The sequence below is a fragment of the Rhamphochromis sp. 'chilingali' genome (genome assembly GCF_963969265.1).
Source record: "Rhamphochromis sp. 'chilingali' genome assembly, chromosome: 10".
Classification (NCBI taxonomy): domain Eukaryota; kingdom Metazoa; phylum Chordata; class Actinopteri; order Cichliformes; family Cichlidae; genus Rhamphochromis; species Rhamphochromis sp. 'chilingali'.
Window position 1 is genome coordinate 27,582,560 of NC_137937.1, and position 288,358 is coordinate 27,870,917.

The 288,358-nt window shown below is 39.6% G+C and overlaps 13 protein-coding genes, 2 long non-coding RNA genes and 1 pseudogene across 26 annotated transcripts in view; 8 read left to right on the forward strand and 8 right to left on the reverse strand.

The window, feature by feature from the left end:
* Positions 1 to 2,662: 2,662 nt before the first annotated feature.
* LOC308404898 (corticotropin-releasing factor-binding protein-like) lies at positions 2,663 to 9,641 on the forward strand (the record flags this gene model as incomplete). Its single annotated transcript, XM_080895178.1, has 7 exons — positions 2,663 to 2,755; positions 2,911 to 2,998; positions 3,784 to 3,941; positions 5,234 to 5,444; positions 6,621 to 6,775; positions 9,075 to 9,195; positions 9,487 to 9,641. The coding sequence occupies exons 1-7, from the start codon at positions 2,675 to 2,677 to the stop codon at positions 9,639 to 9,641; spliced, it is 969 nt and encodes a 322-aa protein (XP_080751304.1). The 5' UTR covers positions 2,663 to 2,674.
* Positions 9,642 to 21,023: 11,382 nt separating this feature from the next.
* Positions 21,024 to 22,434, reverse strand: LOC308404356 (CD59 glycoprotein-like; the record flags this gene model as incomplete). Its single annotated transcript, XM_080894383.1, has 3 exons — positions 21,024 to 21,193; positions 21,288 to 21,424; positions 22,403 to 22,434. The coding sequence occupies 3 exons, from the start codon at positions 22,432 to 22,434 to the stop codon at positions 21,024 to 21,026; spliced, it is 339 nt and encodes a 112-aa protein (XP_080750509.1).
* A 1,114-nt stretch (positions 22,435 to 23,548) lies between these two features.
* LOC308403671 (creatine kinase U-type, mitochondrial-like) lies at positions 23,549 to 28,402 on the reverse strand (annotated as a pseudogene). Its single transcript, XR_013974680.1, has 8 exons — positions 28,263 to 28,402; positions 27,760 to 27,958; positions 27,249 to 27,670; positions 27,051 to 27,136; positions 25,396 to 25,519; positions 25,010 to 25,144; positions 24,765 to 24,890; positions 23,549 to 23,686 (listed from the first exon to the last, which is right to left on the reverse strand). The product of XR_013974680.1 is annotated as a creatine kinase U-type, mitochondrial-like (transcript).
* A 10,172-nt stretch (positions 28,403 to 38,574) lies between these two features.
* LOC308404117 (ras-specific guanine nucleotide-releasing factor 2) lies at positions 38,575 to 83,806 on the reverse strand. 2 transcript variants are annotated; one of them, XM_080893990.1, is made up of 29 exons: positions 82,196 to 83,806; positions 66,156 to 66,262; positions 64,674 to 64,821; positions 61,338 to 61,427; positions 61,099 to 61,235; positions 59,723 to 59,839; positions 59,472 to 59,551; positions 57,367 to 57,560; positions 57,139 to 57,248; positions 56,938 to 57,056; positions 55,314 to 55,474; positions 55,120 to 55,186; positions 54,509 to 54,645; positions 53,986 to 54,068; positions 53,413 to 53,661; positions 51,751 to 51,849; positions 49,382 to 49,866; positions 47,554 to 47,676; positions 46,747 to 46,836; positions 46,204 to 46,310; positions 44,578 to 44,690; positions 44,340 to 44,400; positions 43,166 to 43,269; positions 42,803 to 42,887; positions 42,493 to 42,690; positions 42,051 to 42,130; positions 41,515 to 41,632; positions 41,354 to 41,422; positions 38,575 to 40,755 (listed from the first exon to the last, which is right to left on the reverse strand). In XM_080893990.1, exons 1-29 carry the CDS (start codon positions 82,469 to 82,471, stop codon positions 40,663 to 40,665), a joined length of 3,900 nt encoding a protein of 1,299 aa, XP_080750116.1. In that variant the 5' UTR covers positions 82,472 to 83,806; the 3' UTR covers positions 38,575 to 40,662. The 2 variants fall into 2 exon arrangements, with proteins under 2 accessions (XP_080750116.1, XP_080750117.1); XM_080893991.1 differs by lacking the exon at positions 51,751 to 51,849.
* A 4,128-nt stretch (positions 83,807 to 87,934) lies between these two features.
* msh3 (mutS homolog 3 (E. coli)) lies at positions 87,935 to 141,841 on the reverse strand. Of its 2 annotated transcripts, none has more exons than XM_080895159.1 (24): positions 141,546 to 141,841; positions 141,346 to 141,460; positions 140,596 to 140,879; positions 140,296 to 140,505; positions 140,002 to 140,118; positions 139,781 to 139,898; positions 139,543 to 139,682; positions 138,956 to 139,122; positions 130,461 to 130,570; positions 130,179 to 130,293; positions 129,534 to 129,618; positions 127,284 to 127,393; positions 124,029 to 124,161; positions 122,014 to 122,201; positions 121,443 to 121,611; positions 121,159 to 121,223; positions 118,314 to 118,430; positions 117,996 to 118,103; positions 114,638 to 114,752; positions 114,036 to 114,193; positions 105,109 to 105,295; positions 90,395 to 90,527; positions 90,079 to 90,247; positions 87,935 to 88,466 (listed from the first exon to the last, which is right to left on the reverse strand). In XM_080895159.1, exons 1-24 carry the CDS (start codon positions 141,690 to 141,692, stop codon positions 88,385 to 88,387), a joined length of 3,342 nt encoding a protein of 1,113 aa, XP_080751285.1. In that variant the 5' UTR covers positions 141,693 to 141,841; the 3' UTR covers positions 87,935 to 88,384. The 2 variants fall into 2 exon arrangements, with proteins under 2 accessions (XP_080751285.1, XP_080751284.1); XM_080895158.1 differs by having other exon boundaries at positions 87,936 to 88,466; positions 141,346 to 141,463.
* Positions 141,842 to 151,330: 9,489 nt separating this feature from the next.
* On the forward strand, positions 151,331 to 163,995 carry LOC308404189 (uncharacterized protein). The gene is made up of 4 exons (XM_080894092.1): positions 151,331 to 151,432; positions 151,857 to 151,895; positions 162,043 to 162,111; positions 163,438 to 163,995. The coding sequence occupies exons 3-4, from the start codon at positions 162,089 to 162,091 to the stop codon at positions 163,838 to 163,840; spliced, it is 426 nt and encodes a 141-aa protein (XP_080750218.1). The 5' UTR covers positions 151,331 to 151,432; positions 151,857 to 151,895; positions 162,043 to 162,088; the 3' UTR covers positions 163,841 to 163,995.
* LOC308404170 (uncharacterized protein) lies at positions 154,239 to 155,947 on the reverse strand. The gene is made up of 3 exons (XM_080894071.1): positions 155,794 to 155,947; positions 155,397 to 155,504; positions 154,239 to 155,275 (listed from the first exon to the last, which is right to left on the reverse strand). The coding sequence occupies exons 1-3, from the start codon at positions 155,840 to 155,842 to the stop codon at positions 155,121 to 155,123; spliced, it is 312 nt and encodes a 103-aa protein (XP_080750197.1). The 5' UTR covers positions 155,843 to 155,947; the 3' UTR covers positions 154,239 to 155,120.
* Positions 163,996 to 168,926: 4,931 nt separating the features above from the next.
* LOC308404046 (uncharacterized protein) lies at positions 168,927 to 171,523 on the forward strand. Its single transcript, XM_080893886.1, has 3 exons — positions 168,927 to 169,048; positions 169,791 to 169,898; positions 169,992 to 171,523. The coding sequence occupies exons 1-3, from the start codon at positions 169,003 to 169,005 to the stop codon at positions 170,138 to 170,140; spliced, it is 303 nt and encodes a 100-aa protein (XP_080750012.1). The 5' UTR covers positions 168,927 to 169,002; the 3' UTR covers positions 170,141 to 171,523.
* Positions 171,524 to 171,868: 345 nt separating this feature from the next.
* LOC308404044 (uncharacterized protein) lies at positions 171,869 to 179,058 on the forward strand. The gene is made up of 3 exons (XM_080893881.1): positions 171,869 to 172,079; positions 178,590 to 178,697; positions 178,791 to 179,058. The coding sequence occupies exons 1-3, from the start codon at positions 171,893 to 171,895 to the stop codon at positions 178,937 to 178,939; spliced, it is 444 nt and encodes a 147-aa protein (XP_080750007.1). The 5' UTR covers positions 171,869 to 171,892; the 3' UTR covers positions 178,940 to 179,058.
* Positions 179,059 to 179,151: 93 nt separating this feature from the next.
* LOC308403717 (myogenesis-regulating glycosidase-like) lies at positions 179,152 to 196,296 on the reverse strand. Its single transcript, XM_080893393.1, has 7 exons — positions 196,169 to 196,296; positions 194,154 to 194,207; positions 193,742 to 194,020; positions 192,179 to 192,710; positions 189,455 to 190,259; positions 189,253 to 189,362; positions 179,152 to 182,838 (listed from the first exon to the last, which is right to left on the reverse strand). Exons 1-7 carry the CDS (start codon positions 196,279 to 196,281, stop codon positions 182,491 to 182,493), a joined length of 2,241 nt encoding a protein of 746 aa, XP_080749519.1. The 5' UTR covers positions 196,282 to 196,296; the 3' UTR covers positions 179,152 to 182,490.
* Positions 196,297 to 200,613: 4,317 nt separating this feature from the next.
* Positions 200,614 to 204,964, forward strand: izumo1 (izumo sperm-oocyte fusion 1; the record flags this gene model as incomplete). The annotated part of the gene is made up of 9 exons (XM_080894384.1): positions 200,614 to 200,815; positions 200,971 to 201,045; positions 201,202 to 201,285; positions 201,407 to 201,427; positions 202,659 to 202,748; positions 202,998 to 203,125; positions 203,337 to 203,487; positions 204,284 to 204,452; positions 204,883 to 204,964. 9 exons carry the CDS (start codon positions 200,614 to 200,616, stop codon positions 204,962 to 204,964), a joined length of 1,002 nt encoding a protein of 333 aa, XP_080750510.1.
* Positions 204,965 to 208,845: 3,881 nt separating this feature from the next.
* dusp2 (dual specificity phosphatase 2) lies at positions 208,846 to 212,111 on the forward strand. Its single transcript, XM_080894749.1, has 4 exons — positions 208,846 to 209,836; positions 210,144 to 210,262; positions 210,407 to 210,626; positions 211,185 to 212,111. Exons 1-4 carry the CDS (start codon positions 209,449 to 209,451, stop codon positions 211,400 to 211,402), a joined length of 945 nt encoding a protein of 314 aa, XP_080750875.1. The 5' UTR covers positions 208,846 to 209,448; the 3' UTR covers positions 211,403 to 212,111.
* A 5,481-nt stretch (positions 212,112 to 217,592) lies between these two features.
* adra2b (adrenoceptor alpha 2B) lies at positions 217,593 to 223,234 on the forward strand. The gene is made up of 2 exons (XM_080895271.1): positions 217,593 to 218,460; positions 218,634 to 223,234. Exon 2 carries the CDS (start codon positions 218,657 to 218,659, stop codon positions 220,232 to 220,234), a length of 1,578 nt encoding a protein of 525 aa, XP_080751397.1. The 5' UTR covers positions 217,593 to 218,460; positions 218,634 to 218,656; the 3' UTR covers positions 220,235 to 223,234.
* Positions 223,235 to 234,451: 11,217 nt separating this feature from the next.
* Positions 234,452 to 236,825, reverse strand: LOC308404905. Its single transcript, XR_013973236.1, has 3 exons — positions 236,678 to 236,825; positions 235,255 to 235,368; positions 234,452 to 234,588 (listed from the first exon to the last, which is right to left on the reverse strand). It is a non-coding gene; the product is annotated as an uncharacterized lncRNA (long non-coding RNA).
* A 788-nt stretch (positions 236,826 to 237,613) lies between these two features.
* On the reverse strand, positions 237,614 to 239,588 carry LOC308404649. Its single transcript, XR_013973166.1, has 3 exons — positions 238,952 to 239,588; positions 238,763 to 238,875; positions 237,614 to 238,677 (listed from the first exon to the last, which is right to left on the reverse strand). It is a non-coding gene; the product is annotated as an uncharacterized lncRNA (long non-coding RNA).
* A 10,084-nt stretch (positions 239,589 to 249,672) lies between these two features.
* Positions 249,673 to 288,358, forward strand: part of gpat2 (glycerol-3-phosphate acyltransferase 2, mitochondrial) — a 190,590-nt gene continuing 151,904 nt past the window's right edge. For 5 of the 9 annotated variants that reach the window (XM_080893742.1, XM_080893739.1, XM_080893746.1 and 2 more), the window contains exons 1-2: positions 249,673 to 249,807; positions 258,167 to 258,232. The gene's annotated coding sequence lies outside the window, so the exon portion shown is untranslated. The remainder of the gene's footprint in view (positions 249,808 to 258,166; positions 258,233 to 288,358) is intronic. The other 4 variants (XM_080893743.1, XM_080893744.1, XM_080893741.1 and 1 more) reach the window with 1 other exon arrangement.

Below are 288,358 nucleotides of genomic sequence, written 5' to 3' on the forward strand. Positions count from 1 at the left end.
TGTGGCAAAATTTGGTGGTATTCTACTCAGTCTAATAGAGGTCTACTTGCAGTATCTGAAACAGTGGAACACAAAGCACCTTTTATCAAACTTCTATCAAACTGCTATGTGAAATATAAAAAATCATCCTCTCTCTAATTATCCTCTCTAATCTGATGAGTGTTTGACTAACTGACCTCAGTCAGTAAGTCAGACTTCAGACTTCTTGCAGAGAAACACCTCATTTCCTCACTATTCCTTTATTAGAGACGGGGAGCTAAAACACGTCCTTAAAAAGATAGTTGTCACAGTTGCCACAGATGTCTCTTAAGTCTTAACTCATTCACTGCCAGCCATTGGCAGTGAATGAGTTAAACCCATTGACTCATTCACTGCAATTGACGGCTATAGACGTCAATGGCAGTGAATGAGTTAACAGTAACCAGCAAGTGAGTCAAAAGTTGTCGCACATATTAGTCCCATCAGGCCACAAGTTGCTGATCAGAAAGCAGAAGCAGGAACAGAAAAGATTCTTTATATAGAATCAAAGATGTATTAATTCAAATAATTAATCATTATGGAAAAGATGCTTGGTATAAACTGAGTGTTTATCAATCAAGTAAATTTCTTTCGACCAAATTCCATCAACATTTTACATTGAACGTATGCAACACAATGGCATCGAAAATTTACATGCAATCAAATTACTGTACTTAAATGCAGCATTTTGGAAATGGGGATAAAACACAAAATAAGCAGTAACTCCAGCCTATCCCACTTGTCAGAGTACACTTCAGCTCATAATTCAAATAAAAAACTCGATTTAGGATCAGTGAACACTTTAACATGCTTTTCACTGAACTGTGAGAGGTTGTTGAGGTGCACAGAGAGAACATACATGCTCAGAAAAACTCTAAACCAAGCTAGAAGATTCATGGCAATGTCACCGTGAGGTAGCAGCACTAACCACTGCAGTTCTGTGCTCCCCGATGCCCAAATGTCAGGCAAATGTAATAGACTGAAACCAAATTGAAAGTGGTTCTTTAGCTGAAGGTTGACTCATGAGTGGCACTGCATAAACTCTGACTCATTCAGTATCTCAAAGGACATCTGAGAATTCATGACTTTTGCAATCTGAGCATTCATGTCCGAAAAGTGTATATATAAAAGAGCGCATGAGGTTCATTTTCTCTCCGCCAAAGTCTCAATATATCCATTTGTGTGACAAACTGCAGGAAAAAGTGGAGAGTGCAGATGCTTCCACCCTGGACCACTGCACCATACAATTAAGCAGTTAACATCCAGTCATCTATAAAAATTCAGAGCAGGCCCATTCAGTTCTGCTTTTGTATCAAGATGGCAAGAGGAAAATATCGAAGGGACTTTATAAGAGGGCTTATTGTTGGGGCACAGATGGCAGGTGCTTCAGTCAAATAGCCTATTCCATTAACAGGTGTTTTCATAGGAATGGTGAAGTGACATCAGCATTTAGATCTATGGAAATTTTACAGAAACAGAATATTTGGTCTGACATTGCCTATTTGATGATTGTGATGCTCCTGCATTAGTGTGATATGCAAGTAAAAATAAAGCGGGAGTTCTTCCTCCTGACTGTGTCAGTAAGAAGAGTCCATCAAAAAATAGAGTCGTATTGTATTAAGATTCATTTCGATCCTTATTACAGAGATGAATGCACACTGAAGAGTTCAGTGGTGCAAAACCCAGAGGCACTGGTCTAGAGACACATGTGGGAGAAGTGGTATCAGATGAGTCATCGTTCATCACAGTTGGGCAAATGTGACGCACAGAAAGAGACTGGTACAGGCATGAATGCTTGACCTCCACTGTAAGGGGGATCCATAACCTCTGTAATAGCTCAGGAGTATTTTGCTATCATTGTTTGAGTGCATTTTTCTCCTTAGAGTTAAGGATCACTGCAAATCAAAATAAAGTTGTTCGGAGTGATCCTAGTAATCCTACCTACCCAGTTATGCAGTTATAGTGAATCATTTCTATCCTTATGGGAGTGGTCCCATCCAGGGTGACAACACAAGAGATGTCACAGCAGGACTTATTTGTAATGTAAATAACGTGAATTATTCCGTTTTGCTGGAGCAGTTAACAGATTCCAACCTTACTGAACACAATGAGAGTTTCTGGACAAATGTGTTTCCAGCACCACCATGGCCATCAAAACAGCAAATGAGGGAATATCCTTTGGGGGGGGGGGGGGGGGAATACGGTTCATCCCTCTTATCAGTGTTCCTGAGACTTGAAAAATCAATACCAACAGTATTTGGCAGTTCAAATATGTCCCACGAGCTATTATTTTTCAATGAAGAGTCACCAAATTGACCACAAAGCACTATGTTAGCCTGTCTACTCAATGTTAAGCTGTGTAGCGATTTTAATAAACACTGACATGTTTCAAGTATTGCATTTCCTCCAATGAATTCATACGCAGTAATTATTAGTTTCTAAACATCTGAATTCCCTAAAAACAGCCTTGAATGACCGCTTTTATTCACTCATTATCAAAGTCATTTTTAAGTCCGCACGGCTAAATGTTTGTCACTAACCCTCTGATGTCGGCCTGCCTGCCTGTCTGGGCTGCTATAAAAGCTGCGATCTCACAGGCAGCTCCGTTATTCTCCCCTCAGCTTCAGGACACACTCCTCGAGAGACGCACTTCAGCATGTCGGTGGCTCTGCGCACACAGCTGTTTCTCTTTCTTATCTGCGTTTCATTAAGGATGGGGCTCGCTCGCTACATCGAGGTAAGGTCGCGTTTGTAGTCGAGCAAAGTGGAATTTTTGATCAAGTGAGGCAGTCTGAACTCATGTCTGTCAAGTTTTTATGAGCAGCCCAGAGATGAAATCTTAGGTTTTCTGTTCGTTTGTATTTACTTGTTTGTTTTCCTTCTTCTTTTCAGGACAACGAAGCCTCAGATGGATTATATTCTTTGCTGAGTTTGGCCCAGAAAAGAGAATCAGAGGATTTTATTTTCCGCCGACCTCTCAGTAAGAACTGCTTAAAAATAGCTTTAAATCACCGAATTATACCAATTGCTGGATTTAAAACAGTAATTGGGTGAATGTTTATTTATGCACCAGTGCCCATTCAGTCACTTAATTAGAACATAGGCTACTAAACACGTTAGATAATTCATGCATTAATCCAAGCAAACATTTTTAAATGAAAACTGATGCTGTCCTCTGAGTAACACTTTGACCTCATGAGAAATTATTAAGGCTAAACTCAAATCCAGTATGTTTTCTGAACCCAATATATGTGTAATGTATTTTGTATCTGGCTGTGTGTGTGTGTTCATATGTGTGTTTGCCTCACCTGTATTCTGGGGGTGTATATATTTCATAGTCACTTATGGGGACCAATCCAGTTTGGTTTTTAATCTTTAATTCTACTTTGGTTACTTGGTGTGGTCAGGGTAGGTTTGGGACTGGGCGAAGGTTAGTTAACGTAAGTTAAAGTATAAGAGTTAGGCGAAAAGTTGTTATAGTTGGGCTTAGGGACCAACTGTGGCTCAGGAGTTAGCATGGGCTGTCAAGCACTTGGAAGGGCAGTGGTTTGATCCCCAACTCTTCCATTCTACCTGTTGAAGTATCCTGGGGTATGATGCTGAACCCTGAGCTGACCAAAAAAATGAGTTTGGGTGAATAAGACTTGTAATAAAAAGTGCTTTGGGTGCTCAGCTGGGGAAGAAAAGCTCTAAGTACTAGTCTCTAGAATATTTAAATGTATTTTTGGTCTGAAATGGAAAACTGACTGTGTGTGTGGTTTGTAGGATGCTTGGACATGCTGGCCACTGATGGCCTCTTCACCTTTGTGGCATCAAAGCCACAGCTGGCATGTGCAGCTTTCATCATAGCTGAGCCCAGTGAAGTCATCAGTCTGGAGCTGTCTGACGTCAGCATCGACTGCAGCGCTGGAGACTTCATAAAGGTTGGCACACACACTAAAAATAGCCCCCACACATATCCAACCCCTCTTTTAAGTGAAAGGCAGGGACTCCAAGGCTTTTTTCGGTTTAAACTCTGAATTCTATTTCATCTTCTTCCTGTGCATTTGAAATTAGGCCAAACAGGGTTAAGGCGGCGTTTAAGGGCCAAACACCACACTGGATGCTTTCTGCATTGGTCACATTACTCAGAGCAAGAGTGGGAAGAGAAGGCTTTAGTTCTGAAGCCAAGCCTGCCAGTGCAGATTTCAGTTCATGGCATAGGGAAAGGGGGACATTAGAATTTCATAAAGCCTAGGTTTACATGCATGTGATCTAGAAACCAAGAGCAGATTTGTGTAAATATTAGTAGGATTAATGTGCTCAATAAAACAAAACAGCACACCTCATTTTAAGACATGAGATTTACAGAATATTTTTAGAATGAAATTCATGTTGGATTATGCTTGTAATTAAATATTATTCACAGCACAGTAGTGTAGAATGTGCTGTATGGCATGTCGGATTACCCAATAAAACATGATGATTCATGTCTTAAGTTGAATAGAAAACACAAAGATTTGTTTTCACCAACCCACTGGATCAGAATCATTTTTATTTGACCAAGTCTGTGCACACAAACCAGGAATGTGACTCCAGTTCACTTACTGCTGTCAGCATGCAAGAAAGAAACATATAGGGCAGGGGTGTCAAACTCAAATACACAGTGGGCAAAAATTCAAAACTGGAACAAAGTTGCGGGCTAACGTTAGTATTTATTGAAATATATTTATTCCTCCAGATATAAGAATGAATCTTTTCTTATGTGCTCAAACACGTTTTGCTGAAAAACTGAATATGGAACAAGCAAAGCTTAATACTAAACAATATATATATTAGCTGTATAATACCAGTAGGCCAGCTCTGATAGTAATTTGGTATGGCTTCGTAGGCCAAATGTAATTAGGCTGCGGGCCAAATTTGGCCCGCGGGCCAGAGTTTGACACCTATGATATAGGGGGAAAAATCTTGGCAATTAGATTGCTTGTTTCTTTCTGTAAAAGCGAATTGGCTTCTTACATAAAGCTGATGAGTTATCTCTTAGTCATATAGTTAACAGCTTAATTTGGACATGCTAGCTGTCCTTGGCTTCTTCCACATTTTAAAAATTTATGCCTTGTATTTTCAGACACTGCTTCATGTTTTGTATGTGAAGGTGTGGAATAAGTGTGCTGAAATTAAGTAAGTAAAGGCATTAATTTTTGTATTTACTACATATCATATGTTCCTCTTCAAGATATTTGATGGCTGGGTTTTGAAGGGAGAGAAGTTCCCCAGCAATCAGGACCATCCTTTACCCCTCTACGAGCGCTACACAGACTACTGTTCCTCCACAGCACCAGGAGCCACCAGCCGCTCTTCTCAGAATGTTGCCATGATCTTCTTTCGCATTCACAGCCCTGCTAGTGGCTTCACCCTCGCTGTCAAGAAACTATACAACCCTTTCCGTGAGTCTTGTTATGCATCACTAAGATCAGTTTGTGGCCAAAACATCTAAAACCAAACATAAAACACTTTGAAGTCTTCGCGTAAAAGATTTGTGTTATTTTTTTGTTTTGTTTTTTTTATATGTCTTGTGAAATGAGGGGTACATTTGTGTGCACGCATGAGTGTACTTCCTGGACATTTGTGCTTGGTCGAGCTTTAATCAAGGCCAAGAGCGAGCGTAACGAATTGAGTGAGAAGGATGCACCTGTTTTCCAGCTGTTTGACAAACACAGCGTTAACATTGTGTCAAGAAACATAACTGTCACCGTCTGGCTGTAAGACAAAGACAAGGAAATAAAGGCTGCAGACAAAAAAAAACAAAACAGCAGTTTCAATTAATTATTTATAGGTTAACAGTGGTTTATCCCCTTGTTCACCATTAAGTGCAACCGTCTGCAGTTTAGGCCTTATATATGATCTAATCAAAGTGACAATAAAGCTACCTCACATATTCCATGCAACATAACAGTGTTACTCATTTAATACATAATAAAAGTCAGAGTGTTTCTAGAACATTCCTTAAATCTAAAAGTTTGGCTGGCAAACAGAATGGAGCTAACAGCTATATAAAAGTATGGATAAACGACTGAAATTGTTAACTAGCTCCACAGTCTACAGTTTAGACTGACTTAAACTGAATGATATGTATAAATGTTTGATGGAGGAAAAGCAAAAGTAACAATGAATGAATGATCAAAATGGTAAGGTAACCGTTACTGATGGGTAATATTTACCAATGGTAAGCTAGATGGTGACTGTGATAGTGGCTCTTACCAAAAATTGGATGTAAAAGATACACATACAACATTTAATTGTTTAATTAACAATTCAAACGTCTCTCTTCACATTTGATTAGCTCGGTTTCTTTACAACAAAAATGTGAAGGGAACAATATGAACAAAGTGGCAGCATTTTCAGACTCCCTTTTCCGTAATGCTTTTATGAATTCACTTTTCTTTCTTTCTTTCAGTTCTGTGATCAGAACTAGAATTGGATTTCCTTTCCAGCTGCCACCCGCTGATTCTGTCCTCTTTGTGACGTGAAGTGTCAGTAATGAGTTTCTCAGGTTATGGAGAACTAGAAATGTGAAATCTCTTCTCCTGTCTGTGCATGTGTCGATTTGTTCGTGTGGAAAGCCTGTAACATCATGTCTCAGAGTCCAGAGGGAAGCTTCACCATGGTGATGCCACATCAGCGCAAGAACTGCAGCTTCTCCATCATCTACCCCGTGGAGATCCGACTGACAGAACTCAGCCTGGGGCAGGCCAAAAGCAATGAGCTAAGTCCACAGGTAGATCACACACATGCATACACGCATGCATGTGCCCACAGTCACACACACACAATCTTCTTTTCTCTGTGAAATAAATATCTTACTGAGGCCAAATTCTGACACTTTAAATAGACCTTTAGCTTCAGCTGGACATTTTAAACGCATTCAGAGTGTGATATATATATATTTTTTTATTAAAGCTATTAATAATATTTGCATGTTTGTCTATGTCATCACACAAATTTTATTAGTACTTGGCAATTTTGATTTTAATTTTATTTTAATTTAATAAAGTATTGTTTAACTACAGAGATTTATTAATTTCATTTTCCTAACTGTAATGGGGAAATCACTTTAACTGATCGATCAGAGCTCAGTAGGCGTAATTAGCACCGGGATGTCATCTTCCTACATCTAGAGGGAAGCTGATGAACACAGGAAATGGAAAAACAAACAGTTATGAGACTGAAACTAAAGTGAAGCCTGGAGCTTGAATGAAGCCTTTCAGTGTAGAATTTCATGTTCTCATTGTGCCAGAGAGGACTTTCTTCAGGTATTCAGGCTCAAAAGTATGTTATGGTAGGTTAGGTTAATCCAGTGGTCCTCCAACTGTGTGGCGGGTTCAGAACAGAGCCACTGCAGTTGGAGCATGGAAGACTAAGGGAAAAGGATGTAAACTAAAGTTGGGCATGCCAGAAAAAGTTTGAGAACAACTGGGTTAATTGGTGATTTTATATCATGAATGATGTGATTGGTCCACCGTCTCACTTTGTTAGTCCTATTACAGATGGATGACCATTCTATTCATACCAGAATCTATTAGGATAGTTTCCAATTTTCTGTTGCATTCACCACATGCTGATATTATACCACAATCAACTGAAAATATTGTCATTGAAAGTAATCCAGGATTTTGGAGAGTCATCCAAAAACAGTGTTATGTTTGGCAAATTGGCTGCTGAGCCTCACTGCCACTGTAAATTACTCTGTGTTCATAAGTCCCACTCCAATAGGTGGAAAAAAAGAAAACAGAAAATAAATCCTCAATGGCAAATGGTCTAATGAGACTAAATGAAAACATCACTGTGGTTAATAGATGGAAGAGTTTTAGCAAACCACTTTAGCTAAACTAAATATTATTCATTGTGTGTAGATTATAATGTTAAACCCTCATACTAAATGTTTGAAGATGATCCTCAGTTTTTAATGTTAAATAAGGAATAGTAATGACAAATGGAGTCAAAAATAATAACCATAAGTCTAATAAACATTTTTAATAACAGTTTATGAATTTTAGAAAAAAGCTAGCAGGTGAACACAGCAGAGCACTTACCAGTCATATCGAAGTCTTACCCCTGAAATACACCATGTCCTTGACTTTTCATCTGTTACACAGTTTTGTTCGGTAAAGTGCTTCAAATCACACAGTGTTGCAAGGGCAGAGGGTGTAGTTTCCACGGGATCTTTTATTTTGAAAACTGACCAGATTTTCTGTGACATTCCTGTGCCTGATGTCCTGCCCTCCTCATCTACTCTGTGCAGCTTGACAGAGCCTCTGTTAAATAAACAAACAAATATATAAATACATTACATATAAATACAACAATGCAGAGAAGCTTCTCTGGTGTCTGGTAGAACCAGAACGCTAAGCAGAGGCTCCCAGATTACTACAATTTCTGCTATAATGACAATTCCACTATTAGAAAAGTGAGGTTAACTAACGTTAACAAGAGCTGAAGTGTGTAATGGAAAATGTGTTAATGGAAAAAAAAAAACATAACTAAGTAGTACTTATTAATTACTTAATTAATAGTAAGTAATGAGTAGTCATAAAAGCTATTACATGAAATGCAACTCTCTATGAATAAGGGAAGGAGAAAAGTGGTACAAAGCATGCTCATAAAGGTGTAATATAATAAATAATAAATTAATAAAGTAAAATATTCATTTTTAAATATCTGAAAAACAACATCCTGTTAACTGCCTCTGTTTAAATTCTGAGGAAAACTGTATGTATTCCAAATTCAAATATTACAAAAATCGTTTGTGTAAACATTTTTCAGTCAAATGAAGTCATTTCATTTGAATCCTTTGCAGTATTACTTTTTCATTGTGTTACAAGCACCTGCTCAATAGAGAACCATGAAACACTGGAATCACATCTCCACTTGGTTGGCCTTTTCCAGGTTAACATATAGTACTTTTATTGGTCCAAAGAGCTCCACAGGAAGTTTTAATGGCAGTTTTCTATGTAACAAAGTAAAGTCTTTATCTGGACTTCACCATCAAAATATTTTGTTGATCATTTATTTTACAGAGACTGGCGTGGTCTGGCTGCTCAGGGTCAGGTGACTATGTGGAGCTGCTGGGAGGGAATGGGGTGGATACCTCTAAGATGTTCCCTGTGGCCGACCTCTGTTTCTCCCTCAGCGGACTCGGTGAGTCTGTGTCCATCACTGTGTCCAAGAAACACTTTTACTAGTAATTATGATGTGCTGTAAAAGAGTCCTACAAAATAAAAACATCCCACATAGTGAAATATCCAATGCAATTCACATTTTATGTTTACATATATTTGCTGTTTTTACTTGTAAAAATACTGCAATACAGATACAAAGTAAATGTTTTTGCTGCCAATGTAACCAGAGTAAGTAGGGCTGGCTACAGAACAAAAATTCTTGGATGGTAGAGTGTAAAGTATGTGTTTTCCTCTCCTTGTGGCCCTTCAGCCCAGATGAAGATTGGTTGTGATAACTCAGTGGTGAGGCTCGTGTCCAGTGGGAACTATATCAACCGTGTTTCCTTCCAGTACCAACTACTGGAACACAATGAGCTTCCCAAGGCCCGAGAGAACAGTTTGGAAAACTTCTGCACTGTGGAATAAGATGTCACAACACATACGCATATGTACACTTGTGAGCACACACAGTCATTCATCTCTCTGTTAAAAAATACCACTTTAATGAAAGTGTCACATTTAACTAATTGTATTAGTAAGTATTTTGTATTGTATTTGCCAAATATTTTATTAAGCTATTATGTTAGCTTTGATCATAGCCTATTTATTTAAAAAGAATATTCTCCTTAAAGTTATGGGTGATAGTGGATTTTTTTCCTTTTTAATTATTTGTCATTAAAATTTGTTGTTTGTGGTTTTTAGTTAGTTTGACATCCCTGCTGCCTCTTTTCTTTATATTGCCTCGACGATTTAAGAAATAAATATGAACTGCATGATGAAGCACATTTTCACTGTTTTTGTGAGCAGCTCTCCTTTTCCAGGTCTACTTCGATTTCATTATATAACTGCATATTCCCTCAGGGCTTGCTTTACTGGCATGTTTTGTGGCATCCATCCATTTGACTGATTAATGCTACTTTCTTTAGAGCTGAAGAGAGAAATGCTTTAATCTGGCCAGGCTCTTAATACATAGAGTGATTATGAGCTACTGCATTTTTATGAGTTTCTGTGAGACTGAATTTAAGTGACGTGAACTTGAATTGCATTTCATTAAATTTAATTCAATTAAATTCAAGTTAATTTATTGTAGCACTGAATCGTGACAGCAGTTGAGAAGTTCCAGTGCACTTTATACTGCGAGGTAAAGACCCTGCAGTATTAGTGAGAAAACACCAACAAGTAAGCACGATCTTGGTGACAGTGGAGAGGAAAAACTCCTTTTAAGCAAGAAGAAACTTCCAGCAAAACCAGACCAGGTTCACAGAAGGGCAGCCATCTCCTGCAACCACACTATCTGGTGTAGCGGCAAGCCTGGGTCTTTCTGGGTGGAGTTTGCAAACACCCTCTCTTCCTGCGTGGGTTTTTTCCTCCCACAGTTGAAAGACATATAAGTTGGCCATAGGTGTGAATATGAGTATGAATGGTTGCCTGCTTCTCTGTGTTAGCCCTGTGATGGACGGGTGGCCCGTTGAGGATATACCCCAAATCTCACACTATGACAGCTGGGAGAGGCTCTACCCCACATCTGGCCCTGAACTGAACGGATGATAGATAAACATAGATGGATGGCACTGATCCTTGCAAGTGAAAAATGTATTTCTTTAGCATACACTAATGTACATTATGTCCAAATGTAAAATGTTCATATTGCTGCACACAGATACACCACCTTATATCAAAACAAAAAAAAAACATGAAGTCTAGATGGAATCTTTGCATTTTAATCAGAGATGTCCTTGATATACCTTTAAATGACAGCAATTTGAACATGTATGAGCATTTCAGCATTAAGATTATGTTCCTGGCAATCAGTATTAAGCAATGACGCATGCACTTCTTCTATTTTTTTATAATCCAATTTGCTCCAGATGCAAACTCTAAAACAGCTTTCATAGTGGTTCGTCGATGCTCATAATTAAAAGGGATTAATACAGACAGCATAGAATTATAACACCACATTTTTCTAAAAGTATGACCACTCTCCGTCACTGACTGTTTAACCCTAATCTCTTACATACTATACCTACAACTGTGGATCATAACTCTGAATGAATGTGCAGCTCTTAATGGGATTATCCCACAAGCCTCAGCATTCTTATTCCTCTCGACATCCTTCTGAGTGGCTCTCTTTTGATCTTCTCCTTACGTGGAATTAATCTCAAACCTGCTCAGCTGTGATGATTCAATTAACCAGCGGATGTCTTTTTTCGCTCGATCTGTTGCAATTTTCAGCCTTCATTAGAGAATGAAATGCACTTTGGGTGCCATTGAAAGGAAAATAGTCAGATGTTTTGTTTTCTTTCTAGCTTTATGCACATCAGCATCAAATACTCCGTAATGTAATTTTAGTGGCCTATCATCGTGGACTAGAAATGAGTTTGTCAGGCTAATATGCGTCACAAGTCCTTGTGGATGACGTGTGACCCTTTACAGAATGAGGCATGCTTATATTATTATTAACATTGATGTAAGAAAATGAGAGAGTAATGTTTATTTAAGATATTATTTACACGGGACTGGTTAATGAATACACATCAACAAGAAAAATCGGTCACTCCTATTCAGTATCCTCCTCCTTTCCTTCCCTGTCTCGATCTGTTCCCAAAGAGATGCTCTCAACAGTATGTGATTTGTAGCATAACATTGAATTTTTTTCCTATTATAAAGACCCTTTAAAAATATACACACAGACCTTGAAGTGGAACGCTGGGGACTTTATTTGTGTAGCTTGTATCTGTGGGAATAGACTTTTAATGAACTGCTATTTAATCCTGTAAGAGAATATATATAAACATTCCTGTATTTTACATGTGTTTTCAGTGGCAGCAGCAGCAGCTTTGAAAACTAGAAATTCAGTCTTTTTGTACTTAGATAATATTTTACAGTTCTGGCCGCTGACTTGTGAGCTATGATAATAAAACACCAGGCAGGTTGGTGAGCAGTGAACAGTGTCCTCTATCTGTGGTCATTGTGGTCATTCAGCAAAATTATGTTTTGTGTTCATCACTTATTGTTTTGCTAATAATTTACTGCACGTTAACGGAGAGCTCTCATATCACTAATTATTTGAACGATTAAAAAGAAGCTTCATATATTAATTTATGTCTATACAATTTGAAAACATACAAGAGATCACATTTAATTGTCCCTTTGATGTAATCCAGCTGAGAAAAATTTAACATGATTTCAAAGCTGTTTTTAATCAAACGTTTTGTCTAGTGATGGCCAAATGAAGCTTTCCGAAGCACTGAAGCTTGTATTGAAAAACGGTTCATTACTCGAAGCTTTTCAACACAGTCCTCTCCGGTGACATCTGGTGGTGAAAATTTTGAAGAGCAGCTTGAATCTGCAAAATAAAACGGACTGCTCAATTATCACTGCTCACTCAAGAGTGGAGTTCTCTCTGATATTGGGCCACCGTTCCGTTGCTTTGAACATGTAATTGGTTTTGTTTTCTCGATTGGGGGGCTGAAAAAAATGTAATGCGTATCTGCGTAATACATTTTGATCAATAAACTTTCCCTATTTAAACATGCACTATGGTGTGGCCTTTCTTTGCTCATAACTCCTTGATGTTGGTAAATACAATAAGTGAGCAATATATATAATATACATATGATAATGCACAGCACATTATGGAGTATGCCCCTGCTGTGAAGTCCTGCCTCCATCTACTTGTCGTTTAATCACTGGACAGCTGGACAGGTTCATACAAAATATTAGATTAGGCCAATTCCTATACATATTTTTGACCTAGGGGTGGGATTGATTGTGAACTGGAAAGGGAAAATGCTTAGGGGGCTGAGTACGGCTGCATCGTCACTGATTTGTAGAATCCTTTTGATTCGATACAGGATCCGATTCAATTTGATTGGAATCTGGAAAGTTTTGCCTCAGTCAGAAATATTACAATTCTGATCATTTAACAGTATATATCCATAATTTCGTATCTATTAAAAGAAAGCTGACACATGTGAGACTTAATTAGAGATGTAAACAGAGAGTTATGAAACCTGCAGCTGCAGAAGCCAGCGAAAAAAAAAAAGAGGCAAACACAGCGCGGACCCGACGACGCACCAAAATCTGACTCTGACGCGTCGGGTCCGCGCTCTGTGTTCACGTTTGTATGCAGAATCCGTAAACCTGCTCCTAGTTACTGTTTTAGCTGCATGGTGTTTGACGACATGTTGTGAGGTTTAACCTGAGATGCTGGCGTTTCAGGCATAATAACGTTAATTTACAAATCGACACGGGATTTTAATGAATCAATATCACTTTATTCAATTTAGCATGGATTGTAATCAGAAAAGCGATAATCAAAACCCACCCCTAATCAAGAACTTGCAAAGTAAAAACATGATCTATGTAAGGTAGCCCTTTTGTTATTTACAGTTAAAAAGAGGATTAGTGTTACTGTGTGCTGGCTGAGTCTGTTTCTTTTCTTAGAAATAGTTTCTCCTGCCCTGGAGAAAATCCACTTGCATGGAACAGAAGAGGCTGTGGAGTGCAGGAACCACACTGCAAGCTGGTAGATATGCAGGTATTCCTGGGTCCTGCAGACTATCACCTAAAAACAATAAACAAAATGATTTTCTAAACTGTAGCAATGTAATGTACGTATAGGGGGGGGGGGGGGGGGGGGGGGGGGGGGGTTAGAAATGACTGAAAGATTGATAGGCTCTGTTTTGAGTTTTGTTCAAAAAAGAATGACTTCATATAGGGAAAAATATATATCACATATGCAGGACACCTTAAACTAGTTTTTTAATTAAGCAGCAAGGCAGAACAAAGTCGGGGCTGTATCAAGACACGAGGACTAAACCCCAATTCAACCAGACCCAGAACTGATCCGGAATTAAAACAGGACTACAACAGTTCAAAATCAGGACTACTTAGGATTTAACCAAGACAGAACCACAATCAGAACTAGATGATAGTAGCACTAAAAATCATCATAGACCTGCACTACACTTATTTTTTTAATTCTACCAAAGTCCACTATTTAGATTGAGAAAAGTTTATATAATTATTTAGCCTTGTTGTGCAAACAAGCCTGCATAACTTAATAAATGTAGAATTTGAAAAATAGCAAACCTAAAAAGAAACACTAGGTACGAGATACATGAGGACCTATGATACGGTGATACTTTTGGTAAACAACCATTTGACTAACATGTGTGTCTCACCTGCTCTTGTTCATCTCTGTTCTGTCCTCATTCTCCATCTCCCTCTCTGTTCCTCTCTCTCCCTCTCTGTTCCTCTCTCTCCCTCTCTGTTCCTCTCTCTCCCTCTTTGTGCTGACAATCATCAAATATACAGTTGAAACCAGATATTTACAAACTCTTCAGATCAAAACACAAACACTTTTTTAATTGTAACATCAAATCAGACTAAATGTTTATTTTTTTAGATTGATAAATATAAAAACATATTTGTTAACTTTAAGAGTAAAGAGAGAAACTATCTGTATTTCTTAATTGCAAATGGCACCAAATTGTATTCATAATTGAGCCACACTTATGGAGCTCCACAGTTGTCTTCCTGGTGTTTTGGTTGACATCTCTTGATTTTTCCCATGTCAAAGAAACAGGCTCTGTGTTTTGCTTTATATGCATCCACAGGTGTGCCACCAATTTACTCACATGGATTCTACTAACCTATCAGAAGCTTCTTCAGCTCAGAACAGAAACGTCTGGAGTTTCTTATTAATTAACAAACTTAGTGTACATGTACTCCTAAATTTGATCAAAGTGATAAAAATAGAAGCTCTGTCTCTCTTTATTCTGACATTTAACTAATTCAAAAGATATTTTCAATATTTATCTAAAAGTTTACTCTAAATTGATGTTGTACAGTAAAAATGTTTTGTGTTTTCTCCCTAAAGTGTATGTAAATATCTGGTTACAAATGTGAATATACTGCTGTGTACTGAAATCCCTCTCGTTTTGCATAGAAATATACTGAACAACATACAAAGCATAATATATAAAATAACATTTACCTGAGTTTTTTCTTTGAAAGAACCCTCGAATGTCCATTCTTATGTTTCAGTACATAACTGAAACCGATTTAGTCGGGGAGGGTAAGAACTGAAAATATGAAATAAACACACGTAAGCTAAGACTCTAAAAAAATAGCATTTGTTCGGCTTTTCATTTCGCCATTTGTTGATTCACTTGAAGAGCAAGTAACGTAATATTGGTCAAGTGATCAGTTTGATATCAATCTTTCGTGATGCACCGTCATATTTACATTATTTGTACGGTACGAATGATTTGCTTTGGTACCTGGTCAAACTTAAGCTCTCCTTAGTATGGCTGGCTCCGTTTCTCCAACAGCGCACTCACAGGCAGCAGCTGCCCCGCCCCCTCGCTCAGTCGCTTAGTGCCTGAGCTCGGATCATACCAATATCAGGGGGGATTCACGCACAGTCGTAAATTCCCACAGTGTGCACTATGTGCTTCGAATATTGTGTGTACTTTTTCTTTTATACAGTTGTCAGCCAGGCATCTAACTATGAAAAATTACACTCCAAAAGATCCCGGGCTTCTGACAAAACTACCCGGGCTTAAGCCCAGTAAGCCACCCCCACGCTCCGCCCCTGTCTGTCACCATCAACACACTCCACGAATCCCGTGGATGATTCACTTCCTTATATCCGTTTGAATCAGGTACCGAAGCAGTTACGTGCGTAATGAAGCTTCGGACGTCACTGGTCACGTGACTTTTGCCAAACGAAGCAAGCCTTGACACAGTGCTTCTGAACCAGTGTGTTGTTTTTTTCGACACACGCTCCGGAGCGTCAGCTTCAAGCGGGCCATCACTAGTTTTGTCTCATGGTTGAACTTCATTCGACCATGGCCTGCAATGACTTTGCCAAATTCTTCACTGAAAAAATCCAAAAAATTAGACAAGCAATTGGTACATCAACAGCAGATCCAGGATATGTACTGTGTCCACCAAAAAACTGTTTAAACACCATGAAACAGTTTCAACCTATTAACAGCAAAGACCTGGAGGACATCTTAGGTCAACTGAACTCCTCCTCCTGCTGTTTAGATGTCCTGCCAACAAGTTTTTTCAAAAAGGTCTCAAAGAGTTTAGAGTCAGACCTGTTACAGATCGTCAACTTTTCTTTATTATCAGGTGTGTTTCCAGAATCACTAAAAACTGCTGTAATCAAACCTATACTGAAAAAGGACAATCTTGACAAGACACAAATGAACAACTACAGGCCGATCTCAAATCTCCCGTTTTTAAGTAAGATCATTGAAAAAGCAGTTTCTCAACAGCTCAGTTACTTCTTAAAACAGAATAATTGCTACGATGCCTTCCAGTCAGGTTTTAGACAGAACCACAGCACTGAAACCGCTCTGACCAAAGTGTTTAATGACATATGTCTGAATACAGACAGTGGAAAAATGTCAGTCCTAGTTTTACTGGATCTCAGTGCAGCATTTGATACAGTTGACCACAACATATTACTCAAACGACTGGAGAACTGGACAGGTCTTTCAGGAACTGTACTAAACTGGTTCAAAACATACGTAGAAAACAGGAAATACTTTGTATCAATAGGTAACTTCACATCTGAGCAGACAAGTATCACATGTGGAGTTCCCCAAGGTTCCATCTTGGGACCCCCTCTGTTTAACATCTACATGCTCCCACTGGCACAGATTATAAACAACAACAAAATAAACTATCACAGCTATGCAGATGACACACAAATATATATCACAATGTCACCAGGAGACCGAGGCCCTGTACAGGCTCTTGGTAAATGCATTGAGGAAATCAATGACTGGTTGTGCCACAATTTTCTCCAGCTAAACAAAAACAAAACTGAGGTAATAGTCTTTGGCGCCAAAGAAAAACGATTACAGGTCACCAGAGAACTTCAATCTATACATCTAAAAACCACAAACCAGGCGAGAAATTTGGGTGTAGTGATGGATGCAGACCTAAACTTAGAAAAACACATTAAGACAATAACAAAGTCAGCTTACTATCACCTCAAGAATATATCAAGGATAAAAGATCTGATGTCTCAACAGGACCTGGAAAAACTAGTCCATGCATTCATCTTTAGTAGGCTTGATTACTGTAACAGCATCTTTACAGGTCTACCTAAAAAATCAGTCAGACAACTACAGCTCATTCAGAACTCTGCTGCTCGAGTCCTCACTAAGACCAAAAAAGTGGACCACATCAGTCCAGCTCTGAGGTCCTTACACTGGCTGCCTGTCCGTCAGAGGATAGACTTTAAAGTTCTGATGCTGGCCTATAAAGCTCTGAATGGTTTAGGACCAAAATACATCAATGACCTCCTGACCCAGTATGAACCATCCAGATCCCTCAGGTCATCTGGATCCGGTCTTTTATCAGTTCCCAGAGTCAGAACCAGACACGGAGAAGCTGCATTCAGCTTTTATGCTCCTTATATCTGGAACAAACTCCCAGAAAGCCTCAGATCAGCTGAAACACTCAGTTTATTTAAATCCAGGTTGAAGACTCACCTGTTCTCAGCTGCATTTGAATAAAGCACCAAATCCACACTTTAAGCTTAAATTTCAAAACTTACATTTAACTACTGATTTTATCTACTGTTCTGATTTTATCTGTTTTGATTTTATATACTGTTGTTTGTTTGTTTGTTTGTTTGTTTGTTAATTAGTTAGTTAGTTTATTTGCTTGTTTTATTCAATTTTAAATCATGCTTTTTATTTGTTCTTGTTTCTAATGTCTCTGTAAAGCACTTTGAATCACCTTGTTGTTGAATTGGGCTATACAAATAAACTTGCCTTGCCTTGCCTTGCCTTGCCTTGAAGTTATGAGACTGATGGAAGGACTGTGAATTAACTTCATTTCACTCCAAGACAAATAAAGGTGATATATTAAACTGATATTGTAACTGTTATCACTGAATACACACACTTACTCACACATGTCTAGTGCAAATCAGTCTACTTCAGATGTTAACAAGAGCAGCTGATCTGCAGAGCAATCATATCCAATACATGCACTAATTTTTTCACCCACTGCAGTGATTTAGTCAACTGTATCAGTTGACTCTCAAAGTTCCATCTGGTATTATTCCTAAAAGACATAATTATGCTGTTTCTACTGCTATAGCTTTCCATTCATTTGAGAATTTAAGCAGTTATGAGGACTTACAGTGGTGAATATTTTTTTTATATTGTAATATAATATTTTTTTTGTATTAATCAGCTAACTGATAACATGGTTAGTAAAAGTTAGGGTAAACAAGGAGGTCATACCTTTTCATTATATTTCATTGTATTGTGTGGATACAGCTCATGGAAGATATTTTTACGTGTGCTACATCAAACAGTAGCCATTAAAACAAAACTGCAGTTCATGGAGTGGACGATTAAAATAAGTCAGTCCCATTATCTCCCATGTTAAAATGTAAAACTTAACTGCTAAGTGAAACTACAACTTTAGCAAAGAAATAGATGGTTTGAACCACTCATACTACACATTGGTTTTGGACATTCTGAAACTTCAGCAAACTTATTTTGTATGCTGCCATGTTGGTTTTTTGGAGCCAGAAGTTATTTTACATTGATGAAAAGGTGGCCTGCTAATTTATCAGTTAACACTATCGAGCTTAGTTAAGCTATACAGGTACAATATACAGAAAAATTATGGCTGAGTATAGGACAAATAAATTTTTAGCATTTTAATCACCAAAACTGAAGAACAAATTTTTGGCATGGTTTAACCCCATAGAAAGCCATGATATTAATCTATTCAAATGCTCCAAAAGGCATGAACAGCACACACATATACACACACACACACACACACGGACATGCACATGCAGACACACTTACACCCAGTGAAGATGTCCACTTTAATTACTTTAAGTAGTGGTTGAGTCCTGCCAGACTTTGACTAGCTCCAGCTGCCCAGTAATGCGCCTATCTCAGGTATCCAGGTGGATGAGTTATTATAAAATTCCCCCTACAGGACTGTTATGAGCATATAGAGCCTAAAACTGTGTTTTTTACCAGGTTTCAAATATGCTTTCTAATGGTGTGAATTTGACATTTTAAAATTGGAGGATTGATGGGGACTGATTGCTGTTTGGACTCAAGTTCCACCTAAAGGAAGGAATTGCAATTTTTGACAGGTTTGCATTGGCTTGTATGTTTGTCCATGAACTTGTCCGTTTGAGTACTGTTAAGGTATGTGCAATGTTAAAAGTAGGGGTGTTGCTGCTTTGATCTACAGGTGTGTGGACACAGGCAGCGGTAGCCTCATCTAATTGGAGTCACTAATTTGGACTCAAATTATCTGACAAATATAATGTCTTACAGTACAGAGCTTTTTAGAAGTCTGTAGTCCAGTTTTGGTGAGTCTAATTGTAGTACTTAATTAGTATCTTACTTCCCAATTAGTTATTGTGCATTACATCCACATGGTTTATAGACACAGCTTGCTTAGTGTTTTAGAGCTGATATCTTACTGTTCAGTCCTCTTGTCTAAATATGATTATTACTTGTCCCAGAAACCAGTGGATACTGGTTTTGTAGACAACCCTTGGTTTAGTTATCTTTGAACTGTTTTCTGATCTAAAGAAATTTATAAACTTAAATATTAGTATTTTTCTACTTGTGAATATTTTTCCAAATTTTAACCAAAATCAAAGAATGATTTTCTTGAATCATGAAGATTAGATTTTCCACATAACTATAAGAGGAAGAGTAACATTCAGCATCTTAGGTGCATGCAAGGCCAAATTCCAGTTTCTTTCCTTTTCACTCTGTATTGGCTCAAGACTGATTGAAAAAAGCACTCTGAACTTTTCTTCATCAATACAGTCATTATGTAATAAATCACTTTGAATAGAGTTTTGTAAGTAATACCCTGCTTGGTGTAAACTTTCTCTTTCAGAACTGCAGAACTGCTCATTTACTGGCTCCACTTTGAGAAATTAGATTATAATGCACAGCTATAAATATCTAAGTCTGTAAATACTGGAGATCACTAGCTTGCACATTTTGAAGGTAACATTATGTAATTTTATAAGTGCTACAGTGGATTATTATCACATTACATCAGGAGAAATGCAGCACAAAAATAATGCTGAGAGTCAATGCAATGAACAGCTCTTTAAATTAATAGTAGAACATATTTATATAAGAAAATGCCAAATACAAGAAGCCAAATGACTGTCATCATAGTTTGCATGTAAAAGCTGATTCACACACTCAATAGATCTGATCATAGTTATATAGTTTCTATGACTCCAATAACTCTGATAAGCTCAGGAATCTCAAGAGAGATGCCATTTGATTTCTCCTACACTGCCCTCTGCTGCATGGTTTCTATTACTACACAGGTAATGAGGCAATGCTATGTACCAGATGGAGAATATGTTGTCTGAATAAACTAGCTGCAATTTTCTTGATGAATGCTTTGTTATTTGGTTTTTCAATCCATCACTTTAGATTTAGATACATTACATTTTTATACAATAAAAAGTCTGAAGAAGATAAAGTTGTTGTTGTTTTAATATAAATAAAAGAAAACAAACATCTGAAATATACAGTATCTGAATCAAACATTAGAGAAACTGCAGAGGTTGTCATCAGAATAATTGCAGATAAACAGAATCAAAATCAAAAATCCTCTCAGTAGATCATTTTTAGATTTCAATGGCTTCCTTTTAGCTACAAATACATTTGATTACCAGTGTGTTCTCCTTCATTTTTGAAAAATTTACAAAACTAAAGGAGATTTAAATTTATGAAGGCATGAAAATAAAAATGATGACCTTCAGATGAAGAGTGTAATAATAGCCAATGGCGCTAAAAGCAGAGGCACAAAGACGCCAGTTTGCTTTGCTCCATTACACAGGTCTTCACTACAACATCTGATACCCAAAGAATCAGCTATGTTGCACATATCTCTTCTCAAGCACTCTTTGGTGATCGTATTTTCAGCAACTGTAACAGAGAAAGACAACAAACATGACCTGGCCAAGTATGCTGTTAGAAAATGCAAACATTAGGGCCCCTCATGGTGTTAACTGAAGCCTACCTAGGGTGGTGGAGCAGTAGTCATAACCCAGAGGACATATTCGAGTACAGCTGCCAGGATTTGCACCCAAGCAGGTGTAACACATTAATCCATATACTGAAGGCAAACAAAAACAGTTTACAAAGACCGAGAAAAAACTGAATAAATAAATAAATGGATGCTGGTCGTAAATGCTCTTACCTGGTGCCAGTATCATACAGAAGGAAGCAACAGACACAAACAGCCTCACTGTGGGTCTTTGATCAAATGTGCAAGCGCAGAGAACTGGAAACCTGTCAGACCTTTGGTGTCAAATGAAACTTCTCCACTGTTTTCCGCATTATATGACTTCAAAATGCATTATTTCATTACTTTGGCTTTGTACCAGCAACTTTTTATGTCTGGGTACTTGACTTGTCTTTCTTTAATGTTGGTCTTTATTGTAAATGTTGCTCTCCACAATTCCACTAATTCATCATCAACCCATTTTCCAGGAATTCCAGTGCTGATAAGAATTTAATTATCCTGAGTGAAACCATACATTTGTCTGGTGTTTGTGCAGTACATACCAAAACACTTAAGTGAAGTGATTGAAGCTGCCACACCCAAACACTTTAATTTCTAATGAATTAGAGTTGAAACAGAAAATTTAAAAAGTCTGCAATGACGTTAATAGCACTGTAGGTTAGACACAACACAAGTGCACCCATGATACCTGCCAGCTTTAGCATCCATCAAATAAATTCTAGCTTAATTCAAACTGTAACAACGGCACCAACAGTTCTCTTCTTGCACAACAGTCACACACACACACACACACACACACACACACACACACACACACACACACACACACACACACACACACACACACACACACACACACACACACACACACACACACAGGGTCTGAGCTTGTTGGTCTATAATAGCATTAATAGATCTGCGTCATTAATCTGCTCCCAGAAAAGGAAGAGTCTCTCAGAGCATCACAATTTAAAGAGACAACTCACCCAAAAAATTCAATCAATTACTTTGGCAGTATGCCTTTAATTATAACATATAATCGCTCCTTCATCACGCCAAAAGATTCCACAAAAGTTGAAACTGTCAATATAAGGCATAAATCAGCTCACCTCTGTTTGGCCTGTCTGCTCTGTCCAGCCATCACTAATAAGCTTGGCCTTTTTCTCCTGGATTAAAGGCCTTGTGTAGGAGGCATTTGAGAGGTTGAGGTTAGAATGTCGCGCTAACTTCAGCATGTCATTCCTTTTTATTCTCATTCATTCTGTTTGTTTTATTCCAGATATATTTTTATTTCTTGTTTATAGACAGAAACAAGTCTAGTCATCAGAGCGATGTGGACTCAGCGCTGTAAGAATAATAAAGTCTTCTTTGTGAGTTAAAGTTCAGGACAAGTAGGGTTCAGCACTTAACTATAGAGCTGTAAAGGTCATGACATTATTGCCCAATATAGCTCGTTCTTATTGAGTCAGCCAGCCACGACAGACAATGCTCCTCTTCCCCTTGTGTCTGGAAAAGAGAAGGAACTAGCAGAACGCTGGGCGGTCAAGTGTGAGCATTAACAATATTTTATAGTGCTATGAGTTATACTTTAATCATTGTAACTCTCTTGTTTCTCTCTCTCTCTTTTTTTTTTTTGTATTTGTGGCATTTTAGCTTTATAGTTAAGAAATTAGGAGCATGTCTTATTACATTATAGATACATATATATGATATTAATAAGATGTGATTAACAAACACCAATAATCTTCAGATATAACAATAAAAGTATTGAATTAATGTATAAAAAGTGCTATTTTATTGCTGTTTTCAGAGCAGGTTTGCTTGTTTTAGTTACGTTTTTATTGTTTGTAAATGTTTGCTTTTAATATAGTTTTTATTAGCATCAGTTTTGGTGTTAGACTTTTTAATTTCTGTTATATGGGTGCATATTACAAAGGCAAGCTCTCAGAAAGTCAGTACAGGCAAAAGAAGTAAATTAAGGTGTCTGAAACTGAATGGAGTCAAACTATAAACAATGCTGAGTAAATAATTTTCCTTTGTTCACAAGTTACCTTTTTTGCAGTTACCGTCTAAAAGGCTGTTAATACCACCAAAGTTGTAAAAGCACCAACCAGTAACACAAAACTTAATTCATCATTGGAGTTTATTAGTTTTAGAAGTCATGTACATGTAATGAATTTATTTTGCATGTAAGTTAGTACAGTGTTATACATGCAATAAACATTAGTTAAATGATCAGTGATCGGAGGATGCCCACCGCCCAGTCGAGGTGATTCTTACTTCCTGAACTGAGGAACCGGGGACGGGATCTTGATGTCCTGCCCCCTCTCCAGCCTCTTCTCACATTCAATAAGGTAGTTAACACCATCAATCACTAACTGCACCAGCTCAACCTGTGAATGCAACGTAGTCAGTGTCAACAATATTTTATTATGAGCATGTACAAAGTTATTATAAAGGTTTCCTTTAACTGTAACTCAGCGGTTCATCGCTACATGTATCTGATCCTGAAACTCTATTGGATATAACTGAATGTTACAAGTACTGATATCAAAGAGTAGCTCTTTTCACAAGTTGAAAGACATGAAATAAATGAAATTGTTTTTTGTTATTTGGTTGGATAAAAAAAACATAAAGCATTTATTTTTTAAATCAGTCCTTTTTAACTGATTCCATATAACATATGGCGAGAGTCTGGAGTTACAAACACAATCATAGTATTTATTTGTTGACCTTTAAACTAGTTCTAACTTATTAAGTGAAATACCAGAAAAACAACACCACCAATGTATGTACTTGTGAGGTTATAATTTGTGTACACTGCACAAAAGAAATAAGAAATAAAAGCATTGCAATATTAAGCTGAGCTGGATCAAACAAAGTCTGTGATGGCGTTAATATCAAACAAACAAAATAAAATGGATCTTAGCTTTTTCTTGAACTTTTTCTTGAAGTTCAGCTAAGATACTGTGTGTTTTGTTGATTGCCATTCTTTGCTATTAACCCCTCCAACACCAGTACACACCTGGTTAGCATTAACTGTATTGCAAAGGCTCATGTGACGCTCTGGCAAATTTAACTTAAACCTTTACACTTGTGCCTCCTGAGATTACCCTCTTCAGGCAGGGGCTTCCCCTGAGGCCATTCACAAACTTTGCCCCGTTTGGCCCAAATGGAAGTAACCACAGCACCCCACTATATCCCTGAACTTAAACACTAAGGTCCTTTCACAGCATTTGCCAAAGCCTGCAAAGACATTCTGCTCAGGAAAAAGCAGCCATTTAACCTTCACTGGCACACCCCTGCCTGGATTACAGATTAAAGAACAGCATGGGGTACAGTTATTCAAAGCTTACACCTGCTGTGCTACAAATGTCTGCTCTCCTCCATCTGACTCTGTTTCTCTCTGCCTGCTGTTCACTTTTGAGCTTTACTTTCTTTAGCTGTTGTCTTCATTCCCTGAGGATTTACCTCTGACTTGCCCAGACGGTCAAGGTTAGAGATGTCAAAGGTATCTCCGGTAGCGGCTGTGTCAACACCTCCCGTGCCTCTCTTCTGTAGTCTCAGATTATCCAGGATCTTTTTGAAGCGAGCATCCTAGATCATAAACACCAAACAAATTCAAGTTACTGTCAGATACACGAAGAATACGTGACATCATGTGCATGTGTTTGGAGTTAACGTGAGATGAACTGTCATTATGATTCATGAATTACCTTACTGAGGAGGGGCAGACGAATATGCACACCAGCCCGGAGTCCCGTGCCAAGATTTGAGGGGCAGGTGAGGATATAGCCCAGACGCTCATTCCACATGAACTCCCATCCTCTCTCCTGAATTAGATGCTCAACCTAGAAGTTAAAATAAATACTCAGATCTTAGATCAGATCTCTGAACTAAAATCTTAGTTTGAAGATCTGAATTAATCTAAGTCTTTGTTTCTTGATTTTTGGTCACTCTGCTAAAGATTAGTTTATAGACTCACAGTCTTGTAGGCAGAAATGACAAAAAGACTGTGATAAATTGAATTAATAGATAAACATTTCACTTGAAAAATTCACACTGGACCAACGATAATTCAAAGATAAAGAGATGTGTATACCTGCTTCAGCCCTCTGCAGAATCTTTCAAACACTCTTTTCATGTTTCCTCCCTTCTCCATGGATATGACCCTTGTGTGATCCTCTTCATTGATCCAGATCAAGAAGTTCTTCTCATTGTTGTGCCTGCGTGTCAAGAAAAAAGAATTAAACTCCAGTTCAAAACTATATTTATATTTTCTTGTGAAGACACCAGGGCATATAAGTGAATCAGTTTCAGTCACATTCAACATAAGAACAATTAAAAAAGCATATGTGAGGGAGAAAAATAACATTCTTAAAAAAGGACGAGGAGAGATGCAAGTAAAGATGCTTTGAGGTTTTTTTTAAAAAATGTGATCTGAAAAGCATAATATGGTATTAAGTCTCGACTTTAAGTGACTGATTTTGATTTTATTGGAGCTACTAGTACAGGTCTAAGAATACTAACAAACATGTATTATAAACTTTATGTTTATGAATGAAAAAAAATCCTGGAAAAAGAGTAGCAGAAATAAGGTGGCAAGATGGAAAATATACACATTAAAAAAATCAGCCAATACTAGGACTTATGCTACCAGAAAGCTGACATTTCATTCACTGGAGCCAAACTACAGTTAATTGAATACTTAAAATAGATGACACAGACTGACTAATTTGAATCATTTGTTCACAACAGACTTAATAAATAAATAAAAATTCAGTGTCTGTGCTGGGTTTTTTAAGTAAATTTCTTATTTCCTTAAAACTAAAGTGGTGCCTTTTACTATCTATATCATTTTTATTCTTTGATTTATCAAAAAGTTACACTGTCTCGCTTACAACTATTTTTCTCTTTTAGCTAATTCTTTCTCTTAGATATATCTTCTTTAGTTTTCTCTTATTTTCTTTGATGGATTACTTGCTTCTCATTGATTTTCTGCAATAAATGTTAAGTGTTTTATGTATGTTGTAACTAAAAAATAATTTACTAAAGGACATATAACAGGATAACATCACATATCATGTGTCCAGTGTTTGATCATAGTGTACTGATGGAGCCTCTCTCTCACTGGTTCACGCCCAAAATGTATAAATAGTTATATAATCACTGACATTTTATATTGTACTATCTCTGGAAAATTACATAATATTACTTAAAATCCTTTGCTTTCCTCAGGATATTATCCCTTAAAAGTAAGCTATATGCTTTTGTCAGAATTTGGCGATTTTCTTAAAGTGACAGCTAATACCTAATGGTGCCTGATGTTAGACAGTATCACCAAATCAATCTGTTATAATTAACAAAGTGGTACGTCAGCAAATAACATGTTGAAATCAGTGATGAAAAGAATTTAGAATTGCAATGCATGTGTGGTTGGTTGAGATTTTAGCTCAGCTCCAGGGGGATGTGGGGCAGAGTGTTGTGGGAATAGTTTAGTTTGAGTAACTGGGACACCTGTTGTGCATTCTCTAATCAACTTGTCCTCTTGAAGAGCACACAGACACCGAGAAGCTGCAGGAAGCAAACTGAGTTATCATTAATGCAGAGTGCACCCTGGAAGCTGGACGTGTCAAACAAGTGGATACTATTCTTCAGTAAATCTCTAACTCGAATATCTCCAAAATCTAGATTTCTAGGTCACTGAGCTACAAAACCACTATATTCCTTCTAGTCTGACTGTACTCCTAGTCTTACCAGATCCCACGAGCATCAGGCCAATCTCTGGCCATCCCAGCTGCCGTGAGCAGAGGTGACACAGGCTTATCAAACAGGAAGTGCTCCTGATTGGCCAGTATGGGGACACAGGAACCACGGGGACATTAGATAGCAAAAGAAATCAAGACAAAAAGAAAAATAAACCTTGCTTCTAAAAATGTGTAAATCTTCACTAACATCAATAAGCTGTTGCTGCTCTCTTTCAGTCATATCTCCCAAGCTGTAGTATCGACCAGAAAGGTCTCCCTTCAGGCCAGCCAGAGCGGTCACAACCACACGCTCCACTTCACGGCGCTCGGAGCGCGTGCATGCAGGGGGGAGGCTCAGTCCACGGATGCTGCGACCGGTACGAACACGAGATGACAACACGTAGCGCTCATCAAAAAATCCTGAGGTGATCTGAGGACGACAAAGCTTTAGGTTATGTTAGGCATGTAAGAGTTAATACACGGACTCATGGATGCTCAAGATGATGTGATGCAGAGAACAGAAGAAAGTATAACCTTGGAAGCGTCCAGGTCAGTCGGGTGCTTCATTGTACGAGGGTCATAGCCATTGTGTCTATCCTTAATAACAGGGTCAAAAAGCTCAGCAAACACCTGATTAAAATAAAAATGAATCAAACATATAATTTCCCATTTTATTCGGATGGAAGCCACATCAACATGGTGCAAATCTGAACGCATACCTCATAGGTCTCCTCATCCCCAGCCACCATTCCCACAGTCTTAATAAAGGGGTGTCCAGGGTTGTCCACTCCAGTCTGGATGCACTGGTCCAGGGTCCAGTTGTTGGGTGTTGTCTTATCACTCAGACGTGCATAGATCCCTGGGGTCAAGGCCGAGGCCATGCAGTTGTTGTGTTTCCTCAGGTCAGGGAAATCAGCACTGTAAAAAGTTAACAAAAATCAATGTTTATACAAATAAATTATTTTCATAGCCAGGCTTGTAACCATCTAAATATTGTTTGAAATAAATTACTTGTCGTGGTGCTTTGGTTGTATTGGGGAAAAACAGTCTTTTTGCTATCTGCTTTTCTGCTGTAATTCAAAGAAAGTTTTGCCAAGCGATCCTGCAATGTAGGCCTGGATTCATGCAATAACTTGATTGACCAGTTAGCTAGACAACTCTCAGTTTGATCTCCCTTCACTTTATGGCACCAATACACACATATACACTCATTTTCAAGTACCTGGGTGGATAGAGCCTTCTCCTCTCAGCAGCTTCCATGTTGTCACTGAGTAGGTATCCGGATGTCAGCGTGCCAGCTCCCATGGCCAACATCACTGCCGTGTTACGGCCAGAAATCACACGGGTGAAAGAGCTTGACATGCTTGTGAGGTCTCAGTTGTTATCTGGTAAAAGTGCAGATGACAAAGGTTACTCTTCGAGAACTTCTCAATTGTAATTTATTGGCCCTGGATAGTAAAATTCCAATTTTCAGTCTGGCGGATTAAGAAACGTGAAGTTGTGTTTGTGTAGGAATGTACTGCAGTTGAGTATTAAAATCCATAATGAATGTAATGTAATGGTTACAATCTCACTGGACTGTTTCAGGCCATGTCTTTCATGCACTACCGTACAGCATGCTGAGTTTCTCGTTTAACGAATAGTGATGTGTCAGTCGCGAACGAAACTGCTCTTAGAGCCGCCTCTTTGAAGTGAACGACGTGAGCCGGCTCCCGTGGATTTTTTTTCTTTATCTCACCCTCTCTCTCGCACTTTTTTTCCGCTTCACTCTGCACGCAAGCCTTATGCTTTGCGCTGGGAAGAGGGGGGAGGGGCAGTAGTTACACTCGCAGCAGCACAGGAACAGAGCGGGAGGGAGAGAGAGAGAAAGAGAGCCAGGGACAACAACGTCACATTAAAAAGGTATAGTGATCATAGTGATCATCCACAACTATTTTCAGTTGCGGATGATAAAAGATTCAGAAAGTTTATTCATGCATGCCCATATGTGCATCTTTTTGTTTCCATATATTTTCATATTCATATTTAATTGTGTTGTGGTTTGCAGTGTTTTGTGTTGTTTCACTTTAAATTTGTTTAAAAGGAAAACGCTGAAAATTTAAATAGTTAAAAGTTGAAATGTAAACAGGTGGTTTTTGTATTATATGAATTATTTATTACATTTTATGTGGAGTGAATAAATAAAAGTATATTTACGGTGGCCCCTAGAGACAAAGCACGTACAAACTCCAAAGCACGTACAAACTCTGAAGCACGTAAAAAACACAACAGAAGTGCTCCAGGATGCTAGGGGGCAGTGTCGAGCTTTTGTTACCTTGTGGCTACACAAGCCAGGAAGTACCAACGACTGGATTTGATGTGCGGTAGTAACAGGTAAATGAACAATTTTTTTTATTTGAATATATATGAGTGACTGTGTATAAATACACAAACAATACACATATGCTTTCAATTGTGTAATTTAAGTGATCTAGGTAGCTCTGTTTTGGAAGTTCAGTTAACGCTAGAAATGTGTTTTGGAGTTTGTACGTGCTTTGTCTCTAGGGGCCACCGTATATATTTATATATAAACATATATAAATAAAACCACAGGGTTTTCTTTTACATTAGTAATTCCTTTTGTGCATAATTTCAAATTGTTGTTCATAATAAATTAATTAAAGCAACAAAACAACCTGAAGACCCGGTTGGGAGCCGAAAGAGACAGATCTTTTTAGCGAGTCGAGCTGAAAGAGACGGTTCTCTAAAAAGAGCCGGAAATCCCATCACTATTAACGAAAGCTGAACTTTACAGGCATCCTTCCTGAAGGTCACAGGTGGCATTCAGGGAAAGCGGATAATTGGGAATCAGATGGTTAAACCAGACAGCACCGAGAGGAGAGCAGAAAAAGTAGTTACCTCCACAGCTGAGCAGAATATTTGCTTTAATAATTTGTACAAGTCTGTGCTGCAGACTGAAGCTCGTCGTATTTTTCTGCATGCTGTCACAAAGTTCAGCAATCCCTTAAAGTTTACATATTAAATTAAGACGTCTTAACACATATTCGCTCTTCGTGAGTACATACTCAGACAAAACCACTAATAGCCTTAAGCTGTGAACTGCTTAAGTAACAGATACGCCTGCAGTCTGTGTGATGGGATTACTGGTGAAGCATACAGCAGCCTTCTGATTGGTCACCCAAAGAGAGTCACTGGCTCAGGTGATCAGGTGATTTGTGATTGGGTGCCTTGACCATATTAATAATTGCCTAATGATGTTTTTCGTAGTTGCTTGCAAGACTCCTCAGTCTGTTAATCAGAGCTTGCAAAGAAGCACAGTTTATTTTATTTTTATGTATTTTTAAGATACTTTAAATTAAAAATATGATGGGTTAAAAATTATTTATAGCATTATATATACAACACATATTAACACGATATTAGAGAACTAGATGTGATATTACTGTATTGTTGCAGATTACCTATATTACAAAAGTGAATTTCTTTTCTTGTCTGAAATTAGGAGTCACAAATCATATCATTTTCTCTCTCTCACGCACACAGACTGATAGTAAGTTAGTGAAGTTAAGCTAAACTGCCAGCTTAGAGTTCAGCTCATCCGTGGAAAACACATGATTCTTTCTCAAACAGGCCAAGCTTGCACAGGACAAACAGAAGAAAACATATAGAAAGAAACCAGACATTCTTCAAGAAACCCAAGAAAGACCAAGAAGTGGAGTAAAGGTCTTTAAGGCCACGTTAAAGTCAAGGAGAAAAGTTGGATTAAAGGGATTTCTCTCAGGGAGTGCATAGTAAGTAGAGTGGGAGGCACCTGCACCTTTTGACCCTTGATAAAGACATACTGCTAAGTCTACAAATGGTTATCTGACTTATTTGCAGATTTTTTTTAAAATAAAGAAATATAAAGTAAATGTAGGTGCAGGAGACATTGCTGGCTGTTTGACAAAGAATAACATTTAAGCAGAATAGTAGCAGATGGCTGGGAATAGAGGGCAGCTTAAGTGGTCTTAATGCAAGTGGCTGTGTGTAGACTATACTGTGTGGTGTAAATAATAATTTAAGGTAAAAGGATTGGAATTTTTTTTATATCAAACAAAGATAATCAAAGTATTTCTATTATAGAATAATAAAAATACATCAAAAATGTATCAAACTGAACTGAAAAAAAATCATGTGATCCATAAAATAGTCTGTTAATGAATGTGAGAGCTACTGCACTTTTCCAAGTGAGGTGCATGAGCAAACAGGAAACATAAATGAGGAAAGGAGCTGAAAAAAATTCAGAATGTGAATTCTGGAGGCAGAATCAATTACTTACCTTTTGATAGCTGAAGAGTGGAGGTAGCAGAAGATCCTGCAGCTCAGTCCAACGAAGCTCAACCTGCAGAGTGAGAGCAGACAGAAGAACAGGGATGGGATCAGAGGAAGACGGGGCCACTGGCTCAGGATTAGCCTCTCACTAGGCAACAGACTGAAAATCCTCTTTCTGCTGTCAGTCATCATGTCTGTCTGCCTGCCTCTTTACACCAGCCATGGGTGCTTTCACGTATACATAAAAACTCACCTAGTCTTCCATACAAAGCTGAAATTTGCACCATCCCTCACGCACATGAATAACAAAAGCAGGCTAATCAATCAGCTGTAGTCTGCTTCTGCTGAAATATAGCTGTCAGGTTGCTCTATACATTTAATATACAATCAAAATAATTTGCTTTGGAGTTTTTGTTAATCATATTTACTATTGTTGTTATAAATGTGTTCATTCTGGCACTGAAAGGCATGTTTGCCACGTGTAAGACAAAGTACAAAAGGAATATTTAGCCTATAGGACTGATTGAAAACTGGGGCACGGACATTTCACCTGTGTGGTTGGATATCTGCACGTCCTCAAAATGCTCTAGCATTTCCTGGTGATGCTCACTGGCGTTTTGCATTACTTAGTTTAAAGTCCAGCTTTGTTGTTGTTATTTTACGTGTGGCAAAAGCAAACATTTGCCATTGTACAATAAAAGTACTTGGATGGCTTAGTCAAATATACGGTCAAAGACCCATTTCTGTTAAACCTTTTAGACTACATATTCATCATTACATAGCGATTGTCTCTCCAAATTCAGTTCCCTTCTCTTTCGGCGTTACAAATTGTCACAGTGTTGTCATAAACTTCAACTGTCATCCATCTGTCCCTCAAAAACAGGAGTTGTGTTGGCTGATCTGCTGTAAAATGCCCGCTGAGAGACAACTGCTTACAACCTAAAGCTGCTGCCCTCCCTCAGTCTGTTTATCCACACTAAAAACTGACAGTAGATCCCTTGCCACATCCCCTCAACAACAGTATGAATGATGACTTTATCACTAGCTCAACTTGTCTGAGATACACAACATGCCATTTTTCTTGTTCACTCTGTTTTTTTCAGGCCTGAATCGCTCTGTTTCTACTCCTTTTCAGCACTGCTAGATTTTTTTCCTCTAACAATTGAAAAATATTTCCTTTTGATATTTAAATTTCACTTTGATATGTTAACTTGCTGGGTAAACCAAAAACAATCACTGATTGATTAAAGCATTTCCTCTCTATGTCTGTTATTTCTTCAAATGTAGATATTAGGTGCTCACTGCCCTTTTACTACTCTACCTGAGCACTTGCATACCTCATTCACCCATTGACTTTTTTTCTGTGTTTAACCCTTTCACACACAGTGGTCACTACAGTGGACAGCTATTCAAAGACTGTTTTCTTGTATTTGTGTCAGTGTTGATGGTATACTTGCACATAAACCACAACATTGGACACTGATGTGTCACTCCCTACACTGCCACCCACTGGTTGTTTAATGTTACTATAGATGTATGAGACCATGGTCCTCCATAATAAACAAATATAATGACTGCTTTCTTCCATTTGCGCAACATCTCTAAAATTAGAAATATCCTGTCTCTTAGTTCATGCATTTATTACTTCCAGGCTGGACTACTGTAATTCATTATTATCGGGATGTCCTAAAAACTCACTGAAAAGTCTTCAGCTAATCCAAAATGCTGCAGCAAGAGTCCTGACAGGGACTAGAAAGAGAGAGCAGATTTCTCCTGTTTTGGCTTCCCTTCATTGGCTTCCTGTTAAATCCAGAATTGAATTCAAAATCCTGCTCCTCACATACAAGGTCTTAAATAATCAGGCCCCATCTTATCTTAATGACCTGATAGTATCATATCACCCTATTAGAGCACTTTGCTCTCGCCCTGCAGGCCTACTTGTTGTTCCTAGAGTATTTAAAAGTAGAATGGGAGGGAGAGCCTTCAGTTTTCAGGCCCCTCTTCTGTGGAACCAGCTTCCAGTTTGGATTCGGGAGGCAGACACTATCTCTACTTTTAAGATTAGGCTTAAAACTTTCCTTTTTGCTAAAGCATATAGTTAGGGCTGGACCAGGTGACCCTGAATCCTCCCTTAGTTATGCTGCAATAGACGTAGGCTGCCGGGGATTCCCATGATGCATTGAGTTTTTCCTTTCCAGTCACCTTTCTCACTCACTATGTGTTAATAGACCTCTCTGCATTGAATCATATCTGTTATTAATCTCTGCCTCTCTTCCACAGCATGTCTTTATCCTGTTTTCCTTCTCTCACCCCAACCGGTCGCAGCAGATGGCTGCCCCTTCCTGAGCCTGGTTCTGCTGGAGGTTTCTTCCTGTTAAAAAGGAGTTTTTCCTTCCCACTCTCGCCAAAGTGCCTGCTCATAGGGGGTCATATGATTGTTGGGTTTTTCTCTGTATCTATTATTGTGCGATCTACTGTACAATATAAAGCGCCTTGAGGCGACTTTTGTTGTGATTTGGCGCTATACAAATAAAATTGAATTGAATTGAATTGTCCTCCTGCTCACTAGCGATGGGATTTCCGGCTCTTTTTAGAGAACCGGCTCTTTCGACTCGACTCACTAAAAAGAGCCGGCTCTTTTGGCTCCCAACCGGCTCTTCAGGTTGTTTTGTTGCTTTAATTAATTTATTATGAACAACAATTTGAAATTATGCACAAAAGGAATTACTAATGTAAAAAAAACAAACCTGTGGTTTTATTTAAATATGTTTATATATAAATATCTCCAAAGCACGTACAAACTCCAAAACACATTCCTAGAGTTAACCGAACTTCCAAAACAGCTACCTCACTTAAATTACACAATTGAAAGTATATGTGTATTGTTTGTGTATTTATACACAGTCACTCATATATATTCAAATAAAAAAAAATTTAAAAAAGTACATTTACCTGTTATTACCACACACCAAATCCAGTCGTTGGTACTTCCTGGCTTGTGTAGCCACTAGGTAACAAAAGCTCAACACTGCCCCTATAGCATCCTGGAGCACTGCTGTTGTGTTTTTTTACATGTTTTGGAGTTTGGACGTGTTTCGGGGTTTGTACGTGTTTCGGGGTTTGTATGTGTACGTGCTTTGTCTCTAGGGCCCACCGTAAATATACTTTTATTTATTCACTCCACATAAAATAAAATAAATAAATCATATAATACAAAAAAAAAACTATTTACATTTTAAACTTTTAACTATTTAAATTTTCAGCGTTTTCCTTTTAAACAAATTTAAAGTGAAACAACACAAAACACTGCAAACCACAACACAATTAAATCTAAATTAAAATATGAAAACAAAAAGAAGATGCACATTCTTTGTCATATAGGTCTACGTGAATAAACTTTCTGAATCCTTTATCATCTGCAACTGAAAATAGTTGTGGATGATCACTATACCTTTCTAATGTGACGTTGTTGTCCCTGGCTCTCTTTCTCCCTCTCTCCCTCCCGCTCTGTTCCTGAGCTACTGGAACAGAGCACAGGCTGCTTTGGCTGCTGCCCCCTGGCCCCGCGACCCGGCCCCGGATAAGCGGAAGAAAATGGATGGGTGGATGTATGGATAGATGTATGACGTGTTTCATTGTAATTATTGTTTTTTTTAACCCTGTCATGCATGAATTATGACAACCGCAATCAGGATTCTTTTCTTAAGTATTTTTATTAATATTTTCATGCCTGAAGGTGAATAAAAATACTTAAGAAAAGTATCCTGGTTGTTGTCATAATTCATGTATGAAAGGGTTAACAGCTTCCTATCTAACATTCACACACAAGTATGGATGAGCAACTTGGGGATTGTGTGTTCTCCAAGGATATTTGGCATGCAGACTGGAGCGGTCAGGAATCAGACCAAAACCTTCCAATTAGTAGATGTCCTGCTCTATCTCCTGAGCTGCAGCCACCGCTTTAATGCTCTCTAGTTTGATACTTGTTAATTTCAGAATATCTAAGACAATTATTAACCACTACATAATACGTGTCCATGAAGCATACAATCACTACATAGAATTAAATATGTCACCCACAATTAAACTGAATATAATGGACTGGTATTTATATAGCATTTATTCTATTCTTGCAGACCACTCAAAGCACTTTGGACTAACATACATATTTAACGATTCATTCATTTATTGCATTGTTCTGTTCACTATTCTTCTTCACCTCCACAGCCAGTGTAGAATTGCAGATCACCATAAGATCCGTATTTTAGGCTAAATCGACAAAAATAGATATTAAAAAGAGTTAGTCATTTACCAGTTTATAAGATTTATAAGTGTACTAAAAGGGGCAGATAATACATCTTTTACCTTTGATGGTCTTGTTGAGCCCATGCTTGAGTGTCCAGAGCAGGGGTGCCCAATCCCGGTCCTCGAGAGCTACCGTCCTGCAGCTTTTAGATGCATCCTTGTTCCCACACACCCGAATCAAATGAATGGCTTGTTATCAGGCCTTTGCCAAACATGATGGCATGCTGAAGAGGTAATCAAACCATTTGATTCAGCTGTGTTGGATTAGGGATGCATCTAAAAGCTGCAGGATAGTAGCTCTCGAGGACTGGGATTGGGCAGCCCTGGTCCAGAGCTTTGGCTGATGGATGTGTGTACTGGTGGATGAAGACGCAAAATCAGTTGTGACCACATGGTGGCAGGACAACCACAGTCATGGGTCATCATTCAGAGTCAGAACCTGTCATTTATGAGGCAGATATAGTGATTACAGTTGTTTCACTGACATATAGAACTTGTAGCGCTTTGTTTTTAGGTGGCACTAAGAAGTATACTTTTTTCCTAAAATATAATGTTGTGTTACAGTGGATGAGAGTGTTTCATTTGTGCACCACTCTGAACATCAGTGCAAAGCAGTCAGTAGTACTTTGTAATTTTGTGAAAAAGTGAAAGAAAAAAAGCAGTTGGGAAAAAAACCGTTATGCTCTTAAAATAGCATCCTCCATGCAGTGCACTGAGTATGTTTGCCTCGGAGCTGCCTGGTTACTCTTTCACAAAGGACTACGCACATGTAAGCAGGTTTTATAGGCCAACGTAGAATACTGTATGCATGAACTGTACTTGTTGTTTTCAGCACTAGTCCCAAGATAGAGCACTCTTCATCAGAAGCAGCAATGCAGCCTGAAGCATATCCGAATAGAAATTCATAGCATGCTTTGCACATTCTTGTATCCCTAACAATCAAAATAAAAAGTGGCTTGGAGCAAATTAATTATACAGAGGGGCATCTTCATAAAATTCAAGGTCATACTCTCTGCAAATATCCCAAGATCTGCATGAAATATCTCCAGACAACAAGGATAGAGATTTAGACTTTCAAATATCATGTTGATTGTTATTGCAATGCTTCAAATGTGAATCTGCAACATTTTAAATTACTTAATTATTCATTATTTGAAGAGCACTATCACATTCGATATGCACAACCCCAATTTCAAAAGAGTTGGGATGCTGTGTAAAATGTAAATAAAAACATAATGCAATGATTTGCAAATCTCATAAACTCATATTTGATTCATAATGGAAAAAAACATGTCAGATATTTAAATTGAGAAAATATATAATTTTAAGAAGAAAATTAGATCATTTTGAATTTGATGGCCACAACACAGCTGGGGGGAAAAAGTCAGTCATGTTTACTTTTATGTAGCATCCCCTATTCTCATAAACATCTGGGAACTGAGTTGCTGGGGGTGAGGAATGTTGTTCCCTTCTTGTTGGATTCCAGCTGCTCAACAGTCCTGGGTATGCTTTGCCATATTTTTGATTCATTATGTACCAAGTGTTTTTATTTGGTGAAGGGTCTGACTGCAGTTGGGCCAGTTTAGCACTTAGACTCTTCCACTACGAAGCCATGCTGTTATGATAGGTGCAGTATGTGGTTTAGCATTGTTTTTGCTGAAATATGAGTCTGAAGGACACAGTAAATTCTTTTCAAAACATAATTTAAAATTTCAATCCATCTGACCACAAACCAGTTTTCCATATTGCCTCAGTTAATTTCCAATGACCTTTGGCCCAGAAATGATGGTACCATTTCTGGATCTTGTTCACACACAGCCTCCTCTTTGCATGATGAAGCTTTAACCTTTATTTGTGGATGGCACAAGGGAACTGTGTTCACAGACATTAACTTCTGGAAGTGCAGTGCAGTGATTGCCATGACAGACTCATGCCTGTTTGTAATGCTGTGTATCACAGGGATCCAATATTGATTTTAGCCTTGTTTCTTGTGCACAGAGATTTTTGAAGATTCCCAGAATAGTTCTTTCATTGAAGAACATTATTCTATAGCCAGACTCAACATTATAGAATAATATTCAAAGGGTGACTGGACTCTGGTGTAGGTATAGAATGAGGACCTCTGTCAGTCAGGAGGTGCTCATAGTAAAGCCACTACAAGTTGCTCCTTTCACTACTCACTGCACAGTGAAAGGAGCAACTTGAGGTGGTTCAGCTACCAGGAAGAGGCCCCAGGACAGAAGAAAGGGAGCTGGAGAGATTATGTCTGTCAGCTAAATTGGGAATGCTTCAGTGTCCACCTGGATCAGCTGGAGGAGGTGGCTAGTGTAAGGGAGGACTGGTGATCTGAACCTGGATCAACAGCAGAAAAATTCTGTACATAATATATTACATGTACAGTTTTTTAGATGCAGTATTTTGTAGGTTGGAGAACTTCTGCCCATCTTGACTTCTGAGAAGCTCTGCCTAAGATGCTCTTTCGATGTTAATGACCTGTTGCCAGTTAACCTAGTTAGCAGCAATGTCCTTTCAGCTGTTTCTTTTTAGAATCACTTACTTTTCCAGACTTTTGCTGCCCCACCCAAACTTTTTTGAGACATGATGCTACCATCAAATTCAAAATGAGCTAATATTTTTCATGAAATTTTTGTTTACATTTTTTTCTGTGCATAACAATGAGTTTGAAATTTGCAAGCTACTGCATTCTACGTTTACTTACATTTTACTCAGTGTCTCCAACTTTTTTTTGGAATTAAAATCTATTTCTGGTGTCTGGTTTTACAAAGTTTGGTCACATTATTTTAGTGATATTTTTTGATGCATTATTGAAAGGAGCTGAAGTGGATTCAGCATTAGTGGTAATATTACTGAAATTCTTACTAAGGACTCCAAAGAAATATGCAAACGTATAAGGCATGTTGAATTTATTTCCCCTGCACCCACACATGAAAATGCAAACAAATAAACACAAAGATAATATTACAATACAAACATAGCATACTGTATTCCCACACTTTTAATGTGAAACAGACACTCAGAATTACAGATGCAGTGAAAAAGGGCAAGTTTTCCCAAGAGCAAAGTCTGAAACATTTCCTCTAATTGATTTTGAATAAGGTTATTGTTCTGTGAGAAAAGTTGCAACACTGCTACTGCATAACAACAGCTAGTTTTGCAGAAGACACAGCCAAGAGGCTTAACTTTGTGAGGTACACTAAGAGACAAACGTGCCTGATTCGATGGACAAAGTATTGTTTTTATACCTTTCTTTTTTTTCCTGACAGCTACAGAGACGATATTATTATAGAGAAGCAGAGGAAGAAGGTAAAGGAAGCGTCCAGTCAGACATGCACAACATGCAGCTGTTGTGTGCATGCAGGACAATTATACTTATCATATCATTAATACAGAAAACAATGTCTGATTATTGAAGTGCTACATTTTTTAACCTTCAAAAGGCATTTTTTTAGAATAAAGTTGAACAGATTTTTTTTTCCTATACAAGAGCCTCCGATGCAAAATTAAAATTCAACATGAAAACCAGAGACAAAGAAAAAAACCCAACAACAACAATAAAATCAGTATTCACAGCATAACAATTCCAATTATTTCTTCTTCAATCGTACAATATGTGTAAAGTCACTATATACAAAAAATAATATAAATACAGCATCTGAAATAAATAGCATGGTAAATAACGATCACCCTTTCAATCAAGCAAAGCTACATCTCAGGGAGTGCACTGTGTACTGTCCCAGTTTAGACTGTAGTTGCCCCAGTTACACATAGAGGAGTGATGACACCCACTAGCCCAGCTGACAGTCAATAAATGCCAAAAAACAAATTGCACACACATGCTGCAAAGCTTTGTGTTAGCAGAGGTTATAACAATATTTAAACAGTAGAGGGAGATATATGCTCATTGGATGCTGCAATGGCTTTACTACATTACACTGACATGCTACTGTTTAGTCTAAATGACACGTCTGATCTTAAAAAAAAAGGAAATGAATGAGTAAAATTACAGTCTTAATTTTAAATAAAATTTTAATATTTTAAATTTGAATTTATATAAAACTTTGTGCTTGCAAATTTTCAATTTGGGAATGTGGGAGATTGACCTGCACTAGTGGAAGGCACGGAATAAATGTTTTAATTTTAATCATTCATATGTTCTTTAAAAAAAAGTCAACCAAATTAAGCAACCACAAATAAATATAGAATTAATTGCTTAACAAGGGAAAAATCTAAATTCATTAAAATATATCCCATTTTGTGTTTCGTTTTCGTCTTTCTGCATTATATGTGAAGGTTTAAAGGCTTTTGACGCATTCAGCCCACTGAGGATGCATAATGGCTTAAGAAGTCACCCTGGCAAAAGCGGTGCATGCTAAGCAGAGGATCAGGGGTCAGAATGAAGGCAATTTAGACAGTTACATCCCAAGCTGAATTCATGCAAGTTTTATGCAGTGACCTTCATGACAGAAAGCATTTTAGGGGTCTTGCTCCACAGGACATGGCACGGAAAATGCACAGGCAAAAGAACACAGACAATAGTACAGAGACGTAAGCTCAAACACCTCTCTGTCACACTATCTGTATATGCTACATCTCTGTTACATCCATTAACTTCTCTCTCTCACCCTGTCCTGCACTCTCAGGCTGCCTCAGGAAGTGTGATGCCATGTGCACCAGACTATGACATGCAATTTCCTCAAAACCTTCATACAATGCAACCTCTCTTTCCCCTCGAAGACGAGCTGTCTTACAACCTTACAGGTGCATTTCTCATTCTTATATTCCCCTTTCTCTTGTAAAGCTCTCAAACATGTTCAACTGACCGCATGCATCGATATCTGTCTCCTTAGACCAAATCTCATTCTATTTCCAAGTTGCTCTGAAAATTCTTCTTCCAACTTTCTCTTGATTGATGAGATCACGTGGGCGTTTTGCCCTTTTGGGGGTCCAGGTTCAGCAGGCTCCCACAGGCCACAAACAGCTCTAACTCAGGCGGGAAGCCTGGGCTCTATCTTCAGGGAGAGATCGTAAAGTGTATCCTCATCCATGATCAGAGTCTTATCCAGAAGGTATTGGGTCACCTGGTTATAATCGAATATGGATGACAGGCATGATGATTAAAATATCTTTACGGCTACAGCTTCAATTATTTATTTTCAATTAAAGATTGATGTGATTTTGACTATAAGATGATCTCACAGGAAATACACCAATAGGATTTTGCAAATAAGCTATTCATTAAAGTAATCTGTTTTCTGGTTGGTCCAACTAATACCTGTTTGAAAGATGAGTACATTAGAGCAAAAACAGGAGACTGGGCAATTTGGGATGGTTTCTATTGTTCCATGCATTCTTTAAAAAAAAAGACTACCCATATATCAAAGGGATTTTCAGTAATCCTCTCAGAACAAGAGCCACGACAAGCACATCCAAGAATAATCTGTGCAGTCAAACCAAGCAAAACGAATTCCTTAAAACCACTCTCAAACCTCACTTCTTCAGACTAGTTTTCTTTTATTATTTTAGAAGCTTTTTGACAGTTTAAATGTTATCCTGCCCTTTGATTATATTGTTTAAGTAATAATAATTGCATGTCGTCTAAATGAAATAATGCCTTGTGATGTTTTTGATCTTTAGATAAAGAAAGGTAGTACAGATAAAAATTAAAAATAAAAGTACCTTGGGCTGATGCTCTATTCTGTACGGCGTCTGCTGGAACTGTCGGATCTCTCTGATGATGTGAGATATCTGAATAAAATATGGAATTTATCTTAATACTGACTTAACAGCGTGCACCTCAAGATGATCTGCTTCCAGTGCATTTATTTACACACGCTTACCATCCTCATTTTGGAGAAGTTAACAAGACCCTCCTCTGTAAAATTTGGTGTTCCCTCTTCTATAAAGGCCAAGTCTGTTAGATACATTCCCAAATATGGCACACAAGGAGGGTTGCAACTGGAATGAGAGAGTTAAAGAATAGCATACAAATCAACTTGCTTCCAAGTCCATAAAAACTCATTTTTTGATACGTCCGTCCGTCTATTCTCTCCTGCTTATCCCTGTCAGGGTTGTCGGAGTGTATCCCAGCTATCATACAGCAAGAGGCAGGGTACAGGTCGCCAGTGTGATGCAGGGCTAAGACCGAGAGACAGGCAACCATTCCCTCCCACATTCACACCTATGGGAAATTTGAAATCACCATATAATCTAACCCACTAAAGAATAAAGCCGAAGCCACTGAAAGGCCTCGGCCAGATGACGGATTCAAACCCAGGGCCTTCTTGCTGTGAGCCAACAGTGCTAACCACTGCACCATTGTGCTGCGCTTTTTCTTACATATGATGGTATTTTAAAAACAAATGCAAAGTCTCACTTTTTCAGCGTCTCCCTCAGATTTTTAAATCGTCCTTCTGAGGACACAATCTTCTGCAGTTTGTCCATCAGGGCTTTAGTCTGGAAAAGATCACAAACAGGCATTTATAATGATCTAAAATGGCAAGATTTGAAACTTTCTCCAGCCATGAATAGCATTGCAGGCAGCCTGTCTGCTGAATGTTATCAGGATTAAGTAAAGAGCAGACAATAAACCTTACCGCTATTAACATTAAGTGCGATTAAACACTCGTCTCTTCTCTGAAACCCTCTAATGGTACAGTATCAGTGCCAATGAAAGAATTCCCATTTGTAAACATTTTGGACAAAAGATGTTTTTTTTCTAGTGCTTCACGATGAGATTAAGTGTTTATACACTTTAGATCTTTAAACAAGTATTTCAGGTTTTGCATACAGAGAGGGTTGTTCAGGATTTACCCCACCTGTTTGCTGACTTTAGCCCAGGTCTTCTTCAAACGGTAGATAGCACTTCGATTGAGTGCGGATGTGATTTCCAATACTCCGTTGTAGTTGTTCAAACAGCGACATATGTCTGCCACAGCAACCCACTTCTCAATGGAGTTGGCCCTTGAGCCCACATCAGTATGGGTCATAATCTGCGATGCCACCAGGTTACTCATCTTCAAAAGAAAAAGAATAGAGTAGTATGGTATTAATGAAGAGCTATAGGTACTGAATCTTTACAGAAGAGTCTGGAAAAAAATGGTGCTTAAACACATTGGAAGAAGTTACATCATTGAAGTGCTGACTCGTTTTCATGATGTAAGGTGTCCTTTCTGTCTTATCGACCTTCATCCATCCCTGGCCCAGGAACTCTCTTCGAGAGGGAAGACAGAGATATACCCAAATGAGATCACACACACTCAAGTATAGCAGAGTATAAGTTTCATTTTCTAATGCCTCTGAAATCAGATGGTAAGCAAGTGCAAATCTATTCTCTGATGTTTGGAGTTCTAAAGTTGAAATAAAATACCATTAGTTTTCATTTATGTCCTTCTAAAAGCATGCCCAGTGCCCATAAAGGGGATTTATGTCTCTTTGACCTGATGCAGATCACATATGAGAGGACTGACTGGGTTTCATGAGAGGACTGACTCATAAGGGATGCTCCTGAAGACGATGTGATCCAGCAGAGTGATCTGTTCAGCCAGCTCCATCGCTGAGAGAGATTCAAAACACTCTGCCTTCGGGCAGTCCGCCTACACACACACACACATTCAGAGACAAAGACATAAAAACAAATGACCCCAAACAGAAGTGAGATAGTGAGATATAAATATCTAATAAAGAGACAGGCTGTGATAAATATGGTTTATGACATTTGACAGTCCCTGGGTAGCATCACTGTCAGCACAGAGTCTATTTACCCCTTCTGCCCAGAGCTTAGAACAATGTGAATGACAGACGCTTTTCACAATTTACAAACCCAATACGTCTATTTGTTTGTGATTTCCAGAGATAACCGATCCAATCTAGGAAATTGTCAGTGCTTGTGATTTTTTTTGTCATCATGTGCAACAGGTGGTGATAACTGTGAAAGTATTTCGCAGAAATTTGTAATACTTTGTAACTACATGAACAAAGCCATAAAATTAGGTATTGCAAAACAAGACATTTAAGCTATGTAGAAAATTACTTTTTCTCTTTTTATACTGGAGATAGAGTAGATAGATTAAAGCTTGCTAAATAAGCTCCTCCCTTATTGGGTTGCCAGAGCAGGTAGCTCCACATCCAGCATCCACATCAAATATGTGGATGCTGGATGTCCTTTCTGACACAACCCCAAAATGACTGGTGTCTCCTCCTGGTCTTGAATAAGGACCTTTTGCATCTTAGGCAAATTTATAACTCGCTATATTATAGAGTCACTACTAAAGCTAACTGAATAAAATACCTTGAGATTTCAAAATAAATCTTTTTTTTTATCTTATAGTGGGCATTCGTCAAGATGCCCACTGTAGATCCACTGCCTAAAACAATCTGATTTAGCTTTCTTCACCCTCCCCTTAAATCACCTTTCTTCTGAATGCAATGAGAAAGTTTGAACAGCATGTGGGTAGTGCTGTGCCTACAGCCAGAGCTGTTTGCCTGGGATAAACATATCGATGAGATCTCCGCTCCTCACTTTGATATAGATCCAAGAACAGATACTGAGGGTTTAGGGCAGCTGAATTTTGAACTTTGGCTCAAAGGAATTGTTAATATCAGTACCCAGGATGAAAAAGTTTGTATATATGACAGAAAATAGGGAAAAGCTTCATTTTCTCACCATCTGTAAGATGTCTTCTATTCTCAGTTGGGCATCTTCCTGATCATCTTGAGAAAGCGCACTATCAGACAGAATAGAGGAGAACAGTAAAAGTATTAGAACAAGAGAGTATTAAAAATTAAAAACAACACTATTTGATGACATATTTTTGTCATTCAAAGGTGCCAAAGTGCTTCGTGTACATGCTGCTTGTTTGTACGAGAGCATGTTTTTGTATGTATTTGAGTTTCAGCTGTACTTTAGTATGTTCGCAGTAGCTTTCCTCTCCTGAGGCAGAAGGTCTGGATCTCTAAGCACCTCCTCCAGGAGACAGATCACTGACATCTTAAGGTCCCCATTCATCTCAAAGTCCTAAGCACAAACAAATACATGTTTACATTATACAGACTTTGGTAGTAATGGTAACAGTAACACAAGCCTGATTTTGATTCAAACTAAAATCTTAACCAGAGAAGTGAAGATAAAGTGAAGTGAAGTAAACAAACAAACAACACAACTGGATTAAATGGAAAGTCTAAGTGGGAAAAATGTCCTCTATCATGGTATATTTCATTTTAGTTGGTGATATAATACAGAGTACTTTTCTGTTATTAGTAATATACAAAGCAGTTTGTCACATCCTCCGTCAGAATAGCTCTGATCATTGGGACCTCTGTCCTGTGGCACCAAGATGCTTTTGTTCTCGTTCTTGTGGTTTTAGGCTCTTTGTATTGGTCTCGTTTCAGTGAATCCTTCAGATGCTTGACCAGACTGGGATGAGAAGAATTTATAGGCTGGGTCTTTAGGCTCTTTACTGTGTTTCTTGTGGAGGATTTAGGTCAGTTTGCCAGTTAACCATTTATAGCCAATTATATTTCATTCTTCTAAATACTGCTGCTTTTTTGATACCTGGTTTTTAGCACTAGATACATTTGCTTTTTTTACTCAGATTTTTAATTTAGATTTTTTTAACCAACCTATTTTGCAGAAGTATTCCCAGAGGCACAAGTACCCATAGTTAAGAACTTGCATAATAAGACAATTACATTTCATGAAGTCTGTTGTTCAGCTGATGTGTAAGGTACTTTAAAATACCAAAGAAACAGCTACCACTGCACAGCTGATTAAATAGATGATTATTAATCTCAGTAGATATATTGTTAACAAACTGAGGAATATTATTCACATATTATAATTTCACATACTACCTGAACTACAGGTGATTCTACTCTTGTAATTAATATTGCCTCAAGTCTCCACACAATAAAAGCATCACCTGATCAATCATCAGTCACGGCGGCATGATACTTCTTCCAAATCCCCGTTCCTCTTTCATTTCTTACAGTCTTTTCACTTTCCTCTCCTCCAATTTTCTGCTTTACTCCTACCTCAATTTAACTCCTGTTTAAAGGTCAGTTTTAACAAGCTCTTTCTGTTCTCTGGCCTCTAAAAAATAAGTGGGTGTCTGTATGTGTGTATGTCATTGTGCGGGCCTGTGTGTTAATAAGTTGACTAAAGCTGGACTGTCATCACAGCATTTTGTTTTATCGAAGAAAAATACATAAAACATATTGATGCAGTTAGAGTGTAAAGATCTCTGCAGGGAGGCAGGCAATTACCTTGATGTTCAATTCATTAGAGGCTGGCTGTTTAGCACAAGAGTAGGCAGGCTGAGCCAGCTGACCAGTTAAAACAATATTTGGTGTGTGTTTGTGCACAGTTTGCTGTTTACGCGATCAACTGGGAGCAGTGGAGCAGAGCGAGAACGCATCAATCACCTGTTTTAATGAGACCGCAGACTTGATCACCCCAGCAAAACACTGGACCCACACACACACACACCCACACACACAACATGCACAGAGAGTGGTGGGTACAGACAGACCTGTGAATGTTTGGAGACCCAGTGGCGCAGAACATTGAGAACTCTATTAGTTGCAGCTCGGCGAATGATGAACTCTTTATCACAGGTTCTTTCAGAGTTAGTAAACACTGGATGGAAAATCAAAAACAAACAAAAAGCAGGCATTTCAAAGTTTTGAATATTAAAGCATCACATGAGCTATTTTTTAAAGGTTCATGATTATGGAAACTGAGTTATGGATTATCCACTGACCCTGTCCCCCAAGAGATGTTACTGCTTTAACAATATTAAACCTATATATAACTAAAAAAAAGAAACAAAATTAACCGTATAACGTTTTTATTTTATGCCCACCACGGGGTTATTATACTTCTGGTTTTTATTTTTGAGTTATTATTCACTTTTACATTGTTTTTTCTTTATATTTCCTTTTTGATTTTTCTGGTAGCTTTTGCAATCAGAATTATGATCTGGATGAATTGTTTAATCATTTTTACTCTGTGTGTGTGTGTGTGTGTGTGTGTGTGTGTGTGTGTGTGTGTGTGTGTGTGTGTGTGTGTGTACCTGGCGGTGCACCGTGTCCTGCTGCTGCTGTGGCAATAGCGAAGGCTGAAGCTGGAGAGACTGAGCAGCGTGAGTTCTCCCCTGGCTGGACTGCAGGTGCACAAGCACATAATTATCATCAAAGGCAACAACAGCGTGAACATAAACGCTAACTTTCCTTTCAATCTAACATAATGAAATATGATTCCAATGTCTATTGACTGAAATGATTTTTCTTTTATGTCTTATTGCTTTACCAGAATATAATCACTGTTTCCTTTATAAAGTAAAATTATTCTTTTCATAATTTTTTTTTTAAATTTTCCTGGAAAAACCTTGTTTGTATAGGGCAAAAAAAGTATTCATGTAAAACATTCAAAAAATACTCTGTAAATAGAAGATTATTTGTTATTAGGGAGTATACCAAATTTGATGGCTCTGAAATGGCCATGGACATTTGTGAGGCCTACATACTGTCACATGTTCTTAACATCAGCTATCAACACTTGAATTTATTATATGGTTTGTGACTTTTGAATGGATAAAATAAACAAAAATAAAGACGAAATAAAGATGCAATAAAAATATCAAATGTTCTGCTTGCAGCATAGACTTTCTTCAGTGTTATTCTGCCTGTCAATGAACTTGATCCACTGCAAGAAAAACCATGCTGACAAAGCTAAACACAAATACTTTAACAAACACATGTATATTGCTGTGTGATGTATGGGTTTTGTATTTTAGTATGATGTTAGTCTATAGGGTCAAGGATATCTGCCTAACTCTGTGGCTCTGTAAAGTAGCCTGCACACATAGGCGGCCTCTTACCAGGCTGTCTGTAGCGAAGGTGTCGAGGTGTGGAAGGAGAGCGGCACGGCGACATATCTCCTGCTTCACTGGTCTGTGGAGACTCTGGGATGATTTTCTCTAGTGACGCTGACTCCAGTACAGCTAGAAAGAAGGAAAAGCAAAGTTGAAGATTGCTGGTGGTGACCATGATGCTAATGGATTTTTTACTGGACAAGAGGCCCATTATAACTAAATTAACAGAAATTACTCAGTATAGAGGTCATGCCTGGCATTACTGTTAGTTTGGTGAAACTGTTATAGTACTATGTGTTATGTGTGTGCATATATATATATATATATATATATATATATATATACACACACACACACACACACACACACACACACAGATAGATAGATAGATAGATAGATAGATAGATAGATAGATAGATAGATAGATAGATAGATAGATAGATAGATAGATAGATAGATAGATAGATAGATAGATAGATAGATAGATAGATAGATAGATAGATAGATAGATAGATAGATAGATAGATAGATAGATAGATAGATAGATAGATAGATAGATAGATAGATAGATTTAAAACAGTAAGATTTTTCACATAATCACTTTTAACTTGTGCTCAGAATGTCACACTGGTAATTTACCAGCATGCATATGCACACACATTAAGGAGACAAGCCAAGAGAAAGATCAACAGACATATACGTGGATGCACATTAGCTGCAGGTACACATAAGCACAGAATGTACTGACTGATTAAGAGCCCAAGAAGCTGAGACAGTATAGAGAAGAGGTGAAGTGGCTCTGTGGTACCAATGCTAATGGGTCTTTGTCTCCTTGTAAGCGGTTAGAAGCACATGAACCTCTCATGCACACACACACACACACACACACACACACACACACACACACACACACACACACACACACACACACACACTCCATACACATGTGCAAATATTGATGAGTGTCAAATTGAAACCGTGTTGCCTGAGATGCCCTGACGCTATACCTCTCCAGCCTGAGAGAGCTGTTTAACACTACCATTAGAAGATCTGACCGTGTGTGGTGGGAAGGCGGCTTAGCTGACTTTGGCACACAAATGCCAGGAGATAATGATGTCCCACCAGGCACTTGTTCTGCTCTTACAGGGAAACACTTCACTCTGTCATTTGATTAGTAACCTTCAGTGCTTCATAAACCCTTTAGTACACCAACAACTCTTTAAATGTATAAGTTTAGTGGCAATACATACACCGATAATATACCTAAACAACAAACATAGTCCAGCACATAGTCTCTAACAGCATGTGGCCTGATGCTATTTGATATAAAGAAGCAGAAAAGGTTACCGGACATGCTTTTTGACCTGCAGGCAAAATTTAAAAAATCTACTGTTAATTTTAACCTGTGAAAGGTTTTTCTGACCCCCGGTGGTTTAATATCTTTCCTTGCTGAACTTCAGGTAATGCGAGTGCACTGCAACATCACTTATCACTCATTACTACTGTTACAAATGCAGCAAAGCACACTTCAGACCCCATATGCTTAACCTCATGTCAATATTAGTAGCAGCAGAAAGCTTTCAGCCTAATTTAAGTATTTTTGCGGTCTGACCTAATAACCTAAAGCTAACAAACAGGAGAAACATTCATATATTTATGTGCCTATTTGATTATTTACATAATCTGTATTATTTTTCAAGTACTAAAAGTTGACAATGATTATTTCCCTGTTTTTCTTATAATACAGTAATGAAAACCATAGAATAACAGATACATTTCAACAATATTCAGTCCTAATGTTCTGAAAAGTGTAATAGGGGAAACTATGAAATACCTCTGCGTATACTCCGTCGCAGTTTTCCACAGAAGGGGTCAATTCTGGGGACATCCTCTCCCTCTGCAGTTGAGCAGGGACTCTGGTCAGGCGAGGAGGGAATAGGAGGAACTTGGTCTTGTGTTGGCTTAGAATTGTTCGGTGGAGGAGAGGTGGAAGAGGGAGGGGGGGGAGGAGAGGAAGTAGTTGGGGTTGGGGTCTGAGGTGTTGGTGTCTGGGCAGATGTGGGGCTACTGCCAGCAGACTGGGAAGTGTTGTTGTTGACACTGTAATTGGACAGAGGACTGGTCAGATCAAGGCCCCCGACTCTGGCCGTGATAGGGGAGTGGAGGGACAGCTTTCGAGTTCGGACGGGGGAGGTGGTCCGGGATGGGATGGACAGAGGAGGTGGAGAGGAGAACTTGCGGCAGAGACGAGGAGATTTGTCATTCACATGGTCCACGCCTCTGTTATTTTGATTGGTGGCAAAAAACAGCTCCAAAGACCTAAAAAGGAACATAAGTATTAGCAAAATAATGGAATTGTTAAAAACAAACAAAAAGAAAATCAATGAAGAAGTAATTTAAAAAAAAGACAAAAGAAAAAGGAATCTGGAGATGCATCAGCTCAAAACAAAATTGCTGGTCTTTGTAAAACTTTCATTACCAAAGGGTTTTGTTAGTTTTGTTGTTTTGTTTTCCTGTATTGGAGATAAGTGTTGATTTAGAGGCAGAATCCAATATCCCTGTGTGTTTTCATAAGTCAAAAAGGAGAAAAGTGTGGCTCGGGAAAGAATCTGAAATTTTACAGTGCACTGGGTAAGCCTGAGGTACAGAGTACTAAATGTAGGACATTCAGCTACTGCGGTTATCCAGAGTGAATTAGAACGAGTGGGCACATACAGTACAGTAAGAAATTATTAAAACAGTGACACAATTTTCACTGTGATACAGTCATCTCTTCTACGCTGAGAAATAACTAGAAATAAAACAACATCTTTGAGGTTACCCTGGTGACTGTCAGCTTTAATAGTCAGATATTTATACACATATTAAATTAACAGTGTGGGAATCGCATACCTTTGCATGCATGACTTCCTACTTTCAAATAACGGCGGAGGCTAGACGAGTTAAGCTAACTCAGTGCTGCTCTAATTAAGCTGAACCCAGAGAGACTCGTCATCAAACTGTGGAGTCCTCCTTAGCACTATGAAACTTTATGGTATTTATCTAGTAGCTGCTTTCTTTTTATGAGCTGGAACTGCTTGGGTTTAGTCTCATTTGTGCCATCATTGATGGTTTAAATGAAGAAGGTATATTAAAATCAGTGACCACAGTTGGAGATTAGCTGTTGAACAAAATTTAAAAGCTTTCATTTATAGAGCCAGCTTAAAGTGTCGTGGCAGTGGTTTAGGGAACTACTTGCCGTACTTGATTAGTACACCAAAGGTAAGGTGACTGACTTGTGCATTTGAAACATTTAGTATCTGCATTATCTATAGTTGTTGTGATGATTGTTCATGTCCCCTGTCCTAAAACTGCTAGATCATACTGGGCTACAACTATAATGTGAATATATAACATGTCAACAAACTGGAAAGACTAGGATTTTAGTACTTGTGTGCTTTACATGGCAAAATCACAATCAACAAAAATGTGTTCAGCAGAAAAAAAACCAAAAATCATCTTTTATTGCAGATTTGCAACATTTGAAATGCTTTGTTTAGCAGGCAATGAAAGCGTGTAAAAGCTTTAATCAACAAGCATTTGGATTATCAATCTTATGATGACATTTACCCTTCAAACAGACTTGTGTGTACAGAGCTACATCGAGAAAGAAGTAATCATGCGTAGATAAACACGCTCACAGTCATCATTTATTCACACAAATCTGTTATTCAGCAGGAAACAAGGGAAGAAATTGCAATCCAGATAGGAAGAGGAGGGAGAGAAATGATAGCAGCATAAGGGAAGAAAAGATACAGGAAACGCAGAGACGACCAATACCAAAGTACTTTGAAGCAGGGAATAGAAAAAGAGGACGCAAGCGGCAGAAGATGAGGGACTGGAGGAGAATAGTAAAAGGGATAAATGTGGTTAAGATAGATAGAAAAGCCTGAAGGACGCGATACTTCTGTGATAAAACATGCCACAGATCAGCTAAAGATTTAAGAAAATTATTTCATAATTTCTCCCATTCCCATCTTTATATTGTTGATTTAAAACTGGTGGAATCACAATACCTGTGAGTTTTCATATAAAGAGCTGTTCTGGCAAAGTAGAGAGGAAAGTCATGCATCAGTTAAGTATCATAGCAGAAGAAAAGAAGAACAAGCAGGAAAGTAGGACAGAGATAGCAAGAAGGGAGGCAGAAAGAAGAGCGTTGGTTACTTGGACTGATCCATGGCAATCTTCTTGATCTTCAGACTGTAGTCAGAACAAATGGGTGAGATGGACAGACGGTCAAATGAGTGGTACTGCATCCTGTAGCTGGAGGGGATATGGAGAGACAAGGGACATGGATGACACAAAATGTAACGAGATAGAGGATGGTTTAAGATAAGAATATGGAGTGATGATAAACAAATGTCTCAGAAGAGTAAAGGTGTGTTTGAGAAAGGGGACAGAAAGTGTGTGAGTCAGACAACAGCAGCACATGTTCAGTGTCCGAGATGTCAGCACATGACCACATGGGAGAAAACTCCAGCACAAAAACACAGAGCTGGGTTTTTGTACATGTATGTAGGTTTTATGCAGTGCATTTGCTCAGAGAGTTGGCATCATCTTCTTTAATCTAGAAAAACTAATAAAAAAGAGGTCAGCACTTCATCTGTCAGCCATTTGAGTCTTGTTCCAACACTAAACCAGCACAGAGTGTAAATTCACCTTTACCATCATTAATAGAGTTAGCTGATGACTTAGCACTCCACACTCATCAAAATATGCAAAGCTAAAACTGAGGCTTAAATACAGGTCAACAAACAATTGGATGTTTTCATGGTGGGCTGGACTTAAATTAAAACAATGTTTAGAATTTGACCCAATGATAGAATCAGACAAGAAGTTAAAGGAAAAGTTGTATTGCAATAGATTCTCTGCCCACGAATCACTGCAGAATTTCACAGTTTCAGAGTAAATCCATCCACTCATTAACGTGATATTTCTGTCTAGAACATAGAGGTAGACCCTTTTACTAGCATGGCTAAAAAGCACCAGTATAATAAAAAAAATCCCCTTATAAACCTCCTATTGTAAAGTTTTTTTTCTGTAGAACAAAGGAGAGGGGAAAAAAAGCTTTAGTAAAGAAGTGGCATCGCTTCACACAGGGTGGTTCATCTTCCCGCACCGCTCTGGTGCCTGGATGCCCCTCTCCTTTTCTCTTCCCAGGAAGGAAGGCCACAGGCCACAGTGAGTGAGGTAAGACATTTTAAAACCAACCCTCGGGTGGAGGAAAAGGCAAAGCTTTTCCAGTTGAAAAGCTAAGTTAAGTAAAGCTGTGAAAGGAATATAAACAGACAATTTTGATGTAGCCACGAGTGAGAGAGAAAGACAGAGAGCTTCAGAAAAGTAGAGAGACAGAGAAACGTCTCATCTGACACACTGATTATTCCTACGACTTTGCCAAAAACAGTTTGAAGCATCTGTTCAGTTGGTCTCCAAAAACAGGCCAGTTTATAGTTCAGTTAGTATGTGTTTAACCTTGTGGACAGAGGTGAAAGCTGCTTGCTTCTTCCAAAACACTGACCCACATCTGACTACATCATTCACATATTTACAAAAAAACAAGTAAAAGGACGCTCATAAAACCCTCTCAGAACACCCAGGTAATGGCAATATACAAGATTGTGTGTGTTTGTGTTTGCAAAGGGCACAAATACTGGCCGGAATAAATGTGCCCATGTTCATAAAAATTTGATGGAGCTCAAACCAGTAAACAGTATTTCCCTGAGGATTTATGAGGCGCTTCAATCTGCACGGTAGCAATGAGCATGTACAGAATCTGCTTTCAATCTGTGTTTGTGAATGGATATTTGCATGTGTGAATGGTAAGACCTGATAGGTATGGAGGAGAAGGGCTTCTTGTAGATGTCAGCCAGCTTGTCCATGACCACGGTTGCTGTGGTGAAGATCCTGTATGTGTGCAGGAAGGTGTTGAGGAAGTCTATGGAGAGGAAGCGAAGGTCGGTCAGCCTCTCCAGCAGCCGCTCCACGCTGGCATAACGGATCTGGGGGACCTTGCAGGAGTTGAGCGTCTTGCTGAAGCAAATGTCAACATCATCTTTATGGAGACGCACATCGGATCTGATGGATACACACGTACACACACACACAAACTCATAACCAAGCATGGGTGACTGCTGGGTTGCTAAGCTAGGCAAAGGTTGTAAAAGTAACTGAGCAAAAACAGCCAAGGAAGATAAAAAATTAATATAAAACCCACATATTTCAAAGAAAGGACGCAAATAAGGGAATACCGTCAAGCAGATTTCAGCAACAGCATAAATTAAAAGGAAACAAGCATAAAAAAACATATTTTTAACCAGATGTGCCATCACAGCTTATGTTCTGCGACACGTGCGTGGCATGAAGAGATAGCTTTCTCTTCACACACACAAAAATACTTACTTGATCATATAAGGCACTGTGACTTTTGAGTTTTCCTCAAACACACTGGTCATCAAGCCATTACAGCGAATATTATCTATGCACTGCAGAGACGGAGAGACGAGAGTAGCGAGATGAGCAAATGAAAAAAGAAAGAGAATTACATAAGTGTTCCAGATCTATTCTAAAATAATCTCGTACTGAACATCTGTTTTCTTCCTTTTTATTAACAGTAAATACAGCACACTCTTTGACACTGTTTCACAAGTCTCGTTGAAGGCACTAAAAAAAGAAAGTTATTTAAAACTGTAAGTGTATTTTTTTTTTTGTGCCTGACTAGAATTAATGCAGAGTGACATGCTTGTTTGGTGTTACCCTGTTTATGAAGTACTGAGGCACTGAGCTGAACTCGGCCCTGGGGAACTGCACCACAGTCTGTGTTTACTAAGCCATCTCAATGCCCAACGGAGACATGCCCTCGTTATTTGAAGGTCCTTGTTTTTTGTCTTTGTCTGGGTGTATATTTGCATGATTTATGTAGTACCTGGCTAATATCACTAGTCCAGGCAGCTTTCTCCTGTCGTGACGGCGCCAGCAACACCACAGTAAAAGAAGACGAGTCTGACGGCTCTACGACAAGCTTAAAGTCCAGCTGACCAAACACCTGACCACCAGCTTTTGCTGTGATAGATGAAAAACAATGAGCTTTTTAAACTACAACGATCAATAATTCATAATTACTGTAAAAATAAAATGCTTGCACATACACAGTCATATTTTACACACACATACACACAGCGGGTTAATTAGGGTTAACCTGCTATATTCCCTCTACACCCCTCTGAGGCTTAGGTGTAAAAATGAAGTGTACACATGTATGTGTTTGTCTCAACACTTTTTGTGTGTAGATGTTTCATCAGACTCCCTAATTGCAAAATGGAAAAAGCAAAACAAAAAAACTAATGGATCTGTAATGTTAAAAGAGCTAAACCTGACATTTAAAGGGGTGAGCGTTTGATAATTAAAGGGAAGTCACAGGCACTTATCACCTGACACCTAATTAACCTCAGTGAGTGGTAAGGGAACTAAATGAGCCATGAGCTGTGCATGTATTGATAGGATGGACATAGTACTTGATTGATGCGATATACTTACACTCTTCATCATTAGCGTCTGGTTCCTCAATAAGTGTGCAGTCAATAAGGGACAAAACTCCACCTTGCTGCAATAGTTTAAGAGAAAATATGCACAACTATTTATTGGTAATTTGGATGAAAATGAATGTTGATTTACAAAAGAAATGTCTTTGCTGAGGTATAGATACACTGTAAGGTTAACCCTGTTCTCACCTTGAGAAGGTGAAGTTTTCCCCCAGAGCTGCGTGTGCAAACAAGGAAGTGTTTGGTAAAGAGAAAACACTGCCTTTCCCCTTCCTTCTTCAGAGAGAGGGACCCCAGGCGGACTTTGCTTAGTTTCCCTCGCTCTACCGATGGCAGCTGGATCAGAGACCCTGTGGAGCGGGAGACACGCAGGATGTTACATTTGATGAAACCGGCAGTAAGCTGAGGGATGTGTAGCATTTACAATGCCACAAACACAGACATGAAAAAGTGATGTTAAGTGTCTCAACATGACAGTGAATGAGATTTAAAAAAGGAGTTGATCTTTGAAACAGGCAGGTTTAGAGGCAAAAGTTAGTCCCTGTGGATTAAAAGCAGACAGGAACCATGGATCAGTAAAGTGCACTGTCAAAATCAGGACTTCGTTTTGTGATGTGTGATTCAGCTGCAGGAGAAAAATCTCTGTCTTCTCTACAGCTCATTTGTAAGGAAACTTGACATTTGTCTTCCACCTCCTGTACTAGCAGGTATTATGACCCAAAAATGCACACTTTAAGTGGAAAATTGCATCCGCACAAAACTGCATAATTTTGATTAAAAGGATTTAACTGTAACAGAAGCAAGATTACATATTAAGTCACAGTAATAGTTCTTATATCCATAGATGAATGCAGATATGTCACTTCAACAGTATTAAGGTTTCTATTAAACTCTTATTTCTTGCTTTAGAATACTTTGGTATACAGAAGAGTTAATGGACCCCTTAATGACTGTAAAACACCCAGGTCCCGTGGCTGCAAAACAAACCCAAATCATCACCCCCTCACCACAATGGTGATGGTTGGTATGAGGTCTTGGTGCTGATATGCTGTGTTTGGTTTTCTGCAACTACTCTGAGAATTGCACAGTCTGACCTTGGGACGAATTTGCAGGGAGGTCCACTCCTGGGAAGACTGTGGAAATATAAACCTGAATGCTCCAGACCAGCAAATTTGCAAGTTTGGCTGTTATTTACCCTCTTAATTCCCACTGAAGCAGAAAAGGTGTACTACATTTTTCACAGGACTGTACATAGAGTCCTGTGAAACCTTTCTTTTTCTCATGACTGTAGCCTACACAGGTGATATTGACCAATCTATTTGTCTGCGCAGTGGGGAAAACCGTGGTCATGGTCTAAGTGCATCATGTAGGTGAGATGTGACTTAAAGGAATCATACACAGTATAATACTTAGTTAATAATCCATTAAGGCTTCTTTAGCAGTCAAACAGTCTAGACCAGGGGTGGCCAATTATTATCCCAAGGAGCCTTCTTGGCGCAGCCGTCCAACCAGTCACAGTCTGTTCTTGCTTAGCCCCTTGGGAAAATAAATTTCCCACCCTTGGTCCAGACAGTCTCGTTACTTTCTAATGCTCAGAAAAATATGTACCATTCAGTACCACATCTACATTTTAACTGGAAAAGCTGACAGAGAGACAAACCTTGCCACATAGCCAAGGCCATGAGACAATGAAAGATTTCCAACTTCACCGAGTTACTGATAACAAGTTGACAGAAAAGGAATTTCTTACTATCCAGGAAACCTTCAAAGATTTGCTGTCGTTGAGGTTTGCTCTGCACTGATGAAGACTCACCCTGTCTGACGAACGTCTGGCTGGTGTCCAGCAGGATGTCACAACCTTCCACTATCATCCGTTCTATAGCCAGGTTCTTACGGATGTTTTCTGTGTCGCTCACCTCATCGTGCATTACTCTGGCCACACACACAAACACACAAGTTTGTTCAGGATTCAACAACAAGAATTTTAATAGAAGTAGACGACTCTGACACATACCTGGACAATTCCTCTAATTTGGACTTGGCAAATTCAAGACTCTTGCGCTCCACATGCTCGTGAGGGGTGTGAGCCAGTAATTCATGCAAGGTGATGATGTAACGAGGAATCTTGTTGAAGGAAAGAGCACAATAGCACATGGAGACAAGAATTGAGAAAAACACACATGTTGGAGTCATGTTACGGTTTGTTTGTGAATACAAGAGGATGCTGATGGTCGTTATCTACCTGGAACATGGGGTATGTGAGAAAGGTCTCGAGCATCCTCCCCTCACAGGCAGCATTGGACTCGTACTGCTTTAGAAGCTTGTCAAAGTCTCTGTTCTGCTTACAGTTGGCCAAAACCTGCAGGCTGTACTGATGGTTACGCACAAACTCCTGGTAGATGTTTAGCATCGGCAGCAGGATGTCAAATAGGTCAGCTAGAACAAGAACACACACAGTACGTAAGCCACATGAAGGCAAAGTAGTTATTAAATTATCATTTGTAGTGCTAACAGCAGTACAGTAACAGTAGCTGATGTTCACAAGTATCTCCCATCTCCACTGCAGTTGGAGTATTAGCTTGAGGTTTTTCATGATTATTTGTGATTTTGAAAAATTAGCAGAGTTGCTCCTAACTGTGATTTTAAGGATTGTTATTCCTTTATCTGTACTTTGTGTGTACAGGTTTTTAATATATTCTTGTTTTGGTCTCTTAGATTTTTATGGATAGTACTTCATATGCTTGTATTTTTCTCCACTGTTTATGTCTCCTTCTCTTTTGTCTTTGTATTAGTTCTCTCTCTGCTTTTCCCTTACAATTTAATTTTGACACTTGCTTTTCCTTGTGTATATCTTGTTCTTTTATTTCCTGCCTTTGTCTTCCCTCTTTGTAATTTACTGCTCCCATCTGTGCTTCACTGTTCAATCAACCCTATGTGTATATACAGTCCTGTCTTGCCTTTTGTCAGCTCATCTGTCCTCTGTTTTTATTTACCAACCTAATTTATTTCCAGTCCACATTCAGTGAGTCTCTTGAGTTTTTTTTTTTCCTCCGGTTGAATGATCTTGCCAATGTTACTCTTTTTGTCTGGAATTAAAGTTATTTTATTTTTCCTAATTTAAATCTTTTAGGCACAGATTAGGCACCTGTCCACATGTTTACAGGTAAACATAGTTTGTGTGTGTGTGTGCGTGTGTGTGTGTGTGTGTGTGTGTGTGTGTGTGTGTGTGTGTGTGTGTGTGTGTGTGTGTGTGTGTGTGTGTGTGTGTGTTGTGGCCTTTTATCCACACGTAAATGTCATTTTAGGTCACTGACAACTGAACTTTTCAAAACATACTTCCACAGTGAAGAGTTTCAGAAGTACTGTTTCTGGGTTTTCATGCAGACAAGAGGAAAATAAAGTCTTGGAAAGGTCCTTTTTTTTCAGACCGCGTATTGAGTTATCCTTTGAAAGCTTCAAATTGGCCAATATTTCTGCTGAGTTATGTTTATATCACCACCTGTTGCTTCAGCACACTCCTGGCGTCAGTTTTCACAATGTCATGCTGAGGCATATGTTTTTCAAAATTAAATTTGCTCTAATTGTTGATGACTGTACAGAGGATAGAGACATGAATCTTTACAAAGAAATTTATGGGAGAATCTCAAAACGGCAAAGATGTTGGCCGCCCTCAAAATGCCCACCAAATAGTGAAAGAAAAAGAAAGAATAAAGAAAAAGCAAAATCCTGACTTCGGATGAAAATAAACTGCCAAATCAAACAGAAAGAAATGTATTTCTATAGCTGTCTCTGCAGAACCTATGTAGGTTAAACACACATTTTTCAGTTGGAATCGTAAGCATTTGAATAGTATTCATAGAAAACTGAAGAATCATAAATACTGATCGAAAATACTGCAGAATTTGTTGATATAAAACATATTATAGCTCAAAGGACTGCACTGAATCAGTCAGCAGGAAAGGGCGAGATAAGGCCTGTATGTTTAATCAGCAGACCCTGTTCTTTTTGAATTTGTCACAAGTAATTTGCTGCCACATCTTTCAGCAGTCCGTCTCCTAGGTGATGCTTATCTGATGGGGAGGGGTTGTTTTAGGAGGTGAAATGATGGGATGCCTTCTGGGTGGTCATTGTCTGTCAAGACAATAACTGCCCTTGTTGCCTACTGAGATAGGGAAACGTGCGTATGCATGAGTGAACAGAGCAGTAAGACGTCAAGTATGACGTCCGAATGAGACAAACTGGTTGCAGGGAACCACTGAAAGCCTGACCTTGATGTAACTGAATAGTTGCAGAGAGAGTGGGTTTGTGCGATTTTTGCGCTTTATGGGAGGACAAGTAACAGCTTACCCAGCACCAGAGTTGGCCAGTTGGCTATCCTCGCCTTCAGGCCTTGATGAAAAATCTCATGAAGGAACATGATGGTCTCACTGAAGACACGTTGCGAATACAGTGTGAAAACAGAAATGAAAAGAGGTTTCATCTATTTATTTATCTTCAGTCTCTGTCTCTGCTTGTGCACCATGCGTAATTAACACTCCAGAGATTAATTTGCACTCACAGATGGACAAAACATGTTTGTTAATCGCACACATACACACCTGTTGAGGAAGATGCTGCTGACGTCGTCATGGCTGATGGGGGGTTTCTTGGAGCTGGCAGCCATCCTCAAAGGTCTGAGGAAACAGTTGACCAGGATATAGAGCTGGTGGACGTACCTGTTATTCCACACATAGAAAAATTTTCAAACATTCAAATTAACCCATATTTTAATGATAATGTCTCATTAAAATAGTATTAATTGGGTGCCAACTTTGTAGTCAGATGATACAATTTCCTTTTATTTTGTTTTTAGCAGAAAGTTATACTCTGGTATACTTGGTTTTATTAATTCATTTGTTAGATTTGTAATTGTATTTTATATTTTTTTACATTGTATATTAGTATGTAGCACCCCCACCACCCCTGCACAATGACGCAGGCTACTGGTCAAATGTCAGCTGTCAATCAACAGTCAACATGTAGTGAGCACAGACCAGACTATGGAAGAAAAGCACATCAGCAGGTCGGTAGAGCGTAAACTGTTAGCAGCTGTTCCAGTGCTATAGAGTCCTGCTTTTTGCGTAGGACATTGATGCAAATTATGCTAGCACACGTTCCCAAAAGGCCTGAAGCAATGAGCATCGAGTGATAGCACTGTCACACTGGGAACAGAGGAACTGATAAAATCCACTGACATCCACTTTATTGTGGACTGCATTCATAATTTTCCCAACTTATGTAGTTAAGTCTGTTTAATGCTCCCTGGCAGCACCTGCCAAGCAGACAAGAAACGGATGCTAGAAGGATACAGATACATGAACAGCCAATCGCTGTCACTTATAACCACTAAATTTGAAAGCTGGAAAGAATCCCTCAAGAAAGGTGGGGCATTTTTACGCAGTTTTATTTACATTAAAATGTGTGCTTGAACTAATATTTAATATTGTGCTGTAGATGGCATGTAGAAAAGAAAATGATAGGACCGTGTAGTTTATGCACTCGCTGCTTAAGAAGCAAATAAACAGTCTTTGGATGAACAGGTCAGCTGGTTCATTTGTTTTTTAGGACGTGTGATCAACATAATCTGTCCATGACTTTGGCTAACATTACGAATCCAGAGAAAATCTGGGTTATTTTCCTTTGTCAATCAGGGTGTGTAAATATGACTGTGATTCACTTTAGATTTGTTAAATCTAAAAAAACCAACATTAAAACAATATATAAAGTACTCTATATTTATCAGTAGAGTATATATTGTATATATGATATATATACCCTACAGCACAGTGCTTACAGTAGAAAAGATCATGACAGTCATTGTTTCCTGAGCTATAGTCGACACAACAAGTGAGATAACATCATGTGCTCTAAGGCTTGACAACAGTGACAACTTTTGTGCAGCGTGTGTGACTCGAGGCGTAATGCATTTGCATACTCGGTCTCTGCCTCCACCATATTGAAGACGATCTGGTTCCTCTTCCTCATGCTTTCAGCGTGAGGAGAGCAGATGTAGTCCTGAACAATGATCTTCCACTTCCTCCGACAGAGCCATCCCCGCATGAAACTCTGAACCTACAGATATAAAGACGTAGTAGTACAACAGATACAAATGAAAAAGCTTAGACAAGTTGGGTTATTTTTGTTTTTGTGACTGTACTATATTTATTCATTCACCTTTTTGATCTTTTTGATATCCGGGTCGTCGTTTTCATGGAAGACATGGTAAGGCCGCATGCGCTCCTTAGTTTTGTTCAGAGCTATAATCTATTGGAGAAATTCAGACACAAATATGAGCACAATGTAGATGGTTTGACAAAAAAGATTTAAATTGTTAGGTAAGAAAAATATCCATAAGACTTAATATAAACTTTCCGCTTTTTCTAGAAGGACGTTATATTCCTGTAGGAATCACCATTGATCTTTTGTGTGTGCGATAATCATTGTTGGTGTGTTTTCACCAGATAAGCATTAGACTTCCTCATCTTTGACAATCTGCTGCCTTCATTCAGAAAGAGAAAATGAGAGAAGATGGAGGCTCTCAGCTGGTGATGGTAAACAAATTAAGGATTACATCATGCGCCTAATCACCTGAAGTGCATCGTAGGGCACAGAAAGTTCAATCTTCTCCTATTCTAAACGAATCGATATAAAGCATACTAGTCACTTTTTTTTGTCTGATTTTACAGCTGTGAAATACTCAATGCAGACAACAGAGACAGATAAGCCTGTGACATTTACTCGCTGCAGGCAAGAAAAGACAACCACAAAGTTAATGCCATCTTCATTAGCTCTGAAAATGAGGAAAGGGAATGAGCTGGACAGATGCCAGATCTCTTAGTGGAAAAACAGAAAGTCAAATTTCACTACAATACAGAGGACCAGTTTTAAATACCAGAGATGACCAACTTCAAACATAGCCAGTAAAGGATTCTTCCTGCCAACACTACCATCTGTGCAGAAATAAACCCAGCAGAGGTTAGGACGAGCTGTAATACTGGTTTAGCCTCAACTATTTGTTCATACCTTTAGGCTTCTGACAGGCGTCTGACAGTATAAGTTTATTATATAGTGAGTAAAGGATGAAAGATGAAACCCAAAACATTTTCAGCCACAGCGCTTCATCTTCATTTTCTTATTCACTAGCGTGATCATGCAAATGGCAGCAGAGAGGAGCATGTCTGCCAACTGTTGACAGTTACAGTGGCTAGTTGGTTTAATTATTCATAAACACGGAGCAACACACACACACACAAACAAACAAACAAACACGGGTAAGCTTTAATGAGATGGATCACCAACTGCACACTGGCTTTCTCTTTTTCCACGAGCAGTCCCATTGCACTGGCAGATGTTTCTTAACATAAAATTACTTTCTTTCACGTTTTCATTATCAGCCAGACTCCGTGTATCCTGCCAATGACAAATAACACCAGTTCTTTTAGGGAGAAGTATCTGCCACACTTGTTGCTTCGAGGGAGCATTTCAAATAAAATCATCATTAGGTGCTAATTCGCTAAACAGAGTGCTGCTCCTGTCCCAAAGACAGAAATACCATATGCAAGTCAAATGTTTCTGCAAGCGGCTATTGACGCAAATGAGCAGAGCGCTGTCAAGTGACAATGACAGCAGAGCTTTGATTTGTGGAAATGTTTGCAGCCGGCCCAAATAAGCAAATAACATCGCCTGGGGACAACTGCTGCACAGACAAGAATTCAATTTGAGTCGAGCAGCTGCACAATCAGAATAACTTTACAGTTCCTTCTGGTAATTCCTGTGCCACATAGAAGAACATAGCATTGGGAGAACAGCGCTCCACACATAGCATTCATTTCTTCTTTGATAGAAGAATCATGATAACTTAAATTGTTTAAAAAGGAAAACAATGCAATTACTTTCTCTTTATTTTTACAGGCTGATATTTTCTGAATAAAATAACTATAGATTTTGTATCACCTGATACACTACCAGTGAATAATTCTAATGAAATCACGCATAGCTTAATTCAAGAAGGCCACAGATAACAATTTAGCCACAATGTCAGCTAAACGTTTAGCTCTTGCCCTTTTATGCCATTTAAACTGCTTTAGTATGCCTACTGTTCCCATGCATCTGCAAGTGGCTTTGCAACCCGCCTTTACCCCAGCTACTTCTTTTATGCTTTTTAACTCTTTCCCTCTTGTTTCCTTTTCTGAACTGAGTGTTTTCTGTCATATGTCAGGACTGCTTCTAGAACAAAATGACTGAGTGTGCATCAGAAGTTAGTAACTCCCCATTCCTGTGCAGCTTACTAGGGCTACCCTTGGAAAAATCAGGAATCTGATCCCATCCGAGGGATTTAAAAAAATGTTTTATCTAATCTAATCTATGTGCTGTCTAATCTGTGCTGGGGTCTTGCTGCACCTCACTTTGTTGGAGTTTTCTAGCTCCTGTAATTCTTTCTTATTAACAATGTTGCAGAGGTCACTTTTGTTTTGTATGTGAGCATGGGCATGTGATTTATCGCATGTGGGGTTGGCAGCTGTTTGCAATAAAACTGATGGACTGTCTTTATTGAACAGTGGGCTTTTCTTCCTACGCTCAGAGGTAACTGAAAACCATTCCCACTCACACCTTTCCTGAGAAAAGACACACATAGTGAATACCAGCATGGTCTATGTACGCCCTACATATCTTTCTTTATTGAGTGACTTGAATTGTGATTTAGGCTGGGAGGGTAATCGCAGAATTAAAGTTTCTTAACATTTTCTTAAAATCAACTTGGTGGAAGGCTACAATCTGTCAAGAGCAAAATACAATTTAAAGACATAGTGAAAAAGTTAATACAGTTTCCAAGACATAAGACATAAGACTCCTGTACAACTTCAAAAACTGTATGACTCATCCCGAAGGGCATCCAGATTCATCAACTCAAATATAATTTGTGGTGACTACCTAACTCTGCCTATCATATAAAACTGCACTGGCTGTTTTGCTCAGTTGCTGCATAAAGGTATTTGTTTGCTTAAAAATCTTAAAAATCCTTGCTTACAGTTCTTTTGAAAAAGCATGCATGATTTTAAATATTAGAGTCCTTAAGACTTCTGTCTCAAGAAGTCCTAAGAATTTGACAATGCTATAATAGTAAGCTGATTTTAATAATATAGTTCCTAGAGTTCCTTTCAAAGTAACCTGTGTAACAGAACACCAGCCTCCCAGAGCTAGCCTGTCAGAAGTACAGAGTACTGTGTGCTTTTTACTATGAAGACAGCTAGTCCAGAACCCAAGGGGTTATTTTAATAAAGAGGGCAGTTAAATGCAGAGAATCAGATGCTATCTTCTGAATTCTTTGAGATGTACTTGCTGAACTGTATCCTAGAGAAAGAATTTTACAATCTAAAAAAGAAAAAAACATTTCCAACAAAATTCCACAAACAATACAAATTATCTGTGATATGAATAAAATGTTAACAATTCCACCTTTTAAGGTCTATGTGCATTTGTGTCGTGCGTTTTCACACATGCATAATGTACCTCTGCTTTAAGCCTCTCAATTTCAGTGTCCTGATCTTCTAGCTGAGTGCGCAGCTGATTGGCAGCCACCTTCTCAGTCTCCACGATCTGTACAAGGTGGATGTATTTCTGCATCAGCACCTCTCGTTCGATGATAATGTCAGAGTAACTGAAAAGTTCACAGAGGATAAAATGTCAATATAAACAGCTAAATAATGTGCTGAAAACAGAATGTATACAAAAATAAAAAATGAATAAGTAGTCGCATGCATAAAACACAGCAGCTCTCACTGCTTGCTGCTGTAGTTTATATAGTGGGGGAAATGAGTATTTGAAAGAAAAGAATTGAACAGTCTCTCATTTTTATGGTAGTTTCATTTTAATGGAGAAACAGAATATCAACCAAAAATCCTAAGAAAAAAAACACATTACATAAAATGTATAAATGGATTTGCATTAAGTGAAATAAGTACTTGATACTCAAACAAAACATGACTTGTTTCATGTTTCTTGGCTACTGTATGGCAACTCAAGTAGCTCAAGAAACTCAAATGTCAGCTCCCCGCACAGACTTTCTACAGGACTGAGGACTTGGAGACAGGCTAAGCCACTCCATGACCTTCATGTACATGTACATGTTACCTCAGTGATATGTTTTGGTGCTGTAGTGTTCTTGCTGAGGTAAGAGGGTTCTCCTTCAGCCCTTAGAAAAAAACAGCCTCAAAGCCTGAAAATGTTTGTTTGATTGTGGGGATGGTGTTGTTTGGTTCATTAATTATTTCACTCAGTGACATGCAAATCAATTTACAACTTTTATGCCTTTTTTTCTGGATTTGTGGTTGATATTCTCTCTCTTTCCATTAAAATGGAACTAACATAAAAATAGAGACTGTTCATTTCTTTGCAAGTCAGCAAACTTGCAAATTCAGCAGGAGATCAAATAATTATTTATCCCATTGATTATTGCTTCAAAGAATAACAAAAATCTATTTATGACTGAAATATATGCTACTGTGTAACCAAAAATGTGTTTTCATTACAAGAGGACCCTGATGTTGAAAAAATCTATAGTAGATAGTATCTAACTTCCCTTTAAAACTGAAGCTCATAATTGTACTCATACATAGGGCACTAGTGCAATTATAAAGCACCAACCACAAAATAGAGGCAATCCCAAGATGCTTTAAAGCTATTAAATATTCTGTAACTTATAATTCACCAAAATGTCAGAATATTGCAAGTTTTGCAGGTCTTATTAATGAGCCCTTTACAAATCCTGTATATTGACCAAAATGGTAAATATATTGTCAGTTACGTATAGTTATGTGTTTCTCAGACTGAATGTTTGAACATTTTAGTGTCTTTTTGACTTGGGCTGTTTACTATATAAAGCTGATACATAAAGGATGACTTTTGTACAATACTGACAAGAGCTGAAAGTGATTTAAAAAATGGCAATATATTTTTAGAAGTACTCTTTATATAGTAATGTACTGTGCATACCTGGCCTGCTGGATGGCCTCCACCCATTCATCGCACTCACACTCTTCCTCTGTCCGTAGCTCCAGTGGTTTCTGTCCATCATGACCAAACATGATGAGGAAGTAGTGCTGACAGAGAGATGAAGAAGGAAAAAAAGATTTTTACATTATTGTGTCACCCTGAAACTGGACAGAAGTCTTTTTGTTGTACCTTTGCTAATAATACCAATGCTGCAACTTTAAAATATTTCTTTGTATTTGCTTTCTATCTTTTAATTGCACAGATTATTCCCACGTAGAGTTCGGCACACCTTACACTAAGCAGCAATATCTATCCCATAGGGTGGAGAAAAAGGGACACAGTACGGGGGAGGATGGGTGGCTCAGCACGCTTAGCACACAGTTCTCATCTGTTGCTCCCTTCTCCACCAGCCTTTTGCCAATTAGCTCGCTCGTTGCCTCCCTCTTTCCCTTCTCTCGTTTTCTGTCTGCCTCTCTTATTACTCTGATGAATTTCGCTATGTAACTGCCTTCAAAACACTTCCCCACACTTACACACAGACACATGTCAATACATGCAAGTGCAGAGGCACACACCTACAGTAGAGCACACACACTAGGCATTATGTGAAGTGATAGAGGCTTTTATTCAAATGGTCATGTCCTGGGGCACTGGGTTACCAGAAGAGCTGCTATTCTTAGTCAAGGAAAACAGGGACGACCGAGCTCTGCATTGGCTTTCTCTCTCCTCCTCTTCTCTTCTCTTTATCCCACCACCTCTTTCCTCCTCCCTCTCTCTCTTTGCACTTCACCTATCATCCCACTCCACCTCCTCTGCCCCGCTCAACCAGCATCCTCACTTTTCTTGTTTTCTAATCCCACTCCTCCTCCTCCACATCCCTTCGTACTTTCATCTCTTTGTGTCTCTCAGTAAGGACTCGGTGAACCAGATAGAGTCCAGAGGAGAGACGTTTGCCCTGCAGGAGGATGGTTGGGCTTTGGCCCCTGCAGTGGGGATGAGCTGGGGACTGAGGACAGGATATGTGAACACACACACACACTCATAGACCCTCCTCCATTTCTATCCCCCTATCTCAGCTTTTTATGTATCTGTCATTTCGATTCACTGCCTGGCTGTATTTTATTATATCAACAATAATCTGTGCTCTAACAGCCTTTGACAGGGAGAAGGATGGGAGGAGAGAGGAAGAGAGAGACAGGAGAGGGAGGTGTTACATAACATTTCTTAACTGAGTACATATTTCTAAATTGTGTCACAACCCAACAAGATAACATTTCCATGGCAACAAAATATCTGCCGCTGCTGCCTTGTTTTGCACTTCCATTTTCTCCTTACGAGTGCTGCCTCTATTCATTTAAGGCTTTTATTTATCCATCATGCAATTTCAGGCATAAAAGGAAATAGTCTTCAACAGGAAGTGAAACATTGAGCTTAAATCTCTAGATGGATAACCTTTTGCACATCTAACGTAATAGCTGTTATGTATTTGACCAACTGTACTATACGAGTCAGATGACAATTAATCTATATTTGCATACATGCAAATATTTCCACATCATGTTGATTCAAGATCCTTTGATCACACAGATGTCTGTGTTGTTATTTTCACATAGAACAAATCAATGTGCTTTTGACATGCTTGCTTAAATAATCACAGCTTTTAATTAAAGTGAAAGCAGGAACACAACAGTCTAAAATAAAAGTAAGAGTCTTGCATTAAAAGAAAGGCTATGACATATATGTACTATGGCTAGTACATATCCTGGATCTGCTGTTGTTGAATTGTGCTATACAAATAAATTTGCCTTGCCTTGCCTTGCCTAAAAATGTTAATTCAATAATTGTATTTTCAGCATATAGTAGTTAAATATAAAAGTCTACATATAAGTAACAATCTACTAGTAAACAAACTTAAAGTTGTGTAGTACTCTATTGACTTTTGGACCAGTCGTAGCACCACAGACCTACTGTTTTCCCATTTTTCTTGTTTTGTTCATGAAACATGAATGCGGATGCACAAACGTGATTGGATGGAGAGCGGCACAGTGCGCTTGTAATATGCAAGTTACAGCACAATTTAAAATATTAAAAAGAATAAGGTTTGTGGATGTTTATGTGGAAGGAAGTGCAATACCCTAGTTTCTTAGACTTCAGGCCTTTATAGAGTGATTAGGTGAGAAAAACTGAAGGTAAACATAACTTCTATTGTTTTAAAAAAAAAAAAAACCTGTCAGGGCACCTTTAAGCAAAGTATAAATTTTCATGCTCAGTGCAGTTTATATTACATATTATCCTTTTCCCCTTTCAGGCATGTAACTTATTACGCAATACAAACATTGCACTTCTTTGCACTAAATTTCTCTTTGAATGTAATTAACTACCTTTTGATTTATACCTGCTACTTAACAGATCCTAAAGATGGTATGTATGCTTGATATATATTTTTGTATCCTGCCTTAACATTTATATTCTACCATTCTGCCAAGTTTTTTCTGCAACTGTGGCCCAATTGTCACCAGGCAATCATTAAAGTTTAATGTTACCGCATCCTTTACAGAAGATTCTGCATCATGCTGGACCCCTAAAGCATTCCAGTGAATTGCTCTGTAACATTGTACTGTGTCCTCATTAGTTGGAGGAATTTTTTAATTTTTTTTTTGAGGACTTGACTGCTTTTACGAAACCTATAAACAAAGCGAGAGCTCTGCACATCTCATGAATGGTACTCTGACTGTCTCTGAGCTATGACCACAGAGCTTCCCAACTTTACAGTACAGATCTGGACTCCTGGCTCAGTCTCCCTTCAAATCGGCTCAAGCGTACCCTTCATCCCTGAGGGCCTTCGTTGTACTGTAAGAAATTTCATTTAGACAAATAAAGACAGCGAGGAAACAAAAGAGAAAAAAGACACTGAGCTTTTTTTGTGCTCTTTCACTCTTTATTTCACTTGCAACCAATTTAACAGTCCCCTGATACACTCTTTAAATCCTGATGTGAGAAACAGCAGAAATCGGGCCGTGACAGCATGACATAAAGTCTATTTTACTTTCACCAAGCAAAGCTTAAGAACAATGTAAGGCAAAAATGTTATTGTGCAAAACCATTTTTCACTTCAATCTTTAAAACTACCTGCTGTCAAAACAGAGGTGAGGAGCTCTTCGAACAAAAAAAATGACTTTCACAGTCCAGCACAGCCTAAATGTTGGGGAATGAATGCCTGCCACACACATGTACGAGTTAATAATAGTGCAGATGATGAAAAGCTTTTTCTCATTATTAAAGATTTATGAAAGCTTAAAATGAAATTTGTGTTAATAGATTTATTAGCCAAAAATGGCTGGCGGACCCAGAAATACTCATCTTTTTTAATAAATATTTAAAAGCAGAGATGGCAGAATCACTGTGATTGGGGACTAAAACAGCCAATAATGATGCAACACTACCGTCTGCCTTTGGGATCTGCACTGATGAGAGCAAAAATTGCATTTTGCAGCACTACAAATGGGCCTTAGTTTTTCACTTCATTCTAAATATCAGAATTTCAAAGCTATTTTCTGCATCAGTGTTCTGTGCTTCAAAGAGCCATTAAACCCCAAACTATTAGAAGTTTTAGCTTCACTGGAGTTAAATTAGTATGACCCCAGCGCAGAAACTCCACAGTCACACATGCTGTAGTATATAACTTGCAGGGTAGTTTGGAATTCATGTCTCAAACACGAAGCCCAAAAGACATTGAATTTTATCATGAAAGAAAGGCAATTTTGCCAGCCTTGCTATCAAAAACCCAATATAATTTCATGACTAGGGTATGAGCCAGTTGTGTTTATGCACAAAAGCACACAACAGGTGTTTGTGACGGTTTCAGCTGCTAGAATAGTGAAGCTGTAAGTAGGTCTGCTTGCTGTTTTTCTAGTTTAGCTGTATACATAACCATTAGCACATTACTTGTTCATTGGTATATGCACAGCACAAGTGCAACTTGAGTCAAACCTTATTAGGTGGAAAAGTCACCAAAGTTTTTAAGCAGTTAAAAAATAGAATTGAAATTATGACTATCACTTTAAACCTCTATAAAAACGGAGCTGAATCTCAGACGCTGAATCTCAGACGCTGAATCTCAGACGCTGAATCTCAGACGCTGCATCTCAGACGCTCCGTTAGCTGTTAGCATTTATCATAGAAAAAGACTGAACACATTTTATATTTTTGGAATTTCCTTTAGACAGACAAGACCTAGGTAGAGGCACTTGTCTATAATGCACACCACCACTTTTGGAGCAAACCAAACACATTATATCAGCATAAACAGCTAATAGCAACTGTCAGTTGGTGTCTATTGTCTATCTGTCCAAAAGCTAAAGTTTGGCTGAAACTGCATCATGCAACAGGACAATGATCCCAGGCACAGCAGCACAACTACAGCAGAAAGAAACAGAAAAAAAGGTGTTTCAATTGTGCGGTCAAAATTCAGACCTCATCCAAAGCAAACTGTAGTGTGCTTAGTTTTTTTTTTTTTCGTTTTTTTTTTTTTTTTTTACAGGACTTGGTGGAGTCCTCCCATGACCAAACTTAAAAATTTAAAAATCAACACTTCATTACATTATGTTGGATGAACCTAATCCAGTAGCTCAACAGAAAAGGTACAGAACATCCAATTCCTAAAAGGATTTAATATGGTTTGTAAATGGTTAACTGTGATGAGTAAGCAGCTGAAAAATGTTTATAAATATCAACACTACTGCTTTCACTTCTTAATCACAAATCTAATGCAAATGTGGCAGCGCAGCTAGCACACAGGTGCACAATTCACAAAAATAATGGCCTCACACAGTGTGTGGAGTTGTGTGTCATAGGACTATCAAAAGCAAACCACTATGCTAAACTTAATTTGGACTTTAGGTGTATGGAAACAAATAATAAAAAAAGAAACCAGTGCCACCATTGAGTCAAAAATGCTACAAGCGCAGATGCAACAGAACAAGCATTCAACCAAAAAAGGAAAATGTAGCTGAGTCTGTGACATGAGAGAAATAAAGAGAAGGGATTGACACGTAGATAATGAGAGAGAACAGTTTTTAAGGAAAACGCAAACAAAGGTTGGCTGAAAAGTGCTACTTAGCTGATACATCTGAAAATACAAGCAGGTGTTTGTCTGTCATTCTATAGACACACTGATTGCATGGCAGAAAGACAAAATTATTAACAAGCAATTTCAGCACAGAGTATAATCTGTCTCCGTTGAGTCCTACTGCATGGTAATTACCATCACAGGGGGGGAAAGAACGCAGACCAGAGTTGTGTATGCAAGACTCTTGTAATCTATAATCGTTTTTTCTAGTATGCTTTTGAGGGTGTATATGTACAATCTTGAAAGATCAAAAGAAAAGAAAACTAAAGGACAAAAAAGCACATGCTGTGATTCTGTGAAACAGACATAATCTCATGCCACGTGTTGTTGGCAGGTCTCGTGGTGGAAACAATCCCTCAAACACAACAGCAAGAAATGATTGGCTGTGTGTGAATTAAAAGGTTATGTTGAAAACCTTTTAATAATTTCAACAACACATAACAAAGGTAATTAAGGGTAAGTAATATTTCATTGCTGGTATCGTCTATGAAAATATCATTGATCACATGATCAGCATTCATTCATACTTTTCATGAGCCTGAATATATTTTGCTATTACAAGATTCAAATCAGCTACTTAAACAATAAAAAATAATTTGTGAGAAGTAGTTTTGGAAGGATAAAAAAAGGTTATTTTTTCCCCACTAATCTTCTGGATCAGACTCATATCACTTCTTTATATTCCTCTCATTTCTCTCCTGTTATGCTACCACGGGGCATTAATATTTTCTGCTCATAAAATGCTCCAAGGACAAGAGAGAGAAAAAAAACTACTATTGTCATGGAAACCTTCTACACTCAATAATTCAGATTTGCTTTACCTTATAACTGTAAAGTTGTTTACATGCACAGCTATCCCTCTAAAAATGAAAACTTTTTAATACATTTCTATTGTTATTCATCAGTAGATCCAAAGTACATATTTTGCTTGGGATCATTAAGCTATTGGCATAGACAATTTTTAGAGAAGTAGATTAGTGAACTTCAGAAAGCTGCTTGGATGGGTGGGAGTTTGTTTTAATCTAACACTAACCCTGTGCATTCATTGGAGGGAGTGCGTGTGAATGTTTAGAAAAAGTACTTAGGTGTAGATAAAAATGCTTGTAAAACTGTGTGAACGTGTTAATGGGTTTTGTGGTAAGAAAGCACTTTAAGTGCTCAATTAGAACAGAAAAGCACTATATAAATATTCATCTATTTACATGTAAGTCTGTATTTTGTCATTTTGGGCAGCCCTAACTTATCAGTTTCCCCTAAGATCCTAGCTTCCTTATGTCATCTTTCTAACGCCTGAGAAGAAGATGTTTCTCTTCAACCTTCAAACTTAAGCTTTCAGTTCTTTCTCTGTTTCTTTCACAATCAAAGTAAACAGTATGTCTCTCAACATGACAAAGAAAATGCTAGTTTTGACGTGCTTCATTCACTTCAGTGGAAATGGCTTTCTTTTGATATTTTTGTAAGCCCCACTCTGTAATTTCAAAAAGCTTTAATGAACTTTTTTTTAAATACACTTCCTGGAGACTTGTCATTGCAACGTGACACAAAACATTAATCTGACAGCAGCAGCGGCAGCAGCGGTACTTTATGTAACCACCGAATTCAGCTAATGATGTAGGCTACCAGCTAATGTGACAATCACTGAATCAACATCCCACATCCCACTGTTTTTTTATTGCCCTCCATGCTGTTCACTTCCTTCAAAGAAGTTTGTATAATAAAGTGTGGGGCAGTCTTTTCCTCTCTCACATACACAAATAAAATATCCAGACTGTTCTCACACATATCTACCCACTGTATATATACTAATACAATAATAACTGTTGCCCCAGAAAACTCTGATTGGGGATTACCTGTCTATCTGAGATTTCTTTTAAAAGGGATTAATCAAATTGCTCCCCTCCTCCGCAGTTTATTTTCACTCCCATCCTCCTACTCTACTAGTTAAATACACACAAATTAAACATGCAAAAGCAAATCCCTCATATGAAGGCATCAACAGGCTTTTGGCCTCATCTTACACATTTGTTGCGTTATAGTGACTGTGTGACTTTATTGCCTTAATGCAGGAGATACTGAATTGGAGATTCCTCTGTAATTCCCAGAGAGCAACATCAGAGGCTTCCAAGCAGACAGTGGATCAGTTTTACTTTTTTCTTGAGAAAATTAACAGGATCTTGTAAAATCCAGTCCTCATAAGTAAAGACAACATATATGAAGGCACCAGGCGGTTGTATTCCTTCATGCTAAAGTTTGTCAGAGACACATCTCCTATATCTATACCTGTAGCTAGAAGGATCACGTATAATAGATGGCAGCAGCTCCAGATATAACACCACTTGTGAATACAGAGGTTCAATTCCAAGAGCGTCAACAACCTATGGAGTAACCACAAACATTCTAAGCCCATCTGAGGAGAATGATGATCAGCCCAACATTGACTGAGAAATACAATTTATATTATTCTCACATGTACCCTGCCAAAAATGTAGCAGCATGGTGCCTGACAAATTTTATAAACAGGATTAGCCCTGTAAAATTAAAGGTACTCGGTATAGTGTAAGAAACAGCAGAGTGTTAATATTTTTACTCCCCTGTTTCCTTTAATGATCTAATTTAGGAGAAAAACATTACATTTTAATGCAATATTTACCAGGTAAGTGAAACTATGCTGTTCGTAAGATGGTTTACTACAGTTAGAACTCAAACTAAGTTTGAAAAAACAACAAAAATTGGCTGACACAATGTTATATGAAAATAAAATTTTGACATAATGGCTCGCACAGCTGCTGCAGATTTGTCGCCTGCACATCCATGATCTAAATCTGAATCATTTGAGTCATGTTCAAGACACTAGTTTGGAATAGTCTGATGTTTGTGGCATGGCACAGAAGATGGGCACACTGTTGTCATAAGGGGACCGACATTGGGAGAAACAATATTCAGGTTGACAGCTGTGTTTAAAAGGTGATCAATTGCTACCAAGTGGCACAAAGTACGCCAAAAAATATCCTCCTGACCAACAACAGCCTGAAACTCTAGTATATCCTTTCTTTGCGTTTACACCAAATTCTGAGACTACCATCTATATGTTAGAGCAGAAATTAAGACTCGTCAGACCAGTTATTGTTTTTCCAAGCTTCTATTGTCTAATTTTGGAGAGCCTATGTGTGAATTGTACCCAGCGTAGCTTTCTGCTGCCATATCTCATCTGCTTCAAGGTTCCATGTGTTGTGCTTTCAGAGATTCTCTACGGCGATTGTAACAAGCGGTTACCTGTTACCTGCCGTTCGGCTCAAAGCAGTCTGGCCATTCTCCTCTGACCCGTAACATCAACAAACAATTTTTCCCCAAGAACTGCCATTCATTGGATATTTTCTCCTTTTTCCTGTAAAGCCTACAGATGGTTGTAGATCTGTAGTTTTTGACATACTCAGACATTTTCCACAGAAGTAAGAGTACTAGCTAAAAGCAGATACTGTTCACAGTTATTATAGTATAAGTGTTTTATTGTACATAAGGTCTGCTCCCATTGTTACCAAGACTTCAAACACAACAGACAGATTTTAAGCTAGATGCCAGCTTTAAATTCTGAAACTAATGAGGTTCATAATGGCTCTAACACTTGGCAAAAAATTTAACAGCAAAATGAAAATCAGCCCGCAGAGAAAAGCAAATCAGACTCAGGGTGTACGGGACGAATCGGTTCCAATTAATGCGCGCAATAGTGAAAACACAAGACCCAGAGAGGGGGACTTAGAGCTAGAGGAGCTTTCTAATGAGAACTAATTACACACACATGCATGAACATGAGGAAGTCAGCACTGACACTTCAACTCTAGTGTGTCGCCCCACCTTTTCACTTTTGTAAAAGGAAACCCATCTGTGAATATACTGTAGCTACACATACACACTGTATTAAACTCAAACAGTACTCAATTAAATGATTGCACCATTCCCATGCATCCCATCCATTCTTATAAAATATTCAATCCCAATGTAGTCCAATTAGTCTGTCTCCTTCAAAGCTAACAAACTACGCTGCAAACACAAATTGTACAAATATTCATGTTTAGAAGTCTCGTTCTCTCTGCAAAGGGAAACAATTTATTGTAACATTTCTTAAAATGTTGTGGTTTTAGAAAACATGTGAGGTTAGAAAACACAGTGCAACAAGCCACAATATTATATGATTCCTGATCAAAAAGTGAGAATTATTAGAGAATTATTTACTCCTTCACAGGCAAAAGATATTAACAGCAAGCTATTGTACAATTTTATGAAATTTTAAAAACCTTTTCATTTAAGTCAGTTTTGATTCTCTCTCAACGCTATGCCATTTCATGGGATCTTCCCTGTGATCGACTTATAGATATTTAAAAGAAGGTGTAAATGTAGCAAGCAGTAAACATGATTTCCCAGTTTTTGTACAGTTAAACACGAGAATGTCAACGTTTACGAATGTTCTTCACGTACTTTAGGCCCTTTAAACCAACTGAGTATTGGTAATACCACAGCGTATCTGAGTGCTGATCATGTCAATTCATTTATGCGCACAGTGTACTCATATTCTGATGGCTGCCTCCAGCAGGATAACACACCATGCCAAAAATCTCAGATGATTTCAAACTGGTTTCCTGAACATGGCACAAATGTTCTCCACAGTCACCAGATCTCAATCCACTGAGTCAGTCACATCACAATCTCAACCAGTGTTTCTCAAACCTCGATCAAGCCACACATTAGGTTTACTCAGTGTTATGTAAGGTAATGTTGTAAATTACAGGCACTTACTGTCGCATCTGGCAAATCTAGCCAATAGCGCCTAACTGCAGGGAAATTGTAGTTTGAGTGTAGTATGACTTGGGATTGTGGGAGGAAGCTGGAGTAGAAAGAAACAGAGAGAATCCACGCAAACATGGGGAGAACACGCAAACTCTGCACAGAGGGTGAAGCCAGATCGTGGACTCAAACTCAGGACCGTCTTGCTGTGCTAACCTCCACGCTGCCACCGCTGCCCTATCTAATACCATTTTTAGTCAACTCAAGGATGAACAAACATGTGGGACCACATGATAAATAAAAACAAACTGCCACAAATGTTCTGTTATAAACTTTTATTCAGCATAATCTTTTTTAAACATTGCCGCTGACTGTCTCACTTTCCCACTATGGCAAGTTTTGTTGAAGAAACTTCTCAAAGCTTCTAACAACTTTCGGTCCCTGCACCTGATCACCATTCCTGTTCTCTATATTTTTTTTATTAGACCCTGGTGCAAACACAAAGGTTATAGCTTATTTGGTTTTACAATGGCCTTTACAGAACCAAACACAATGAGCTGCTCAGCAACGTTTGACATATGGGTGACAAGCTGAAGAGAGACTCCACCAGTGACTAATGGTCATCTGGTTCTGGTTCATGGCCTCTAATGAATTGTGCTTCACTTTAAAATCAATAAACAACTGGCCGCTTGATGAAGGGGGGAGGGAGAGTTTGACAATTATACACAGCTGATTGTACCAGTCTTTTACACACATGCATGCATATTCACATAAGCAAAGCGGGTTCACAGTCGCTGTGGAAACCATTCAGACTGGTGTAAATGCTCTCCAAATTATTTGAAGGGTTTGTGTCTATCGGAGTACAACAGGGAGAAAAGAAGGGAGAGAGCTGTGTGTTCTTTGTGTGGTTCTATTGTGGCTCACTGTGGGGGTGTCATACTGCAGGTTGCTGGCAGATTCACTCCACTGCACAGACTAACAGTGAGGAGAAAGAGCAACTAATGGCAATATGGAAGGCTTTTCTCTGTCTTTCTGAACTAAACACTTACATAAGGGATAAAACTCGGGATCAAACTGAACATGGAAATCCTCCTTTACTGAAGTGTTGATCATCTGAAACACAAAAGCCCACACACGGCCTCATGAGCCAGACAAAATGTCAGAGTTATGTGGTTCCTCCTGTGTGCATAGCTATGTAGTTAAACAGTCACACACTAGCAGCAGTCGAGGTTTCAGCTGAGGGCAGATTGAAAATAACCCTAATTAAACATCACAGCTGTAGTATGAAAGTGAGACAGACAGGGAGAGAGTGAGACAGTCAGTGGGAATGTTTAAAAAGAAAAAAGGTTTAAATACAACATAATACTTGCCAAGCTTTCTAACATCAAAAGAGACAGGTTTTATACCTACATCAATGCCAATATTAGCAGCTGGAACAACATGTAATTTTGCTCTTACAAAAGCAAGACTTATTCTCATTTAATCATCAATAGTAACAACATATTAACATGCAGAAAGACTCAAAGCGGCAGTGCTGGACCTACTCTATCCATCTATTCCTACACATCTGGAATTAATTTTCTTCACACTGTATATTCAAATCAACTGTATTAGTAGGTGGAGATGGATATCGTTGAGTGATTATTATTGGTTGGCTTTTTTTGACCTCTCCTTACCTCTTACGTGATTAAATTTGCATTCACTCACTGTCTATTTAATACTTCCTCACAGAGTAAAAAGTCAGCACTCTCCAGTGTATCCCTCCCCCTCCATTTTTACGGCTATGACGCTGGCACACAGTCCCCGAGGTTTGCTAAAAACCGCAATCAGGAGCAGGAATTATTCTGCTTCCCTTTTCTTCCATAAAGCCAATGTAAGTCTGTCTTTTTTGTTATAACTTTTTCACCATAAAACTGACTCACTGATTGATATTGCCCTAAGATTAATCTGTGTATGACAAAAAACAGGCTTTTTTTTAAATTAATTAATTTTTATCAATGAAATGCATTTTCAAATGTTAAGTCAAATGTTTCCTAGCAACAAGATGTGCTAACTCTCGGAGCAACAATGCTGAGGCAACTTCCAAGAGCTCTGTCACAACACTTTCCCCCTAAAATATTTCCCTGCTGTAAATGTATTAAACATTAACCCTTTTCAGCCTCGAAGGATTCAGCAGTGAGTCCTGTATTGTATATTAAAGTTGCATAGAAATAATTGACTTTAACTTGCAGAGGTTTATTTGAAATTGTAGTTCCAGTCACAGGAGGGCTGTTGCTCTGTCATTTAGCTGCATTTTGAAACAGATCCAGATCATCTGGTATTTGCAGCTGCATTCCAAGCATAAAGTCTGAAATGTAGATTTTCATTTTACCGCTTTTGCAGCCAAAATATGGACCCAACATGTATATATTTTCCAATTAATCCTCATCTGTCCATCTTTTTAACCAATTCACAGAAGGTGGAGTGGGCTGTAGCCTATCCCATCTTTCATAAGGCAAGAGGTGGGGTACGCCCACCACATAGTCATAGGGCTACAATTTATCAGTTCAGCTGAATTTAGGTCACTTGTGTTCCTGCTGCTTGTAATGACTTGATTATTATTATTATTATTCTTAAAACATTAATATACACACATATATACACACACACACACATATATATACATATATATATATACATATATATATATATATATATATATATATATATATATATATACACATATATATATATATATACATATACATATATATATATATATGTATATATACATATACATATATATATATGTGTATATATATACACGATATTCGTATCGATATTGAACCGTTTGATACAGTGCTTTCGGTTCGGTACGCATATGTATCGAACAATACAACATTTGTAATTTATTTTATCAACTTTCCTTCTGACGATGCTGTCTGTGTTGAGCGCTCAGTGGATCTGCGTTCGACTACTCCGCCTAGGCTGCACTGTCGAGCGCAGATCCACTGAGCGCTCAACACAGACAGCATAGTCAGGAGGAAGAGCACAGGGCAAGCTAGCGAGACAGAAGTTAAGCTCTCCTTACAACATGGACCTCCCCCACCCTCATTCAGATCTGGCATTTGGAATTATTTTGGTTTTCATGTGACGTATGACCCTGAAGGTAAGCGAGTCATGGACTAAAGTAAAACAGTATGTTGGATGTGCCATGCAATGCTCAATTACATGGGTGGGAACTAGTGTGTTAGCGCAGTTAGCTCGTTAACGTGTTGGCCGTCTAGCCCCATGCACGGGGCGATCGGCGGTAGCTCATTAACGGAGATTTGCCGTGTTGTGGCGTTAAGGTCATTTCAATGAGATTAACCTGAAAGCACTAGTGGGAACACAACGAATATGACTGCACATTTACACCGACATCATCCTAGTGCAAAGACAAAAACAACAAGCATGCTACTAACTTTAGCCGAGTCATTTAGACAGCTGTTAGCACATGATTCTCCTTATGCTGCTGAGAATATAGCCCAGAAGAAGCGGATAGTATAGCTTTTATTTTGGAAAGAGACATTTCTCTGTAATAAACTCTTTTCCAAAGATGAGTGATTCCTCAATCAGATACAGGGCTCCCAATATCGCTAGCCCGACGTCCTGGGGCTAGCGATTTTTTCAGTCGGGCTATTGTAGGAAGGAAAAATATATGTCAATGCTTTTGCATTCTTTCAGAAATGTAGCTGGGTAATTATGTCATTGGCATCGGTGAGCCACTGTCAATATGTGACATATTGAAATCACGTTTGAATTTGCGCTTGTTTTTTTGCTTTCACTTTGCAATCGTGCGAACTGTGTATAGAGAGCGACAGCACTGATCTGTGAGTGATGAAAATTTGTGCACCAATTCCTCTGACATCGTCTTATTAATCGTTAGCTTACTATGCAAACATGACAAGTGAAATCTCCCGCAGCAAGCTTAAACATGTGAGAGGTTGATCGCGCAGAGAATCGCTGACTGTTATGTGTGTGTGTGTGTGTGTGTGTGTGTGTGTGTGTGTGTGTGTGTGTGTGTGTGTGTGTGTGTGTGTGTGTAAAAGCAGCAGGATTTATATTTTAGTTCTGCTGAGCCAAATAAGACAGGTCAGGGTGAAGAAGTGACAGCCAAAGAAAAGCTTACCACAAAACGGAGAAGTTATGACAAATCAGACTATAAGGCAAAAAGAAAGTGCAGCTTTATGGTTTCATGGACAAAATAATTTCTGTGGCTGCAATATGACGAGCTAAATAACCAGGGCTGCACATAAGTGGTCCGCAGGTGCGCATTCGCTGTCAAAATAAAAAACATGCACAAGGGTTAGGGTTAAATTTAAAAACTGTACTTTTGAGTTAAAATATATATTTATAATTTTAATAAATGACAAATTAAAAAGGCATGAACATTTTTTTTGTATCGAAAAAATATCGAACCGTGACACCAAAGTATCGAACCGAACCGTGAATTTTGTGTATCGTTGCACCCCTAAAATATATATATATATATATATATATATATATATATATACACACACACACACACACACACACACACACACACACACACACACACACGAGTCTCAATAAGTTGTCAAAAATACAGTAAAGCTATTCAAAGTTTCCAGTAGGCTAACAGTTGTGCAGGGATTAAATACACTTTTGGTCAAATGATCAGCAATTCAGTTGCGCATTTAGATGGACTTTATGTTTGTAGGACACAGCAGCCTGGTTGAGAGTAAACCAATAGTTCAGTTCAAATTGCAGCTTCTGGGCAACAGGTAATAAGTGACTGGCCAGCCTTGACCCAGACAACACAAGTCTAAATCCTTCCTAGATACCAAACAACAGTGAAGCTAATGACAGCTTCATTGTTGTTTTGTTCAGCAATGAAGTAAAACAAATGAACACACAATTTATAGAATATGTTCATTTTATGTTACACACATAAAACTTTACATGGGGTGGCTGTAGCCCAGGAGGTAGAGCAGGTCACCTACTGATCGGAAGGTTGGTTTGATCCTGGGCTCCTCCTGACTGCATGCCAAGTATCCTTGGGCAAGATACTAACCCCAAGTTGCTCTCCGATGCATCCATCGGAGTATGAATGTGTGTGAATGTAGTTAGAAAGCACTAAGTATAGAAAACGTGCTTGTGAGAATGGGTGTGATTGGGTGAATGTGGTATGTTGTATAAAGCGCTTTGAGTACTCCAGGAGAGTAGAAAAGCCCTATATAAGAATCAGTCCATTTACATCACAGTTACAAATGTTTATTAATCGTTAAGATTACACAGGTTTATTGAGTTGCTGTGGAACACAGAATAAAAATCAACTTGTTTAGACAAAGAACCTGTTGCTGCACTGTTTTGTTGGACTCTGTCAGACTGACATGAATTTGAGTTGAAGCTACATACATCTTTCAGTCTTGTGGTTTTCATAATTCATATTTGGAAACAAAAATAACCCGTGTGTTGGAATAAATCCTTTAAACTGATGGGATTACTTGATTCATTCAGTTTTTGTCTTTGCAACTGGCAGCTTATGACCTCACGGAGACAGAAAGCTGTTTCAGCTATAGTGTCGAAGACAGCGACAAGTACTTGACTTTTAAACTTGTGGACAAAGATATGAGGTGTGAAAGCTTTGTGCCCCCCCCCCCCGGCCTGCTCTCTATGGCACATCAGGGAATGGTAACCTGCTCTGGGAGGATGCACTCCGAGCTCTTCTCACTGCAGGGCTTTTTGAAGCGAGCAGAGAGGATGAGCTGCTGCAGGCACCTTAGTCTGAGGCTGCATGATCTCTTTGCTCTTTATATATTGCCGTCTGTAATAAAGCGAGGAGAAGATTTGATCGTGTAATTCTGATTAATATAAGAATGTGTAACATTCCACACAAGTAAGTCAATACAAAATATCTTTGAAAAACCACGACTGGTTTTGGTAATCTTCCTCTCTTTTGACAGACTTCTATACACTGAGTGCCTGGCTCAGTTTATGATGTTAGTGACGTCAGTGGGATTGGGATATGCAGCGTTTTTAAAAGTTGTGGCAGGTGACATTAGACGTTTGAACGCGCTCATTCACAGCAAGGTTCGGTGATTTGACTTCCCCTGTTGGCATTCAATCTCACCTGCTTCTCTAGCGCCTCCTTCCCAGTGGTGGACATCTTGGGAGCCGGCGCGCGCTCGCAGGTGCATCCTTCCAACAGGTAAATCCCAGCAGGGCGCGCGCTTTGCTCGTTCTCAAAGTAGAACAGTACATTCTGGTGAAGGGCGAAGAACTTCTCGTGCCATCGGCTATTCTCCGCCGTCTTCTTGCTCAGGTAGCCGCGCTTAGTCCCCTCTTTACGCGCGACCGCCGACAAAAATAGCGCATGCCCTTCGTTGTAGCGGACGCTCTTCTGCATATTGTCGTACTGTTGTGTAGACAAAAGAAAGTGCGACAACCGGTGCGTTCACTGCGAGCCCATGTTCCCCGGGGCTTGCGTGGAAACTTTGCCACAGAGCGACGGGCGGCTCAGCGGCGCCGTGGTGCATAGAAAAGTTGCCCCGCTGACGGAAGCGCTTCTGCAGAGGAACTCATAGTAAAGATGCCCGAGTCCCGCATTCACTCAAATAAATCCATCCTTCGCTTTTACAATCAAACAAATGGAAAGCGAGAGAAAGCGAGAGGCGTGCCGCTCACAGAGGGAAGAACCCTCTTAAGTGGACACAGAGTCGCAGTCCCGATAGACTGTAATCGGCTTTGGCAGTGGTTTACTCTCTCTCTCTATCGCACACTCACTCTCACTAGGTCTCTCTCGCTCTCTCTCTGGTGATGCGCGCTGATCTTGGAGTTGGCGGAATTAAAGGCGGAGCGACAGTGATTTGGTCGATTGTGAGAGTGAGTGAGGTCTTTAAATATGTAGCTTACAGTGTAGCAAATGTGAATTATTTCTGTACTTTTTTCCAACAGCAAATGTTTTGTAGTTTTGGGAATTCATTTTATATCCAAGTTAAGTTTACAGATATTTCGGGTTATTCCTATGCATGTTTTTTTTTTTTTTTTTTAAATCTTAAATAGATAAAACCTTTCGATGCTCCAGGGGGAGCTGCTGGACGTGATAAACTCGGCGTCAGCTCAAGTTTGAAACGGAGAAAAATGTTACCAAAGTTCTGCAGTTTGCTTCTTGTCTTTGGCTGAGGGATGATGAAGGCTTTAGGCTACAGTAGACACTGTTAACACAGCTCCTGTGTAACTTGAATCTCTGAGTAACTTGGGGTTGTTCTAGAGGTCCACAAATTTAGAATGAGCTTCAAAGCAATCTGTCTGTCTTCAAACGGACTTTATTACGACAGTTGCTAATAAAATGTTTGATTTTGAATCCTATGTGGCAAGGATCCTTCAAAACCTACAGTATATATATATATATATACCTTCATTCATAGCGTACATATTATGTATTAATGCAATTTGCACTAATCTTTTGCAATGCCACTCTTACTTTTTATTCTTAACTTCATTTTTATTTTCTGTTTTGTTTTGTTTTTTTTAATCACAGAGGCCCTTGCTATGCGCCTTGAATACTTTGACTTTAACTATGTTTTTTATTGTAGACGGTACTATTTTTATTCTTTATCCTGCTGCTGTAAGACAATAATTTCCCTTGTGGGAAATTGAAAGCATAGCTATTATTGTTATGTGTCACTATGATACACTGTAGGTTCATATCATAATGTATGTTAGGATAGGATATTGTATATATATACACACACAAACACATATCGTTAGCTTCATAGCATAAGTGCCTAAGTCATTGACTTAGTCAAATGACTTAGGCAATTATGCTATGAAGCTAACGATATATATATATATATATATATATATATATATATATATATATATATATATATATATATATATATATATGTATATAGTGTGTGTGTGTGTGTATGTATATATATATATATATATATATATATATATATATATATATATATATATATATATATATATATATATATATATATAGTGTGTGTGTGTGTGTATGTATATATATATATATATATATATATATATATATATATATATATATATATATATATATGTATGTATATATATATATATATATACACACACACACACACACACACATATATATACACACACACACACACATATATATACACATATATATGTATATATATATATATATATATATATATATATATATACATATATAAAAAAAAAAAAAAAAAAAGGGTCCTGCGCAGTATCTTAGCTGTTCCCAGGACTGCGCTCTTCTGGACAGAGATCTCCGATGTTGTTCCCGGGATCTGCTGGAGCCACTCGCCTAGCTTGGGAGTCACCGCACCTAGTGCTCCGATTACCACGGGGACCACCGTTACCTTCACCCTCCACATCCTCTCGAGCTCTTCTCTGAGCCCTTGGTATTTCTCCAGCTTCTCGTGTTCCTTCTTCCTGATATTGCTGTCATTCGGAACCGCTACATCGATCACTACGGCCGTCTTCTTCTGTTTGTCTACCACCACTATGTCCGGTTGGTTAGCCACCACCATTTTGTCCGTCTGTATCTGGAAGTCCCACAGGATCTTAGCTCGGTCATTCTCCACCACCCTTGGGGGCATCTCCCATTTTGACCTCGGGACTTCCAGGTTATACTCGGCACAGATGTTCCTGTACACTATGCCGGCCACTTGGTTATGGCGTTCCATGTATGCCTTGCCTGCTAGCATCTTGCACCCTGCTGTTATGTGCTGGATTGTCTCTGGGGCATCTTTACACAGCCTGCACCTGGGGTCTTGCCTGGTGTGATAGACCCCAGCCTCTATGGATCTTGTGCTCAGAGCTTGTTCTTGTGCTGCCATGATTAGTGCCTCTGTGCTGTCTTTCAGTCCAGCTTTGTCCAGCCACTGGTAGGATTTCTGGATATCAGCCACCTCCTCTATCTGCCGGTGGTACATACCGTGCAGGGGCCTGTCCTTCCATGATGGTTCCTCGTCTCCCTCCTCTTTCTTGGGTTTCTGCTGCCTGAGGTATTCACTGAGCACTCGGTCAGTTGGGGCCATCTTCCTAATGTATTCTTGGATGTTCGTTGTCTCATCCTGGACTGTGGTGCTGACACTCACCAGTCCCCGGCCCCCTTCCTTCCGCTTAGCGTACAGCCTCAGGGTGCTGGATTTGGGGTGAAACCCTCCATGCATGGTAAGGAGCTTTCTTGTCTTTATGTCAGTGGCTTCTATCTCCTCCTTTGGCCAGCCTATTACCCCAGCAGGGTACCTGATCACGGGCAGGGCGTACGTGTTGATGGCCCGGATCTTGTTCTTACCATTCAGCTGACTCCTCAGGACTTGCCTGACCCTCTGCAGGTACTTGGTGGTTGCAGCTTTTCTAGCGGCCTCTTCATGGTTCCCATTCGCCTGTGGGATCCCCAAGTACTTGTAACTGTCCTCTATGTCTGCAATGTTGCCTTCTGGTAGTTCAATCCCCTCAGTTCTGACTACCTTCCCTCTCTTTGTTACCATCCGACTACACTTCTCCAGTCCGAACGACATTCCAATGTCATTGCTGTATAGCCTGGTAGTGTGGATCAGTGAATCGATGTCTCGTTCACTCTTGGCATACAGCTTGATGTCATCCATGTACAGGAGGTGGCTGACAACTGCTCCGTTCTGTAGTCGGTATCCGTAGCCAGTCTTGTTAATGATCTCACTGAGGGGGTTCAGGCCTATGCAGAACAGCAGTGGGGACAGAGCATCTCCTTGGTAGATCCCGCACTTGATGGTGACTTGTGCTATGGGCTTGGAGTTGGCCTCTAGTGTTGTACGCCACATCCCCATTGAGTTCCTGATGAAGGCTCTTAGGGTCCCATTGATCTTGTACAATTCTAGGCATTCCAGTATCCAGCTGTGGGGCATTGAGTCATAGGCCTTCTTGTAATCAATCCAGGCAGTGCACAGGTTGGTCAGTCTGGTCTTGCAGTCTCGGCTGATTGTTCTGTCTACCAGTAGCTGGTGTTTTGCGCCTCTGGTATTCTTGCCAATTCCTTTCTGTGTCCCGCTCATGTATTGACCCATGTGCCTGTTCATCTTAGCCGATATGATGCCTGACAGGAGCTTCCATGTAGTACTGAGGCAGGTTATTGGTCGGTAGTTGGAGGGGACCGGTCCCTTCTTGGGGTCCTTGGGGATCAGGACCGTCCGGCCTTCAGTTAGCCATTCCGGGTGTCTCTCGTTAACTAGCAGCTGGTTCATTTGTGCTGCCAGACGCTTGTGGAGTGCAGTCAGCTTCTTCAGCCAGTAGGCGTGAACCATGTCGGGCCCTGGTGCTGTCCAACTCTTCATACTGGAGACCCTTTCTTGGATATCTGCCACTGTGATGGTTACTGGACCCTGTTCAGGGAGGTCGCTGTGGTCAGCCCTCAGATCCTCTAGCCACTGAGCATTGCCGTTATGGGTTGCATCCTTCTCCCATATGCTCTTCCAGTATTGCTCCGTCTCCAGCCTTGGTGGTGCTGTTCTCTTATTGTTCCCTTGCCACTGAGAGTACACCTTTGCTGGTTCTGTGGAGAACAGCTGGTTTATTCTCCTGCCTTCTATCTCTCTGGTGTACCTTCTCAAGCGGCTGGCCAAGGCTGTGAGTCTTTGCTTGGCAGTTTCCAAGGCCTCAGGTATGGACAGCTTGCTGTATTTCTTAGGCACCTTATTTGTCGCACCTTTCTGCAACTCCGTTAGTTGGCTAACCTCCCTCCGTGCTACTTTGATCTTGCCCTCTAGCCTCCTTCTCCATGGAGGGTACTGCCCCTTGTCGCTGTTCAACTTGTAGCCAAGCATCTCACTGATCACTGTTGCCGTATTGTAGATCAGCTTGTTAGTGTCGGTAATCGTGGTTGTAGGTATTGCCCGTAGTGCTGCATTAACATCATCTAGCAGACCTTCTGAGGGAACTTCACGTAATCTTGGTAACCGGCTACGCGGGATCCAGGTTTCAAGCTTGGCCATGATCCTATTTTTCAGGTCAGTTCCTCTCGCACTCAACGATCCTTCTCCTATCCCACTTGGGGCTATGTACCCAATCTCGGGTGGGGGTGATGATATCTCCCCCCTGACCTGGCGTCCTGACTCCTCCTTGCCGTAGCATTTGTGTTGTACCTCGTCAATCTCTAGCTGTGAGAGCAGTCCCTTCTTTCGAATGTTGGAACACTGAGCTACTAGTTGTTTCGCCGTCATTGTGGATGTTGGGTATCGAAGAATCCATAGGTCCCTCATCCTATTCATGTAGCCCCTTCCGCCGGGGTTACTTGCATAGTAGCATTCCAACAACGCCCTGTTTTCGTCTCTTGCCCACCGATGCCTTCTTGTTCCAGTAGCCCACTTTTCGTCAGGGTGCCCTGGTTCCTCAACACCTGACGCGGACCTTGTTGATCCGGGCGACGTCCGAGCCGGCATGCCTTCATATTTATCTGTCTCGCTCATGTCTGCGGTAGGCTTGCTTAGCATAGGGGGTGTAGCCTTAGGACCCTTACTGGATACAGACGCCCCAGGCAGGAATCGAACTTGCGATCCTCTGTTCCAAAGGCGTGTAGTCTAACCACTACGCTATCCAGCTGCTCTATATATATATATATATATATATATATATATATATATATATATATATATATATATATATATATATATATATATATATATATATATATATATATATATATATATATATATATACACACACACACACACACACATACACACACACATATTTGGTGCGTATTATCTGATCTTTTAAAGCTCTTTGATGGACTGTGGGTAGCTTTTAAGGAGACACATTTCACAAATTATTTTATATTTATTATTTAAAATATTAATCAGGTTTGAAGTTTAACTTTGATTGATTCGTGAATAAACATAACTAAACTAAACCTGCTATCATAAGCGAAGTTGTACAATTGGTTTTGTGGATGCCATATATGGACAGGAACCGAATGGAATTAAAAAATGCTAAATCAGCATGGCGTCGAAGACCAGCAAGTAAGGCAGGTTTGAATTTTTTTTTTAATAATTATTAAATAACTACAATCTTGATCAGTTGGCATTATTGACGTTATGACAGTTACAGTGGAAAAGGTGATGACTGTCAGAACCTGAGATGGTTAAAATCCTTTTTTTCCCCACAAATCCACACGTACACACTAGAAAAGGAGCAGCATCACGTACTCCATCAGGTCAGCATATTTGTACTTTTGTTCTTCTCAAAGTATTCCCGTTCACTGGTATTAGGACTTTTTTCTTCATACAATGGTGTGAATAATGTTCCGGTGATATCAAGAGTTTAACTGCAGCCATTTCATGAGGGACGATCTGTCGGAGATCCTCCAAAGGTCTGAGAGAAGTTTCTTATTCTTTCTAAAGAGAAAGAGGCAAAGACTTAAATGTTTCACACAGTATTGCATGTACAACATTGCCTGTCTTCACACTGCCCAATATGCTTACAGTCTAAACACACTGTTCCCTCACACGTAGCTGTGTACAATAAAATCCATATTCCTAACCTGCAAGCTGCACCTCAAACTCCTCTGTGCGTGATTATTGTGCATTGTTTGGCTTTGCTCAAACAGAGGACAAACATTTCATATAGGGAGGATTACTCTGACAGGTGTTGTGTGAGTGATATTTCATAATGTGAGAATTACTTTGGAGGAAGCTAAGCAACACTCAGCTCCCAGCAGGCTGTCTGTTACACAGCGAGGATAGTGGCGTTTTACAAATTTACAGAGACAGAAGACTGCTTTTGGAAAAATGTGCAATATGCTGATAATTTGCTTGCAAAAAACATAAAGAAAAAACTTGGAATTGGTCATATTTCTACTTTTTAACTTGATTGTAGGCTAAATCTTTCTGATCTTGATCCTAAAAGAAAGTTCTCTGCATAAGCATTAAGGAACACAGTATTTTCAATTCCTTTCTGAAAGTGTCCAATAAAATTATCCATTGGAAAATAGGACTGGACATATGACAAACTGTGACTAAGGCTTTTTTTCCCCCAGTTTCTTCAAATTTATGCACTGGCTGTATATATTCTGCCATGGATTTGCTTGTAGGTTTCCCTGTCTTGATGAAGGGGACAAAGTCTGCACTGATTTTCCAAGAATATTGGTACATTTTCTGATTGAGATGTGGCAGCCCAAGTATAAAATCTAGCTCATTTGAGTGTTGAAGCTGAAGAAAACATTCAGTTTCATGTCTGTAGAGCTCCCTTGAGTTTTATTATTTCATGGCACACATTTCAACCCTAGTTTTCAGCTTCCAGGCTCTATTTTTTCATAAAACTCTCCAAAACACAGGACTGCATTTTGTAATGTATTGGAAGACTTACAGGATACTCAAACAAAATAGTATCACACTCACACAAAGTTAGAGGACATAAAAAAAAATTACTTAAAAAAATAGCAGCAGAAGCTCAGGTTTTCTGCCTTTTAGTTCTTAACATAGCTGACACTCCAAAAACACTGGTTTCTAAAATTCCCATAATTCAACTTGGCAGTCTCACTTTACCACTGCATGGGGAAAAAGCAAGGTTATTTAGCAACACTACAGGGGTGCCAATCATTTGAAAAAAATCAAAGCAGGCATAAATAGTGCCACAAGTCTACATCATCTGGGAACAAAAGGCTTATTTCCACAGTTCATGTTAGTATTAGAAAAGTCAACACAGTTTTTGGTCTCTTGTAAACCTTCACACACATATCTGTTACATGAATTGTACCTCTGGGATTTCACCACCCCACTGATAGCTGAACAAATTCAGGTTACTGCATTGTTTTAAAGTTGGGATGCGTCCATTCTGACTCTCCATGCTAATTTCTAAAGTAGGTTTTCAGCTGAAACAAAAATTGAATCCTTTTAGAATCTACTCCAGAACTACAGCATACATTGATCCTCATACTATTAAACTGATCTCAATGTGTAATTTAAGTGGAATCATGCCTTTACGAAATGGTTAAATGTGAACGCGTACCTTCTAGCGTCGACCACTTTCTCCAGCTCTCTGGCTTTGTGAGCAGCAGTGAGCAGTATAGGATCTGGGATGTCAGCCAGTCGGGCAACGTTCAGACCATAGCTCCGCCCTGCAGCTCCTTCAGTTAACTGGTATAAGAAGGTAATGAACTCTGGCTGAACTTCTCCATCTGTTAGTGCACATCATATACACGTAATATATTACAATCTTAAAGTGTCAAGCATTTGCAAATGACCAAAGTTGAAATCATTCCAATCATTCGAAGCAACAGGGAAACCAAAAATTAATGAAAACACTGAAAACAGTGTGTACATACCATCAGTGTCAGCAGAGATATCAGGTTCATTGAGCAAGAAAGCCATGTGGTAGTTAGACACATGTTCAGGATACACCCGCTCCAGCTCACACAGAGGAGGATAATGGGTTACAAACAGGGTTAGGGCTTTCACCTAAGAGAGAGAGTGAGATGGATAAGCAATAACATCCAGAAACATTGAGTACATGGCACCTCTGGAAACTTCTTCAGTCTTTTACACTTATTCTTTAAAATGTTAAGGATCAGGATAAAAGCACAAACAGGGTCATCCATTTTCAAAAGCAACTGGTATACTGTGTGAGAAACTATTCAGTAAAAAACAGCAAGCTGCAGGTAGGGATGGCATCATTGCGCTTGAAGCTCTGCAGGCTCCCAGAAATGGTTGTCACTTTTGTTGCAGAAAATGTTCTTCATCTAGGTAAACTGCAACAAAAAAAGTGAGCGCAGGCGATCCAGTGATAACATTAAATGAGCCTCCAGCTGCCATGTCTGGCACGTTACTATTTACTGACAATGCAACTACCACATTCACACCTACTCAGAAGCTCTACATAATGCCTATATATTACAAAAAAAACATCTGACTGTGGTTTGCACAGAATGTATGCATGAACTCTAAAATAAAGGTGCAAAAGCTTTCTGTGTGCATGCTGCACTGAGCTCAGTAAAACCACAGCTACCTGATGACATCAACAGAACAAATTCTCCAACAATTCAAGGTGTTGTTGCTGGGACAGTCCACTCATAACTAGTATCTACTGAAGCTTCGAAAGTGCAAAAGTTAACTTTCAATTCTGATGTTGCAACAGCTTAAACAATCTCTGTCACACCTGCAGCCCACATGAAGAGTTCTGATTAGGATGACGTGATGCTTCCTCTGCTGCCAATAATAATATTTCCTAAACCCAAGCCATCACCTAGGTTTGGCTCATTATTCCCAGCACCAATAATAATCCAAACCCAGCACATGTGGAGGCAAAAAGGCAAGCAATCAGAAAAGCAGTGTGTATGGTAAAGCCATCACAACAGCCCTGACCTGGAGAATGGCTGTACAGAAAAAAACAAGAATGATTCATTATTCAATCATTTTTATGTTATGGTAACATTTAGGGAAATCGTGTTATGTTATATTCATCATGGACCGTTTTTTCCTGAGAGTTGGACAGAGATTACCCTTTGCTTAAGAAGGAGACCACCCACTTCTTCACTCCTTTCACACACGTTTATCACTGTGGCACGACTGTAAAAGTGCCACATCATACCATTATCCTTAAGCTTGGGAGCACATTGGAACTCAGACTGAGTCAGCTTCATTTTATCTGATTGAAGCTTGGATACAGTAAATGACTGCAACAAAGGAGGAAAATTGGACTTAAAAGGGCAAAAGGAATCTTGAAATCTTTAGCAACATGTTTCAAAATGAGTTCAGTTTCCAGTTTATGGAATTTATCTTATGTGCTCCATCTATAAAACAATGGTAAAATAGTTATTTTTGCACAGAGACCATTAAGTATGGTATCCACTGGTTAATTAATGCTAGATCGTCAGTCTAGAGAGATAAGCGTTTTCATACCCACTGTGATGAAAATGGTCCTCCTAAAGACTAATGCACTTGTAAGGTACCCATTCGATTACTTTAAGATGGGCTGCAGATATTGAAAGGAAAGTGAAGGCTTGTGAAACGGGTGTCCAGAGGAAAGCTCTGATTAATAAGGCAGCTCTACTTGTAAACATCTAGACTTCTAGACTACAAAGCCTGTGAAGCTTTTCTTCCCCCCCCCCCAGGGCTGACCTTAAATACTACCATTCAAAAACTCTGCCTCTTACAAACCATACAGAAGATTATAAGCTTATAGGAAATTTGATATCCCACTATCACCAGACTATGTTTATTACATCAAAGGACTAAGCACAAAACAGCTAATCAACTAATCACTGTGCAAGAATAATGTTGCACTTGGCTTCTTAGAAAACAGTTATTTTGTTTGAGAGCAGCCTTCCTCTCTCTCTGCCCAGTGTGAAAAGATGAAAAAAATGCAACATGCAAAAAAGTTAAAAAGCTGTTCTGAGGAAACCTACCAAGTAATCACTGTACTGGAAGTACAGTGATTACTTGACTACAAAACAAATGTGCAGCATGGAAACATATTAGATGAGACATTTGTGTCCATTTCCAGCAATGCGCCTGATTCTAATGCTAAACACAGTCACTTAAACCTGCCTCCATCAATGCCAAATAAGCAGATTCCAGCAGATGTAACAGCCTCTCGCATCCGTCCTTTTTAATAGACAGGGAGTTGAAATATTGGTGAAATAAAAATGGATTCAAAAGCAATCAGAGTGAGCAAAAATTTGTGACTCAAGAAGAGCCACAAACCATCAAATACACTCCATGTGGAATTTCTAGTGTGTTAAATCCCCTTGCCTAGAGTGTCAGTCTTGATTCTAACCTCTCCCAATTGATGGTGCCATTTCTATATTTGAGTTTACATTTTTAACATGCTAATATTGCTAACTGAGAGAAACAGAGTATACCCGAGGCTGCTGAGAATATCATTAATTTTGCAATCTCTGGACATGACTCAAAGTCATTTCCCTGGATGGAGAATTTAGGATGCATTTATTCTGAGCATGATGTGAGGATTTGTATTCAGTTTCATCAGAATTGTTAAATCACAAATGTGGTAATGAAGCTTAGTTAGGGGATCACTTAAGTCAGTAGGAATCCTAAATGTCTATAGAATTTGTGATAATCCATGTATTAGATCAGCTGTATTTACACCGAGGCTCCCAGTGGGTCATGAAATGAATATAAGGGGTCACCAGAAAATTACTTTGATAGGAAACAATGAATAACAAAAATGAGATCACATACACATATGGATCACAGTTTAGGCTGACAACCACTGCGATCGAAGACAAAATATTAGAGGAGAAAATGGAAACTTGGAACTGCCAATGAGACCAGATGAAATTTAAGAACTGGAACTTTTGATGACCTTTAAGGCCTCTGCGATTCTTTTCTGGCATACTCACCAATCTGTGTGCTGACATTTTTAACCACTTCAACAACAGCACTAATTTACCAATATCTGCATTTTGTTCTATCAAGTTTTTCTTAGTCTTTTGACTTAATAGTATATTTATCCATTTACTTACTTTTTTAATTTCTAAAAAAAAGAGGAAAAATAATAGAAAGACAAAAAGGAAAAAGAAAAGAGATTAAGTAATACATACTGTGCACCAAATGGTAGGTATTACAACAAAATGTTAAATTATGTAACACTGTGTTACTGCAACTAAGCCAAAGCAGCAGCTGAAAAACAAAGAACAGAGCATCAATATCAACTGTTCTTTGGCTTGGCATTACTTAAGTGCCTCTGTACCCCTGCAGTATGCTGAATCAATACAAACTATTGTGTAAACCCCCCACCACCACCCTCTCCTAGTCTGTTTACTTTTTCCCCTTTGTCTTAAGGATTCCCATTTTCAGTCACTTCAGGGGGGTTTTTTTGCCTGTCACTGTAAATACCAAATTTAGGCGTTTTAGGCTCTGGAGAGATTTTCAGCAAAGTGAAGACACGTCACTCCATCCTGTGATTCTTTAATCTCCGTCAATCCTGGGAGCTATCCAAAGGCTACACGGCTGAACTGTGGCATTAAGGTTAAGACATGAAAATCACAAAAAGCGAGTGGTGCATGCACTCACTCACCCAGCCTCTGTCAAATGCATGCACAAACATTTTACCTAGCGCTGCTCTCTCAAGACAGCCGCTGAAAGCTGTTAACGAAAATAAATGCATTTCCTTTTCCTGATTACTTTAACAACCCAATCATGTAAATGGAGAAGTGAGTGCAGAAGTACTGTGAAAACCTTTTCTCCCACTCGCTATAAACTGATTTGAAAACTGAAAATACATTAACGACTGATATAAAAACTGCTATAATTAACCACCAAGCCCAGTGATGACAGTAATGACAAGAATGTATGTACGATCTCTCGTGGTAGAGCAGGCCTAAATTTCACATCATCACAGTAGACAGGTTGCTGCGGGAGTCCAAGCGGGCTCCAGGATCAGCCCACTAACCGCTCGCTCTAGGAAAGGTCACATGTCAGTAGTAATACATCTGTCTAAAAGACATGTGCAGGGTCACTCCCACACTCCTCAAACAACACACGCAGTACAGTCTCGTTTTCAAAACATGTGGAGTACAGTGCAATAAAATGATGTCTAAACCAATTAAACATTTGAAAAAGACCAAATCTAAAATGTCGAATCCATGAAATTCAATTGTGTTTTGAGAAATATATGCTCATAGGCGAGAGTATTCCAGCTGCAAAGTTTTTCACATTGGTAGAACAAAAGCAAGGTTGCAGGATAGATTAGCGGACGAGCAAAATTAATTACCCCACGGCCAAGCACCACCTGGATTTTCATAATGGTAGCCCTTCTACACTGCAAGCCGATGGAATTGACCACATTCCTCTTTCAATACAAAGAGGTAACAGACAAAGGAGTCTTAACCAAATGGAAGCTTTGCCGATTTCTAAACTACAGGCCACTAAATGATTTTACTTCTTATTTTATAAACTGAACTGTATTGTTAGAACCGTTATTTGCCTTTGACGATGGATTTATGGTTATATGTGGCTGGTGCAGCTTTGGATTGAATTGATTGAATGTTTGTTGGTATCTTTTTGGCGTCTTGCATCTCCTCAAGTTATTCTGAAGACTCGTCATATAGGTGGCATTTTTCACTCTCAAAGTGGAAGCTTGCTATTGGTGGAAGTCCATATGTCGAAGGGCCTTATTGGTGGAATACCACTGGAAAAGATTAAGTGTGTTCATGGACTTTTGTTCATGAATGTTTTCTTTCTGATGAAGGCTTATATGCTGAAATGTGTTACTGTTTTAGATTTCATGCTAGAATTGCATTTCGAAAGAGGTGGGACAGATGAAAAAATAAAGTTGTGTAATGCTAAAAAAGAAGAAAAAAAGAAACACCCTCTCACAACTAATTAGGTTAATTGGCAACAAAGCAGTAACAAGACTAAGGGCATCTCGGAATTTTCCAGAATTAAAACTGGGGGCTTTTAGTCTGTGAAAGATAATGTGGGCAAATAGTTTAAAAACAAAATAGGAATAGCATAATGCCATCATTTTTCTGTCTTGCATAATATTAAAGAATCTGTGAAATCTCTGTAATTAAGGGGCCAGGACATAAACTAATACTGAGTAGCCATGATGTTTAGGCCCTCAGGCATGTAATGTAATGAAAAGAAATCACTGCATGGGTTCAGCAACATTTCTGAAAACTGCTGTCAGTGCCACTCCATCCTCAAATCCAAGTTAAAACTTCTAATAGCACAATAATACTAATATTATTAATAATAAATGTAAAAAACCCCACAGAGACTGATGCAAAGCAGAAAACTGTTCTGTGGATGGAAGCTACATCCTTTGAGCTAAAGATGAGAGAGAGACCATGTGCCACACAGTTGAAAAGCCAGCATCTGCAATGTTATAAGGGTGCATTAGTGCATAAGCAATCTGGACATCTATAAAGACAAATGAGATATATACCGTAATTGTCGGGCTATAAGCCGCTACTTTTTGCACAAGCTTTGAACCCTGCGGCTTTTAGTCAGGTGCGGCTTTTCTATGGATTTTCCATGATTTTTGTCATATCGTAAGACGATTTGTTTTGTGTGTTCCGCTGTTGTACGGCACTACGTTGCCTGGCGGAAGGATCGGGGTTCAAGAGTGGTATGTTAGTCACATGTCCGTCCGCCAGGCAACGTAGTGCCGTACGAATTAGCGCGAAAAAAAAACCTTCAAAGTAGCGGTACGCGTTCAGCGGGAGGCGTGGATGATGAGCGGCGATAAACTTGCGAAAAGCAAGTTATGCTCAACTCCACCGGTGGATTCTGACAGCGTGGAAAAGTGTGAAAGCATCCACGATCACCAACGGATTTTGAAGGGCTGGACTGCTGCATGATGGAGAGGAGGACACCGCCACGGCCCTTCAGAGGGTGTTCGACTCCGACACTGACAATGAGGATTTCTTTGGTTTTGAAAGTGACAACGAAGGAAAGGAGCTAAGAGTGGATGACGAAGCCATCCTGAGCCTGTTTGTATCCGACACTGGAGGAGAGGACTTTGGTGGTTTTGGTGCGCAGGAAGAAGAGAAAGATGGTGAATGACTGACTTTTCTTCTTGTTAAAGCCGTGTCACTGCACCTGAGCCTAAAAGGTAGTCCGAATCTATTTTTCTGGTGTGCTGTAGGCTACTGTTATGTACTACATGTGCAAATATGTACCCATAACTTGTTTTTCAAAATATTAATAAAAGTGATGTCTCCAAACAGCCATCTCTTTCCTGACAATTCCCTTTGTGCATATTCTCTTACATATGATAAGTCAACATTGAAACACCTGCGGCTTTTAGTCAGGTGCGGCTAATGTATGTACAAAACAGGATTTTCCCCTGATTTTAGCTTGTGCGGCTAATATTCAGGTGCGCTTTGTAGTCCGGGAAATACGGTATATGTGTATATATATATATATATATATGTGTATATATATATATATATATATATATATATATATATATATATATATAGAGAGAGAGAGAGAGAGCAAGAGAGAGAGAGAGCCAGAGAGAGAGAGCCAGAGAGAGAGAGGGTAGCAACATAAGCCGGTATTCACAAAGTGTCTTTGGAAGTCGAGGTCTTTCCTATTTTAGTGCCAAACCACATTCTGCTCATGCTACAACAGTAAAAGCAACAGTGATAAACTATCCTGCCTGCAGTCAGACCTGTCACCTGCTGAAAACATCTGGTTCATCAAAAAAACAAAAAAATGCAAAAATATACACCCCAAATTCTGTGCAGATTTAATATGCTTTAGGAGAGGATTTCGCTTGCAAAAGTTCAGGAGTTGTTCTCCTCAGTGCCTAAACACCTACAGAGTGCTGTTTAAAGAAGAAGTGATGCAACACAGTGGTAAACATGTTGTGAACGCTTCCCCACCGCTTCTGAGATGCTCTTTTTCATATCCAGTCATGGCATGATTCAGAGTATGTAGTCTTTGAAAGTGTTAATAAAACAAATTCAAAATTAGCAATTTTTTTTTTCTATATCAATGAAAATGTCTAAGTCGTAAGATTTGGTGTGGTGCCCCGCTGTTTATGTTGTACTATTTTATATTAAATGCATTATTACAAATTCCAAAAATCATTGCAGTCTGCAATTTATTATTTACACCTGTTTAATGACACTGGACCAAAAAAAAAACTGAGCATGACAGGAGGAGGTTGCAGTCTGGAAAATGATCTGATTAAGTGCTAATGGTTGCTAATTACCGGACCACCCCGGGGTGCACTGAAAGCTGAAGAAATCAGAGCTGAAACAATTAGTTAACTAATTAATTAGTCATTGATAAAGCTAATTCATTAAGAATTTTTCCCATTCTCTTCCGCTTATCCTTACCGGAGTCAGGATGGGGTTGTGAGAGTTTATCCCTGCTACCATTGGGTGAGATATCAGGTTTTTAAAGAGTGAAAATCCAAAGTATTACCTGCAAGCAGTTACAAAAACAAATACTCCTTGAGGCTGAGAAAACGGACACTTAGCATTTCTCACTATCTTTGCTCATTTTTCTAGAATGCAAATGTTTTAAACCTTAAAAAACTTATAAGAAAAACAAAAAATATATTTTGGTTATCAGTCTGGCAAAGTAAAATGAGCTGAAAACATAAGCCTGATGTAACATCACCAATTAAAGCTCACTTGTCATCTGTCGTGTTTCCATATTCCAGGCTTTTAGCATACAGCTGTTTGTTTACAGAACCAGGAGATTTTATACAGACCGCCACAGAGACAGACAAACAGACTAATAACCTGCCCTTTCCTAAAGATGATGATGATTGCCTGGTATTGAGTCACCTTGTTTCCTCCAGTATGTTTCTAAATCTGGTTTAAAGCTCCAAATTTGTCTCAGGTCCAGGTCTCTGCATCTGCACCTTGAAAGACTTATTAGAACTGTTTTATATTCATACCTTGTGCAAAACAAGAACATAAGCATGCTCCAAAGTGTGCTTCCAGCCAGTAATATGATCCGCTGGAAAAAGGCTAGAGGTGTCAACACTACTACTTCCATCTCTTTGTCTTGCTACTTCCCTCTATCCAATTAGACTCAAATGCAGTTCAAACTCAACACCCTTTGTATTCTCGGCTCACACAGGTAGCAAGGCTTTCGGTGAGGTGCTTGTGTGTGAGAGAGTGGAAGATTTTGTGAAAATATGCCGCTGGTGTGTAATTTGACGTCTTTTGTTTAAACAAAGACCGCTTTTTAGTAGTCAAGCGCTTTACTAGAGGTAAGGACTGCAGCAGTGAAAAAGAGTAGCATAAAGTTAAAGTTGCCAATTTGCAACATCTTCACAGGAGGTAGTTAATTTGAAGGTAATTCAAAACATCCAAATGAATGGAAAGCAAGCTTCAACATTTTCAACAGGACATCAAAATTGTCTGTACAGTCACCAGGCAACACTGATAAAAGCCGCTTTGAACATTTGGTCAGCTTGTTCTACTCTTCTCTTACTCATGAACAAGACTGGGAGATACCATTTCCATGACTTGACATGACCATATTTGGCACGCCTGAAATTTAGTTGGGCGTATAATGCCAATTCATCTAAACCCATTTACAAAGAACAGGGTGTCTTCCTCTTCTAATTGAAAGTCGTTATTAAGGCAGAAGGAAAAGGAAACACAGCCTACACAGTGCTCGCACTTTTTTGGTAACACCTTCCTTTCGATACTATGGGTAGGGACGTGTGAATATTCAAATAGTAAAAAGTATTAGAGTACAAAACAGTAAACAAAAAAAACTTATTGGTAGAACTTTACTTACTTTTACTCACATTTTACAGAAAGGACATACAGTGCAGACTCATTTAAGTTTTAGACATATCTCAGCCTGAAAAGGATTCATTATTTTTCCCCCTCATCAATCTATACACACTACTGCACATTGACAAAGCAAAGAACATTTCGGCGGAGAATTTTATACTGTCAGAAAAAAGGTCTGAAATATCCTACTTGGCATTCACATCGTTTACTTAATACTCAAAGCACCTTTTACAGAAATGACGGCCTTAGATTTTCTTGGGCAAGATCTTTCAAGGTTGACACACCTTTTTACACGGTTTCTGCCATTCTTCTTGGCAGAATAATTCAAGTTTAACCAGGCTGGGTGGGAACAGGGTGTACAGTCATTTCCACGCGTCTCCAGAGAAAATAATAGCCTAATCTGTTTAATATGAGTCAGATGAGGACAAAGTGGAAATGTTTGCCCATAATGCATAGAGCCACGTCTAGCAATAACCAAATACAGCTTATCAGCACAAACACCTCATGCCAACTGTCAAGAACTGTGTTTGAAGATAGATGAGTTGGGCTTGTTTTACAGCCACAGGGCCCGAGCACCTTACAGGCTTTGAGCCAGCCATGAAGTTTTCTGTATATCAAAGTATTCTAGATTCAGATGTGAGGCCATCTGTCCAACTGCTAAAGCTCAGGCCAAATTGGGTCATGAAACAGGACAATGATCCCAAGCATACCAGTGAATAAACACCATATGGCTAAAAAGAAACGAATCAAGGTGTTGCAATGGCCCAGGCAAAGTCCAGACCTCAGCACGACTGAAATGCCCTGGTAGGATCTTAAGGGCACGGAGCATAAACGAACAAAACTCAATGAACTGATGTAAAGAAGATCAAAAACGTCTGGCACAATGATAAAATGACTGATTCAAGTTATTTCAGCTAATGGTGGTTCTACAAGCTACTAAATCATGGGATGTACTTAGTTTTCCAGTGTTTCTTTTTCAGATGACTTTATGGCCAATTTAATATCACCATAACAAGTGAAGTAAATAAGTAAATGCTAAATATATGTTCTTAACAGACCTCAAAGTCTAAACTTCAGTCTTGTATCTAAGGACACTAGCGTTATAACACTTTTTGCATGGCAGAGTTTTAATCTAAACTGAGCTCCAAATCACAACATGGCACTTTTTTTAAGGTAAGGACTTTACATACCTTAAAGACCTTAATACAGGAAAAAAAACAACAACAATCAGACAACCTATATGAGCACTTAGCAATAGTGGGAAGGAAAAACTTCCTTTTAAGAGGAAGAAACTTTTAGCAGATTATATTCAGTCAGGACAGATCCTTGCTCTGAGGTAGTGGTTCACAATGCTGAAAACGATTTGTGACCCCTCATTAATGCCAGTAGTGTGTATGCATGTTGCGGGTGGTTTAACGAAATTAATTTTTCATCTGGAACATTTTCAGATGTCCCAAGAAGTAAAACGATTTAGTATTTTATTCAGAAAAGTTCACACTAATTTTATATACTCTTAATATCACAGTTTGTTTCTCATCTCTTTTGGTTTTTATCCTGAAATACTGTTCTTGGGTTCTGAACCACATGCTCGGAAGCCTGTTTCTATACAATATACACAAAAGAGTGACACTCTGAATACAAGTCGTGCAGTCAAATAAGTCACAACTTGAAATTTTGAGAAAGTAATGGAATTACTGTGTACTGAGAGACAAGAGAACAGAATTTTATTCATGTGTATGAGTGAAGTGCAAGCATAGCGCAGGGCAGAGTGCTGTGGAGCACATTTGGGTCTTTGTAGGAGCTCTGTGCATCAGCATGAGCACATCAGACTATTTTACGCCCACATGAGTGATACAGTACATTGCACTGAAAATTTACTCATTAGTGTGCAGCCAAAAGTGAGCTTTTGCGAGTTCTACTTCTCCACAAAGCTGGACTTGCTTCTCTCTGCTATTATAGTGTAAAGTTACAACACAAGGGCAGTCACATGCAAACCGAGTAAGGAGCAATGTGCAGTGTTAAACTTTGTGTAGAGCCAAAAACAGGACATGCTGTTATTGTGATTAAGAGTCCACAACGGCTTAAGAAGAGGATGGACATCAACGTGAAACCCAGAGATTTTGAGGAGAAGCAACCTCTAGTTTTAGAAGTCTTTTCCCTTCAGCTTACCAGTTTATTTTTCTCTTTCTGCATCAAGGCTGCCTCTATTATTGAGTGAAGTTATGAAACCGATTCTACATTCTTAACCAGCTCTCAGGTGAATGTTGGGGACAGGAAAAGGTGTGTTACTATAACAACCAAGTCAAAGGAGGAGTTGTCTGACTTTTGACGTGAACAGCTGAGTCTGTTGAGGAGGGGGACGGAGCAGAGGAGGATGAGTAGGAGGTAGAGGAGTCGGCATGAAAGGCTCTGCATGTCTGCCTGTGCTAAAGAGGCCTTTTGCTGCAAAAGCTTAACTTCTTTTGTGCCTTTTTGTTTGCCTTTCCTTTAATAGCAAGGCTTTTCTAACAAATCAATGCTGTTATACAACAGGTAGTCAGAGAGCTCCCTTTCTTGTGCCATCAGCATCTCCCTGCTGCATTAGGTGCTACTTAAACATTTTCATTCTATGTTTTCCAGCAGAATTACATAACCCCAAGACTCTGTCCAAAGATTGATGTGGAACTGGCAAAAAATGAAACCCGGATAGAGTTTTTCAAAGATAAATGTTTATTCATCTATATTTGAACAAGGTTAACTCGATCCAATTTGAAGCATTTGGACTCGAATTTTGGAAAAACAGAAATAAATCAGAATCAAAACTCAGGCTCTCACAGGCAGTTTGTAAGCTTTGATTAGCACTAAGCAGAACTCCAGAAACCCATTGATAATATCTGTCACAGTGGAATAAAGTGGGAGCTGCACCCTGGGATTGAAGAGACCCAAATTCAGAATCTGTGGCTTGCGTAGTCCATTGACTGTCAGCTTAACATCTGGCGTTGTGGGTATCCACAACAGCCTGCAAAACAATGTGCCTCAAGTGTGAGATTAAATGCATGCTCCCTAAGGTCAACGTAGACCATCTGAGTTGATAACTCCTTTCTCTCCAGAGAAGCTGGAGCCTGGAGGGCACTAACACGCACAACCAACTGCTAAAAACACAAACCTCTGCAGTGTGTATGCGAAGTCTGTTAGTAGGGCTGGGCGATATGACCCAAAATTCATATCTCAATATTTTTTAGCTGGATGGCGATATAAGATATATATCTCGATATTTTTTTTAAGCCATAAAGTAAGAACAAAAAGAGAGTTCTTAGTTAAAGCTGTGTCCCAGATGTCACACAGGCACTTTTATTAACATACAGCACAGATGTACATGAAAAATTACTCAAAAATAAATTATGAGCATTCATTAAATAATAATGCTCCATAAATAAAATAAAACAATGTTGTTTTTGTGCATAACAAAGAGCTCACAATTGGGCAGTCAAAATGTAAACTAAAAGACGCTGAGCGTAATAACAAAGACAGACAGATTTCACAGCAGCTCTATTTCCAAGTTTTACAGCGTGACTGACAGCCTGGAGTTTGAAATCCGCTTCATAACCACGTCTCTTACAGGTGCTATTTATGGTCCTTATACACACACAATACGGTAATATTACGTTGGAGCACAGTACGTATCACTCCGCGAGGCTCCTCGGTAGCCGTAATGCGCCGACAATCTATCAAGCGGTGCAGCTCCGTAGCTTACCAAAGTCGTACTCAAACATTTTTGACAGATTGCTGAGCGCCGCGTACCACATAAAATCGGTTCGCGGCCATCAAGCACAACCAGAATTCATACATAAGGCGCGCTGTCAACTTTTGAGAGAATGAAAGGATTTTAGGCTATGCAGCCCGTAGGGACTAGCGCGGTTAGCTCGTTAGCATGGTTAGCTCGTTAACACGTTGACGCCGTCCAGCCCCACGCATGGGGCGATGCGCAGTAACTCGTTAACGGAGATTTGCCGTGTCCATCTTGTCGCTGCCTGCACGTGAAGCGATGGGGGAGGAGGGGGAGTTGTGTTCAGTGAAGGATAGAGGCGAGGCGGAGTAATGTTGCGTAGAGACAAAAGTAGACGAAAGAGAGGCAAACTTGCGGCTCCACAACTATAAGTATAACGTAACATAGACTATATCGATATAAAGGATATTGTCACATCTTATATCTCGTATAAAAATATATCGATATGTTTTAAAAACTCGATATATCGCCCAGCTCTATCTGTTAGCTTCTTGTAGTCTCTTTTAGTTTTTGTCTTTTTTGTGTGTTTTCTGCAAACTACAGAATTGCCTGTGTATCAGCTTCAGTGACTTTGGGCATTTTCTTATCACCAGCACTGTGATAAACTTATTTTCAACCAGTTTTGATTTGTGTTCATTGATTGAGAGCCATTTGTTTATCAAACATTTAGAAATACAACATAAATGGTAAGAAAGGTGACATACTCACTGTCTTATATTACTGCTATAACCACACTACTTTTGTTTGCTGCATACCCAAATTTGACATGGATGGCATTCTAAAAGGGGATAACGTGGTTTTCAGATAATTATTTGTTTTTGTTGCTATAGAAAATGTTTAATATGTAATATTTTTTACCCACGAGATAATTAACTTGGTCACTGTGCTATTTGGTGCCTGGTCAATGTGTCAGAAAAAAACAGTATTCGCTTGCCGAAAGATCAGCAGAGAGTGCTTTTTCTTTCTGCTAGAAAAAGGTTTCATAAGAGAGGAGCGTGCCAGCCCAAAAACCAAAACTAAAATTTAAAACAGACTAAGAAGCCCCAGGGAGCTGCAGCATCGAATAATATCAGTGCTGGGTTGTTCTACGGCAACATCTTTCACATGACCTGAAACAATTTGGCCAACTCAGTTGACCCGTTTGACAAAATATCCAACATCAGAGGAGTAATTCCAAACTAAAATGGAATCAGAAAACATGGAGTAAGAACAAAGGAAGCCTGATTTCTTTCTTTAGTCTGTTATACGATGGAAAATACTGCGAGCGTAAACAGCTGAGAAGACAAACAGCTGTGTCCAAACTGATGCCACAACCTCAAGCACTCAGCCTGTGTCAAGCAGTCATAATGATTTTTCTGTGCTGACAATAACGATCCATTAATTCAGCAAAAACTTGAAAATTACAGATACCGTGACTTTATTTGACTTGGCAATTTCAGTTAACAATAACACAACCCCCATCCCCCTCAAAGTGCCGCTCATCTGTCCTGCCAAAATAAAGATACGCAACACTGTGCAACATCCCGAGGGCTCCTGACTGCGCCAGTTCACATAATCCCAGCAGAGCACACACACATGCGCACGGGCAGTCTCTCATCCAAACACTCATTCCAGGTATTCAGAGGTGAAACAGCACGTATCTGCTGCCCCGTCTTTCTGCTGGATTATCTCACTCTAAAACAAACACTCAAGGATGTCTGCAGCACCATCAAGTATATGCAATCAAATAATTGTATGCAAACAAATGGACGGACACACACACACACACACACACACACACACACACACACACACCCTTTACCAAAGGCAATTACCTTTATGATTAAGTAGGCTGGTATCAAGATCCCACAATGTTTGTGGAATTATGAAAAGGATTAATTGGCACATGTTTAAAGATATCTCTATGGTTACCAAGCCCAGGTAGCCTGCCTATGCTTTTTTACTGATTGCTCTTCTAATTTTCATTTCCACATTCATTAATTTAATTGCTTTATTTAAATGCCATCGTTGTAGTGCTTACATTGCACACACTTACATCTTTGATGAAATATTCCAGGGTGGCATAGGCGATGGCAATTCCATCATGGGTGCTTGTGCCCCGTCCCAATTCATCAAGGATGACCAATGACTGCTTGGTCGCACGGGAAATTATGTCTGAGGCCTCTGTCAGCTCTTCCATGAATGTACTACGGCCTTTGTAGATGTTGTCTGAAGCTCCCATCCTGATCAATCAGAAAAGGGGAAAAAAGACAGAGAAAATAAGTAAGCCATAAAGTGAAACACGATATTTTTGTCTTTTGAGCATTTCAGTTTCAATCACAGAGTCAAACATTTTTGTGGTACGACGTTGCAGACTACACAATAAATTACTGGTTAAATACCAGGGACTCCCGGCCAACCAAAACCAAATAAAAAATTACATGTTTACTTGTGGAAACTTTGTGGTGATAGCATTGCATTATAGTGATGGACAGTTTGAGAATCATGTGAAAACTAAGTAAACCTTTACCATTTCCATAGGAGTTAAGAGGATAATTAAGAGCACTGTGCTGCTAATCAAAAGTACTCAAAGTAATCATCACTGACCACCTTTGTGAAAGGCAGTTTTTACATGACGCCATATTTAGCAAAAACCAAACACCACACATCAAAACAGACTCAAACAATTCAAAGCAGAGCAGCAAAGGTGCCACGATGGTCCAGTCAAAATCCAGACTTCAGTTCAATGGAAATGCTGTAGCGGGACCTTAAAACCACTAAGTGTAAATGAATGATGTCAATGAAGTGAAGCAACATTGTAAAAAAAAAAGAAAAAGAAAAAAAAAAAAGAGTGGACCAAATTACTCCACGATGATGTAAGACACCGATAAAGCCATACAGAAAGTGATTACCTGTTTAAGCTAAAGGTGGGATGTTCTTAGTTTTCCATAGGACTGCATAGTGTACTGTGAACCTTTTTTTTTCTTTTTTTTTTTAAACTTTTGGCCGTTTTCTCATTTCCCATTGGGTCACCACAGTGGATGGCTGCACATGTTTGATCTGGCACTAACTTTTCCCCTTCCTGATGTAATGCTCCCATTTATCCAGGCTTGGGATTAGCACTGGGAGTACACTAGCTTGTGATGTGAAATGCCCAAGTAAGCACTATGAGCCTCCAAATGTTAATGATTTTTTTAAATTATTATTGAGTCAGCCTGCTAACAAATAATTAATAAAAACATGTCTTTTTCAGGTAAGCTATGGACTTAACCATATGTTGAGGTCATGGAAGAAAGCATTAAAAGACAGATGTGTTTAAAAACAGAAAACAAAAGACTCAAACTCAAGTTGCAATAATAAAAAACCAAAAAAAAACTACTGATGCCACTAATGCAATCCACAATTATGGACTGCAAACTGCTGTTGTTCTTCCAGAAATCCCACAAACACCCACAAACAAACAAAGAATCTGCCATTTTTCTCACAGTGAACCTGCTCCTACACAGTCTTATTCTAGGAGAAACATTTCTGCACTGAAAAAAAGAACAAGAGATTGAAATGATGGGTGTGAAAAATGCAGGAGAACAACAGTGGGGGGCTCCTTTTCTGAAATTGAACAGAAGAAGAAAGAAATCAACCCGTTTTAAGACGTGGCTGATGGTGTAAAGGATTTAAATGAATTCTTTAATCTCATTTATTCACACATTATGGCCACACAGATATTAAAACTAACTCTAAGGTTTGCTTCAACATTACTCACATTTAAATGAGTCATAATCAACTCTTATCATTGTTAAAAGCATTTAGTGGACGGGCTGCTGCACCTATAAAAGATTAAAGACTATAATAACACACTTTTTAATATCTCTGTGACAGTCACTTCTCCTGTTTTCTGAAGAGGGGAAAAAGGTTGCATCCATCAGCTTGAGAAGAGATGACCAGTATGACCACTTAGAAACAAAAACCAGTCATTTCAGCAAACCTGACAGAAAAAAGTACAAACATTTGAAATCACAATACCAAAATGTTCTTGTTATATTACAACAATTTATTAGAAAAGACTGAAGAATATATCAGTGACGCGAACTCAGCATGCAACAAGACCACCTATATTTCCACAATAATAGAAATGTACTGATTGGAAATGCTATGACAACGTGTTGAATTTTTCACAAGCTACAAGGCCAATTTGAGAGCTCTTGCTTTCACACAGACTGACAGACAGATCATTGACTCATCTGATAGAAACTCGACTCCAGCTGGATCACAGATGCCACATCTCTCTGGCAGTCGGTGTTTCTCACCACTAAATCTGTCTCTTCCTGTTCTGCTGTGTCTATGAATGAAACTCCAACAAGAGCATCTAACACCTGTGTTGCCATGGTTACACCACGCACCCTGTGGATGAGAGGTGTGGCAGACATGTTGCTGCATTTTATTAGCCAGTTTATTAGATCCCAAGTGATGAATTAAATGTCCATTATCATCACAGCTAGCCTGAGACTGGCACATATGTTTTCCCATGTACAGCATTATGAAAACCATTTTTAAAGGAATATAATGAATTAAAAAGATGCTTGAGGTATATCGGGTGTTCGTTACAGAAAAGTATGACTCTGACTATGTTACTTGCAATATTCTCACTATTGTCATATAACTAAATTGCTGGCAGTGCAGTCTGTATTGCAAGACTGGTTGCTCAGAGACACATGGTGCTGTACCGATAACGTCCTTCCAATTACTTTGGTCACCAGGAAGTTACTGCGGTCAGTTGTAGTTTGCATGGAAGACACAAATTTGTCTGCAAACGATTCACCAAGCAATAGTGAATCTGTGAGAAGTGGGAAGTAGAAGTTGAAGAAGTCCATAAGTTGCAAGAGAAAAAAACCTTGAAGGGGAGACTGACCTAACTTAATTCAGGTATTTTTTATAGGCAGAATGCCACAACTTTTTGATCACAACTATGTTAAAACAAAAACTGGCAGAACATCAATATCCTAACTTTCCCCCCAAAATCCACTAACAGATAGGCTCTAAAATAAAGGTTGTATCTGCATGCATGATTAAAACTCAGAGGAAATGACAACAGATGTATAATGCATAGGGCAGAGCAGTTTACACACTCACTCTGTCCACAGATGAACACAGCAACACTCCACCAGCTGGGTGTCCTGCTGGTCTGATTGAATCCTCCTTTCTAGCCAAACACACTGATCCTGGAAATAGACTCCATTTATTTTCACCTCACACCTTTCAAGTAAACATGTTGAGCTAGATTCAAGTGTTTTTCTGACACTCGTGGATCTGTCTTTAGTTAAGATTTCTTTCAAAAAAGTAAAAAAATAAAATCATCCCATATTTTAAAAGAAGCAGTGAAGCATTATCAGCATGTGTAGTTTTCCAGGAAGAAAATGAAAGCCCAAGTGTATTTTGCATGACTATTACAATCTTCTATTATACAACTTTAAAAAAAAAAAAAAAAAAAAAGGTTGCTAAAAGGGAAAAAGTCCATATATTTTATTCGATTTCTTCTTAACAAAGCTGGGGGTGGGGGGGGTGTGAGACTGTCCTGTCTGTGGGGAGAATTTTGCTGCCATTTTTTTTGTTCCCTTGTAGCAATACTTCTCAAAATTGGAGTATTAGTAATCCCAGCAGTAATCCTACAAATGCATGTGGTAGTTGGTTTTTTTTAATGTTATTTTAAAAAATTATCAGAATGTCTGAATACTTCCTGACAAACACAAATCAAGAACATTGATATGTCATTGAATTCTAGCAGCAGTACCAATGAAAGCAGGGAAAGAAATGACTCACATATTTGTTTGAGCCTTCCTTTCCTACGACTGATCAAAAAACAGATAGGAACAGACTGCACCCACAAAACAGTTGGATCCATGGAGCTGCCTCCCTGCCACTGAAAATGACAAACATCTAAATTTTAAATGCAACTTATTAGGAGGATTCACTTTGCAACAACATGATTATCTTTCTGTCACTGCATGATGATTGGCTGCCCCTTGAAAACAGAGGATTTGAATAGTGGGTGAATGAGGCTTTTCACAGCCAGAAGTGTGTGTCTGACATAATCATATAATGACGATAACTCCTCGCTGACATATTCTTACCCGGAGAAATTCTTGGGTTACTTTTTCAGTATGCTTTGGGTCATTATCATTTGCACTGGGAAGCTCTGCCCCAACAATTTTGTAGCATTGGACTGAATCTGAGCAGAAAGTACAGTCCTGTGCATTTTAGAATTCATCCTGCTACTTCTTATCAGCAGTCACATCATATATAAACACTAGGGACACAGGCCTACTGTCAGCCACACATGCCCATGCCATAACATTAACTCCATCATGCCTGACAGATGATGTGATACGGTTTTGGATCATGATGCGTTTCTGTTTTTTATGCTTTTCTCATAATTCAGAAATACGTTTATTGTAGTTTGATTTGATCAAAGATTTCATGTTTTCTAGTCTATTCTGGTCTTCTTGTTTTTGAGGTGAACCAGTGGTTTGTACCTTTCTGCCAAGTATTTACATTACCTGAATGCACTCCCTTTTCATTATAATGCACCAGACAGAAGTTTTGGCAAATCTTAATGTTTTTGCATCGCTCTAATAAGTTTATATTGGTGTTTCACCCAAAGGATTGCCTTCCTCACTTGAATAAACATCAACTCATCAATTATTGAGGAGTCCACTGAAAAGCTGCAAAATTTATGTTCAACACTTGGAATCCAATAAATATCTTTTTTTTCATGGAATAATGAAGGAATAAACTTCAGGTGTCCATCAAAATGCTTGTCAATCAATCATTAAATTGCTTTTGAGCCCCTGAAAAAGGTGGACTGTGTATAAAAATGGCTGAAATTCAGTTTGCGACTGAAACAGTTGATGCAACTTTTTTTCTTTTTTTTTAAAATCTCCTTGGATTAAACCTAAAGACCTACACTTCAATCATTCCTTGTTTGTCTGATTTAAAATCCACTGTGATGGTGTATAGGGGCAAAACTACAAGGACAAATGTATCATCGTTGAAGAACTAACTGCATATGTGGACTTCAGAAGACGCAGCCACTCTGTGTAAGCCAATGGGATCCCCGCAAGGAAAAAAATATATAACAACACATGTTTTTAATCAATTTTTTTTTTTTTTTTTAAAAACCCTGATATAAGTATCTTAACGCTTAATATTTTGTAAATTATTTCAGGTTATTCTCAGTGTTCGCCTTACTATCCTGCTACATGGATTTCTGCAGAATTTAATCCTGTGTGATTTAAACCTTCCAGGTTTATAGAAAACAAAAGGCCTAACCAGCTCTGTATACCGCCTACAAGATGGCACAGACTCTCTGACACTGCAGCACTATTAAAAACTCATAGGAACAGATGAGTCGATGCAGGATACAGCATCTTTCCACAGGATCAACATGTGTACACCCACAAAGGTGCTGATGTTGCACAGCAAAACACTCTGTGCCGTTTGTGAGGCCTTGTGAGGATGATATCCACATTTCTGGACCCAAAAAAGAAAAATGCAGAAAAGCTGCGCTTTCAGAAGGGAGGGGAGCGTAAGAAAGACTTGTGTAAAGCACGGTATAATCACTGCTAGGAGTCCATGGTCGATTAAAGGTCTTTTCAAAATACAGTTTTACATTCAGCTTCCTCTTGCTGTTTCCATAACAACCATGAAGGGATGGATGAATGTGCTCTATAACCTTCAGGACTAAAAACCAACAAGAAAACACACACAGCAGCTGCATACACGAATACACACACATGCATCTGCCAGCCACTTGGAAACAAATGCGCGCGCACCCACACGCAGACAGACACACACTCCAGGCAGCTAAAGTCGCTCTACCAAAGTCTGCAAAAGAACAAAAACACACACAGATTTAGTGGAGTGGGCAGAAAAATTCAAACAAGACTCTTGTGAGGCAGCACACAGCTTTAAAGCAGTATCCCGATTATTCTCCTTCTCCTCATTGATAATCAATCACCCCGATCAGTTCAGACAGGATATCCCATTAGACACCTACGCACCATCTCATTATCCCCAACCCACAAGTCTGCTTATGTCACTCAAGTAAAACTTTCAAGCTCTGCTCTTGCCTGGCTCGCTTTCACACTCATAAATGCATAATATCTCTCACACACACAAAAGATGAAGCAATTCCCAGTGCTGCACCTATTATGCTTGACACAGGAGTGGGAATTGATTGAGTATTTATTATAAGACAGATTCTCCTCAGCAACTTCAACTCTCTGACAGAGAGGCCGAGTAGTCCAATTAGAAACTGATAGGACGACAGAGGTTACATAGGAGGTGAGGAGAGGATGGATTATACAATGTGGGTGCGCTTTCACTGTGGACCTTAATTAGCTCTTAGTTGTATTGTTTGAATCAGGGAGAGTATATTAACCTCCAACCCTGATCAAATACCTCACTAAACACCAGAGGCACACACGGTCAAACACATGCACAGCTCTGTACTAATTTATTATATATAGACCTTCACTGGCTCTTCTAAAGCTGACGTTAACTGACCTTTGTTTAAAAGTCTTATATCCGTAAACAAGCATCATATGTAACCCAAAACTCGGGCTTTCCCATTTCAGCCCTAAAAATATTTGTTGTGCCTTTCAAATGGGCCCATTATACTTTTCCTTATTTTTTTGTCATATACATTACAATGTGTTATAGAGGTAGATGCTAATATTAAACATACTATGAGCTTGACTGATACACCGACACACCCAATATATCAACAGATAAGCCGTTTGTCAAGATTTTGGCGGGTTTTTAACAACCGATAAATTCTACATTTCAAAAAGTAAAGAAGAGATGGCAGAAACACCCTTCAAGCATGTTATGAGTGCTGCTGTTACAAAGTTTGTCCACCAGAGGGCACTTCACAGTTGGCAACAATGTCACAAATGTCACAAAGGCCCAGTATATGAGACATAACGATTATTTCTAACTCTAAAAAATTGGCTTTTATTGGTTTTGTTCATTTGTTGTTGTTTTTTTTAAGTAAAATGCAAGCCAGGATATAGTTTTAAAAAATTAACTGTAATGATTAAAAAATCTGTAGCATGATTACTGCTGTAAAAGTAGAGACCATGTTATGCATGCAAGTTCGTTCATAGAGCTGCTCACATGGAAAAAAAGTTGAATTGTTACAAAGTCTAGGTTGATCACAGAATATTGCCACAGAACATAAAATATACTGGAGGTGTCCTTTGGTACCCCTCGGCCTCCTACTTAATACATGTATTGTATCACTTTGTTGTTGAGTCATCAGATTCGCAAGATTTTCAGAAAATTTGACCTCACTTGACCCTGAGGCTGAGGTTGTTAAGATTCGAACACGCCCAAGATTTGTAGTTGATACAATTGTGACAACAATTTGAAAGCCCTTTGTCGCTTTGTTCTAGAGTTATTGCATTCACAAACTTTGGTGTCCATGTTGTGCACTTGCCATCAGCCTTTTACAGTTGAGGGCTAATAAAATTTATGGTGCACAAGGTATCTAAAAAACAAAAATAAAACTGGTGTTCTTGAAAGCCATGCAAAGGGTCATCAGAGGGCATTAATCAAACGGCCATCTTTTTTGTTTTTAGTTCATGGAATGGCAACCTGTACATAAACCACCAGGTGTATCAGTTCAGGTCCTTTTGTCCATTCACCAAATCCGTCGCTGTGATAACTGTAAACCCAGGAAATGATAACTAAACTGTCCGCTTACTGATGTAATGACCAGTCAAAATCACCTTGTTAGGCTAATGTGAAACCTAAAACCCCCAGACTGTTTCTCCCAAGGATATAATTAAGAGTGCACATCCACACACACACATGCACACTTGCTGTCTCTGGCACCCGCTGGGTTAATACTTAAGAACATGCTTAAAGCCGCAAAAAAGACAATTAGACACATCTGCAAGCCATTAGGTCTAATCACATAGCGCAGCACAGGCAGAATAACGCAGACTGCGATTTGGCCTCTATTTCATTTAAACATGTAGTCAGGACTAAATATTAGACGCAGAGCTCACTGCTACTTTCCTCATAATAAGAATAATCACAGCACAAAAAAAAGGTCTCCAACAAAACCTTATTGCCGAGAGTTTCTACTATACACCACTGATGGAACAATAGACCCGGCATTGTCATACAACTGTAGTTCATCTGTTCCCCCCTTACACACTTCCTCCTGTGCAGTGAGGAACAAAAAAAAAAGGATTAGAAGGGATAAGTGTGATTGTCTGGCCTATGAATAAACTTGACTGTTTCACAGACAATGAAGGTGACACACAGTAGCTCACACGCTTTTAGGGTAACAGTTCGATTTATTATTTTTTTTTTTTTGTCAAGTCGTCTCCACAGTAACCTCTACCTGTTTGGTTTAATTGTACTAACAAAGCGTTCAGAAGTGAAACTGTGCTCAGTGAGAGCTTTCAGGATCATTGTCCTAATCTCACTGTCAACAGAGGCAAAACAAGAGCAACCCAAAAAAACACCGCCCTGTAATAGTCTTGTGTGATTTTATATAGCAGACTTGGTATTACACATGTATATTTACTAACCCGCTTTAATGTGCCAGTCTATACGGTTTTTCCATCTTTAACACGCTTACGAGGAAAACAAACGTCGATCCACTGATGTCACTGAGATGCTGCTTAAAAAACAAAAAAAATCAAGCTGTGTTCATTTTCCTTCAAAGCTGAATCAAATGATTGCTTTTATACTTATATTATACTCTTGCGCCTTTGACTTGTCTGTAACGTCAGACTCCCAAAATGTGGAAAAAACTAAGACTTTCAGCTCCCTTTACTTAGTACCAAGTTGTCAGATTGCAGGCGCCTTTAAATTGGCTCACCTTTGGATCCCAACTACACACCTGCAAAGTGACTGTGATGCTACATGGTTGACAAAATATGTCCACAGACAAGTTTTTGCTTGTACTCGTACCTGGTGTAAATGCCATCCAGGATGCCCACACAGGCCGCAGAGGCTGGGACGTATGAGCCCATCTGAGCCATTACACAGATAAGAGCTACCTGGCGAATGTAGGAGCTCTTACCCCCCATATTAGGCCCAGTGATTATCATTGTTCTCCTGCCATCACCCTAAAAGGAGGGAGAGAGAAGAGGATAATAGCTGTGACATAGACAGAAGGCAAACGAGAAGAGAGACAGAAAAAGATATTTGCATGCTGTCCTGCACAGCTGAAGCTGTGGGTGGACTGAAAGCTTGGCTTCTCTTCCTATTGGCTTGTGCTTCTGTTACAAGATTAACCTACACCCACTCCAGCGCTGAGCTAGGAAGCATGTGTGTGTATGCATGTATCTGTGTGGTTTCGTGTAAGTCTATGTGCGTATTCATGTGTAAGACAAAGTCTGTGTGCCTTTGCAGTTTTGTTTCAGCACGCTCTCAGTGCGTTAGCGAGCAGGCAAATGTCTGTGTATGTTTTGGCTTGGCTTTTTTTTTTCTTCAAAGTTCTCTGAATGAGCCTGTGTGTGTGTGTGTGTGTGTGTGTGTGTGTGTGTGTGTGTGTGTGTGTGTGTGTTTACCTGTAGTTCAGTGTGGTTGGGCACATACTGGTTGTGCTCTCCCATCAGTAAATCAATAGCAGGATGCCTGCCATCCCTGATCGTAATCTGGTGCTTATTGTCACACACCTCTGGCCTAAAAACAGAACAGTCAGTTAGGCGTGTGAACACACACCCACACAGAGTGTGAAGACAAATATGTACAGAGTAAATGTTAAGCTGTACTGACAAAGATTTCTTTAAGGCAAATTGGTATAATTAAAAATAAAATTAAAAAAGTAGAATATTGTTACTGTGTAAATATATTCTACTATCTAGGATTGCAGTGGAAATCAATACAACACTTAATTATGTTGACTGTAATATTTATAGGGATGGGTACCGGTGTCCGGTGCCATGATGGCACCGGTTCTGACATAAATGGTAGTAACCAGACCGAAAAGCAGCGCACATTTCGGTGCTTTATTTTCCTGAGCTGTGATACACTTTAGATTCTAGCCAATCATTTTACGTTTCCGAGGATAGTAGGTGGGGCCAGGTACGTACGTTCTTTTAGAGCAGAGCTACAGATTAAAAATGCCCAAGGCGAAGCGGTCAAAGTCTGGCTGTACTTCACAGCAAAAGATGCAAAGTCAGCAGCCTGCAACAAGTGCTTTAAGCTGATACTGTCAAAGGAGGTAACACCTCAAATCTGATGAAACACCTGGCGACGCATAGCGTTTTTTTAAAAGCCCAGAAATGCGCCGTATTTGATAGCTTGCTGCGAGACCTCACACCGAGCACATCTACTGCAGGTGTTGTGCCTGTTATCGGACCCGGAGTTAGCAACATCCCCCAAAAACACGAAGAGGAGAGTCCTGGCCCCTAGCCCTGCCAGTGTAGCAGAAATGATGAGGATGATGATGGCAGCAGCAGCCGTTCTTCTCTGCGTGAGTAGCTTAATGTTGTTCGTGTGTAATTTACGTTGAGTAGGCTAACCACGTTATTACATTAATGCATGTAAGGTGAACTAGCAAACATCATCATAGCTACATGCGGCTGTCTTCTTGTTTGATGGCAAATACTCCCTTCACCCTGGCCAAAAAGGCTAAAATGACCAAAGAAAAAGTGGAAAACAGTTGAACATGAGAAGTTTTTGGACAAAGTTTGTGTTTTTTCCATTGTTTAAGCACTGCTCCCAGCCAAGAGTGATACCATATATGCCCCATAGCTGCAGAAAAGGCTAACATTGTTATCTTTTTACAAAAAAAACAGCTGAACATGAGAGGTTTTTGGACCAATTTTGTGTTCTCCATTCTTTAAGCACCGGTTTGAGCACCGTTTAAGCACCGGCACCGTTTCAAAAGTACCGATTTGGCACCGGTATCGGATAAAACCTAAACGATACCCATCGCTAATTATTTATTTTAAAAACTATAAATAAAACAAAAATGATCATCATTTGGGAAAACTTGGGAAGATCTGCTTTACCAAGAGTAAAACTGCTTCTTTTTGTCATTTATTCAATAGAAAATATCCACATATCACGAATATGTGGATATTCTTATGTTGAAAGACTGAGTACATTTTGAGCTCAAAAACTAGAATTTTTCCTTCAGCACAAATAACTTCTTGCTGGCTATTTGCATAATTGTCCACCACTCATTGACCTCAGCTGGAAGATGTTTGCATTTTCTTGCATCGACAAATCCTCCCAAAACACTTCAATGTGGATCAAGCCATTTTTTCCCTCCTAGAGGTAGATTAGTGTTCTTAGGGTTATTACAACGCTGATATGTTCACTTCCTGTTCAACTTCAGCTCTTGGACAGATGGCCTCTCATTATCTCAAAGCACTTGGAAATTATGCATAATTCATAGCTGAATCAATGACTGCAAGCTGCAGAGTCTGAGACAGTGAAGCAAAACCAAAACATAACATTCAACCCACAGTGCATCATAGCTGGTATGGGACCATTTTCCTGAAACGTTATGTGGTCTGTGCCAAACATATCTCATGTTACAACGACCCTTTATCATTCTTGTTCTCTTCATCTTCCATTCATTAGTTCAGAGCACTTTATTCCAAAAGTCCTGTTGCTTTGCTTATATGTTGATAGTTCAATTGCAGTTTTTCTCAAATGTTATTTCTGGACAGCAAATACTTTTTCCTGGCAGATCTCCCGTGCACATTGCATTTGTCCAGCTTGTGCAGTCCCTCTCTTACACATGCACTGACACCAACCAGCTGCAAGAGTTAATTTCCGCTGATTACGTTTTGGGGTTCTTTTTGTATCAAACAGTCTGCTTTTTGGCTCAATTTGCTGGGGCAGCCAGTTCCACAGAAAATCGCTTGCCAGACTCATTGACAGCCACATTCTTTACTCTAAATAACCTTAAAGACCTCTTTAGGTCTTGGCATGTTCACTCAACAAACGTTAATAGCACAATAAGACACAGGGTGCTTTCAGCAGTGCTCTGCTCCATCTAGAAATCCAAGCATTTCAAAGAGAAGACATAGTATAAGACTCTACAACAGCAATGTGAAGTGCATCCTTCTATACGGTCTGAATCTGGCGCATTACCAAGAATGACATCCTAGCAATCACGTTGTTCCCTCCAAACAAATGCTCACACATGGAAAAGTAGAGGAGAACTGCCTGTCTCAACATCACCCATAGAATAAAAACAAAGAATTGCTATTACAGGTCCTGAAAGGATAACACAGATTGCCCTCAGATGGGCGCCATAATCTGACGGAAGAGGAAGATGTTCAGACCAAATGAAATATTGATGAGGACTATGCTAGCAGTGCTACAAAAGATGGGTCTCTGATGGGTACAGGCAAAATCTCATTTTCTCGGTTAATAGAGTCTCTTTCAAGTTGGATTAGAGGATTTCTTGGTTGAATGGGTTAAAAAAGCCAACAATATCCACTTTAACACACAAACCGTAACATTTCCAGTCAAAGAAACTAATTACAAGTAGGACATGCAAATACAATGGAAAGAGGGCAGGAGGTAGCAGTATATGAGAAGAAGCAATCCTGAAACACAGAAATTTGTAGCACAGCATAAAGGTGTGTGTGTGTGTGTGTGTGTGTGTGTGTGTGTGTGTGTGTGTGTGTGTGTGTGTGTGTGTGTGTGTGTGTGTGTGTGTGTGTGTGTGTGTGTGTGAAGCAAAGAGTGAGTGAGTGGGAGAGATGTTGGAGTTCTGGCAGAGCACACTGCTGAGCGGGGTGCACACACCCACACACAACCTGTCTGAGACTTTAGGACACGACACGACCCCGAACCACACACATATACAGTGTATCCCACACATAAAAACACATGCACACACCCAATTTACATACTCAAACACATGCATCAATATTTATGGTCATCGTGAGAGGACATCACCTGCAATAGTCCCCTTGTTTAGCCACCTCAGCCAATGAAAAGAGACAGTCCATGGTTGCTAGGTGACTAATAGCCCTTTTCATGGTGTGGTAGTGCTCCCCAAACTGACTGTAGAGAGAGAGAAAAAGAGATTTTGAAGTGTTCTGAGTAGACAGCACTGACGGTGTACTTGACTAAAACAGACTAATTCTGGCAGGCTGAGAGCTGTGGAGGCATACCTCTGAACCACAGACTGGCATGTTTTCAGATTTTTTTCCCAGCTGAGTTGCATTTGTGTGTGTGTGTGTGTGTGTGTGTGCGTGCGTGTGTCTGTCATACTCCAGAAAATTGGTCCACTCCCTCTGGCAGTCCAGCATCAGCTGCTCTCGGAGCTGCTGCAGCTTCTTGTAGCGGTCCACCAGGAAAGGAGAGTGATACCTGCTGACTGCCTTGGTGCTGCAGAGGAGACAGGGGTAAACGTGAAGTACAGAAGGCAAGGCAAAAAATGGACTGAAGTGAAGAATTAAACTACTGGATTTTAGCATATAAGAGGAGTGTAGTATACTAAAAAGAAATTAATTTAAAACCACTTTTACACAAGTGCTGATAACTGCTGGACACCATGTATGTAATTCTGTGCCCCCTTAAAACGAAGAGACAACTTGTTGCATATCTACTTGGGTTATGACCAGATTAAACTTAATGCAAAAACATGGAAAATAAATGTAATTTTGTGTTGCAATATGTATTGTGTACTGTAATAACACTGTAATGAAAGATCTCTTGATACTACCGCATATTATTCGTTAGCAGGCCACCTGCTAAATCCTAAACTTCACAAACCTACAGTGAGGCTCGACAGTGCTGAGAAAAAGTACTTGCCCCTTTCTTGGTCTCTTTTTTTTTGTTTTCTTGGCAGACTTGTCACACATGTTTCAGATCATCAAATAAATACAAAATGCAGTTTTTAAATGATGATTTAATTTATTAATTGAAAAAGGCTATCCAAACCTACCTGGCCCAGTAGCAAAATGTAATTACCCCAAAACTGGTTGTGACACCCCTGAAGGCAAGATCTGCAATCAAGTGTTTGTAATATACTGCATCACTGGGGAGGAATTTTGGCCCACTTTGCTGTGCAGAATTGTTTGAATTCAGCCACACTGAAGGGTTTTTGAGCAGGAAAGGCCTGTTTAAGGTCTAAAAACATTAATGTCAGCCTGCACAATTTCACGCAAATTAGATCATCACTGCCAGTAAATGTAGCTATAAGGTTTTTCTACTCTATGATCTTTTTTAATATAGAATACTGTTGCACTAATTGGTCCATGGTAAGTATTACTAGTTTAGAACCAGCAGAAACATCTTAACGCTTTTTCCCCACCCATTATCGTCTCATACTTCAAAAATACAATAGCTTAAGTTTGAAATTTAAAAAATAAATAAATGAATACATTTGCTTGTCCTATTTATAAGAACCAACATGGACTTGCTCCACCCTCATTGGGTGAGTTTGTTAATGTTAAAATTGAATATCAGAATTCTTAACTCTTAATATCAATATTAAGAGTAACCAGAGCCTCTAGTAAAGGCCTCTTAGACATATAATATGTAGCAATCAGGTGTTAACAGTTAAAGGTAGTGAGATTTGGAATAATATGCCAGCTGTAATAAGAGAATTTACAATCTTTCATCACACACATCTCAAATGATGGCTACAGAGAAATCAGATCTGTGATCAGTCATTTTATGCTAATATGTCATATTTGATCTGTATGCTTTCATATGTATTTGTTGTCCTGCGCTGTTTTATTGTATTGTTCTTTGTACTGTGGATTTTATTGTTGTAATTTTATGTGTTCTTGTCTGATGGGGTGTTTTGTTTGTTTTTGACTTGCCAGGGACTACAGGAGAAAAACAGGCCTCTGGCTAACTCAGAAACTTGATTTGTATTTAGTAATAAATGCTCATTTTGAATGTGACACCGGCAAAATGTTTTTTAAAGACTTGGGGGAGGGTCACAAATGAAACACACCCGGTGAACCAACTCAAAATTAATTTAGTTAATTTGCAAATGGTAAGTTACAAAGAGCATCCCAGAGAGGCTGAATGTTTCACAAGTGTGTTAAATTAAGCATCATTTTTCAAAAAACAAAACATTTCACATTTTTTCACTACTCTTAGTTAAAATTGGGCTTTTTGCAAATCAGTGCAACAGTTTGTTTTTTTCTTATTCATATGCTGCTCGAAAAACAAACAAACAAGAAAAAATTGTAGCAGAGTGTAAATGAAACAGATCTTAAACAGGACCCAGGATTTTAAAGATTAATGCTAATATTTGGTCATTTAAAAATCCAGACAAGACACAAAAATAAACAGAATGCTCTGATTTCTTAAACTGAATTATTTAATTTTTTGTTTACACCCTGCTTGAATCAGCTGATTGTTGTTTGTGGTACTGCCAACAGGGAAGCTGCAGTTATTTGCAACGACAACACTCATAGCATGGTTGAAGTGTGCTTTCCGTCTCTTCTTTACTTTTCAAATTTTCATTTATTGGCCATTATACCATCAGATAATATGAGCCCATCAATACATCAGTCTGGCTCTAATCAGTAGTGCTAAAGTTAAAAAAAAAAAAAAAAGTAAGCTCAAATATGCTAACTCCTCAATAGAGCTAAGGGAAACATGCCTATGTTACATCTAAACTGGACTATTGTAATACACTGTGTACTGGAGTTAGTCAATCATCTCTTCTGCATTTAGTGCAGCAGTTGGCTCAGATGTTAGCAGACTTCCACTGGTCTACTGTGCATCACAGAATCCATTAAATAGTGTCACTGTTTGTGTTTAAAGCCTTAGATGGTCTCACACCTTCAAATGTCTTCGACGTGCAGCATTCAAATACTCCCTCATCATTAAGGTCTCCTTCTCAATCTTTTCTGATCACTGTTTAGTTATTTGTTTACTCTTTTTCTTTTTTGTCTAATGCGCTTTAGTTTTAAATGTGCTATGGGAAAAAAAGTTTTTTACAGCATTTATTTTAGAAAAATTGCCCAACAATATTTCTATTGTGCAATCCAAGTTAGATAAGTCAGATGTGATTTTTGACATCACACAATGAATATTAAAATCAATGCTAAAAAAAAAAATAGTACATGTAAGTGTTGTTTGTAATGCTGACCTGCTGATTTTGACCCATTCAGGTGGAACAATGGATGAAACTGAGTTCTTCACCTCAATCAGAAACTGAGGGCAGAGGAGAAAGAGGAGGAGAACTGATAAATAAGACCAGAGAAGACAGGGAAAATAATGTGTCACTCTTGATTAAAACTGGCAACCAGACACAAAAACACAGACATCAGACCATCACTGTTGCTGAGTCTTCCACCCAAATGGCCATCAATCCTCCCACCTTTCTTTCACTTCCAGCAACACACACACACACACACACACACACACACACACCTCCTGTCCAGAAACAGTCGTATATTCGAGCGCGGGGGCCTTTAGTATCAGACGGATGTCTTTGCGGTGGTCTTGAATCTCACGGAGGACAGTTTGGATTTGCTCCATTCTTTCCTGCAGCACTGGGAATCCAGACAGATCTGAGAATAGCTCCGTCTTGTTCCCTGACCTGCACAAATACACAGTCCAAATGTGACTGTTACTGGTAATATATCGCAGCGCATTTTCTAAGAGATGAGCCTGTGGTCAGCTTGACCTTTCAATGATGAAAACTGAGGAAAAGAATTATCCATGTGACACTAGGAGGCCTTTTCCTCTCTCATACTGTATGCCAACTATTGGTCATACATTTATGGAGTGACAGCAGGCATCTCCCACTGTGCCATATCTTACATTTGTCAGCCCAGTTTTATGATGCTGTGTTGTTTTTCTGATTGCACCGTTGAGAATTCATTTTCTCTTTAACAGATATATATTTTTTGCATTTAAGTAAAATATAATAACCCAACACACATCAAGCAATCTAAATTATGCTTCTGTCAGTTCCACACCTGTGCTGCTGGATACTTACTTGGCTGCCTTTTCATTGAGCACCTTTAGGAAGCTTTGGGCTGGAATCAGCTGGTCTGGAGTGTCCAACAGAAGGCTTCGAAGTAGCCCTGAGCTGATCTGGGAACGCATGGCTGGTAGCAAAGTCTGCAGTTCCAGCCCCAGGCGAGAAAGACTGCTACTAATGAGGTAAAATTCCTGAGTAGAAGACTGGAAAGATGTGCAAAAAAAACAAAACAAGCAAAAACATTACTAAGTATGTACCAAAGTGGCTAAAAAACTATTTCAAATTGGTCCTTTGCCAAGTTGTGTTTGTTGCATAGATGCAATATTGGTTTATCACTTGAGTTGGGTGGGGTTTTTTTTTTTTCTATCTTTAGGGGGTTAGGGTTAATAAATATTCTTCATAAAATGGTCAGGTTTAAGGATTGGAATCAAAATGAGCGAAAAAGCAACCCGTGATCAAAGTAAAAATTTAAAAGACCTTCAGAAACTCTGGGGACCTATTACTCAAGACCACTATCAAAAAACCAGCCTGGCTCTTTGGAAGCAAATATAAAGAAACCACTCGTGACTCAAGACTTTTGCACAGTACTGTATATTCATGTTTGTAAGTGTGTTGTATTATCAGGGTACTCTGTAAGGCAGGAAGATTACATCATTAAATCTTATCCGCGCTGGCCAGCAGCCGAGCTTAAAGAATAGTCATATATTACATCCAAAGGCTGTGAGAAAACACCACTCACTACAAGCAGCACCGACTGCACGTCTTCACAACAAAGCATCAAGAAAATAAAACACTACCCTTCAATATGCATCATACTATATTTGCTGTATTACACAATAAAAAAATAGAAATGTAGATACAGGACTTGGCTGGTGCTATTTAGCATCTATTAAGAAGCAAATGATACATTTTATTATCTGCAAACGGCAGCTGTCTTGGGAATCACTGATAATCCACAGTATAGAAAACAAAGCAGCCTATAATCAATAACTTCTTATATTTCTTCAAGATCAGTGTTGCGTCTTTAAAAATAAAAGTGCCAATCATTTCAGACTAAATAGAATTAATGAGTAATCAATCAGTGATAATGTAGATTATACTGACCTTCTATTGCCATTAGCAATGTTACTGTATAGTACCAAGTCTTGACCCTCGGGTTAATGAGAGGTCACAGTGACAGTGGTTTATGGTATTAATCACATGCTGCAGTTTTAATGCTCCTGCCCCCGTGTTGCTCTTTTATGGACCCAAACAGGCAGCTACTAGAGGCCACAGGCATGCCCTCTCTCCCATTATGTCAGTGGAGCCGTGGAGACACAAGCCATTACACACAGGCCCATTTATCTACAGATGGGCAAAATGACAATTAAGGCCCCTCTGTGTGTCTGCTGCGTGTGTGTATGCGTGGGTGTTTGAGTGTATGTGTGCGTTAAATGACATTTGATCATTTTCTTTCAGCAACAGATGAAGGAATCCAAAAGCTGAACATGAAACAAGACATCAAGCTCAGAAACAAAGTGTCTTTTTTCATTATTGCAAACACACGCACACACGCACACGCACACACACACACACACACACACACACACAGAAGATGAAGCCTTCTGACATTTCAAAAATGGGTCAGATGGGAAATGAGACTGTGTCAAACAATCAGGTAAGCGCCACACAAGAGGCTGCTCCCTGCTGTTAATCAAGCGTGCCATAAAAAGAGAGAGAGAAACAGAGAAAATGTCAGTGAAAGAAAGAAGAAAATCTTCTTGCCTTTCATTTCTATGCAAACCAACGAGAGGAATTATTTCACAAATGTTGTCCCCCTGCTGTTAGAGCTGGAGGATTATTGCAAAAATTATGATCCGAGTTGTCTTGTTCAATATAAAGATGATTATTTAACGATGCTAATTTTAAAACTATTATCCATTTATTAAACCCGCCTGTTCTCGTATCCTACAGGATTCAATAACAATGCCACAAAAATTGTGATAAAATATAATAAACATTATCCAAGTTATTTATTTGTGTTCTTTTACCTTTTTGTGATATATGCTGCAGATGCCTCGCTCCAAGTCTGGCAGACGTGACAGCAGGGATCGAATGGAATTTAGAGTCAGCGAGTCCGACTCCAGGATTTCCTGCACCGCATCCTGCCTCTCGGATATAGACCTGCAGTTTCATGAAAGAAAAGGTAAGAAAGAAAGAAAAGACTTGCAGAAATTAAGAAGATAGCAAGGATAAGAAAGAGTTGAAAGAAATGTAAATGTTCTCATCAGGCTCATCATCACCAAAAGAAACGTGTCATTTGGAAAGCTGAATCAGTTCTGATTGAGATAAATGGGTTTCCTTAAAGTTGATTTACACATGAAACAAATAAGCGCCAAAGTGTCCCTGATTAGTTTCTATGTAGATTCACACTTGCGCCTTACGTCTAAAAATGTGTCAAATTTTCAAGAACATTCAAAGCAAACAAAGGTGACCAAATGTTTAAAAGATACAAGTATTCATAGAAAACGTTAATCCAATACCCAAATCACCAACTTAACACTGTGACTGCAACCTGTACTACTGCACCAAGAACTGCAGTCGCAGTTCTTTAACGTGTAAAGTCACTTTAAATAACTGAAGACTGAAGAGCGCTTAGCTGAAGACATCTACGTGGCCTAAATAAAATCCCTCGACTGCACAAACCAGCACTCATGAAGGTACAGCTGCTTGTAGCTTCATTTCCCCAGTGACCTTACAAGACCTTTGACCTCTGTAGATGTGGTTGACGCTAAGAAGATTAAGATATGCTTATTAAATTTAAACATTTGGAAAATGAAAAATTCTGCATTTGGGCCAGGTGAACTACTAAAGCTATGGATTTAACGACATGATGAAAATCACTGAAACAGTTTTATTTATAAAATGCAGAAAAAAGCCTCATATTAAAGTCCTCTATGAAATGCTTTTTAGTCCACAGTAAGGCCTTTCTGTAAGCGTAAGCATCCAGAAAAAATGGACTGAAAAAGCAGATCAAAAGAAGCTTAGTGATGTAATAAATCGGACATCACAGATCACACTATTGTGCGAGTGTGTACGTGCACATGCCCACAAGTGTCTGTTCAATGCGCTGCTGTGCTCTGTATCTTGGAATTAATGTACCTGGGAGTAATCTGGGTTTTATTCATGTTGAAAGTCTCTAGAGGAGCTATCTGTATAATCTGAAAGCAGTGCTCTATCCACAGCAATAATCCCTGCCCAGTGGCAGAGGGAGGGCCACACACAGAGAAAATGTTCACACACTTAAAAACACTACAGAGAACTGGAGAGGTACTGCTGTGTGTCCTCAGCAGTGCTTTTATTTAAGGAAGTCACCTCCAAAACATATTTGTATGTATTTTCACACCACAGTCTCTCTAAAAAGAGAAACAGCTGCTCTGCCATATATCCTCCCAAACAACACTTACATATTTATATGTGAGAGCAGCTATTTTATTCTAAATAAATAAATAAATGAAAATGTGGAGCTGGTTATAATTTTCATCACAGTCGTGAGTCCTGGACTGGGATGCAGGCCGCCAAGCAAACATTAATATTATTAACAAAGGCCTGCCTCACACATCCATTCCACCCTGTGTGTTCACTATGCACCCCAGCTAGGTGAAGGAATTGACCTTTTCTAGGAGCTGTTCTGCTACTGTGATGGGGCTAGTGTGCTCCATCCTAATCCTCATGATCTTTATTTTGCCTTTGTTGACAGTGAGATCTATTCCTGCTGATGTTGATGCCAGGTGTGCAGTTATCGCCTACATCTGGCCAGGTCATCACCCAAGTCGAGATCATCCAGTTGTGCCCACAATGTCCATAAATGCCATTCCATTTTCCTTGCATAGACATTCTCCACTATATCACCAGAATGAAAAGTACAGCAAAAGGTGAGAGCAGATGCTCCTGACAAACACCGGTCCTGGCACTGAGGTGCTCCAACAGCTGTTCCTTACGTATGAGTCTGGAGGACATTTCCTAGTAAGTGCAATCTATTAACTCTTTTAACTCTATTACCAGCTTTAAAACCTACTGGGAATAACCCTTGGCACTTTTTTCAAAACTATTTTAAAAATAGGGCAGCACTGTTGCCGCACAGCAGGAAGCTCCTGAGTTCAATTCCATCAGGCCGGAGTCTTTCTTACTGGGGTCATGTCTTTCTGCATGTTCTCCCCATGTTTGCATGGGTTCCCTCCGGGTACTCCGGCCTCCTCCCACCATCCAAAGCAGTTTGCAGGGATAGGTTAATTGATCAATCTAAATTGCAAGTGGGAGTGAATGTGAGCGCGAATGGTTGTCTCTGTGTGTTAGCCCTGCGACAGACTGAAAAGGATAAGCAGAAGCAAATAGATGGATGGATGGATACTTTAAAATATTTCAGGCTTGTTTATAAAACAAAATAAGTGGATGTGCAGTCCGCCCGTGCAGCGACTCTTGGAACCTGGAAACTACTCTAATAGTTGTCAAACCAAATCTTTATTGATATACAATGAGGTGTCAAAACGCGTCATCAAGCGTACATGGGAGGTTGTTAAATGTCAGGGTAGCATTAATGGGGGAAAGAGCTCAGGAGATTCAAGATTCAAGACCCGTTCGTCATGTGTCATGTAATCCTCAAGAGGAAAATCATATATTTTTGGGGGGGAGATGCAAATGTGCCTGAAAATCTCACATCTATCTCATGTCAGGTAATTAAAACCATACTTATGAGATGATTATATACTATTATATATCATTCTTTGTTAAATCCAATAAGGAAATTTACTGCCAGCATTTAACCCATCCTAATAAGTGAAACAGTGAGCAGCCTGTGTGCAATGCCCAGGGACCGATTCTAGCTGTAAGCCTGTGTCCTGGCCAGAGACACAGAGACAGAAAAATTAACCCAGCATGTGTCTGATGGCAGGATAAACTGGAGCTACTGGAGGAAACACACAGAACAATTGGAGAAATGTGAAGCCTGTGACCCCTCTTGGTGTGTGGCAACAGTATTAACCACTGAGCCACAGTGCCTGAAAATGATTATCACAGGCATCGTTCTAATATGAGCCAGTTATCACATGTGACATGAAAGTGGCATTAGTGCTGCCTCAGAGTCCTTCACTGTGGTTCTGTGATCCAGAGAGCCTCACAACGCAGACCAAGCTGCATGGAAATAAAGTTTGAAGCACTGAAAAACTAAATGATAAGAACGGACACTGAAGCTGAATCGGTATTGACAATCATGCTCCATCACGTGTCAGAGTGTATTCTATACTCACTGCAGGTCTGTAAGGGGCTGGCTCACCCACTTCCTCATTAGTCTCCTTCCAAACGGAGTGCGAGTGTGGTCCAACACCCACAACAGACTTCCTTTCACACTACCATCTGTCTGTGATGGAAAGAGCACACATAAAAAAGCTTAAATGTACGTTAATGGTTGCCAACATATTCTAAGAAAAAAAAATAGTAAGGAGAAGGAAATATGAGGTGAACAAATGGTGTAAGCCACTAGCAGACATGGTAGGAGGCTTGAGCTGATCTTGAACTCCATATGTGACACGTGACGCAAATGCCGTAGCAGCAGAGTCAAGCTGAACCTTTGAGTCGTCACCCACACACAAGTAAACCGAACGAGACTTTTTGTTATGGCTGAAATGTCAGTTCAACTTAACTATCCATTCATTTTTTTTTACAGTTTGTGTAACTATAACTGACTGTAGATCTTTAATTTTCTAACAACAATCTCAATAGCCTTAAAAAGATTTTTCAGTCGTTAAATCTGGGACGTATCAACACACCTGCCAGATGACCATGTGCAGCTGTGATTAAAGCTCAGAGTAACAAAAAGGTTGATTCAAGTAAAGCAACACAGAAGAGCTAACTCTTCAGGCCAGGACTCCACAGTCTATTTACACCTACAGGCCAGTGGACACTTTTTCAATGATGAGGATGTACACATCCTGGACAGGGAGGAACGCTGGTTTGAGTTCTTATATCAACTTCCACTTGCAGTTACACCTTGGATCTCAAACTTGAGTGAACAGCAAAGATCCGTTTATTTTTTTCTTTTTTGTTGTTGTGTGTGTGTGTGTGTGTGTGTGTGTGTGTGTGTGTGTGTGTGTGTGTGTGTGTGTGTGTGTGTGTGTGTGTGTGTGTGTGTGTTGGGGGGGGGGGGGTGCTTTTTCAAGTGGTCTTCCTTTCATTTGAAAGATCATAGCTGGGTCTCTAAAACAGACCAGTTTTTAGAGGTTTTCAATCAAAAAGGGTTCAAGCACAGACAAAGCATCCTCTGAACTTGCTAAGTTTGCTCCTACAACCCCCATATTCATTGGTTAGACTGTCAATATTGTACCATTTGGTGAGCAATAGGATTCAGTGAAGTCTATTCCTTTGGAGAGCTATCATGCACCCGCACACAGGAAATAGATTTTTTATTTTTACCAATCACCACAATCTAGACCTCACCTCAATTTCTCTTAAATGAAAATCAGGCAAAAGCAAGGCGACAAAACAGGATTTGTAAGCACCAATCTAAAAAGACCAGTAGTTCCAGTCAGACAATGGGACAATGATTGATCAAATTTAAATCAGGTATAGTTTTTGTTTCATGAGCCAAATCCAGGAAATGTTCATCACATCTTGTTGTTTAAGAAAAGTATAAAAAAAAACATTTTACGTGTGTAGCATCAAGTCAATTAAATTTCAATACATGTCATTGCCAGAAGGTCTGCTGTGTCTCACAGCACAATCTCAAGAGAATGGGGGAGTGACTCACTGCCCAGCACCGTGGAACCCGATTGGTATTGAGAAGCTGTGGTAAATGTTATAACATCGCTCAGGATGACCGGTGATAGGTCAGTGCTGGTCATGTCCATGGAGGGACACAGACTTCTACAGGTTAAGCAATGGTATCCTAACAGCCATTAAGTTTCAGTATGAAATCCTTGGCCCCATTGTCAGACTTTATGTTGGTGCAGTAGGTCCCGGGTTAAATCCTGGGGCCTTACAACACCCTGCCTCATGTGCTGAGACTATGCTGGCAGTTCCTACAGCTCCTTTTTGAGCAGTGTATTGTTATTCAATAGCTATAGCAGTGGTGTTGAGGCTTGGTTGTGAGTCAAACTTGCACAGCAGACATAACAACTACAGACTGATTTAAATGGAGCGTCAAAGCAAAAGACACACAAGTTTCAAATTTTGACTTTGCCTGGTGTAATGATAGCCAATTGCAATGCGATTACTAAGCTAACAATGTAAAGGTTTGATCAAAACATTTTAAAATATACTACCAACAACATTGCTTTGAAAGGGAAACGTTTACACGCTGTGTAATGCTGATGGCCAATGCGATTCAAATAGCTGAACCTGCCAGACGAAAATCTGGTGCAGATGTTTCCGTTTACCGATTACTACACACCAGAGGACTATACTGTACGGTGCAGTGCAAACCATTTATCATAGAGACAGCCATCACCCTTTGTTATGTTTAATCAGTGGTGAAGACTTCCAGCTCAGATGTGAATATTTACCTGATTGTTGAGTATTTCTAGATTTCGGAGAGTGCCAGCGCTCAGAGTCATAATCTCCGACTCGCAGGTCAGACGCCGGAAGGAGCTGCAGGAAGTACAAACTCATATAAAAATATAGCATGATGACATTTTGTTTCTATTACAGGGATTAAAGTAATACAAGATATTATTTTCCCTTTCCTGGCGTATAAACACTGGTGTTCACATCAAATGTAAAATAAGATTTAAAATAAAACAATACTGTCATTCTTTTTGTTACACGTAACCTGTTAATCCCTAGGAAATGCCAGAACCAGGGAAGGAAATAACAATCATTTTCAGTATAGATTAATGTATCGATTGATCTTTCAGTATCTATCTGAAATGTCAAAGAACAGAACCAAAAAAAATATCCACAACACGTTCCCAGATTCTACAGTGACATATCCAAATATCTTGTCTTGATTGGTCGAAAGTCGAAGAAAAGAACCAAAGCTGGCAAAATGGAAGCCAACGAATGTTAGCTTAAGAATTTTTGCTTTAAAACTACAAAAAACTATTGATAACAGAATTTTAAAACCTGAAAATTATATTTTTGTCTGCTCAGTGGAAACAATGGATGAATACAGTCGCAGGCTATGTTGCTGAATGTTTGTTTTCATGTACCTTTCACTTCTAAGAACTCGCTCCAAGTTGAATTCTTGAAGGTACTGGATGAGCGGCCCCAGACAGCTGATCACTGGGCTCTCCAGGGACGCGACGCTCGACAGAGAGCGAGAGCCTGGAGGACACACACATAAAAACATGCAACATCAACACACAGCCATGAGTCATGAGCCCACTCCTCAGACACATCTACTGTGCTCTCAATGACAGGATGTGAGTAACTGAGGCGATCATAGTGTAACAGGAAAAATAAAAGCATTGCAGTGACACAAGCATACACACCTTTCGCCTGGATGTGACAGTAGAACGAGGTGACTGTGTTCATTGCCGAGGCAAACTCAAACTCAGCGCTGTCCCTCCTCTCTACTCTGACTCTGTCGTCAGCCTGAGCGCTGAAGGAAAACAATCACAAACTTTATTTATTTATAACAACACAACAGCATTAATATCAGAGATTAGTGACTGTACAGATACAGAGATAAAGAATATATACAATACTGTGTGCAACAGTCTTGAACTACTATTATTTAACATTTCTCTTAAGAAATGAGAAACACGGGCAGTGATTTATTGATACAGGTACAAACATAAATGGAAACACAGTACACAAAGTCTAAACAATTATGAGGTTGAAATTCAATATTTGGTATGAACCCCCTTTATTCTTCAACATAGCCTGAGCTCTCTAAGGCAAGCTTGCGTGTAATTTCTTTAAGCAGTCTTCAGGAATCGTTCTCCAAGCTTCTCAAAGGAGATTCAAAGCTTTTCTTTGGATGCTAGCTGCCCTTTGTTTTGCTCTATTTTGAGATAATCACTGTTTACTAATGAAGTAGAACTCTGGGGAGGCCAATCCCAGACTGATACTGTTCAATTGTGTGTTTTTCTGTCCATATATGTCAACAATTTTGACAAGATTCCCAGCACTACTGGTTGAAATGCATCCCTAAACCACACCTCCACCGTGTTTTACAGTTTGCTGCAGACACTAATTGTTACATGTCTCTCTTTGCCATCTCTGTGCATATCGATGAAGATTTGGGTTCATAAGACCTGTTGCAGTAGTTGTAAGTCCAGTCCTTCTATAATTTGGCATAGCTCAGCCTTTTCTCCCTAATTCCCTTCTTTAAGAATGGCTCCTTAACAGCCATTGAGCCCATTTATGATGACGATTCCAGTCAATAGTAGATGGATCAGCTGAAGGGTCAAAAAGGTTCTTCGGTATATTGTTATGCGTAGGCACAACTGTTTCATCCATCGAGTTTGGTGACTTTAATTTTTGCTTTTGAGTCATTAGTTGGTGTTAAGTGGCTGAACAATCAAGAAAAACATTCCCTGAAAATGGTCAACTTCAAGAACTAATTTGAAAATGAGAGAAAGTCAAGTCCAAAGAAAAACTTTGAAAGCCCTTCAGAGAGGCTGGAGAACTATAGCTCAAGACCACTTTAATAAATTATAAGAAAGTCTGGCTCTTTGGAAAAGTATAAAGAAATACAAGGAGGCTCAAGACTTCAAGAACATCTTCCTCTGAGAGAAAAACATTCACATAGCTGGACTGCATGTTCCAGCCATCCTTTTGTTTAACTAGAGTCTATACACAGAAATGCAAACCTCAGTCACACACACCTGAACACATTTTCACTGCATTTCCTCGATGCAAAACGGAGATCCGTCGGAGGATCTCCGTTTTGCTATATTCACTCTTTTGGCACTGCTGCTTTCAAGGACTCTGTTACTTTGTCTGCACAGTTGTTGCCAGGGCAACCAAGGCAAACACGTGGCTCTGGACTAATGCCCACACATACACACACACACACACACACACACTTACTTACTTCATCATATTTCACTTCAGCTACTGTTTGGACTGGGAGTAAGAATTATGTAAAATGATCAATAGACGACATAATGTACAACTCACAGCCTTAACCTTTTTTTTTTTTTTTAAATCAAAAAATATTTTGAGATTTACAAGAAAAGCGACAACTGCAGGTATCGATTCGGATGAGAGTGCAGCGTTGCATCTCTGCAGAATCCCTAACAGGACCCACCAAGGTGAAGATGGGTTGTAGGAAACTAAAGAAACAAACAACTGGGGGTTTGACTTCTTCATAACTCGTCTCGACTCAGCTGATATCTAAATTACAGAGAGCTTTGATTGGATCGGATTTCATTTCATCTAAACAATAGAAAGAGTCTGCAGCCAGCACAGCAGCTCTTATCATTTTGAACTAAACAAAGGATGTCAAATATACAGCCTGAAGGTGCCAGTAGAGTCTGCTGCATGGGCTCAAATGAAAATGTGTGCAGATAAAGATGGCTGTATTTATAAGTTTTGTGTCCCAAGTTGTAAAGAATAAATCTGCTAAAGAGTGGTTGTCCAAACTGGTAATTTCATAAGCATTATTGCCAGTTCTTATGGGTAAAGTCATTAACTATGTGTGTTACCACATCTGAACAAGAGTGTTAAAGCTAAAAGCCATACAAACAGAGCAGTTTCTTTCATTTACAACAGCAACTTTTCTTTGTAACAATAAAAGTCTGAGTGAATATGGAAAACAATGATATATTACCGAAACTGCACTTTTTATCTTAAAATATGTTAGGCTGTTAACATATATTTGTGGATGAATCCATAAATATGACCATTTTCATAATGTATCTCTTGGATGTGGTGCACGAATTAAAATAGGCTTGATACCCCTATGCCAAAAGTGTAAATAATAACGTTCTGAGGTTGATATATAGTTGAAAAAACGTCAACATTCTATTATTTTTAAACCAGGTCAACAACGTAAAAAACTCATTTACTAAACTAGTTAACATTTTGATGTGGTTATAGTGCAAAAGAAAAGGTCAGAAAATCATCGAAGTGATTATGATTCATTATCTGAGGGACTATGAATATCTGTGTGTCATACAGAGACTGTATATAAAAGATGGGCATAACAACTGAAACATTAGCAGCTGGCTAGCAGCAAACCCTGTTGATTGAGATCATAGCTAAAACACGTCAGGAAAGTGTCAACATAGGGCACAAGAAACTAAACTGTTAACTATTCAACTGGAGAAGTCACTCCCTGCTGGCCATTAGAAAGAATTGAGGTGTAAAGCACTTCCACATTGGCTACACTCTTTAGATCTGGTAACTTTGTTTAGATTTAGTCTACTGGTGTATTAACAATGCACAGTTGTTGAGGAATTTAACTCAAAAACACCAAAAATCAAGTTTATGGGCTCCTGGCTAAAAGGTTAACAGATCATCAGAGTCTTTAGGACTGATCTTCTGGGGTGTGAAAGATTATATTAGGGTTTCATCATAAAATATCCAATAATCCTGAAATATTCCAGGTCAAAATTACACTGCTGTTTGTAGAGCCACTAGTGTAGACAAATTATACTGTAGGTACCATCAGCTCACAGAAAACCCTGTTTATGTACTGTACGAGAAAAAAAATGCTACTTTTGATACTGGGACTACAACTTGCACAGTATTGTGTAAGCAGCATATAATAGCAGCAGATGGTAAATGGACACTTCTCAAGCACACCCCACTGGCAGCATAAGGGGCAGCCTGGGGTTTAGCATCTTTCCTAAAGACACTTCACGCAGACAAAAAGAGTTAGGGTTTGAAATCCCAACTCTGACACTACGGAGGAAAACCTAACAAAGTCATCAAAACCATCCTGACACCACAGCAAAAAAACTGGTAAAATATGCCTTGTGGTAATGCCAAGTTTGCAGTGATGGTGAAAAATCAATGAAAATCAGAAAAGCAGAAGGTTACAACCAACAGATCAGAGGTTAAAATGCATAGCATGCAGATTAAAGTTTTCAGATTAGTATCTTATTAGAGATGGCACGATACCACTTTTTTATGTCCGATACCGATATCATAAATTTGGATATCTGCCGATACCGATATGAATCCGATATAGTGTGTTTTTTAATCAATAAAACTTTTGATATCTTGCTGCATTTTGTATAAGTTCATACTCAAGTTTAAATAAACAACAATACTAAAGCTATTCTGTTATACCTGTATGTAAAAAATACACTGCACCCAAAATATTTCATAGTAATAGCAATACTGATCAGTCTAATAAACTTAAACCTGCACCATCCTCCCTATTCTGGTATTTTAAAGAGTACTTAGAAGAAATATTAAGCAACCAAACTAATAGGGTTGCAAACTCCCAGCAAAAAAAAAATAGGGAACCACCCCCACCCTATGATACTTAATCGACGTAATCAACTTTAATTTGATGCAGTGTGAAAAAAAATGCACAGAAATAAATAATTTTTGGCTTGGCCTCACCTATGGCCACGAGCTGTGGGTAGTGACCGAAAGAACGAGATCGCGGATACAAGCGGCAGAAATGAGCTTCCTCCGAAGGGTGGCTGGCCTCTCCCTTAGAGATAGGGTGAGAAGTTCGGCCATCCGGGAGGGGCTCAGAGTAGAGCAGCTGCTGCTCCACATCGAAAGGAGCCAGCTGAGGTGGTTCGGGCATCTGACAAGGATGCCCCCTGGGCGCCTCCTGGGCGAGGTGTTCCAGGCATGTCCCACCGGGAGGAGGCCCCGGGGCAGACCCAGGACACGCTGGAGAGATTATATCTCTCGGCTTGCCTGGGAACGCCTTGGTATTCCCCCGGATAAGCTGGAGGAGGTGGCTGGGGAGAGGGAGGTCTGGGCCTCTTTGCTTAGGCTGCTGCCCCCGCGACCCGGCCCCGGACAAAGCGGATGAAAATGGATGGATGGATAAATTATTTTTCAAGAATAATTAAATAGATTCAACATCTTTCTTCTACAGAACTGCAGACTGCACAGATCGTACCTTCCCAAAGGAAAAAGTACTATAGCTTACTAGGGTATATTAGACTTAACAGTTACTCTATGCAGTAATGGACTTCTATACATTTTACATAAGATTAAAACTTTGGATGTACGATTCAGATAATTATTTATTAAAAGCTACACATTTTAAATGATAATAAGAAAGAAAAGTATGTCTTTGTGCCCCCTTTTCCCCGTTCATGCCCTATTGGCCCCCCTGGCTAAACTTTGCTAGATCCGCCCCTGCACAGTTACCAGCCGTCAGCTACATAGAAAAAGATCCTGGTGTAGAAAGTAATGTTAAATAAAAAATCTAACAACAGCTTATCAAGCTTAAACGTTCTGCTGTTGTTCAGCCGCTGGTTTCCTCTTTCTGGTGCAAAGTGATCCAAAAACAAAGAAGAGAGACGGACTCGCCACAGAAAAGCCGATCAGCTGATCATTAATCAGTTTCATGATTGCAGTAGCAGCAGGAGAGGGAGGGAGAGAGAAGAGGCAGTCGCTCCATATAATAGTTGTTAAGCTTAATGCGGGAATGCTTTACAAACATTCAGAGATGAACTTACACACTTGCTTTACTTCTCTCTGGGATAACTTCCTCGGAGATAAAATGCCAGTTTGGTACCCAGGCTACAAATTTTGTGAGGTGCTTTTTTGATATTTAATGGATCGGATTACATTTCTTATTTCTCTCCGATATCCGAGCCAGTGATTTACGTCAGTATCGGACCGATACGTAATATCGGATCGGTACATCTCTAGAATCTATTACTGCAAAGTGAATCCAAAGCTCTGAGAGCAGCCACTGAAATGGACATACACACTTTTAAAAATGCACAGTGTACGTCTGCTTGTTTGGACCCCTTCTAAAACATGACTGTGATCTTACCAGCAGCCAAGCACTTAAACTTAAAATCTTTCAAATAGTGAGAACATTTATGCTCGTCTGACATTGAGCATTTTAGCCGCTTCAATCAGCGTCACTGCTCTGATCCAGACTCATGACTCATGACTTTAGGCTCTGCGTGAATAAAGCAAGCTAATACTTCACCTAGCTACAACCAACCTCAAAGGGACTCATTATCAGCTGCTCTATAGACACAAATCCTGTTGCCAGGGGTTCCATCTCATCAGCCCACCCCAGAGACACACACTGTCACCAAGAAAACCCAGTTAAACTTGCTCACCAGTGTGGGCCTTGCCTTAGTATTTTACTGTATTTACTGTAACCGCAACATGATATAATCAAAATATCAATTATGCATTTATGTATAATTATTCTGGTCTAATGAATTTAACTGAGACAATTAACTGCAAAGAAGAATATACTGGAGAACTTGTCAAAAGCAAAGCTGTGATGGGCTGAGAAGTATTGATAGTGAAGAAAAATGCATTAAATGAAATAAATCTGTCTTATCTTAACAGACAAAGCTGCACTCTACTTTTATGTCATAAGTTGAAAATTGAGAAGAGCCTTGTCTCTGATAAACACACTGCCAGACAGCAGAGCTGTTCAAACACAATAATTGAATTGGCCTTTACAGGCCCGTCTCACTATAATCACTCAACATGGACATCTGAAAAAAGGAAGCCAAGAGAAATAGAGAGAAATTAATACAGATTAACTAAATTGTCTAGAATTAAATTCAAGCTGAGGGTGGTGAAAAAGGAAGGAAAATTGTCTCTAGCATTATAAAAGAGTAGGTAATGAGAAATCTGCCCAGCCAAGGAGTCAGACAAAAGAAAGTAGCAGAAATTTCTCCCATTTATCCAATCATCCTCTGCTAATCTAATCCACTCCACTCCCTCCCACTATCTCGTTTCATTTTCACAGCATAATGCAATCACAAGCTCCCTCCAGAGGATCTCCTCCCCACTGGTGTGAACATGCTGGCTCCAGACTGTCAGCAAAGAGGAGTCGAATGGCAGCACAATGGGAGGCAACAGGTTGATGGATTACATTTAGCTCAGCGTCACCGTTGCTGCTTGTGCTGTTGGTCTGCCAATTAATAAAAGGACAAATGTACTCAGTTTTCCTTTTTTTGTTCTTGTGATTCATACAAGAGCCTGCAGACAATAAATTAAGGCTTTCAAGAGAAGCTCAAGACCTTCAAGACATTCTGATGCTCCTTATGAGCTAATCGCTGGAATAATCGAACCTGATGCTGTTAACTTTTCTGAGGCTAACTTGCGTCTTCATCTGTTTCAAGTTGGTCTTTATGTGTCTATAAGAGTATTTTTCTACTAAATTCTGGTGGATGAAAAGTCCAAATTGTGTTGATCTCACAAGAAGCCAACCTACCAATGAGAAAAGGGAAAACTGTAAAGCACTTGTTTAAACTGATTACAACCATCAAAGCCTCATGTTAGTTATACACACACAAAAAATCCATTAAAAAACACATTATGAAACTTGATCTTTTAAACGACTGAACTGGAGGAAGAACTTTAAATATGTGTAGGCAGGTGTAGGGCTGCTCAATTAATCGAATTTTAATCACGATTACGATCTGGGCTTTCAACGATCATTAAAAATGACTGAGCCGATTATTAGCCCCTCCCTAATTTATCCGCGACACCTTAAAGGCCGGTCCGTGAAAATATTGTCGGGCATAAACTGGTCCGTGGCGCAAAAAAGGTTGGAGACCGCTGATTAAGAGGACCCGAGGGAAGCTCGGAAAGCTAAGCAGAAGTTATTTGGAGAGTGACTGCTGTTGGTTGAAAAGAGTTTAAAAAAAAACAAAAACTTCAGTGGTGTTGCACACTATTTTATATTATTTTTTTAAAGTCATTGTTAACCCTTTAAAGCCGGTCAGAGCAGCACGCTCCGTTTTGCGTAACTATTTTTAAATCCCTGTAGAACCTGAACCGTGTAAGCTAGCGCAATAATTTGTTTTGCATATGAAACTGGAGGAGTTGTACTTACATCTGATGCCATCAGCTTGTCCTCGGTCACGGTTTCGTTCCACATATAGCTTTGCAAAAACTGCATAAAAAGCGCTTGCAGGAACAAAAGCATAATATTCCAGAAACACGCTTTGCCGTTCCTATCAGCTGTTCGTAACACTTCCCACAGTGAAATGATGCACATGCTGTTTTCTTTGCAAATTTGCATCATAGGATTGTTTTTTGTTTTTCCTGCAGTATATAAAAATTGCTGTATCTCCAAAATAAAACTATGAAGACACTCAAAATAAATTTCCTGTTGTTGTAAACTATTTTTTGCAACTTTATTGTATTTAAAGTTTTGAGGGATAAACCTCTTAAACTTCTCCAAGTAGAAATATATGTAAAAAAACAAAAGCAATTTTCAATTTTTTTTGTAGTTTATTGCACTTTTTTGCAATTTATGTAATTACTATGCACTTAATGCATACATATTATTAAAATATGGGCTATAACAGTTGTATTGAAAATGGCACTACAGCATGTAAAAAAAATAATATAAGCTCTGGTGGACTTGGTTCTATAGTAGGTCTTAAAGGGTTAAATAAACATCGTCAAATAATCGTGATCTCAATTTCAGTGAAAATAATCGTGATTATCATTTTTGCCATAATCGAGCAGCCCTAGGCAGGTGTGTAACTGCTGTCTTTTTCTTTTAATAAAACTAGTGATATAAAATGACCATTTATTGGGACATATGATGTCTATGATCTTTTAAAATACAGAAGGCTCGGCTGGATCCTGTTTATCCCTGCAGTGAAATCCAGAGTGCTGAGAACCAAGCCGACATTGATTTCCTCATCCAGACTGAGCCTGAGGAGTTTCAAATAAAACAACCGTCTGCCTGCCCGGGGAAACCTAAACCTAATTCTGCAGAATGAAATACACCAAACTCACAAACAGATACAGCTTTGTAAACACATACATAAGCTCAGCGCTTCAGCACGTTTTAGTAATATATTGGTATATATTGCCCTCTAGTGTCTTCCCAGCATATTACCTTGCATTCGTAATGCTGTGCAGGAGTCTCTCGGTTTGCTCTGAGAGGTCGGAGGGCACCAGGATTTCGACAGGATTGATTTTAAGGACACGGCATTCCAGCTCAGAGCGAGAGGGACCGTCAGGAAAACAGTCCAGAAGCACGTCGCCGGTGCTGGGCTGAACTGCCTGCAGACACAAACACATGCTGTGAATCAGATGATGTCAAAGATGTGCAGCTACAGCTCCAAGTTGACAGTTATACACTGTATAAACTGAAAAATGGCAAAGCATGTTCAAATTTTATTAAAGTAACTTTTTGTCTTAAGTGAGCTATTAATCAAGATTTAATTTCTTTACAATTTCTTCTTCACTACACGTGAGTGTGTGGTGTTATTACACTATCAGCATGCAAAGAAACTGAACAGTGAACATTAAATTATTTTAAAATAATACACAACAGTCCCCTAATATGTGTTGAACAAAAAGCCAAGGGGTAACCCTACTTTTAAATTAAATTTTTGATTTTCATCTCTTATACACAGAATAACTGAAGAACAATCAGCCTAATGGCCAGGCCTGATTTATGGATTGACTTATGAAACTCACCACAAGGCCTACAGTGAGCTGCTTCTTCAGTTTGTCCCAATTCTCACTAATACAAAGCAGGAAACTGTCGGGAGGGTCCGACACAACATCATCACAGCCCCCCTCCTCCACATCCCCGAGTCTGCAGACCGGATTTACATCTTTTTTAAAAAACTGTCAAGGAAACTGTTTCAAACAAAGAGTGACAATAAAAAGTTGTTTGAGAACACATGCACACATTCATCATCTATAAGGATACCCTCTCCCACCAAAGTGGACTTGGTGTACAGGGCGCTGAGCTGACGAGTGAACAGAGTATTTCTGTTGGCCCCTGACGCTTTGATCGCAGATGTTTCTGTCTGTTTAACCACTCCAACCTATAAATTAAAACAAACAAATAAAAACGCCAGCAGAGCATGAGCCTAAACAGCTTGCAATTAGTAAACAGTAATCATATAAAGTCAAAGATAAACCAGAAACCTTGTGTCCGTGAGACACCAGCCGTCTGACATGAACAAACAGGCGGTGTGTGGGGATGCTGCACGTCATGAAGTTATGATCCAGATGACAGACGATGTTCAGCTCCTTTGCAGCAATCTGTTCACAAACAAAACGTCCTTCAGCGATCAGTGAAACACAAATCAGGTGCAGAGAGCCACTGTGTTGAAAGAAGAGAATCATCTAAAACATAAGATATGTCTTTTATATTTTATACAGTTTAAATTTAAACTCCCTCTAAATGCATCACTAACACATCTGCTTTTTAGTTCTCACCTCTGCATCCTCTCCAAAGAACCTGTACTTGTAACCACACTCCACAGCCAACAAAGCATCCTTATGCTGCTGTTTCAGCTGGATCACCTGCTGCTCAAGGGGGGTGAAAATGCTCTTTGAACGCCTGGAGGAGGTGCTACAGTCCAATGGAGGACCCAGCTCTGCACATTTTCCTCCTCCTGTCTTGGCAAACTGAGAGAAGTGAACTCCCTGCAGAAATAAAAATACATCAAATCTGTTACGATGTAAAAAGTCACACTTGCTTTTTCAGTGTTATCAGGTACTTTACTTTTTGCATACCTGTTTTGCAGCAGCCAACCCCAGATCTGCCTTTTCTTTATCATCCTCCTCTTCACCTTCATGCTCCCTTTCTGCATGCTGCAGTCTGTGTGTAGTTTCAGGTTGACCTGTAGCACAACGAGGAGACCAATCACTGCTTTCCTGACCTGCATCAGCCATCTCTGTTTCTTCCCGGGTGATGCTGCTGACGACACTGGGCTCAGCCCCGCAGGTGAAGCCTTTCAGCTTCTCCAATGTGGAGGAGCACAGGCTGCCTGCTTTTCGGCTCAGCGTCAGCTTTGTGTCTGAAGAGAGAAGACAAGTACTACAGTCACATCAACAACAACTTCACTTTTTACCCCTCAGCTGTAAGAGGCTGGATTTGTGAATGGATTTGTGAATGCAATAACACGAGTATGAGGCGAGGTAGGATTCTGATATTTATAACACACGTGCTTCTACTAAAAATGTTGGACAAGTTCAAATCTCGGCTACCTCAATCTTTCTGAAAATATTGTGAATGCAGTAACTTAAGAAGGAAGTCACCAAGGATTTTTAAAATTTTACCGTAAGTGCATCTACTAGTGCATCGAGGGGTAGCACTGGAGGCCAAACAAATGCGTTATGGGCAGAGTTATCTCATCACAATCTATACCAGTGCACATGTTGTTTGGAGAACTGTGATGCTGCTGGGCACTGGACAGATATAAGTGACTTTATTGAGGGTTTAGAAGATCATGGCATATTTTTCTGTCTGAAGTCAACACTCACCTTTAATGCCCTGACAGGACGCAGGCTCACACTCCACATCCTCCGCCTGTTGGTCCTTTGGAGAAGGCTTAACTCGTTTTCTTGGCAATTCCAATTCATCATCAGATGAAAGCTTCTGCTGGAGGACAAAAATGAACTGCACTTCAGTAATTAGCATTGAGTGAAGCATGTCTGATATGTGCGTGTGAAGCTCAACTCACGTTGCCTCTTGAAAGTTGCTGCTCTGCAGGATTTGGGTTAATCCCGCGCTGCTTGTTGGAGGCAAAGCTGCTGCTGCTGCTCAGTCCTCCGAAGTACCTGCTGATGGAGGTCTGAGTGGTGCAGGACTTTTTCAGAGACTTTGGCATGCTTTAATGTTCGCTTACATTTGATCCATAATAACAAGTCGCATAAAAATGAATTTGCTTGTACAATAAAGTGCAGAGCTTTGACAGCCGGTGTCCAGCTTTTCAAAATATAGCAGCGCATACGATGAGGTCACAGACGCGTAAATGACGCGCGCCTTCTTCTTCCTCTTTGGTTAGCAGAGGTTGGCGGCTCCAGGAGCGTTGCTGCCTCCTCCTGGTTTCGCCAAATATTCTACTCAATGCATTCTGCTCTGTGAAATCTTACAATTATACACTCTTCATCACCGGAACTCCTCTGTAACGTGTATTGTAGTTGATTTCAAGTTTATTTCATCCTGAAAAAGTAAAAGACTGAATTGTAAACTGTTGTTTTTGCAAAACTTGTCGTATTTTTTGAACATTTTTCATTTTTCTCATGGGCCGGATTTCAAGTAACGAATATGAACAATGACGTGTCTGTCAGCAGTTTGAATGATTGTATGCATGTTAAACAAACAAAAACAAAGGATTAGGAGGAGAGGAAGCAGATCTGGACGGGCTGATTTGTAAACCCAGCCTGCTCAGGTGTACCACACTTCTACTTGGGTTATGTCTGGAAGACAGAACAGCACAGCAGAAAGCAGGCGGCACCAGGGGGCAGTCTTGTGTTTTAGAGCAGCAGATAACTGAAACAATCTGTCAAACTTCATACAAGCCCAAATGCATATTTGTCCCTCTGCAAACATTACTTTAAAAAATGCCATCATTTCCATCCGAGGTAACAGCTGTTTTGCCACCGCGTGTCAGGCACTCTATAAACTTTCAGAGGTTTTAATCGTGTTTGCATATTTTTGACTGCAAGTAAGTCATAATTATAACTTAAAAACTTGTTTAGAGCTTCTCTGTTAAAAAAAAAAAAAAAAAAAAAGAGAGAAAGACACAGATTCATAAGTAAAGCTGTGTAAAAAGATGCCTTCATTTTCTCTCTAAAAACAACAAGGAAATAGCTCCTTTAAAGTCTGGTATTCTAGTAGTCTAGTAATTGTCGAATAGAATACTTATTTAGCTTATAGGATTTAAACTAATAAATAAAATTATAAACAAGGAAACCAGAACACTTCAACTTGTGAACATCAGCCCATCTTAACCTGCCTGTTGATTGACCAGTGCTAAATTCCTTTTAAAATACATAAAGAATTATTAACAAAAAAAACTCCCAATAAAGAAATAAGAAACACATGCACACACAAACAAACACAAATACACACGTCTAAATATATTTTCTGTTTGGATTTTTATTTGCTTTAGGAAAAGTGAATATTCCAGAAATAAAATATTTGAACAGGACAGACCCTGATTAAATTGGAATGACATATCAAAATGTCAGTGACAATTTTATGTCGCGTTATTGCACCGTTCATAGAGTCAGAAAAAAGTGCAGCATGGAAGCAAAAACATTACATTTAAGCAATACAGTATTTGGATAAGTCACACCCAGAACCCAGCCGATGAAAGTAGCATTGATAGTTTTATTTCATATTAAGCACTTCAAAGTTGTTTATTTCTTCCCTGCTGGTACAAAATGTGCAGTTTGGAAACAACATCATTCCTCAGTCTCAGAAAAGAAATTTGAGGATGGCTGAAGATACCAGCAGCAGGATGGCACTGGGACCAGTTGGAATAGCGCTGTTACACAGCTCCGCTTCACAGCAAGACATAGGCCAAACACATGCTGCACTGTTCAGGCAGCCCTTTGTAACTGCATTAAGAGCTGTAAGACATGAGGGGAAAATTCTCAGAAAGAACTTTAAAAAACATGATGTGACCAGGAGCCAGCAGACATTCAGCATTTGTGTTTAGTTTTAGACAGAGCTTCAGATATGAGATAACAACTCACCCAGTACTCTGACGGTGTAACAACGGTCAAAGCCATAACCACAAGATGTGGTCTCTGTGCAGGAATTAGGATTGGTGTTCAAGCAATTCACTTGTATTTTTAATTTTATTTTTATTCCTATTTATTCTATTCATCCCCTTCGTATATTTTATTTATATATGTCTCTGTATTTATATATGTGTGTGTGTATATATATATATAATATTCTGCTCACGCTCTGTAACTTCTGTCGGTGCTGTGCTTTTGGAAACCGAATTTCCCAGAGGAACCCACCCGAGGGATTAATAAAGTTTTATCTTATCTTATCTTATCTTAAGCATGTGTAGCATTTCAATCCACATGCTATAGAAATAAGAAGAACACAATTTCACACACATTAGAAATTACAGGGGGTATTTCTTTTTTTATTCTGAAGTGTTGTCAGAAAATGGGTCATATATAAGGGGTGAAATCTTAAGAAGTCTTCTTAGTCTGGAAAATATCCCCTACTCACCACAAAATAAGTAAATATGTTTGTTATTATAGTAATAATAATGTATGTATAATATATACCTTTATTGATCACCATGGGGAAATTCCTCTTTGCATTTAATCTATTCACTCAGTGAAGCAGTGGGCAGCCAGCAATCTAGCACCCAGAGAGCAGTGTGTAGCGACAGTACCTTGCTCATGGGTACCTCAGGATAGCCATTCAGTGGATTGGAACCCCAGGCCACCACTCTACCTACTGAGCTATCCCTGTATCTATTCCTTTCTTGACCAGGAAAATTAACCAGGAAATGAATCCTATGTAGTCTGGTGTATTCTACATTTTTTAGACCTAAAGTTTCAATTATTAAACAAAAAATATATAAAATCATATCTGTTTCCACACAAGCCTCACTAACTCATTATTGAGTTGTTACACTATTTCTTTAACCTTTAACCTTTAAACATTTTTCTTACCTGCAGACAGAGTCACACTCAGGATCACAGCTCCATAAAGCTGCATCATGAACTTTTCTTTCTCAGCTCAACTTTCTAGTTCACTTTCAGAACCGGAGCTTTTGTATCTCTTTAAAGAGCATCCTACCAAGTGGTTGTTATAACCACGCCCCCTAAAGTGACACCACTGTAACCCTCACCATCTTTGAAAATGAAGACCAGAGTTTAAACTAAGCTAGAGTGTTACTCAATAAACTATCATACCCAAACAAAGAGAAAAAAACAGTGAGAAAATAAGTAGCAAAAAAAAGGAAAAACTTGGGTCAAAAGTTATTTTGATAAGAAATGGTAAATTTCATCGTATTTCTTCTGAATCACATTATTGCACCAATCAGAAAATCAGAAAAAAGTGCAGAATGGAAACAAAAACATTACATTCACGCAATACAGTATTTTGACAGGTCAAACCCCGAACATCTCTAAATGAAAGCTGAAAATACCAATGACAGTTTTATTTTATTTCAGGCACTTCACAGTTGTTTATTTTCTTCCCCTAAAATTAGGGGGAAAAAAGTGGATCACGGAAACAACATCATTCCACAGCCTCAGAAAAGACATTTGAGGATGGCTGAAGATACAGGCAGTAGGATGACACTGGGACCAGTAGGAATAGCGCTATTACACAGGTTACCTGCACATCAAAACATAAGCCCAGCACATAATGCACTGGTTTGGCAGCCCTTTGAAATTATTTTAACACCTGCAAGACATATTGTTACTAACAGCTGGTTGACATTCAGCATTAGTACTCAGTTTTAGATAGAGCTTCTGACATGAGAGAAAAACCATGATCTATGCTGCTAGTGTAACAACAGTATAAGGTGTCAGGATTTTGCATCAAGTGCAATGCATGAATAGCACCTTAACCCAGATGTTATAGAAAGAAGCAGAACACAGATTGAGAAACAGATATAAAAAATGCACATCCCCCCCTTTCAGCAGGAAGTGGTGGTGGTGTGCTCCAATCATCCTCTCAGTGTACTTAAGTGTTTTAAACCCTGGCCACCATCTTTTGTCTGGCAACTCCCAGGGATCATGACAAGAAGCCGGTAAAAGAAACAAAGATTAGTGAAAATAAAACCAAAAATAAGAAATGAATTGGTATAAATACAGTGGGGCAAAAAAGTATTTAGTCAGCCACCGATTGTGCAAGTTCCCCCCCCCCCCCCCAAAAAAAAATGATGACAGAGGTCAGTAATTTGCACCAGAGGTACACTTCAACTGTGAGAGACAGAATGTGAAAAAAAAAATCCATGAATTCACATGGTAGGATTTGTAAAGAATTTATTCGTAAATCAGGGTGGAAAATAAGTATTTGGTCACCTCAAACATGGAAAATCTCTGGCTCCCACAGACCTGTAACGTCTTCTGTAAGACGCTTTTCTGTCCCCCACTCGTTACCTGTATGACTGGCACCTGTTTGAACTCATCATCTGTATAAAAGACACCTGTCCACAGCCTCAAACAGTCAGACTCCAAACTCCGCCATGGCCAAGACCAAAGAGCTTTCGAAGGACACCAGGAACAGGATTGTAGACCTGCACCAGACTGGGAAGAGTGAATCTACAATAGGCAAGCAGCTTGGTGTGAAAAAATCAACTGTGGGAGCAATCATCAGAAAATGGAAGACATACAAGACCACTGATAATCTCCCACGATCTGGGGCTCCACGCAAGATCTCATCCCGTGGGGTCAAAATGATCATGAGAACGGTGAGCAAAGATCCCAGAACCACACGGGGGGACCTGGTGAATGACCTGCAGAGAGCTGGGACCAAAGTAACAAAGGTCACCATCAGTAACACACTACAACGGCAGGGAATCAAATCCCGCAGTGCCAGACGTGTTCCGCTGCTGAAGCCAGTGCATGTCCAGGCCCGTCTGAAGTTTGCCAGAGAGCACATGGATGATACAGCAGAGGATTGGGAGAATGTCATGTGGTCAGATGAAACCAAAGTAGAACTTTTTGGTATAAACTCAGCTCGTCGTGTTTGGAGGACGAAGAATACTAAGTTGCATCCCAAGAACACCATACCTACTGTGAAGCATGGGGGTGGAAACATCATGCTATGGGGCTGTTTTTCTGCCAAGGGGACAGGACGACTGATCCGTGTTAAGGACAGAATGAATGGGGCCATGTATCGTGAGATTTTGAGCCAAAACCTCCTTCCATCAGTGAGAACTTTGAAGATGAAACGCGGCTGGGTCTTCCAACATAACAATGATCCAAAACACACCGCCCGGGCAACAAAGGAGTGGCTCCGTAAGAAGCATTTGAAAGTCCTGGAGTGGCCTAGCCAGTCTCCAGACCTCAACCCCATAGAAAATCTGTGGCGGGAGTTGAAAGTCCGTGTTGCTCGGCGACAGCCCCAAAACATCACTGCTCTCGAGAAGATCTGCATGGAGGAATGGGCCAAAATACCAGCTACTGTGTGTGCAAACCTGGTAAAGACCTATAGTAAACGTTTGACCTCTGTTATTGCCAACAAAGGTTATGTTACAAAGTATTGACTTGTATTTTTGTTATTGACCAAATACTTATTTTCCACCCTGATTTACGAATAAATTCTTTACAAATCCTACCATGTGAATTCATGTATTTTTTCACATTCTGTCTCTCACAGTTGAAGTGTACCTCTGGTGCAAATTACTGACCTCTGTCATCATTTTAGGTGGGGGAACTTGCACAATCGGTGGCTGACTAAATACTTTTTTGCCCCACTGTATATAAGTAGATTAAATGTGCGCACTTACAAATACAACTAATGTATTTAAACCAATAAATCAACTTACTGTAAACCAAAGTGCGCAATTGTGTTCAGATGAAGAAATAAATAAAAATACATAAGAGTGACTGACTTTTAGAGTGTGACCATGGGTGTGTCCATCACAGTATGGCTCACCCATACTGCTGTTTCTCTCTTGTTACAGGCCTATCCTGCTGTGTTCTTGTTGCTGTTGACTTTTATTGTCTTGTCATTTCTAGTGTTTTCTTGTGTCTGCTGGTGCCTTGTTTTGGTTTAACTTTCTTTTGTCATATTAATCTTGCTATGGTCCATTTGTGTGTCACTGCTACATCGCACTTTGTTGGTGCCCAGCTTGGGTGTGCCTGATGGTGCTTTTAATTGGAGTTTTATTTTAAAGGTGTTGTGTGTATGTACTCGTGTTTTTATATTATTCACTGAGCTGTTGCTTCTGTCTTTATTGCTTGATTTATAGGTTTATTTTACTTTTTTTTAGTAGAGACACAGCCTAAACAGAATTGGTCCTAGCACTTAACCCTGTGGAACTCCATAATTAACCTCAGTGTGTGAAGAGGACTCTCCATTTACATAAACAAATTGGAGTCTATTAGATAGATATGATACAAACCACTGCAGCGCAGTACCTGTAATACCTACCGCATGTTCTAATCGCTCTAATAGGATACTATGGTCAACAGTATCGAACGCAGCACTAAGGTCTAGCAGGACAAGCACAGAGATGAGTCCACTGTCAGAGGCCATAAGAAGATCATTTGTAACCTTCACTAAAGCTGTTTCTGTGCTGTGATGAGCTCTGAAACCTGACTGAAACTCTTCAAATAAACCATTCCTCTGCAGATGATCAGTTAGATGTTTGACAACTACTCTTTCAAGGATTTTTGATATGAAAGGAAGGTTGGAGATTGGCCTGTAATTAGCTAAGACAGCTGGGTCTAGAGATGGCTTTTTGAGTAAAGGTTTAACTACAGCCAACTTGAAGGCCTGTGGTACATAGCCGATTATTAAAGATAGGTTGATCAGATTTAAGATTAAAGCATTAATTATTGGCAGGACTTCTTTGAGCAGTTTTGTAGGAATGGGGTCTAAAAGACACGTTTATGGTTTGAAGGAAGAAATTATTGAAGTTAACTCAGAAAGATCAATTGGAGAAAAAGAGTCCAAATGAATATCAATGGTACTAAGAGTAGCTGTAGATGATATTACATCTGTGGGATGATTATTGGTCATTTTTTCTCTAATGATAAAAATTTTATTTGTGAAGAAGTTTATGAAGTCATTACTAGTTAACATTAAAGGGATGGTTGGCTCAAAAGAGCTCTGACTTTTTGTCAGCCTGGCTACAGTGCTGAAGAGAAACCTGGGGTTGTTCTTATTTTCTTCAATCAGTGACAAATAGTAAGATGTTCTGGCTTTGCGGAGGGCTTTCTTATAAAGCCCTGATGAAGTACAACACAAATACTATGGCAAGGGGGAGCCAGGACGCCAGCGGGAGATATTATCATCCCCACCCGAGATTTTTTTGTTGTTTTTGTTTTTTGTTTTTTGTGTATAATAAGTTTTCATTATGTATTGTGACCATGATTTGTGTAAAGTGATTTCAATTAATAATAATAAAAAAAAAGATTTCTGCTGCTTTGTTCTTACTTCTTTTCTTTTTTTCTTATTTTGTTAATAAATATATCATTTTTGTAACCACTGTGTTGAGATTATTCTGTTATCATATGTTACCGTATATATGTAATCAAAGTAGTTGAATTATGATACTGTTGTAGATCATATTATACCCTTTAATATAGAGTGTGTGATCAGTATGTAGTTTAGTCCTCATTATACTTTTGAGTTAAAAGAACATAATCATTTTGTAGTTCATTAGATAAGTGTGCATCACTCTGTATCCTTGATCGGCTGTGAATGTCTTACACTGTTTTCTTGACATGCTTTATTGCTGAATCATAAAAAGAAAGGTTGTATGCAGGAGATTCTGTGCGGAGGGCCTTGAGCTGCTGATAATGGGAGAAACAGACCACATACCATACCCCCACCTTTGCAGGGAGCAGAAAAGACAGGGAGCCGAGGTTATAATTTAGGCGCCGTACGAGAGAAAGAATGTGAATGTTTAGGCTTTTACGACTAGGGGGGGGGGGGCACTAGAGGGTATAAGAGCTTGAGTAACCCTCCACTAGTTTGAGATTTGCTGTGACCCTCTTCATGCATGTCTCCCCATCATGATGGCTTATGCTCATAAGTATTGAATTGTATGGAAATAAATGATTGTTGATTGAGCATTTATACACCGAGTACTGTCCTTCCTTCAGCCCAAAGATTCAAAGAATTGGGAGATTTTCAACAACTGCTATGCTGTGTATCACAAAGAGCAGCAGCCCACCATAACTCTTAAAGTAGGAAAACAAGAAGCTTCATCAACTATTCTTTATCTATTTTCCATATTATTACAGACATGTTTTAAGTTTTCATCTGGGAAATTAGAACAAAATGATGATTTTATAATCCTATCTTGAAATCAGAGTACTCTGAATTTTACCTATGTAAAAGTTCAGCAACAACTAAAATAATTATTTGGCAGACGAAACTTTTTGATGATGATGTTTATGTTTAAGTTCATTAGGTTTGCCAAGTTCACTTGTTTATTAGATGCCCCTCGTGTTTTCTACCCCTGTATTGAAGTTTACCTCACCCTTTATGTGTTTCATGTTTGTGTGTCTTATGTTATCAAGTCCTCCAGTCTTCGCTGTGTGTTCGTGTTTAATCTGTTTTATCGAAGAATTGAAGTTTCTTTTGTTAATTTTTTTAAATGATATGTAGCGAGCCTGAGGCTCAGTGCCCTTTTATCCTTTTAATGTGTTGTGTCCTGTGCAGTGATGGGCAGTGATGTGTTACAGTAATCAGATTACTTTTTTCAAGTAACGAGTAAAGTAAGGGATTACTATTGCAAAAAAGGTAATTAGATTACTGTTACTCTCCGTAAGCGTTACTAAACCTTGATTTTGTTTGCGAGAGTGTCTTATGACAATGACGTAAGCGCATGCCACGTTCATGGTGAGTCTTTGATTTTATTTATTTTCTGCTGTGTTTTACTTGCAGAAAATGGGAACCCTGAATCACTTCAGTTGCCAGTTCCAGTGTGTGGGGAGCTATACCGGTGGGTGATGGGCTCCGCCAGGGCTGCCCTTTGTCACCGGTTCTGTTCATAATTTTTATGGACAGGATTTCTAGGTGTAGCCAAGTGGCGGAGGGCTTTTACTTCGGTGGCCTCAGAATCTCATCTCTACTTTTTGCGGATGATGTGCTTCTGTTGGCTTCATCGGGTGAGGGCCTCCAGCTCGCACTGGAACGGTTTGCAGCCGAGTGTGAAGCAGCGGGAATGAGGATCAGCACCTCCAAATCTGAGGCCATGGTTCTCAGCCGGAAAAGGATGGAGTGCCCACTCCGGGTCAGGGACGAGATCCTGCCCTAAGTGGAGGAGTTCAAGTATCTCGGGGCCTCTTTCATGAGTGATGGGAAAGGGGATCTGGAGATCGACAGGTGGATTGGTGCTGCGGCTACAGTGATGCGGACGCTGCACCAGTTCGTCATGGTAAAGAGGGAGCTGAGTGTAAAAGTGAAGCTCTCAATTTACCGGTCGATCTACGCCCCTACCCTCAACTATAGTCACGAGCTGTGGGTAGTGACCGAAAGAAAGGATTGCGGATACAAGTGGCTGAAATGAGCTTCCTCCGAAGGGTGGCTGGCCTCTCCCTTAGAGATAGGGTGAGAAGTTCAGCCATCCGGGAGAGACTCAGAGTAGAGCCGCTGCTGCTCCACATCGAAAGGAGCCAGCTGAGGTGGTTCGGGAATCTGATAAGGATGCCTCCTGGGCGAGGTGTTCCGGGCATGTCCCACCGGGAGGAGGCCCCAGGGAAACAAGCAGGACACGCTGGAGAGATTATATCTCTCGGCTGGCCTGGGAACGCCTTGGTGTTCCCCCGGATAAGCTACAGGACATGGCTGGGGAGAGGGAGGTCTGGGCTTCTCTGCTTAGGCTGCTGCCCCCGCGACCCGGCCCCGGATAAAGCGAAAGAGGATGGATGGATGTTTTACTTGCATCTATTTGAAAGAGTGAGTGTAAATGCAAAAAATATTTTATCTTATATGCTGGAATATGCAGAAAATAGATCAACAATTTCTTCAAGCCAAAGACTGTTGTATATAATTAATTTTTGCTTGATGCAATTTGCATTAAGTTAAAAGATTAAAACTAATAAAACAAAAATTGAAAAGAGACTTTTTCATTCGATTACATTTTATATGATGGATTATGCATAGAAAATAGAATTGGGCTAAAGGTCTATAGCTTTATTACCTATTCAGGTTGTGTATCATGTTTTTAAAAACTAACTAAGTAACTAATTACTTTTAAAAATAAGTAATCAGTAAAGTAAAGGGATTACTTTTTGGGAGAAGCAATCAGTAATTAATTACTAATTATTTTTTTCAAGTAACTTGACCAACACTGGTCCTGTGCTTTTCTTTTTTTTTTTAGTGAATGAAGAATGCGCCAGTGTCCCTGGGACCGTAGGTGGTGAGTCGTTTCCACACACTTCTATTATTTGTACAGCGCTGGGTGACTAGGCTGTGGTGATTTTCCCATGTGATTTTGTCAAAGACAATGCTACATTCAGTGTTTTCTATTGTTTTTTATTCCTTGTTTATCCCCCTGGCTATAAATACAATTGTATTAATATTGAGCAAACTGTGTGCATGCTTGAACTTGTGTGAGCCCTCTTTATTTGTTTCTATCTCTTTTTAATATATATTTTCTGGGGGTGAAGTTCCCTTAGGTGGCGTTTTTATTTAACCCCTCAGACCACTTTACACTACTGTCATCAGTCATTTTGTTTAAAAACTGGGGCCTGGCTGAGCTTAATGTTGAAGTTCACGCATGCTCCTAGATAAGTTTCTACTACAGGTCTATTTTTAGTCGCAAATGTTGTGTTTATGTGGTGATGACAAAGTGCTACAGAAGAACTGCAGCAAAAAAAATAAAATCATCAAGTTACCTGATGTACTTAATACATTTTTGCAGCCTTAGTATAATTATAAAGTTAGCGAGGCTTTAAATTAATGGGCTCCACACTGCTTCCCCTGGTGGATACACATGACATTATCAGTGCTGTAAATAAACTTTGCCACTCATGGTTGCATAGGCCACATCACAGACAACGTTACAGTCAAGGGCTGAAGACCCCAGCTAAATGACAAGCAGCCAGTCTGAGCTCAACCTGTTCAAGTGTGCTGCATTTCTACCCAGGTTACTTCAGTCCACTAATTTCCTGGATGAAGCATACAGTGCTGTGAACAAGTATTTCCTCCCTTACTATTTTTTATTTTGTGTTTGCATGCATCACTTTGACATGTCTTAGAGATAAAACACCTACAACTAAAAACTGTTATCCAACTCTTGCATTTAGGATATATTTATGAGGTGATTACCCTAATATTGAGCTCCTGTTGAAGTATACAAAGAAGTACTTTAAGTTTGTTTCCTTTTATTTTGTTTAAAATGCATCACACAGCAGCCTACCTGTGCTCTGAGCCCCCATTGATTGTGGTAAAATTAAATAAACCAAAAGATTCTGCCATATTCCCAAACACAGTTCAGAGTATTCAAAACATATGCAAATATATGTTCTGTTTGCATGTTTATTTGCTTTGGAAAACATTACATTCACACAATACAGTATTTGGATAGGTCAAACCCTGAACTTCCCTGAATGATACATGAAAATATCAGTGACAGTCTTATTTCATATCAGGCACTTCAAAGTTGTTTATTTCTGCTCTACTGATACAAAATAGAATCTGAAGTGCAGTTTGGAAACAACATCATTCCACAGCCTCAGAAAAGAAATTTGAGGATGGCTGAAGATACCAGCCCCAGGATGGCACTGGGACCAGTTGAAATAGTGCTGTTACACAGATCCCCTTCACTGCAAGATATAGAGCCAACACATGTTGCACTGTTTTGGCAGTTAAGCTACGTTAAAATGTGTAAGACATGAGAAGAAAACGCTCAGAAAACGTCGCAAAACATGATGTGACTAAGAGCCAGCAGACATTCAGCATTTATGTTATTTTATAACATAGTTATTTTCACAATAAAATAGAATTTTATTGTATTAAAAAAATATGTTTAATATCAGTATAAGTTCTCATATACAAAAAAGAAAACTGCCTAGAGTTGAACTCTGATCTGAGTCTCATTAACTCATTAACTTATGTAAGGGAACTACTCTTTTGTGTTGCTGCTGATAGACTCACAGTAGTTTATGTTAGCTAACTAGTGACAGAAGAGATAGCTCAGTGGAGAAAAGGGGGCTGGGGACTTAAAGGCAGTATAAGAGGGGCACATTTGTATAGCTCCTGGCTGCAACAATAAGTTTTATATTAAAAAACAAAATAAAAAGAAAGCTTGAATGAGTCACTGACTGTCTGATTACACCCTAAAATTAGAAGAATTATATGGCAAGTTGTAATTGTCAAATACAGTGATGATTCAGCTTATAAGTTTCAAATGATTGAAAATAAAATTGTAAACAAGGAAACCAAGAATCTTCAGTTTGTAACAGCTCTATTTAATGTGTACTATTTAAAAATATATCAGAGATAACATAAATACAGCAAAAAATCTGAACCTTCAATGTTTAGGAAGTCAGGACTTCCTTGTGTTAAGTTCCTCTTAAAGTATAAAAAAGAAGTACTCTGTAAATTAGCATAAAGTTTTTACATTTGTTTTTTTTAAACCAGCTGGTAACATTACAGAGCAAACTACCTCTGCTCGGAGCCCTCATTGGCTGTAGTAAAATTAAATGAACAAAAATATTTTGGTATAATCCCAAACACAGTTCAGAGTATTCAAAAAATATGCAAATATATTTTCTGTATTTTTATTTGCTTTAGGAAAACATTACATTCACCAATACAGTATTTTGATAGGTCAAACCCACAACTTCCCTGAATGACAGATAAAAATAGCAATGGCAGTTTTATTTCAGGCACTTCAAAGTTTTCTTCCCTACTTGTCACGATCTGAGGAGACAGACTGTGCGGTGGTGTGTGTGGTGGACCCAGGTGCGAACACAAGAGAGTAGACCGGAGTAAACTTAAGCTGAAAGCGAGCCTTTATTATGGCTGATGACAGGTCTCACACAAAGCAGAAACACCGTGACTAAACTCAACTTAACTAAACTGGGAAACAGATACTGATAAACTAAGAAGACTCAAAGGACCATGATGATGAGTGTAAAGCCTGGCCGTGAGGACATGGAGGGTGGGAACACAGACGACGTGACACAGACTGCATGAAACACAGAGACTAAATACACATGAGGGATGATCAGGGGAAGTGGCCACACATGGGAGCACATCTGACACACATGAACCTAAAGACAGGACAGGAGAAGTGAAACTAAATACACTGACATTGAATATAGAGTTTCAAAGTAAAACAGGAAACATGGAGATTAGACATGACATGAACTAAACATAACCCCGCAGACATGACGCATGACAGGTAGACGCACGAACCAGGGAGACTGAGTACAGGGAGATGACATAAACAACTAAGAAACAAAGGGCTAAACAGCACCCTAGAAATTAACTAGACGAACTAAGCTAAAGCATAAATGAAAACAAAAGATACATAAAACTCCTCAACACTGGATCACACGACCCAGGACCATGACACTACTGATACAAAATAGAGTCAGAAAACAGTGCAGCAAGGAAACAACATCATTCCACAGCCTCAGAAAAAAAAATTGAGGATGGCTGAAGATACCAGCAGGAGGATGGCACTGGGACCAATTGGAATAGCGCTGTTACACAGGTTCCCTTCACAGCAAGACACAGGCCCAACACATAATGCACTGGTTTGGCAGCCCTTTGTAACTACATTAAGACCTGTAAGACATGAGGGGAAAATTCTCAGACAGAAACTTTACAAAGCATGATGTGACCAAGAGCCAGCAGACATTCAGCATTTAGTTTTAGATAGAGCTTGTGATATGTGATAACATCTCACCTACTACTTTGAGAGAGAAACAACGGTCGAAGGCGAAAGCACAAGCTTTGGTGTCTATGCAGGATTTAGGATCGGCAGCTGTGCATGTGTAGCATCTTAATCCACATACTATAGAAATAAAAACACAATTTCACACACATTAGAAATTATTGAGAGTTTTTTATGCCCTTTGAGAGAGTTGCCAGAAATTGGGTCATATATAAGAAGTGAAATCTTAAGAAGTCTTCTCAGTCTGTAAAATATTCCTCTACTGACCACAAAATAAGTAAATATGTTTGTATTTTTAAGCCTGTTTTCTATGCCCCAATATTTACCAAGAAATGACTCCTTTAAAGTCTGCTGTATTCTACATATCTTTAAAACCACAAACAGTTGGTTTTAAAGATATTTTTCTTACCTGCAGACAGAGTCACACTCAGGATCAGAGCTCCATAAAGCTGCATCATGAACTCAAATTGCTGATCAGTCTCGTGAGAGAAAAAGCTGCTGCTAATCTTTTCTTTCTCAGCTCAACTTTCATGTTTGCTTTCAGAACCTGAGCTTTTGTATCTCTTCAAAGAGCCTCCTACCAAGTGATCCATATAACCACGCCCCCTCACTGTCAGTCACTGTGAGTCATAGCCAAAGGACAGGAAAGCTTCCTCGTATAATTTAATAACAATAAATAAAAACTTCTATTTAGATAGCCCTTTTGAGATAACCCAATATTGTTTTACATTTAAAAAGCTTTAAAACAGGACAGTAGCATAAGTGTGAAGTTTATGCATTCTCCACAAGAACAGATTCTCGATTCCTATACTTCCGAGTGCTGAGCCTTTCTTTCTTAGCTCAACTTGAGAGGTAAATTGAGAGCTTCACTTTTACACTCAGCTCCCTCTTCACCACGACGGACCGGTGCAGCGTCCGCATCACTGCAGCCGCAGCACCAATCCATCTGTCGATCTCCGGCTCCCTTCTCCCATCACTTGCGAACAAGACCCCGAGATACTTGAACTCCTCCACTTGGGGCAGGAACTCATCCCCGACCCGGAGTGGGCACTCCACCCTTTTCCGGCTGAGAACCATGGCCTCAGATTTGGATGTGCTGATCCTCATTCCCGCTCCAATGAAATTTATACATCCTTTCTTTCCTGTAAAATACTTGAAGCTATTCACTAATGAACAAATACTAACACTTAAGACTTTTATGTTAACACTTCAATTTTGTTTCTCGTTTCCCTTAAATCTGCAGTTGTTAAACTCTTGATCAACTGCTTTTCAAGTATTACAAGGAACTGTTAAGTATTGTTAGGTACTGATACAGAGAATCAGAAAAAAATAATAATCCTTAAGTAAAATATGTCCCCTTAATGTAGAAGAATTGCATAGTGTTGAAAAATGACACCATAAATCTTATGAGAAGCTATAAGCTTCCAATAAAGCTGGAAACAAGATGCTTGAAACTTCAACTTGAATCAGATCAACTTTATATAAAAATGAAAGCTAAAAACTGTTATTTGAAGCTTCGTGTTTAGGAAATATTTAAGTGGTGACTTTCTCATGTCGAGTTCCTCTTACTGACCTAAAATTCACCCTTTTCTCCACTCCTACTTTGATTCCTACTTTGCTTAAGTAAAATGAAATAAACAAAACATATCCTGCCTTCTTCTCAATCCCAGTTCAAACTACTGAAATAAACATGCAAATATATTTTCTGTTTGCATTTTCATTTGCTTTAAGAAAAACATTGCATTCAAGCAATACATAATTTGAATTCCTCAAAGTCTGAACTTCTCTAAGTGACAGATGAAAATAGCAGTAACAGTTTTTGTTTCATTTTATACGTCTGTGAAGGTTCTCAGTCATCCAGGTCATCGTAGTCAAAGGAGCTTGCAAAGAAAAGTGTCTGGACTTCTTTAAGTTGCTTGAAGACGTTTCACCTCTCATCCGAGAAGCTTCTTCAGTTCTAAGGTCAAATGGTGGGGAGTCCCAGATTTAAACCTAGTTGGAGTATCCCCCCACAGAGGGACAAAAGGACCCTCTGATGATCCTCTAATCGCCTGAGCCAAGGTGTGAAACTGGGCGTGGGTCCCAATCAGCCAGAGTTTCAGGTGAGTTCATTGTGAAACCTGGCCCCACCTTATCATGCAAATTCCTGAGGTCAGATGGCCCAGGATTATAGATGGCAGACAGTTGGTGTCGTAAACCCCCGCCTCTGTTCAAAGATGGTCACTCACAGTGGACATAGATGGCTTCTTTCACTCCTCTTTCAAACCATCTGTCCTCTCTGTCCAAAATGTGAACATTGGCATCCTCGAAAGAGTGTCCTTTATCCTTAAGATGCAGATGGACAGCTGAGTCTTGTCCTGTGGAGGTGGCTCTTCTATGTTGTGCCATACGCTTGTGAAGTGGCTGTTTGGTCTCTCCAATGTAGAGGTCTGGGCATTCCTCGCTGCACTGTACAGCATACACCACGTTGCTAAGTCTGTGTTTTGGAGTTTTGTCTTTCGGGTGAACCAGTTTCTGTCTGAGAGTGTTGCTGGGTCTGAAATGCACCGGGATGTCATGCTTGGAGAAAACTCTCCCGAGTTTTTCTGATACACCGGCTACATACATCTCATTTCACTCCAAAGCTGTTTCTTTCATCCTTAGTTCTACAAAATAAAATCAGAAAAAAGTGCAGCATGGAAAGATCATTCCAAAAGCCTCAGAAAAGGAATTTGATGATGCCTGAGGATAACAGCACCAGGATGGCACTGGGCGCTGTTACACAGGTCGTCTTTATAGCAAGTCATAAAGAAAAGTTATAAATCAGGCCAAAACATAATGCCAATACCAAGGTAGCCCTTGGTGACTATGTTAGCACCTGCAAGACATGAGGGGAAAACTTCCAAAACGAGTGAACTACTCACTGCCAATTCTGACAGACTAACAACGGTTGGAGATGACAGGACAAGATGTGGTGTTTGTGCAGGGTTTAGGGTCCGCAACTGTGCACCTATAGCACATTAATCCGCGTGCTGTAGAATGAAGCAGAACGCAATGTCAGACAATTTCATACATTTATAATAACTGGAAATATGTTTCTTTCGTTTTCATTTTGATTTGCTTTTTTTTATTTGTTATCCTTTTTTTCACTTTAAAATCTGGGATCAATGTAACACCCGTAAAACTAAACAGTTGTTGTTTGCTGTTCGCTTAAGCTAGTATTATAACTCATTATTGACCTGCTAACTTTGTGTTTACTTAACCTTTTAGTTTCCTTCAAGCTTTTAAGATCATCTTTAAACCCCACTACATTTCTTTATCTGTCAAGGCACGCATGACCATCATGAAATATTTTTCTTATTGACAGACAGTCACACACAGGATCAGAGCTCCATAAAGCTGCATCATGAACTCAGATTGATGATCAGTCTTGTGAAAGAAAAATCTGGTACTCCCTTTCTTTCTTAGCTCAGTTTCCTGTTTAGTTGTCAGTACCTGAGCATTTGCATGTATTCAAAAAGCTTCCTACCAAGTAACCTAACCATGACCCTGTACGTGAAATCACTGCACACACCCACTGTTTTTCATAATGAAGACATGAAGCAAGATAATGCTATAGAAGGTTACTGAATAAAATATCAGGGGCAACTTGGAAATTGCAAAGAAAAGGAAATGTGACGTCACAAGTTTTTTTCATAGTAAAATATAAATTTCATCGCTTTTTTCCACAAGCTGTGTTTAATTTACATACATTTATACAAATACAGTTTAATTTGATCAGATCAGATTTTTGTTCATTATGCTTTGGAATGAAAAGTTGTTTTTCAGTTTGTTGGGATTTTTTTTTATCAGCTAGGCTAAAGTATCTTTTTTTGTCAAGGGTGGGGGTGTTTCCAGGGCAAACTCTGGCAGTTAAGTTCTGAACTGCTGTCGCTTTTCCAGGGTTTTATTAGGCAGAATAAACATTACATCACTGCAGGTCGTGATGAAGGCCTGAATGAGGGTTTCAGCTGCAGAGTCTTTAGGTTGTAGAAGGCAAATTTAGAGATGGATTTGATACAGTGGGGCAAAAAAGTATTTAGTCAGCCACCGATTGTGCAAGTTCCCCCACTTAAAATGATGACAGAGGTCAGTAATTTGCACCAGAGGTACACTTCAACTGTGAGAGACAGAATGTGAAAAAAAAATCCATGAATTCACATGGTAGGACTTGTAAAGAATTTATTCGTAAATTAGGGTGGAAAATAAGTATTTGGTCACCTCAAACAAGGAAAATCTCTGGCTCTCACAGACCTGTAACGTCTTCTGTAAGAAGCTTTTCTGTCCCCCACTCGTTACCTGTATGAATGGCACCTGTTTGAACTCATAATCTGTATAAAAGACACCTGTCCACAGCCTCAAAGAGTGAATAGTGAATCTACAATAGGCAAGCAGCTTGGTGTGAAAAAATCAACTGTGGGAGCAACCATCAGAAAATGGAAGACATACAAGACCACTGATAATCTCCCTCGATCTGGGGCTCCACGCAAGATCTCATCCCGTGGGGTCAAAATGATCATGAGAACGGTGAGCAAAGATCCCAGAACCACACGGGGGGACCTGGTGAATGACCTGCAGAGAGCTGGGACCAAAGTAACAAAGGTCACCATCAGTAACACACTACAACGGCAGGGAATCAAATCCTGCAGTGCCAGACGTGTTCCGCTGCTGAAGCCAGTGCATGTCCAGGCCCGTCTGAAGTTTGCCAGAGAGCACATGGATGATACAGCAGAGGATTGGGAGAATGTCATGTGGTCAGATGAAACCAAAGTAGAACTTTTTGGTATAAACTCAACTCGTCGTGTTTGGAGGAAGAAGAATACTGAGTTGCATCCCAAGAACACCATACCTACTGTGAAGCATGGGGGTGGAAACATCATGCTATGGGGCTGTTTTTCTGCCAAGGGGACAGGACGACTGATCCGTGTTAAGGACAGAATGAATGGGGCCATGTATCGTGAGATTTTGAGCCAAAACCTCCTTCCATCAGTGAGAACTTTGAAGATGAAACGAGGCTGGGTCTTCCAACATAACAATGATCCAAAACACACCGCCCGGGCAACAAAGGAGTGGCTCCGTAAGAAGCATTTGAAAGTCCTGGAGTGGCCTAGCCAGTCTCCAGACCTCAACCCCATAGAAAATCTGTGGCGGGAGTTGAAAGTCCGTGTTGCTCGGCAACAGCCCCAAAACATCACTGCTCTCGAGAAGATCTGCATGGAGGAATGGGCCAAAATACCAGCTACTGTGTGTGCAAACCTGGTAAAGACCTATAGTAAATGTTTGACCTCTGTTATTGCCAACAAAGGTTATGTTACAAAGTATTGAGTTGTATTTTTGTTATTGACCAAATACTTATTTTCCACCCTGATTTACGAATAAATTCTTTACAAATCCTACCATGTGAATTCATGGATTTTATTTTTCACATTCTGTCTCTCACAGTTGAAGTGTACCTCTGGTGCAAATTACTGACCTCTGTCATCATTTTAGGTGGGGGAACTTGCACAATCGGTGGCTGACTAAATACTTTTTTGCCCCACTGTATGTGATGAGACTGACAGGGTGGAGTCCAGGTTGAAATTAGGAGTGCCCTACATCAGTGAGGCCAGCATAGTTAGCTTGGTGGTCAAAGAAGATAAAATGGGAGAATGTTTCAAAAGCTGCTGAAAGTGCCAGAAAAATGAGGACGCTGATGTGGTCTGATTTTTAATCTTGATGAGAGAAGTTTTGGTGCTGTTCAAAAGGTTCATGAAGAGGCACGCTTTGCTGGAGTTGCGCAATGACTGCTTTTTTCCAGGATTTTAGTGATGAATGTAAGGTTTCAAATTGGGCAGAGGTTACTGTGGTCTTCAGGGTCCACACCAGGTGTTTTGAGAATGGGGAGACAGCAGCTATTTTATTTAACAGAAACTCTCTTTATATGGAGCTATTGCTCATGTCAACTATGATGGGCCACAGGGTGGTTAGGCAAGACTTGACTATGGTTTTTGGCAGATGGAAGACTTGACTTGACTTGACCTCCCTCTCCCCAGCCACCTCCTCCAGCTTGTCCGGGAGAACACCAAGGTGTTCCCAGGCCAGCTGAGAGATATAATCTCTCCAGCGTGTCCTGGGTCTGCCCCGAGGTGTCCTCCCAGTGGGACATGACTTTTCCAGGAGCTATCCTTATCAGATGCCCAAACCACCTCAACTGGTTCCTTTCGAGGTGACGGAGCAGCGGCTCTACTCTGAGCCCGTCCCGGATGGCTGAACTCCTCACCCTATGTGTAAGGGAGAGGCCAGCCACCTTTCAGAGGAAGCCCATTTCTGCTGCTTGTATCCGTGATGTCGTTCTTTCAGTCACTACTTACAGCTCATGACTCATAGCTGAGGATAGGGGCATAGATCGACTGTGGCTGCGAACCATTCCAGTGCAAGCTGGAGGCCATCAACTGATGAAGTTTTATGGTAAAAAAAAATGTATATTTTAGAAACGTAGTTTTATTTTTCTACTGCCTTGACTCCCCCACTACTCTCCCCGTTTTAGAAGGGTTTCCCTTCTGATAGAACTGCGTAACATATAGATTAAAAAAGCTTTATTTTGTGAAAAACTGAAATCTGGAAATTTAAGTTGTTTCCTATTATGTTTTTACATTTATAGATTAGAAAGATAGATAGAAGGAAGAGAAGCAAGAGGAGGAACCGTCATGGAAGGACAAGTACCTCCACGGTATGTACCTCAGCAGGTGGAGGATGTGGCTGAAATCCAAAAATCCTATCAGTGGCTGGACAAAGCTGGACTGAAAGACAGCACAGAGGCACTAATCTTGGCAGCACAGGAACAAGCTCTGAGCACAAGATCCATAGAGGCAGCGGTCTATCACATCAGGCAAGATCACAGGTGCAGGCTGTGTAAAGATGCCCCTGAGACAATCCAGCACATAACAGCAGAGTGCAAGATGCTAGCAGGAAGGGAATACTGTACATGCAACGCCATAACCAAGTGGCCAGCATTGTATAGAGAAACATCTGTGCTGAGTATAGCTGGAAGTCCCAAGGTCAAAGTAGAGGGTGGTCCAGAATTACCTTGCTAAGATCCTGTGGGATCCTTCCTTCCAGATGCAGACGGAAAACATGGTGATAGCTAACCTGCCAGACATAGTAGTGGTTGACAAGCGGAGGAAGACGGCTGTAGTGATAGATTTAGCAACACCGAATGACAGCAACGTCAGGAAGAAGGAACATTAGAAGCTGGGCTTAGAGAAGAGCTGGAGAAGATGCGGACAGTTGTGGTAACAGTGGTTCAAGTGGTAATCGGAGCACTAGGTGCAGTGAGCTTGAAGGATAGACCAACGAGACAGGAATTTTTGAATAAAAAAAATAAATGTATTCTATGCATCAAATAAACAGAAGACCGGATGCATCATTTATAGATAAAATTTTTCTTTTTCTTTTTTTTCTTTTTCTTTTTTTGTGTCCCGTTTGGATCTTTAGCCATCAGAATTGTTGTCTTAAGGCCAAGAAAGATGCCAAGCGGATTTATTTTACCAAGTGGATCATCATGGCCTTGCCATATTGGTCCATTTGATTGACCTTTATTATAATTATGTATTTATTTTATTTTCAGTTGCTACAAACGGGACAGACATGACTGGGGGATAGGACAGGGAGAAAGAATGAAAGAAAGAGAGGGAGAGAAAGAAAACCAGAGGGGAGAAGAGACTGTGAGAAAGTGGGGAAGAAAGAAAAAAACAAACAAAACACCTGGATCACCTGTATGGAGAAAAAAAAACAGAAGAGAAAGCAAACAAAAAAAGAGCAACATAATAAATACAGCACCATCACGATAAACTAGCTAGCAGTAGATAACAGTAGATACTGAATATTAAACGATATTGTGCAGCACGCAAGATAGACAGCGCACAATGTGCTTAGAGGCAGCAGCCAAGAAAGCTGTAGTCCACGTCTGTGAACACCCGTGTGTACACCTGTGTGCATACCTGTGTGGATCAGCATGCTTGTATTCCAAAGGTTTCTCCATGTAACGATCTGCTAGGGAGTGTGGGGAGCCACAGCCCCGTCCCCCAGGGCATGAAGCAGGTATGGAGGAGATCCAGGCCCCCGACATCCAGAGGCCCCAGAGTACGAGGACCCGAGGAGGACCACCAAAAGGGGGGGGAACCGTGCCACCCTTCTGGGAAGAGCTGAGTAGAGCCCCAAAGAGGTCAGCCAGCAGCTACGGAGCAGAGGCCAGAGGGGGTTGCAGTGGCGTGCCCGCAGGCTCTGCCGGCAGCTGTGCCAGAGGGACCGAGTTTCAGGCCCAGAGGCCTGAGGGCACCCCACCCCCCGGAAGGGGCCCAGCCGGGCCACAGGCACCAGGCCCCGCCAATCGGCCACCAGGCTACATAAATGAGCGCCCAGCCCCAGTCGACAAGGACCACCAACACACCAACGTCTGAGGGCATCAGCCACCGGCAGGGAGTGTGGTGAGGGGAGAATTTTGCTTTCTAATTATACCGTCTTCATTTTCACTTCTCACTCTGGCTTCATTGGTTCATATTTCTGCACTGAATTCATCTGCAACAACTGCAGCAACACAACAGCAAACCAACCAAATGAGAGCTGGTGCACATTCTGTACGAGCTTATTGTATTTTTCTGACTTTTGTATTCTAATGGTTTAAGTTTCAGTTTAGGTTATTTTTGGCTTTCCAATTTTGCAGTTTATTCTCTGTGAGGTTCCTCTTGTGTGTTTGTCTCACCCCTGTTTTGCCTATGTGAGTCTGTCGTGTCATCTGCTTTTTTGTCTCACTTCCCCGCGTGTAGGCGTATTGACTCTCGCGTTTCCTGTGTGTCCCTCTCTCTTACTCACTCCCTTGCCCTTTTTGTGTCTTAGTGAGAGAAATCTGAAACAGCTGCAGTTAAAACATATCAATCAAAAAATATACAAAGGTATTTTCTGGTTGCGTTTTTATTTGCTTTAGGAAAACTTAACGCTGAAGCAATACAGTATTTGAATAGGACCCTGAATTCATTTGACTAAGATCAAAATGTCAAGGACAATTTTGCTTCAAATGATGGTACACAAAATGTATTTATTCTTCAGTTGTACAAAATAAAAGCAGAAAGCAGGACAAAAACAGAAAAACAACATCATTCCACGGCCTCAGAAAAGAAATTTGAGGATGGCTGAAGATACCAACAGTAGCAAAGCACTGGGACCAGTTGGAGCAGTGCTGTTACACAGGTCCCCTTCACAGCAAGCCATAGCACCACCACAAATTGCACTGGTTTGGCAGCCTTTTGTAACCAAGTTATAACCTGCAAGACATGAGGAGAAAACTCTCAGAAACCACTTCAAAGCATGCTGTGTAGCATCACTGTGCATGCTTGGGCTTCTCAGTTATCAAGTCTGATGTGAGAAAACGACTCACCGTCTACTCTGAGAGAGAAACAACGGTTGAAGATGACGGCACAAGATTTGCTGTCTATGCAGGACTTAGGATCAGCGGCTGTACATGTGTAGCATCGTAATCCACATACTATAGAAACAAACAACACACTTTCACATGTCCTTGTAATTATTTCTGGGTTTATATTTCCATTTTATACCTCTTGATGAGAGCTGGAAGAAAATGGGAAGTGAAAAAAAATAAAACAGGAAATCCTTAAAGTCTTGCATAAAGTAAATACTAATTAAAACTTAAACAATTGTTTTTAAACGTATTAAATAATTTCTATAACAACTAAACTCTTCATATATAATTTAACAACATATATAATTTGTCTGTTTCTGTTTCCTCACAGTCTGGCCATTGAGGTTTTTAACTTTCCCTTTCCTTACAGGCTTTAAGACCACCATTAACAATCGATACATTTGTTTATCTGTCAAAGCACACAGGACCAACATGAAATATTCTCTTACCTGCAGACAGAGTCACACACAGAATCAGAGCTCGATAAAGCTGCATCATGAACTCAGTTTGATAATCAGTCTTACAGGGAAAAAAGCTGTGGCTAAGCCTTTCTTTCTTAGTGAAACTTTCACGGTTTTGTTCTGACAATCTGAGAATTTGCATTTCTTCACAAAGCTTTCTAAGAAGTGACCTGAATAACAGTGGCCCCTTAAGTGACCTCACTGCCAGACTCACCATTTTTGGAAATAAAGGCGAGAACTAGGGTGTTACAGCCAATAGGACTGCTCCTGACTAAGCATCACTTATATAAAAAAAAATATGTGTAAAACTTGAGTTTAAATGGTTTTATTTTCATAGTTAAAAAAAAGAAATTTCATAAGAAAAGTCTGTTTACTGAAATACAGTTTTGTTTTTCTTTGTTTTTCAATAAGCAGCTGAAAGGTGCTGATGAGACAAATCTAAAGGAAGTTTCAACACAGACCATCAGTATTGTATCACTGATCTCATGACTGCTCAGAAGGAAGAACTAGTTTGACACCTACTGGTATTTTTAGACGTCCGTTGTCTTCACTGTTGCTGTTTGGTCCGTTTTAGGAAATGATCATGGTTTGTATTAAATTCAGAAGGCAAACTCAACTTTTCCATCGATCTTATTTTTCCCGTGAGATGTAAAAAAAGATTTTTATAAAGCCTATATTTCAAAATCAGCAAAAAAAACCTGAACACAGTGGTCATTACTAACGATCACAAAACAAAGTTCGGAGATAAGACTTTCACGTTTAGATTCCAATTTTTTTCTTAAAGAAAAATGAGATTAGATTAGATTCTCTCTTATTTTACCTTGGGCTTCATTTAATGTTCTTCTCAGTTTGTCCTTTAGCGCCCTCAGGCTGTCTTTTTCTGCAACAACAAAACACATGGGCTATAGAGGAAACGATTCAAAGGAGTCTTCAGCTGGCATGGCTTCATGTCAGTGTTAGTGAACCAGCTTTGCACTTGAGTGCAAGCCTTGCGAGTCCAAGCCCATCCAAAAATGCCTCTTCAGCTGAATGCTATTCTGATGTGCTTTTATGCTACAAATACAATTAAATCTTAAAGTCTGACAATGAAACACCCACACTGCCAATAAATCAGCGCAGTTACAACAAGGCTCAATCTAATAATTCTGTTTAAAGTATATATTATGGTATCCACAGTGATAAAGATAAAGCATGATTGTGGATATTAGCCCACCACTGAAGCTCAGCAGCTAAGACTTGCATTTACCTTGCTGGTTCTGGTCCTACTTTGGAGTGAAAAAGCAGCCATTCAATCAAAACATTAAAAGCAAATTGAACTGTGCTGATTCTGAACCTGTTTGCAGTTTGGTATTTCTGGCTATAGCTCATTAAGTGCACCACACATTTATGGGGCTAATATAAATACCAGTTCTGGACATGATTTAGAGGAGACTGCTTATTCTTAAATGTCTTGTGTATTCTGTCAAATAGTTTAATTGTGTTTAGTTTATTAAAAATTTTAATAAACCACATAATTAGGCACTCCTCTTCAGCTGCTCCTTAAAATCACATGGCAGCACCTCGATACATTGAGGCGTGTAAAGATGGTCAAGAACACCTGCTGAAGCTCAAATCCAACATCAGAGTGTAGAAAAAAAGATTATTTAAGTGACTTTAAACACCTTGTTGAGGTCAGAGGAGAATAGCCAGACTGACTGCTTTAGGCTGATAGGAACAACAGCAAGTCGAAAAACCAACTGTTACAACTAATGTATGCAGAAGGGCAACTTTCAATGCACAAAGCAGATGGGCTACAGCAGCAGAAGAGCACGCTGGGTCTGTCAGCTTTGCAGCATAATGTGAAGCTGACAAATCTTCCACAGCTGTGTAATGCTAACATAGACGGAAGTCTCAAAGGAATGTTTGCAGAACCTTGTTGAATTTATGTAATAGAGAATTAAGGCAATTCTGAAAGCGTGCCTAACCAAGTACTGCTCAGATATACTTACTGAAGTAGCTGGTGAATGCATCACCTCCTCAGTATGACTGTAAATGCACACTTTGCGTACTTGTAAATGTTTATAGCAGTTTATCATCTTATTTGGCCATGAAACCCTTTACCATCTGCAGGTGTGAGGTGTATGAGGAAATGAAAACTTTCCTGATAAAACCTTTTGAGATACTGAGAAATGAGCCAAGTGTCTGTGTGCAGTCATCCTCTTACATCGTGTGTTTCTCTCTTTCTTCCAAAATGAAACTGTTCAGAGCTCTGATCCTGTTTTTGACTCTGTCCTCGGGTAGGCTGTATGTTAAAATTATTATATGAATGAATTTCTTTCCATTTAGTAAAACTGTAAATGACACAAAGGTAATCGAAGGATAGCAAGACCACCTTGAAAAGCACAACTGAACCATGATTGTTAAGTGATAGAGAAAATTTGCCATTTATCAAATTTTCTCTTTCTCCTTTGTTTTTCTTGCTGAACGTTTTCTGGGAATTAAAAATAAAGTTGCTTTATTCTAAAAATGAAAGTGTGAAGTGAACATTAAAGATATAGTACTCAAGTTGTGATTAGTTATCACACAAAAGAAATGCTTTCTTCCAGATCTACTAAAAAATAAAACAAATAGAAAACCTTCATGACTGTCTTCCTGCGATAAAGAGGATAATCCAGGTTAATATTTGAGTCAGTGTTACCAATAGGTCACTTAGACCACGGCTGGCTAAACAATAAAAACACAGATCACTCCAGTCTTCCTCCTTCAGATCTGATTCAAGGCCAATTTACTTTGAGACTGCTAAGTTCCTGTGTTTACGTACCCGGTGACCTTGTGTGAATTATAGCTCCACCTATTATCTGTTCTCCCACTTCACACTTGTCTTTCCAATCTTTTTAATCAAATTTTGATTTGATCTAAACTTGACAGAAATATTGCCAAACCATGTAGTGATAACATAACGGATGATAAATTCAACATTTATCATTTACCTATAAAATAGTAACATGATGTATTTATCCACTGGATGGACCTTTTTTACACAATACAAGCGCTGTCTAATTGGCCCACACACATACTCCATGTGATGTAACTTAAATGGTTCACTAGCTTGTGTGTCAGTCCTATGAGCTGCTGTGAAGGGAACTTGTCCCAACTGGTCCCAGTGGTATGTTTCTGCTAGTTTCTTAATCATGTTTTACTTTGTTCTTAACTAAAAATTACAATCCAGGAATAATAAATGATTTTCTAACAATGTAAAATATATCAGTTACTGTTCTGTCAGGTATATATTCAATAAAATCAGAATAATACTTTGATTGCTGGATTGTTTAACTACTTGTGTTCTGCATTTTGTATCATTAAATAAAAAGAGTTTTGTGATGAGCTGTAAATAAATAAATAAAAACAGGACAGAGCAAATATGAGCATTTTGCAGAATGATACTTTTGCAGTATCATTCCTGTGTATCTTAGCAACAGTGATTATTCGGTAGCATTAACTTCTTTTGTGAACATATTGCACAAGTGCAGATGTGCACATAAATGAAAGTAATATTGAGTCCACTCAGAGTGACCTGAACTTCTCAAGAGGGGAGGGGCTTCAGTACCATGCTACTCACTTTCTGAGAAACTGAAACTGAAGAGCTGAACAAAGCCTACTTAACCTGTCCTCCTCGCACATCGTGTACTTCTTTCTTATTCTCACCATGAAGCTTCTTGGAGCTCTGATCCTGGTATTGAGTTTGTCCACAGGTAAGAGCAGTTTATGATTGGTTTGTCTTGTTCTTTACCAGATAATCAGATACTCACTGATCCTTTCAGCTCTTCTATTTTTATACTAAACTGTAAGAGACATGAAACTGAAGAGAGGTTCAGATCACCTTGAAAAGCACATCTGAACTACAATTCTTCTGTGATGTGAAAAAAAAAGAAAGAATAAATTTTTAAAAATGGATGACTTTGTAACTTTTGTACTATTAAAAGTTTGATTTAAAATACACTATAGTCATGTGCAGATGCAAAACTATTTAAAAATGCCTTTACAAATCAAATTATGGAGCTCACTGTATTTTGTAATAGAAACGGCAGATCCTGAAGGCCATTTTACATATGACACGGCATGCCCAGCGCTGCGCTCTAAAAACACATTCATTTCTATTGCTTGCACCACAAAGGGCTATTTACCTGCATATACTCTATAGATCTGCAGGGTATTATTTTATCTAATCTGGGTTATTATTGTTGGGTTGTTATTATTGTCTTTGGGATTTTTAAAAAATAAAACTCCTGGTCCAGTTCTATTTTCTTTCTCTCTCTCTTTTAATTTCCTGTTGCATTCTCTGAGCTGTGGTACCACGAACTTTATGAGAAGCCTTTTCTCTGAATGAAAAAAAGCTTTTCTGGATCTCATTAAGACATCTGCAGTCTAATGGATGATGCTTTGTATTTGGAGAATCTTCATCTATGAATGACAGCTTTCTTTGTTTCTCTGCAGCATGTGGATTAAAATGCTACGTATGTGCACTCTCTGACCCTCACTCCTGCACTGATGTCTTAACTTGTCCTGCTGGTATGGACCGATGTTTCAGCCTTACTACAAGCGGTAAGTTGTTCTGCAGTGTATTAAGAAGTGTTTAAAGCTGTAAATCATACATTTTATGAGCTGAAACGGAGGTTTTACCATCATGTCTTACAGGTACCGTCATTAAGGGCTGCCAGTTCACTAGCTTGTGTGTCAGTCCTATGAGGTGCTGTGAAGGGAACTTGTGCAACAGTGCTATCCCAACTGGTCCCAGTGCTATGCTCCTGCTGGTGTCTTCAGCCATAATCACCATCTTCCTCTGAAGCTCTGGAACAACTACATCTTAATCATGTTTTACTTTGTTCTTCACCAAAATCTACAATCCATGAATAACTTCTAAAAAACTAACAATGTAAAAGATGTTATTTACTGTACTGTTGGTTATATTTTCAGTATAATCAGAATAATGCTTTGATTTGTTTAATTAAATCGAAAACAGATTTGTTGTTGCTGTAAATTTAAAATAAAGAAACAGGACAGATAAAATATGAGCATTTCTTATAATTCATGTGGCTGGTTGATAAGGATGGACAAAGCTCACTTTAAGATTTTCAAACTCCATAATGTTTGGGACAAAGATGCAATTTTTGTAGTTTTACCACAGTTTTCATTTAAATCAGTCAATATGTGACTGAAGTGCAGGCATCCAGTTTTCTCTGAAGGAGGCAGGACTATCATTGTCAAAGTCGAGGTACCTGATTGTCAAGAGATATTTTCAGGAATACAGTACATACACTGAGAATTTACAACAAAGTGCAAACAACTAGTTACACTTAAGAAAAGGAAGGTCGAATTAGACTTTGCCAAAAAAAACATCTAAAGGAGTCTGCACAGTCTGAAAAATTCTATGCAGATGAAACCAAAGTGAACTCATACAAGAATGATGAGAAGAGAGAAGTTTGGAGAAGATAAATGTTTCATAATGTAAAACACATCATCTGTCAAACATGGTGGAGGAAATATTACAGCTTTTATGGCTACCAGTGGATCCAGGTCACCAATTCTTATTCATGGTGTGATTGCTAAAAGAAGCAGCAGGATGAATTCTGAAGTGTGCAGTGCTGCACTCAGATTCAGGCAAGTTCTTGTCAGCTTTTTGAATGTTGGTTTAATTTGATGTTTTTGATTTATATTTAAGTCCTTGAGGTTAAGTAGTTTATTTTCTATTATACCAAAGTTGCGGTTATAGTTTATAGTTTTTCAGATTCCCCTTGTGTCTTCTACCCCTGTGTTTCAAGTTTCCCTCACCCTTCATGTGTTTCATGTTTGTGTGTCTTATGTTATCAAGTTCGTGTTGTCATCTCTGCATTCCATGCTGTTTCCTGTTTTATTGTGAAAGTCCTTGTTCTGTGTGCAGTGTGTCCAGTTTTGCTTCCCCTTGTCTCGTTAGGTCTGATTTGTCCCAGCTTTGTTCCCACCTGTTCCCCATCCCCTCATTATCTCTCTGTGTATTTAAGTCCTCTGTCCTCTTTTGTTCAGTATCAGGCTGTCTGTTGTGTTACGGTTCCATGTTCCCGGTGTCGGTGTATCCATGCAGCGGTTCATGTGTTGGGTTTTTTATGTTTAGTTTCCCCAGTTTAGGTTATTGTTTATTCTCGTCTTTGTTTGCCTTATGCATTACTTTGTATTTCTTCATCAGCGCATTAAACGGCTCACTTTTTCTTAATACTCAGGTTTTGGTTCCACGTTCCTTTGTGTCTGCATTTTGGGTCCACTCTTCACAAATGTTTACAGTCTGCTTTGGCAAACTGTGACACTTGCTTCATCCAAGTATTAAAAATCATGCCAGTTCGTCCAGTTAATTTTGAAAAGTATTACATGTGGAATATGTGCTAGTGATGGGTCGGTCGCGAACGAAATGGCTCTTAGAGCCGGATCTTTGAAGTGAACGATGCGAGCCGGCTCCTTATTGGGAGCTGTGGGTTTTTTGTTTTGTTTTTTTCCTTTCTCTTGCCCTCTCTTTCACTTTTTTCGCTTCACGCTGCAAGTCACCCTTGTGTTTGCGCTGAGCAGAGATGGCGAGCAGAGATGGCAAACAGAGCCTTGTGTTTGCACCCCTCCCCCCTCTGCTCAGCGCTGAGCTGAGGGGGCAGGGCGGTAGTTACACTCGCAACAGCAGTAGCACACAACAAGAACAGGAGGGAGAGGGAAAGAAAGACAGCCGGGAGCAACAACAAGAGTCAACACAGTCACATTGGAAAGGTACAGTAAAGAAAATGAGTGACATCAAGAAATGTAGCAAAGTCTGGAGCTATTTCAATCTTACTGACAAAACAAAGGCAGAGTGTAGAGTCTACAAGAAAAGGATATCATATAGAGCTGGCTCCACAAACAACATGCACAGGCACCTAAGAACTGTCCACCCATCAGTGCAATGGGAAGATAAAACACAGTCAGTTGAGTGTGATATTAATATTTCTAAATGCCAACCTTTCCCGTAATTAAAGATCTTGGTGTTCTTTTTTTCCCCTTTTTTTTCCATATTTTAATTTATATTTTATTGTGTTGTGGTTTGCAGTGTTTTGTGTTGTTTCACTTTAAATTTGTTTAAAAGGAAAAAGCTGAAAATTTAAGTAGTTAAAAGTTGAAATGTATGAAATGTAAATAGTTGGTTTTTGTACTTTATAATTTATTTATTACATTTTATGTGGAGTGAATAAATAAAAGTATATTTACAGTGGCCCCTAGAGACAAAGCACGTACAAACTCCAAAACACAACGGAAGTGCTCCAGGATGCTAGGGGCCGTGTTGAGCTTTTGTTACCTAGTGGCTACACAAGCCAGGAAGTACCAACATTCGGATTGGGTGTGTGGTAGTAACAGGTAAATTAAGTTGTTTTTTTTTTTTTATTATTATGTATTAATACAAAAACAATAGACAATTTAAGTGATCTAGGTAGCTCTGTTTTGGAAGTTCAGTTAACGCTAGAAATGTGTTTTGGAGTTTACGCGTTTCGTCTCTAGGGGCCCCCATAAATATTTATATATAAACATACATAAAGAAAACCACGTTTTTTTACATTACTAATTCCTTTTGTGCATAATTTTATATTGTTGTCCATAATTAATTCATTAAATCAACAAAACAACCTGATGAGCCGATTGGGAGCCGAAAGAGCCGGCTCTTTTTAGTGAGCCGAGCCGAAAGAGCCGGTTCTCTAAAAAGAGCCGGAAATCCCATCACTAATATGTGCACTGTGCTTCACCAAAGTCTTTATACAGGAAGGTCTCTCCACCAGGCAGAAACTTTAGAATGCCTCAAGGTACTTATGTGGGCAGTCAATGCATCTACATTTGTCACATTTCACCTCTAAAATAAGGGTTTTAAACTCTTCTCTGAAAGACTGTTTGCAGTCTCTCTCCTATATTGTCTTGGGTTTCATTTAATCATGTTCTTTTCAGTTCTGTGCTCTAGCACTATCAAGGGGTTTTTCTCTGCAACAACACATCAAATCAGCTATCAAGGAAACCATTCAATAGAGTCTTAAACTGGCATGGCTCCATGTCAGTATTAGTGAGTCCAAGGGCGTAGATTTGGTTTTGGCATTGGTGGGGACGGATGATTCAACCACTGAACCCTGCCCTGTTTCTTTTTTTTTCCCTTTTTGTCTTTGCTTCTTGATTTTAAAAAAAAGGAGAAATATACTTGCCTACATATGCTATTCTGCGTGCTTTTAAACCATTTAAAATTACAGTTCATAGTTTTATATGTGAATTATATAATGTTAAATTACTATTAAACAAATGACTGACTAAGTATTTTAGGCTTTAGTTTACTCTAGCTATATTCCATATAAATCAGGTATCATACAAACATAAAAAATAGCTTCAAATACAGTCATGACAATAAAAGAATATGACTTTAAGAACTTAACAACATTACTTCAGTTATACTACACCAACATCTGTTATATTTTGGCACTAAGGAAACACTGAATGACCTGGTGGTTTTTGTCCATAAAACTACTCATCTAAGATTACCACAAAGTAAAAGATCTCTCAGCAAAATTATGCAACAGTTTAGGCACACAATTGCCCCGATCAAGTCAGTGAGCTGGGATTTTTTATTCAAAACATGAACTACTGTTACAGCAACAGACATGGACTACTGGTGTCCCACACAACAACTCAATGTCCACTATGTGAAGGAGCCAAACACATGCCTGCTCCTCTCGTTAACTGAGATAAACTGCTGCCATATTTGTTTTACATCTATACTGTCCAGTCTCTCCTGGTGGACATACAGCAGCATTGTTTAATCTCATTTGAGTCATTGTTAACCTTAGCCATCTTTTTAGTCTTCTGAGAGCACTGAAGCTTCTTTCGGCCTCAGTACCTGCGTTTTATCCTCAGATTAAAATTATTATTCTGTGCTTGATGTGCCTCAGCTTTGGCCCTGGCTCTTCCCCTCTGACTGCACTAGGACATATTGCCACCTGATAAAATAACACATTGATTCGTGCCATATAAAAAGTGAGACATGTCAATTCAGATTCTTTGTCAAATATACACTAATGAATCAATTTACATCAGCAGCCTAACAATTGTTATGATAATAAATACTAGTTAATCTATAGCACCAAATCATCAGTCAGTCACCCGTGACCTCGCCTCTTCACCTCTGTCAGAGCTACAACATGGCAGAGCTGCCTCTGTCACCTGATAAATAACAGTGAGACATTCCAAATACATGCAGTCACACATGTGCTTCAAATACAGTAATGAACCTTTCTTAAATAGATAACTATCATATCTGATATCATATCTCACAGTACAATAATATTGAATGGGTTGCATTGTTGTATTTTGTCATGTTTCTCAGGTCTTTGTCTGAATTTCTACGAACATTATTGCTAAGGATTGTCTTATTGCATTGGAGTCACACTGGGTAAAATATGTACACTTGAGTTTTAAGGGGTATTTATTATTTTCTTCCTTTTTTTGGGTTGTATGGAAGCCCCAAACGCAATTTCATTGTTCTTGACAATGACAATAAATAAATACTACTACTACAACCAACAAGTCATCATCCAATTTCACCTGTGATCTTGTATCACCATTGCTCTCTATCACCTGACAAATAGGACATACGTGACAATAAGAATAAAATGTGCACCTGCTTCAGTGTTTCTGTCAATTTGTGCAGATCTTGACTCATCAGTAATGTTTGTAGGCTGAGTGCATTTTTAAAACAATTTGTGCAAACTGCACTCCAAGGTGGACTGAATGAGACGTTGACAGATCGTTTTTTTTCTTTTTATCGGGTTTGTTTTTCTTTACTCGAAGAGATTAAATTATTGGTGGAGACATGTCTTTTCCGTCCATGCCAAATCTACGCCCTTGAGTGAGTCAGCTTCGCTGATAAAGGCAGGCCTTGCAAATCCAGACCCGTCCAAAAATGCCTCTCTGCCCCCTCAAATGAATGCTATACTGATGTTCTTTTGTGTTAGAAATACAATTAATTCCTAAAGTCTGACAATAAATGTCTTAAACATCCACACTGGCAATAAGTCAGTGCAGTTACAACTCAAGTTAATTATTCTGCTATTTCAAGTATTAAAAATTATGCTAGTTTGTCCAATTAAGTTAAGCCTCTGAAAAGGTGAAATTGTGTCATTTCCAAACAGCTCCAAACTGTTTTTGTTAAAAATAAATAAATAAAAGACAGCTCCTACTGTATTTGTACACTTCTTTGGGTGTCACAAGGCTTTTCAAAAAAAAGAAGAACATATATGTTTAAAGATTGCCTACCTTCACATTGTACTAAGAATTTGTTCATCATAGATGTATACAGGAGACTTTCACTTTAGTGGTCACAGTTGTGTTGTGTCACACTTTCACCATCAAACAGCCAACAGTACATTATTGTCCAATTAATTTATGCAGTTTTAAATAAAATGCTCTGTGTAAAAAGTAAAATAGAACAGTAACTTGAGTTAAAATTTTCCTTCTTTCATAATTATATATAAATGTATAATATTTTTGCAGATTGATTTTGTCCGGGGTTTTTTTTGTTGTTGTTGTTGTTGTTTTCATAACCGTTATTTTATTATTATGATAAAATGCAAATAGAATTATCACATTTTATCATAATAAAACCTTTGGTTTCATCAGGTCACCTTTCCTGACAGACCGACAGGGAATTAAACATTTAGCCCTTATAAGTTAAAGCAGCCTAGCTGATTGTTGTTGCTGACCATATCCATCCCTTTATGACCACAGTGTACTCATGTTCCAATGACACACAATCTCACAAAGTTCAAATTTTCTCAAACTGGTTTCTTAAATGCAACATAAACGGTCACCAGATTGTAGTTCAATAGAGTAGCCGATCTTTGGAATGTGGTGGAATGGGCCATTTATCTCATGGGTGTACAACAGCTGTGTGAGGCTATCATGTCAACAATCTCTGAGGAATGTTTCAAGCACTTTGTTGAATTGATGCCATCATAGAATTAAGGCACTTCTGGTGATGAAATGAGGTCCAACCAAGTAGAAGCAAGCTATTCTTTTTTTTTTTTGCCTGTCCCGTTTGGCTCTTTTGCCATCAGAATTGTTGTCTAAAGGCAAAGAAAGATGCCCAACGGATTTACTTTACCAAACTGACCATCCCAGCCTTGCCGTAATGGTCCATTTGATTCACCTTTTATTGTTTATTTTATTTTCACTTACTGAATACGGGACAGACTTGACTGGGGGAAAGAAGGGGAGAAAGAAAGAGGGAAAGAGAAACAGCTGAGAAGAGGGACGGGGGAGAAGGGCAAAAGACAAAAACCAACAGAATGAGCAGGGGAAAAAAAAGAAAAAAAAGAAATAAAAAATGCATATATCAATCACCTGGATCACCTGCTGAGAAAGAAAAAAGAAAACAAGCAGAAGAGAACAAGAGTAATAGAATAAACAGCATCACAATGATATATGGGAATATGACAGTAAATACTAAATATTAAACATTATTGTGCAGCACATAAGATCAACAGAACACAGTGTGCTTTGAGGTAGGAGCCAAAAAGGGTGTAGTTTGTGATCACCCGTGTGTACACCTGCGAGCATGGACGCGCTTGTTTTTTTGTTTTTTGTTTTTAAAAGGTTCCTTCATGTAATGATCTGCTAGAGGGTGTGGGGGGGCCACAGCCCCGTCCTCCAGGGCATGAAGCAGGTGTGGAGGAGATCAAAACTCCAGAGACCCCAGAACACAAGAGACCAAGGAAGACCAACAGAGGGGCAGCTGCGCCACTGTCCCAGAAAGAGCTGAGGAGAGTCCCAGATGAGGGCTCACTCAGCAGCCGCGGAGCAAAAGCCAGGGGGAGTTGCAGTGACGCGCCCGTGAGCTCCGCCGGCAGCCAGCCGTGCCTGAGTGACCGAGCCCCAGGCCGAGAGGCCGGGGGCACCCCACCTCCAAAGTGGCCCGAGCGAGCCCCAGGCTCCAGGCCCCGATAAGCGGCCGCCAAGGAGTGAGCCGGTGTGTACCTGGACGCCCATCCCCGGACACAAAGAACCACCAATGCACCGACACCTGAGGGAGTCCGCCACTGGCAGGGGAAGTGGTGGTAGGGGGAGATAGGCCTCCAAACCTTGGAGGGCCTAAGATGTCCCCAGAGAGGTGGCGCCTTACACCCAACCTGACATATAGACACAGAAATACAGGCACACACATATACAAACATCCATTCCCACCCTCATGCTCTCATATGCACTTAGAAGCAAGCTATTCTTAATGAAGTGATCATTTGGTAGCATTAACTTATTTTCTAAACATATTGCGCAGTGTTGCATCAACACAAAGTTAAATTACCCCCTCAACGGGGCGGGGTGTTCAGTACCGTTCTACTCACTTTCTGAGGAATTGAAACTGAAGAGCTGAACAAAGCCTATTTCACTTTCTGTCCTGACACATCGTGTACTTCTTTCTTACTTTTCACCATGAAACCTTTTGGAGCTCTGATCCTGGTTTTTGTCCACTTATGAGCTTATGATTCATTTGTCTTGTTCTTTAGATAATCAGATAATCACTGGTCCTTTCAGCTCTTCCATTTTTAGACCAAACTGTAAGAGACATGATCACCTTGAAAAGCACATCTGAACCACAATCATTCTGTGATGGAAAAAAAAAGCATAACTCTTAAAAAATTAGGTGAATATGTAAGATGTTTTTCCATTGACAGTTTGATTTAAAATACACTATAGTCATGTACAGATGCAAAACTAATTTTAAAAATTGCCTTTTTAAATAAATATATCAAATTATGGAGCTCACAGTATTTTGCAATAGAAATGGCAGATCCTGAAGGCCCCACAGCCCGTAGTACGTGCAGCACTGCGCTCTGAAACGAATTAATTTCAATTGCTTGCACCTCGCAATAAGGTTTCACTTTTCTTTTTGTTGAACTTGAAATTGAATCTTAACAAAAAAGCTATTTACCTGCATGTACTCTATAGATCTGCAGGTTATTATTTTATCTAATCTGGTTCTTGTTGATTTGTTTCTTTATTAATATAAGTCTTGGTCCTTTGCCTTTTCTTTTCTTTTTTTTTTCTTTTCCTGTTGCATTCTCTGAGCTGTGGTACCACGAACTTTATGAGAAGCCTTTTCTCTGAATGAAAAGAAAAAGCTTTTCTTCATCTCATTAAGACATCTGCAGTCTAATGGATCATGCTTTGTATTTGGAGAATCTTCATCCATGTATGACAGCTGTCTTTGTTTCTCTGCAGCATGTGGATTAAAATGCTACGGATGTGCATTCTCTGACCCTCACTCCTGCACTGATGTCTTAACTTGTCCTGCTGGTATGGACCGATGTTTCAGCCTTACTACAAGCGGTAAGTTGTTCTGCAGTGTATTAAGAAGTGTTTAAAGCTGTAAATCATACATTTTATGAGCTGAAACGGAGGTTTTACCATCATGTCTTACAGGTACCGTCACTAAGGGCTGCCAGTTCACTAGCTTGTGTGTCAGTCCTATGAGCTGCTGTGAAGGGAACTTGTGCAACAGTGCTATACCAACTGGTCCCAGTGCTATGCTCCTGCTGGTGTCTTCAGCCATAATCACCATCTTCCTCTGAAGCTCTGGAACAACTACATCTTAATCGTGTTTTACTTTGTTCTTAACTAAAAATTACAACCCAGGAATATTAAGCCATTTTTTAAATAATGTATGGATATTTATTTTCAATAAAACCACAATAATGTATCAACTACTGAATTGTTTAATTCCTAGGATTCTGCAATTCACATCACTACAGCAGAAAGATTTTTTTGTGAGCTCTAACAGAAAGACAAACAGGACAGAAAAATAGACGTTATTGCGAGCAGATCAATCATTTATTTTTTTAGCTGTCTGATAAAGACTTATTTAATTACTTTTTACAGTTATTTCCACAAATGCAGAAATCACTTTTCCCACCCATTTGATGTGCTCACTCTGTGACTGAGATGACTCTTTCATAAGAGACGCATCAGGCATATACAGTGTTTGCAACTGTGAAAAACAGGTCTTTAAACATGAATAACCTGAAAAAGTCAACATTGATGCAAAAGTCAGGTAGGTGAATTTCACCTAGTCTGATCGCAGGTAAATACACATAAGTCATTCATGACAATACATACAGTACTTCTCTAGATGTCACACGAAAAACAAACATATACCATATGCATAAATAAAATTAAATATTTGTTCTTTGGCAGTCTACCCTCTAATTGTGCCAAGCACTCAATCACGGGAGGGGAGGGGGGGGGGGGCAACAACAACAAAATATTTTTACACAGAAAACTTTCCCTTTAACATTCACATCTGTTATGTCACGTTGATGATTTCACCATCACACCTAAAGCATCAAACAGTATGTGATCGCCAAATCCACTTATTGTGTTTTAAGTGAATGTCCTTTTAAAAACCTTCATAGATACATGTTATATTTTACATTTTGCGATCTAACCTATTTAACATAGGTTAGATTCTCACACAATCTCACACAAGCTTTCCTGGTTTCACAACAAAGATGACAAAGTAAGGTTACTAAAAAGAAGAATGAAATTATGTATGCATCCATTTACTTATTCATTTGAAGAAATGCTGCTGTGTACTGTGTCAGTAAAAACCATTCTATGTAAAATTTTAACATTTCCTGTGGTAGGATCAAGAATGCAAGAAAAAAAAACTTAAACACGGCCAATTTATAGGATTTATCATTTGTAAGTTGCTGTAATTCCAAGACAAATTCATATACAATAACACTGCTGTTTTCATTATTTTCAAGCAAGGCATTCAAATTACTTGGTGTGCTTTACTCTCATGCTGGCAATCACTATGAAAGAGCAGACAAACATTTAAACTCTTCATGCGCTTTGCAATGTCACTGCTTTGAAACACTGCATCAAAAACATCAATGTATGTAGAAATGTGTTTTATCCCTCTGGTTCTCTTTGCTAAGGTTGGCATACCATAGATTAGCTAATAAGACAAATGAAGCCACAAGGCAGACATAGATGGCACACTAATATATGGCATCTTTGAGAATAATAACTGTTTTACAAGGTAAATCACTTATAATAATAGAGTGCTGTGCAAAAGTCTTGAGCCACCCCTCATTTCTCTTTATTTTAAAGTTATGACTAGGAAATAGGACAGCAATTTATTGAAATTTGCAAACATACAGAGAAAAACCAACAAATAAGGCAAAAACAGAGTTTGTACAATTCTACTAAGTTTGAAAGTCAGTATTTGGTACGACCACCTTTATTCTTTAACACCGCCTGAACTCTCTTAGGTAAGCTTTTGTGTCATTTCTTTAAGTAGTCTGCTGATCCCCAACACTACTGGCTAAAATATATCCCCAAACCCTGACAGTGACTTGACTGTGCTATAGACACTCGCCATTGTACCTCTGTCTTCACCTCATCCGTAAATACCGTTGATGATTTGATCGCCCCCAAAAAATTTGGATTCATCACTCCGTCAGATTGCCACTGATTTTCAGTCCAATTCTTTTGTAATTAGACACACCTCAGCCTTTTCTCCCTATTTCTCTTGCTTAAGAATGGCTTCTTGACAGCCACCCTTTTACTGAGACCATTTCTGATAAGGCCTGAGTGAACAGTAGATGAAATGAAGCACAAATTTCTTAAGGACACAACTTAAGAAACAGAGATTGTTCATCCGCTGCCGACAACTATTTCTGTCTGTAATTTCTTTTGTCCGATTGTCCAGTTTCCCTTAATGTTTTTAAGGACACACCGCACACCACCAAGTACCAAGTTTTCTCTTATAACCTTGGTGGTGCAAAAATACAATTTTATGCCTGTCAAACTGTGTAAACCTTGGATTTTTGTTGATTCGGCTAAAAAAAACAAAAAAAAACAAAAACGGAAATATTTATATGTTTTTGAGACCGGCTGGTAGCAAAACAGTCCCTAAGATACAGTTTAAAATTGGTTCCTTACAAAGTTGTCTGTGATAAACACAACAGTAGTTCATCCCTTGTGTTAGGTGTCTTCCTTTAAGCTCTAGTTATTCATAGGTCAGTGTTAAGTGGCTTCGCAAACAATAAACACATCTAAAAATAGTCAGCTACACGACTTGGGCTGAAAACAAGTAAAAGCCAAAATCCATAGAAAAAAAAATCTGAAAGACCTTCAGACAAGTCTGGACAACTATTGCCCAAAAAACACTTAAAAATTGCAAGAAAGTTTGGCTCCTTCGAATTAAAATAAGACAATGAGAAGCGGTGCAAGACTTTTGCACAGTAATGTATAACAAATATATTACTGTGGATCAATAATAAATATCTTTTAAATGTACCCTGAGCAGTTAAGTTGACTTGTGCAGACTTTTTTAATAAAAAGCATAAAGCAGTAGATTTTGGCACTAAAATAATATAATGGCACTATAGGTTATGGGACTTACTGACATAAAAGTATTTGCAGCTTATTGTTAACCCCTTTATTCATCCCCAGAATCATGCATATTTAAAAACATCCAACAGTATCCACAAATAAAAATTAATAAATATAAAGAGCAATTAATCAAAAGACTGTAAAATGTAGATGTCAGTGCAATACAAATTAATGCATGTTAGCTTAAAAAGTTAAAAACACAGACTTAAGTATGGCTATAGTGCATTTTTTATTGCCTAACCCAGTCACCCCCAAAAAGACCCCCTAAATGGTACAGTTACTTCTATTAATAAGCTAATGGAAATAATATTAACCCAAAACCGCCGCCATGCTTGCTGTAGAGCTTTGGGCTTTGAGAAAAAAAAAACAACGCAGTATTAGATGGCCACTAAGGCTAAGAATGGTGATGATACAAGCACAGATCGGATCTTCTATTGGCTGTGAAAGGCACACAAGGATGAGTATTAGCTTAAGGATGCAAAATGAGAATTAGAAGGTAATTCTAATTCTTTGGGCGGAGGGTTTTAATCTGCAGGCAGAAGTCCTGACAAAGAGCAGGATGGAAGAGACATGAGGTTAATCTTCATTAAAATGTCACTCTACTCTCAACTCAAGCTTCTGGTGGTGCCTCCCTGCTTTTACTTGGCATGTGTGCTCAAACTAATGTGTGCGGACGCGTGCGTGTGTGTGTGTCAGTCCGGTTTTCAATTCTTTAATGCCTTCAAAGAACCCTTGTAAAGAAAGCGATCTCATCCAGGTCCACAGGGTAATCAGTGAGGTACATGGGACCTTTATCATAATGTTCCCCCTTGTAGCTTTTCCATCGTCCTGCAGGCAAGTAGATATCCCTCTCTTGCTTTCCTGGCTCCAACACTGGCGCCACCATGAGGTCATCCCCAATCAGGAACTGGGAGTCGATCTTATAGGCAGCCTCATCATCATTGGCAATCCACCAGAGGGGCCTTATGATTGGGTCTCCTGTATCAAGAACCACATGTGCCAATTCAAGAACTTTTGGTGCCACCAGAGTTTCATGGAGCCCTGTGAACTTCTGTGCTATCTTTACCACCTGCAGATGCACAAAGACATTGAGTTAGCATGGAGCAGAGGCCACCTAACAGACAGCAGAGTAATAAAACCATCCACACGTCCTGCTTCAATTTATGCATCAAAGCACATAGAAAAAGAACTGACTTATTGTTTTTGACTTGTGATCAGTACTTGTATATTTTCTAGGAGAAATATTTGTTAATGAAAATGGCATTTTATTTATTCTTTTTTTTTTTTTGAGAAAAATCTGATTTTCTTTAGCGCTTTACGGTGTACGGAGGTCAGAAGAAGGTAAGGCAACATTCACTAAGCCAGAGAGACACAAGAAAATGTTTAAAGCTTCTAAACCTTGTGTACAGGGTAAGTTGACTTGGATGAGTATTTTTATATTAAAATCAACTCGGAGCCCACATGGTCTTATAGCTGGACAGTCAGAGGGCATGATCTGGAATGCTTTTTAGAAATTAACCTGTCTGAAACCATGTTTACATCTCTAAAGTGCAAAACTGCTGTTAGAAGTATAAATCTTATCTGGGCATTCTTCTCTGTCATCCTGAGAGAGAGATTTTTGGTGTCCAGTAGGAGGACTTGAAAAAAAAAACTACTAACTGTTTTTGCTGCTGTATTGTTATTTGTTTTAACTTTTTTTTTTAATTTCTATCATGGTACACTACATGCTACATGTATTACAACACCACCCACTCTATGCAAGATCTTACCACATGGAGTGATCATAAGAAAAGTAAAGAGACCACATTAAAGCACTTCATTATGCTGGATGGCCTAAAACAAATAGGTCAGGACTCACAGTGTTCCCACAGTGTGGTCAAGTATGTCATGGACTGAAAAGACTGGTACCTAGAAAATGTGTCAAGGAAGAGGCAGAAAAGAAAAGCTGACTGAAGTAGATGAAAGGCACCTCAAGATTTTAAGTGCTATAGACAAAAAGCAGACCACTGCTGATTTTCAGGCAGCGATAAATGCTTCTAGATCAGAGTATGAGGTTTCCAGAATGACCATAAACTGACGACTGAACAAATAGGAAGGAATAACTGAGCGCTGCAAACAGAAGCGTTTCAGATTTGCCAACAAGCACAAACACTGGACTAAAGATGACTGGAAGAAGGTACTCATACAGTCGTAAACATAAGAGTCCAAGTTTAAACTCTTTACTTTCGCAGAAGAGCTGAATAACATTTTGATGCGAGACTAGTTACGGTGTGAGTTTCCATTTCTGCAAATAGCATGGGGAGATTAGAGCAAAGCACCAGTATCATTAATAGAAAGGTCTAACAAAACATCTTGGAGCATCATGGAATCACTTTTGAACTAAAACTGATTGCCATGGGTTCATTTAATGACAAGAAAAGGCAAGACAGACTATTTGACTAAGAAAAGGGAATCTGATGCGCTGGCCAAATCGACATAATTCTATAAAATGTTATGTGTGATTAAGGAGTATTTAGCTCTTTCAAAATATATATATATATATATATATATATATATATATATATATATATATATATATATATATATATATATATATATATATATATATATATATATATATATATATATATATATATATATATATATATATATATATATAGCAGCTGGATAGCGTAGTGGTTAGACTACACGCCTTTGGAACAGAGGATCGCAAGTTCGATTCCTGCCTGGGGCGTCTGTATCCAGTAAGGGTCCTAAGGCTAGACCCCCTATGCTAAGCAAGCCTACCGCAGACATGAGCGAGACAGATAAATATGAAGGCATGCCGGCTCGGACGTCGCCCGGATCAACAAGGTCCGCGTCAGGTGTTGAGGAACCAGGGCACCCTGACGAAAAGTGGGCTACTGGAACAAGAAGGCATCGGTGGGCAAGAGACGAAAACAGGGCGTTGTTGGAATGCTACTATGCAAGTAACCCCGGCGGGAGGGGCTACATGAATAGGATGAGGGACCTATGGATTCTTCGATACCCAACATCCACAATGACGGCGAAACAACTAGTAGCTCAGTGTTCCAACATTCAAAAAAAGGGACTGCTCTCACAGCTAGAGATTGACGAGGTACAACACAAATGCTACGGCAAGGAGGAGTCAGGACGCCAGGTCAGGGGGGAGATATCATCACCCCCACCCGAGATTGGGTACATAGCCCCAAGTGCGATAGGAGAGTTGAGTGCGAGAGGAACTGACCTGAAAAATAGGATCATGGCCAAGCTTGAAACCTGGATCCCCCGTAGCCGGTTACCAAGATTACGTGAAGTTCCCTCAGAAGGTCTGCTAGATGATGTTAATGCAGCACTACGGACAATACCTACAACCACGATTACCGACACTAACAAGCTGATCTACAATACGGCAACAGTGATCAGTGAGATGCTTGGCTACAAGTTGAACAGCGACAAGGGGCAGTACCCTCCATGGAGAAGGAGGCTAGAGGGCAAGATCAAAGTAGCACGGAGGGAGGTTAGCCAACTAACGGAGTTGCAGAAAGGTGCGACAAATAAGGTGCCTAAGGAATACAGCAAGCTGTCCATACCTGAGGCCTTGGAAACTGCCAAGCAAAGACTCACAGCCTTGGCCAGCCGCTTGAGGAGGTACACCAGAGAGATAGAAGGCAGGAGAATAAACCAGCAAAGGTGTACTCTCAGTGGCAAGGGAACAATAAGAGAACAGCACCACCAAGGCTGGAGACGGAGCAATACTGGAAGAGCATATGGGAGAAGGATGCAACCCATAACGGCAATGCTCAGTGGCTAGAGGATCTGAGGGCTGACCACAGCGACCTCCCTGAACAGGGTCCAGTAACCATCACAGTGGCAGATATCCAAGAAAGGGTCTCCAGTATGAAGAGTTGGACAGCACCAGGGCCCGACATGGTTCACGCCTACTGGCTGAAGAAGCTGACTGCACTCCACGAGCGTCTGGCAGCACAAATGAACCAGCTGCTAGTTAACGAGAGACACCCGGAATGGCTAACTGAAGGCCGGACGGTCCTGATCCCCAAGGACCCCAAGAAGGGACCGGTCCCCTCCAACTACCGACCAATAACCTGCCTCAGTACTACATGGAAGCTCCTGTCAGGCATCATATCGGCTAAGATGAACAGGCACATGGGTCAATACATGAGCGGGACACAGAAAGGAATTGGCAAGAATACCAGAGGCGCAAAACACCAGCTACTGGTAGACAGAACAATCAGCCGAGACTGCAAGACCAGACTGACCAACCTGTGCACTGCCTGGATTGATTACAAGAAGGCCTATGACTCAATGCCCCACAGCTGGATACTGGAATGCCTAGAATTGTACAAGATCAATGGGACGCTAAGAGCCTTCATCAGGAACTCAATGGGGATGTGGCGTACAACACTAGAGGCCAACTCCAAGCCCATAGCACAAGTCACCATCAAGTGCGGGATCTACCAAGGAGATGCTCTGTCCCCACTGCTGTTCTGCATAGGCCTGAACCCCCTCAGTGAGATCATTAACAAGACTGGCTACGGATACCGACTATGGAACGGAGCAGTTGTCAGCCACCTCCTGTACATGGATGACATCAAGCTGTATGCCAAGAGTGAACGAGACATCGATTCACTGATCCACACTACCAGGCTATACAGCAATGACATTGGAATGTCGTTCGGACTGGAGAAGTGTAGTCGGATGGTAACAAAGAGAGGGAAGGTAGTCAGAACTGAGGGGATTGAACTACCAGAAGGCAACATTGCAGACATAGAGGACAGTTACAAGTACCTGGGGATCCCGCAGGCAAATGGGAACCATGAAGAGGCCGCTAGAAAGGCTGCAACCACCAAGTACCTGCAGAGGGTCAGGCAAGTCCTGAGGAGTCAGCTGAATGGTAAGAACAAGATCCGGGCCATCAACACATACGCCCTGCCCGTGATCAGGTACCCTGCTGGGGTAATAGGCTGGCCAAAGGAGGAGATAGAAGCCACTGACATAAAGACAAGAAAGCTCCTGACCATGCATGGAGGGTTTCACCCCAAGTCCAGCACCCTGAGGCTGTACGCTAAGCGGAAGGAAGGGGGCCGGGGACTGGTGAGTGTCAGCACCACAGTCCAGGATGAGACAAGGAACATCCAAGAATACATTGGGAAGATGGCCCCAACTGACCGAGTGCTCAGTGAATACCTCAGGCAGCAGAAACCCAAGAAAGAGGAGGGAGACGAGGAACCATCATGGAAGGACAGGCCCCTGCACAGTATGTACCACCGGCAGATAGAGGAGGTGGCTGATATCCAGAAATCCTACCAGTGGCTGGACAAAGCTGGACTGAAAGACAGCACAGAGGCACTAATCATGGCAGCACAAGAACAAGCTCTGAGTACAAGATCCATAGAGGCTGGGGTCTATCACACCAGGCAAGACCCCAGGTGCAGGCTGTGTAAAGATGCCGCAGAGACAATCCAGCACATAACAGCAGGGTGCAAGATGCTAGCAGGCAAGGCATACATGGAACGCCATAACCAAGTGGCCGGCATAGTGTACAGGAACATCTGTGCCGAGTATAACCTAGAAGTCCCGAGGTCAAAATGGGAGATGCCCCCAAGGGTGGTGGAGAATGACCGAGCTAAGATCCTGTGGGACTTCCAGATACAGACGGACAAAATGGTGGTGGCTAACCAACCGGACATAGTGGTGGTAGACAAACAGAAGAAGACGGCCGTAGTGATCGATGTAGCGGTTCCGAATGACAGCAATATCAGGAAGAAGGAACACGAGAAGCTGGAGAAATACCAAGGGCTCAGAGAAGAGCTCGAGAGGATGTGGAGGGTGAAGGTAACGGTGGTCCCCGTGGTAATCGGAGCACTAGGTGCGGTGACTCCCAAGCTAGGCGAGTGGCTCCAGCAGATCCCGGGAATAACATCGGAGATCTCTGTCCAGAAGAGCGCAGTCCTGGGAACAGCTAAGCTATGTATATATATATATATATATATATACATATAACTTCTAGTTTTAAACATTTTTTTGACAAATTTCTAAAATATTCTTGTTTTCTTTTTTATAACAGGTAAACAGATTTCATTTAACTGGTATGCATACCCTTAAATTCCCCATAACTGGTCTTTGTAGACCAGGGGTGTCCAAACTCTGGCCCGCGGGCCAACTGCGGCCCGCGATCCATTTTTAATTGGCCCGCAAGTAATTTTATAAATAGAATAGAATATGGCCCGCACTTCAACTTTTGCTTACGTGTATTGCACTTCTTAGTTTTAACACCAGGGGGAGCTACTGTTGATCAAGGCAGTTGCTCCACCAAAAAGGACAATCACAGAAGAAATTTACCCCAAGTTACTAAACATGGCAGAACCAAAGAAGCGAAAGGTAGAAAGTGAATGCAGAAATATTCAGACATAGTGAGAGAGTGAATATTTCTTCATAGAATTCAAGGGGAAGTGTTTCTGTTTGATCTGCACTGAAACTGTGGCAGTTATGAAAGAGTATAATGTACGACGTCATTATGAAACCAAACATCAGGCCTATGCATCCTACACTGGTGCTGATCGAGTGCAGAAATTAAAGCAAAGGGTAGCTCTCCTGCAGGGTCAGCAACAGTATTTTTTTCGTGCACTCCTGTTATTAAGTCCAGTTCAGTCTGTTAATGTTGATAACGGTTTCAAACGAACGTTAATAGGTGTGTTGCTAAGCCTAATAACTTAAATAACAAACTTGAAATGTACCCGTCCCATTTTCCCCTTTATTGTTTTTTCTCTGTACTGTAAATCTTCTGTCTAAGAAGAAATCTGAGGCTGCTCTTCTGAGAATGAGCTACCAAAGCCTTTTCTGAATAAATCAATACAGATCCATTTATGGAAAGTTGTGATGAAGGCAGTTTTGTCTTTAATTATATTCAACAATATAACATATTTGACCACTTTTAAGTGTTTTTCTAACTTTAATACACTAAAGTTAAGGTTATATACCTAATTTCTAGTAAGTAGCCCAGCCCCTCCTATATTTTTATGTATGTGGCCCTCAGTGAAAAAAGTTTGGACACCCCTGGTGTAGACCTTTATGGTTTAAACTTTGGCGCCCTCCTGTGGTAGTTTTTAAACACACCAAAAAGAATTTGAAGCAACAATTATTCTGTCATTTCTCTACAAGCAAACAAACAGCCGCTTCACGATAATGTAAAGGTTAAGTTTAAGCGTCCCGTTCATTATTTAATCTGTAATTAGTATTTTGCACTATAGTACTGATAGAGCAAAAAAGATCATTTTTACACCAACTGTAAAATGTGTTGCAAAATTGTTACAAACCCTATTACAAATGTTGCAAAAGTGTGTATGTGTGATGTACACACACACACAATTTAGTAAATTTAAATGCAGGAAAAGCTAAGAGGCTACACACTGTAAAATACTTTTCTACATCTAAAATTCATCGCTTGCTTTATTTGGCTTACCTCATTGTCATAAGCCCATGGAGGTATGGAGAACTGCATGGCGGGCATAAAGGCAGACAGCTCCAACCATCTGATGTACAGTTCTCTGTCTGGCAGACCATTTAACCCACCTTAAACGCAGATGAAAGACTGTCAGATAAAACCAGATTATAGAAAATCTGTTTTTTTAACAGAGCTAACACTCTTAAAATGCATGCCATACCTGCAGTATGGTTCGGGTAGGCATTTCCTCCTATCATATCAGGTAAGACAAACTGGTAACCCAAAATGCCTATAGTCAGAACAGTAGGGATGATGGACTTGAGGCCGAGCTCGTAACCCCACACCGAGTCCCTGTCAATGATCCTGAAGAAGCAGGAGATGTTCTGACTCTGGTAACCAACCCTTAGCTCAGCATGCTCCATAAATGGTATAGCCATCTCTGTGTAGCGGCGGGTGAAGGTGGAAGGGTTTGACAGTGGGCCCAGGGTACTAAACTGACGGGGCAGGTAGCTCGTTTCTCCTGCATCAAACTTGAAGGAGGTCACCCCATAGCGACTTTTGAGCATGTGCAAGTTTGAGGAATACCATTCACGAGCGTCTGGGTTTGTGAAGTCCAAGATTCCTCCAATCCCGTTCCACCAGCGAACCAGAGCGGGCAGTTCACCGCCTGGCTCACGGACAAATAGCTCTTTCTCCACAGCTGCACCAAAATTTATGGAGTCATAGTTGATAAAAGGGTGCGTCCAGAGTGTAACTTGAAAGCCGCCCTCTCTTAGTTTGTCAAACATGCCGCTTGCATTGGGGAACTTCTGCGGGTCAAAGTCAAACTCTCCGTAATCTGCTGTGTAGCGGTCATCCAGCTCCAGATGGGAGCAGTTGAAGCCATGCCTAGTAATGTCAGCGGCATAGCGCAGCAGCTTCTCCTGAGTTACAGCGGTCTTGTAGATAGCCCATGTGGACCACACTGGTTTTTTGAACAAATCAGCAGATGGGACTTTGATAGGCTTTGTGAAATACCGGCGCACCTGAGAAAAGAACATGAATGATTAGGGGGGAAAAAGAAAAGAAAAGAACATGAAGTAAGTGATTTGAGATGTTTTTAAATGTGTGGTTATTGTCTTTCATTCAAGCCTGCACAGGCTTTGTGCTTGATTAAACAAGTGTAAGGAAATATGCCTACTGGCATCCTTACAATAACCAGATAAATTAGCTTAGGGGTTGCTTGGTCCCTTACAGCTTGAGAATTTCAGCTTTCCGTGTCAAGAAATAACCAACTACATAAGCCAATTTTTAGACTTTTTCTAAAGATTTTACAAACACACTATAAGATTATAATATTGGTATCCTCATTAAGAAAGCATTTACAATTGGGGAAATCATTATTAATTCATAAGTTTGCTCTCTTACAAAGAAAAAACCTGAAAAAAAATCACTGCATAAAAGTTATAAATTGATTTGCAGGTTACAGAGTGAAATAAGTACTTAATACCCAAGAAAAATATGACTTAGTATTTGGAGGAGAAACCCTCCAAAGCACTGTCATGTCATCATTCACCAGGTTTGCACACATCTCAGGAGGGATTTTGGCCCACTCATCTTTACAGAAACACTCTTAATATTTTAGGTTTCTTGGCCTTCACTTGGCAACTCGAAGCTTCAGCTCCGTCCACAAATTTTTTAATAGAATTAAAGTCTAAGACTGGCCACGCCGAATCTTGACGTTTTGTACTTCTTTCGCCACACTATCTTTATCTTGATGCTATGTTGGAAGACCCATTCACAACCCATACGAAGTATCCTGGCTGAGGGAAGTAGGTTCTCATCCAAGATTTTACAGTACATGGCCCTATCCATTGGCCCCTCAATGTGATGGAGTTGTCCTATATTCTCAGAAGAAAAACAGCCTCATAGCATAATCTTTCCACCTCCATGCTTCACGTAGGGAATGCTACTCTTTGGGTCATACCCAGTATCTCTCTTCCTCCAAACCCAGACATGTAAAGTTGATGCCAGAGAGCTTGATTTTAGTTTCATCTGACCACTGTGCATTCGCCCAGGCCTTCTCTCAATCATTTAGATGTTCACTTACAAAACTTGAGATGATCCTGTACATTTGCGTTCTTGACCAGGTGACCTTGCGGGCGCTTCAAGATTTCAATCCATTATAGCATAGTGTGTTGCCAGTGGTGACAGATCACAGCTTTGAGGTGATCCATCACCTCTCTTATGATAGTCCTCGCCCATGAGGCAAAATCTCCATGCTGAGGACATTGATGGTCATTTTATACTTTTTCCAATTGCACCAACAGTTGTAAACTTCTCCCCAAGCTTCCTACTGTAACTTATACCAGCCTTTCGTAGGTCAACAATCTTTGAAAGCCTTTGAGAACTCTTTGGTCTCGCCCATGGTGGTGGACAGGTTGGAAGAGAAGAAATTGATTCTGTGGACAGGTGTGCTTTATACACATAGTGAGTTGAGATCAGGAGTATCTGTAACTGTGACTTCAGGCTGGGTTGTAGGAGATTAAATACCTTTTTCACTCAATGACAAGCAAATCAATTTAGTCTGTAAATTTGATGTAATGTCCTTTTTTCTGCGGTTTTGATTGATATTCTGTCTCTCTCCATTAAAAATGAACTACAATAAAAATTAGAGGATTTCCATTTCTTTGGAAGTGAACAGACACTTAAATTCAACAGTAAATCAAAGAGTCATTTCCCCAACCTAAGTATATTTTCTGGAATGTTAAAGATTAAACCTGCTCTGCAGGGGAACAAAGAATTAATGGCAGTAGTATTAAATTAAAAATGCATATGCAGGATGGGACAAGTGTTTCTGGTCCAGTTATTTGTTGTACATCTGAGTATATATCCACTACACTTTAAATTGGCAGCTTTTAACATTATTAAATATTTGTCAAATATCCAGCATAATTACACTCACCATGTACTTGTGAATAGAGGTGACATCTGACCCCACACAGACTCTATAACTGAGTTCAGGAAAGGTCTGCTGTCTTTCTAGTGGTCTGAAGGGAGAGTCCTGGTACCGGGCCTGGAACCTCAGTGTCCTGTTCTTCTCTGACCAGCCCAAATGAAACGGTACTGAGTCGTTAATCTTAATTGCAGTTGCATTTGATGACAGCCAGTACCGCTCTAGAATTCCTCCAAAAGCATTTCGATTGGAGTAGACGTCACTTGCGATGAAAGGTTGTGGTTCCTCTTCTCCCTGAAATCTGATAGGCCAGTACTGTGTTGCCGTCTCTGCCCCTCCATACCAATGAGAGTCATTATAGGCCATGACATGCTCTACCAAGTGCTTATTCTGCAGCTCCTCCCAGCGAACCCGATAACAGATCACCGTGTCCTTTGGACGAACTGTTTGGATAAAAAAGTTGAGCTTGCCAGAATCCGACTGAGTGCAGCTCAGAATATCTCCCTCCTTTGAGCAAGAGTCCACATCCAGAGTACCAGACCTAAGATTAGGTGTTTAAAAGAAAGAAAACAAAGGGGCCAGTTAAACACAGTTGATATTATTTGTGTTTTAAAACAAATTAGTAGTAGTGCAACAACAAAGAAAATGTTGTAAGTTCTATTCCGTTGTTCTAGTTGTCTGTGGAGTGATTGTTCTATAGCTATTTCTGTCGGTATGAACTCTGCTGGCAAAGGACACATCTATTACAGTCTTCCCTAAGGGTGTAATCATGTGTCTGTCTCGTCTGATTTTTCATCATCCATCCAAACACTGCAGACAGGCAGACTTAAAGCAGATACAAAGAAGAAGAACTCTGTCAAGACCAACAGAAGTTACAAAGGCAATGAGTCCACGATTTGCTGGGACTTAGTTTCACAAGAGAAGTGTTTGTGGAGTGTCTTGATTTGGATTGCACAGACATTCCTTTGGTCCTTATCTCAGCTGTAAGATAAAATTATAACTAGTCATATTTATTACCCTTATAAGTAGCAGAGTTATTTTAGTTTTGTATTTTCTAATTCTAATTTCAAATTTTGTAATTCATCTTTTATTGTTTAAAAATGTTTAGCTTTAGTTTTTATTAGTTTTAGTCTTTTAAATAGTGACTGAATGTAGGGCATATGCAAAAGGCACAAATTTAAAAAAAAAAATCTGTAAAGGCGTAATAACAAATTTTAGCAAATTAAAATGCCAAAACTTATTTTAACTTTTAGTTAGTTTTCCAAGTTCATAAAATCAGTTTAATTACAGTTTTTTTTAAAGTGTAGTATTTATTTCTATTTTATTTAACAAGGTCAGTTTTAGGTTTTGCTTTAGTTTTAGTTCATTAAAATAACCATGACTAGTAGGCAATCAGGCAATTCAAATAATTAAATTATTAATCAAAATGTATCTTGTTAAAGGAAACAAAAACGCAGATGATTCTCTGTACAGTTTCCTAAGCATTAAAAGCATAGACAACAAGTCCAAAAAAGACAAAAATCAGCAAATTACCAATTATTAATTTAAAAATAATCAATAATATGAACCCACCTGAATGCCATAGTGAAGACAACAGCCCCAGCTTGGTTGTGAATAATAAAACCATCCTTGTTCAGGTCTAACAACGCTGTCTTGAACAACTGGGTTTTACGAAGCGACACTGAGTAATAGCACCAGGCGACCACAGCAGCTAGCACCAGCACACAGCCCAACATACTTGCCATCACCAGTGGCCGACCTTCATGAGAAAGTTTCTTCTTAAGTGGGGAGCCTCCGGGTCCCCCAGCCATCTGCTGCTCCCCAGGAGCCACCGGCACTATTTGATACATGCTGAAGGCGTGCGGGTTGGAAGAAGAGTGGCAGGAATGGACAGCTGTACTTAACTTGCTGTCAGAGCTTTTGAAACAGAAATATAAATCTGTGCACTGGCAGCTGTGGGAGTTAAGGGAAAACTGATGTCTACCTGCCAATCTTTAGGAATGTCTCCATTTCTGAAAAAGGGCTGATATATCTGCTCCTGTGAGGCAGACAGACAGATGTTAGTTTAAACCACAACAAGTGTAAAAGAAACCCAAAAAAACAATAGAAATAAAACACCATTAATATCATCATCACATCAAATAATGAATGGAAGCTAAATCAAGTTAAAGTGCTAAAAGAATAACAAGTAAATGAGTACAGGACATGAATATTGACCAATCTACCGCAGACTTCATCACACTGGCTATCTATCTATCCATCCAATTATCACTGCTGATGTTAGCTTAAAAGCGCTGCAGACAGGAAAAAAAACAAAAATGTCTTAGTGATGCATTAAAAATATTAGTTCATGCTGCAAAGGCATAATTTTCACACCAATCAAACCGTCTTAGTGACCTGATTTTGCCTCATGGATGGGGGCAATATCATTATGGAAGAACTCACTGCAATCAGGATTTAAATTTAGATGCAATAACACTTCCCTCACAGAGACAAGTACACAAAAAACATGCCATCAAAATAATACCTCCCAAAGAACAACAACATTTAGAAATATGTGCAATAAAGAATTCAAAAGCACAATAGTCGTCTTTCAGGGTTTTAGAAATCACATCTGGATGCAGTCACAACCAATCAGCAGCATAGTTACAGGCTAAAGATGACAATTTTGAGCATAAGGGGTTACTGTTTTACCTTGAATTGTCTGTCACTGAACACTGTTTTTGTGTAGCATTACTGTATTGGCCCTGTACTGTCTCTACACTTGCTTTTATTATTATAGCATAGTTCAACAGCATCCAGCAGAGAGAGAGCGAGAGAGAGCACTGGGCTTTTAATCTGGTAAATGGCAGGTATCCAGGCTCTGCACAGGCACTCATGGTGAGAGAGCCAGCAAAACTGTAAAAACAGGCTGTGATCAGAGGAAGCGCAGACACCAAGTCAGCAGGATTCAATTACATTTACCTCAGGTAAGAGCACCTTTGGGATGAGTAAATAATAGCCCTCAAACAGCTGTAGTGCAGCAAGCCCACAGTTTTCAGATTGATAAGAATGCAGTCATCACCAGCAGAACCATACTTAACTTCCCCACAGGTAAACATTATCCTTCAGCTCCACATCCTTCTTTTATTGTGATGCTATTTAATGCCAGTATCGCAAGGAGGAACCGAAATCTTGCAAAAATATTCCAGACACAGGGAAACATTTTCCTCTATATGTCAGCTTTCGCTCCAGTGAAGATCCTGTTCCTCATTTCTATGTAATTACTGACAAAACTGTACCATTGCTCAAATGTAGAATTAAGTTGAGAAAGCTCAACTTGGGATCCATTATAAATCAATTTATTCTATTAAGGGAACTTAACAATGAAGGCAGACCAGTCTTAAAATGTTAGAGATAATCAGTGCTTTTTAAGAAACCTAGCAATTAGTCTTGAAACTGTGGGCTGAAATCATATTAATCTTTAATGGCTATCGGAATGAAACGTATAACATTTTAAATTAGGCCACAGGGCCCGGTGCAGTACAACAGGCTCCATACTGCAGGTTATGCAGGGGTTTCTAAAAACATGCACATTAACTACACAGTGACTACGAACTGTTCAAGGCAAATACCTAAATTACAACAAACACTGAAAAACGTCGTCATCTGACTTTCTGAAAGGATCCCAGTGGACACAGACGCCGTCCAACGACGTGTATGTTTACGTTATCTATCCACGCCCGTGTCAAGCTGGCGTGTAACCAACTAATCAAACACTTCCGATATCTGATCGATCCCCAACAAACACTCACTCGACTCGGCCGTTGACGCCGAGTTGGGATATTGCCGTAACAGTAACTCGCTCTACCAGTATTCACGAACTGATTCAGAAGACCGTGCTCACAATTAAAAGCTATACTCGCCATGACAGTAACACGCAAAAAAACGTTGTGTCACATACAAAACATTTTAACTGCTCTTAATAAAGCTGCGACCACAAAAATACATTCACCTTACCTCCACATCTGACCACACTCCGGGGTCAACGTCTGTGCGCGCGGAAGCCTGCGGTGCAGCGACAGAGGCGTAGTCCCACCCAAACGGAGCGAATGCGAAGCTGGTTTGTCCATCGATCTGTCATTCGTGTACAAGTTAGCGCGGAAGGATTCTGGGAAATGTAGTGTGAGAACAATATCGTCACAGAGCCAAAAAACAGCTTCAAATTTGTTTATTGCTGGCTGCGAACAATGTGAAACGCACAAGAGAAAGGCAAAATGAAGGGGTTATTTTGACTATCGTTAACGTTACTTTCAAATTTTTATATTTTCCTTACCAAATCGTTGGTGCTAGCGTTGTCCGTGGAAACAATTCAAATCTCAAACGTTTCATTCAACTTGTAGTGAATGTGTGTGAGGATTGGGGGGGGGGGGGGGGGGGGGTGTTATTGTTATTATTAGTATTTTGTATTTTTTTTTTTTTTTTACGATGGTTGTTTGTAACCACAGATTACCGTCTTCGACCCTGTGACAACAACAACTGGAGTACACTGCCTCACTTCCCGAACAGACCACAGAGGTGAGATCATCGAGAGCGAACAATAATGTTATTGTGGCTGTAAGAGGTTTTCTACCGCTGGGTGACAGCAACAAGCTATGAATAGCAGGGCAGCTGAACGACACGACCATGGCGAAGTAGTCGACTCTTGTCTTATTTTTATATCCGTGAGTTCTTTGATGTTCTAAATGTTTTTAAGTTTACTATGAACTGAGAACTAGAGATGTAGACATATATTTTATTTAATACCACACTGGCGAAATTCTGTCGTTACAGCAGCGCAAGGGACAGGGAAAAAAAGAAAAATAGAAAAACATAAATGAGAAAAATTGTCTACAAAAAAGCTAAAATATTATATTTGGTCAAATAAACCAAAATTTTCCTTTTTTTTATATGTACATGAAGTTCAGTTGGAATAATAATATTATATTTGGTAAAATAAACCAAAATTTTCCTTTTTTTTTATATGTACATGAAGTTCAGTTGGAATAATAATATTATTGTATAGCCTGACTGCTGTACCACCAGTGTGAAAATCTACTAGATTACTATTTGACTAGTAGGCTAGCTAAAGTAAAATGTTTATAAAGAAGTAGCAGAGGTAAAATTTAACTCTGATTTATTTAAATGTTGACCTGCCTCTGAAATCCAAACAATTAGGAGACACAGAGTAACAGACACAAAGGAATGGTTGCTTTAAGGGAGAAGGCAAAGATAAAACTCAAAACAACCCTTGACTTTATTTCCAGGCAGAGGTCATAGACAGTAAACTCTAAGCAAGACCAAATTTTATACACAAAACAGGAAAAAAAGGCAGTTGAAACTGACACCATGAAAAAAACCCAACAGAGATCTCAAACCATTTCTATGTAACTACAATTTTGTAAGAGAATTGTGAAATTTAAGTATTGTGAAATTTAAGTATTCAGTCATTGATTCCTTATTTCCTGCATATTCCCTGGAAAAAATCAAATGATATTAATAATAAAGAATAGAGAAGGTACTAGGCAGAGGCTTAAAAATATATGCATCTCCTGTGAGTCATCTGCACTGGCAAGACAATTCACCATCTAGGGATGTAGTTTAGCACAGCAGGGCAAGGTCAGACAAGACGGCACTTGAATTTTTCTATTTAAGAAAGAAAATGCAGCTTCCCTACACCCAGTCAGAAGGATCCAGCCCAGTGTATGACCTTCAAAACAGCCCACAGAATGAAAATGGAGCTTGTCTATTAAGTGGTTAGAAGTCAAGTGACTTTAAAGGTGACTCTTAATGTAATGTACAGCTTAGTAAGGCTGTGGTTAACCTGAAACAATTTGAATTAAAATTATTTATTTTGCAAGTTATTCTTTGTTTAATGGATATTTCTTTTCACAGTCATGTGAATAGAAAAGAATTGTAGGCATTCCTGTGGAAAAGCGAAGTGCATGTTACTGCTTCCTTAGGAATTAAGAGGTTAAGTAACACTTGATTAATTGAGCAGCAGGAAGTGGGAGCACCTCTAAGGAAGCAGAATGTTTAGCAGTTTGGAGCATTCAGATACGTAACACAATGCTTCAACCTTCATAGGATTGGACACCGAAGCAAGAGAAACTCAGAGAAACTACAAAGAGCTCAAGGGCTAAATGTCAGACTGTAGCATGTTAAATGTTAGAGTTCATGGCAGCACAATTAGAAGAAGACTGAACAAGGTGACTTCTGTAGAAGGGTTGCCAGGTGAAAGCCCCATCTCTAAAAAGAATATGGGAGCACACAGCATGTCCAAAGACAAATAACACCAAAATGGAGATGTTTGGCCATAATGCACTGCGCCATGTTTAATGAAAACCAAAACACGACATATCAGCACAAGCACCTCGTACCAGCTACCAAGAATGGCGAAGGAGGGGTATCAAAGGTATCCCCTTGGAATGGTTTAGGTCGTACCTCTCCAAGAGGACTTTTTCTGTGAGCCTTGATGATTTTATTTCTTCCCCAGCTCCTTTTACTTGTGGTGTCCCGCAGGGATCCGTATTAGGCCCAATTCTTTTTTCAATCTATATGTTGCCCCTAGGCCTAATCTTTAGGAAACATAACATCTGCTTTCACTCATATGCCGATGACACCAGATTTATCTTCGGTTTAATAGAAACACCTCTACGCCCATGGAATCGTTAGTCAAATGTCTCGGCGAAGTTAAAACCTGGATGGCCTCAAACTTTCTTACCTTCAACGAGGATAAAACAGAGGTAATTATTTTTGGACCAAGCTGTAATTTCAATGCCCCAGATTTGGACTTATGTAACCTAACATGTGCTGTTAAAACGCATGTAAAAAACCTGGGGGTTCTCTTGGATAGCAAACTTACATTTGAGAAACAAATTAATTCATCCAATGCGTTTTAGAATTAAATTCAAAATCTTACTTTTAACTTATAAAGTGCTAAATGGCCAGGCACCGGACTATTTGTCTGACCTTGTGCAGCTGTATACGCCCTCTAGAGCCCTTCGATCAAGTGATCACCTACTCCTTACTTTACATAAGTCTAGGATGGTTCATAGAGGAGATCGGGCATTTGCAGTTGTGGCACCGAAAATGTGGAACGATCTACCTCTCCACATTAGAAAGGCCCCAACTGTTACTCTTTTTAAATCGCATCTTAAAACATATTTTTTTACTCTGGCTTTCAAAACTGTAGGAGCGTTACCAATTCTTTTATCCTAATCTGTTTTTAATTATCAGTTGTTGTTAATGTCATTGTTTAATTGTTATGTTGTACAGCACTTTGGTCAACGCCCTGTTGTTATAAAATGTGCTTTATAAATGAATAAATGAAATGAAATGATGTATGGCTGTTTTGCCCTGGGCACCTTACAGTCATTTAGTCAAGCATGAACTCCTCTGTATACCAAAGTATTCTAGAGTCATCTGTCCGATAGCTAAAGCTTGCCCAAAACTGGGTCATGCAAAAGGACAATGATCCCAAGCACAGCAGCAAATCTCCAACAGAAGGGCTGAAAAAGAATCAAGGTTTTCATTTTTTGTGCTTTATTTTTTTAAAAGCTAGGACAAGACATGGACTCCAAATTGGTACCTTACCACAGTTCCACTTAATTGTGTGTGGTGATCGTGCTCAGCTCCGTTCAGTCTAGGATCCAGCATTTATAACAGAGGGACAAAAAAAGATATAGACTATTGCAAGGTGTTGCAATGGCATGCAAAGTCCAGACTGAAATGCTGTGGCAGGACCTTAAAAGAGCTAACAAATGCCCACAAACCTCAATGAAAGCACTGTTGTAAAGAAGCGTGGGACAAAAATTCCTCCACAATGATTTGAGAGCCAGAAAAAGTCATACAGAAAACAAATACTTCAAGTTATTGTTGAGGTGGTTCTACAAGCTATTGACTCATGGGGTATACTTAGTTTCCCACAGGACTGGATAGTTTCACGTGAAATCTTTCTTTTTCATATGACTGTATGTGTGATGATGCTGATATTCTTTGTCTTACTATGCTAAATCTCTTTGGCTTTGATTGTTAGTCGGGGTTTTAGTGAAGCTCGAAGGTGCTTTTCACAGTTTTATTTTAAACTGATTAATCTAATGAATAATTGGCCAGGCGATCAACAATGAAAATTATTTTAATTTCTCATATTATTAAGGACATATTCATCAATTTATTTTTATTTTAAAGAAATAGCCAGAATGGTTCAAACACTATGCCAAATCATGGTTAAAGGGAAACAGCAGAAAATGTGATAGGAGTAATAGTATGACAGCAGCAGTAATTGTAAAAGTACCATTTCAATAAGAGCAACAGATGAAATGGTGATGACAGGGACAATGATATTTGGCAGCTGTGTTTCAGAAGCTTTCACTGGAGCCAAAGTGACTCATTCTGCTGCAGGAAAACTCAGCTGCAGAGGGAAGATGCCATTGATGCTGGTGTCCCTGCTCTGCTGTGTCACTGCAGCCAGGGCCTGTCTGCAGTGCGACCGCAGCATCCGAATGATGCACGAGGACTTCATCTTGTCTGCTCCCACTCTGCAAGACCAGCTCGACTTGCAAAGTATTTGTGACCAAGCCTATGTGACCTACATAGAGACCAGTCAGGAACGAAAGGGGGTCATTGGTGAGATCAGGAAACTGTTATATCGTAGTTCTTCTCTTCCGATAATGTCAGGCCAAAGATATAAATTTATAAATACTTATAAATAAACTAAAATATAAGTGTAAAGCAGTTAAAATGATCAAAATAAACCAAATAGCACTGTTTTTTTTGCTTAGATCCCACTACTCTATACAGAGCCAAAACTGAATACCAGAGTGAATTTGATCGCTTCTTGAAAACCAAGCTCACTGGTGAGAAACAAAAAAACAATCTATCATTCTTATTCTTTCCACTCAGAAATAAACAGTAGCTGTAAACGCACCCAAACACTCCAACATGTAGAAGGCCATTATTACTTTTCATTATATCATCACTGAAAGTATTAACATGTTAAAATGTCTTTTAAGGATCTATAACATTTGAAGCTGTTCAGATCATGGAGAAAGGCAGGAAGATTTTAGAGAAACATCTGGATGCTTTCGTCCCCAGTGGTAATTTGCATAACAGTCGGGGTTCTGCAAAGTATGAGGCAATAAACTTTTTGTAAGTCATCGCTGTGAAAAACATGCATTAGTTTCAGATCATTTATTATCTTTTTTTTCTTTCCCTCAGAATTATGCCCCAACATATGTGGTAAGTACTGAGACTGTGACAAATGATCTTTTAAGAGTGACTCATACAGATTTTTCCAGTGACAGTGGACCGTAAAACTTTGATCGAGAGACGTGAGACAACTGTAAAATGTTTTTTGCTGTCATTTGACAAACCAATGACTTTTCATTTATTTATTTATTTTGGTGTTTGATTTGCATACTTTCCAGAAAAATGTGTGGTCTCATAGGGATCAGTACCAGGACCAATTTAATGTTCAGTATATGTAGGCTAGAAAGGTTAGCACCATCGCTTGAAAGTCCCGAGTTTTAGTCCATCAGGGAGTTTGGGACTTTCTGTGTGGAGTTAACATGTTCTTCCTGTGCTTTTGGAAGTTCCCTCTGGGACTCCGCCTTCCCGCTACAGTCCAAAGACATGCATGTTAGATTAACTGGTGATTCTTCATTGACTGTAGGTGTAAATGTGAGCATGAATGGTTGTTCATCTTTGGGTTAGCCCTGCGACAACCAGACAACCTCTCCCAGAAATACCCAACTCTCACTCAATGACAGCTGGGATCGACTCCAGAAGACTGCAAAAAAAAATTACAAAAGCGAATATCAGCAAACTTCATAAAATCAAACTCATACAAATCATTTATTGGTCATTTTGAGATCATATGACCTGCTCCCACAGTCTGGGGACTAATCCTATAGCATACAATTACTATTGTTTATTAATGGCACGAAATGGCATGAAAAGTAAGTAAGGTGTGTGTGGGGGGGGGGGGGTGCTCACTATTTCCATCTCACTCTGGGGGGCTGTTAGGTCTCTAGTTATGTCCCCCCCACTTTCCATTACAATAAAGTATTTTGAACTGATTTCAAACACTTGTAATGGAAAGTGTTTCTAAGTGTTTTCATTTCTGTTTTCCTACTGGCTTTATTTTTATTTTTATCAGGTTTCCCTGCCTTTTTTTTCCTGATGTTAAACTTCAGTCTTCCACCCTTTATACTTTTCAAATATCCTTTTTCTATTTTGTACTTGTTGTTATCTGCTGTTTTAGGTCATCCGTACTGTAGTTTTGCCTATGTGTCTATTCTGTAATGTGTGTTATGTGTTTGTTGTAAATAAGTTTCTAAAACCCCTTTTACATAAGTGCAATATATATTAACTGTATTATGCATGATTTTTTTTTTCTCTGTGTTGCTATACATCATTTTATATCCATGTAGTATTTATTTTAGAGGGTGTGTTTGTGTGTCATTATCAGGGCTTCTAATTAGAAGAGTAATGGATTGCGTCTCTTGCCGCTACAAAGTATACATCTGTCCCTCTCCGACTGGACAACAGGACTGTGGTGGTATATTTTAATTTATTTGTTCTCGTGTTAATGCATGAGTGGATTAGGAGGAGTCATTCCTATGTGTTGGGACTGCACCGTTCTTTAGAGTGCAAAGATATATGATGTCACGAGTGTATAAATGTGTGCTTACGCGAGTGACTGCTGCTGCCTGTCCATGTGAGACACTAATGAAAAAGATTATTCAAGTAATCCTGATTCAGACAAATGGAGGATCCCACTTTCTCCCTCCTCTCAACCTTTGTCCAGAGTATCCGGTGCAGGCTGAGGAAGGAGGCCAGGCTTTGTTGAATTGTTTTCTTCCGTGGCACCGTCTTCTATTGGGTAGACCGGAGTACCACTACTCCTGGGTGCCAGGAGCATCAGAGACTGATAAGGTCTCATTGCCATCACTGATGACAAATGAAGGCACAAACATTAAGACACCTAAATACTTCAATATAGATACATTTTGAAGTATCTGCATTCATCTGTAGTCTCTGTATTAGGTTTCTTTCCATATTCAGCTCCACAGTATCATACATATTTACTGTCTGACGGTTTTACACCCCTAACTTGAAACTATTCCTTCCTAATTTGTAAACACAGATGAATGAAAGTGACTTCAGTGTCTTGGTAGTGACAGAAGACTCATCTATTGTCTTGAATCAACTGCGTTTGGATGAAGAAGGAACATACCGCTGCTCCCTGCAAGCCCAAAATGGGACCATCTTCTATCAAGCCACTTTCCCACTCACCGGTACACATACATCCAGCCATCCATTAACTCATCTATTTTATTCTGCTTTTCCAGTTTAGGGGCTCGCCAGGTGCTGGAGCCTATCCCAGCAGTTAGATATGCTGTATTAAATAGAACTGACCATTAAGTACATTCTGAGTTGCTAAACTTGAATTAATATACATCTAGTTCTAATAATTTACACAGAATGTTGTTGGCTGTTGTCTCTTACCTCAGTAAATGTCACAGATTTTAGTATTCTGGTCTGAGGGCTGCTAAAAATAAATTTAAAGGTCATTTAAGACACAACAAATAAAGAAGTAAATTATAAAAGAAACAACTTTACTGCATGTTCAGAAAAGTGCTAAAACTATCTGTATTTTGGGGCTTTTTTTAATTACACTTGTTTGTTGTTTCTGTAATATTCTTCTCTTTAATCTTGGGACTTCCTCGTATTTTTTTTACTGCATTCTTGTTTCTTTTTTTTTTCTTTATGGACTTCCACAGAATTGCAAAACGCTTTCATTCTTATACCACAGCAGTTTTTTGTGAAAATTCAGGTACAGTTTGGTACAGTAATGTAGTGTTATTTGTCAATACACTTGAATTAACTGCTGATGCCATTTTTAATACTATAATACATTAGTGTAATGACACTTAGCAATGTAAATGTTTAAGTACACAAAAAGAACAAAGTAAGAAAATGTAAAATTGCAAAGTGATGGTTGGTACATAAATTAACAGACAAAAGCTGGCAAATCCAGCCGCCTTTACTGTAATTTCAAGGGAAATTTCTTCTTCTCCTCCTTCTTCACAGTCATATCGTCGCCTCACCAGACTCACTGGCCTTTAGTCACTCTGCCCTCCCTGCCTCATGGAGACAGCTACTCACCTTTTCAGCCTACGGAGGCCTTGCTTGTGCCACTCATCGCTGTGGTTACGGCTTTGACTCTGACAGCGAGCGTAGGACTCGCAGTTGTCCTGAGGTGAGACACAGCCAGTGGGTGGAGGGGAGAAAGAGGGGACAAGAGGTTTGCAGGAAGGGTGGAGGTGAAAAAGGTAGCACAGAACAGTCAGAGCACGACAAACTGAATAATGCAAGTCAAAGGGACTGGCCGTGCTCGAGTGCAGTTTGAGGACTGAATTATAATTTGTTAAGCGATCCCATGTGCAATATCAGTCTACGTAAATAAGGTCATTGTTTACATTTGAAGTGAATTACGCCGATAAGTTGTTTTCTCTGAAAGTGTCGTCACTTCTTCCAGGAAGTGATGACGGCACCTTAGCAGCAGGTGTTAACTTAGATTTCCACCTCAAGTTCTGCGTGGTAATGGGTAGTTCTGTCTTCACAATCTAAAAACAAAAAAGCAATTAAAAAAGAAACTAAATCGCTTCGTGTGTAATCCTTTCTTGTAGCGTGATGATGAATCAGCAAAGAACAGCAACAGAACTGAGGAGAAGGAAGAAGGAGGAAAACGGGACCGAAAACATGATGTGATAACTGAACTCAGTACAGTAAAAACACACTTTAATAACAGGAAGGTTTTTCTTCACTTCAGGTTTGGCGTTTTGTTTTGCAGTGAAATAAATTTCCCAGCAGAAAGTGCCATGTCATTTCTAGAAATCACGTGGAAGTGAGAATACATTTTGGCGACATGCAAGTGAGGCAAAACATGACATGGGTGTCATGTTTGAAAGACGCGAAAAAGGAATCAAGCGAAGTGATGTCAGCCAAGAAACAAGTTTGCGGATTAACAAAACCAGACTATACAACACAGCTGAACTCAGAAATGCAGAAATTCCCCAGAAACCCCTCGACATTAAGCAACAGCTCACTGGAAGACAGTTATGTTTCTCTCGTTCCCCCTGAATGAAGCGATGTTGTTATCACGTGGGCGTTTATGAGAGGAATCAGGGATGAGATAAATCTCCCGGATTGCAGTGTTTTTCAGAGATTACTAACCACAGCCATCCAATTAATCCTGGATAATCCCCTTGTGAGGAAGGAGGGGGCTAAAGCCAGGAGCAGACGTTTTCATCAAAGATTCAACTAATGTTTAGTTACTCATCTGTTCATTCAGAAGTACACAATAAGGTCAAAAGCCCCCTTTTTTTTAGCATTTGCATTATTACTCATGTTTTAGTCATTCTGTTTTCTGCCACACTTGATGATATCAGCTGCTTTGGTTTCAAATATAGTCTGTTTACTCTTCACACAGGCTCGGTCATGATCTCAACGCCAGTGCTCGACGTCCGTCACGTATCATTTAGCTGCTTCTGACTGCCTTCTTGTCTTGTTGTGCGCATACGAAGGGATGTTGGTGTGAAACCAAATTTCCTGTGTAAAGGCGCTAAGGAATCATCAACAACAGCAGCAAATTCACACCTGTCTTTTGCCATTGTGTCACATGAGATCATGACTGGTAACAAAGAAAAGTAAGTGAAAGGTTTAAAAATGAAAGCAATCAGTTGATATTGTATGAGTCACTGCCAATTGGAAGTCACCGGTGAATCGTTGCTCAGGTTTTCAGGGTAATTCCTGATGAGCGTATTTTAATCACTGAAAGCTGGCTTGGGTTATGAGCAAAGGCAAATGAAACAAAGGTCGCAACAGTGTGAGGGGGTGTGTGCGCGGAGGCTGAAAAAGAGAGAGGCTGTGGTCTGTCTGGATAGTGACAGGATGTATGTGTGGTGTTGTTTCCTGTCTGGCTCACTGACATGGGGGCGAAAGCTGAAAAAAAATCTTTAAGACACCCTCACGCAGAGATAGTCGCGTCACAATCTTACAACTACGTGGGTTTATATGTGTGTGTTTTTAACCTAATATGCAGTCTGAGGCTACTGTAAATGCATGCTCAGCGACTTCACTGACAGCCATGATGAAGTGTGCAGTTTGAGTGTTTGTGTGCACATACTGCTGTGGACTGAAATTGCAGCCTCAGCAGGGAGAGGGAATGACAAAGTGTGAGCACTTCTGGAAGAGCAGCAGGCAGCCACAGGGGAGGGCGAAGAGGGAAGTAGGAACAAGAAGAAAGTGGAGTCAGAGGTTTGAGTGGGAGAGATCTGTGGGAAGGCAGACTGATTTTTAATGTGGGTTATGAGGAAACGAGGACAAAGACGTCAGATTACACCTCGTGATAAAAACCGTCCCACACTACACATAGAATATACTTTCACATCAGTGACCTATAGTTGTGGAATGACCTCAAGATTGTTGTCTTCACTGCCATAACAACTTTTATTGGAAAATAATTTAATAAAAGCATCAGAAAATACTCCTAAAACTTGGCTTTAGTGCTTGGGTGCTTATCAGTAGTTAAATATTCACAACTAAATATGTAAAATCCTATGATTAATTACTAGCTATTGTTTGTTATGAGGTTAATGTGTTTGAATGGTGTGATCAGATCTGACCAAAAGTGGCAAACACATTCACTTCTCATCATATTGACGTGTAGATATTAATAGATCTTGAGCCCACAATTACGCTCATGTACTTCAGACTGCTGAGATAATGACAAATACAGAACACAAAATCCAGAGTTCGTTTAGGTTCCCCCCCCCCAACACACAACATGAAGGAGGCTTTGAAGTCACCAACATGGTAACTTAACTGTAACCATTCACCATGAATACCATCAGTCTGCTGCTCAGTCCCCCAAACAAAGAGTTTGCACTGTGTGATATTTGAAATTTAACTTTAAAAGGAAAATAAATTGTTTTATATTTCAAATTGAGAGGTGGCACTTTTTTTCTATAGTAGTCTGAAAGGTTTCTGCTAAGACTTCCATCTAATTTGTGACTTCTCTTGTTGATCACAATGCTTTTAAGTTACTGTAAGTCTGACAATATGTCATTTTTTTAAAGATACAATACTGTGCAAAAGTCATGAATTATCTCTCATCTCTTCATGATTTGTTAGAAAAATTGGGAATGGGTTATTGAAACGTGCAAACATAAATCAAAAAAATGGACTGTTTTTTATGTAGTCTAGTCTCACTCATCGATTCACACACACACATTCATGCAGCATTTTATATATACCTAAGTGCTCTCTAACACTCACACACTCACACTCATACTTCATCATGTGGACTGGAGGAGTCTGAGATCAATCCCCCGACCTTCCAGTTGGTGGAGAACCCGTTCTAACCCCCAGGACACAAGGAGGACAATTTTGGCTTAAAAATGGTAAAATCCATATCCTCTTTCTTATAAGTTTCTGTTATTTATTTATGGAAAGTAAATAATAAATCTTCAAAAAATATATATTTTTCCAGCTCATGCATCAAAGATACACTTCATGACATACTGTAGTTGCTGTCTGCCATGCTTGACATGAACCTGTTACCACTACTCTGGAACCTGAAAAATATTGTTTAATAAATTGTTGACCCCAAAATAAGTTGTGCCAAAAATTGGTCCACCCCAAGGATTGGGTCCCTAGACACAAACGGAGTAATATAGTGTACGCGCTTAAGTGCCAGAAGGATTGCCATGATTTATACATCAGGGAAACCTGATGTAAAATCTAAAACCAAAGTGCCTAATGGCAAGACCTAAAGTTGTTGTTTTTTTGCTGAGTTTCCTGTTATGTGTAGACATAATACGGGTCTACATATCCTTTGAGTCAGGTGCCTTTTGTGCTTGAATGATTCATAGGTGAATGTCAAGCCATTCAGGTATAAGGACATAAAAAAGAAGTGAAAAAAGCAGCCAATGTTCAAAGAAAAACTTTGAAAGGCCTCCAGAAAGTCTTCCGAACCAGCCCACTACACCACTTTAAAGCATTATTACATTATTACAAGAATTTGTTATTACATTGCTTCAAGAAATTCTAACTCCCTGGGAGCAAAGCAGTTTTATATAATGAGGGCAGACTTGAAACTTGTGGATAGTCCTGTATTTTCTGAGTAAAAGTTTCTCGTAACTGAAGTGCATCATGTCTTTTCCTTTGTGTCATTCCATCCACCGCCATTCACCTATTAAAAATTTATTGTGTGCTATTTTGTGATGAATATGGTTAGTGCTTATTCAGAGTTAATCCCACATGTTTCTCATTGCACACCACAGACGCAGCTAAAATAAATGCAGTTTGAGGAAACTACCTGACCTTTTAAAATGCAGTTGCGAATTTCTCATAAACATTTACTTCTTGTATCATACTTGAAATAAAACACACTGGACATCAGAAGTGGATAGGTCTGTGTTTAATAACCTACTTTTCCCAATGCCCCTTTGCAAAAAAAGAAATCCATGCACTGTAATCCATAACTACCACACGCCTGAATCATAATTAAATAATAAAATGTCTGTGCTTTTCGTGTCTGCAGTGCAGCAGAGATTTTAGTTATGCTTTCTTAAATACTCCACAGAGCAGCTTTAAATTTTCCAGCAGAATAAAAACATTGTCAGTGCTGACATTTTATGTTTGCAGCATGGACCTACAACAGAAAAACACGGTGGTGCGGGATTAATCTACGCCGAAAAAAAAACACTCAGCCTTTAGTCTTTCCGCTGAAGGCAGGCGTTTCGACCGGGTAGGGAGGGTTTTAGCTCTCAGTATAACGTCATTCGACATAAAAACACGGGATAACCCCAAACTCCGACCACGTGCGCGGTAGGAAAATGAGGCTTGACGTCAGTGTCCATATGAGGAGTGCCGGCCAGACCAAATATGGTCGTTCCGCCTCTGACGTTGTTCCTACTGTGGAAAATAGGCGGGGTGGCGCCGACCCCGCCTACCGCGCAGCCGTTATCAATGAACAAGTGAAACTATGAACCTAGAGCCGATTGTAACCGGCCTGCAGGAGAGTTCAACAAGAACTCACAATATTAAGTCTTTTACTTTGAAATTTTTTTTGCATCTAAAATTGATACAACTTATATATTATAATTTTAGGGATTTTCTTTTTACCTGTCTAAACTGACTATTTTGTACAATTTATTATTTTTAACTTAACTTTCAACTACTTTTCAACAATGAATCCAATCAACGAACCTTTGGAAATAACTGGCAACGAGTTGGTTCACATACTTAGGACTCCCCGGGAACAGTACACCTCTGCAGGGTGCGTGGTGCTGGACTGCAGACCGTTTCTCGACTTTTCCTTGGCGCACATCTGCGAGTCCCGAAACGTGAACTGGAACGCCATGCTGCGTCGTAGATCCAAGAGTTCAGTGGTGGCTCTGGAGTGGCTCATTCCGGACAAGACGCTCAGGGCCCGGCTCCAGAGTGGGGAGTTCTCCCCAGTGGTTGTGGTGGATGAGAGAAGCAGCTCCATGGCCGAGTTGAAGGCGGAGAGCGTGTCCCAGATGCTGCTCACCGCCCTGCAAAACGAAGTTCACACGCAGATCTGCTTTCTGCAAGGTAAAAAGCATCACACGGTTTAAATCCATTTAAAAGCATATATATTTATTTTTAAATAGTTTAATAAAATTGTTGTTGACGTGTTTTTTAATGAATTACTAAGTCGTTAACGATCATCCATGCAATCATGATCGATTTGATCGAAAAGTGTTTCGATACAACCAAAACGATAAAGGAACGTTTAAAAAAATTCTAAATAGAGTTCATGTTTATAACAGCATTGTTGTTATTTGGCACAGATCATACATTTAAAGAGGACGTGTTGAAAGCTTACTGCTAACCTCATACTAATGTGACCTCTGTTTAGGTGGATTTGGGGCATTTTCTGAGGCCTATCCGGAGCTTTGCTACACTTCAACCATCAATCACTACGCAGTGGAGCCAGAGCCAAAAGTGACAGGCCGGAGGACACCCGCGTATGATCAGGTGAGCTAAAAGTTATTAATATTTAAAAACAGAATATTACAATTAAAACGTTTTTGATTGTTTGTTTTGTTTTTTGTGTGATGAAAAGCCACAGACAAGACGAGACGAAACAGTTTAGTGATTGTTTTTGTTGTCAAATTGCAGGATGGTCCCGTGGAGCTGCTACCTTTCTTGTTTTTGGGCAGTGCCATCCACTCATCCCGCAGAGAGACTCTGGCTGCAGCCGGCATCACAGCTGTGCTCAACGTGTCCTCCACCTGTCCCAACTTCTATGAAGGGGAGTTTCAGTACCTGCGACTCACTGTAGAGGACACACTGGCTGCAGACATCAGAGCCTGCTTTTCTGCCGCAATTGCATTCATTGGTGAGTATTTCCAAACTGTGTTAGTATGTAACCTCTGAAATGAGAGTCCAGTCCAGTGTTTGCTCACAGAAATGTCAGTCCAAACTCCAACAAAGATAGAAGGCCCACTTAGAAAATTAAATCCATGTTAAATAAGCCTCCCCTTTGTATTTTTTAATAAAAACCTATAAAATTTTAAGCACCTTAAACTCCATAATCCATTTTCAGTCCTACACTTGGGGACCAACAATGTAATCATTAATGATCTGGTTACAAAACAACTGGATTATGGAGCTTAAGCTTGATGAAAGAGTTTATTAACACCTGATAGTTTTTATGAGCTTGTTTTGACCAGCTTTCCTTCTACAGTTGAGTTCAGGGGAAGGTGGAATTTGATTTAAAGGAACTTCCATTATAGCAGTGACTAGTGACTGAACGCTCATTTCCGGGGTGACAGCTCGTTTAGCCCAACTTTCTGTGCTGTCTGTTCGTAAAACATTACCGCCGATGTGAAATGAAGCACGGTATGCTGATTGCTCTTCCTGTTTTTGTCTCTTTCTCTTCCGTTTCCACATATAGACTCGGTGAAGCAGAGCGGTGGAAGGGTGCTGGTGCACTGTCAGGCAGGTATATCCCGCTCAGCCACCATCTGTCTGGCCTACCTCATGCACACTCAACGTGTCCGGCTGGATGAGGCGTTCGACTTCGTCAAGCAGCGGCGTCACGTCATCTCGCCAAACCTGGCTTTCATGGGACAGCTGCTGCAGTTTGAGACTGATGTTCTGTGTCAGGGATAAAGGCACAAATCCATCTGTGAAATTTAACTGACTCTCCTGCCTCTTGGCATATTGCGCTGGACTCGCTGCACTACCAGGACTCAAACCACATGCATAAATGTGTTGTTGGTACTGTTGAAAAGTTCACTTTGTACATTCAGAGGAAAGCTAAATGTGTTGCTGGCATCACATGGTTGCAGTCATATTTTGAAAATGCTATATTTTAGCAATGTAAACCACAGTGTCATGGAAACATTATGAAAAACTGTGATTCTGAGCCAGCTAGCTGGAACAGCTATGAGGTAATTTCCCTGACGTTATACTTGAGTGGAGTTGTGCCTGCCTGTTTGGTTTGTGTGTGTGTGTGTGTGTGTGTGTGTGTGCACGTGCAGGTGTGTTATTTTGTGTGACTTCTGTGCCTGATTGATTGGAAGGGCTGACTTATTTTCATACACTTTTAACCACTGTGACATGATATGTCTTTTGTAAGGAAACACTGTGTTATCTTCTTATAGCAATAGTTCATTATTCTCACGTTTAGAAAGTTAGAAATGCACCTACCACAGCTGGTATCATTCTATATCCTGAGACAGATTGGTACACTCAAACTGGAAAAAGTTGTTTTTGTTTTTTTTAATTGTGTAAATATATTTTGTTATTTATTTCAGTATTTCTTATGACAGTGTTACTGACATCAATAATTCTTACTGCACTTTATACCTTTGGCTTCCTGCTGTTTTTCCACTGAAATAAAACATGCTGGAACATATGAAAACCGTGTGAGCGGAAAAAACTGTTTTACACACTACTGTCCACCACATCTCACTACTTGTACTACTTATACACACTAATCCAGTCATCGTTCACCGCACAGACAAAACAATGAGGCCATCGAGTCCCAGGTGCATTTCAGTGTTTTCAGAGCGCATTACAAATGCATAATTTCACACGCTGACCTTGCTGCTTTCGGCTGCTCTTGCTGAATCAGAAGGCATTAAAAAACATTGGGCTGCTGAGCGTTTTCATGGATTATCCTGTGGCAAGTGGGTTTTACAGTCTGAAGTCCCTTTTGACCTCAACAGCCAGCAATGGGAATTTCACATCCTCTCATTCAACTAACATGAATCGCTTTAGGCACATGACAGGAAGTCTGCTAAAAGAAATTACAGGTAAGAGGGAAAGTCATTAAAGTTATTTCTAATCAGGAAGTTTGGAAAGTCCAAAACACCTATTTGTGTTTATAGCATTTTAATCTGACTAAAACCAGTTTTAAACAGGTAAATAATATAAATTACTGGACTTTTTTCTTTATTTTCAAATTTCAGCTGTACTTTTATCAGTATTGTCAAGGCTCATGGTTGTTTCAACACAGTATTAAAAAACCAGTCAGCTCTATATTCAACTGGTTCAACTGAAATAACAAAGAACTATTACCAACACTTGCGAAAAGACCAGCTACCACTATCACCACTGCTTCATTTCCTGATGCTAATTAAGTCACCCACACTTCTGTTTTGGCCATAGCTAAAGTAGTCCACGTCCTCTCATGCGCAAATATCCATTACCCAACACGTAAGCAAGCGTAGCTGTTCTGCTTGACTTTTTTCTTCCATTAGCTACAGTTTTCCATGCAGAGGGCAAAGAAATGCCCAGTGGTTTTCAGGTTGGACTTGAAACTGAGCAATCACGTTAAATAAAGCCCCTAAAAAACTGCATTTAATCTGGTGTGAGTCCATTTAAATGTACTCATCAAAAGCACACAAATATGAGCTCAAACTAATTTTTTTATGTATGTTTTCATCATTTTTCTTAGTCTTCCATCAGATACATTTCTTAAAACTTTATTTCTTCTTTTTCCTGAGGGGGTTGGGGCTCAGATTTAATTTTAGAAAAAATAAATAAACATCCTTATTTTCTAATCTATTCAATGTTGATCTTTATATTTCAGGCCAAAATAAACACTTTGCACTCTTCTGAAACCATCAGAGGGTGATCTGTTTTTCCATCAGCTTCTTTGTAAATCACTTTAGATGAATGAGTTCAACAAAAACAGGAAAAAAGAAACAAAGACAAACAAATATTTGATTTTGGAGCAGATCAAAACTAAACAATCATTAGTAAGAAGTAACTAAGTACAAATTCTCATCACCAATTTGGAGGTTTTATTATATCTGTGCATTTTATTCTATTTATTTAATAGTGTGCTTTTTGCTCGACTACTACTGCTGTGGTCACCAGTTCAGATTTTACTTTTAAGAGACCTGTGTTTAAACTTGAAATTAGAACTCACTGTTAATGATTAAACCAGTGCATCAAATGGTTTAAATAAACTGCAAAAAAAAATGTAATCATAAAAACAAAAGAGATATGGGGAATCTAGAATAAAATGTGTTATTTGGTTTCTGTAACCAGATTTAGGTCTGTACAGCAAGATTAATACTTTCTAAAAAGTAGTATTATACACATATGTGACATACAGCTCCAAAATGCTACAAACACGTTGATGAATCAGAACTGATAAACAAATAATATAATATACATATATAACATATAAGTCGCAAAACCTTTTCCCTTCAGTGCACAGTTTATTAATAGCCTACTTCAAGTCATATATGATGAAAATATTTGTGCATTAAGCAGACATTTACACAAGACTTTGATTTGTATTATTGGTATTTTTGCACTGTTACTAGTTAAGCAACTATGCTGGTACTTCTTTCACTGCCGCAGGTGATTTCAAAAGAAATGAAGACAACACAGATATTTCTCTGTGTTGTCTTCAAAACAGATCGTGCTGGATACGTTTGTAGTGAAACAGTGCTCTCTAGTGACAACTTTTGGAATGAAAAGAAATAAATAATGACTCAAAAGTATCCAGCAGATGATGCCAGCAGACTGTTTATTAACTAAGGCCACCAGAAAACCAAGTTGTATAGCTCTTTTGCATACACACACACACACGCGCGCACACTTCAAATGTGCATTTTAGACATTAAATCACCACTGGTGTCATTTAATTTGTCCTCAAATACCAGTACAGGAAACAGACTGTATCACCTCCCCTCTACTTGAATGCGGCTCTCATCAGTCAGTTACGACTCAGTCAGCCTGCCTCATTAATAAAACTGGCTCAAACTGTAGGTCCCATCTGTGTCCAGATAAAACTAGGCCAATCATATTACATGAGGCTCTGGAAACACGTAATTGATGTACATGTGTAGCGTACTGTATGTACAAGAGGAAGCATATAAGAGATTAGGGATTAGCAGAGAGGATCACACTTCCTTTGAACATGGCATTACACAGTGTTTGTTATCTACGGCTGAAGACTGTGTCACTCAAAACAAGAAATCCCATTTAGAGAAAACCACATGATGAGGATGAGCAACACGATACTGTAAACTAGAGAATTACAATGCATTCATGTAACATGCGCGCACGCACACATGCACTGACCTGCATGCACACACACACACACACACACACACACATGCACAGAGGTGTAGTTATTTGGGAAAATGACTGCATGGTCATTTGGGAGCACTCCCTGTAATTGTTTGCAGGTTGCACACACACACACACACACACACACACACACACACACACACACACACACACAAACAAACATATTTGTACCTTCATGGCTAATGGATAGCACATTCCTCATCCAGTCATGGGTATGTTAGAGAGATCATAATATTTTTTGCTATGTATGGATATTTTCTCCAAACCGTGTACTATAGAACATTGCAGGACTGGTTTACCTACTGAGGCCTCTGGAAACCTTCAAATAAACAGGAGAAAAAGGAGGGACCTCACTCTGTCGTCAAAGTGGGACAAAACTCACTGACCCTAATACAGAGCTTAACTTGAAAGACAAGGCGTACCTTTTCTGGCTAAATTTTCCTTGATCTCCACACACCATCTCTCTCAAGGTTTATAAATCGCACACTGGTACACATAATAGTATGAGTACCTGAGTGTACACACCCACACATAGAAAACAGAAAACCGTTTAAAGCCAGTAATTCCAAAAGGTCTAAATTGAAAGCTTCCAAAGGGCAGGTATTGTGCTATAATTGATTTGGACCAGAACCATAATGTCCACAGACTCCCACCAGACCACAGCCCTACATTATTCTGACCTGCAGTAATCTCATTTTCAAGACCCTGTTAAAAAGGTAAGGAATTAAAAAGAAATTTGAAGTTATTTTGAACACAATGAAACTGTTCAAAAGCTCCTGGAGTTTTTTGTTTTTTTTAAGAGTGAGAGTCCTTTCCAGACCAAGTACCAACTTTTCCAATGTGGATATCAAAGAAAAATTGCTTATCCACTGTGGGTGATCCATGGCAGCAGAGTTCCCTCCAGGCTTGTGAACTGTATGTGTGAGTGCATGCATGCTTGTATATCACATGCTCTTACACAACAGGCACTTCATAAGCAGTGTACTGTGCACTGAACACTGTGTGCCGCTCACTCACTATAACCTCGGCATCACTGACATACCCCTCACCCCCAGAATGCATTTTCAGCGTGTTACAAAGCATGGTTCACCCACGGAAACAGAGACACTTGATTGGAGTGCACTCTCCTGCTAAAAGCTTTATTCTCTCTCCCTTTATATTTAGATTCTGTAGCGTGGAGCGAGAAATGTACGACCATTATTGACTGCTGCTTCTGGTCACAGAATCAGAGAGCAGGCCACCCAATTGTAATTCCATGGGTGGCTAGCTGGGCTTCTTCCTCATTAGAACAGCAATGTGTGGGGGACGCACTACAAAAACAAACAAACAGAACCTCTACCCACACACCATTCATAAGATCGTGTGTGTATATGACCGGTAAATGTGTGTGTTGTTTGTTTGTGTGCGTTTATTTGACAGAGGCCACCTACCTACTTTCAAACAGCACAGGATAAACTCTGCTGCTGTTTGTTTTATGGCCAAGTTAAACAGCCAGTATGACGTAGGTTTCAATGGATAATTGAACGTTCAGGCCCTTGATCTCAGGTAGGCAACAAATCAGAGGGATGATAGATGTCTCTTCTTCTAGGGATAGGAAGTGTTGCATGGTGCATAACTGCAGAGGGATTTAAATAGAAGTCAAGTGATGATGTAAATGCATGAGCACAGAACATTACAATGAGTGCCTTATTCCCTCACCCTGCACCTCGCACAGTGAGCAGAGGTGGAAGGTAACACGGTGCGTTTATCCAGGGAGTGGAGAGGTAGATGAGCATGAGGAGATTTCAGATTTCACAAGGACATAATTCACTTTTACTGCACCATTTAATTGATGGTTGTCATTACCCATGGACTGGATTTGATATGCAAAATCTGTAACTACATAAAATGTATGATTTATTGCTTTAGATCCTTAATCCAGAGGGTGGATCAGTCAGTACCTAATGCATCAATAATTTAAATCTCCGAAGGGGTTCATCTTTCAAAATGAAGAATTTGTTTTATTAGAATTCTTAGACATTTGTGGTTTTACTGTATTATAAAGGTGTGACTACTTTCTCGCACGTAAAATTGAGCCTGCCTTTGTGATTATCAGCTGGCAATCTGTATTGATTTGGACGCTCACAAAACACATTGAACTGTGCACATAAACCCTGCCTCAAACACTGAGGTGTTTTTCAGCTTGTACAATCTTAGACACTGTGCTTACCTTACCTAATCTCATTAAAAATCTGAGAAAAAGCTTTTAACAAGACTGGGCAGCTAAAACTTGGATGGCATTTCCCTTTAGTATTACACTGTGCCTTTATCTAGACCTCCAGCACTGAAGGAGTTATTGAGGACTAAGTGAAAAAATCGTTTAAAAACCAAAGAATGATATAATGTCACACAGGCTTTTTGCTTGAAAAGCATAAATGTGAAGTTGCCACATCTTGAGGAAAAATGATGATGGTGATGGTAATGATGACTGTGCTGTTTACCCTGGAGTCCCTGGAATGAAACAAATGTTTTCAGTAAAGCAGATGGCATCGTCTCTGCTCTCCCAGCTGGACATCACAGCGTCCTGTGGAGTTAATTGACCGGAGCAGTGCCACCCAACAAGCCATTTCTAATATAACTGCGTTGGCTGAGACGCTTGGGTATAGATATAATTTGGGAGGTGGGGGGCTGTACAAGGATGGAGGAAGCAAACATCCCATGACGCTCGGCTTCACAGTGACATCACCGGGTCTAAAAGAAGAGGGAGATGGGAGGCACCCCACTTATTAGGTTTCGTCGTAAGGTCCTGTTCACAAGTGAAGATGCTGCTGCCCCTCTGCGAGGAAATCTGCGAGGTGCATCAGCGGAGCGGCTGAATCATGGCATCCCGGTAAACTTCTGAAGCGCCAGGGACCACAAAAAAAAACTCCTGAGACGCACCGACTTGAGCTGCTCTGCGAGGATCTTTTTATTACTGAAACAACAACGTGTTTTGAAAGCAGATGTGACATCGTGCGCAGGAGAGCTGGAGAGCTTGAGGTTGTTCTTTGTGTTCTTTCTTGATTGGAAACGCTGGTATTCCTGTGAAACATCATAATCTTTCAACAGACAATCAGTGTAAATATCCCACCGCATTGGTTTTATTTCGCGTCATCTAAAATCACTCTTTTATTTTTCGCTATTCGAACGAGATTGTCAGGTATACGCGCGTCTCCAAACGAGGACGCACGGAAATCAGACCAATTTACTCTAATCTGATCTCTGATATCCAACAACGCCTCACCGTAAATGGCCCCAAATTAGATCGTTTTAAATTAAATCTTTCCATTTTCATGACATTAACTGAAAAAGGATCGGTCTGTGTAAAAAATCAAGTTTTAATTCTTCAGGGTGCGATGTAACTCTGCGAGGGCGAACGCCCAGCAGTGATTATTTTTTTCTTTTTCTGTTTCTGTTTTTGTGGAGAAGAACGGGTTTTGAAAAGTGGCAATGCGTTTTGATTGAAAAGATCCGCGTCTTGACGCGTTCCCCAGGACTGTTTGTTGCACATAAAATGGATTTGGAAGACCTGCCGTGGAGGGTGCAAGGGAGTGATCATTTGCGAACAACACAGTGACAAAACTAGAACGGCTGAGGTAAATATGCCAAATAATTATCAATTTATTACAAAATGTATTTTAATGTAAATATACTGTTTTATTAAGGACAAAAATGCGTGATAATCTAAGAGTGTTTAACACTTTATACATTTTTTAAATATTTTGCATGTTTATTTGTTTGTTTTTGTTTGCTTGTTTTAAATTTAAAGCCTCTTGGAAAAATAATCCCAGCATGGCCTCAGTTCAGGACAGCGGCTGCTCCATGGAGCTGAGTGGCTGGAACAGCAGTGTGAGCGGCTCGGGATCCTCCGTGCCATGCAACCAGAGTGTCCTCAATCCTGCCCCCTACTCCCCGGAAGCAACGGCGGCCTTTGCCACCGCCATAACCTTAATGGTCATCTTCACTATCGTCGGGAACATCATGGTCATCATCGCTGTCCTAACCAGCCGGTCACTCCGAGGTCCGCAGAATCTGTTCTTGGTGTCATTAGCTGCTGCGGACATTTTAGTGGCCACACTCATCATCCCCTTTTCTTTAGCCAACGAACTGCTTGGCTACTGGTACTTCAAGTCTCTGTGGTGTGAGATCTACCTGGCGCTGGACGTGCTGTTCTGCACCTCCTCCATCGTGCACCTGTGTGCCATCTCTTTGGACCGCTACCTGTCAATCTCCAGGGTCACTTACGGACGTCAGCGGACACCCAAACGCATCAAAGCCGCTATTGTGGTGGTGTGGCTCATCTCTGCCATTATCTCCTTCCCTCCCCTGCTCTCTTTGAACAAGAGTGAGGGTGGCGACAAGGGGAGTGAGAGAGGACCTCAGTGCCAGCTGAATGATGAGCGCTGGTACATCCTTTACTCCACCATTGGCTCCTTCTTCGCTCCATGTCTCATCATGATCCTGGTCTACGTAAGAATTTACCAAATAGCCAAGCAGAGAACACGCTGCCCACCAGGAGAGCCCAGGAAAGATGGGGTTGGCTGTGCAACACCAAGTCAGCCTCCTCGGCATGTACAAGCCAATGGGAAGGATGAAGAAGAAAGCACACCTCCTTCATCCAACAAAACCTCAAATGCCAGACCCCCCACCCTCGCTATCACACCTTCTCCAGCTCCAGCAGAGTCTCAAACCTCCCCAAATCCCACACCCAATAATCTCCTGCAGCCTCCATCCCCTTCTCCAGCCGTGCCCACGGCCACAGAGGTTGATACCTCTTCACAAGTCCCCTCAACCCCCTCCACTGTGCCTCAGTCTGCCACCAAGACTAAAGCGGAGGGGAAGAAGGGCAAGCGTCTGCAAAAGAAAAAGGCTGACAATAACAATGCTGACAGTTCAAGCACAGAGAGCGATATGGAGCACAGCCATGGAGGGGGACGCGGCAGCACCAGCATGCCAGGGTCTCCTGCTGGAGGGGGGATCCACTCCCCAGCCTCAGTCAAGCGCTACCGCGACATGATTGCCACTTCAAAGGGGGCTCGTCTGGTGCCAGGGAGAAAGTCAAAAACAGATAACAACCCTGGAGCAGCGAGGCGTAAAGCCATGGTCAACAGAGAGAAACGTTTCACCTTTGTCCTGGCAGTGGTCATTGGTGTCTTTGTGGTGTGCTGGTTCCCCTTCTTCTTCTCCTACTCTCTCCAGGCAGTGTGCCCAGAGACTTGCACCATCCCAGGTCCACTCTTTACATTTTTCTTCTGGATTGGTTACTGCAACTCCTCACTCAACCCAGTCATATACACCATCTTTAACAAAGACTTTAGAAAGGCCTTCAAAAAGATACTGTGCAGAAGCACCAAGGGTACTTTCTTTTAGCACATAAAATTGCTGTATAGAAAATGGACATTTCTGAGGCATAAAAAAACAAAACAAAACAAAAACCAATCATGTTCCAGAACACTTAAAGGGCTGTTTAAAAAAATACGTCATATGTAAAAACTGAGAGCCACTTTTACAGCCACAGCGTGTAAACACAAACCCCGGACTGTGAAATCTCAGCTCGCAACTGGTTGACAGATTTTTACAGAGTGAGGCGAAGAAACAGACGATGAAAAAGCAGCTGAGCGAGACACTATTAACCTGCTTAGTACTTTAGTATTTCTGATAAGACTTTGAATCCAAAGTTTTATCTTTGGATGACAAGGAATAATAGATAATCCTGGGAGACAGAGGGGGGCAGCATGATAGAAGAAATGTAAATACACTATAAAACTTATAGAAGGCAGAAAACAAGTGGGAATTAACTCTGTGAATGAATACAACATATTTTTTTATACATGTTTTGTAGTTATCAAAAACTTTGGGACTAAAGAAGACAGGTAAAAGTAAGGACAAGTGGCCTTAGATTCCTGTGAGCCTAGGGCCCTTTACTTATCAATAGACAACACAAGGAGCACATAAGATTAGTGATGATTCCCTACGTCTGCAGTTTCAACTGTGTCTGTAGTCTCAATTGCAAAGCTGCAGGGCAAACATGTGTTCCTTGATTTTTATCTAAAAATGCAACAACAAGAGAAGGTTGCTGACAATCTCAAATGTGATAGCACAAACAAGGGCACCCTTTCAGACTTAACTCGGAGATTTTGTTCAGAAAGCCTTCATGTGAAGCCCTGCCACCTTGCTTTTGGCTTCACTGGTCATAATGGACACTCAGGTTGTTTATAATGACACTCTTGGCTTTCACCTTTCATGAAATATTCAATAAAAATTAACTTTGGATGATGGACTTGATATAAAATCCCATGTATGATGCTGAGAAGTAGACGAAAAGTGATGAGACTGCATCTCATACTCTTAGCTTACAGTTTTCTTTCTTTTAACTTAACCTGTAGAATCACCCTAATTGACTTGCCTGAGCTTCTCTTTCAATGAACTGCCTCAGTATTTGGACATTCGAGCAACATTCAAAGATAATTAGAGCATCTTCAAACCCTTTCAGTGTTTTTTCACAGTATCAAATGGGAGGTGCATCTCCTAAAAATAAAAACCACCAGATTCTTATCATTCTACTGGCAAGCATTAACTTTCACAAAACAAATCCTGCTTTGTGCAGCATTATTTACCAGGTAAACATTTTATATTGACTGTAACGCCGAGATGAACAATGCAATTATGGACGTGTGATGTTCCCCCTAATTACACCTACAGGGGTTATACTGAGAACTGTTTGTCTGAGTCACTCCTTACCGATGCCTCTGGCACATCATCTTCTGCAGTGGACCTCTACATTGCACATTCGACACGTTGCTGAGAGGCAAGAAGATGAATGGTACTTTTATTTTTCTCACGAAGACACTAAAGCTTTGTGAGTTTCCTGGACAAGAAAAAAAAGAAGGAAAAAAAAACAAGAAAATGTGTCTGTAACTGTGAACAGCACATGTTTATTGACTCAATGGGACAAGGGCTGTCAGCAGCAACACATCAATTTAGTAAATGTCTAATTCTGCTGACTTGTGTGAGCGTGTGTGTGTATGTGGGCGAGTGTGCGAGCGTGCATGCGTGTTGACTCTTGTTTTTCCTTAAAAAGTGTCAGTGCCTCCTCTGGCTGCTATGTACTACAGATCTACTGTACTGACAGATTTCCTGCATCTGGTTGTCTGTAATGTTTATGATGAATTTGGAGGAAAGATCGGTAGTGTGTCGCTACACTGGGACAGTCTTAATGATCTAAAAGTGAATGTTTTTTCTGTGACATCGAGTACATGGCTTTTTAAAGATCACCCTCAAGGGACCAAAGAGCCTCACAGGACACCAGCCTGACTCAGTGAAATCTGGCCCTGTGTTTCTGTAATGAAATATCAGTTTATATTTGGTGTATGTGACGGGAGGCAAAGATTGAAAACACTGTATTATTTATTTCAAACCAGTTTGTGTGTTCTGTTACCTATTTATTGTTCAGTTACTGTGCTTTTATTCTGAAAAACCAATTGAATTGGAAGCGATCAGAGACTGAAAAGACTGTACAGAGTTTTAATATCCTGAACAAGAGCAACATTGACTTCTGCCATCAAGCTCTTGCTTTGTGAGACTGGGCTATATTTAAGCTCGGGGTTGGGGGGGATGCATTTGTGTTGAACTGAAGGAACATGAACTTTGAGTTATGTGCATACAATGCAACATTTATTCATCATTGTTTCATCTAGTTATAGTACAGTGAAATGTTCAATCAGAGATACAAGCACACGCATTGATGTACAATCTATATCGCAACAGAAAAATGTCTCCTCACCAGTGCTACTGCTGTCAGATGTCTCCTGAAAAAGTAATGAAATATGAAAATGTCAATAGCAACCATAGCCAGTTTTATTTGGATGATTTGCAGTGCATTAAGGCCTGATAATCCATATCACGCAGAGCTGCTAGGAGATTTAAATAACTGATGAAACCAAATGGTTGCAAGCAAGAGCTCTGTGCACTTATACAACTGTTCCCTGTCCTCATTTAATTAAAATGATTATTTTCTCTCCAGTAACACAAACAGCTATAGCAACTCAATTATGACAAAAATAGCCACAGAGGTCATGGATTCATGGCTGCTTCCAATAACCATGAGTTGCAATGCTGCTCAAACTTACCATTCATGGCTTTATGTGGTGAGACTGCTGCTTTGTTTGTTTGTTTTTTAAAAAGTAAGAATTATAGCTTAAAGGTAACAGATGCAGTATTCTGCCTGTTGAGCACCATCCTTTTCCCGGAAACCGCCTGAATTGTCTTTTCCCCAACGGTGTTTGGACCAAACTGCCTGGTCTGAGCTTTGCAATCATCTATCTCCCATCTGTCATCATCTCCTTCCAGTTTGGAAATAAAGCCGCTTGAAAAAGCACAAGTCATTCCCTGGTTCGTTTGTTTTATACATCTCCACATGATACAACAATAATAATAATAATGATAATGATAATAAAAATCATTTCCAGACCAGACAGAGAATTAGCAGTGAGTTGTTTCACAAATCTGTGATGTTTTCGTGACATACATGTCAAACCGAAGCGCAATGCAAAGCAATTTCCAGCCATTATGAAATTGCCTTAAATGGGAACACAACTTGGGAAAATAGTCCATAACACTGTGGGTTGATGGCTGTTCAAGATGTCACAGCAAAATCTCCTATCACAGTGGGACATGAGAAGTAGGCCATAGCAGAAACAGCATAATGTCACCTACTGCCAGCGAACACAGAGGAAGTCTGTAAGGAATTAGAGCATCATTCCAAATATCACACACAGACACATACACACACTCCCCGCACTGACTGTCTCATATTCTATTCAAGCCACACACAGAATCAGACACACACACACACTTGTTGTGACAGCTTGTTATATTTGAGGTCATCAGGCCTATGGTGAATTGTAATTGATTTATGTCTGCACTGAATCGAGCCTCTCTGTCCTGCTTTACCTTCACACACACACACACACACACACACACACACACACACACACACACACACACACACACACACACAAGTTTCCACTCAAAGAACACCAAAATGATGCCCATCTTTTCCTCCACACTGTTTCATTTCCATATTCAGCACTGTGTGTGAACAGATAACTTATCATAGCCAAGCAATGGGAGCAGTGAGCTGTATGTTTACAATGTTGTATATTCACACAAACACAGTGTCCCTAAGCCCCTTATTCTCTGGCCTCAGCTAGAATATAAAGAAGGCCTGATTGGAACGGTGGACTCTCCAGGGCAAAAATGGAAAGAGTCCAACTACCACGACACTCAACACATTAGCTTCTTACTCACAAAAGACAGTGGACAGACTCCTAAACAAGCGAAGCCGATACATGCAAGGACACACTCGGACGCATACTGAAACACAGACGCACATCAAGTTTAATTTAGAGATTTATGATGGATTTAGTATTGTTCTGTATGAATATGTATGTGTTTAGAGGGCGTTCTAGCGCCGAGCATTTTTCTTTTCCAATCGCATCCACGATATAATGCCAGATAAATTTCTTCCCCCTGTAATTTGACTGTTGAAAACACCCAAGAGGCAGAATGAAAAATGAGAGACAGAACAGAGGCAAGCTCTCTACCCATCGAAGGTGGAGATATTAAAATGCACTCTCGCTCGGTGAAGGCTGTGATAAAAAATGTCATTTTTAGGGGACATGGGCAATTATGATTAAAATCGCTCAAGGAGTCTGTGACTGTTTAACAGAGTGCCACTTGATGGGGGTATGTGTGAGTGTGTGCTCTTACGCATCTCATAAAATTTCGTTTTACAAAGATTTTGTTAAAGGAAAGAGCCGGGATGTAAAACAGGCATTTCCAGCCTTGTTTTGATGCGTTGTGCGTTTGGATGGAAATTCAAAGCACAAAGTGGACGTACCTTAGTAGGTAGTTAACACGGCAAAAAATTAGGTCCTAATATGAAAAATCCAGCAATGCATGAGTGTGCAAGAGAGGGGAAGGCTGAAGAAAAAATAACGAAATATTGTTGAAACAGAAAATAGAAATTTTGATTTAAAAATACAGTCTGGCTAATGGGAAGTGCTGCACAGGACCCGCATATGACAAGACGCGTAACGGTTTGACTAACAAAAACAGAAAGTGACACAGAGCCAGAGGAAACCAAGAACTCAAGATAAAACAAGAAGGAACTAATCAGAGACCACATGATTCGTCACATTTAGACTGTTACCCGTGAACTTGACATCAACAGCTTTCATCACGAGAAGAAAAAAACTAAACCAACTAACTGATAGTCGACATGTTGCTGCTGCACTAACATCAAAGAAAACAATCCAAATAGTAAAGTTAACCATAAGCCTGAGCAGTTATGGTAACAGCTTAACAGTTTTTAGGGGGGGGGGGGGGTCAATGCAAAAACAAGCCAGTTTGTCATTTTTTGTTTTAACACACAAAATGGCATGAGTTACAGCTGCACCACTGTTTTCATTTTTTGTTCTTATTTAACTACTAAATCAAATAAGTCTTATTAAGTACAAAAAACTAACAGTGAGAACGGCTGCATCATGGCTGAGTTAAAGTAAGCACATGATTCAAACTGGATCTGCTTTTAACCATTGTATAATTGGATGGAAACAACACTCTTTACTCTTGTTGAAAAAGTGACCAAAAGTTAGCTTCAGTAACTTCATGAGAATCTTAAGTGAGAGACATGGAGAGACCAAAATAAAGGAAGCTGCAGTAACACATACGTGAAGTAATAAAGGCATGGACTGTTTCCAGGTCGTGCTAGTAGCTATTTTTTGACAAGAAATCAAATCAAAGCTTCAAGCCAAAGATAACACCCAGGCCTTTTGGATTAGATTTTAAAGACAAGGTGAGATGCTCATGTTTTGGCTCAATGTGGACTTAAAGAGCAGACTCAAACAACAATCAGCAGTTTTAAAAGGTTTATTGAGAGACTTGTATCCTTGTCTTTGTGACCAATTGGTGAGTGGTGGAAGAGGCTGGATACTTCACAGGGCAGCACTGAAAACTCTGCCAGAGAAAAGAGAGGATGTTAGCAACTGCCGTGGTGAGTTTGACAGAACATTGCTGATGAAGAATGCAGAACACAATATGTGGTTCCACTGGCTTACTCGTTTGTTTCCGGAACAGGGTTGGTAGGTTTGTAGCTTAAAGCCATTCGCTGGAACGTTCAAGACAATTCAGCTACACAGCAGAAAGCATTAAGCACCGAGTAGGCAAAGTTCTTTGTGTTACTCATATATGAGGGAGAGAACCACGACAAACCACGACAAAGATAAAGAATACCTTGTCTATGTGTGTGTGTGTGTGTGTGTGTGTGTGTGTGTGTGTGTGTGTGTGTGTGTGTGTGTGTGTGTGTGTGTGTGTGTGTGTGTGTGTGTGTGTGTGTGAGACCCCATAAATGACTTCTCTAAACTGCTGGAAGTCCAGCAGTTCATCTAAACAAAAGGCACTTAGCCTAAAACAGACATAGATATGTTTATCCTACCACAAAACAATAAGAGAAGGTACGACCTCTCCCATGCTCCCAGGATGTGGGTGTGAATGCCAGAGCACTCTGGAATGCACACAAAGTCTTTGCAGACTATTAAGGATCAAACCTCTACCAACATGACATTGATTATAACACTCTAAGCATATATGAGTAGATATTTCTAAGCATAAATGACAATCAACAATACAAACCTAACACTGTACAAGAAGGTACTCAGCTGGCAGGTGGGACTTCATTACTGAAGAGAGAGTGCAGGGGTCATGTGATGGCAGCGGGGTGAACGCACTGTTTTTTCGGAGCTCCGTGCCACTCAGCCTTAATTCCTTTATACTCCATGTTTTATAAGGCGTCCTGTTTCTGTTCTGGTATGTACATTGCGGGCTATGTCCCTGAAAGACTTTTGGCCACAGTCTTTTGACAATGTGGGTAAGCAGCGACCAAACAGAGAAAGAAAAGACACTCCGTCTGAACCGGGCGAAGCCCCTCAAGATGGCACCTGCTCTGACTCCAACCCTACTGTCGAATTGGACCCAGCCTTCGCCAATGCCTTTAACTTGATGATGGCTAATGTTGTTAAAGTAACTGACAAGAAACTTAGTCCTCTGACCAAGGCTGTTTCTAAGCTCGTGGTTGAACTCTAGTCGGCACACAAAGGGTGGGACGAAGCGGAAGCTAGGGTGCTAGCTGTGGAGAACGCTGATACTGCTCAGGAGCGCCGGATTACCAAGCTGGAAAATCAAGTCAACGCTCTCATGGAAAGATTGGATGCAGTGCAAAATTACAGCAGACAACTGAACGTCCGGCTTCTTGGCCTACCGGAGGACACTGAATCTGCGTTCTCAGGATGACCACCAAGGCTGGGCGCATAAAGTTGGAGAGGGCTCATCGTGTACTCGCTCCGAAACCAAACCCTAACAAGCGTCCCCGCACGCTGCTCATTCATTTTCACTCTTTCAGAGATAAACAGAGAGTCATGGAAGCGGTGCACCGACTCAGCTCTGAAGATGGGGGTCTTAGGCTTAACGGCTCAATGGTGTCAATTGACAATGACTTCTCCACGGCGGTGCTGAAGAAGCCAAAGGCCTATGATGCAGTGAAGCTGCTTTTACGGGAGCGGGGTATACAGTACACCATGTTCTTTCCGGCGACAGTCCAGGTGACACACAATGGCTCGAGGAGGAGATTCTCCACACCTGGACAGGTGCAGGATTTCCTGGCTTCCCTATCTGATTGAATCCCCTGCCGCTTGCTTCTTCTTACACTTACTGCATCATTGACTGGGATCAGATGCAATCCAAATGTCCCCTGTTTAATTTGTTATATGTTAAAGAGATCAGTGTCAAAAAACTCTCCAACAATCCTATTACTCTATGCTCTGTCAAGGCCTGGATGTCTATCCGTGCTTTGGAGGGCTGGGTCCATCTGATATCCTAGCTGGCTCCTGTTATGATTGGCCCTTACTTCTTGCCTGGATGTCTGGACCAGGTTTTTTTGGTCTGGTCTAATTTGGGGCTGGTTAACTTGGGTGATCTGTTTAGAGGTCGGACCCTTCTTTCCTTTCAGCAGCTTCAGCAATGTTTTGGCCTTCACAATGTGGAATTCTTTAGATACCTGCAAATGAGGCATGTTATAATTAATGACACCACCCTAATGTTGGACTACTAGGTCTGCAGTGGAGGATGCTTTGTCCTCACTGCAATCACTTTCCTTGGCTGGAAATAGGAGAAACAGACTGAAGCATTTTGTGGTTGGGCTCCAAGCAAAGAACTAGGATGGAGATGGATACATGGTTAAATCACAAAAGGCAAAAACTAGCAGGTAGCAAGGACGGCCTGATTGCCACCATAATGACAAGGACAATCTAGCGGAGAACCGTTGCAAAAACAGGAGCTTGATTACAAAAATGGAACAGGTGTGAAAAGAAAAAGAAAGACTTTACCCAGAGGCAAGCTGGCAAGATAGACCCAGCCCAGCAACTCCACCTGTGGTGTAAAGAGAAAGGGCTCAAGAAGGAGAGACAGAAAAAAAGGAAAAAGAATACCCTGCCAGGACCATAACTGAGATTACATACATTTCTGGTAAATTGGCTTTAAGATTTGGAGGAATCATAGATGACCAAAGAAATTATTTTTCCATTGTTTGACTTGAGGAAGTGATAAGTCATCTAACCTTTAGTATTTAAGACATTACAGCAGAAGCTGTAGGGAATCCTGAGATTTTAGCAGAAGATATAGCTGTAAATCATCAGCGTAGAAATGGAAGGTGTTATATCTCCTACTAATATTACCAAGTGGAACCAGATAACTCTGAGGGATCCTGCAAAAAACAGGGGCAGGGTATGAGAAAAACTGAGCAACAGACACACAGAAAGTCTTATCCTTGAGATAAGAACTGAGGCAGCGAATAGCTTTGCCCTTAATACCAAAGCAGAGTTCAAGGCAAGCCAAAGGAATCAAAAAGCATGGACTCATCTGAAACATCAGAACTGTACTGGAATCTAACAAAGTGTGAATAAGGTTAAAGCTAATTTGATTAAATTCTATTCTGTTTTGCTGTTTCTGTATTACAGAAGATACTTCCATTAATGCACAGACCAACACACTGAATAACACTCCCAAAACAAGAAATGAGGGTTACAGATGTATTTATTAGTAGCAGTAGTAGTATTGTTGTTGTTGTTGTATTATAGCTCGTTATATAATTTATTTTTATTTATGTGTGTAGGATATTAATATGATATATGCCACTGTCTCAGCTGAACTCTGGACACGCACACACATACATATACACTGATATGCACACACTCACTCCCCCCTCCCTTTCCAAACGCCTTTGACGCTTATTCCCTTCCGATGCTGCACCCTTTACCCACCCCTGTTGCTTGTCATGTGTTTCTTTGGTGTATTAAGAGTTTTTTTCATGTGCTATGTGCAGAGGTGTTTTTTTCTGTTCTCAAACTGATCTCCCTGTTGGAGCTCAGTCTGGGGGGAGTTATTTTTTTCTCCTTATCTTTCCTCATGTGGTGCATTTTCCATTGTTATACCTCTCTGACCTGTCTTCCCGATGTGATGTTTTGTGTAATGTATGTATGGTCGGAGGGTAAGATGGCGCCGCCATTGCGTGCAATAGGTCGGCAGCCTTATGAAATTTCCCCTTGTGGGACTAATAAATGTATATCAACTCAATTATAGATGTTTTAGTATACATTATTAGTACAGTAGTACAGTATACAGTATACTACAATCCTTCAGAGATTCAATATCTGAATAAATACCTTCATATGAAAGACAAAGCATTCAATCTAATAACTCAACATATTAAAACACAAACATATATTGCTTCTGCAGATAAAGCTTGGCAGATTTTAGTAGCATGATTCTATAAACACTATCTTTAATTCAGTGTTTTTTGTTGAGCTAGTTTGATGTTTAGATATCAGATGATGTATGCTGTGAACAAACATCAGTGCAAGTTTGAATAATTCAGATTTCCCCTATGGTGTTTCCTTATAGATATTCAAAAGCATGTGAAAATAAAAAAACAAAAAGTGCAGTGCAGCGTCCAGTTGTATCACATTGCAAAAAAAAAAAAAAGAAAGAAAGAAAAAAAAAAGACTTTTTCTGTGAACACAGTTTTTCCATGTTTTTCATGGTTGCAGTCCCTGACATCTTATTTGTGCCTTCTGGTGTTGGTAAAGATGAAAAATAAAGAGAGGCAAGGAAAAGGCTTCACATTATTACTATGTGCAGTATCAGACTCCGCTGTAATAATTCTATCCCGAATGTTTCTTTGAAGAAAAATTGAAGCCTTGACAAAACTCTAATGAGAATCTGAATCATAACTGAATCATTTAATTGAAACATACATGAACAAACTCATGAAATGATCTTAAAGTCCACACCTCCATAAAAGAGATGACTTGTGCAGGTTTTGTGAGACTTCCACACAAGGTTGCCAGATATGCAGAGTGGAGAAAGAAGGCTGTATCTTTATTTAGCCGGGCCATTATGGAAAGGTCACAAAGTTCATTTTGAAACACAGATACATACCCGTACACATGCACACACACGTTTCAGCAACCCAAACCCGCGCACACACATCATACCAAAGGAGAAACAAAGGCAAGCCTAAAATAGAGAAACAGATGACTAACACTTAACTGTACACACAGATACTGGACGCACACTCACACACACACACACACACACAGTAAAAAAAACAAGTTTCCAGATATATTCAAACTGATCGATTTTCTTGGACGGTCTGTCATTTTTAGCTGTGCTCTGCTGTATAATTATTGATCCGCAGTAATCAGTGGAATATCAATCTTGCCTTGAACTTTCCACTTAGGTATTTTCAGAATGGCCTGGCCATGCACTTTATGAGTTTGCGGTTGATTAAAAGAACAACAGAAGAGAAAGAAAGTTTAGAAGTTAACAGGCAGGATATTGGTTGACACAGCATGGATCCACATGTGTGTCTGTGTGTGTCATTTTTGGCACAGGAAGGAGGACAGGATGTTCTGTTTGGATGTGAAAGTGTCATGTCCTTTCTAATCTATATACAGTAGTACAGTAGCCTGAGGAGTGTACATTATACTTCCATTGAAAACATGTGGAAATAATTAGGACAGCTTGGTGGAGTTGAGTTGTTTACGGCTTCTACATAGTTTAGCGTCATGTTGCATCATCTTTTGCTGGTGCCTGTAGTGTGGGGCTCAGTGTTCAAGTACAATTTAGCATTCTGGCTCACTTCATAAGAATGTTTTATGAGGTGTAGTAAATGAATCTTCATTATTTCAACATAAAAAAATGAGTAAATAAATCTTTCTATGCTTTATGGTGCAATTTGTTCTTTCTTAAAGAAATAGTTCACTTTCTTGCTTAAAGTCACCACTTTGTCATTCAGTGAGATGATTGCGGCCCTCAGATGAGGCTTAGTTTGTCATTAGGGATGGGACCAGGAACAGAGAAACAACTACAATGGTTCTGTCTCAGGTTCAACTGCAGTGACCATTAATTAAGATTTTACATCTTGGGTTTGTTTTTCTTTTTTTAAATGATTGTTAAGAGCTGGTCTCTTTCACCAAGGTTCGGTTACTTCCTCAATCAGCGACTGCCCATGAAGCCCAGATAAAGTCCCTAATTGTTGCACACAAGCAATAGTGTGAAATGAGAGGTATCAGCACACATATTTTGTCACCACTGGACCGAGCCAGGCTAGCTGTGTTTTTAGTCTTGCATTCTTTCCAGAGACCAGGGAGTAACTCCTGCGGTTACAGACAGAGCTGCAGTATGGTGAAGGCCATGGGAAAATGACCCTTAAGCACTCTTAATCTGTGACCTCATTAAACACTTTCCTGATGAATTCATCCTTTCGATCACGTTTCGAGTCTTACTGCATACAGCATGGTGTTTATTTTGAAAATTATTGTTCCCAGAAGGGTAAAAATGGAGGTTCGAGTAGAGCATGTGTGTCTGCTTGTGACTGACATGTCACTACCAATTCCAATGTCTTTTAGTTTCCCAGCAAACTCAACCCTCACTCATATCCAGATGGCAACGCTCAGAACTGACATCACAAACCAAATGGTGACGTTATGTTGCTTTCTCCATCTTTTGTATACAGTCATACTTTTATATACATCCTGGTACATATGTACAAAGAAACAGCCACAGATTTTAGCAAGTTTATGGAAAAGAAAGAACTTCAAAAAATAATTTTGGGAGCACTAATTAAAATGTTTTATCTTGTTTTTACAGACAGAGGAGCCATTGAGAGGAATACTCCAACAGGGAATGTGTCTTCAAGCATTTAGGGAATGTTTTCAGGGAATCAGTCTGAAGAATTTCCAGATGTTGGTTATATTTCAGAACTGGAAGACATGGAGCTCTTACTGATAACTGTCCTTGGTAAGATTTTAAGGATCACCACACACTGAAGAGAAGCTGGGAGACAGGACCTCTGATCCTTAACTATATATCAGTAATGAGATGATGCGCGAAAAATATTGCAGCTGAAGCCAAGAGGCCACGTCAAGCAGGGGTTAAAGTAGGGCTGAACGATATATCGCATTTGCGATAATATCGCGACATGATCAAGTGCAATTTTCTAACCGCAAAGGCTGCGATTATACTGCGATTATATTATACAATTCATGGGCTGCATCCTCCTGAGGCCGCATTTGTAGACCGATTACGTCACAGCGACGCGCCGAAGGCTGTCCAAATTACTACCATATCCCAGAATTCATAGCGCGGCCCAGCCAAACTCCAGTTTCCAGCAATGGCGGCCGCTACTAAGTTTTAAAATTACTCATACTAATCTTTCTGGGTCACAAAATAAACTTTTAACATATTTTCAGGCGAGAAAGTAGTTGTGTAAACATCAAATATCTGCTCGGTTTATCAAGATATCCCATATTTGCAAAAGTGCTTCGACGTTTTCAGAGGCGTCTGCTACCCACCAGCTCGACAGCTAGCCGGGAGCTCGAGGGTTACTGATGCGGCCGAGAACGGCACAACTCCCGGCACATCATTTTCAGATCACCGCGGAGTTTCGCTGCTCGGGTTAAACGTAATATATACGTCACTTAGACAACCTAAAAATGTTATTGTTGGGCTTTTTTCAGTGTTTTGTTTGTTCGTGAGTAAATCGGTTTGGCTGAGATTAAAGTTATTAGATTAGATAAAATAAAACTTTATTAATCCCCCGGGTGGGTTCCTCCTTGGTTTTCACACAGCTGACTAAACGTCAAACAGAAAACTTATTAAACAGAAGTATGAGACAGTCGAGAATTTACACCAGTGTCTGGTTATATTTTAGATAGCAAGAAGCAGACGGCCGAGTTTATTAAACTCCACCGAGACAGCGGTGACGCTAATCAGAACTAGCCTTCTGATTCAGAAGGCTAGACCGTCCAATTTCACGCCTTTAAACTTTAAAGGCGTGTTTGTGTGTGTGTTTATACAATTGCTATTATGTTTGCACTTTATGTGTAATGTTACTGACTGCAGAGATCAGTAAGATGTGTGTATTTTTTATTTATTAGTTTTATTTATTTAATATTATTTTTTAATTGAATGACTGTCTAGTAGTTCACAGATGTCGAAAAACTGAGTGTGGTAAAGCCACTGATTTTTTTTATGTATATTTCTGCAATCTGCACATTGTACTGACTTTCATTTTAATGTTTACACCAGGGTTCCTTGTCAGCACTTTATGCTCAGATGTTTGTAAGCTAAAAATAAACTATTGTGTATGTTCAAATATACTGTTGTGATTGAAGAAGTTAAATAAAAATGTCAGTCATCAATTCATGCATCACCTCATGTCATCATAACAGAGGTCTGTCTTCCAGGAAAGAACAGTTTAAAATTAATGTAATATAGTATTGGCCATACTATATGATGTATTGCTTGTCTTTGTTTAATAATACAGAAGACAAATACCTTAAAAAATAATTGCATATCGCATCGCAATCGCAATATTGGGGCAAAAAATCGCAATTAGATTATTTTCCATAATCGTTCAGCCCTAGGTTAAAGTGGACTAATGTCCTTATTTAATTTAGAATTGTTAAATAAGACATTGAATCCACAAATTATGTTTTTGCTGAATTATATTTTTGTGAAATATCTTGCAAAATAAATTGAAATATATTAATTTTGTGTTATTCAAATATTGCCTAAAAAACAAACAAACAGGCAGTTTAGTATTTTGATAAAGTCTACAGTTAGGGATGATGTTGGACTGGTTACAGCTAACTGATTACTTGGTTATAGGTTACGGGTAACAAACAACCATTTAATCACCTTTATATTAGAGGTGATTATGCTGATTAGAGTCACTCACTGAATTCTACCTTTTATACTAGCTTTATAGTATCCAGGGGTTGGAAATGAGTCCTATATCTTGTTGAATTCAATTGGCTAAATCTGTCACGGGGTTTGAAACGGACTCAGGCGCAGACCAGAAATCCTTGGCAAAGGAGACAGTGCGTTTATTCACAGTATACACACACACACACAGAAAAAGACCAGTTAGAAACAATCACAAAACTCGCAGATTCCGATTTGCAGATTTCAGAGAGACTGACGCTAATGGCTCAACGGTCCAGCGAAGAATGACACAGGTCCGCCATCATAAATAGTGTTTCAATCCGCTGGGATCAACTGCAGGTGTGACGGTGAGCACAGGTGCATGGGCCAAGGGCGGGAGCCTGTAATGAACACCACCCCGGCAGAGGAGAGATGCACGGGGACCATGACAAAATCCACAAAGAGCAGTGAATATCGTAGAAGTACCACAAGTCAACTGATCACAGTCTGTACACAAAGAAAAATCTACTGAGCTCACAAAACAAATCATCATGTGAGTTATTTCTGGGTAATCCTTTTCCTTACCCTGCACCGCTGCCCCTTATCTTAGTGTTCCCCCACCTGCTCAATCCTATTTTAACCCATGGGTCTAAGGAACCATTTCATGATGCAGGTGAACAAAGGGAGAGCATGAAAGCGATACTATGCCCTCTTCAAAAGCCAGAAAACCTTCACATCCCCAACCCTACGATTTATATCAACCATCAGGTCAGCTAATAGCTAGTTCTTTGATATTTTTGCATAGTTATGAGAATGAAACTGAGCTTTTTTTCTAACTCTCTGCACAAAAGAAAATAAGCATGTTTCTAAGAGTGTCAAATCATTAATTTAAAGACAAAGTAACTGGGTTATATCATTAATTCTGCTTGTCTTTAATTAATTATTTGCCCCACTACGAAATAAATTCATGAATTCATCGGGGGGGCGGGGGGTGCAATTGTGTTGCACATAATTATACAGAAAGCGAAATTTATCCATAACACCATTTTTTAAATGAGGCTGCTGACCTTAGGTTCCTGGCATCATCCCACAGTTTCTTCCCTCTGCTTTGAAGCCCGATACGGAGGCTGATTTCAGTGGTTGGCCTTTCATCATTAGTGTGGTTTAAAAGCTCCATGTGACTAACAGGAGGAGAGTATCCAGCATAGCAAAGAGAAAGGGGCATTTATTTCTTATCACAAACTCAACATTCAATCCTTGTTTAGGTCTTTGTATCAGTACTCTCTTTTGGTTTCAGAGGTTTTGTATGCGTTTTTTTAGCAATATGTTTTAGTCCACTTCTGAAAACCAAGAATGAGGCCAGCAGACAAAGACAGTAAGAACTCTGTGCTCTGTTAATGCAGCATACTTCTTTGCTTAGCTGCTTCTTTGATGATATTCAGAGGTCCCATTACTCGTTAAGCTCTCAAATTGTGCATACACCATCTATTTTTGTGTGGGCAGTTTCATGCTCACAGCACTGAATATTATGTTGTCAGACTTCCTAATTACTATACATAAAAGGTTAGGGCATGTAGAGAAGGTAAAGTAGCTGCACTGTTTAGGCATCAGTAGCATCATATTATCGCATATATATATATATATATATATATATATATATATATATATATATATATATATATATATATATACACACACTAGGGGTGCAACAATACACAAAATTCACGGTTCGGTTCGATACTTTGGTGTCACGGTTTGATATTTTTTCGATACAAAAAAAAAAGTTCATGCCTTTTTAATTTGTCATTTATTAAATTTTCACGGCACATTCCGCACCACATCTCTGTGCGTTCATCATTTGTTTGAAGCCTGCTCACCTCCTGCAACTACTTTTCCGAGAATACGTGCTTCTTTTGTGGTTCGGACTCCTTCTGACATTTCTTTGGAGGTGGAGGAACATCACAGTAATTGCTTAAAGGAGCTTGCTTCTTCGACATCTTTAAGAGTTCTAAACAAATGTCTGTCCTCCTTCTGAAAATCTTATGTATGCAAACACGCGTTGCAACTTCTTATCTTGTGCGTGTTTTTTATTTTGACAGCGAATGCGCACCTGCGGACCACTTATGTGCAGCCCTGGTTATTTCGCTTGTCATATTGCAGCCACAGAAATTCTTTTGTCCATGAAACCATAAAGCTGCACTTTCTTTTTGCCTTATAGTCTGATTTGTAATAACTTTTCCGTTTTGTGGTAAGCTTTTCTTTGGCTGTCACTTCTTCACCCTGACCTGTCTTATTTGGCTCAGCAGAACTAAAATATTGTGGCGAGCTCAGACAAAGAGGAGACGGAGGTATCGTTTGGTCTTGCTTCCCGTGAGCTAGCCAGGGAGCACAGCCGTTTATTGACATCTGCAGAAGAACACTGCCGCTAGCTAACTGGGCCCTGTTTCAGGAAGCCGGTTTGGAAAACTCAGAGTGAAAAACGGCACTCACGGTTGAGTAACCCCGAACTGTCCAACTCGGAATATTCCGTTTCAGAAAGGCTGATAACAATTAGTTCAGTCAACGCGGAGTTGCTTTAACCCCAAGTGAAGCGCGCGGACGAGGATACATAAAGCCCTGATAAGCGGAGCACAGATTAAGCGAGTCACCATGGAGACGGAGGGAAAGAAGGCGCGGTCAATGTATTTCACAGCGCTTGAGGCCGAAATTCTGATGGCAGCATATGCCGATAACATGCAAATTTTGCGGAAAAAAGTAACACAGCCACAGCTGCAAAAGCATGCATGGCAAAACATAGCCGACAGAGTCAATGCGTGAGTGTTAATTTAAACATTGATCGAGGGATTTCCACCCATATAACACGTTATTTTATCATATGTTATTTTATTTGTTATTTTATACATTTTATTTTGTGATGTGATGTGAGCGCAGGTGCAACCCAACAGGCCCCAAACGTGCCTGGCAGCAAGTAAAAATGAAATATAAAAATATAGTCCAAACAGGTAAGGTGTAATTGTATTATGAGCCATAGTGCTTGGTCTGTTTGTCCCATGTAAATCAATTGCAGTTAGAGGCTACATTAATTTTCTTTCTGTAAGCACTTATTGAAATTATCTGAGCACATTACAAGTACATATTTGCTTACTCTGTATGCTCAAATGTGACCCGTCATAGCCAACAGAAAAAAAGCGGAGGCCCGAAAAACAGGTGGGGGTCCTCCACCACCACCACCACTCACAGAGGCTGAGCAGTTGGCCCTCAGCCAAAACATTGGGCGCCCTGTGGCCGAAGGCATCTCTGCGGGGACATCCTCTGAGGCAATAACCCCGCAAGACACAAGTGCCTACATAAGGGGTAAATTCAAAATAATACATGATGTGCATACATCCTTTCTTCACAGTCACCTTTGCAGTGCTGCTCATTCATTTGATAAACTCTTTACCATAATGAATTATTTTGTAGTGAAGTTATTTTCCGACTGATTTTGCCTTCCCTCAGTCTTGGTTGTCTTTGAGAGCATAATGACAATGAAGTGTAAGGTGATTGGTATGTTTGTTAATTGCCATTTGGTCCCTTGTAATTTATAAGTGACCTGTATAAACCTCATATTCTATCAGTTGATGGTGATGGTGTACTGCATCTGGTGCAGCCTCCTGTTGAGCCAGACCAACATGCAGTTGTGAGTAATACTCCACAGATTATATGAGTTTACAGTAGAACAGCAATGTTGTCTATTTCTTTACTACAGGAAAATAATGAAGAAACATTGACAGCTGTTACAGAGGAGGAAGCAACAGAGACACTTTATGAGGTTTACATCTTTTAATACTTTGTGTACAGGAAACACAGGTGACCAATAAAGCCAGTTGAACAAAAAATCTGTTTATTCTTCTTTCAACATGTTGAGGTGATGGGTCAAAGGAAATGATTGTGACATATGGTGTCTCTGACTGCGCTTCCATCTTGTATGTCCGTGGGAGGGTCAGGATGTTCATGGTTTGGATCACTGCTGATGTCTGGTTCAGAAGGACAGTGTTCTCCTCTAATTGTGGCAATGTTGTGAAGAATCACACATGCCACAATAATGTCACATGCCCTTTCTGGGGTGACCCTGAGTCTTTGCAGGCACTGGAACCGGGCCTTAAGCATTCCGATAGTCATTTCAATTCTGGCTTATGTCCTGCAATTAGCCAGATTATATCGCTGCTGTGGGCCCGGTTCAGGGTCAGAGTAAGGGGTAAGCAAATAGGGTAAACATGGATACCCCCTATCACCAAGCAAGTAGCCAGTGAACTCTCCTAAGACAGAAGGGTACACTTCAGTTCAAATGTCCCTGAAGCAATTGGTCTTTATATATTTTAAAGTATTCTCAACTCACCATGTCCAAATTTTGTGCTCAGTGTACATTCACGGAATATTTGTGAGTCATGGACAGAGCCTGGCCACTTGGCTTCCACATTTGTGATAATGTTGGCAGCATCACATATGATCTTCACAGTGCAGAGAACACAAATTAGCATCCATTACTATGATGAAATAATTTGTTAGTTTGACATGCTACAGGGAACTATGTACCTGTACATTAATGCTGTGGAAAGACTTCCTGTTCACATAGTCTCCTTCATTTACTGAAGGAGCAATGATTGGAATGTGAGTGCCATCTGTACAGCCAATCACGCCTGGGAACCCTGAAAATAAATGTGCAATTTAAGTAGTAGTCCAAGTATCACCACATCATAAATTAAGTTTCGTTCATCCTGATACCTGCAATTTTGTGGCATCCCTCTTTGATAAATCTTGTGGGTCTATGACCGGGGAACACCACAGACGAGTACAGGAGACGTTTCAGTGCAACTGTAACATTCCTGACTGCCCGACAGACGGTAGCCTTGGAAACGTGCTCAGCGTCACCAATATTATACAGAAAGCTCCCGTTTGCAAGAAACCGAAGTGCAATACAAATAATATGCAATGAACTGAGAGCATGTCCGCGATGTGTCACATGCGTAATATATGGCCTGAGGATGTTATCCAAATAAATTATAGATTGTGCTGAGAAACGGTAACGTTCGCACAGAAAATCATCAGGAAATGATAAAATGTCCAAACGCGCTCTGATCACTCTCTCCCGGCGGAGAGCTCTGCGGAGAATTTGGGCTTCACGATCTACTGGCTCTTCAAGGAAGTGGCACGCCATGTCCGACACTTCCTACTGTCAGGTTTCCGACAAAGGGGCGGAGACAGTCAGGGTTAGTTGTAGTAAACCTGCTAGGGGGCAGGTTAGCTTCACGGAGTGTGTCGTCATAGTGACTCACTGAGGCTTCATCTGAACTCGCTTTGTGAAACCGAAAACCCAGAGTTTTCGTTAACTCAGGGTATACTTACTCAGTTTTTCCACTAAACCGGCTTCCTGAAACAGGGCCCTGCTCAGCGCAGCAACAGCACAGCAACAACAACAACAACAACAACACCACACAGGGCGCCCTCTGACCCCGGAAGGACACACCGTCGCAGCGAGAGGGCGTCACCCGTCACTATGGCAACATAAACAAAACATAACTGTACAAACAGAACCCCGAACAGCCCTGACCTGCTACAATATATATCCTGCTGCTTTTACACACGCACTCACATAACGCTCAGCGATTCTCTGCGCGATCAACCTCTCACATGTTTAAGCTTGCTGCGGGAGATTTCACTTGTCATGTTTGCATACTAGTAAGCTAACGATTGATAAGACTATGTCAGAGGAATTGGTGCGCAAATTATCATCACTCACCAATCAGTGCTGTCGCTCTCTATACACAGTTCGCACGATTGCAAAGTGAAAGCAAAAAAACAAGCGCAAATTCAAACGCGATTTCAATATGTCACATATAGGCAGTGGCTCATCGATGCCAATGACATAATTACCCAGCTACATTTCCGAAAGAATGCAAAAGCATTGACATATATTTTTCCTTCCTACGATAGCCCGACGGGCAGGGCAGAGATAGATTTTGGTAGCCCGACTGGAAAAAATCGCTAGCTCCAGGACATCAGGCAGGCGATTTTGCGATCCCTGTATCTGATTGAGGAATCATTCATCTTTGGAAAAGAGAGTTTATTACAGAGAAATGGCTCTTTTCAAAATAAAAGCTATACTATCCGCTTCTTCTGGGCTTTATTCTCAGCAGCATATTAAACATATCAGGTCCCCATAAGGAGAATCATGTGCTAACGGCTGTCTAAATGACTCGGGTAAAGTTTGTAGCATGCATGCTTGTTGTTTTTGTCTGCTTCTACTTGTCTTTGCACTAGGATGATGTCGGTGTAAATGTGCAGTCATATTTGTTGTGTTCCCACTAGTGCTGTCAGCGTAAATCTCGTTGAAATGAGGTTAACGCCACAACACGGCAAATCTCCGTTAATGAGCTACTGCGGCCAACACCTTAACGAGCTAACTGCGCTAACACACTAGCTCCCACCCATGTAATTGAGCATTGCGTGGCACATCCAACATACTGTTTTACGTTTAATTTGCCATGTTGCAAGGAGAGCTTAACTTCTGTCTTGCTAGCTTGCCCTGCGCTCGGTGAATCTGCGTTCGACTACTCCGCCTAGGCTGCACTGTCGAGCGCAGATCCACTGAGCGCTCAAAACAGACAGCATCGTCAGAAGGAAAGTTGATCAAATAAATTAAAATTTTATTTTGTATTGTTCGATACATATGCGTACCGAACCGAAAGCACTGTATGAATGGTTCAATATCGATACCAGTATCGTTGCACCCCTAATACATACACATGCCAATGGAGCTGTTTAAGAACAGGTGATACGAGCAGCTGTATTTTGAACCAACTGCAGTTTATGGAGGGATTTATGAGGTAAACCATAGAGAAGAGAATTACAGTTCTGTTACTGTTCCAAGAAGATAACACGCTGGATGTTAAAATACGCATGCAATGTTCCCATGCCAGTCATTTGATAATGCTGAATAAACAAAAAAGCCGATCTGCAAAGCACTGAGCTGATTTTTCCGGTAGCTAAAAGTGTCTACTTTAATAGATTTAGCATTACTGTATATTTGTACTGTCCATATGCATGTGTTAAGTGCAAATTGTTTTGGATATTGTCACTTCTCTTAGATGTTTGATTTCCACAATATAAAATAAAAAATATGTTCAGTTTTCCGTTAGAAGCCTGGTTTTCAAATTCACCTCATGAAAGTGGGAAAAGCTAGTTTGGGATTAGTCTGGAGTTCAGTCCTAATCCCAAAAGCAACCTAAACAAGAAACTTGAAGTCTGCATTGTACCTGAGAGTGAAGAGAGGTGTGGTAACATTTCGAGATGAAAAAACTTTCTATTTACAGAGATTTAGAATTTCTCAATCAGCCCAGGGAGCCGTCGTGTCATTTTTAGAGCTAATGCAACCAAGCATTCCAATGTTTTATGAAAAATTCATGTCAGACACACATTATTCATCCAAGAGGCACATCTTTATGCTCTGTGAAAAGCCCTAAAGTTTAAGCACTGCAAAGGCAGAGCTGGTACCACTTGGCATGATCTTATAAAAGGAACAATTACTGATATTCAGTGACTAATTCATCCTCTTCAGGGTCTGAATGACATTTTTTAACCACCAGATGGTCTTTACAGTAACTTTCTTTTGGGGGCCGGACCAAGCCAGCAACACCACCAGCCTTTTCATAGTTATTTCATATAGTGAGTAACAGTGTTATTAGAGATTGCTTGAAACCCAGCTTGTGGTGGAACAGAATAATTGATTTTCTGGGTACTGTGTGAGAACTTTCACTGTGCAACTGTGCAAAAAAAGTTAAGTATACTCATATAAACATTTAAAAAATCGGAATTTCTAATATTTTTTTGAAACTCATGCTTTTAGAAATATATTTAAAGAGCAACTTAACATTCAGCTGGGGGCCCAAGTAAAAATGAAAAAGTAAACCATTCCTATTTACACTTCTCTATCATTTGAGGACAATAACACCAGACTGCATAGCTGAAAGTTTTAGAGATGCAAAACCCAAACCAAATACTCAACTTGGCACTTTAATTCAAAAGCGTGCATGTGTGTGCTCATGCTTTAATGTACAATCCCCTTGAAGACATTTCCCACTCTTATTCCAGGGTGGGAGGGGTGGATGGAGATTTTGCAGTGAATGATTGTTAGAGGCAGATCTCCCCCTGTGGATGTCACTGTGTGCCAAATCACAAAAGCAATTGACTGTGTGATCAGAGACTGGAGGGGACCTGGGAGAAAAGAGGGTAATTTGATTGGCATGGGTGTTATTGATTGAAAGCAGCGAAATTCCCTAAATTGCTTATGAAGGATGGTGACCAGTGAGTGTTGGAATGAACGATAATGAATCACGACACCAACCTAACATAAATTGGCATCCGCTGGTGATTAAAATCTGGTCACTATGAGCATCTCCTACACCCACAATCTACCTTTGCCTGTTTGTGCCTGCTATAGTCACATGTGGACAGACACACGTCACAGTCACATTAAAAATGTTCAATCTTTTTTTTTTTTTGTGGCTAAAAGAAACTGTGCGACTTCTCTTCCAGAAGTAGCAGCTCACAGTGAGCCTTAGGCTGCAAGCAGTGATCAAAATCAGCTGAGCTTTGGTGAATACAAAGCGCACAATTGAGTTCTTGACATAGCTAGAGATAACTGCGAGTCGTATAATGTGTCATCAAGGTAAATTTGGCCACACATGTGAGTCTTGTATGAGTTATGGAGACACAATTGTGCAGACGTAATTATCACAGCTATATCCTGAGATGTCTCGGAACTTCCCCTCACAATCCAGTCTGGCTATAGTACAAGTCTGCCTTCTGAATAGGATCCATATGTGGGTGGATGCCTAATCATCTCAATATTCTGCTGGCTGAAAGTACACTAAATACTTCATTGACACCACATTTAGGATGCAGATGAACACCCACACCCGGCAGATATACATTAAAAATATTCAAAGCAGTTATGGTGAGTCACAGTCAGTTGGTGAAGTGCCTCTAATGTGGAGATAGTTGAGAGACGCAACACTTGGCTTGAAAAATGTGTGAGATTTATACACCTGTGATAAATTCGTTATTGGGACTATAATCACCCAAAAGCATATGGTTGTTTTTTAACTACTGTGCTAAAGACAGTCTCAATAATAGCGGTAACTTTTCAATACTGCTACTTCCATAAATTTAAGACAAGAAGAAGGAAATAGTGGGGGGAAAAGGAGAAAGGCAGGTGGAGGTCACTGGCATATATGTTTATACACCATAAAATAAAGTATTACTCCAAATGCTGTAAGATCTGAATACTGAATTGTAGCAATAAAATTAAATAAAAAATAAAAATCAAATTAAAAAAAATAAAATGAGGAAGAAGAAAGAAGAATGTTGCACAGAGTTCAGGAAGGAGTTGAGACAAGCTCTGAGTGGTAGGGAACAGAAATACAGCTGAAGTGGTAAGGGGAAAATGCCAAGAAGGTATTTGGTGTATCCTATAGACAGAGTAAAGAAGACAAGAAGAGTTGGTGGTGTAATGAGGAAGTACAGGAAATTATTCGAAGGAAGAGGTTGGCAAAGAAAAAGTGGGATAGACAGGTAGATAAAGAGAGGAGTACTGAGTATAAGAGAGAGGTATAAGAAAGCGGTCGCAAAGGCAAAGTAAAAGGTGATGCTGGACACTGAGGGAAAGGAAAATATTTATTTCAACTGGCTTCTAGGAGAAACTGGGCTTGAATATTACGTGCAGCAGTTTGGGGTGGTTAAGGACACAGATGGAAATGTACTAATGAGTGAAGTGAATGTGCTGAGAAGAAGTACTTTGAGGAGCTGATGAATGAAGAAAATGAAAGAGAGGGAGAGCAAGAGAGAGGAGGTACAGGGGTCAGATGGAGGAAAATCATTGAATCGGCAAGTGCAGACAATTAATAAGAAGGAAGTGAGGGCAGCTATGAAAATGACAGATACAAGAAAGGGGGTTGGTCCAATGACCTAATGTGGAGGTAATGGAGATGTCTAGGAGAGGGGGCAGTGGAGTTTTTGACCAGATTGTTTAACACAGAGAGTGGGAGGAGGCCTGAGGAAAGGAGAAAAAGTACTGCAGCCTTTTTCAATTACTAGGGTGATTTGCAGAACTGTGGTAACTATTGAGGAAGAAAGCCGATGAACCATGCATTGGGTTTATATGGGAAAGAGTTGCTGAAGCAGTGAGGAGTATGGCTCCATGCCAATAAAGAGCACTACAGATGTGATGTTTTCTTTGAGAGTGTTTATGGAGAAGCATAGAGAAGGTCAGAAGGAGTTGCACTATGTGTTTGTGGATCTAGAGAAAGCATATAATAGAGCACCAAGAGAGGAACTGTGGTACTGGATGAGGAAGTCAGTAGTGGTGGAGCAGTATGTGGGTGGTGAAGGACATGATGAGGACAGCAAAATAGTGGTGAAGTGCGCGGTAGGAGTCACTTCAAAGTGGTGCTGGGATTACATCAGAGAGCAGCTCTGAGGCCCTTCTTGTTTGTAGTGGTGATGGACAGGCTGACAGATGAGGTACTGAGAGTGGGGAGCAGGTGGAAGAGAGTCTAGAGACGTGGAGGTGTCCACTGGAGAGAAGAGGGATGAAAGTAAGTAGAAGCAAGACAGAATACATGTGTGTGAATGAGAGGGAGACAGGTGTAACAGTAAAACCTCAGGGAGCAGAGTTAGTGAAGGTAGATGAGTATAAATATGTATCATGTATCATATCATCCAAAGCAATGGGCAGTGAAGACAAGAGAGAGGTGAAGAAGAGAGTACAGGTAGGGTGGAGTGGGTGGAGGCAAGTTTCAGGAGTGATTTATCACAGAAGAATAGCAGCAAGAGTGAAAGGGGACATTTACAAGAAGGCAGTAAGACCTGGTATGTGTGTGGTTTGGAGACGGTGGCGCTGACTAAAAGGCAGGTGGCAGAGCTAAAGATGTTTAGACTTAAATTGGTAGTGACGAGAATGGATTATAAATGAGTATATCAGAGGGATAACTAAGGTCAAGGAATTTGGAGATAGTTGAGATGGTTTGACATGGAGGAAAAGTGAGAAAGGATTGGAGAAAGCTGCCAGAAAGGAGGAAAAGAGGAAGACCTCAGAGAAAACTCATAGATGTAGTGAAGGAGGACATGCAGAGGGTTAGGGTGCTGGTGATAGAGAGAGACGATAGAGCAGATGATTCACTGTGACTATGCTTGATGGAGCATTGACAAAAAAAAGAACAGAAAGAAATAAAATAAAGTAACTTTCATCCTGTCACAGCTGTGATTGGCTCCAGTCCTCCTGCAACCCTGAACTGGATAAATGGGAGAAAAAATGGATGGATGCAAAATAAAATGAATAAATGTTGGCCTTATTTGACGATATCATAGAATATTTAATAATTAATTTATGCTTAAAACATTTTTGTTAAACCAATTTTCCTGACCTACACTAACCTCACCTGTACTGTATACACAGGTAAGAAAGGAGAGTCACAGCAAAACCATACATTTCTGAGTAATCCAAAGAGGGGATCCGGAGGCAGGTTGGGTCTACTGGTGTTTTTCAAGAGAAGGGTGACTAGAAATCAATACAGAGTTGTTCTGAGTGATCGTCTTTATGCCATGATCAAACATTTCTGTCCTGATCTGTCTTTGCTTCCAGGAAGACAAATGTCTCCATCCACAATAAGGGCTCAGTAAATGTAATGTAAAACTGATGTGAATCACATGACATGCACTTCACAGTGATCAAAAACAAGAAATGCTTCTCTGGGAATCTGTGCTATGAAGACTTAAAGCAGTTGTAAAGTCAAAAATGGCGACGACCTGTTGCTCACAAAGTACTGTATGCCTAATAAAGTGGCAGTTTAGCATTGTTACGGCCCTGGGCCTTGGAGAGAGTGAGACTACCCTTTTGTGCTTATGCAAATCTAAGTGTGCCAGGACTCGTAGATGACTGGCTGCTGGGAGTCCTGTGCCAGCCTTCTTTTATGCAGATCACAGCATGCCAGACCTCGTGGACGATTGGCTGCCTGGAGATCCCATGACCACTCCATGACCAATTGACTGGCTGATTGTCTGCACCTGGGAGTATAAAAGGTTGAAGAGCCTTCACACTATGGTGAACTGCTGCTCTGAAGTGAACATGCAGTGTCTTCCTTGGCTGCGGTGCATGTGAAGCTTGTTTGTTGAACCTGTTTGCTGTGTTGCTCTTTGTTTAACCCTTAGCTTTTACTCTTGCCTGTTCTTTTCATTGTGTATTAATTGTTTCCCCGGTGGTCTGTTGAACAGCCCCGTCGGTTTTCAGTTTAATGTTTGTAATAAAACCCCTTATTAACTCAGATTTCGTGAGAGGGCTTGTGTATGTTTCTCCCCTCCTGTCGCCTAGCAGAGGGGGTCGTAACAAGCATATATTATAATGGATCAAATGGCTCTTTAATGTGAAAGGCCTCAGTTGTAGTGATAAATCTAAGGGAGAATTACAAACCAACACTGCGTTGTACCTCCTGTCCTTGGAGCTTTTCCCCTGTTTTAACTCAGAGTTTTGTTTTTCTTGTCTCTTTACACCAACTTTGTTTCTAGTAGCAGCGAGCAGGTGGTTTAAACAAAGCTCTGGATCTGTTTTACACAGCTTGCACTGCGCTAATAAACAGAATGACAAAGTACAATGATGAGTGAGTATTGAGCTTTATTCATCAAACAACAAGAGAGGACGGCTCCAAATAAATGCTAATGTTGCTGTGCATCTGTTAGATGAATAAACTTACATTTCACCTAACTACATAGATAACAGAAGATAACAGTGTGCCATATGTTATTCTGCTGCCCTCAAGAGAACATAAAATTAATTAAGGCTGCTTAAAGAAGGAACCAAACAACAAACTTTAAGCAGGAAAAAAAGGAAAGTCATCCCACATATTGTGATTTATTATGCTCTGATGCATCCATTCGGCTGGCGTTTCTTTAATTATGTTTGTGAGGGCTATGGTATGTTGTGTACTGTCCCGTTGAGGCTTTTAAGATGGAGAAGGAAAGGAAACACCTGTGCCTCATCTGAAAGACTCTTCAGGAGAAGCTCCTATCCAGCATGTTTTCTTTCATTACCAGCATTGGATTTTTATGTCACATATGAAATAGGCATGACTTTGGACCTTTGGGGCTCACTCCAGGTGATTTCACTGATTTACATGGCTTCACCTGGAGAGGTGAACTAATCAGTGAAATTACCTTGGAAGAATAGCAAATCCATCAGTCCTGCATCAATACTTCTGTGCCTAGATACAATGGAGAAAAATTTCCCCCCAGATGTCTAGAAAATAAGTATTTCCTCAAAAGATGGATCAAAAAGAGGTTTGAGATGCACTGAGTGCTTGGTGTTACACGCACAATCAAGTGTGCAGCTCTTCATTTCCCCATCTGTTAAAACTGGCTCAGTAAAACACTACAGCACTCACTGAGTCTCAATGATTACCATTCAGCCAAGATAAAATCTATTGCATTTCATATTGGCAGTTCTTTATTTTTATGTTGGTTTGGCTCCTTAGCTTTGGCAATACTTGAGATAAGTGAACACTGAAAATTTTTTATCTGACTTGACCTTTCCTTCTTTTGACCTCTCCCGTATATGGTGTACAGTTTATCTGCATTGCCATGATAATCTGCTTTTTTGAAGCAGCCAGATCACAGAGGCTGCAGAACTTGGAAAGACTCTGGCCTGCATTAGGTTTAAACACAAATCAGGTGTAGTTGGACTAATATTTGTTGAGAATTGGTTAACTGGAATAATAAAAATAATGAATAATATGACAGCACACTCAGTGTCTTTCACATGCACACAGGTATACACACTAGCCAGCCATTTTACACCATACTTGTAATGGGTTGGACCCCTTTTGCATCCATGGCACAGATTTGAAAAGCTGCTGGAAACTCTGGAATTTCTGGAGAGAGATCCAACCACATCCCATAGGTGATCTGTTGGGTTTGGGATCTGGTGATTGTAAAGGGTGGTTGGGTACAGTTTTTGTGACATGATGTGTTATCCTGCTGGAAGTGGCCATCAGAAGATGCGTAGGCTGTGGTCATAGACATGATCAACAACAATACTCATGTAGATAGTAGATGTTGGCATTTAAACCGTGCATGTTTAAGGGGGCCCAAAGTATGCCAGGAAAATGTCCTTCTTACCATTAAACCACCACCAGCAGCCTGAAGTGTTGATAGACAGGATGGCTCAAATGCTTTCATGTTGTTTACACTAACATTGAGATGTTGAGGTAGTAACTGACCTCGGGCATCAACTGCTCACTGGATATTTTCTTTTTCCAGCCACTCAGTAAATCCTAGACTTTAATCTTAAGTTGTGTAGACCAGTAAAACTCTTCTTTCTACTAGCCAGTGTTCTGGTAGGTAACAGGAGGCTAACAGGGGTTATAGGGACTGTTCTGCCATTAAATTGTTTATCTAACATTCAATTATGGTATAATATGAATGGCCATAGGGGCAGGAAAATCTGTAAAAACACATTAAAATACAGTTAAAAGTCTAAATGTTCACATTTTCTGAAGATGTCTGATGAGCCACATAAAAGTCTTTGCCGGGGCCCCGGGCCTCATGTTTGACATTCCTGCAGTACATCAGCATTCTGAAATACTTAGAAAACTCCTCTGGCACCAACAATTGTCTCACATTGAAAGTCACCTAAATCACCTTTCTTCCTTTTTCTGTTCCCTTCCTTCTTCTTCTTCTTCTTCTTCTTCTTATTATTATTATTATTATTAGTATTATTATTATCTGCTATCACTCTCATCAGTACAGCTCTGATTTGAAAACGGTTATTAATTAAGTAACTTCTGTCGGTGCTGTGCTTTTGGAAACCGAATTTCCCAGAGGAACCCACCCGAGGGATTAATAAAGTTTTATCTTATCTTATCTTATCTTATCTTAATTATTAATATTCTGTTTTTCTTATGTTTTGCTTGATTGTTTGTGGGTTTTTTAAACATTTTTTATTATTTTAACATGTTCAAAATAAAGCTGCATAATGAAAAAGTATAAATACAACATAAAAATTAACTAATGAATAAAAGCCCCAGGTCTCTTTAATTCTTTTCATTTATTGCATATTTATTACTTTTTACTTTCTCCCCAAATTTTTGGGATACTTATTTTATTTATGTATTTAATTTTATCTTGTTGAATGAGAGAATTTTATATAATTTATAAAACCGAATTTTATTCAATTAGAAATAAGAAGTTTGTTGCATAGTATAAACCACCTGTATTTATGTATGTGTATGTGATAATAAAACTACCGCTGCTTCTGAAATATAAATTATTATACATTATAAAGATAATGTATAAAGGATCGTTTCCAACACCTTGTTGAATCTATTCCAATATTATTATATTGCAGGTATATAACATTGTCACAAACAGCAAGGAGATTACACTATTCCATTTCCGGTAGACATCTTTGAACGTGAGTTAGACCAGCTGCACTTTTCTTAAAAGCTCAGTTATTTTTCTACGGTCTCGATTTTGCTGTATTTTTGGAGGGGAGTGGGGTTTTTGTGGATACAGGAAACGTGTTAAAAACTCCGGTGAGTTATTTTTTAAGCACACTGTTGTGGATTTTAAACGCTTACCTCAGAAAAAAACAGATGCTGTGATGTTCATTGATTGCGCACGCGGGGCTGCTAGCTTCTGAGCTATCTGTGCGCACAGGTGCTGTGGAGCACTTCATGAGGCAGGTGAGCAGATGTGAGAACAAGTTGATCCACAGGACTTTTGATATTTGCCCAAAGCTTATTTAATTGGCACTTTTTTGCTCTGCAGCTGTAAAGATAAAACACTCCAGGGGCTGCTGTGTTTGTTTTGGGATGGTAAATATCAGAAACGGGCTGCATATGGTGAATCACGAGCCCAGTCATCTTTATCTGCTCAGTCGGTAAGGCCAAGTTAGCTAACAGCTAACGAGCCTGCTCAGTCTGCTGTAAATCTAGGGATAGCGTTTTGATTACTGTTAATTGCCCTGGGTAGCCAAAAGACTTTCTTAGAAGAAGTATGTATCTCAAGTGCTTTGCAGTGTTTACAGGTGTTGTTATGCTGGGATAAATGATTTTGCCCATTTTTTTTGTTTTTGCTGACAGTGCTGGTTAATGTTTAAATAATAATCACATCTTTTTCACCCTCTAGTAAGATTTTTATTTTTAATTTTTTGGTATATGCTGCATTTAAAGTAGAAATGGCAAAAGCCCACAAGGCCAAATAAATATCTAAAATACAGTTGAATTCACAACTGTAAATGCTTTTTTTCTGTTGGTGTCTAAGCAGTAGGAAAACAAAGTGTTTTTTTAATTCAAATATTTTAAATGTCAGCATTTTGGATCCATTTAAACAGATTATATTGCAGTACATCAAATATTTGGATTAGGTTAATTAACTGGGCACTCATAAAAATACTGAAATAGAGGCTACAGCAAGTAATATGGTTAGTGAGACTTGCTATGATATATGGTTTGGAGATAGTGATGCTGACAAAAAGACAGCAGGCAGTGCTGGAGGTGGAAGAGGTGAAGATGCTAAGATTTTCACCAGGAGTGACCAGCATGACAGGATTAGAAGTGCATCAGAGGGACACCTCCGATCGAGGAGTTTGAAGACAAAGTTAGAGAGACAAGGTTGAGATGGTTTGGACATGAGTAGAGGAAGGATAGTGGATATACTTGACAAAGGATGTTGAATACGGAGCTACCAGGCAGGGGAAAAATACGAAGATATCAGAGGAGGTTCATGGATGTACAGAGGACTGGTGTGACAGAGGCGAGTGCTATGGACAGGGTGAGACACATTCAGATGGGCGCCGCAGAGATATTTATAAAAGTTTTGCATTCATTTCTTCTTTCTCTTTCATTTGATGTATTTTGGCATTTTTTTTAATACTGCAAGTTTTGTAAATTTTGTAAAAGTGATTATTGATATTATTACCACATTTAAGAAAAGGCCTATGCACTTTTTTCTGACATTCTGCCTTGGCTATTATGTGGCTGTAGTTTAATCATAAAAAAAACAACAACATTGTGCTTTAGTCAGAGCCTACACGTCATTACATGAAATTTCAGTAATTATTTTAACATAATGATTTTGAAAATGACCCCAATTATCTGCACTAACTCTCAAGTAGTGACATAATCTCAGTGTTGAAGCAAACAAAGTGCATGTTAGTAGTAGTGATATGATGGAAGTGATGCAGAATTTAAGAACTAGCAGTGACAAATATATTTTGTCTCCAAAAGCGGTCTGTTTTATTCATTACAAAAATTTGAACCAGATCACAAAGCTCCACTAAAAATCTTTGTCAATAATCATGTGAAGACAAGTTTGACAAGCCAGCAAGAAGTAGATATTCAGAAATGTTCTTTATGATCGGTTTAACAAGTCTGTTGGGATAATGTTGGAGAGAGTGCCCAAGTACAGGACTCAAAGGCTGTTGGTTCATGCAATGTTCATTGCTGATGCCAAAAAAAACGGAGCACTGAGTTTCAACGGGCAAGTAAACAAAAACAGGAACCCACAAAAAGGGCAGAAAAGACACATGGAACTTAAAAGCAAAGAAAAAGATGAGGCTATATATCCACCATTTGGGGTGACTGGACTAAGGCTTGAAAGACATACAGGTGCAAAGAGTTAGACGAAGGTAAATGTATTGAGGGTGCAGCAAAGCAGGAAATAACATTAATTCTGGATGGAAGAGAACATTAACCTTCAAAGGAAATGAGGAGTAACTAAAGATAGGAGAGAAGAAGGTAAAAATTAAAACTGGAAAATATAAGAACTGAAAAACAATAAGTGTGTTACAGACACCCAGGACCACAACAACATTGGCAGTTACGGTATATCCATATTTTGTTGAACAAAGACACAATTTCTTTAATTTTGCTGCTGTACACAACCTCAGTGGATTTTAAATCCGTCAATATGAGATTAGAGCTGGGCGATAGAACGATAACGATATGTATCGCGATATAACTTTTACTCGATAGAGAAATTAAGCTATCGCGATAGACCTCGCCGCTCTTGTCCTCAAAGAAAAAAAAAAAAAAGGTCAGCCAATCCAAATTAAGTAGCGCAGAGCCGAACCAATCACAGCCGCAGCGTCACGTCGCGTGGCTTGTTACGTACAGCACAAGTGCCAAGCCGCACGTGTGTTTGTTTGGGAAGTAGCCAGCGGGTAATGGAGGAAATGAGTGTGCCGACTAGAAAAATCAACCGAGCGTGACCGAAGAGAAAACAGATGATGGTTCCAATGCCGGAGAGATTGTCAAACGGAAGAGCCATAGAAGTTCCGTAGTGTGAAGGTATTTCGGCTATTTCAAGTCTGACAAAAAACAGAGTAGCGTGCACTGTAAATTGTGCCGAAAGCAAGTCTGGAAATACAATAAACTGGAGCATGCGTCACACTGTGCGCCACGTTATTGTTTCGGTGAAATGAATTTCTACAATACTGTTACTGTTAATTCTACTCTCTGCAGTGTTTAAATGCTTACATATACACACAGTTACTGTCCGTCCACACATACGACTCGGTTCTGCTTCTATGCCCCAGCTTTGTTTACTTTTTCCCACCGAGGCTTCTAGACTTCTGATTGGCCAACATTTCTGCACGGTTAGGAATCTAGCGCCACCTGCTGCTTTGGCATGTTCATAGCAGCGTTTTCCTTCATTTCTGCCTTTATGTGTGGACGGGATTATTTTTTAAAACGAAAACGGAAAATCTCAGTTTTCAAAAATACCCGTGTACGTGTGGACGTAGCCTCAGTCTCTGACTGGAAGCGCTAATTCGTCATTCGGCTTTTGTCAGACTAAAGTAACTGTTAAAACTGTTTGAAAAGCTCAGCTATACAACAAGGAGAGATTGAGAATTTCCTTTTAGTTCTCAGTTTATTTGATATTGACAAAAGTTAGTCAGTTTTGTCTGTTCTTCTGTAAAACAAACTAAGATTTATTTTTAGAATTAATATTTTGTTTCTAAGTGGAATTGACAATTTAGTCTGTTTCGTTTGTTCTATTTTGAAACTTAAACGCTTTAGCGGCTGCCTTTTGTGTAGTTTGCAATATTTGCCTTTATCTATCTGAAAAAGTCTCATGTTCCATAAGTACATCTACCCTGTTGAACTTATTATGGGAAATAAATATTTAAATAAAAACAAGCTGCTGATTATTTCACATTTTACTTGTGAGCAACGGCACATTTAAATCTTACAAATATAGTTATTTGGCTTATATCGTGATAGATATCGTTATCGCCTGAAATGAAAAAAACATATCGTGATATGAAAAAATCTCATATCGCCCAGCTCTATATGAGATTGAGATGCGGACATTCAGCTTTAACTCGAGGGCTTTTACTGCAGCTGCTTTCAGTTGGTTCTTCTTTGGAAGTCCTTTTGCTTTTAGTTTTGTATTTCATGACTGAGAAGCTGCTATATTAGTTTGAGCTCAGGTGTCTGAGTTGGCCATACTGAAGAGCACCCCATTGCTTTGTCCTGAGAATCTCTTGGGTTATGGCTGTGCGATATGACCAAAATCTCATATCCCAATATAAGACATATCATCCTGATAACAATATATATCCCACAATAGTGCATTTTCTGTAAATTCTGTGAATCTCGGGCAACAAATAATAGTACATACGGTTATGGGGTAAGATTCAAAATAAAACAAAATTGTCCATAAAAGAAAAACGACTTCTTCCACCTCGTACGATTAGCTTAGCTTTTGTGGGCTAAATAACAGCCATTTCTCCCACCTTTTCTCTCCCACCTCTTTTTGAAGTGTTATTGCATATGTCAGCTGTTCATAAGCATGTAGATTTTTAACAGTGTGTCTGAACAAGGTGTTCGTGGGTCGGTTGCTCTGGGGCCAGCACTCAGTGATGGCTTTTTTGCTGGCTTCTTTCCGCCTATCTTTTTGTCTGTGTGAATTATTTCATTTGGAAAGTGTCCAAGATAGTGTCCTGTTCTTGAGTGAGTCCAGCAGTTTGCACCTTTTTGTAAACTCTCTGTATTTACATTTATGAAGATGTCTCTTGATTGTAGACCCTGACTTCTTGAGAGTGTCCTTGAGAGGGTAAAATATTATGATTTTTTTTTCTCTTAACCATGGAAAGAATTCTGTCATGGTGTACAGCAGACAAAATACGTCTTTCTGAAAGTGGAACAACATTTAATTTATTCCTTTGTTATGTTCTGCCGTGTGCAGCTACCAAAACTCCCATAGAGGTTCATTATCTTGTTAATAGTGTTAGCTCCTCTTTGTGTATGATGCTGGCTTGTGGGCTTCTCTGAGAAAGAAACAAATCATATAGGTTTGGCTTCCTAGTATAACTCATAAACGTACACCTTGAAGCAAATGATTCATAAGCTGGAGAGAAAATGGAGTGGGGAAAGGAAAATTTTCTGCTCCATTAAAAAAAGCTAGGACATGTTACTGGGAACAACCCCCAGTGTTTTTTCAGCACTGCAACTGGGCTGACAAAGAAACAGAGTTTGGTTAAGCCACTTTAAGTAGACATTACTTGATGAACTTATTTACAAATAATATTGTAACTGCAAACTACCAACCCACAAATAAAGCTGTCAGATAAACAAATAAAGCAAATAAATAAGAATAAATTTAAATAACAATAATCAAATCAAAATAATTCACGGCTGTCCCACCAACTTATGATTAAGTAGAGCAACTTCAGTAACTGCTGATATTATTTAAGACTCTTTCTCTCCAGTCAGTTTTTCTATACTAACTTCATTAATTCTTCCTCCAGTGCAGATTCAACGTGTCTACCAAACCCTGTTCCTACTAGACTGTTCAAATAAGACATAATTAATGGTAAGACTTAAGTTTTAAATATGATAATTTTATCTCAATTAAGAGGATATGTTGAGACATTCCCTAATCTACTGCTGCTACACACCCACTCCGACACACAATGAATAAGCAGTGCAGATTCAAACTTTAGAGTTAGTTAAACTTGCACACAAAAACGATCAAATTCAGTACAAGGACACACAAATACAGAGCCAAGATTAAACCTTAGGGCGTCTCTTTAAGTAAGAGTTCAATTATCAGAGCACCAATCAACTGATAAACAGTGGACATTAGGTTTGCTTCTAGAACAGCTTAATTACTATAAACTCGACTAAATTCAGCATCATTATACAGAGAGCTATCACAGCCTCCTCTGTCCAGGTCAGGTATCTATGCAGTCAGAGCATTACTTGCCTTTGAGATCCAGCCGAGGTTGATCAAAGTAACTGAGCTCACCTACATGTATGTGGGTGTACAGAGCTTTGAAAATGCTGGAATATAAAAAAAAAAAAATGTCCGCTCTAGAAGCACAGTGTGCCTTTATTATATGGCTACTGCTAACCCCAAATGATAGTGAAAGTTATTCTCATTATGATTTAATGTTATGTGAAATTATTATATTTATAGCACATATAATTGCAGTTTATTCTTGCATGGATTTTCTTTTTGGATTTGTTTAGTGGAAAGATAGTCCCGCTCTCTGGCTGGAGACTCCTGCAGGACTCAGTCCCATAAATCTGTAGATATACATTTACTTCGTGTGTGCAGAATTACTGGGAGCATAAATCCCTGTGATAAGCTTCCTCCCCGATGGCCTGTGCTGCTGCTTTTTTAAGGAGATTGTTTTTCAAAAATGCTGACACATGACAGGGTACAGTGGTATTACCAGATAGAACAAAATATTAGCCTCAGAAATACAATACTTGCAGGAAGGATTTCTAACCATTCATCATATTTCTGTATGGTTTTAAATAAGATTGTGTGGGATGAGCGCAAACAGGCAGATGTATTGATATCGTAACTGTAGTCTCAGCACTATATTAGCATGCCAATAGCAATCAGTTGATGTGATGTTCCACCTGAACTTATTACCATTACTGTTAATATTATTATTATTGTTGTACCCACTGTCTGAAGAAAGAAGAAGAAAAAAAAAACCTATTGGAGGATAGTAGATAAATAACATTCGTACTCTTAGAGACTCGTTCAATAAAAATCTGACATCAGTGCAACAATATACTCCTTTCTGTTGCAGAACTTCAATTTTACTCTGCAGTGAAGATTAGTATCTGAAGAGGCCCCGTAACTTTCAGTAGTTTTTCAAAATATTTTATAATAAGAATTTGATTTTTATGCTGTCTGCATCAGATTGCACGTTTCTCTACTGATTGACAAACTAAACGATATCACGATACGGCTTGGCTCAGGTTGATAAACTAAAAATTAATTTTTCTGAAAAGGTGACTTCATGGGAATTTTTAAAAGTGATAAACAATGCTGTGATCAAAGTTAGATTTGGTCACAGATTTGATGTCATATTCTATCTCAAACTATAAAATGGTAAATGGACTGGTTCTTATATAGCGCTTTTCTACTCTTCTGAGCACTCAAAGCGCTTTACACAACTTGTGCATTCATCCATTCACACCCATTCGCACAAGCACATTGTTCTAGGTGCTTTCTAAGTAACATTCACACACATTCATACTCCGATGGATGCATCGGAGAGCAATTTGGGGTTAATATCTTGCCCAAGGATATTTGGCATGCAGACTGGGGGAAGCCAGGATTCAAACCACCAACCTTCCGATCAGTAGATGACCTGCTCTACCGCCTGAGCTACAGCCACCCAAGGACATAATCAAAAGAGATAATAAAATGCGCATTTAGATAGAATATGGATTACTTCAGCAGACTTGGCAGTGCTTTTGACATACCATCTTTAATAATTTTACATTATTAAATAAACTGGCAGATGCATCTGCAGCTGTCTGGCTTATTATGAGCATTTAAGACTAAATTTAGTCATTTGGAAATGGAATCACAAGTGTTTTCTGCACGAATATCCAGACAAACATAAAACTTTAATTGATTTTAGAAGAATACTACTTGCAGCCTTCTTGCTATGCATATTAGGGTAAAGGAAAAATGAAAAAAAATAAAGTGAGACAGTTTTCACCCTCTGACTGGGACTACGTGAGGGAAGCCTATATGTGTGTCATCTTACATGAGCTGATCCACATTTCAAGTGGCTGCATGTGTACAGGGCTGTTCAGCGACAGTTGGTAATGAATTGGATTACCTTCATTAAAACAGTAATGTCCAGCTGTATACAGTTTGCATATATCATGGTAAAAAGAATATAGTGTTCGTTCACTGCAATCAATTGAGCTCTTAGTCAGAGGATTTCTCTTCCTCTCACATCTTATCCCTCTCCTGTCTCATTTGTCTTCACTCACTGCATTGATGTCTTCCTATTACCACTGATTTGACTTGTCTGTTAGTGAATACCTAATCACAGTGAAGATGCCACGCTTTCATTCCTTGAAGGCTTTCTCCTTTGCTCTCATTTCATCGTTGGGGTGACAACTGTTCCTTGCTGGAAGGGGAGATGTGCCACATTCAGTTTACACAGCCATAAAAGAAGCCTGTGCGTGGCATGACCTGCTTTGCACACCTGCCTACACACAGACGCCCATGCGCATGCATGTATTGTTTGAAATGTAATGTTAAAGGATTTCTTTATGCACCCAAGGACAGTTCTGTAGGTAGCTTTGGGGGTGCCTTCGGGGTTGATCTCAAGGTCTTGGTCAGCAGTGCATAGCTATGCTATGGAAAAATGTATGAATAAGTGATGTAGTGCTGTCCTGTCTAGAAAATTCATTTTAACCTTATCTCTTCACTAACTCAGTCTTGGTGTCACTTAATTATGGGTAAAGTTAAAGCTTTTCTTTCTGGCTCATGTCGCTAAGAAACATATTTTGTAGTGATAATTTGACAGTACCAAGACTTTGTGTCATATTTGTTGATATTTTTTTAAATTTGATCTCATCTTACTTAATGGTCCTAACAAGTATTTTTGATTCTTTCAAGACAGCGCTGAGCGTCCATTCTCCAGTGGTCTTCACCTGACAAACCCTGTTGCCGCTTCAGCTTAAGGTAGGACAGATTCTGTCTTTGCCATCATAGTCTTATGAATATGTTGGCACATTTGAGTCCATTGTTTTAAGTCACTTCCAGTAAATAAGATAACCTTTATTAGTCCCACACGTGGGAAATTTGTTGCTCTGGAGGGTCAGCTGTCTTTGAGATGTTAATGTCTTGGTCAGTGATCTGAAACTGTTCTGAATAGGTAACTTAGTTGCCATGTTAAAAGTGACCATAGCAACAGGAAGTTGTGGTCACTATTACAAGTATTTTTGTTAACAGTGGCAAAAAGAAATGTTGTTTGAACTTTGAATGTGGTGTTTCGAGAGGAATTTAAAATAAATGAAAGTTCTCTGATCAAAAATAAATTGTTATCATATAGAAAAGATGTCTTTGTAAAAAAAGAAAGTTTTGCAACTTTTTGACACCCCTCATACATATTTTATAGCAAAACAAAATTGGCCAGCCATACTCGGTAAACACTATGATACATTCAAAATTTATCTTTGCATCTCAAAGCCTGTGCATGTCTACTCCTATTTTAAATGCAGTAGTGCTACAAAAGAGCATGAATATGGCTCAAGTCTTAGGATTTTTTTTTTTTTAAAGAAAAGGACACAAACTTTTTTTTTTAATTTAACAAGTTGTATCTCGTGTTTATGTGTTGCTCTGCACAGCACTACAGAGGTGCAGCAGTTATCTCCGTCTCCTCACAACAAGAACGTCTTGGTGTCTAATCCACAAGCTGGCTGGAGTCTTTGTCTGTAGAGCTTGCATGTTCTCCCTGTGCCTGTGTAGGTTTTTTCTTGGTACTCTGGCTTCCTCCTATAGTCCAAACACATACATGTTAGGTTAATTGGTGACTAAACTTGCCTGTTGGTGTGAATGGTTGTCTGTCTTTCAGTTTTAACAGTCCAGGTTGTACCTTGCTTCTAGGATAGATTACAGCCCTCCTGTGACCCTGAACTGAAAAGGCAGTTAAGAAGATAGATGGATAGATTTTTTTTTAATGCTTTATTTTTGGAAGTGTGGTTAGTGAGTGTGCTAAGTTCTGTTCAGCCTGAGATCAATCATTTGTAACACAAAGATGAAAAAAAAAGATGTCAAGAGTAAGAAAAATAAATGACCGGAATAATAAACATGGGGAAGGTGTTGGTAACAGATAGGGCTGGGCCATATTATACCGTTCACGGTAATACCGGTATAATGTTAGGCAACGATAGGAAAATGAAATATCGCGATAGAATGGGAGTAAAACGCGCATGCGCAGTGCCTTTGTTTTCATACGCACATGGCCGATTGTTGAGTGAAACAGATGAACCAGAATTGGTTTGTAAAAATGGTGCAACTTCAGTGATGTGGAACTGGTTTGGTGTTTGTCCGTCAGATACATGACAAAGCACATTTTTTTGCAGAACATGCAAGCGGTCGTCGTTATTGTCGGACTAAGATGCTCTTAAATCTGGGAGTAATCTGGGTCCTAAACTCCGTATGCTTCAGGTCAAACAACACTGCAGCATCACTTAGAGTTAAAAACTGTCTAAATTCTTTCATCTTTAATAAAACGATCAGCATTGCTGCTTTACCAGGTGTAACTATAAAGTTTAACTTCCAGGCATCCATGAAAACAAAAGTTATTACATTTAACGGAGTTAGAAGTTAGCAGGAAGCTAGCGGAAGCTAGCGGAAGTTAGCTCGCTAGTTTCGCTAGCATGTTCTGACTGAGAGACTGAGAGATTTCTGAAAAAAATCAAACGTACAGCTCTGCTATCACTTCCAACATAAATGAAGACAGGAAACTAAACAGAGGTGACGTTTGTAGGGTTACTGAAGTTGGGCTAGCTGGTATATAATGATGTGCTACGTGATCGCTAGCGACACAGCTATGTTAGCATAACATAAACAGTGAAGCTGGAGGACGAACACTAACACTTTTCCACTTATAAAAGTTAACGTGAAGGTTCTTCATGGTTAGAGACAAATGCAATCGCATGGCAGGATGCTGTAAACGGACCAAACTTCAGTCAGGAGAACAACTGAGATAATCCATCCACAATACGAGGTTAGTCATTAATATACTGCAACAACATGGGAATAGAGCAGCTGCCAGAGAATTCAACATTAATGAATCAATGGTACAGAAGTGGAGGAAGCAAGAAGAATGAGTTTAATAAAGTTTGATTTATCTGACTGCTTTGTTTCGCTTAATGTGTCTTATAATCCCGTGCACCTTATGGTGCGAAAAATGCGTACTGCACACTGCAGTTTAATGTTGCAAAGCACCTCTTTTTAACTTCAGTGGATATTATACATGGTTATGCTCAGGATATGTCAGCCCATTTCTACTGGAAATGCCTTTTGGTTAAACTTTCAGCAAGGAATTTGCATTTGCACTGTTACATTTTTATAAAGCTTTAATGTACATAAAAACCAGCTTCTTGTTTAAGTGAAAATAAATGGAAGGTTGTCTTTTTGCGCTAGTAATGTTGTGCAGTTGTATTTTGTCTCGCATCAATTATATCGTCAGTTATATCGTTATCGCAAATTTTCAAATATATATCGTGATAAATATTTTTGGCCATATCGCCCTGCTCTAGTAACAGACTTGTTAAATATTTGTGCGTCCGCTCAGAGTCACTGGCACTGGAGCGATATAAAGACAAATCACCATTCTGGACCTGGGCGAGAATATAGCCTATTTGATTTGCATTTGAGTTTTAGAAGTGTTGTGAAACTCGATCCATCTCTCCATTCTGCTCTGCTTTTTCACAGCATGTCATAGTAGGAGTGCAGCTAAGCGAGTTAGTGCAGATGTCTCTCTCGGGATTGTTTTCCAACTCCTGCTGCGGGATCCTTAAATGCTCCCTCGGACAACAAAAATATCTAATCTCTAGTGTTTCTGCCCCAGGGCCTCTTACCATTTGGGCCGACCTGAGAGGCCTGTGATGTATGTGCCTAAGAGCTAGGGCTGGGCAATATGGCCTAAAATCCATATTGCGGTATAATTTGAAGCATGTGCGGTAACGATATATATCATGATATATTCTTTTCTTCTGTATAACGTATTTTCCACACTATAAGGCACACTTAAAATCCTTTAATTTTCTCAAAAAACGAGAGTGTGCCTTATGTATGAATTCTGGTTGTGCTTACTGACTTGATTGATTGTCAGAGCATTACGGCTGCCATAGTGAGGAGCTTCGCAGAGTAATCTGGGTCCAAAACTCCATCCACTTCAGGTCCCAAAGTCAAATGAACACCGAGAGTTAAAAACGGTCTAAATTCTTCCATCTTTAATAAAATCATCAGCGTTGCTGCTTTACCAGGTGTAACAATTTAACATCCAGGCATCCATGAAAACAGAATTTATTAAATTTAACGGAGTTAGAAGTTAACAGGAAGTTAGCTCGCTAGTTTCCACCTAAACATTTCATACCATGTTCTGACAGAGATTTTTGAAACTAATTAAAACGTACAGCTTGCTATTATTATGAAAATAAGAACCAAGGTTCAAACGTACCAAAACTAAACTGAGACAAGCAAACCAGCTCTGGGGATTATATTGTAAGAGCAGTGTTTCATCTTAGCTTACATCTGTATGTTTGCACAAGGGTAAGCCTGACTTCCTTACACATATCAGAGCAGGATTTTCATAGTTACTAAAATTGAAGTTATATCAGATTTTTGGTTACTAAAGTAAAAAGTAAACTATATTATGTCTTTGTAAAACTAAAAAGAGAGACATACTTAAGAGATGTCTTTAGTTTCGGTCTTTTGTCAATTTGGTCAACACAATAAGTATTGTGTACAAGTATTGATACTTTTACACTGAATACTAATCAAACTACTGAAATTAAACAGATTAAAAACAATATTTAAAAACTGAAAATGCAAACTAACAAAATAAAACAAAACAAAGCTTTTATAAAACAAGTTTTAACAAATCAGTCAGTACAAACAGTGCTACTCCTTGACAGCTTCCCCTATGTAGCACAGACTGTTACACAGTGCTACTACGTTTTAGACATCACAGACATCACGTTGTCACAGAAAAGCCAGTTGATGTTTTAGACCACATAGCTGAATTCTTATATACTTTGGAAATGTTAATATCAGTCTCATTCTTCTAATAATATTTGTGTTTGAGGAAAGAAACAATAATGAGAGGATAAAGTTATGCACAAGTTTGTTAAATGGAAAATTAAATTAACAATTATTATTTTGTAAACATATTTCTTATTTTTACATTTTCATATTTTAAAGTATGTCATTAGTAGTAGTCATATCTACAGCAGACAAATAATTATTGGAAATTAATAACAGCCCCCGAAGTACTACTCATGTCTCAATTTTTCTTTTCTTAAAATTGTTATTAAATCTCAAGTCCCTGGCTCTTCAGTCTCTAACACTTCTAAATATTCTTACGGAGCTTATTGTACTTCTGTCCATTTTTGTCTCCAGTCAACTGACAAACTAACCTCATACCGTCTCTTATTTCTCCTGAGATGTCACTGACTTCTGAGCCACAGGAATAGGCTTGAGGGAGGCTTTTAATACTGTTGATCTCTTTTTACTTTTGTCCGTGTTTTGTGCTCTCCTGAAGCATATGCTCTCACACAAAGCCGGTATTCTCTCCCTTAACTGCGCATCGTGTCACACTTTTTCTTGCCAGGAGACAGAGGGTGGGCATCTACAGCCTTGTGGGTGTAAATGTATCTATAAGTATCTTTTTATCTTAACACCCAAACCACCACTTCCACCACGTGCGATCAGCCATCCCTCGTTCTGGCCAAACTTGTAAACAACTTTTCATCTGAACTCATGCTGGTGGTATAAAGGGCTCTTTTAAATTTAAAAAAAAAAAAAAAAAAAAAAAAAGAACAAAACTTTTGCTTCAGTTTCTTACTTTACTAGGTCATGTGTGGGGATTAGGATGGAGGGGGGAAAAACCCAAATTACAAAAACAGTTACTGAGAGTGTTCTAGATTGATCATATTATTCAAAAGGAAAAAAATGCATCGGTAAGTCTTGATGGTAATAAATAATATGTAATTCTGTCACACACACAAATATCCTAAATATCTTTTGTAGGCAAAAGAGAACTTAACATTGAAGTTTGCTGTTTGGTCATAGGCAGGGACCAGACTCTCATTAGCAGTGATGGTACTTGAGAGAGCCTCTTCCTAGTTGGACATAACGAGAAACATTTCACCACCGAGGAGTAGCAGCTTTACTTCACCCTATCTCTAAGACTGAGAACAGACGCAGTTCAGAGAAAGTCCATTACTGCTGTTTGTATCCTGAATCTAATTCTTTGGATCACTACCCACAGCTCCGGGCCATAGGTGAGTTTAACCTTGGGACTTCTCCTTTTCTGGCTTAAAGCCACACTTTAAGACCCAGAGAGGGTAATTCTGATACTAGCAGCTCCGCACTCTGCTTAATCAATAGAGTCACATCATCTGCAAAAAGAAGTATTGAGACTTCTGAACTTTGCTGCCTCTCAAGTTCCACAAACTAAGCAAGTTCAATAGGACTTAATGGCTATCTACATCTCTGGTGTCCACAATTTGGTTCAGGAGTTGCTACAGTGATGGACATCAAGCTTAAATCCATAACTCTGTATAGCCACTTCAGCAGTGTGCTGGAAGTTGATTATCTCCTAGACCAGGGATGTCAAACTCCAGGACTCGACGGCCGGTGTCCTGCAGGTTTTAGATGACTCCCTGGAAATAACACACTTGAATCAAATGATTAGTTCATTACCAGGCTTCTGGAGAACTTCAAGACACGTTGAGGAGGTCATTTAGCCAGTTAAATCAGCTGTGTTGGATCAAGGACATGTCTAAAACCTGCAGGACACTGGTCCTCAAGGCCTGGAGTTCGACACCTGTGTCCTAGACTGAGCTGCTGCCAGATGCTCCCAATACACCCGCACAGTGCATGTAGTCCAGCCAGGCCTTTCCAGCAACTTCCCCTGATGCCTTTTCTAGCTCACCCAAAGGTAGTGATCTACAGATCAGATGATCATAATTACAGGGTCAACGATGAACCCGAGGCTTGAGGTCTTCAGGTGCCAAGTGAACTTGCAACGTTATGTTTGAAAGTATTATCAGATATGAGCAATTTATGATAATCACAGAAGCCACCACCTGGTTTCAGCTCAGCTCAGCTGTTTCTCCAGTCATGCCCCTTCGGGTTTCACGAGCTTTGAGAGTCCCCAGATGGCTCAAATAAAGTTGGGTACCTTGAGTGCTGAATGTTTGGTGCATAAGTGCAAATGACAGTCAGGGCCTGATCCTCAGGAAAATTGCAATGTATAAGCACTAAACCAGGGGGGAGATAGCAGTTCATTTATATCCATATCCATTTTTTTGTGTGTGTTTATTTCACTTATTATATTATTAAAGCCAGTAAAGGTTCTAGGTAAACTAGAACACATTTTGATTGTTCTGCCAGTGCCTTGAACTGTATTGCAATTTGTTGGAGCCTATAAATAATGTAGTTAGCACTGTGAGGTTTACTGATTCATAAAAAGTATGTAGAGAGGAAAAAAAACACAGAAAAGATCAAAGGGAAACCACCGGCACATAGCAACGTCAGTTTTGCAGCATGAGGCTAAACAACTGATTTAAAAAGGTCACTGTTCCAGCAGGATGCAGGGTGCCGCCGGTGCATCGAGCCACCTGGGGGGCTCTTCAACTGGTGGGGGAGATTGTCACATCTTGCAGGAGCTTTCCTCTCCTCAGGAGCTCCCTCTGCAGGAGGGGGAGATATAGGAGAGGTGGAGGAAGATCTCAGCCTGGGTGTTTATTGTCTTATGTAGTCTGGAAGATGAGTGGATGGTGGGGTTGGGTGGACTGTCCCGGGCTCTGTGGGGCCGGGCGGCGCTGCTGCACTGGGCCCCGGTCTGGATGGGCCTGGGCCCCCTTTCCCTGGCGGGTCGCGGAGTGTGGGGGTGCCTACTGGGGTCAGCGGGGGAGCTGGCCCCAGGGAGGGGTCACTTGCCCCTCCCTTCCTTCCCTCCCCATCTCCAGCTGCCTCCCTCTTCCCGCTCCACCACAACCACCCACACATGCAGGACCTTGGAGTAGGGGTATGTCACCAGGGTGCAGAGGAGGCTACCCCCCCCCCCCCCCCCCCCGTCCCCTTCTGGCTGCCTCTGCCTCAATTTTATCCCACAACTTAGACATTCACATTACTCACACTCTCATTACACATACATATAGGATCTTGGGGGTGGGCACGATACACGGAGTCCAAAGTACCATCAGGGTGTACACCCCACCCCTGGCATCGTTGCCCACCTCTCAATTTTAAATACACATAGACATTGAGGGCTAGCAGGAGGGACCATGCGCTTACCTGCTGCTCTCTGGCAGGTAGCTCCAAGCCCTCCTGGGTTTTAAATGCACCTTAAAACACACATGCATCAACACTACAATGAGCGGGTGGAGGGAGGTTTGGAGTCTTCTCTCACCCCCATTCTCTGCGACCTGCTGGAGCAGGGGGGCTAGGAGGAGGAGTTGGCCGTCCGACTGCGGTCTGGAGTGTGGAGCCTTCCTGCTGCTGCGGAGTCGGGGCGGTCTGCCTCCCCCCACCGCAGGGAAAAGGGAAACACCACCTGGGTCTGGGTGCAGTTCCCCCCTCCAGGGGCGGGGGCACCTAGACCCGGTTTGTAGAGTACGCTTGGGGAGTGTGATCGTGTGTACAACGTCTCTTTATGTCTGTCTCCACGTTGGTTGAGTGTGGAGTAAGTGCATATGAGAGCATGAGGGTGGGAATGGATGTTTGTATCTGTGTGTGCCTGTATGTCTGTGTCTATATGTCAGGTTGGGTGTCAGGCGCCACCTCTCTGGGGACATCTCAGGCCCTCCAAGGTTTGGAGGCCTATCTCCCCCTACCACCACTTCCCCTGCCAGTGGCGGACCCCCTCAGACATCGGTGCGTTGGTGGTTCTTTGTGTCCGGGGGTGGGCGTCCAGGTACACACCGGCTCACTCCTTGGCGGCCGCTTATCGGGGCCTGGAGCCTGGGGCTCGCTCGGGCCACTTCGGAGGTGGGGTGCCCCCGGCCTCTCGGCCTGGGGCTCGGTCACTCAGGCGCAGCTGGCTGCCGGCGGAGCTCACGGGCGCGTCACTGCAACTCCCCCTGGCTTCTGCTCCGCGGCTGCTGAGTGAGCCCTCATCTGGGACTCTCCTCAGCTCTTTCCGGGACAGTGGCGCAGCTGCCCCTCTGTTGGTCTTCCTTGGTCTCTTGTGTTCTGGGGGCCTCTGGATGTCTGGAGTTTTGATCTCCTCCACACCTGCTTCATGCCCTGGAGGACGGGGCTGTGGCCCCCCCACACCCTCTAGCAGATTATTACATGAAGGAACCTTTTAAAAAACAAAAAACAAGCGCGTCCATGCTCACAGGTGTACACACGGGTGATCACACCCACAAACTATACCCTTTTTGGCTCCTACCTCAAAGCACACTGTGTTCTGTTGATCTTATGTGCTGCACAATAATGTTTAACATTTAGTATTTACTGTCATATTCCCATATATCATTGTGATGTTGTTTATTCTATTACTCTTGTTCTCTTCTGCTTGCTTTCTTTTTTCTTTCTCAGCAGGTGACCCAGGTGATTGATATATGCATTTTTTTTTCTCTTCCCGTTCTGTTGGTTTTTGTCTTTTGCCCTTCTCCCCCGTCCCTCTTCTCAGCTGTTTCTCTTTCCCTCTTTCTTTCTCCCCTTCTTTCCCCCAGTCAAGTCTGTCCCGTATTCAGTAAGTGAAAATAAAATAAACAATAAAAGGTGAATCAAATGGACCATTACGGCAAGGCTGGGATGGTCAGTTTGGTAAAGTAAATCCGTTGGGCATCTTTCTTTGCCTTTAGACAACAATTCTGAGGGCAAAAGAGCCAAACAGGACAGGCAAAAAAAAAAAAAAAAAAAAAAGGTCACTGTTACAGCATGTATAAAATAAAATAAATACAATTTGCTGTATAAAGAACTGCAAGACAATGTTTCAGTGGATTTAGCAAGGACATTGTAATTATTTTTTTTTAATTTTCTCCATGACTCCTGCCTTGCTTGCAGTGGACTTTGATGGACATAAATTGAATGCTTTCTACAGTCACATTAAATTTTTCTGCAACATGGTAATGTAACTGTACTAAATTCAGTAATCACATTACAGTTGTGTTACTTCAGTTTAATACGTTTATTCAGTTATCTGTCTGACGGGCAAGTAGAAATGAAAAATGTCCCTTTTGTTCTTGCTACACACAGCTAGCATGAAGTTAGAGTGATGTCAAGCTGAATACATGCTAACCAGCTGGGCAGTCAGAGCCTGATCTTTGGTAGTAACAAAAGCAGTGATGAGCAGATACCGTCTCGTAGCATCATAGAATTCATTTCTACCCAAACATGGTTCCCCAGTAGAATAACCAGTATTCACAGTGAAGATCTTTTTGAGCTGGTTTCAACTTTGTTGTTGGCTTGGTTGCTATACTTGGACATTGAAAGATTCAATGTGTGCCCTTGTTAGGATAGGAATTCGTACCAGTGTGTGGGACTGTAGCCTAAGTTTAATATTGTTAAGTGGTAATTACGTGACAGTGCATTTCAGGGCATGTTATTGAGTAATGTGAAAGTAATTCAAAAACAAGTACAGCAAATTACTTTTCCCTGGGAGTAATTAAGGTAATGCTTTACTTTTACAAAAGTATCAAGTAATATGTAACACATTACTTTTTATGTGGAGTGGAGTTGCTTACATTTGAAGTACATTTGTTTTTAGACTCTTAGCTGGCTCTCAGAAGCTGTCTCAGAGTGCATTTGATACGAGCACAATCAGTTGTGCATCAAGGACTTGCTGACGTAAATTCATTTCCATACCGTTGGCCTCTGTGTACCAAAGTCCTTTGTGGAGCTTTGTTTGTGCATTGTTTATGCCACTTCACATTGTAGTGCCTGCAGGACCATCACATCTGCATGATGTGGAGAGGCTTGTGGAGTGTTTATTTGTTTCAATATCCCTGCAGGAGTCTGCTTTTTAATAGTGCATGAGCAGCTTCATACCTCTACCAAATTAACACTCTTGTGATGTTTTTGTAATGTCTCATTCCTGTTTGTATTTCAATTTCACTGTCCTCCTCTAACACCACTTTTTCCCCCCATTTATCAATTTGTTGATTTTCTTCTCTCTCACTCCCCATTTCTGTGAAACTCTTCTCAACCTCTCCCCCTTCTGTCACTATGCCAGTCACCTGGGAGTTGGGGTGCATTTGCTTGGATGTTTACCTTTATCAGTGATAAACTGTTTGGCTTGATCTGATCTGAGGTCTGGAGGTCGCCTTGTAATCGGAAGGTTGCCGGTTCGAGCCCCGGCTTGGACAGTCTCGGTCGTTGTGTCCTTGGGCAAGACACTTCACCCGTTGCCTACTGGTGGTGGTCAGAGGGCCCGGTGGCGCCAGTGTCAGGCAGCCTCGCCTCTGTCAGTGCGCCCCAGGGTGGCTGTGGCTACAATGTAGCTTGCCATCACCAGTGTGTGAATGTGTGTGTGAATGGGTGGATGACTGGATATGTAAAGCGCTTTGGGGTCCTTAGGGACTAGTAAAGCGCTATATAAATACAGGCCATTTACCATTATTTACCATTCATTTATACTGGTTAACTGCATCTGGATTGTGGGTATAGCGCTGCCCAGATCTTACTTTTTCCTCATCATTGCCTCCAGCTCTTCTGGGGGGGATACTGAAGCATTTCCAAGAGCTGTGATCTCCTCAGATCATGGCTAAGCTCCCGTTGCCTCCATCCCTTAAACACCTAAACACCTTACCTGTCGAAGAGGCAGAAAAGAGCAGTGCAGAAGACAACACACTGAACTTGCCGTCTATTGATGTGGCAGGGTAGCAATATGGAAAAACTGTAATTAGCATAGAGGTTCAATAACTGACAATCTCTCAGATCAGCCAGGCAATTATTCGTAATCACATCCTCAAGTCCCCCAGTGGAACAATATAGTCCACAGAAGATGATGGTCTCTGTAGATGGTGGACCCACACAAAGATGGCTCCACATAGTTTTTCCTGTTCACCGGGTGATACTTCCATCCTTGGTGAGGTAACTGGAGTTTGTGATGCTATAAAAGTTGTCTTTGGAGTCACACCCGTACTCGAACTAGACGCTTTTCTGTGTATCGCACCAGAAAACATTTGTCCTTCCCCCCCAAGAGTCCATTGGCCTGGACTGACATAATGATTAGCACACTAGGCTTCAGTTTGTCTTTTTTGCTTTCCCTGTTTTATTCCACAGAAAGGGGCTTTCTAAGTCTCTCTCTCCCTGGCCCACTTCCAGTCCAGCCCCTGCACACTGTAACTCTGTTTTTGTGCTCCCATGGAGTTGCCTCCAAATTAAGTTCTGTTCCAAACAAACTAGCCATAAGCAGAAGTGGCCCTCCAACACAAAGTCTGCATCAGCCAGGTTTACAAAACACACACACACACACACACACAGTGAAGGTGCAACACCTGTTTTTGTTCGAGTCAGCTCCACACACGTGCAGATATTAATGTGTTAAAACTGATTATCCTTTCAGAAGAACACACAGAATTGAACCGTGCCAGTGTTCAATGTTCAATTACAATGCTTCCCTAAATCCTAAATAGGGCCTAATCATTGCAGAGTGTTTTTAGTCTTAAGGATTTTTTGAGTGACGACAGATAGTAGGATTTTGTAAACAACAATAAAATTAAAACAGACAGGCACATTTTGAGCACGTAACAGGCGTCTTAATTGTTCTATTTGATAGTATTGTGCATCCCTTTAGATACCAAAGTTTCTGTTGTTCTTCAGAGAAAGGTGAAAGTGTCCAAAAGGTCATACAAGTAAATTCCCTCTTATTGTGAATTCAATTAGCAGCTACAGTAAGACTCCACATGCAATTACACTTGTCATGGTGGGTGTATAGGCTGGATTGGACACACACGCACGCACGCACACACACACACACACACACACACACACACACACACACACACACACACACACACACACACACACAGAGCCACTCTTCATCACAAAGTGACTGTTTGTGTTTTGACTGGCCACCATCCTGCATCGCACAAACATGGTCATGATTTCTCTCAGTTTTCAGTGGGCTGCATGGAGGCAGCTGACACAGTCCAGCTGAATTCTGCCTGAGCCCGACCCTTAAAGCGGGCCAGGGTATAAAAATCAAACACACTGGACTTAAGGGATCAGATATGCTTTTGCACATCACGGATGCGTGTCAAGCCCCTCATTTAGGCTCAAGTTACCTTGGAAAGTCCTAGCAGGGGAATCTTGCCCCTGATATTCTAGGTGTCTGAGCCCATCCAACGTGGTAAGGGACACGGATGTATTTTTCACAGATGAATACCCAGAATTGCTGAAACTAGCATTGACTTGAATATCTTATAATCTTAGTCGCCACATGTCCTTACAGGCTAGTTCAATGTAAAGAAGTGTTTCTCTAACAGTTTTTAACCTTAATTGTACCTAAGATGAAACATACTCTAACATACACTGGTCCTCATTTGTAGCTGGATAAAAGAGCAGCACTCCACTAGCCCGCAGAAGCTGGATTATTACAAAACCACCTAATTTTTCATTCTGCATGTAATGTGGCCCAGTTACTGTTGTTTACATTCTTTCACTGACAATTAGCATTATTTGCTGCCCTCACGTTGACATGTTATCCTTTTGTGGACATTTTTGCTGCATTCCCATGACATTAATCAGCTGCTCTACAGGGCTCTCAACTTTTTGTTAGCATGTGTGCATGCTTTAGTGGATACTTGTTTAAGTGCGCTAATGGCATATTGCTGTGTGTCATGTCCAACCCCAGTGGCTGTTTTTCGTCTTTTTTTTATGCGTTTTTTCCAGCGTAGGGCTTTCTTTCCTCTAATCAAGCTACAGTAGAGTGAAAGGCTAGTTTTCCTTAGACTTTATTCAAATCACTGTCGGTGATATGAAATGTAGCTTTCCATGTATAAATTGTTACTCTAAATACATTTTGCCATTTGTCTTTTATTTTATGACTTTTACCTTTTTTTTAATGGATTGGTGACTGTGTACTTTGATTTTTAAACATTGTCTATGTTATTTTAACTCTTTTTAATTAACATGTAAAACATTGTTCACATTTGACATCAGTTATGACTATTTGTATATGGAATGCAGGAGTAGATTATCCTTATGCTTTTGGGTATAAGCAGTCAAACTACTTCTTCTGCAGGATACCACTGCTCACCTTTATGGATCGGGTGAGTAGTGTATAGGAATTTCTTTTACTTATGTATTAATCACATTATTTTATTGTTTAATGCCTTGGTGCCACTGGATTTTAACAAGTCTCACACTCATACATTAAGACAAATGGTGGGGGTGTAGTAAGGAAGTTGGGGGAAGCAGACAACTCCACAGGAAGAGTCTTTTGTCTCTTTGAGGACTCTGGTAGGTAGCAAGGGAGTGTGAACCTTAAGGTGTGAAACAGCTGTGTACTGCTTTTTGTTCCTGAAGAAGGTATTTAACTGAGAGCCATGCTAGGCTCAGGAAAACTCTGCTGACCGTCTGCCCCGCGGTCATGTAGGCTCTCCACAAGCTTGGTTGCCTGTTCTTCGTGTGTTTTAATTAAAGGATGTTAGCTACCCCTCACCGCTCGTCTGCAGGCTTTATTTAATGGAAAACTTCCACAACAGTAGTAAACATTTAAAGCAGCCACAGTTGTGGTACTGAATCAACTTGCTTCTTGGATGCCCCACTGTGGGATTATGCTGGAGAGATTGCGTATCATTTCTGCCCTGAGCTCAAAACAAAAGCTGCAGGTAGAGGCTGGGCAGAAGGACCTGCCGCTCCCATGGCCTGGACCTGGATAAGCAGGAGAAAATGAATAGTTGGGTGGACTGATAGATGGATAGCACAGTTATTTTGTTCCAAAGCCTGTGCTGGCAGGTTAAGAATGCTTATCATTGCCTTTTTTAGATGAGGAAGCACAACCGAAAGAAAAAAAGAACAAACAAAGCCAGTAAATGGTTTGCTTATCTTTGTGCTTTTGTGCACCATAATTACATTTTGTAGCAGTTCTTTGGAGTGACTTTTCCTGCTGTTTACATCAAAATATAGGCAAAGTCTTGGAGTGAATTCAGAAACAGGCAGGAGATAAACATCTTAATGAGAGGACAGACACAACAAATGCAGTTGGTTCTGTGGGCATGAGCACACTAAGTAATTTGGTGATTGTGAAAATGACGTTAATTGTATGCTGTGGTCTTCTCAGTGTCACGCAGAAGAGTAATTTGAATGGGATAAGTCATAAAAGACAAGAAAGCACGAATAAAGCCATGGGACCCTTAAAAGGAATAAAGGCAGATATTAAAACTGTAGGGGCGGTAATATTTCTGTATTGCATTATATTTTAAGATGTTCCACGTAGGATTGTCCACCCCCATGCAGATATGACATTGAGAATTATTCCTTCCAGTCTAATTCTTAGAGTCCTTACAGTCTAAGGAGCACAGGAATCAGTCACAAAATGACTCTCTTGTCACACATTTTGTAGCAACTACAATATCACTTTTATAACCAACACAAGGTTGTGTTGATTAATGTGGTACTAAAGCATCCGAATTAAATAAAGCCACTGACGTAGTTCTGAATTGCAAAGCATTATTGGAATCAAAGTAAATTAAAGTGATTTTTATTGTATTAACACCGATGTTCATAACCGATTCAATCACTAGCTATGCGTCATTTTACGTCATTACTTGCCTGGAAGCTTGGAAGGCAGAAATCTAGCTCTCATTAAGCTTGTCATTATCTGATGTTCTATAAATTTTAAATGAGCTTTTTCAGCATGTTAGTTAAAAAAAATATTACTAGTCCAAATAAATGAGAAGTAAAATTAAAGTCTTTAATGCAGCAAGGTTATTTAACAAGCTTACATTGGCTTTTGCAAGCCAGGATGTTAGTGTGCTTGAAAAAAGACCCAAAAACACAATTTAGATGTACTTTTACCTTCCTGCTATGCATGGCATTGTTGAATTGAACACAGATTTTTACAGAAATTGGGCTGTTGTTAAACTTAATTGGTTCTCTTTCTACAACCCCTGGAAATAAACTTGAGCAGTAGCCTCAGTGAGGGTGATAAACACAGCAAGGTTTTAGACAGGATTGTTGTGTTGTCCTACACAGAGCGTGTTGAAGAGGCAGAAAAGCTGTGCTTGCTGTAGAAAATCCTCCAGAAAGATATAGGTTTTTCCAATTACTTGCTTTTGTCTTTCCTTTCTCGCTCTCTCTTCCCCTTGTACAGCAGTGATTAAATTGGCTCAGAAATGTAATATCAGAAGTTTTAGTTAATTCAATTCTTTTGAAACAGAGGCTGTAGGCTAAATCCACTTTCTTTCAAATAGTAAATTGATGATTGTTTTTGGCATTTTTCATCCCAATGATTTTTTAAAAACGTATAATGGAGGAGACATGGTGCAGTATGAACAGCGCAAGGTAGCAGATTGGACTGTAATGGCATTGTTTATGCTACGTTGTTGTTGTTAAACTATTTTTGTTTTTGCATGTAGTAGTTATGCAGCCTTTTGAGGGGAAATGTTTATTCATAATATGCACAGGGTTTTATTTGTTGCTTAATTTCCCTCTTTATTGGATTTCCATTGTATTGATAGTTAAGGTGGTATTTAATATGCATGAACAATTCTCAGTTGGAAGACTAGTTTATTGAAATTTTAGTTAAATTAGAGTTGCTTTTTCTCCTGCAGAGAAACGGGTGCAAAGGAGGGTTATTTATGTGGGATGGTGGCTGAAGAGCTAAAACGGAAGTGTTTTTCAGATTAAGGGAAAGAGAAGCTGACACAGCACAGACTTAGTGAGGGGAGAAAGCTGTGAGGAGAGAATAAGCCAGCGCAGACAGTGAGGAAGGGAGTAAATCTGACCTCAAGAGGACTGAGAAATTGCAAAGCCTCTGAGGCTCAGAGTAGGGATGGAGGGATGTTGATTGATGGGGGAATGGCTAGTCTGTTGTTTATCACTGGAGTTAAGATCCTGTTAAGTAGCCATATGCTGTGATGCGGGAGAAGAAAGAAGCAGGCAGAAGAGGGATGGGGAGGGTGTATGAGAGGAAAAATAATAGTAAGGTGGAGATTTAGAAGCTTACAGGCACATGATATTAAGAATATTGACAATATAAGGTCATATGGCAGAAATAAAGTTGATGTGAGACTTGGCACAAAGATTTTGTGGCTTTGTGTTTTTTTTATATGATATAATTTCACTTCTAGAAATTGTATTAAGCAGCCAAAAGTTTGGCCAGTTGCTTCTATTATATTCATTCAGACACAGTGGGCATATTTCATTTTCACTGCCATGCCAATCCTTTTTCAGGATCTACATAGTTATTTATTTTTTCTTTCTTTCGTTTATTTTTTTTTTTTTTTTGCCAGCAAGATTTTTTTTTTACTTTGTTGCAACCAATACCATATTTAAGGGGCTGCTGAAAAAGGGTTTTATTTTTCCTGCATGGGCACCACTGATGGGATTTATTACATAATTTACCTGATTTAAAATACAGAAGATTTGAGAAATGGCTTTATATTTTTGAAAATATTGCTTCGAGGAGGCATGTTTGTTAAGCTATACAGCCAGCAAAGCACAGCATGGTTATAAAGTAGTGCAATTTAAAAAAAACAAACAAAAAAAACACAACTGAATTTCTCTTACATATTGCTTCCTTGGCTGTCTTATGGGGCACATAATAGTTTTCATAACTGAAGCCATGGTAATATATTTTTGTGCTTTTTTTTTTCATAAGTCCAGACACACATGAATGCCATATAGGAAGAGGCCACATTTTTTGGTACACCTGTTCAGCTGCTACAGATCGAAGCAACTCATTGATTTAGTCATGTAGATGTGGTCAACAGGACCTGCTGAAGTTTAAAATGAGGGTCAGAATGGTAAAGAAATTTGAAGGTGTGGTTGTTGATCACACACATTTTTTTGTTTTGTTTTTTCCCCCCAGAAACTGCTGATCTACTGGGATTTTCCTGCACAACAATTTGTAGGTTTGATTTCTGTAGATTCTCAGTCCGCCCAGAAAAGGTAGCCTAAAAAGCTTAAAAACAAAAGCAGCTGGTCTTCAGCAAACTTGTCTCAGGTGACCTCAATAGGTCGTGTGATAGGTTGTCTGAGGGGTTTCACCATTAACTTGGGTTATGATAATGTCCCATGCCTTATGTTTTTTCATACTTTGGCTCATGTGGTGACTCACATGATCGGCACCATGAGGAAATCTCTTAAAAAAAAAAAAAAAAAAAATTTGAAAATTTGTTTTTAGAACTGAAGAAGTCTCTTGGATAATAGAAGTCCAGTTGCCTCTTCTTTAAGCCCTTAAGACATGTCTAGGTTTTACAGAGAAAATATAGAGTGGCAGTTCATTGGGCATGTTTTTGGTGCCAAAGGTCAGGTCAGAGGCGAATGGCCAGACTGCTTTTGAGCTGACAGAAAGGCAACAGTAACATAAAATAACCACTTATTACAAATAAATTATCCAGATGAGCATCTCTGTATGCAGATTTGTTAAAGCAGATTGGCTACAGCAGCAAAAGACTACACCAGGTTAGGGCTGGGCCATGTTGGGCAATGATAAGAAAATGAAATATAGCTATAGAATATGGGTAAAACGTGCATGTGCAGTGCCTTTGTTTTCATAAGCACATGGCGGAAAAAGCATGGCGGCAACAGAGAATGAGAATGGCGAAAGTGGATCGTTGAATGAAACGGATGAACCAGAATTGGTTTGTAAAAATGCTGCAACTTCAGTGGTGTGGAACTGGTTTAGCTTTCATCCGTCAGATACACAACAAGGCACTATTTTTGGTAGAGCATGCTAGCGGGCCGTCGTTATTACGTGTTGTTTGGAAAATACGGCACACTTAAAATCAATCCTTTGATTTTTTTTTTCTGAAAATCGACAGTGCCCCTTACGATCCTGTGTGCCTTATGTATGAATTCTGGTTGTTTACTGACCTCAAAACGATTTTATGTCGTACACGGCGCTCGAAAATCTGTCAAATGTTTTAGTACGACTTTGCTAAGCTACGAAGCACCGCTTGATGGATTGTTGGAGCATTACGGCTATCATAGGCAGGAGCCTCGCGGAGTGATACGTACTGTGCTTCAACATAGTATTACTGTATTGTGTGTGTATAACCTCTTTTTAAGTTTTGTGGATATTATACATGGTTATGCTGAGGATCTGTCGGCCAGTTTCCACTGGAAATGCCTTTTGGTTAGACTGTCAGCAAGGAATTTGCATTTGCACTGTTACATTTTTATATAACTTTAATGCACATAAAAAACAGCTGCTTGTTTAAGTGAAAATACATTGATGTTTTTTTGGGGTTTTTGCACTAATAAAGTTGTGGAGTTGTAAAGTATTTTGTCTAGTGTCAATTATATCATCAGTTAATTTGTTATCGCAAATTTTCAAATGTATATCGTGATAAATATTTTTGGTCATATCGCCCTGCTCTACACCAGGTGCCACCCTTGTTAGCTGAGAACAGGAAACCTGGCCTTGAGTCCAGCATCTTTTCCAACATAGGATTATATTATGTCTCGATTTAAAATTAAACCAGCAGGCAGAATGAAGATGTTTGTTTTCTGTTTTCTTTTTTGTTTTTTTGACCAATCTCTCCAGCTTCTTTCAACGCAGACATTCATTTCAAAGTTTGCAGTGGGGCAAGCGTGGCCCAAAAGCAGCATGAAGGGATACTTAATTAGGGGTATGAATGGATATTAGGTTGATCAATTTCCTGTGTTTAGCAGACCTACGTTGAGAGTTAATGATTGCTCATTAAATGTGGCTCTTTTCTCAGTGTTTTCATTTTAGTAGATGCAAATCTGATGCTGTTTATCTCCATGAATTTTATCGCTTATAACTTAGTTTCCAAAGTCAATAAAAGTGACAGAGTGTGTGGGAGGTTTCATTCCTTTGAGTTCATGACTAAACAAACATTCTCAGCAGTTATTTTCTTAGTTATGACCTCTGTGGTTTCAAACTTTAAATGTCTCAACAAATTTTGTATAAAGTGCCATAAAATATTCTGACACAACTAAAATTCCAACAAAACCAATCAACTGTAAAAATTTTCATCGCATGTTTCCCCATAGCACCAAGATGAAGTTTGTCTTCTGTGACATTTTGACAGCTACTTGATAGCCATGGAGTTTAGTATGGATATTCTTTGCGTTAAGCAATCTCCAAACAGTACTGTGGGCTCCCCAAGGGGAACTAACCACTGGGGAGCTCCTTCAAAAACAAACTACCTTCTTTTTCTGTGTTTGCAGTCACACTATGCAATAACAAGTAAAGTGAAGTTTAATGATGGATCGCAGGATGTGAATTACAAGTAACCATACTACTTGATATTCTTAGTTTCTGGGTACTATTCAGCTATCCTTCAAGGAGCTCACCCCACTTAACAACTCTGAAATGACTTCACCTACAGTACCTGAAACAGAATTGTGACCCTGCAGACCCTGTTTTTGTTAGGTTGAGCATGTATCATACAGAATTGCAGTCGTTTGATGTGTTTGCAAGTTTCTCCTGTTTGTGGAGTACTATGTTTTCTCACAGCGCCACACATCTTTTACACAATGCCTTTTACTTAGCATGTTTTCTAAGTTTGTTGTTTTTAACAGTAGTTGTTGCACATCATGTTCTTGTAGATGCTGGTAAAAACAAGTGAAAATATATACTTTAAGAAAAAGCTGCATACATTTTTAAGCATCCTTGAAGAAAATCAGAGGTTGGCATAAATAGTCATGTTATAATTTCCTTAGTCTAATTAAACTGAGTTCTCCATCAGTCCAGTGGTCTTTGTTTTGTTCTGTATCTGTATTAGTGCTTTGACATATTGGCTTATTTTTCTCAATCAAGTAATGAGAATGACTGATATCATTCTGTTTGTTTAATTGGGTTCTTTTTATCTAATTTTCCGACATGCTAAAATTGTCTTTTTATAGAAATACAGAAATCTCAGTCACAAACTTTTATGTATATTCTTAGTGTTGCACTCAGTGTGACCCATTGCCTGATCTTTTCTAGTTCTCTTAAACTGATGAGGTAATCTTGCTTTTACTGGACTCTTTATTTACCTTTTTGTTTTCCAGTAGGGCTGCCACAAACGATTATTTTGATGGTCGACTAGTCACCGATTATTTTTGCGATTAGTCGACTAATCAGATCGTGCATCCAATGGACGTAAAACGTACAGCTTATTGCATCTGCTCTTATATAACTATCATTAGCTTACAGCTTTAAGTGTTTAAGGTATGTGCTAACTAAAAATGAAGACAAGATGATAGTTTATTAAATTTTAATGACATTTGCAGATTGTTTCGGTGGAGTTTAATAAACTCAGCCTTCTGCTCCTTGCTAAAATATAACAGGACACCGGAGTATATTCTCGAGCATCTCACACTTCTGATAATCAGTTGTCTGCTTGACGTTTACTCAGCTGTGTAAAAACTATAACTTTAATCTCAGCCAAACCGATTTACTCAGGAACAAATAAAATACTGAAAAAAGCCAAACAATAAATTTTTTAGGTTGTCTAAGTTACTTATATATCATGTTTAACCTGAGGAGCGAAAGACGGCGTTGGGTTTGAAAACGATTTGCCGGGAGTCCGGTGTTCTCACGGGCTCTAGTAAGCCTTGAACCCCGGCTAGCTATCGAGCTAGTGGGTAACAGACGTCGGAGTGCTTTTGAAAATATGTGGTGTCTTAATAAACCAAGCAGATATTTGAAGTTTACACAGCTACATTCTCGCCTGAAAATATGTTAAATGTTTATTTTGTGACCCAGAAAGAATAATAAGAGTAATATTTAAACTAGCTGCCGCCATTGTTGGAAACTGAGCAGGGCCGCGCTATGAATTCTGGGAAACAGCTTCTTCTTCTTCTTCAATTAGTCATCGACGTAATCGTGACTAGTCGACTAATTGTGACAGCCCTATTTTCCAGTCATCGTTATCTTCCAGTAATTGAGATCAGTTAGGGCTTCACAATGGATTCCACAGGGCGTGTTTATTCCCTGAACATCGTACTGCTGTGCGTTACTTAAATGTTTATTCTGAACCAAACCAAATTTGGTACACACATGTAACAAGCCAAGACTGACAAATAAGTCCACGGGACCCAATGACGCAAATCCAAGACGTAGTCTGCCATTTTAAGTTAAAAATGTCATGTTTTACACTGGTACAGCTTCAAGGTGGTTGACCCCAGCAAGCTCAAATTGGTCAAGGAAAGCCTCAAGAAGTTGGTCTTACATTACACTGAAAAACTGGGTACTGCTCCTCCCAGGTTGACGCCATCCACCTCGAAAATGTTGAGAATATACATCAGACCCTGATGATTCTTCAGCACTTTTTGCTATTTTCAGACGTTTTTGAAGTTCAGAGTTTGTTTTTGGTTTTTATGGTGGGTTTTTGTGCTTTTGAGCGCTGCATAGTGGGAAGAAGAAATATGGAAATGCACTGTAGGTTATAATTATAATTCGATTGAGATGTGACATTTGGCCAGATGGTATTCTCCATCGCCACCTAGTGGCCATATAATGTGTTCTGCAGGGCTCAATGCGCCGGGGTGTGAGGGGCCTTTCATCACAGCTTGCAGCTTTAATTTATACACAGATGTTTCAGAGAATGCATGGTTGCATAAATTTACATATGTATATAAACTGTGATTATATCAAGATAAGGAATCTTGCTGATATTTCAAAGCATCCGTATCCAAAATGTGCTGGCCACAAACAGAACATGCCAAATGTACTCTTGTTTGCCGAAGGGCGCAAACAGAAGAATATCCCTGTAATTCTGAGACTGCTGACCCTGCATGGTCAGATGGATCAGCCAGAGTTTATGTTTAGGGACGGTCACAGATTGTAGAAACATAGTTTATTTGTGTCAAATTAAAGAGTGATTTGTTTTTCTTGTCAGATTTTGTGGTTTATAGTTTTTTAGCATTACTTTAATGGTAGAAATGTGAAAAAGGAATGATTATAATACGAATAACTTAAAAGAAATGGTAATGCCATTATGCTTGCCTAAAGTGTATATACGTTATATGTATACTTTTAGAGCCTTTTTCTAAAAGTCAAAAACAGTCTATGGAATTTATCATGTTTTTAGTTGTGTTAAAAAAAATACAAATATAGTTTTACATTGTGTCAGTCAATAACTAAAGATACATTATTTTTTCCCACAAATGCTAGAAATTCAATGGAATTGGTCCTGCGATCTATTTCCAACACTCTGAGAAGCTTTAACTTTGTGATCGTTGAGATAACGGCTCACTCTCTCTCTCTCCACAGAATACCAATGTCATACTTACTCTCGTCACTGCAGCACTTCTACACTGATTCGTTTGAGGCACAGAAGCTTTTCCTTTTTTCTTTTTCTGCTGCTTGAGAAAAAATGTGAGTTAGGCGGGCAGTGCCAGAACCTGGGAGGAAGGACAAAGTCTTCAAATGTATCTGAAAATCCCAGAGGTTTTCCCTCTTTGTGGGTTTTCTAATAAAACAGGTGTTATCCATATCCGTCTGATATGAGAGCTGGAAATTGAGATTACCATTGCTTTGTTCGATGTGAATATAAATGAGGCAGGAGTAGGGATGGGTATCGTTTAGGTTTTATCCGATACCGGTGCCAAACCGGTACTTTTGAAACTGTGCCGGTGCTTAAACGGTGCTCAAACCGGTGCTTAAAGAATGGAGAACACAAAATTGGTCCAAAAACCTCTCATGTTCAGCTGTTTTTTGTTTTTTTTGTAAAAAGATAACAATGTTAGCCTTTTCTGCAGCTATGGGGCATATATGGTATCACTCTTTGCTGGAAGCAGTGCTTAAACAATAGAAAAAAACACAAACTTTGTCCAAAAACCTTTCACGTTTAACAGTTTTCCACTTTTTCTTTGGTCATTTTAGCCTTTTTTGCCAGGGTGAAGGGAGTATCTGCCATCAAACAAGAAGACAGCCGCATGTAGCTATGATGATGTTTGCTAGTTCACCTTACATGCATTAATTTAATAACGTGGTTAGCCTACTCAACGTAAATTACACACGAACAACATGAAGCTACTCACGCAGAGAAGAACGGCTGCTGCTGCATCATCATCCGTCATCATTTCTGCTATGCGTCACCAGGTGTTTCATCGGATTTGAGGTGTTACTTCCTTTGACAGTATCACAGTATCACCTTAAAGCATTTGTTGCAGGCTGCTGACTTTGCATCTTTTGCTGTGAAGTACAGCCAGACTTTGACCCCTTCGCTTGGGCATTTTTAATCTGTAGCTCTGCTCTAAAAGAACTTACGTACCTGGACCCACCTACTATCCTCGGGAACGTAAAATGATTGGCTAGAATTCAAAGTGTATGACATCTCGGGGGAAAAAAGGCACCGAAATGTGCGCTGCTTTTTGGTCTGGTTACTACCGTTTATGTCAGAACCACATACCGGTACCCATCCCTAGGCAGGAGTAAAGTAACAAGACTTTTCATCCCATCTCCTGTAATTTGACTTGGAACACTGTGGTTTCCCTGGCCATCAAGATACACATTTAATCTTCTTTGGCCTGCTGACACGGATAATTTAACAACTGAGTGAGTGTAATTAGGTGTCACACTTAAAGTTATCATGTCACTCTAAAGCATCGTGTTAACTGACATTAAAAGATCAGGCAAGAAGCCTGTGATACTTTAGCCTGTGATACATTAATTAGAATGTAGATTGCATTCATATTAATGTCGTATCAATGTGTGTATGATATAGCGGTTAAAATCAAGATTCCTGATGAATTACAATAAAATTCTGACAAACAGTTTACCTTATAGCTAATCAATATCTGTATTATTTAACATTGGGATTGTGACAAAATATCAACAAGGCTGCATATTTTATTGGTTTACTTACCAATACACGCTTGCCAAAAACAGGTATTTTTATGTAAACGTGCAGATGTTTGAGTTTTTTTTAATTAATTATTTTTTTTATTGGTTTTGGAATTTGTAGATGTTCCCTGTGCTCATTTCTGCACATAGAGATGTGTTTTATTTGTTCAGCTTACAGGACATTTTGTTCTGATTAAAATTAAGTTATGGCCTGTTAAACATAAAGGTTAAAATAAACAGAATATGCAGATTCTCATAACCATTAATCAACAACCACTGATCCAAGGTCAGCACTAATGATCAAGGAACTGACCTCCCACCCCATTGTTCCCTCGGTGGTGCTAGTTTCAGTCTTTATGCAAATGTACTGTTTTTTAACATTGGGGAAACCTTCAGGTGAGACTGAAGAAGTCACTTGGGTGAGTGACGAAATGTTTTTCCCACTGAAAACGCTGAGCAGAATAAACTTTTGGGGATTTACTAGAGCATACATCAAGACGTCCTATCTGATAAGTAGGAAGAAAATGAGTTTAACACGGAACCAGATATATCTGCCAAAACCTTCAGCCTGTTATGTAGGGCTTTGTGGTCAATGGTATTGAAGGCTGCACTGAGATCAAGCAAATGATCACAGAACAATTCCCTGCATCATTATAGACCCTTAAGAGAGGGGTTTCAGTGGAGTGCTGCTTTTGAAAGCCGAACTGAAAAGGGTCAGAAATCTGTAATCTGCATAATAAAGACCTGAAAAAATTCTAGTAATTTTCTTATAAATGGCAATTTTGAAATAGGCCAATAATTACTAGTAGAGCCAGGATCTACAGGGTGGGCCATTTATATGGATACACCGTAATAAAATGGGAATGGTTGGTGATATTAAAGTCCTGTTTGTGGCACATTAGTATATGTGAGGGGGCAAACTCCTCAAGATGGGTGGTGACCATGGTGGCCATTTAGAAGTCGGCCATCTTGGATACAACTTTTGTTTTTTCAATAGGAAGAGGGCCATGTGACACATCAAACTTATTGGAAATGTCACAAGAAAAACAATGGTGTGCTTGGTTTCAATGTAACTTTATTCTTTCATGAGCATGATGACCATTTTACCTATTACTGTAATTAAGTCAATTGGAGAAAAAGAAATAAATGACCCAGGACACCAAGAGCCATCTTCATAAGAGGAGGCACTTGAGGAGATTTTGGATCTCAAGCCCATCACCTTATTTATAAAGTGATTGAGAAAAATATTACAGTCTTCATCAGAAAGCAACACAGCATTCTGAGATGGAGGAGAAACAATACTGTTGATGGTCTCAAACAGAACTCTAGGATTATTCTTATGACGATTTATAAGATTATTGAAATAAGAGGATTTAGCCTCTTTCACTGACTCATTATATAGGTGAAGAAGTTCTTTGAAATCTTCACGATGGACATCAGACCAGTGGACTTCCACAGACGTTGTGCTTTTTCACAGGAATGTCAAAGACCACGAGTTTGCTTATTTAACCAGGGTGTGCGGGATCTAACAGAGAGATTCCTAGTTTTGAAAAGCACACCCTGATTGAGAATGGCAAGACAGTGTTCATTAAGAGTTGATAAGGAGCTCCGCGCACAGCAAATCAGGATTCCTGCTGCAATGAGCTGTGGCTTTCCTCGCTTTGAGATGACAGCCTAGGTAGTAAACATAAGGACTTGAGGGGATTAATCCAGCTCCCACAAGTCTCAGGCGTATCTTACCGGCAGCAGCCCAGTAATGAAGCTCAAGAAGATCCACTTCTCTCCGAAGCTGACGAAGCAGCACAAAAAAACCGACTCCCGCTTCCTCCAATGAGACCTCTGAAGCAACAACTAGCTGACTGGCAAGAATGGAGGTAAACTGGGTGCTGCGCCGTGCTCAAGTGGAAAACAACCTCGTTTCATTGACTCTGGAAATTATCCATAGCAGATTTGATCGCCAATAACGCATGGCGATCATATATCCGAAGGGAGATGACACCAGACAGATCTGTAGCAAAAACACTGGCACAATACATAACGTAAACAAACACATGGATAAAGCCAGAGGCACAGCCAAACACATGTGCCATCTTGCAAGCAGCCATCCCACTTTCTATCACAGTGAGCTGTGACACCTGGAAGAAAGTGTGTGTAAAAGGGGGGCATGGAGTGTACTAGACCACATTGCATTAAAAAACAACAACATTATTTTTCAGATTCAAAGTGAAACATTTTGTTTGTTAATAAAATTGTGTTTACACACATACACACACCAGTCCCCCCCCCCCCCCCCCCCACAGACCAATAAAAATGTACATGGACCAGCCAAGCTCTTAGGTTAGACACTGAGTTTTTACTAACATTAATTATTTACGTTGTAACGTCTGTTTTCAGCAGCATAAAATTTAGCATCATAGCACAGGATGCAAACTTCAGAATGCTGATATCCTGGCTTTTCTTCATTGGAGCCACCACATATTTTTAATGGCTTATAGATACGCAAACATGCTCATTCACTTGCACACTTAAACGTGAAGACACACATGCACAAAAACACATAAATGAATAGACACCAAATCCATGTCACCCAGGAGATAAAAAACACCGTCAGAACTCTTTTTGCCTCCAAATAATGTCAGAAGCCTTCCAACAAGTCAGAGTATGGGGATTATTATTTTATGCCTTAGTTTGGGTTGCATGTGTCCCTTATTTTATTTGACATTACTGTACTTGAGATAATTTAGATGCACAATTGATGCTCTGTCATGGTTTGTGGTTGTTTCATCCAGAGGTGTTTGGGATCTTGTTAAAATTGATGGATTTAAGGGCACAGGAAAGATACCATCAGATGATGCAGTGCCATTATAGTGTTCCATAATATGTTTTTCTATCAGTCATGGATTGGCTTGACCTCAACGTTATTGAAGCAGTATGGGATCAACATCCTAAGAAGAGCTTTGAATGTCCTTGACAAAGCCTGGAGAACTATTCACTGAAGACTACTTAAAAAAAATTAAACCAAATATTGACTTTCATGCGTGTCAGAACTGTAGAAACTAAGAATTGTTTTTGCTTTTTACATACTGTATTTCTATATGTTTCAATAAATTGCTGTACCTATTTCCTATTTTCCAAGCAAAATGTAAAGAAATAGATGGTTCAAGACTTTTGCACAGTGCTTTATGTCCCTGTACTTTTAGACTGAGTGGTGATATGTGTTATATATCTCAATATTTTCTGCATGCGAGCTATCACAACCACTTTTATTCAAACAATTTAAAATATAAAATGTATGAATTTTTTCGTAGCCTGTATTTCAAAGCAGTCACTTTCTCAGTCAGGAGCTGCTGCAGTTTTCAGGAAACGTTGGAAAATCATATTGCATATTTCATTATAATGTTTAATATAATAGCAGTTTTGCTGGGGAAAAATGTTTTTACTCAGTATGGGGTATTTTCGTTTCTTTGAAGTGAGGTTGTATGAGATACTTAAATGCTTGGTGTATTAATTACGCTGGATTGTGGCACACCACCAAACAGGACTGCCAGCTGGCACAATGTTTTAGGTTTGATCAACAGCAAAACACATTACAGTCACCTAAAACAAATTAAAAGCCGTTTAAGAGTCCTTTATATTAATTTTCAGTGCTTCAAGTGCCAGCAGACCCCTTTCATCAGACTGTAGCCATTACACTCTCTTCAAAGCCGCTGCAGTCCATTGCCAAAAACAGTAATTTTACCTTGCAAAACGTAGAACCTTTACATGTTCTGTGTCGTTATAGGTAATAAGCATCATATTTTTCATAGGATAGTTTCCTTTCCACTACAAAATATTATGCTATGTCTGTCTCTATACTGCATGTTAAATTTGAGAGCAAGCTTTAAATTGTATATGTATAGTGGAGGAGGGGCTATTCTGTGTTAGATGTTATTGATGTATATTGACATAAATGGTGGTGTCTCATTTGAAAATATAATATCTTAAAAAGTATATTATCCACCACAGATACAGTACTACAGTACTGTGCAAAAGTCTTGAGTCATCACTCTGTTCTTTATATTGTGCTAGGAAAATTAGAAATTGTTGGAGGATTTACAAATTTATATACAAATACAGTATATAAAGCAAAAACATTTTCTGATATATTTCTGATGAGCTTGAATGATTATATTTGGTATAACCACCTTTATTATTTAACATAGTCTGAACTCTCTTAAACAAGCTTTGTTTACATTTTAGGATTAGTTCTCCAGGCTTCTTAAATCATATTTCATTATATGTCAAGATGATACCACCTTGCTTCTTTAATATTGAGTTGCTGTCTCTGGGGAGCCCAGTCCATGACTGATAGTGTTCCACTGTGTGTTTTTGTACCAAGCTGTGCTTCTACTGCATTGGTTGTGTGTTTGGGGTCATTGTGATGCTGAAAAATTAAACTGTTGCCAGTTAGATGCTTTGCAGATATAGTACTGCATAATTAAAATCTGACTGTACCTTTCTGCATTAATAATTTTGACAATTTTGACAAGATTCCCAACACCACTGGCTGAAATGCAGCTCTAAATGATGACAGAGCCTCCACTGTTCTATACAGATGGCTGTAGACACGCTGAAATTCTCTCCTGACCTTCTCCATACATACTGAGGACGGCTTATACAAAAAAAAGTCAAACTTGGGTTTGCCGTTCCATGAGTTGTTTTGTAATTTGGCATACCTCAGCCTTTTCTTGCTGTTTCATAACAATGACTTCTTGACAAACACTTTCAGGTATTGTTCATAGCTAGTTGTTTAGGCCAGCCACTTCTTTTGTCCTGCACTTTTCCACTTTCCTCAGATTTATTTGTAAGGACACCCTGCACACTATACTGAGATTTCGTAAATCACCTTGTTGATGCAAAAATATATATATTGTTCCTGTCAAACTATGTCGTCTTTGGCATTTTTCATAGATACAGCTAAAGAAATATGAACCAGTTATGTGATGTTTACATTTTACTAAAAACAATGTGCCTAAATATACAGTTTAAAATTGGTGCTTTCCAAAATGTTGCCTATTATGTATAGGCGCATCACCAATTCATCCCTTGAGGTAGTGTTTATTTGTGTTGCTTAACAAACACTGAAACCTTCTGATAAAGGTCAGGTACAAGGACTGGATTGAAAATGAGTGAAAATGCATCCATTGCCCAAAGAAAACCTGAAAAAGTTTCAGAAAGCCTGGAGAACTATTGCTCAAGAGCAATTATAAAATACAAGAAAGCCTGGCATCTTAAAAGCAAAGTATAATGAAATAAGGAGTGGCTCAAAACTGTTGAAAAGTACTGTATAATACACTTTAATCTGAGTCTTCTTTTCTTTTTTGGATTTATAGTGTTTCATTGTAGATATTGGATGTAAAGGACTTTTGTTCTTTTGCTGGATCTGCTTTTAAAACCAGGGGTTGAACCAGGTTGTTAAAGTGCAATGCCTAGTCATCTGAGTTAGTTCATTGTGCTTAATATGGATACTATTCCTTGGATCTCTCACTTATAAGTGTTGGTTGATTTGTTAAGCTATTTAAACAGATCATAAGTGATAGGTCTTTTAGTCTTTTCCTCCTCACAAAGGATGTGAAAGAAGTCTGAATACTGCATGGAAAAAAGGATGCTTTAGAAAGAGAGAAGACCTTTTATGCTTGATGTTTAATTAGCAATAATTTGAGAATTTTGTCCGTCTTAATTTGCAATAAAGCTTAAAGTTGGTAAATATCTCCTTGTTTAGAGACCTTTTGCTTAAGAGTATGCAGCATTACACTGGCACGTACAATAGGAATGTCATGCCAGAGTTAGTGTCTTTATTTATGTGGGACATTGCGGTGTAGTTATCAGGTCACATTCTCTAACTCTGTCAGCTACTCGGGCCTGTGTGTCGTCTGCAGCACCTGCTGTGTATCCCAATCCCGAGGCTGCGCACGGCTCTGCTTATCTGCAACCTCTGTGACAGTGTCAGTCTCTTTGTGGCTCTGTACTAATGGTTTCCTTTGAAACATAAATTAGACTTGAAAGAAGGGAGAGAACGAACACATGATTGAGGACTGAAAGGTACAGAGAGAGCTTGATAGATTTTTCCGTCATTAATAATACAGATTGTCTTACCACAGAGC

Bases quoted from the DNA above. Each gene is read 5' to 3' on its own strand.
- LOC308404117 (XM_080893990.1), bottom strand. From the start codon at position 82,471: ATGCAGAAGAGCGTCCGCTACAACGAAGGGCATGCGCTATTTTTGTCG. The intron at 57,249-57,366 runs GTAGATAACGAC...TCCTTCAACAAG, and splicing joins TCACATACCCCATGTTCCAG to ATTCCTCGTTACATCATCAC. The intron at 46,311-46,746 runs GTACACACACAC...TTTTCCATCCAG, and splicing joins AGGACACGGTGCACCGCCAG to TGTTTACTAACTCTGAAAGA.
- msh3 (XM_080895158.1), bottom strand. From the start codon at position 141,692: ATGCCAAAGTCTCTGAAAAAGTCCTGCACCACTCAGACCTCCATCAGC. The intron at 140,880-141,345 runs GTGAGTGTTGAC...TTCTCTCTTCAG, and splicing joins GTCCTGTCAGGGCATTAAAG to ACACAAAGCTGACGCTGAGC. The intron at 90,248-90,394 runs GTATGTACACAC...GTGCACTAACAG, and splicing joins TATCTCTGCTGACACTGATG to ATGGAGAAGTTCAGCCAGAG.
- LOC308404170 (XM_080894071.1), bottom strand. From the start codon at position 155,842: ATGATGCAGCTTTATGGAGCTCTGATCCTGAGTGTGACTCTGTCTGCA. The intron at 155,505-155,793 runs GTAAGAAAAATA...TTATTTCTATAG, and splicing joins GAGTGTGACTCTGTCTGCAG to TATGTGGATTAAGATGCTAC. The intron at 155,276-155,396 runs GTGAGATGTTAT...CATGTCTTACAG, and splicing joins TTTCTCTCTCAAAGTAGTAG to GTCTTAATGTAGTTACAAAG.
- LOC308404189 (XM_080894092.1), top strand. From the start codon at position 162,089: ATGGAAGGACAAGTACCTCCACG. The intron at 162,112-163,437 runs GTATGTACCTCA...ACGATCTGCTAG, and splicing joins GAAGGACAAGTACCTCCACG to GGAGTGTGGGGAGCCACAGC.
- LOC308404046 (XM_080893886.1), top strand. From the start codon at position 169,003: ATGAAGCTTCTTGGAGCTCTGATCCTGGTATTGAGTTTGTCCACAG. The intron at 169,049-169,790 runs GTAAGAGCAGTT...GTTTCTCTGCAG, and splicing joins GGTATTGAGTTTGTCCACAG to CATGTGGATTAAAATGCTAC. The intron at 169,899-169,991 runs GTAAGTTGTTCT...CATGTCTTACAG, and splicing joins TTTCAGCCTTACTACAAGCG to GTACCGTCATTAAGGGCTGC.
- LOC308404044 (XM_080893881.1), top strand. From the start codon at position 171,893: ATGGCGAGCAGAGATGGCAAACAGAGCCTTGTGTTTGCACCCCTCCCC. The intron at 172,080-178,589 runs GTACAGTAAAGA...GTTTCTCTGCAG, and splicing joins AACACAGTCACATTGGAAAG to CATGTGGATTAAAATGCTAC. The intron at 178,698-178,790 runs GTAAGTTGTTCT...CATGTCTTACAG, and splicing joins TTTCAGCCTTACTACAAGCG to GTACCGTCACTAAGGGCTGC.
- LOC308403717 (XM_080893393.1), bottom strand. From the start codon at position 196,281: ATGGACAAACCAGCTTCGCATTCGCTCCGTTTGGGTGGGACTACGCCT. The intron at 194,021-194,153 runs GTAGACATCAGT...GCACGCCTTCAG, and splicing joins ACATTCCTAAAGATTGGCAG to CATGTATCAAATAGTGCCGG. The intron at 192,711-193,741 runs GTGGGTTCATAT...ACCTAATCTTAG, and splicing joins GTCTTCACTATGGCATTCAG to GTCTGGTACTCTGGATGTGG.
- dusp2 (XM_080894749.1), top strand. From the start codon at position 209,449: ATGAATCCAATCAACGAACCTTTGGAAATAACTGGCAACGAGTTGGTT. The intron at 210,263-210,406 runs GTGAGCTAAAAG...GTCAAATTGCAG, and splicing joins GGACACCCGCGTATGATCAG to GATGGTCCCGTGGAGCTGCT. The intron at 210,627-211,184 runs GTGAGTATTTCC...TTCCACATATAG, and splicing joins TGCCGCAATTGCATTCATTG to ACTCGGTGAAGCAGAGCGGT.
- adra2b (XM_080895271.1), top strand. From the start codon at position 218,657: ATGGCCTCAGTTCAGGACAGCGGCTGCTCCATGGAGCTGAGTGGCTGG.